We start from the raw sequence: 243,793 nt of genomic DNA, 5'->3' as shown, positions 1-243,793 counted from the left end.
CTCCTTAGGCTGTTTAATTTTACATCAAAAAGAATTTCTTTGAAATATAGTGTAAAATTCTCCTATCGTTTATATCAGGTATTAGGCCATTTTTCCTAAACTGTTTTTACTTCCTTTTCAAATATCATCAGAGAGCCACTCCTTGCCATTTGCATAACCTTTTCCAAGGAGGAGTTTATGGATTAGCAATGGTTTATGTATAAAATGGGCATTAAAAACAGCAGCTCTTCACATAGCTAAGGTTAAAAGAGTTACGTAAGGCCCTCAGTACAATGGCAGGCCCAGAGAAAATGCTATTAAGAGTTAGTGTTTTTATTTTTATTCAATATACTGTAAAAATCTACGCTAATGAAATCTCCAATAGATTCTAAGTATCTGCCCAGCTGTTGAGAATTGAATAATAAAAAAATAAAACCATTGGAGGCACAAAATAACTATTACTGACCCTTGATTTGGTATTTACTTAGGGGTTATTCTAAGCAAAGGACAATGTTAAATGAATGACTGTACTTCTAGGGCAGAAGATTTTGAGCAAAAAGAGTGTGGGGTGCAGACATTTACCCACATCACCAGAAGGCAGACCCCTTAGCTGTGGGAGGGTCTCCTGATGTCATTGTCTGTTCAAGGCCCTGGAGGAGGGGGTGTAGGAAGTGTGTGTGTGCCATAAACACTGTCAACCACTCCTCTTCTTCCTACTAATGCAGCCTGGCGAGCAGGCTGCCAGTCCTTCCGCAGGGCCAGCCCTCCATGTCCCAGGAGGTGAATCAAGGCTCCACTCCCCTTCTCAGACGGGCTTAGAAAGAGTGAGTCATCCAGTTCTTGCTGATGCCACCACAGGCCAAGGCTGCTGTGGCTTTCTGGGGAAATCTATCGGGGACTTAAAAAGTGACACAAGAAAGAGTGCTTGTCCTCAACCTTCGGACATTAATGTGTAAAGATGGCGCGATTAGAGCCACAACAACCGCGTTTGAACATGAGTGAACGAACCCTTCCCGCTGAGGATGTCTGAGCAGGAGTCTGGGGGGAAAGCCTGCCTTTCTGAGCATGTCTCTGAGCTGCTGAAATAGCCAACCCACATCACGTTGACTCTGTGACTGTGTCTTTACTGTGTGAGACCATAGATCCCTTACGCGTTCAAGCCAGTTGGAGTCGAAGCTTCTTACTTGTGGCAGAAACATCCAAAGAGCACACGGAGGTTGGCGACGTATCTCACCTGATTCGCCAAAAGTGCTAGTTTCTCATTGCTGGTGTGACAAGCTCCCACAGACCCTGGCTCGAAATAACACACATGTATCCTCTTGCAGCTCTGGAGGCCAGAAGTCTAAATCCAAGCTGTTGGCGGGGCAGGGCCCATCTGCAGGTTATGAGAGACTCCTGTCCTCGCCTTTTTCAGCTTCTACAGATGCCTGCATTCCTTGGGTTATGACCCCTCTGACCTTCGTCTGTGCGTCTCCCACCACTGACGGCAGGCCTCCTCCTGTCCTCTTAGAAGGACAGCGGCCCCCTGGAGGGCCCAGGATAATCCCCCCCCCCCCCTTCCAGGCTCCTGTCTCGGCAGCAAAGCCCCTTTTACCACCTGAGGTGACGTGGTCCCAGGGGCCAGGGCTTAGCAATGGGCATCGTTGGTGTGTGGAGGCTGCTATTCCGCCCACCGTGTCCGGTGAACTGAGCCACAGGGCTGAGAGCTGCTGTCCCAGGCAGCTCACCCACGTGCACTCGTGGAGGGAGCGAGGATGCTGAAGAACATGTTAAACTGCAGTTTCTGTCTCCTTCCTGTTAACCGTCTCATTGCCAGTGACTGTCTCTTGGTTCCTAGCTGGTAGCCCTGACTTTGCCCGGAGTGATCAATGCTTCTTGCCTCATTTCCATAATTACATTGGACACTGACATGGAGCTTTTGTGTGCTATTTTGAGCTTCGTCTGTACTAACCACTTAGTGATCACAAACCCCTGAAACTGTTACTGCTGCTCTGCCCGTTTCACAAATTCAACCTCAATCGCCTCAATGTACACAGCTTACCCTGAGGGCTGATTTTCTCTGCTTCTAGAGGCGCTAAGAGCCTGTGGCTTGTGACACCCATTCAGAAACTGAAAGTAAATTCAGGTTCTCACCACTGAGGACCCATAGGGATGCTTTTAGTTGCATTTCCACCATACCGGAGTGGGGTGTAAACAATAGGAGTGGATCCTCCCAAACAGGAAGTCCAGAAGTAGGGTTGCTGGGTGGATTCGTTCAGCTGCTCAGTCATGTCAAGGCGCCTTTAATTAGGGAGGAGAGCCGTTTCCCAAAGCCCCTGTGCAGTGTTTCTTTTTTGGGTTGATCCCTACACCAACCCCTGGCCTCGGGGATTGGCCAGCCATGACTCATCCCAGGGCCTGAGTTCACTGCTCTGTGCACATTGCTGTCCGATCCCTGAACCGGGCCAGGGGTCCATGTGCAAAAGGGAGAGAGCAGGAACCCGGGGGGCTGCCCTCCCAGGGACATGCACACCCACAGAGCGGGGAAGGGGAGCTGGGACTGGCCCCAAGGCACCTCCTGCACATGGAGCCACTCAGCCCTGGGATGTCCATTGCTGGAGCCAGACTGCACAGCTGCTCCTGCTGGGATGGGGTGGCAGCTCATAGGTGGGGAGGACTTCGCCGAGACTGAGCAGAGCATCCTGGGAAGTGGCTTGGGACTCCCTCCTTATCAGTGCCACCCAGAGGCTCCATGTGGTAAACAGTTCTAGACAACCGTGAAGGTGATATTTTTCATAAAGAAGGGAGAAGTCATCATCATGGTCCAACCAGGCCCCTTCTCAGATAGGGGCCTGTCATAGGCCCTGCAATTTGTTTTTTGGAAATTACTTTCTACATTTTCTCCAAAATAAACCACTTCACCCAAAGCACGTGGAACCCCTTATCTTTCCCGAGCAGAGCTTGGCTGAGTCACCGACACGGGGACACCAACCTTCGCCGCTGCGTGGCCTCCAGAGCCCGAGCCCGAGCCCAAGCCCGCCCTCAGATGGCTCGGTCCTCCCGCTCCTGTCCGTCAAATGCGGACACGTGACTGGCATGTCCTGATCATCACTGTTCTCATTGCCATGGGCCCATGTGCACTTCTTCAGCAAAGCAGATATTCAGCCTGGAGGCTCCATGAAGAGGTGTGCAACTTGGAGCCAGTGTCCTCCCTGAACACCCAAAGCTAAGAGCAGCGTCCTGACCTTCCATCAGGACCCGGATGGAGAGCATCTCTGAGACTCTCCTCTCCAGAGGCCGCCCACGCCGCTGGCAGGGGAACAGACAGTGGGGAGTTAGGTGCATGTTCACAGTAGTCAGGAGGCAGGTGCAGGGAACACCTCTTGTGGTTTTATTTTATTTTGTTTTTTATTGAATTTATGGGGGTGACATTTGTTCATAACATTATACAGGTTTCAGGTGCACTCAATACATCATCTGTGTATTGTATTGTGTGCTCACCACCCCGAGCCAAGTCCCCTTCCATCATCATTTATGCCCCCTTGGCCCTCATCTACCTCCCTCTACCGCCCACCCCACTTCCCTTCTGACAACCGCCATACTGTTGTCCATGCCCATGAGTCTGTCTTTGTTCTCTCTGCTCAGTCCCTTCTTGCTTTGGCTTCGGCTGGGCCTCTTCTCCACAGCCACCACGCTTTCCCGTGCGGATCAGTCAGTCCCTGGAGTCACTGCCCCTCAGCAAGGCCGAGGTGCCCTTTGCACAGGCGAGGCCTCCTTGTAGATGGAGCCAGAGGGCGTTTTACATGTAGCTACAACACCACAAAGTGTCCAGAATGTTTCTGACGCGGCCTACTGAGTGGCCTGGTGGGTCGGCAGTCAGGGTGAGGTTGGATGGGGCAGTGCTGTTTGGAGAAGTATTCAGAACTCTTCGGCCCGTTGGGTTGCATGGGTGGCCCCGCAGGTCACCGCTCTGGGCTGCGGAGCGGTGGCAGGACACGGTGCCACCCACCTCGGGGGCACCTTCACTCTCTGGCCGCTTTCCCAGGACTTGGCGGGAAGGCTCAGGTGCCAGGACCCCTGAGAAAGCCTGTGTGTGCTGGTCATCCAGGTAGACAAGATGGAAACTGTCCATTTCTCTCCCTCGCTGACATGTGCCCCCACCCTGCCCCTGAGAGCATGGCTTTGAGATTGTCCTGGCCGCCTTGTAAATCACACGGTGCCTGCTGGCAGCTCTAAGATAATTTCTCTCATTGGAAGCGAGAGCTTATCTGATTCGCGCAGTTAGCGTGAGTCACTTGTGTGCCCGGGAAGCGGAGCCCCGGCCTCTGGTGTTGACACTGGAGACTGTGCCCACGGAATGGGCCTCTGGGGTGGAGAGCACACATCATGGGGCTCACACCGGAGACGAGATGCAAGACCCCGGGGTGGAGGTGAGGGCGAAAACCCGCCTTCTGCTAGAGAGGTGTGTTGCGTGCATACACACTGAACTTTAGGATCGCGGGCTGGAAGGGAAATATTTCCTTTGTAGTAGGAAGCCTCTGCTATGCTTTGGAGAAATTTTCCCGTAAATCATTTAACAGCTGCTTTACTGTACGGCCTTGAAACTTTACCCTGTCGTTGGTGACACACGTTCTTGCTTTTGGAAGAACTTCACATGCTTCTCTTTACCAGTAATATTTTGTTCCCAAAATATCAGCTCCAGGGGAGGATTGAGTAAAGGCTGACCCAACAAGAATTGTTTTTGAGCAAACCTTCTGCCTCTTTGGCTACAATGCCTGATGTAAGGTTATTCCTAAACACCAGCTGCCTCTCATACTAAAGAGCCAGCCTACAGAGAGAATGATTTTGTGACAAAAGAAAATGTTAACCATCTCTTGGCATAAAATCATCTTGTATCTGTGACTGTGAAAAGAGGTGATGACAGTGGGTGCTAGTAGTGGTATAAAGTGTGTGAGTGTGTGTGTGTGTGTGTGTGTGTGTGTGGTTGTGTGTGCATGTGTGTGCGTGTGTTCCCTAGAGGATTGCAGGGTGGAAAAGCATGATGGGACAGAACCTTGGCAGAATTTCAGTGGACATTCTCTTCTTTAGATGGAAGATTCCCGTGACAGAGGCAGGCCACTAAAGAAACACCTGCAAAAGGGGGTAGAAAGAGAATAGCTTGCTCAGGGCCACGTTACTGACATGAGCCTGCAATTCTCAAAGTTTGTTCCACATGAGGGTCACCTGGAAGGTACACATGCCAGATCAGAGTCACGAGGTGTTGATTTTTAGAAGGAGCTCTTGGCCAAGGAGAATTTAAAAATAGAAGTAAAAGTGAGGCTGGAAATTCACCAAGCATGACTTTACTTCATGGGGCAGTTACTGAAGTCCCTTCAGAAAGGAAGATTCCCACAGATAGGGCAAGAAGGAAGCGGAAGCAGAGAGGGAAGTGCAAAAAGCTTTGCTCTAAAACAGGCCCATCTGACCCTGGTCACAGTGTCTCATTGGGCAGGAATCCAGGAAGGCGCGTGGCATGCTTAGAGTAGAGTCCATCAATGAAGGGTTTCCAAGGAGGCTCTCCGTGCCAGTTCAGAGAGAGTAAGAGCAGGAGAGGGGCCCTTTACCAAAACTTTTGCAGTAGATGCAAAGTTTGCAGGTCATTTGGGGAGCCTGTTTCAATTTTGGTTAATCTATTTATTTTGATTCAGAAGAGCTCCTCATTTTAGAAATCATATGTATTGTGTATTAAAAGGTCAATAAAAAATGGTTCTTTCCCACTTAAGTTCTGAACCACTCCGACCAATGGAGATAAAAAACATCAGCTTGAGCACTGAAAACAGTTACGTTAAGAGGGCATGAGTAAATAGGCTTGCTAATACTCTTCCTGCCATCTTCTCTTTGATTCACCCCGCCCACAGGTTCCATAATTCCATAGAATGGCACACGGAACTCAGGCAAGCTCTACAGAGCACAGTTTTACTATAAAGGGCACAACTGAGGGACAGCCGAATGGAAGAGGTGCATAAGGCCAGGTGATGGGGTGGAGGAGTGCAAGCACAGAGCTCCCGTGCACTCGCCAGGTGTGCCAGTGCCTTCCCAGCACATTGATGTGCTCACCCACTGGAAACTTCCCGAAACTCACTGCTCAAGAACGTTTTATCAAGGTTTTATTACGTGGTCATGATTGATTCATTCATTGACCATTGGTGATTGAACCATCTCCAGTCTCCTCCCTCCCCCATCCCGCCCCTGCTCAGAGGTGTGGCAGGGGGACTGAGAGTTTGAAGCACACTCCTATGTGGTCTTTCTGGTGACCAGCTCCCATCCTGAAGGTAGAGTAGGAAGGGGCTCACTGTGAATAAGAAAGACATTCCTATCCCTCAGGAAATTCCAAGGATTTTATGAGCTCTGTGCCAAGAATATGGGACAAAGACCAAATATATTGTTATTGTACCACAATGGGGTGAATTATATTAATAGATTTTTCTAATGTTAAACAATTCTTGCATTTTGTATATGGCATGCAGTTTGGCCTACTAATATTTTGTTTTGGGCTTTTTCCATAGTGAGAATGGCCTATAATTTTCTTTGTTCATATTGTCTTTTGCCTAATTCTATGAGCAAGTTTCCATTGGACTTATTCAATTAGTTGGGATATTATCCTCTTTTTCCAGTCTTAGGAAAAGTTTAAGATTAGAATATGTTCCTTGAATGTTCCATTGAATTCACATATGGAACTTTCTGAGCTGGTGTTTAGCTTTTGAGAACTCTTTTAATTACTGATTACAATAATGATTACACAATTATTCAGATTTTCTATTTCTTCTTGAGTCTGTTTTGGTAAGTTATGATTTTCTAGGAATTTGTCCCTATCATCTAAGTTTCAAACAAACTATCCATAATGCTTTCTTCTTATCCTATATAATAAAAGCCTATATGCTAAGTGTCTAGTCTTCCAGTTGGCCATTCAACCAATCAAAGTGTAATATGCTAATGATATGCTAAGGCTGCTCAACTACTCACTATGACATGCACTGACCACCAGGGGGCAGATGCTCCAACTGGTAGGTTAGCTTGCTGCTGGGGGCTGGCAGACTGGGACTGAGTGAGACAGGTGGACATGCCTGGAGCCCTCCCACGGTTCCTCCCCAGCTGGCCAACCTCCCGCATCCCTCCCTGGCCCCGCTCGTGCACTGATGGGGTCCCTCGGCCAGGCCTGTGCCCTCTCGCAATGCTGGACCCCTCAGGAGATGTCGGAGAGCCGGTTTTGGCCCGATTTCACAGGCCAGGCCGAGGGACCCCACTGGTGCACGCATCGTGCACTGGGCCTCTAGTATTTTAATATTTGCTGCAATTGTAGCGAAGTCCTTCTTTTCCAGTGTTCTAATTAATCATCACTGTGTTGATGATCTGATGTATTTAGAAATGTTACTATAAGAAAAAGGATAGATGGTTCTGTGTAAAGAGACTATTACATAAGAAATTGGAAAACATAAATAAATCACTTAAAAACATCCTGAGAAAGAAATATCAACAACTCAGATATGACTACCGAGAAGAAAACAATAATGTCGATTTAGAAAATAGTAAAGGATATGAGTTTATTGAGGCAGCGAAGTTAAAGCTGAGGAAAAACTTAGAAAACTTGCTTCACGATAAAGAGATTTATAACACATGGTTATTAAATATTTTATTGTAGGAGAATATTGAATGACAGGGAAAATGCTTATGATATATGATTAAACAGTTTTAAAAACTAGTCACTTAATACTAATGGGTAAACTATCACCCAGTGATGACAGATGTATTGATTGATCAATCAATAGATAGGTGGATATAGAACAATAGATAGCCTGAAGGGATACCAAAATATTGGCAGTGTTAAAGTAGTAGGTTTAAAGATGTTTTAAATTTTCTTCCTTGTGCTTTTTTACATGGCATTATACAATTTCTATAATAAACGTGGATCCACAGTTTTGGACAGTAAGACAATTAAAGGGAAAAATCATGTAGATAATTGGGCACAAGAGGTAGGTAGGTATTCAAGTGAGACAAAAGATAGAAAGGAACATAGACTCAGGAGCCATAAGCATCCAGGTGATTAATGAAGCTTTAAAAGTAGACAAGCCGTTGGCATGAGACCTGAGGGGAGCGGGCACCAGCAGAGCCATCTAGACACGGATAGGGAAGGAATAAGAGCCAGAAAATTGTGAGAGAACTAGAGCGATGAGGCGAGGCAGTCACGCAAGGATGTCACCCTAAGGAGGAAGTAACAACAGCGTCACATTATGGAGCGTAGAAAAAAAATGAGAAGTGGGCCAAGGTCATCGTGATACTAAGGCTCCTTCAATGGACTGGGGCAGTCGAGCCAGATAAGAGAGGATTTCCAAGGAGATCAAGTGGCAAGGAAGTGGAAAGTGGGTTAAATGGGTAAAGATCACCCACTTGAGGACTTGGGATATGAAAGGGGGGAGAAATGATATAAACCTTAGAAGAAAGTGCCAATTAAACATTTAATTTAGCAACTAAGAGATTTTTAAATGATCAGAAACAGAAGGGAAGGAGGCCTCTTCCATTTTTTTCACATCGACTTTATAAAAACGATTACTATTACTTCAATATTCATTTAAAAACACATTACCACGCAACTCCTGAAAATAACGTTGCTTCAATTAGAATGATTAGTGTTTGGCAGTGCATTCCTGTGCTGTCCTCCTGAGGAGCGGGTGGCCTTGCCTCGGTGCTCCTTGAGGGAAGCAGGGCTGCCCTACAGCTCAGTCACCTGCAGGCGAGCATCACAGAGCGCGGCTGTCCACACCTGGGACCCTGACTTTTCTGTGTGATGGGCTGACACGTGGGGAACAGGTGATCCTTTTCAAGTGTCTTTGCACTTTATGACCTTGATGAGCATTCTAGTTCCAGCTCTAGCACCCTTTTATTCTGCAGCTTCAATATAAATAATAAGACTTCGTTACCCGTTTCCGTTCCATGTAGGTAAAAGTGGGGTTACTGTCTGGCCATCTGAGAATTTTAAAGGTGTCAAATCATCATGCATGCATGTTGTGACCAATAAGAAGAGGTGACTAAGGGGTTTGAAAAAAAGCATTGGCTTGCTGGCGCTGGAAATGTTGATCATACACCCTCTCTGCTCTCGTGCCTCTGTAAGTCATTACATCCCGGTAATGACTCTGTTCCAACCGAGAGTGAATGCTCAGCGAAAATCATGGTGCAAGCACAAATGTGAGCATAATATGCACACTCTTCGCTTCTTTCTTTTTAAGACGCTACCGTTTAAATAAAGGAGATACTTCTCAGAGGCGGTCGGCAGAATTATTTAAACCTACCTGCACACTTACCCTCATGAGATCTATTGTCAAAGTGTATTCGGCAAAGGAAGTTGAAGGGAAGCTGACATGGAAACACGCCCACGCAGGCGCTGATGTCTGCTTCACATCGTGCCCGGTGATGTGTGCTAAAGCAAAGCCCTAGAGACACGGCACAGGAGCAACCATGCCTTCACCCTAAGAATCAACCTGGTTGGGGAGATGCGGATGAGGGACTTGCTTACGCAGCCATGTCAGGCATGAATCGCCAGGGCACTGACCTGGATAAGTATTAGAGGTGTTTGTTGAGATGGGTTTATTTAGGCTGGGAAGGTGTCCTGGAGAAAGGAGGATTTGAACTGGGCCTTTATTGGGGTGGGGAGGTAGAACTTACATTTGTGGAGAGAAAGGGGGGTTATTCCTTTCAGGGATAATAGTTGTCACCCTGTTCAGTGCTTCCCCCGTTTCTGCCCCTGCTCCCAAGCCCCTCTCTGGGAGCGGTTGGTCCCTGTGAGGTCCTCTGTCCCACCTGGTCGTGCAGAGCACAGGGCAATGCAGCTCTGTCCACACGCTGTACCCCAGGTCCCACATGGTCCGGGTCACCTTCTGTACATAACACCGGCACTGGACAAATACTTGAGAGCACGTAATCTATGAACATATGATTCACAGGGTCACTGTATCACGCGGAAGGAGAGAGGAAGGCCCAATGAACTTGGAATGCCTGCTTTTTCCTAGGAGCTGAGCTGGATGCTTCTTATACATTGTCTGTGCCAGTCCCCACAGCAATTTTAAAAGGTTGTGATTCTAATTTGGAGAAAAGAAAATGGTAGTTCAGAGGTGCAAAGGAACCTGTTTACCTCCCCCAACCAGTAGAGTCAGAGTCAGGATTTTATTATTATTATTATTATTATTATTATTATTTTTATTATTTTTATTATTTTGCAACATCTTTGACATATAACATTGTATTTGTTTTACTAGTACAACATAATGACTTAGTATATGTCTATATTGTGAAATGATGATCACAATACATTTAGTTAACATCCACCGAAAGCCAGGATTCCTACCAGCTCTGACTCCAGAAAATAGCCTCTCCCGTACACTATACTCGTCCCTACAGACAGAAAACACATGTTCCCCTTTTAATTACAGAAGCATCTCAGGATTGAAGTTATGGAGAAGAGGACTTACTACGTTAGCTACAAGGTCAAACAAAGTATTTAGTAGGCAAAGCCTTGCTGGAGAGAGTGCACGCTCAACCTTTGATCAGGAGAGAGGGCGGCCTTACAGCAGTTCTTTGGAAAGATTACCAAAGTAAATAAAGAGAAAGTTTTCAGCTGCTCCGGGCAATCATGAAAACACGACATATCTATGTGATTACCTAGCACAGTCGAAGAGCATTTTATGGGTCAAATAAAAAGCCCAGAGTGAAGGCAGTGCCAATGGCCTTTAAGCCACCTGAACGCGATGAAGAACATTCCCAATGTCCTTCAACATAAGGTCGAGAATGAGAGCTTTCGAGACTTTGGCTTACAATGAGTACACTCCCAGAATTCCTGGGGTCATTGGGATACCTCTTCAAATAAAAATTAATCAATTTTTATGTTATTGCTTTACCTTGTGCGAGAGAAAAATGGCGAATTACCAACTGAAAATATGGCATACAGAATAGCCTTTCAGTAAAACCGGGTTTTACAAAGAAACTGGGTTACTTTCCAAGCATGTGTAATTTATTTAAGCTTTAATACATGAATAAATTATCGTTTGTTGCAAAAATATCAAAATTTAAGATATTCTATGGTGAAAGAACAGTTCTATAGGGGGAAAAGAATGAAGTTTTCTCTCTGATTTGCAGGTGAATATATCTCCCTCTAGTGTTCAAAGTGACCAAATGCAATCATTGTGTTTTTCCAGATCTGGTTGTGATTAGTCAAAGGTCAATGTGTGGTAATAAAGCAGCGCTGTTATTTGCTTTTATGGGACTTGGTCCATATATAGCTCAGTATTTTCACAAACAAATACCACATGCATGAACTGTCAGCCGCGTTTTGTAAGGTTCTTTTGTATCTAAGGTATCTGTTGCAACTCTAACTTTGTACTTGCATAACTCCTTGTTAAAAGGTTGACAAAATACGTCTTTTTTTTAATATGTAATTTTTAACTTTTAAGTTTCCAGGAAGAGAAAGCGAGAGCCTGAGGCTTGGTCCTGAGACCACCTTTGTGTTTGTTTCTCTTTACTCTTTCTATCTCTTGAGTGTTCCATCTAATCTCATGGCTTCAATGACCGTCTGTCTACGGATAAACTTCTAAAACCACACCTTCACCAGAGCTGCCCCCAAGCTGTGGAGCTTCCTACCTCCTCAACATCCCACTTGTATGTCGAACAGGCATCTCAAACTAGGAATCTGGAAATCAATTAAAAAAACAACAACACACTTTCAGCACGTGTCCTCCTACCCTCCCTGCGTTTCCCATCCTAAAAGTTCTAGCATTTACCAAGCAGCTCAGACAAGACACCCTAACAATCGTTTCACCTTATTCTCATTCCTTCCCTCTAGTCCAGTGGTTCCCAACCTTCTGGCCCTTTAAATACAGTTCCTCATGTTGTGACCCAACCATAAAATTATTTTTGTTGCTACTTCATAACTGTAATGTTGCTACTGTGATGAATCGTCATGTAAATATCTGATATGCAGGATGGTCTTAGGCGACCCCTGTGAAAGGGTCGTTCGACCGCCAGAGGGGTTGCGACCCACAGGTCGAGACCTGCTGCTCTAGTCCATCAGCAAGTCCTATCAGGTTTTCCTCCAAAATACACCCCGATTTGTCCCCTTCTTTTCATACCCATTACTTCCCCCAAGTTCAAGCCCCACTGTTACTTCCCTGACCTACTCCTGTAGGCTCTTTTTTTTTGAAGCATGAGTAGGAAGTTTATTTTATTTTATTTTTAAATATATTTTTATTGATTTCAGGGAGAGGAAGGGAGACGGAGAGGGAGATAGAAACATCAATGATGAGATAGGATCATTGATCGGCTGCCTCCTGCACACCCCCTACTGGAGATCAAGCCCGCAACCCAGGCATGTGCGCTGCCTGGGGATAGAGCCATGACCTCTTGGTTCATAGATTGATGCTCAACCACTGAACCACACTGGCTTGGCGTATTTTACTCTTTTACCGAATTTATTGGGGTGACATTGGTTCGCAAAATCATACAGGTTTCAAGTATACAACTCAATAAAACGTCATCTACACACTGCATTGTGCACCCATCACCCCGAGCAAAGTGTCTTTCTGTCCCTGTTCTCCCCGACTTTGTGCGCCCCCTCCCCCAACTCTCCTTTCCCTCTGTTGTCTGGTTGGAGATATATATGATTTTATTTGCTTACTCCCTTCATCTTCTTTCATCCTGTTCCTCAAACCCCCATCCCTCTGACAGCTGTCTGTCTGTTCCATGTACCCATGCCTCTGTTTCTATTTTGTTCATCAGTTTATTTATTTTGTTTATTTTGTTCATTAGATTTGCCAAGATCTAGAAACAGCCTGAGTACCCATCAGTAGATGAGTGGATTAAAAAGTTGTGGTACATCTACACCATGGAATAGTACTCAACTATTAAAAAAAGGGGGGGGTGGATATTTCCTTTTGAGACTGCATAGGTGGCCCTGGAGATGGTTAAGCTAAGTGCAGTAAGCAATAGGCTCTTTGTTGGCCTTCCTGCTGCCCCTCCTACTCCTTCCAAGTCATGGTTGCTCCACCTTATTACAGTAAGATCCTTCCTCCCTGTGTTCCTGGCTTCCTTCAGGCCCTGAATGCATCAGGCTCCTGCCCATACCCAGGCTGCCCACCAGCTCCCCCACTTACGGGGAACCCCATCCTGGCATCTCTGAAGGGCCAGCTCCTTTGTTGTCATTGGAATCTCAGCTCAAATGCCTCTTCTTTGAAGAGATCTCCCCGTGTGATTCCCTTGCAATCTCTCCCAGTACCTGTTTTCTTTTCTCCTTACGTTTTTACCACCTGAAATAAATAACACATAAATAATTTAGAGTGTCCTTATTGTTTTCTGGCTAATTGTGTAGCTCTGTGCCAGACCTGGAACAGGGATCTTGGCTGCCCCTGTATCTCCCACGCTGAGCATGGCGCCTGGCCCATCGCAGGTACTCAAGAAACATTTGTCAGCTGAGCAAAATGAGGAAGATGAGGACCAGTGTTTGCCTCATCTTTGGAGTATTATTTCCCGAAGAGAGAAAGGCATGGGCAGAGGAAAACATTCCAGGTTCTGGACCCTGCTGTAGGTTGATTTTCTCAGCCTCATACCCCACAAGAATGAAAAGGAGCACCGTTAACTCACACACACTTCTTCCTTCCACACATGCTCCCGTTCCAAAAGCAGGAGGCCCTGGCCGGTTTGGCTCAGTGGATAGAGCATCGGCCTGCGGACGGAAGGGTCCTGGGTTTGATTCCGGTCAAGGGCAATATGCCCAGGTTGCAGGCTCGATCCCCAGTAAGGGACATGCAGGAGGCAGCCAATCAATAATTCTGTCTCATCATTGATATTTCTATCTCTCTCTCCCTCTCCTTCCTCTCTGAAATCCATAAAAAATATTTTTTTTAATAGCAGGAGGTAAAAATTAAGTAGTAACAAATTATGTAAGTCAGAGCTCAGCAGCTGCACAAGCTTACACGTTATAAAGGAACATAAAATATCTTCTCATAAAAGTTTCCCGAAGAATCAGCACAAATTTGGGCCTACAATCCTCAGGCAAGCATTTGGTTCATGTCTCATAAAATCATTTTAGCAAAAAACACCCAAACCACGAGAGAAAACACACGACCATAAATGCAATGGAACCTGACCCCCGGGGAACCAAAATATCAGCCCGTCAATTTCTGTTCTCCATTCGGTCTCTCGTGTTCGGTTCACTGAGGTACCCAGTTTCTGTTCCCAAACACCTTCCCCCAGATCGGACTTCCCCGTTTGTAGATTTGCAAGTCAAAAGCACACAGATGGGGTCCAGCCCAAATGAGACACAGTGCGTAAGGGAGCCTTGCAAGGAGACAAGCAGCAGCGGTGACACGGTGCCTTTCTTTAATGTGAGGGACCCAGGGGTCTAACACAGAGGACCGAAAATTCATTTCTATTGTTTAAAAAAATGTATCGATTCTTGTCGGGGTTTTGAGCTGACCTTACCCGGAGTGGCGAGGACAGGAATTCCATCTCGGCCTGGTTTGGCTGGCGACCTTGAGGCTCACTGTGAGAATCACCATGGGGGGGGGGGGGGGGCGCGTCTCTCTAGCCCACAGGGACCACAATAACCGACAAATACAAAAGAAGTGTCTTCGCCAATTTTCATGAAATTGTTTTACATTCCCAAGCTCTGGCCAGGGGCCCTGCAGCAGACGCACTTAGAGGGAGGGTTCTGGGAATGAGGACGGGGCCCAGGGGAGCTTGCCAGGGAGCGTTAGCAGAGTCTACGGAGAAAGTGGGACTACCCCACCCTTGTTTATCTCAGTCAGTGACCCCGCAGAGGATGAGGGAGGGGAGGCTGCCCGTGGGGGAAGGTGGGAGGTGCGTGCTGGCTTTTCAGGCTCCTGTCTGTGGAGCTGTTGCTGAGATCAGTCTAGCCCGGGTGGGCCTGCTCCTACGGACAGTGCCCTCGGTGAAGCGACCCACAGGGCGTTGGGTGCCTGCCAAGAACCCAGAATTCCTCCTAAATACCTGGGAACTGCTGGGACTCGCTCTGTGGCCTCACTGGCAGTCACTTAACCAGCCACACCTCCATCTCTTGGTTGCTGCCTGTGGTGTGAGCCCTGGAGGGGATTTTTCTGCCTCTCATTCTTCCTAAGGGCTGTTTGCTGCTTCTTGGCTGACTCCACCTTCCAGTCCTCTGCTGGCTCTCAGATCTTGTCAAGGTGCCCATGAGAGCACTCTGCGTCTTCCCCCCGGCTCCTGACTTGGCCCCTGCCTCCAGGTTTTTACTCAATGTTGTCTCTCCCTGAAGGCTCTGGTTCTTGGGCGGGGCCGGGGGGGGGGGGGGGGAGGGGGAAGGTTCAGTTCTTCCAGCTTCAAGAGACAGGGCCTGCAACATTTATCCTCTGTTTTCCAGTAAAAAAAAAAATTCTTACTAGTGTTAAACTTGCAGCATCTCCTCTCCTTGTCTCCTGTTGGCTCACAGTTTTCTTCACTCTCCTACTTCCACATCCATGGGGCAGCCATCGCCTTAGACCAGTGATGGTCACCTCTGACACGCGAACTCATTTTTTTGGTTGATTTTTCTTTGTTAAATGGCATTTAAATATATAAAATAAATATCAAAAATATATGTCTTTGTTTTACTATGGTTGCAAAGATCAAAAAATTTCTATATGTGACATGGCACCAGAGTTAAGTTAGGGTTTTTCAAAATGCTGGCACACTGAGCTCAAAAGGTTTGCCATCACTGCCTTAGACGTTAATTCCTTGAACTTCCAAGGCCAAAAGCCTTCCCTTGGCCGCCCTTATCAATGCCAGGAATTGCGTCCCTTCTGAAATCAGAGTCAAGACCCTCACTCCTCTCCTCTCTGTTGTGACACATGTCACTATTACTGAGATCCCCACCCACACCACTTAACAGGTCTTTCCTTCTCTATTGATGTTACGTTCTAAAATTCTTTTTCTTTTTTTAAATGTTTTTACTGATTTCAGAGGGAGAAAAGGAGAGAGACAGAAACATCAATGATGAGAGAATCATAGATCAGCTGCCTCCAGCATGCCCCCTACTGGGAACCAAGCCCACAACCCGGGCATGTGCCCTGACCGGGAATCGAACTGTGACCAGGTTCATAGGTTGATGCTCAACCATTGAGCCACACCAGCCTGGGTGAGATTCTTTATTTTAACTTCACTCTTACAAATTCTCCCTCCCCTGGCTCTATTGTTGTTGAAGGAGGTCATCGAGAGGATGTGACCACCAGTTGTCCTGTCACTTGGACCCGGACAATTGGAGGCTCCTCACCACTCACCCCCTCTGCTTAGAGTGTACAGCCTGCCCACTGTTCCCACAGCGGGAGCCACTTTCAAGGACGTGACCTTGAGAGAGCAGCGTGTTGTTGAGACCATCTGGATGGAACATGTGCCTAAAACCCATTGGAGCCTCTGTGTAAGTTTGAAGACTCTGGCGGGCAGGTGCAGAGATCTCATCTTTCTGCCACCCAAGACACGCCTCATGTGTAAGTTCCCTTGTTTATGAAAGCTGCCCCCTTTCCCAATCTGGAGCGATCTGCCTCTTTCTTCTGCTCTCCCTGTCTTCTGTGTCCAGGGACCAGTTTTCGAGCCAACAATTGGCATCAGTCAGGAGACCAAGGAAATGGGTCTTGGGAAAGAGGCATCCACAGGAGAAATCCCGAGTCGTCCGTTGGTCTTCATGTGGGGAGGGTTGTTAGATGCTTGTGGACCACCATGTGAGTACGGGGACTCCCCTAAAACACCAGCTAGTTTGATGAGCTTAGTTTGAGGAACTGTGCAGAGCACCCTGAGACAAAGAAACCCAAATTCATGGGGTCTACTGTGGGCTCTTCAGTAGTTGGCCACTGATGGCCAATTAGAGGTTGACTCTTGAGTTAGAAAGTTAGGAGAAGAGCTGAAGTTAGAGAAGAGCGGGCGGTTGTCTACGACTCTGCTAGCTTCGGGGCTGGCAGCCAAGGTGAGAGAGCAGGATAATTGAAGACGTTCATGTGCCGTCTTGCAAAGCTAGAAACAAAAATCATTCCCCCCGACTCCCCCTCCCCAAACCAACCCAATTATACTAGAAATATGGGATTGATATTACTAGACCTGGACAGACATTCTGTCACATTAAAAAAAAGCAACTGGTTTGGCACTGACGGGTTGCACTGCCCAGGTATTTATTGTTGCCCCAGACGGACCCTATGGTTGTGCGGCACAGATCTTTGGCATGGTTTCCACCTAGATGGCTGGTTTGCTGCACCTTGGGTTTTCCCTGGACAGAGGGAGGCTCCTCCCCACGGTGACAAAAATTACCAACCGTCCTCACCTCAAGGCCAGGTGGGCATGTTCTGTGTTCCACTGTAGTCATTTATCCACCTGCTTGTCCCTTCCATGGACCTGGAGGATGTTATAGCAGCACCCCCAGAAGTCCCTACTAAATGCACCCAGCAAACCTGACACGAGAGCCTGCAAAGCCCGTCTTGACTGAACACTAAATGATCACTGATGACAAAGCTGTCCTCCAAGCGAGACGGCCTCGGACATTATTACCAGCTCACCAGGGGGCCCCTGTCCACTACCCAACAGAATGTTATGTGTTCACACCTGAGAAGCCTGTTCATGTGTCATCTCTATGAAATCACACGAGGACACAAGTGAATGCCCGGGTGATCCCACCCCCAGCCCAGGGGACCGGTGACTTGGGTGTGAGTGCACCCTGCAGCGGAAGGCTGTCCGACCCGTGTCCCCCAGCGCCCCAGCTGCTCCAGCCGCCTGAGACTCGGAATTGGAACAGGTGGGTTGGAAAGTCATTGTCTTACTTGTTTGCACGAATCTTTCTCACATGTATGCACAGCTCACATTCACTTCAATGCCTAACATCAGAAGGAGTTCAGGTTGTAGTTTAGAAGAGTCTGGTGGTGGTTTTGTGACCAGAAAGATGCTGTAGGAACGTCAGTTGGCCACGGGTAGCATCGATTTCATTGTGCATCACTTTGCGTCAATCTCCAGTCTCCAAGTCCCCTACCCGCTGGGCGAAAGGACTCGCTGTGCTCAGGTCCCAGCGGCCTCTGGCCACCTCCTGTCAGCTCTCTCTGCAGGCTCCCCTCGTGTCCAGCTCTTAAATGCTGTTATTTTCAAACCAGGCTTTCCTCTGTTCTAGTTCCACACCCTCCCTGGGCTTCTCCTGGTGCTCGGGGATTTCAGTGTCATTTGTATGTTAATGAGTCTCCTAAGCGAGTCCCCAGCCAGCTTCCGGCTCTCCTGGCAGCCACAGGGGACCGGAAGTGGAACCAGCCGGCCTGTTGCTTAGCAACCAAGCTGCGGGGACGCTAGGCAGCCGGGCGCTGAGAGCCGAGACTGCAGGCCCCCTGCAGGAGGGTTTCCTTTCTTGTCTGAGGGTCCCGGGCAGCCGTCCGATCGATCGGGGAGCCCTGGTGCCCCTGGTGCCACACGCGTCCGGCAGCCATGAGCCGCGAGCAGGTGAGCAGGCCCGTCGCCGTTCAAACGTGATGAAAGCCGCGTCCTTTAGACTCCCCTGTTGTGCCCCGCCGGGTGCAGCCTCCCTCACCCCAGCCGTGTGGTACGTGCTGAGTGCCTTCCCTGAACGCTCTTATGTGTCCTTATCAACCGTTGGTCCTGGATGTTGTCTTAACAGCTGTGGGTGCAAAGGGGCCGCACGCTTCCCTGACAAGCTCAGGGAAGGCCGCCTGGCAGCCTTGCAAACGCAGAGACTTTAACCACAGTGGGTGGTCTGGTGTTAAAACGATTTTAACTGCCCCGCGGAGTGGCTCAGTGGTGGAGACTCTGTCCATGTACCAGGAGGTGATGGTTCAATTCCAGGTCAGGGCACATGCCCAGGTGCAGGCTCAATCCCCAGTGTAGGGTGTGCAGGAGGCAGCTGATCAATGATTCTCTCTCATCGTTGATGTTTTTCTCTCTCTCCCCCCCTCCCTTCCTCTCTGAAACCAATAAAAACCTAACACACACACACACACACAACTATTTTAACTAAAATGTATTTATGGTGGGTAGTCATGTCGTAGGCCGATATCTTCCCTGTCAAAGTTCACTCTTTACCATAGCTGAGCCCGTCTATTGTCTTTTTACATTATAATAACATAAGGCTGGAATGTCAAAGTAATTTTCCATTTTCCTGACCCCTGAAAGCACAGGCCCCCTCTGGGAGACCACAAATCCCCTCCTTGTCATTGAGCTAATTGTTGGCTGTAACTATCCTGCACCCGCCTAAGTTAAAGAAGTCTGTGTCTATCATTTTACTCTGTATCCAGTCCCAGAGGTTCCCCTTCCCTTTGCTTTCTCCCGCCTCCCTAATCCACCACCGGTGGACTTCATGTCACCCGCCTGCGTGTCCTCTTTGGCTGGCAGTTTGCACCTTGTTGTATACGTTACATGCTCCGGAGCACGCTCTCAATCCGCTGAGATTCTGCTTCCCGGCATTTGTCCATAGTTTGGCTCAAATAAACTCACAAAACTTCGTCACAAGTTTGAATGTGCTTGATGTTAACACAACCAAACTATGAGCAGACAGTTTAAACTATAGCCCAGAGTGTTCCCAGTGCTAATGGGGGTGTATGTTTGGTCGCGGGAAACTCAGGGGGGAGTTGGAGTGGGTTAGAATCCAAGCCCCTTCCTAGCTGTGCAACTTCGGGCAAATCCTTTCACCTTTCTAAAAGGCGCTTTCCCCGCTGCAGAGGGGAAAGTCAGAGTAACGTCTCCTCCTTTCTAAGGCTGTTGTGAAGTTCAAATAAGACGCTATACCAGTGGTCCCCCCCTTTTTTTGGCCATGCCCCACTTAAGCATCCCTAAAATCTCCCTCCCCCCGTGACATATAATTCTTATTATTCCTCCTATTCATGTGGAGGAAGCCTAAAAGGCCATTAAATTGGATAAACAAGCTTCCAAAGAGCATGGCACCATGAAAGGGAAAAATAAAAGAACGAAAGGACAGTTGAAGTACTGAGGAAGAAATCACTAAGGAATTGTTAAAAATAATAATAATATAAATTGATATGAAAGTAGCAAATAAAGTTTCAAAACATATAATAGAGAACTGAAATGCATAAATATGCCACAATATATATTTATATGCTGTATATAAGGCTCCTAAAACGGTAAGAAACGCAAAAAAATCACTGTTAATATCTCATGCTTCAATTGCCCACCTTAAAAATCAAATTGCCCCCCTGTGGGGCATGTGCCCCATGTTGGTAACCACTGTACATACCATACCACACCACATGTGCAAGGGTTTGGTAAGTGGTAAGTGGAAATTTATTTTCTTAGGAAAACATCCCCATGGCAGAGTGATAAAAGATGCATGTTGCAATGGGTACATTTCAGAACTCTATTGAATTTAAGAGTGACAGTAAACAAAAGAAATGAGCAGCAATGAGCACCTTTCTAATGCCAGAACAGAATGGGAAGGCGTTAAGCCTGGGCATTGCTCTGGCTAAAAACAACTCCAACTCTCTAAGGTGACTATGGAAAAGGCCCCTTGAGCACCTTGCATAGGAAACAGTTGCTTTAAAGCCTCCAGCTTTTGCTGAGCTTCTTGGTTTTGACACCAAACTATAATTCTTTTCAATGCCTCATCATTTTTTTATTGTCTTGGAGTTTATTGTGGAGATGGTGTTAAAAGGCGATTTACTCCCCTCTCCACTGGGTTGTAGATTACTAACCAGAAATGTCATTAATTGATCAAATGAGTAGTTAATGCCTAACTGATGAAGAAAAGTTGTTTTCATTTTATTGAAACGCGCGATACATCAAGAACTAAGAAACAGACTCACTTACCATTTGCCACGACTAGTAAAAGAATAAACGAACAAGCAAAAAGCCTGAGAAACAGGTTATTTGGAAATGAGCAATTAGAGGAACAGACTGTGCTGAGTTTTCCATGTGGTATTGCCGCTAAAGCCCCTTCGAGAATTTGTCACCACCACCACCAATACACACTCAGCAACTTATTTGCTTGGTGCCCATTTCAGTCTTGGGCCTGATCTCGAATCATATTCTACGTTGTTAAAACTCACAACACATGTTTACCACATTCACAATGGTATTTCTGAATAGCTATTATTTCACAAAGCCCGTAACTGACCCATTTACAATGAAAAAAAAATCCACTATAAGCCTGTTGGCAGCTAATTTTTAAGTTTTGCTTTATTTTAATAGAAGTAATGTTTAGAAGTGACACCCATCACCCTTTCCCCCTCCTCCCAAAGGACCTGCATTTCTCTGAGAGGCGGTGGGATCCTGAAAGAACGGGCCTGAGCCATGGGGGGTCCTCTGTCTCAGGATACTATCCTCAAACAGCAGAGGGCCCCCTCTCACTGCTTTGGTTGATCTGTAATTCTAAAACTCTGATGCTCTCATTTATGCTAATTTTGAGCGTAGTTGTCCTTTTGAAAGAATGGAAGTTTTTATATTTTAACCTAAAAACAAATGGAATGGATTAAACTTTGGAAATGCCATTTTATGTGACGGTTACTTACGTGTTCATTTAGTTTGCAGAAGTGCACAGGTGCTAATTCATATTTGCTGAGGGAGATCTGAGCATATTCATCTCACGCGTGGAAGGTGGAGAGTGATGAGGCGTTTCTCAGAAATAACAGTCTGAGTTCTTAGGAATTTAAAATAAATATGTCTTTTACAACTGCTCGTCTCATTTTTAAAATTAGTTATAAAATAAGGCATTTTTGAGTTTCAGTTGAAGAAAGATTCTGGTCATTTGATGAGAGTGGTCAAATCTGGATTATATGAGGTTTGCAATGTCCCTTCCTATAGGCAAGTAATTCAAAATAAGCAAAAAAAAAAAAAAAAAAAAATTAAATGCAAAACCAGACTACTTAAGGAACACATGAATTCCTCAGCTAGTTTGATGTTAGTAATGTCAACTCACACCAGTGAGGATCCAAGCAGGAACGATGCGTCCTCAAAAGGACTCACCTGAAGAAGACCTGCAAGGAGACCATTTGCTGAGGTGTGGGCAAGGCCAAGGAAGGAACCAGCAAGCATGAGGAGGCATTGAAGGATCCATAGCAATTGCAGCCATTGCCACGCCTAGGACTCACCAGCCAAAGAAAATGAACGCCACCGTTCTCCTGAATGCGGCCTGGGACTTGGGATGGGGGCTCCCTGGCGGGGGCTGAGCGTTGGAGGAATTCAGCCACTGTCAGGAAGATGGGGAACCGGGAGTACTAGGAAAGAAGCAGCCTAGACTCTTACTCCTCCTGCTCTCTCACTCTCGCTCTCTGGACTCCTCCTGGTGCCTCTCCTTGCTTAGTCCCTGCCAGAAGCCAGGGGGCTGGAACCCATCTGATGCCCAAACATAGCATGCGCCTTCCAGTCACAGAGCAGGAAGAAAAACGTGCAGATGTGACTGCGGCAAATAAGAAACACCATGGACGTTACTACAAGTAGATGCGGCCTTCAGAGACATTTCCCCATTGAAACATCTAAAGAACAAAACAAACGGACGAACAAAGACCCATGGGACAGATCGCTGAATCTCAGAGGGAAGGCGGGGATGGGTGGGGAGAGATTAACCAAAGAATTTATGTTCGTATATGCTTAACCCATGGACACAATAGTGTGGTGAAGGCCTGGGGGGTGGGGGGTGGGGAAGGGAAGGCGCAGGCTGGAAGGGGTCAATGGGAGAGAAGGGGACATCTGTAATACTTTCAACAGTAAAGATAAATTTACTAAATAAAGTAAATAACATACATAATGCACCCCCAAAAAATCCATTGGGATTAAAAGTTTTTAAGTCAGTTGTTTGGATTCTATAATGCATTTTCCATCCAAATTCTTTCTTAGAATAAGTGTAACCAAAGAGGTATAAGACACTCATGAAGACTATTATAAAATGTTCTTGAAGGGTATGCTTTAGGATCTGAATAAATAAAGAAATGTACTCATGAAGGATAAGAGTCAACACTATTATAATGTCAGTTTTCTCCAAGTTCTTCTAGAAAGCCAATATGTTTCTATTAAAATTCCAAAAACTCTCATGCAATAAAATTCACATGGTAGACTAAAGGTCAAGATTATGCGTATTTTTTTTTAGAATAGCAAAGAGAGTTGCCTTATAGATTTCAAGAGTTATTGTGAAATCATAGTAAGTTAGACGACATGATACAGTTTGTTTACAGATAGACAAAGATGCCAATGGAATTACATAAAAGCACAAAAACAGATAGGCACGCACGCATTTTTATTATCTGCATATACCTTCACACACTGTATGGGTGTGTGTGATCCAGTAATTATGTGTGTATGCCAAAAGACATGTATGGAACCATCTTTTGTAATGGAGAAACCTGACAAGAGAATGGAGTGGATAAATTGCATTATATTCTAAGGTAGAGCGTATTCTACAGCGATGAAAACCAGTGAGGGAAGAATTGATGTGGGGGGGCGGAGAAAACCACCTGCTTGCCTGCAGAAAAATTTAAAAGGAGGTTCCCTGCGTGATGCCAGGGAGACCTGCCGGAAAGCTGTCCTGATGGGTAACAGTGACACCTGCTGGAGCGTGCCTGCCACTGGGTCCGCCACATGCCACAGGATGGGAAGGTGCCCACGGGCAAGGCAGCCACACCCTGGGGGCCAGGAGGAAAGCACTGTGCCCAGGAAGAAAATTCCCTTCCTCCTACAGTCTCTCTTTGAACCCTCTCGAAACATTGTGCCGGCTGGAGAAATGTTTATGGAGTCCTTGTCCAGGATCACCAAGGAGGGCAAAGGCGTAGATTTGATGATGAGCTGCAAGAAACCGCCAAGTGGCCAAAGCACAATTCATATGATCTGCTTTAGAAGTCGAAACACCGTTCTCAACAGGGCTGGCTGCTTCTTACCGAGGTGGGATTCCTAGCAGAGAAGCATCATCTCTACCGCAAAGAAGGGAAAGGCACTCTTCTCTAAAACTTACTCTAAAAGTACAAACGTCACTCACAGTAATCTGAGAGTGCATTGACGTGAATGCATGGTCACCTTAGGAAGTGGAGGGCTGTGGGGGGACGTTTTACCAAGGAGAGGGGCGGTGGGGCTGAGTCCACTCTGGGTGCTAATCAGGTTCAGATAAATTCTCAGGAGATATGACCAACTCCCTACAGACTCATCTTGGCACCCTTGTCAAAAATCCATTGCCCATAAATGCCTGTGTTTCTGAACTCCCAATTCTATTCCTTTGATCTATACGTTTATTCTTATGCACTAAGAGTCGTGCATAATACGTTTATTACTACAGCTTTGTATTAAGTTGTGTAATGTAGGAGTGTGAGTCTGCCAAATTTGTTCTCCTTTTCCAAGATTGTTGGGCTGTTCTGGGTTTCTTTCATTTTCATGTGAATTTTATGATCAACCTGTTAATTTCCAAAATAATAAAAAAAAGTCGTTTGGATTTTGATAGGGAGTGTGTTGAATCTGTAGATTATGGGAGAACTATTGCATCTTAATATTAGTCTTCCAATCCATGAACAAGGGATGGCTTTTCATTTATTAAGGCCTTTTTAAGTTTCTCTCAGTAATATCTTATAGCTGTCATTGTATAAGTCTTGCACTTCTTTTGTTAAATGTATTCCTAAGTATTTTGTCCTTTCCAATGCTGTTATAAATGAATTTGTTTCCCACAAGTGTTGTATTGTTCATTGCTAGTGTATAGAACTACAAATAATTTTTGTGTCTCAATCTTACATCCTGCAACCTTGCTGAACTCATTCATTAGCGCTAATATTTTCTGTGGATTCCTTTTGCTTTTCTGTACACAATATCATACCATCTGTAAATATGGTACATTTGAGAACATTTTGGATGATATGTTTTTTACTTTATATTAGACACTGTAGAATTTCGTTGAGTTCATCAATTTTAGCATTAACAGAGTGAACAGTTTTGTTTTTTATGTTTTTCATGCAGGATAAACCACCCAGCAAAGAAAAATCCAAGACACCACTAAGATTTTTGCCACAGTCATCTACGGTAATTTACCAATTATCATCACACTTTCTTGCTTTTATAATCATGTTGTGTACCAGTTTTCAAACTTGCAAATATTTTTCTGGTAGAGAGCAACTAGGAAGTACATATCTTAGGAAAAATGATAACCTTAATAAGTGAAGTATAAGCTACAGTGTCCTAGGATGTACAGAACAGTGGAGTATCCTGAATAAGCGAATTCTGAAGAGGGAGCAATGTTGGAGTCAGGAAACAACTTGGGGTACAGTCTTGTCACGAATGGCTCTGGGACTGTTGGGGAGCCACTGGGCTCTCTGAGCCCTCGTGTCTGGTCTGAGAAGGACAGATGTGGATTTGGTGATCTCTGAGACGTCTCTCCCAGCATTGAAATGCTGGGGTGCAGCCTTTTCCATTATTTTGACTTTGAATTATTGTTGTCTCGTGGAAGCGACCGTTAAGCACTTTCAGTTGGTAAAGTGCTGGAAAAGTAAGATTTTGCTGCAATAAAAATGACTGTTTAACAATTATGTTGAGTTTAATGCCATTGAGCCACACGCTGGTGGTTCCTGGAAGTTGAGCTTAAGTGGACGTTCAGTGCAATTTGTTTTGCGACGTATTTTAAAAGCACAGAATGAGCTATAACGTGGAATCTGCCTTGCTTCCTGCAGAAACTATTTCTAATCATTTGAAACGTAGGATTCTTTCAGCTTAAAAAATCTTGGCTGAAAAATGTTCAGGCGAATGTCCCTCAACATCAAAGTACGTGTTTTAACTGTGAACCTGTTTGTATTGCTACTGCCAAGATTATTGCACCCTGTTCTATAAAATAAAGTGATATAATCCTTTTTGTTATTTCTGCAAAGATCTATTTTAAGTTTTCTAACTTAAAAGACAAAGACCTGATAGCCGATCAATGATTCTCTCTCATCATTGATGTTCTATCTTCCTCTCCCTCTTCCTTCCTCTCTGAAGTCATTAAAAAAATATATATTTTTTTAAAAAATTTTTTTAAAAGAGGCAAAGACCTGAAACGGGACAGACTTTTTCTCTTTAAGAACTTAACACATTTTAAAACTGAAAAAAAGTCACTGTTAGTTTCTTTTTTTAATGTTACTAGGATATAGGTGTAGAAATGTCATCTAAATTTAAATTTACTGAGTAAAATATTCAGTGGCTGAGATGAATACTCTTTTCTAGCCAATGAGGCATATAATTATCTAAAATGTTTTTGTCGGCTGATTTAAACCTTATGCTGTGTTCATATTTAACTGTATCTAGCAATTTTCCTTCCATATCCTTTGGGTTTTATGTCTTTTAAGATAAATCATATTTTTAAATTATTAAAAAGTAACCTAGTGAATAACAATTTTCCATTTGAATATGAAGGTTTGTACTTGAGTAAAAGTTCCCCATAGTGGTTAAGGCCTGAGTGACCTTCATCGCAGACCTCATGCTGCTGCAGGTCATCCCTGACCTTGAGACCAAGGCGGCCAGCTCACGCCTCCTGCCGCTGTGGGCCGGTGGCCCCCTCGCAGCCCCTGTGCACCCTCCTCTCGGCCCTCCCCCACCCGGACTCCTTCCTGGAGAAGGAGGGAGCGGGAAGACCATGGGCAGGCCGCCGAGTTTTAAGTTGCCTCTGCTTGTTTCCGAGTGGGAGAGGGGCCTGGACAGGGCTGTGAGCTCCCTGTCTGGGGGGTGGCCGGGAGCAGGGGCCTGGGCTGGGGGAGAGTGAACCCAGGAAGAAGGGAAGCCGGTACCGGGGTGTGGCCAGGTTGGTGGTCACCCCGGGCAGCTGGCCTGGTCCTGCCGTAGCCTCTGAGGAGCTAGAGCAGTGATGGCGAACCTCTGACACCTCTGACACGCGAACTCATTTTTTGGGTTGATTTTTCTTTGTTAAATGGCATTTAAATATATAAAATAAATATCAAAAATATACGTCTTTGTTTTACTATGGTTGCAAAGATCAAAAAGTTTCTGTATGTGACACGGCACCAGAGTTAAGTTAGGGTTTTTCAAATGCTGACCCGCCGAGCTCAGCAGGTTCGCTGTCGCTGAGCTAGAGAGCACTTTCTGGAATGTCCACGTGGCAGTGACCGGGGTAGCATCCACCCATCAGCGCTCATGCCACACGGGGGCAGGGGGTGGGGTTGCCCCAGAGATGCCCCTCCACCCCCCGCCCCCCCCCCCCCCCCCCCCGCAGCTCACCTGTGAGCGGCTGGGCCACCCTGTGCCCGGGTCCTGGAGGAGCCCCGCGGGGAGCAGAGGCCTCTCCTGGGGGAGCACCGGCCCCTCCGGGACTGAGCAGGAGAGCTGTCCACGCGGGAAGGCAGGGGGCGGGAGGGGGTGGCGGGCACAGGCGCCGAGCTCAGCTGAAATGTGCCCCAGGGGCGCTCGGGGTGGGGGCTGCCCTTTGGGGGGAGCGGGGACCAGCCGAGGCCTGAGAGTGGCGGTTACAGGCGCCGAGGGGACAGGCCCTGGGAGTCCCCCCCCCAGGACACAGGCGACTCAGGTGAGGCCTCTTGTGTGGGAGCCACAAGGGTACACGACACCTTGCTCCCCCCCAGCCCCCGGCACCCCGCACCCCTGCCTCCCCGGGTCCCCCCCAGCCCCCGGCACCCCGCACCCCTGCCTCCCCGGGTCCCCCCCAGCCCCCGGCACCCCGCACCCCTGCCTCCCTCGGTCTCCCTCAGCCCCGGGCACCCCGCACCCCTGCCTCCCCGGGTCCCCCCCAGCCCCCGGCACCCCGCACCCCTGCCTCCCTCGGTCTCCCTCAGCCCCCTGCACCCCGCACCCCTGCCTCCCCGGGTCCCCCCCAGCCCCCGGCACCCCGCACCCCTGCCTCCCTCGGTCTCCCTCAGCCCCCTGCACCCCGCACCCCTGCCTGCCTGGGTCGCCCCCAGCCCCCGGCACCCCGCACCCCTGCCTCCCTCGGTCTCCCTCAGCCCCTTGCACCCCGCACCCCTGCCTGCCTGGGTAGCCCTCAGCCCCGGGCACCCCGCACCCCTGCCTCCCTCGGTCTCCCTCAGCCCCCTGCACCCCGCACCCCTGCCTGCCCGGGTCTCCCCCAGCCCCGCAGCAGCCCCTGCACCCTCACTGCCCTCCCGAGACTGGTGCAGCATAGGCACTGGAGAACATCTTAGAAACCGTGGTTCTCTGGCTAGCCAGGCGCAGCCACACTCGGCCAGAGTGCCGTCTGGCTACAGCGCACTCCTTCTCAGTAACACCAGAGGGGCGGCTTGAAAGTCATACTACATCTTTTTTAAGGCTAACAAACAATCATATTTTCTTTTTACTAATATTTTTTTCGTATTGATTACGGTATTACATATGTCACATAAGCAATGGCAGTTTCCTCTGCACTTCCTATTCCTCATGGTGACGTAGGCCGGTGCCCCCGTGGCCCTCTCCCTGGCCGGCTTCAGCGAAGGCCACTGCCCTTTCATCGGACGATCCTGTGCCACTGGGTCAGCCACACCCAGGGGCCGGGAAGGCACCAGGCAGGGATGCTGCCTGCTCGCAGCCACCTCCCGGGAGACACGAGAGAAGGCACTGGACCCAGGAGGCCAAGGCCCCTCCTCTCGCATGTCCCCTAGCCCTGCACCCCCCGCCCCCCCAGGACAGGCCGCTGAAACGCTGCAGGAGAGAGGTTGCGGGATCCGCTCAGGAATCACAAAGGAGGGCAGGAGAGGTCGAGTCGGAGCTGAGAGGCCGGACATCACAACTGGCGAAAAGCACGACGCACGGTCCTCAGCACGCTTCCTCCCACCTGGGGGCAACCTGCGGCCCCAAGTGCAGGCGCTACTTAGGGCGACCGAGGGTGTGTTACCCTGACTGGCGGGCGGCTTAGGAAGGAGGGCATTCTGGGTGCGAACAGGACAAGAGTGGTGTCAGTGCTGGAGCAGGGAGTGGGGCCCAGGGAGCCCTGGGCACTGCCTGGGCCCAGAGAAAGTCCCAGAAGGTAAAGGGATGGACGAAGGGCTCCGCACGCGTTTTAAAGCGCTCGGGCTAGCGTTGCCGGGGACCCACTGGTTTTACTTCTTTCCTTGCTGCACAGAAAGCAGTTCCAAGGCAGAGTGTGAGAATTTAAAAAGTAAGAAAGTATGTCTTGGACTATTTTAGGTAGTATGTGCTTTACTTAATAGTAGAGGGCCGAAAAGCTGGTTGAGTGAATGCATGTTAGCATCCACGGAGTAAAGTTTCCCCACCATCTTTTTCACGCAGGAGAAATCAGCCGGCAAAGAGAAAGAGAAAGAGAAAGACAAAGGCAAGCTCCCAGGAAGGGTTCTGCCGCAGCTGGCCACGGTACGTCCCCTCCACGTTCTCCTGGGATGTGGGCCTTTAAAAACGCCTGTTGGTTTTCAAACTCGTAAGAAACGAAACGAAGCTTCTGGTTTTGAATTCTGTGCTCCACTTGATCACTTTCTGGTGGAGGGATGCTCTGAGGTCCCCGTATTAGGAAAAACGACCACCTTAGTGAAGTAACTATAAGAAAATGATTTCCTCCTTCTGCACGGCGCATTTGAATGACCTGGGTCAGTGGTCGGCAAACTGTGGCTTGCGAGCCTCATGCGGCTCTTTGGCCCCTTGAGTGTGGCTCTTCCACAAAATACCACGTGAGGGCGCGCATGTATAGTGCGATTGAAACTTCGTGGCCCATGCGCAGAAGTCGGTATTTTGTGGGAGAGCCGCACTCTAAGGGGCCAAAGAGCTGCATGTGGCTCGCGAGCCGCAGTTTGCTGACCACTGACCTGGGTGAGAGAACTTCTAAGATGGACACGCAGACAGGACATCGGCGTTGGGGTCAGGAAATGAGGCCCCCGGTGCCCCTGGGTCATCATGGCTCTGTGACCCGAGGGGGTGCGTGGCTCCCCAGCCTCAGCTGCTGAGTGTGAGTGTGAGTGTGAGTGAGTGTGAGCAGGGGCGACGTGAGGAGCCTTGAGATGTGGCTTCCGCGGGCAGTGCCAGCCAGGCGTGCTCAGGTCCCCCCTCCTTCCTTTCATTGTCACTCCCCGTTGGAAGAGGCCGCTGTAGACACGTCCAGCCGATCATGCTGAAAACAGCACCGCAAATGGCCTTGACCGTAATGAGCTTTACCATCGAGGGACCACGTTGAGTTCAATGCCATGGGGTTATGCTCTGGTGCCTCCTGGAAGCAGAACCTCAGTGGAGGCTGGATGCACACACTGTGGCTTTAGAGCTGTGATGAAACGTGCACCCCGTGAAATTTACCGTCTTTCACATTGAACTGCAGTTCACTGGCATTAAGCACGTTCACATCGCTGTGCAACCCCCACCACCATCCAGTCCTAGAACTCTCCCGTCTTCCCACACTGAAACGTCCCCCAGGAAACAACCCCTCCCCGTTCTCCGTCCCCAGCTCCTGGCAGCCACCGTCCCCTCTTGGTCTCTGTGTATGTGACTCCTTGGAGAAAGCGTCTGTGTTTACAAACACGCGTGCATTCCACGGGAGGAGTGTCTTTTCGCCTCTGGTGTCACTGCTGCTGTCTGCCTGTCGCCTCGCAGGTGAGCACGAAGCCGCAGTGGCAGGAGGCGGCCCCGTCCTTCCATCTGAACATAAAGCAGGAGGAGGAAATCCCCGAGCCGTTCAGTATGAAGAATGAGCAGTCGTACGGTAAGGGCGTCAATCGTCGAACTCAGATTGAAGGGAAATTTCTAGAGAAAAAAGGCACATGATGTTTAGCTAATAGAGTAGTGAGGTTGCAGGATTGAAATGACCTTTCAATCAAGTAGCCAAATTGATCTCAAATGTTTTCCTTCAGAGAATGATTGATCCCAGTTGTTAGCTAGTTTAGGCTGTTGTAAATGTTAGAAAAACTGATATTTTAGGAATGGAGGTGTTTATAATAAAGCTTTGACTTATTGTAGTCAGAATTTGCCTCTGCATCAAAGACTATGACCTTTTTTCTAAGAGGGTGTGTTTCAATAAGTTGTAAACATTATTTCCAAATTAGTCATTCTAGTATTCTTGTTTTGATTCTCCAGGTTACATTGAATACTAACATTTTTTCATCGTGGATCTTTAAGTTTTCTGAAATAGTTTTGTATCCTGTTTTTTTTTTTATCATCATTTTAATTTTTTTTTCCCCTTTAAGAAGGTCCAATGGACATGTAATTGAAAATTTGAGTTTATTAGCATATTATTCAAAATATAAAAGAAATTCATTGGATAATCTTGAAGTAGTCAGTGGCTTTTGTTGCGGTGACATAAAACAAGAGCAGTTAACTTCCTGGTAGCGAAAGGAAAATTCATTCTGCTCACGGTAGCGGGAGAACTTACCGCAGGTAGTTTTCTTCTCGAAAGGTGCCTCAGCGTTCTCACCCTAGCCGCTGAAATGCCGCAGCGCCCTTTTTCGATGACTGACGTGCGCCCTTTAAAACTTTAGCCGAATACATGGAACACTTGGGAAGAAAGGGCACTCTGCTCGGCCGGATTGATGACAGTCGCGCTGGCCCATCCACTTCCAAAGCCAAGAGCAAATCCCCACATAAGGAGCGAGAGAACTTCCGCAGCACGCTGGTGAACGTCATCATGTAAGGGCTGCGCGCGAACCCCTGTGTCATCCTCTGTGGAGCCCCCGGAGACGTTTGATCTAAAAATACAAGACCCGGCCGGCGTGGCTCCGTGCTTGAGCATCCACCGGTGAACCAGGAGGTCACGGTTAGACTCCCGGTCAGGGCACCTGCCTGGGTGGAGGGGCTTGATCCCCAGTGTGGGGCGTGCAGGAGGCAGCCGGTCAATGATTCTCCCTCATCTTTGGGAGGTTTTTTCCCCATCTCGTTGGCTCCGGTGGTGTGGTGACTCCTGTGCCTGGCGGGTCTCCTGGTGTGGAAAGGAAGGAGGTGGGTGGCATGAGCAGCAGCGGGAGCAGGGCTGGGGGTGGTCGCCTGGGTTCAGCTGTGCGCCTGGAGAGCAGCGCAGGTGCGCGCCAGGAGCCCCTCTTGGCTGTTTCCTCACAGCTTCCTCTAGGCTGGGGGTGGGCAACCTTTCTGTGAGTGCGTGCCAAAACCAGCAAAATCTCTGACTCAAAATTCTTCTGCGTGCCAACCCTAATTTTTTAAGAACATGTGACGCCTACTTGATATCTCTTAAGGTGTACGTATGTGAAGAACCTTGAAGAAATAATAAAATTCATTCGAGTGACAAAAACACAGTATATGATGATGAAACATACATTTATTTTTTAATGTATGCATGTACACTGATAGTCCGACAGAAAACTTCATGACTCCGTTTGATATGATCAGTGGGACTTTTGCTGCTGCACCACTGATGACAGAGATTTAACATCAGGTTTATATTTCCTGACCTTCAGAGATATGCACGAGCTACTACTTTTATCCGTCAGGCTACTCCTATTATGAGACTTAACAAAATTCATCACTGAGAACAAAGATTCACAAGCGTATGTGGATGAAAACATGGAGAGTAACGCTGTTGCAGTTTTTTAAACAGAAAAAATTTTCTGGAATGGCATTGGAAGTCCTCAATAGTTCGTTTTTGACACTTCTCTCTGGTACCCTTGCCTCTAATCGCTTTTTTTCAATATTTTCCAAGTCAACTCTAAGGTCAATAAATTTCTGCTTCCAAATTGAGCTACTCTGAAATTCAATCAACTGCATTTCAAAGTCAACTATGTTTATCCATGAAAACATTTGTAAGTTCAGTTCCTCCAGTTTTGTGCTGTCTGGAAACCTCATGAATTTTGCTGTCTCTTCCAGTTCTCTGAATTTTGAAAATCTTGAGAAGAACTGCTCAATAGTTGACTCGATGATGTTTAAAAACAGCTTCTGAAGGCTTTGACAGTCTGTTCTGTCATCTTTTGGAAGGTCTTTGATGTGCCTCTTGAGGTTTGGGAAATATCTAAATCTCTCACCATCCACATCCCTCTTAAAGACTTCCAGTTTCTTTTCAAAAGCCTTTATGTAACCAAACATAACATCAATTGTCTTGCCAGTTCCTTGTAATTTAACATTTAAGTCATTCAAATGTTCACAAAAATTGTAAATGGAAGATTATAAGAGAGGGTTTCGCGTGCCAGCAAAAGTTATTGGCGTGCCATGTTTGGCACGCATGCCAGGGTTTGCCCACCCCTGCCCTAGGCGTGCACACCCTCTTTCTTTCTTTCATCATGACTCACGGTGTGCGGTGTGCACCCTGCCATTTGTGACACCGTCGAGTGTGCGGACACGTGGCAGTAAGTGGCTTTCCTGGATCCCATGGCACTTTGGTGGCGGGATGCTCCTCCTGAAGGGAGGACAGGTGGCACCTTTTGCTGCCAGAGGGAGGGGCTCGGTGGCATCCTGTGGTGCAGGACTGTGGCATGTGCCTCTGGAGAGTGGCCTGGAATCTGCGTCTGGAGGCGCCACGCGGATACTAGCAGTTCGACTCCCTCGGGGCACTTTCCTCGATGCAGCCCCCTGGGGCCTCTCAGTCCCAAGTCAGCACTTAGAACCCGGGGAAGCCCCCTAGGGTCTCTCAGTGCTAAATCAGCACTCAGAAAACCCCGGGGGCAGCCCCCTGGGGTCTCTCAGTCCCAAGTCAGCGCTCAGAACCCAGGGCAGCCCCCTGGGGCCTCTCAGACCCAAGTCATCGCTCAGAACCCCGGGGGCAGCCTCTGGTTAGAACAGCTCAGCAGCAGCGTTTTCTTACCCAGTGTCCCGGCCAAGATGGGTGATCTCTCTCGACACCTGCCCCGTGCCGGTCCTCTCAGGTCCTACGATGACTGAGGCTGGAACCCACCGAGGTCCAGCTTCATGCAGGGGCCTCGGCTGGAATTCCCCATTCCCCACCGGCCCACACAGTTCTCTCCTGATGCACCTGGGCCTTCAAGTCCAAGGCCACCCACCCACAAGGGCAGCCCTCCCCCAGGTGTTTGCCGATTGCTTAGCTTTGCCATTCCATCCTTTCTCCTCCTGAGTACTTCCTTTCTTTCTTGTGAGCTCAGCTGCTACTCGAATGAGCCCTGTGAACATTATCCAACACTTAGAGAGTGGTACTTGGAGGTTTTTTGGATTATCTGTGCTACTGTGTTGTAAGAAACGGAAGTCTCTTAACCACTTTCTGTCATTTTTTAGTTATGCCTTTTATAAACAGGACATGGATGGACTTATTGAAATTTGATCTCAGAGTTTCTGTATCTCAATAGTACATTTATTTTATTTTTTATTAATTTTTACAGGGAGGAAGGGAGAGGGATAGAGAGTTAGAAACATCGATGAGAGAGAAACGTCAATCAGCTGCCTCCTGCACACCCCCCACTGGGGATGAGCCTACAACCCAGGCACATGCCCTTGACCGGAATCGAACCTGGGACCCTTCAGTCCGCAGGCCGACGCTCTACCCGCTGAGCCAGACCGGTCAGGGCTCCATAGTACGTTTAATGCCACTCACAGTGTATAGTTATTGGCATGTCCTATAGATGTGGGCTTAACTTCTACCGATGTATTTTGTATTTTGTATTCACTGTGTGTTACTGCTGCTGCTTTTTTCTTTCCTTTTTTTCCTGCATTCTATTGAATTGAATTTTCTCCCTTTATTCCTATTGACTTAAAAGCTATCAAATATATTTTTGTTCTTTAAGTGGTTACCCTAACATTTAAAACCACATATTGTAATTAATTGTTTTTTAAAGTTTAGAATTCATTGTATCTCCCCCCACTCCTCTGTGTAGTGCAAACAGGCCCTGTCATGCTGTAACTTACCGCTGAGCATCCTTTGCATTCTCCATGTGATCATTGCTTATTTCTGCCAATTCTCCATACTTATTTTAAGTTCACACTTTCTTAGATTTACTGACACATTTTCTGATTTCTTAGAGAATTGCCTAGGCATTGCACTCTTCTCTTCTGGGGTCATGTTCCTTTTTTTGCTGAAGCTTCTTCCTTAGTAGTTCTTCATTTTTATTGAACTTATTGGGGTGACTTTGATTAATAAAATTATATAGGTTTCAGGTGCACAATTCTATAAGACATCATCTGTAGATTGAGGAGTGTATTCACCACCCGAAGTCAAGTCCTTCCATCACCTTCTACCCCCCTTTACCCTCTTCTGCCTTGGTGGTTCTTTCCATGGAAGTCTGTGGGGAGTAAACTCAAGCCTTTCATCTCTGTAAAGATTTTTATTTTGCTCTTACTCTTGAATTAATTACTAAGCTGGCTACAGAATTAAAACAGAGTAGTAATTTCCCCCCTGAACATCTGGGAAACATTAGATTGAGAAATATTAACCATTATTTTTTGGCATGTATTATTTCCCCCAACTTTATGAAGGTACACGTGACAGTTAGTGGGAAGGGATATTTTGTTACACCGCATCACTGACCTGTAACCATCCCAGATGAAGCTGGGATCCAGAGGGTGATGCATTCAAGGATGGAGAGGCTGAAGCTGTCCCAGAGCAACGGAATTTTCCCGAAGATGTGAACTATGCCTTTCCACACAGTGGAGCCCCCGAGAAGTCACAACATGTGGCTCATGTCTGGCATAGATTTTTGGGTTGAATTATGGCTAGAACATCATTGTATTATATGGACACTTAGTAATAAATACAAAAGAGCATGTGAGCTTCTAGGTCATGCACTTTAACTTGCACGTCTCCAGAAACCAGAAATGGGCTTTTGAAGACGGTCTCTGTGTCTTCTACAAAACTGTGTTGAAAGTCTTTTCCATCCTTGTTCTTTTAAGGTCAAATGTTATAAAGAAACACACATAATTCAGGAATCATGCAAGCAGAGTCCTACAACATTTCAGAAAAGAGAGAGCTTGGCTTTTGAGTAATGATGCAGAATGAGAAAGCCCACAAAGCTGCATCTGGCCTCCGAATCGGGCCTTACGAGTCACGTCCAGGATCACTGTCTCTCTCTGGATGAGGAGACCGTGTCCTGGCAGGAATATGGCACCAAACAAACACGTACACAATTTATAAAATGTCATAAACAATTCGTTTTTTCTTATAATTTAACAGAAGACAGTCCTGATCTTTTTCTATCTATTGATATAAAAGTAACTGTTTTCGACAGACATGTAAGGAGTGTGTTTATCCTTGTTTTAGGCAACAGGACGCTCTCTCAGATGTGCCTGCTCCTGAGGAAAGTGCGTTTCCCAAAATGGCCACATCTGCCATAGAGAAAGACGTCTTGGTAATGGCTTCCTTCCATCCGTGTGACTAGAAGTAACCGAAGCACCTGCAGATGCGTTCAGATTTTTTTTTAATATTTTATTGATTTTTTACAGAGAGGGAGAGGGATAGAGAGTTAGAAACATCGATGAGAGAGAAACATTGACCAGCTGCCTCCTGCACACTCCCCACTGGGGATGTGCACGCAACCAAGGTACATGCCCTTGACCGGAATCAACCCTGGGACCTTTCAGTCCGCAGGCTGACGCTCTATCCACTGAGCCACACCTGCCAGGGCCAGATTTTTGAGGTTGATCTGTGCTCCTCCCTGGGAAGCCCGGTGGGAGGAGGAGTGAATAGGGAGCTCCATACGCTTGCTCCATTGGGTTCACGGGGGAAATTATTCTGCCCCTGGTCCCCTGAGACAGAGGTCAAAGGGTCCCAAGTTACCTGCTCCCTTTGGTGAAAGCTGGCCTCAGTCTTGTATAGCTTGACATGTCTTTATTCTTCCATGAGGAATTATCTTAACTACATAATTTATATTTTACAAAAACTATGAACTTACTTTAGAAATGGTAACTCTTCGAGTATGTCAAATACAGAATTTTAAAAGATAGAAATATCAAAGACTTTAGCATTGCAAATTTGAAAATATTTTCGTGACATACTTTAAAAGCTAATGAAAATATATTGAAGCTAAATGTCCATTATTAGAGAAATACTATCATGTCTTAAAATGAAGATTTTATGCACATATTTAATAGCAGCTGTAAAATTATAGTGTGGAATATTAATCAGTCAGCTGGAAATTTCCTAACCCCTGTCGTGTTACATTTCTGAGGTGAATGTTTAGGGATATCTATGCCATTTGCAACTTTTAAGATCTACTTCTGATCATAGGTAATAAAAGAACGAAACACACCAAATTTTCACCTATTTATACAACACAGAACTCAACTTCTGCATGGTCTCTGTTCAGTATGTCATGTATTTAGTAATATCACTTGACGGCTTATAGTAGAATTCTGAACTAAGATAAGAGCTTTAAAGTTCATGCAACATCATGTATATTTTTTTAATTTAGGTAATCTCAAATCATGCCTACATAGGTTGTGCAAAATACTTTTTTATTACTTGTAAATAGTTTGTTTTCCTCAAACTTTAATTTTACTCAGTAGTTTTATGTCGGAAAACACACTTCTTTTATTATAGCACTAAATCCATCGCCATTTCTTCTGCTCCTTTATGTAGAGATATTACTATTATATTCACCATGGGATCGATACTGACCACATAGCCCCTATGGAAGATTCTTGGCTAGAGAACGTATTGAATCTGGTCCCCCAACATCTGAAAGTCCTCACCGACAGCATACTCACGCTATCTGATGAAATGAGAGAAGATTATCTTCTTAGTGTAAAAAAGTCCATAGGTGAGCCAGTGTTCCCCTTTGCTTTCTAATTTGAATGTCTCAGTAAAGATATTTTTTTAAATTAAAAGTTAATACCTATACTTGTAACTGTTTCTTATATTTAGCATGCTGTTTCTTACATTGCTTAAGGTTATAGGTAAGTTTTATTAATAAAGTAAGGCAAACATTTTTTAAAAACATGATCTTTCTATCTGTATGAATATATCCCCTCTACAAAGAACAGAATCGAAGAAGATTATAAAATGATAATTATTTAATTAACGTGAATATTACTGATATCTTAAAGTAGAATGTGATTAATTACAAAATTGTTGCTATGGACTAAGGATTGGCAATCTGCAGCTCACAGGCTCAGTCTAGACCACTGCCTGTTTTTGTAAATAAAGTTTTATTGGAACACAGCTGCATACCATCATTTGCATATTTCCTATGACTGTTTTTGACCTATAAGAACAGAGTTGAGTTGTTGTGATAGAGAGCTTATGGCTCACAACGTTGAAAATACTTATAATCTGGCCCTTCACATAAAAAGTTTGTTGACTTGCAGTAAGAACCAATACATTCTAAGACCGACTAATCATCAGAATCATTTAAAAAGTGCTGGCTATTGAACCCATCTGAATTACAATGTCTGGAAACTAGGCCTTCCAACCTATATTTTTTGAAAAGGCTCTCAGCTGGCTGTGGTACAATTGTGTATAACTGATGCTGTGCTCAAAGTTGGAGAAAGCGTAATGCTTTGGAGTGGTCTGGGGACCCTTCAGGGAGGGCGGCATTCACTGCCTGTAAGACTTCTATTGGGTGTCCTGGTGACATAAACATAAAGAGCCAAATTCTTGCCCCCCAAATGTTCATAGTGTAATAAGGGAGATGCACAAATCTCTAAATTACAGAGCAGAGTAGTAAGTGTGATAAGGAGGGAAGCAGAGGATGCACTGGAAGGGAGAAGGGGCGGTGCCTGCCTGTTAGGAAGGACTCTGGGGGCACCTGGATTGAGCCGTGGAGAGTGAGAAGAGGCACCAGGGAGCATGCTGGGCCCAGGAAAGGCTCTCTCTGGCTGGGGAGCATTTCTGGTGGCCAACGCCAAGGGGGCATTGTGGGAAGGCGGTAGAATCTGATGGGCTCTATGTGCCTTTTTAAAGTGCTGGGAGGTACGGGCGAGTCACTGAAGGGTTTTCAGCAGAGGGGTAATGACATGCTTGCATTTTAGAAAGAGCATCCTGAAACACCGGCTGGAACATTAGAGTTAACATTAAAGACCACAGAAGACAGAAGCAGAAGTAGCTCACTTTATGGATTTATAACAAGATTGTTCTATGCTCTTAAGCAATAAAAGGGAACAACAGGCAATACGTGTATTTTTTTCTGTGAAGGGAAACTACTGCTACTATTCTGTGTTGTTGACCTTCAATTCAACAAGAACTGCCTTTTGTGGAACAGCTATAAAGGAAAATGTAATATAAAAATTATTATTTGCAAATGAAAGAAAAGGGACATTGTTAAGAACCATTCTCAAAGACAAAGACATCATAGATTTTTCTCATGATGTTTATTTTCTTGTCATTATAAATGCACAAATCACTTATTTTTAAAAACTGAATATAATTTAACAGTTTTCATTAAATTAATTTTGCAATTGCTTGTAAACATACTGTAATTATTATAAGGTTATTGATCAGAACTTTTCTATTTTCTTCCAGTTGATTTTGTTTTAAAAGATCCCAGAGAGAAAGATGATAAGAAGGCAGAAGAACTTCCACCCCATCGTGCTGAGTAAGCAATCAGGTTTACCTGCAGATATTGATTATGTGACCATTCATGTGTATGTGTAACTCTTTACACATCGGTATTATTTTCTCACAAATATGTTTATAATTGATGCATTTCATATATACAACTGGCCACTATTTTTGCTTACTTATGTATTGAAGCCCTAACATGTTACTTTACAAATTGATGGATAGGTGGTTAGACAAATAGACATGTGGTCAGGTGGACAACTAGGTGGTTAAAACATGAGTGTCTGTTGAAAGAACTTGAATCAAACCTTCATACATACACAGCTCCCAGCACAGACTGCAGATATAATCCTATCTAATAATAGACAAACATGGTAATTAACCATACCTCCGCTTCGCTTCCCATTGGCTAATCAGGGCGATATGCAAATTAACTGCCAACCAAGATGGCGGCCGGCAGCCAGGCAGCTGAAGCGAACAGGAGGCTTGCTTGCTCCAGTGATGGAGGAAGCCAATGTTCCCCGCCTGCTGCAGCTGGGCTCTGAGCTGCACTCTAAGCAACAATGTTGCAATTATAGAAGCTAAACAAACCCCAGATACCTGCTTTCAGCCAGCCGGCCTCTGAGCTGGAGCTGCAACAAAGTTTCAATTACAGAAGGTAAATAAATCCCACAAAAAAAAAAAAAAAAAAGAGAGAGACTGGGAGCTTTAGTTGCAGGCTTGGCCTGCCTGAAAACAGCCCTCAGCCCCTCATCCAGGCTGGCCAGGCACCCCAGTGGGGACCCCCACCTTGAAGAGGGTACGGGCAGCCTGAAAACAGCCATCAGCCCCTCATCCAGGCTGGCCAGGCACCCCAGTGGGGATCCCCAACCTGAAGGGGGTGCGGGCAGCCTGAAAACAGCCATCAGCCCCTCACCCAGGCTGGCCAGGCACCCAAGCGGGACCCCCACCCTGATCTGGGACACCATTCAGGGCAAACCTGACAGCCCCCACCCATGCACCAGGCCTCTATCCTATATAGTAAAAGGATAATATGCAAACTGACCCTAACAGCAGAAAGACTGGGAATGACTGGTCACTATGACACACACTGACCACCAGGAGGTAGACCAGGGGTGGGCAAACTTTTTGACTCGAGGGCCACAATGGGTTCTTAAACTGGACCGGAGGGCCGGAACAAAAGCATGGATGGAGTGTTTGTGTGAACTAATATAAATTCAAAGTAAACATCATTACATAAAAGGGTACGGTCTTTTTTTTTTTAGTTTTAGTCATTTCAAACGGGCCGAATCCGGCCCGCGGGCTGTAGTTTGCCCACGGCTGGGGTAGACGCTCAATGCAGGAGCTGCCCTCTGGTGGTCAGTGAGCTCCCACATGGAGGAGCTCTGCTCTGCCACAAGTCAGGCTGATGGCTGCCAGTACAGCGATGGTGGTGAGAGCCTCTCCTGCCTCCTCAGCAGCGCTAAGGATGTCCGACTGCAGCTTAGGTCTGCTCCCCGCTGGCAAGTGGACATCCCCTGATGGCTGCCGGGCTGCTAGAGGGATGTCTGATTGCCAGCTTAAGCCCAGTCCCCTGGGGAGCAGTTCTCAGCCAGCAGATGGTCATCCCCCGAGGGGTCCCAGACTGTGAGAGGGCACAGGCCGGGCTGAGGGACCTACCCCCCCCCCCCGAGTGAACAAATTTTTGTGCACTGGGCCTCTAGTCCTATGTAATAAAAGCCTAATATGGTAAGTGTCTGGTTGTCCGGTCATCTGTTCAACCAATCAAAGCGTAATATGCTAATGATATGCTAAGGTCGCTCAACCACTTTCTATGACATGTACTGACCACCAGGGAGCAGACGCTCTGACCAGTAGGTTAGCTTGCTTCTGGGGTATGGCTGATTGGGACTGAGTGAGATGGTCTGGACATGCCCTAGAGCCCTCCTGTGGTCCCTCCCTGGCCGGCCAACCTCCTGCATCCCTCCCCTGCCCCAATTGTGCACCGATGGGGTCCCTCAGCCTGGCTTGCACCCTCTCTCAATCCGGGACCCCCTTGGGGGATGTCGGAGAGCCGGTTTCAGCCTGATGGCGGAATGACTGGTCTCTACGATGCACACTGACCACCAGGGCAGCTCAACACAGGAGCTGCCCCCTGCCTGGTAGTCAGTGAGCTCCCATAGGGGGAGTGCCACTCAGCCAGAAGCCGGGCTCTCAGCTGGTGAGTGCAGCAGGTGGTGGCGGGAGCTTCCCAAGGGCTGCCGGACTTGGAGAGGGCACAGGCTGGGCTGAGGGACACCCCCTACCCCCGAATGCACGAATTTCATGCACTGGGCATCTAGTAGGGATATAAAAATTTTATGGCAATTTGAATGTCCCAAACCACATTGGGAAGGTGGCAGGAAATATGCACACAAAGAATATATTTTATTTTATTACATGGATTAAAATATGGAACACATAATGGGAAAATTAGCTTGTTATATATTTTCTCTAAAATAATTACCATTTAGGAATAAATTTCTTAGTTTGAAGACTAGAATTTATGCTGACATAATTAGGTAACCAATTCAGTTTTAAAGTTTCCCAAATTGTTTCCTATGATGACAAAAATAAAAAGTCTTGCAGCCATTTCCAGTGTATCTTGCATGGAGAACAGCTTTTCTCCTGGAGAGAGACAAAAATCACCCTTGTAAAGGTGGTATAGCCACAACTAAAAACCTAGATTAAATTTACTACATAACAAAACAAGACTGGGTATTTAAAATCAATGTGGGTAAAAAATTATAAGCATAAAATGTAAATGTTTAAATATGCTCTGAAAGATGCAGGTGGCACATCTTCAGTATGGAAAAGATGGTTATTCAGGTCATAGGACTCACAGAGCAAGTGGCTGTAAGTGAGAATATTAGTGTTTGATTTTGTAGATGCCCTTCACACGTTAACAGAGGTGAGTTTCAAGGGGATTCCCATAGGTAGGAAGGACTATATCCTTGCAATGTTTTAAAAATAAAGGAAAAGTTAAATGTTTTCTGTCTTGTTTAAGAAAATCTTTATATATATATATATATATATATATATATATATATATATATATATATATATATATATATATCTCGTAATATGTTTCTGTTTGATGATTCTAATTCATTTTTGGACTCAATAGGATAAACTGTTTAGAGGAAAAAATACCTTATGTGATAAAAATTCTAATCCAAGTTCATATGCATTATTGTCCTGAGGTTGTAATAAATTATAAAGAGCATGACTTGTACTGTGATTACCAGGAGGGATGCATCATATTTTTAATTAAAATTAAGCCACTATTACTCAATAGCACATGAACTATAAGAACACTGTCTCTTGATCTTTAGAGAAGGTTGCGTGGTGTTTTCTCTGTTTTCAGAATGCAGACTCTCCCCAAGCCTTGGAGGAAGTCGTTCTTGGCCGCGAGCAGCTACATGAGGGACCACCTGAACGCCATGAACCCCACGATGCTGGCGGTGCTGGACCTGTGGCACAGCACCTTCAAGTGAGTGTCTGGCCGGGCTGAGTTTTGTGTGGTTTTTGAGATGGACGTTATCACATTGCATCTTCACTGTTTCCTTTCTGCTTTAACGGCAAATACTAAAAATATCACCAATTCAATGTAAGTATCTAAGCGCGGTTTTAAATGAGCAATATAGAGATGTGTAGAATACAAAGTAAACACTGCCTCTATCTCTAAGCCAGGTCTCCCCTCCCCATCCCGTACCCTGATGCCACGCAATCTTTTTTTTAATGTATTTTTCATTGTTGATAGTATTGTAGGTATCTCCCATTTTCCCCCTTTCCCTTCTCACACAGTCTTTAAGGGGTGATTACACTGAAGGGGCTGAATTATCATGCCCTGTGTTTTCTTTTTTAATATATTTTTATTGATCTCCGAGAGGAAGGGAGAGGGAGAGAGAGATAAAAACGTCAATGATGAGAGAGAATCATCGATGAGCTGCCTCCTGCACACCCCACATTGGGGATTGAGCCCAAAAGCCGGGCATGTGCCCTGACGAAATTGAACGCTGACCTCCAGGTTCATAGGTCAATGCTCAACCACTGAGCCACCCTGGCTGGGCATATCATGCCCTGTTTTAAATCCCACAGAACACTGGCCGCTACCTAGACAATATTGCCCATGCGCGTGGCCTGAGTGACGGTCCGGTCCTGGGTGACTCGGGCCAGGCATCACCTCCCGGACCCTGTCCTGGTGGGGACGGGCCAGCGGGAGGAGCTCTGGTGGGCGCTGCGAGGCTGGAGAGCTGGGCGGTTTGCCTCGTGTTCTAGAAGCTCCAGCTTCATCATCTCCCCTTCCTCGAACCGCCACTTCCAGGGCACTGGGGATACGTCTTTGTAAATGAGCAAAAGTAATGCATATGTGTTATTTTTCTTAAAGAAGGCCTCCCAACAGCCCCCTCAAAACATGGATGGGCCCTGCTTTATGGCAGCGGAGATGGCATCCTGGCCTAGGAGGATCTGGGGGGAGATGGGGGAGGTGGGAGATGGGGGAGGCGGGGTCTACGCGCCTTTTCTCCCGCCCCCACGTGTGTCTTCCTCTCGGCCACCTGCAGGTGGAGCTGCGGGACACACCGGGCTGGGTGGGCCCCGGGGCTCAGCTTGTCCAGAAAGGGCTAGGCTTTGTCTGTTAGACGGGCCATTGGGCTGTTTTCAAAGCACCTGTTTAAGCCGTCCCTCTGCACCGCCCCGTGGTCAGCCCAGCCCGCCACCTTCCAAGGAGCTCCAGCAGCGGTCCCCACTCTGTGCCTCGCGGGTCAGCCATGCCCCTACCGGATGCTTTATGGCCTGAGAGGTGAATTTAGCTTGTGACAGGAGTAGCAATCAACCGATTTGAAATGTGTCTTGTTTACTAGCCAGGATTTTATATTGACCTTTAAGTAAAAATTAAATGTGATGTTTTTAATTGTGGTTACTATCTTTCAGATAATATAGAAATCACTTAATCACATGGAAATAGGGAAGAAATCTAGAGTTAAATTGTAGTAACACAATTATACCAATAGGTAATCAATGAGTAGACCACATATATTAAGTCCATAAGTTTACTAGCTACATTATCTTCTACATAATTTGTTGTTTCGGGTCTTATATTTAGGTCTTTGATTCATTTTGAGTTAGTTTTTGTGTATGGGGACAAATGGAACCACAAAAGACCCCGGATAGCCAAAGCAATCCTGAGAAAAAAGAACAAAGCTGGAGGTGTCACACTCCCTGACTTCAGATTATACTACAAAGGGACAGTCATTAAAACAGCATGGCACTGGTAGAAAAATAGACACACAGACCAATGAAACAGAATTGAGAGTCCAGAAATAAACCTACATGTACATGGGCAAATACGTTTTTTATAAAGGAGCCAAAAACATATGATGGATGGGGAAAAGCCTCTTCAATAAATGGTGCTGGGAAAGTTGGAAAGTCACATGCAAAAGCATATTAATTATATTTAAAATCATAATGTCTCATGTACTTGAATTTTTAATTTTATGAAACACAAATTTTAGTGATAAAACTTAGAAATATCATATTTTTTAGAAGGGATCAAATAGCAAAATACTACCTACAGAAACATCGCATACTTAAATCACTGTTCATTTGTATCTCACAGGAAATTACGTTTAATTGATGCAGAAGAATTTCACAATCGCCAGGAGGCGTTAGAGCTGTCAAATTTTCAGACCATCATCATGAGACACCTGGAAACTGCCAAAGAGGCTCTACTTAAAACGTAAAGTTTTGACAGAGGATAATGAACTTAAAGATGGGATTGGTGGGCTTCTGCATTTTTAACTGCCTTTAGAAAATTCAATTTTAACAAGTTTGTAATCATTTCTTCTTAAGAGTTAAATATGATATGGTTAACTGCTTTGGTCTGTGATGTCTACCCAAATGTTCTACACAGCACAGATTGTACAGAAACCAAAATGATTATGATTGACGGTTACTTTTTCCTTAATGTCTGGTTTCCACCTCAGCTCTGATTTATTTCGCTTAACATAATACTCTCAAGATTCATCCTTATTGTCCCATGGGGGAATGACCATCAATTAGTTACTTGCCAGATATCTATTTGACATCTACTGTTGACACATGTAAGTTGCTATGCTTTTTTCATTGTGCTTTTGGATGAGAGATGCAGAAGAGTTTAAAGAATGATGGGGAAAATATATTCTTTAAAGAAGTTTACAATCTCATTAGAGGTTCGATTTGCCAAATGATAATTGCACCAGGGCTTCATCTAAAAGGGTAAGGCTGTCCCAAGTTTGAACACTTAGCTCCCAAGTTCTGCAAAAGCCCTCACAGCATTTCCCCCACTTACTTCCTCCTTTTTTCTAGCCTCTCATCTCTACTATAGGCAGTGACACAATCAGATATATTATCTTCACCAAACCCACCTGTTCTACTTACTATTCTACTCCAGATCCTTTTCTCAGAGTCTATCTATTCTTTTTAAAATATATATATTTTTATTGATTTCAGAGAGGGAGAGAGCGGGAGAGAGGGAGAGAAACATCACTGGTGAGAGAGAATCATTGATCGGCTGCCTCCTGCCTCCCTCACACTGGGGCTCGAGCCCACAACCCGGGCATGTGCCCTGACCAGGAATCAAATCCTGACCTCCTGGTTCATAAGTCGGCTGGGCATCATTTCTGTCTATTCTTTGGTGAAACTGCCGTCTTCACTATAAAACCCTTCTTCACTAATAAATGGGAAATTCCATCTCTATCCTTTGACTTCAAAGCTGTTTTGCTGCCATGACACATGGCCTTCATTATTGTGAGAGAAGGGATGATGTCATAAAGTTTTATATCTCCCATGACATGTTCCCAGCACACAGTAGACACTAAACACATATTTGTTCACTAGAGGCCCGAAGCACAGAATTCGTGCAAGAGTAGGCCTTCCTTCCCTCGGCTGCCGACACTGGCTTCCCTCTGGCACCCGGGACCCGGGCTTCCCTCCCAGCCCCAGCTTCATCCGGAAGGTCGTCCGAAAGGACACCTGGTCTAATTAGCATATTATGCTTTTATTATTATAGATGGGATGGATGCATATATTTAAAGCTTAGCTTGCTCTTCAAGCACTCAGGCAACTCCTGAGATTATGAATTCCCTGTTTTAAAAAATTCATTATATCTTGTGAAAGAGGTACCAGCATTCCTGAATTTTGTAGTGTTGGACAGTGGTTTTGTAAACTGAAAACTTCACCTATTATCATTCTGATCTATCTATATATGAGTTTCACTGTTTTCCTTTTATCATAAGGATACATACACATTTTAATCTCAGTCACTGTTTCAGGATTTCACATTCAAGGGAATAAAAATATAATATACTTGATTTGTACCTTGTTTTCAAGTCATTGTGAAATGGATAGAACAGCATAAAATGCCACTGGGTTGAACCCAGCAAACCCTCCCTTTGCTCAATCAGTTGTTCACATGCTCGCTTTCAGCAAATCCGTTCCCCGAAGAACATTCGGGAGCCTGGACAGCAGGAGTACCTTGTAATAGTCAGTAACGTTAGGTGTCATATTTTTCTAAAGGCTATGATGAAAGTGTCCGTTCCTGGGAGACGTGAGATAGGCCAGCGCTTACATTCAGGGAGCGGGCAGTGTCACTTAGCACCGTGCCTCTCTGCGAAGGCCTTCCGCTGTCCAGAAGTTACCATTAACGCTCAGTGCGAAAGGGGTAATTCGCTAAGAGCATGAGCTTTTAAGAGTCTGTTGTTCTTTCAAGGTGGTTTCCAGAAGTGCAGAACATTTATTACCAAGGCAATAAAAAGAAGCAACTGCCCACTGGCGAGAGCAGCGCCAAGCTGGAATCCTTTTTCAACTGCGCCGCGGCGCTGATGACTCTGCAGCTGCAGGACCTCACTCTGTCCTCCATGCAAGACTTCACAGACTTAATCGCACAGCCCCCAGTACGTGTGGTTCAGTTACACCAACGTTCATTTACTAACTTATTCATTTTCAGTCTTTTCAGGGAAGAAAGGCTAAAATGCCTTTACCAGTGGGACAGCAGCCAGTACAGGGTGGGGCATAATTAGGTTTACAGCTGTTCTTTCGGAAAATAAAACAATAATTAATAAATAATAGCACAAGAATAAACTGTGTTTCGCATGCTCACAAATATAAACCTACTTTTGCCTCACCTTGTATGCCCTTTGACCTATTATGCTTATCTGTTTAAAAAAACCACACAAAGTTACCAGTCATGTGAACCTGTGTGTTTAAGATATGTGGGTATCAATCAGCACATTGGTGAGGATTAGTGGAAATAAGTGAAAATTCCCATAATTAGGAAATTTGGGTCACGATGGCTGGGGAACGTTTCCACGAGAAACTCTCTTCTTTCCGGAAGAGGTTCTATTACAGTGAGCCGGACCTGGAACTTTCCTTTTGTCTGGGAATTTGAATGTTCTGTTGGGCTCTTTTTTTTTGCAGGATTCTCCATGCACACCCTCCTTTTCCCAGAATCTGTAGGCCCCATGGCTGCTAGACACCAGCAAGTCCAGCTGGGAGTCACTTGCCCTTCTCAGTAGCTCTTCTTCTGCTTAACCGTCCAGGGCATCAGAGGAATGGTGGGTTCCCCGTATTCCAACGGGGCCAGCACACTTCTCAGTCTAGCGCAGTTCACCTGTGCAGGGTGGGGCAGAAGCAGGTTTAAAGTCATTCATCTGGAAAGTAATACACTAATTAATAAATAATAATCCAAGGATATATGCTTTTTTGCAGGATTCTGTCAGAGCTTTTGAACATCCAGGTTTCATCATGAGGCTGCTTCTTGATAATGACACCATTAAGTTTGAACCTCAGTTCGAAGACTATATAGACATCTTTTTAAATGTTTATGATGTCATGGTTAAAGCTGTCAGTTTTGTGCCGAGGGTTGAGACAAAATTGTATTCCAAGTGGGTAAGTGACAAGTATATTCTGATTGCTTGAATTGGCATGATATTCACTTCAAAAGGGGTAGACAGGGGTCCTCTGCTCTGGAGAATTTAAATAGCCTAGTAACATTGACCTATGAGGAAGTTTTGCTCCAAAAGGATACTGTTTTCCCATTAACTTCCCTAACAATACACCTAGTTTCTCAGTCCAGCCTTCCACTGGGATCGGCTGGTCAGAGAGGGACAGTCCTAGGCTAGCGCGCTTTCCGGGATGATCAGGCAGAAATGGAAAGAGAAAGCAGAAAGAGAAATGGAACGTCCCTCTGCTCCAAGTTCATGCCCAGGGAGAAACAGAGATCTTACAAGTTACTCACCTCAGAAGGAGACAGAAGGACGCGTGGAGGAGGACGGTTTACCAAAGTCTGCGTTGTTGGAGATGGCTTTACTAGAACACCACCTAAATACCAGCTTTAGCGAGGCCTTGGAGTGAGACAGTGACCATGCTCTTAATGATCTTTGGCAGCAACTGCAGAGGTGGAATTCAGATAGATACTTCTTACACAAATTTTGATAGAAATTGAAGGGGAAATTTAACAAATTTTAAGTTAAACCTTTTCCCCCATGGAAGGCAAACCTACAAGGAACTTAAAGTGTTGTGAGTCCGCGTACATCACCATCTCTTGATATGATTTGAGATGCTTTTGAACACTGAACTGTCTCATCTAATATATCTTTTCCCTTCGCACTTGATAGGAACTGATTAGAAGTCACATGAAAACAATACTTTATAATATAGTTCCCAAGTCCTGGTCTCCAGTTCTCTTTAGAAAAATAAATCTATAGCCTTTAAAAATTACACAGGCTGTTAATACATTTGAGAAACATTCCGTAATGAACATAATGAGCTTCACATTAGAGCCAATGATTTCACATGGCATACAGTACATAGTAGAGATGGCTTTAGTCTAAAGTTCTTCCTGAGAAAAGGTGACACCCTCATCCACGGAGCCAAGGGGTGAGATGGTGGTGGTGGTGGGATTCACTCAAGTTCTCATGAAGCATCTGTAGTTCTAAGCAAAATAATTTCCTGAAATGCCCACTAGGGGGCATAGTGGTCAAATGCACCCTGGATACCTGACTAAATTAGTTCTCTGAAAGAATCCTTAGATATTATCCAATAGAATACTGCAGGGCACCCACTAACTTGGTTCAAGATGATGAACCATGTGGGCACATTTACTTGTCCTCTTTTTTTAAAAAAAATATATTTTATTGATTTTTACAGAGAGGAAGGGAGAGGGATAGAGAGTTAGAAACATTGATGAGAGAGAAACATCGATCAGCTGCCTCTTGCACACCCCCTACTGGGGATGTGCCCGTAACCAGGGTACATGCCCCTGACCGGAATCGAACCTTCAGTCCGCAGGCCAACGCTCTATCCATTGAGCCGAACCAGTTAGGGCTACTTGTCCTCTTGTTTGAAAAAGAGGAGAAACGCTGTTGAGATTTGTTTGCTTATTTGAAATCATGTCTGATCCTTTCTTGCCCACCATTATGCTAATGATGATAGCAGAACGCTAATTTTGCAACGAGGGATTTTCGTCTGCCCTATTGCTGTTTGTTAATCAGAGGTCAATAATGAGTAAACAGTCTTTCCTTGCTCTAGACACATTACTCCTCAAAGGGAAAACGTACTGTGATAAAACAACAACACGATGATGATGTGACATTAAAATGCCTTATTTTTTAAAATAGTGTACAGTGCAAACACTGCCTCGTAAAACCAGCATATATAATTGGACAAGTAAAATGTGGATTTTGCTGTTTTTATATTGTCTTACTTGGTGTATATTTTTAAGTGACTGTTCTTTCATCCACAGAGAAGAGCAAAACATAAACTAGGTAGGTAGGCTTATGAAAAAATAAAAAGTTATATGAAACCTAGATATTTAAAATATACAAAAAAAACCAGAAAAAGAATAGAATAGAAAGACTGCATATCTTACTATAGAGAATAGAAAATCAAAAAGACCTTGTAAATAAAAAGTAATGTCAATGTGGTAAGATTGGCCTTTTTACAAAGCTAAATGACACAGTTACCTTTATATAAGGCATTTTAAATCACTACCATTGTCCCCCCGCTCTGTTTAGGACAGTAACTCTAAGCCAACAACCTTGGCACCAGCCATTCTGGATGAGATTATTGAAGCTCACAAAGAAAAGGTTAAGGAAGTGATCATGAGAGAGAGCGCGGCCCCCATCGAGCACCTCAAACTCTACGAAAAGTACGACTTCTTGATCGCCAGGAAAGCCGAGAGAGATGTGGACGCGTTCCTTGCAGAAAACCATCATTACGAGAAAGTAATACAAGAAATTCGCAAATACCAACAACTTATAGAGGACATACAGTACACAACGAGAAAGGTAGGCGGCCCACTTTGGACAGCTCCTCTCTGTACCTGGTGGGAGTTTCCCAGGGTTACCAGAATGTGTGTTCAGGCCATACCGTGAAAGATTAGAGCATGACTATCAAAAGGAAAAATGCCGCTGGAGCCTTTCCATGTGGCAAGCATTGTGGGGAACCCAGGACACACGGAGCTGGACAAAACAGACACGGTTCTTGTGCTATTAGAGTTGAACGTCTACTACAGCTCTAACTTTTTAAGCACTTTCATTTGACCTCTCAACAATTCCAAGAACTTACATTTTTATTTTTTTTGGTTAATCCTCACCTGAGGATATTTTTCCATTGATTTTTAGAGAGAGTGGAAGAGAGAGGGAAAGACAGAGAGAAACATCGATGTGAGGGAAACACATAGATTGTTTGCCTTCTGCACCAGCCCCAACCAGAGCCCAGGACGGGGAGGAGCCTGCAACCGAGGCATGTGCCCTTGACCGGAATCGAACCCGGGACCCTTTGGTCTGCAGGCCGATGCTCAATCCACTGAGCCAAATTGGCTAGGGCAGAACTTAATTTTTTTACTTTAGTGTTTATAACTCGTTTGGAAAATATGGTAATTTCACCAAAATATGGTTACTTCTGTTGAGTAGGAGACTGGTAAATTAAAATTTCCTCTCTTTTTTGATATTTTCTATGCAAAAACCCGCCTACATGACATGAAAAAAACCACCCTCAATGTTATTAGATTAATGTTTAACACAAAATTAATGTTTTTAGAAAGGCAAAATTGTAAGAACCTTTTATTTTTATCATGTTTACTAAACTTCTAATACTTGACATTGTAGACTGTTCGCTTAGGAATGTTTGAAATGCGCTGTGAGGACTTAATTAGAGCTTTGGTGAAGCGAGCAGAGGTTATTTGTGGAAAACTTGTAGCTAAAATGTTCAGAGATCATCAAGAAGTAAATACAAGGTATTTATGTGACATTAAATTCTTATTTGGGGGGATGATGTGAAGTAGAATCAACTGTCATTCAACTACATAAAGGGCTTAGAATAGAGTCATAAGTGACCCAAAAGGAAAGATAATGCCGAACTTATTTCTATTCGGCTTTTTGTGTTACTTGGTGATTATTAGTATTTTTTTTTCACCACAAGCACCTTTGCAATTTTTTAAATTAAAGTGGCGTGAAGAGGCTGTGCATTTCACTTGCATGAGCCAGGTGGGCGTTATCTGAGCTCATGTTTCTAACGTTGCGTAATCAATACACAAAGTGGGTTTTCAAAGTGGATTCACGCGGTCGTTGTCCTGGGTCCTTAGGGACCCTCACATCTGGAACTTGATCGCGCTGTCATTACTCTTCAAGTCCATGGTAACTTTTCGTCTTAACGAGAAACTCATTGGTTGACAAACCTAGAGATTTTTAGGAAACCTCACAGAACGCTAAAGCAGAACGCCTGCTTATTTACTAGCGATGGCAAACCTATGACCCGCGTGTCAAAGGTGACAGGCGAACTCATTTTTTTGGTTGATTTTTCTTTGTTAAATGGCATTTAAATATATAAAATAAATATCAAAAATATACATCTTTGTTTTACTCTGGTTGCAAAGATCAAAACATTTCTATATGTGACACGGCACCAGAGTTAAGTTAGGGTTTTTCAAAATGCTGACACGCCGAGCTCAAAAGGTTCGCCATCACTGATTCAGACAGAACGTATAACTAGTCTTCCAACAACTGGTGTTAGCGTTGCTCTGGCCAGCTCTTTTCTGGTATCAGTTTTAGGGGGGGAGGGGTGCACAAATAATCGGAATTGTTACAGTTATGGTATTAGGAAAATAAATCGTTAAAAGGGACATTTCTCCCAGGCTCTAAGGAAGCCTGATAGAAGCCCCATTTACCTACCGTGTGTTGGGCAAAACTCTGGGCCCTGGGACTACAGCTCTAACTGCTGAGGGAAGTCACAGTGTTGAGGGGGAAACACACAGACAGACATACAGACCCATAATTACAATTGTCCGCAGTAAGCCCTGCCCTGAGCCACAGAAGCAGAACAGAGAAGGAAACAACTTTCCCTCCGGGTAGAGGATGGGGAGAGGGGCAGGTCAGGGAAGGCTGCACAGAGGAAACAGCGTGTGGGTTCATGTTGAAGGAGTAGGAGGCTGCCAGTGAACAGTGTGGGCGAGAGAATTCTAAGCAGAGAAAGGACTCCGTGGAAGGAAGTGAGCCATGAAGATGGCATGGTGTAGCCCAGACACTGGGAGGGAGGAGGGGTGAGGGGTGGGACTGAAGAGGGAGCGCCAGGAGAGGGCTTGGCTTTGGGTAGCTTATCTAGGAACCAGAATCATGTATTCAGCAAAGCACCTTTCCTCTAAAAGTGCCGGGAGGATAGTGAAAATGCCTTTTACGGGCGGCTTTTCACGCTGAGCAAAATATTTCTTTTAACTTTACAGCTATTTTCCCTGCCTCTTGCCTGCTCTCTGAGCTCCAGCTCCTTCTACTTCCCCCCTTTCCCCTAACGATCCTCTCACCAGACTCGTCGGATGTACAGAGGACACATGGGGCTATTACGGGAACCGCTGGCTGTGACTGCCCTCCGCTTCTGTCCCTCTGTGTCTCACGCACCTCTCCATGAACCCGCTCAGACCCGTCTCCCCAGGAGCTAGAGGGCGAGTCTGTTAACCATCCAGAGGTCTCTGCCTGTGACTCCACCCATTGTTTCCACCCCCCGGGGCTGGCTCCCCAGTCCTCTCTCTCTTTCACTGTGATTCCACCCCCGAAATTTACAGACAAGTTCAAAGCCCTGTCCCAACCCTACTTCAACTCACCGTCATCCCCACGCTATTCTACCCTCCTCCACCTCACGGCCAATCTTCTTGAAGAAATTTCTATCCATTTTATCTGGACTTCCTTAGGGCCCAGCACACATTTTGTTTGTTCGTTTGCTTTTAGCCTCACAGTAACTTCATTATTTATATTGGCCACAACCCAAATCAATAGGGAATATTCGCATCTCACCAGAGGTTTCTGGGCTCGCAGGCCCAAGGTAAGCACCCCCTCCCAGTGAAGCTGCTCACGCCCTTCCTTTGTGCCACTTTATCTCATGCCATCGCAGCCAGGCCTCCGCCAGGCCCTTGAAACGCTCGATCAGAAAGGATCGATTATGGTTCTGTCTCCCAGGTGGAGTGTGAGCTTCCTGAGGGCCATTATTACCTTTTACTCACTTCTGTGCCACTTATACTGTCGTCGGGAATATAATAGATGAACAGTAAATGTGTATCGAATAAGCGAACACAAATTTGCTTTAAATTCATTAGATACCATATAGATAGGATAATCTTATTTTTCATATAATGGAGCATTTATGTAGGATATAGTAACGTATTTAGGAAGGAAGGTAATTCTGGCTTTCGTCGGCTGTCTCAGGTTATGTGATGAATTTGAGAAGATCGCGGAAAAAGCTCTCAGCACCCCTCCAAACACAGCGGAACTGATGGAAATGAAGGTACCGCCTCTAAAGTCTTTACAGTTGTATGTGTATCAAATAATGTTTTTCTCTTTTTTCTCAGCTCTTACAATTATTAACATGATAACACAATAACAGACCCCTCCAGAAGTTATAACAGAGGCTTGAACTATTCTGCAGCGTTCCTGATGAGTCTGCAGGTTGGCGATGCAGGCCAGCGCTGCTGGGCTGTTCTGGTCCCAGGTGGCCGCTCACACAGTGGAGCCAGCGGGTTCTCAGCTGGTTCCCCGGGGAACTTGCTGAGCAACGGACCCTGCTCCTCTCTCCAGCCCCCAGCAGGCTCGCCTGGGCGCTCATGACCCGGCAGAGGCACAGAGCAAGCTCAGCTTCACCAGTGCTTCTCAAGTTCCTCCTTGGGTCACATTAGCTCACCGCCCATCGACCAAAGCAAGTGCCCAGAGTCAGAGGGAGAGGATACTGCGGGCGTAGGTCCTGGGAGAGGGGGCGTGGTGAGGCTTTTAGGCATCATCTCCCAGGATGTTATTGAGAGCACCGTTCATAACTAAAGGCATCAACCAGGACCGTCTGGGCAAACGGAGATAAGTGATTACCTTTAATTTTTTATCAACGAAAGTTTAATCCTTTAAAATTTTCTGTTATACTTTGCCGAAATATATTATGTTTTGAGCATAGGATTTATGGTACTGAAAATAGTGGCTATCTCACTTTTACCTTTTTTTAAATGGTACTCCTATGCTTGAAGCGAATAAAATAATATGGAACAACTAGTTAATCATCATTTCATTTTATTCCTTTTTTCATTCTCACAACATTACGCTTTTATGGGATCTTTTTTTTTTCTTTTAAAGCAGTCCCAAGATGCAAAATAGATCCCTTTAATTTTTAGATTTAACAATATTTAAGCAAAACACATAAAAATCATTCAATTCTGTGTATAGACAAGAAATTTCGAAATGAGTTCAAATGATAATGCAAATTTTATTTTATATTTTACATATATGTATATTTATTGATTTCAGAGCGGAAGGGAGAGGGAGAGAGAGATAGAGACATCAATGATGAGAAAGAATCATTGATCAGCTGCCTCCTGCATGCCCCCTACTGGGGATCGAGCCCGCAATCCGGGCATATGCCCTTGACTGGAATTGAACCCAGGACCCTTCAGTCCATAGGCTGATACTCTATCCACTGAGCCAAACCAGCTAGGGCAATGAAGATTTTAAATTATTCATGTAAAGGTTTCTTAAAATCATTACAACCAACTCTTACATATTAGCCTCTATATTAAAAAGTTCTATTTTTTTGAAAGTATTTATATTAGACTAAAGTTCTTAGGGTGTGAATTTATGTGTGGGGGGGAGGAGTGAAATATGCACACATGCATTTTAGAATATTTGCATATTTTGTATTAGTTGTTATAAGACATCAAGTGATACTTGGGTTATGGGTGATTATAAATATAGCTGGAGAGTTTCATAACTGTAAATTCCCTTGGAAAAATAAATGCTGACTATGAAGAGCATCATTTATTTACCCTCCTAACTGTGACTGGGAATATTAAGGAATTTGGTGCTATTTCGTGTGAATGTCTATTGTTCATAGCAACCTTTTACAGAATTAGCAAATGGGATTCCTCAACTGGCATTTGAAAGATTTCTGTACCTTAAAAAAGTTTATTGCCGCAAAGGCAGAATAGTTTCTCTGTTTATTTAATATAGAAATTGGTCATTTATAATCAGAAAGGGAAATAAAAACCCTGTTTTTTGACCACAGGAAGCTGATTAAGCCAGTGACAAAAGGACTGTATCGTCAGGTAGATGTTTTGTTAGCTGTGAAGACACCATGGCTTGCATCTTATGTGTTTGGAAAACCAGAGAAGAATGCTATGGGTTTCTGGGAAATAAGAAATTTCATGTGTTTGTATTTTTACCGCCCCCCTGCTGTTTAGCAGCAGTCCTGTGCTGTGGCCCCCAGTCTTGAACCAGGTCTACAGTCCTTTTAACAAGTCTATAGTACAGTCGGGCCTTGATTCGTTCGGAGACTGAGCTCGTTAAGGAGCTCGTTAACTCAAATTACTCTGTCAACTCAATGCAAAAAATCGGCCGAGAGACAGCTGGTATCTCAAAAAACTCGTTAGTCGGGACACTCGTAAGTCAAGGCCCCACTGTATATATATTTATGCCGTGTGTCCTTCAGGCTGTTTTTGACAGGAGCTGCTCATGAAAACGCGTCTGTAATCTTTGTTTCCCGCAGGCTTATATTAAGAAAGTGGAGACAGTCGACATGATTGAGCTGGGACGCAGACTGGTGGATTCTAAGAACTGCCTCGCCTTCCTCATCGAGTGCGCCACCTTCTCCCCCGCAGACATCAGGCTCAACAACAACGTCTTCCAGTGGTACGGGCGGATGGAGGAGATCTTCGACGAGCACAGGAGGATCATCGTGGAGAAAACAGAGCAGTACCAAGACGGCCTCAAGGTTGGCACCGCGGAGAGGTTAAATGTTTTCCGTTGTCTTGACACGCTTCCGCGTTCACTTCTCCCGCCGCTTTGTACCTCCCCTGTCCCACGGGCCACCCATTTCGGCTCTCGCAGGCGACATCGTAGTAGAAGGTAGCGGACATACTGGGGCGATGGGTGTCATTTCTTGATTTTTTTCAAGGGAGAGAACATTCGAATACATTGCCCACCCGTGACCCTTCATAGAAACAGTATTTATCTCATACAGTCCACAGTGAATGCTCTTTTGAGTACTTTTATTTTTATCATTTATTGTCAAAGCTCTCTGATGAAGTGCACCTGCACGCCTGATAATTGCTCAAACTTGCCTAAGTACTGAGCTTAAAATCATCACTTTCCCCCCCAATATATATTTTTATTGCTGAGAGAGAGAGAGAGAGACATGATGAGAGAGAATCATTGATGGGCTGCCTCCTGCACTCCCCCTACCGGTGATGGAGCTCACAACCCGGGCAAATGCCCTGACGGGGAATCAAACTGTGATCTTCTGGTTCATAGGTCGATGCTCAACCACTGAGCCACACGAGCCCAGCTAGAATCCTCGCTCTTAACATTTACTTACTCTAACCGTTTTTGCCCTATATACAAGATGCTTGGAATTGTCCCCGTCTACCTGCCCAGCCTCATCTCCTACCTCTTCCCACTCCATGTTCTTGACTTTTCAGTGACCCTGAGCAATCCTAGGTCCCTGCTCTCCCACGCCTGCCATCTCCTGCACATCCCTCCCCCTCGCTCTGGAGCGCCTCCTGCCGGCACACTGCGTGTCTGTCTGTCTGTCTGTCTGTCTCGATCACTCATCTGACTTTCGGAGGCACCCTGGGAGTCAGAGCTCAGTGCTGCCTCCCTGCTCCCCTGCATGGCTAGCACCTCTGCTAGCACCTCTCCCCTGGCCTGCTCACCTGGTCGCTGTGTTGTCATGCTCAGGACTGTCTCCCCACTAGACCACGAGCTCCCGGCGGCAGGCTGCGGGGTTTGACCTTCTCTGTTGTTTCCCACTGGCCAGCGGGCCTGCCCTGAGCTCTCCAAGCTGCAGTCTGAATAATGGCTTAGTGTTTACAAATGGAAAGCGAAGGTTCCCAGAGTGACCCTAACAGGCGTCCAGGGGGGGCGTCCTCTGGCAGCAAGCCTCAGGTCTTCCCACCACACCTCCAGGACAGTTAAGTGGGGAACATGTGGTTTGGAGAATAATTCATTGAGTGAAACAAACAAACAAAAAACGCTTCATTTTGAACTGCAGTCTGTATTTCTGGTTTACATTTAGGCCATTTCAGAATTTTTAAAAACTTGTAGACGGCATCACGGATAATAAGGAGTAGATGCTTCAGTTACCATGTAATCAAATCTGAGAAAACACCAAGTGGCTCCAAATGCTCTCGACTGTATTGCAAAGGATTCCATTCTACACCGTGCGGGTGGAACTGTGCCTCTCCGCTCCTCCCTCGCGGGTCCAGAGCAATACCTTTGCCAGGAAACTAAAGGAAAGGGGACAGACATCAACCTAGAAATGTATAAAATAGAAAACCTATTTCTGCATAACCTAGATTCGACTTTTAAATATTTCATTAAGGGCTATTTTTCGGGATTTATTTAGTGCCTTACCAATGAAAATTTTATAATAAGCCTTTCTCATTGAAGAACCACACACCTGTTGTATATTGGAGAGCGATCGTGTGGGGCTTTTACTTACCTTACAGGCCAGTGGTTCTCAACCTTGGCTGCACATTAGAACCACCTGGGAATCTTTTTAAAATCCTGATTGCTAGGCCTCATCCTCCGGAAATTCTGTTTCTTTGTTACTCATGTTGTGGCCCCACCCCATAACAAAGAAACAGAATTTCCGGAGGATGAGGCCCAGAAATCAGGATTTTAAAAAGATTCCCAGGTGATTCTAATGTGCAGCCAAGGTTGAGAACCACTGCCCTCGGACAAGAAAAATAACCCCACAATCCTTTGTTTTAGCATTGCTAATTAAAAAGATATTTGAAGGTCAGAACACAATTAAATGGTTCTTCCAGTTGTTTGTAATAGGGCCTCAGGTATCTTTACAGCCTTTAAAATATTGGAGTTTTCTTTGAGTCCCATACTTGACGATTCTATGGGATTTTCAAAGGCTTATAAATCATTATCAGCATAAATTCTTTAGCATACTAAGGAATTCCATCGTCTAACACTTTCTTACTCATTTTGTTCGAACGTCTCACACGGATAGCACGAGGATAAACTTTCTCTAATTTGTGAATCACAGGAATCTTAATCGTTCCTTTTAAACCCCACTCTGAAAACGTCTGTATGTTTTAGATTCCAGGCATCTTCCAGATGGTCCTTTTCTTTATATTTTGCCAATATCACAATATATGAGTAATGATTCTGGCAGGCCTTACAAGCGTGTAAAGTCTCCCTCGAGGCCCCAGGGCCCTAACTTTCAGAAGGGTAACGCGCGATGCTGTTCTCATCCTGCCAGCTGCGGTGCCAGCGGTTTGTGGAGGAGTTGGAGAGCTACGCGAAGCAGTCGGAAGAGTTTTACTCCCTGGGCGACCTGCAGGACGTGCAGCGGTACCTGAAAAAGGCCCAGACACTGAACGGGAAGCTGGACCTCGCAGCGGACAAGGTGCCGTGGACAGTGCTTAGGAGGGTGAATTAGTTCCAGAGGAAGGGGATTGGATTTGCATTGTGTGTTCACCTTTAAGGAGTAGATTCAAATGGAACAAGTTTCACTACATTTAATCAGAGAAGAACATAAGTGGCACAAACGGGTGTCACCGACAAGCCTTCGGGGCGTGGCATTGCTGCTTTCGATGGGCCGTGATGACATTTCGATGGCCTCCGTTTTTTGTTTGAAAGAATGTGTTCTATCTCCGTCAGCTTCTCAGCTGCCATTTTGTGCCATTTAAACATGTGCGTCATGTGACGGCACCTGGTTGCTGTTGAATTCTCTCCTCTTCACTGTGTTTTTAAGTTAGTGATTTTCCCGTCCGGCTACTTGGCTCCCAATGTTGCCGTTTCAGAAAGTGGCTTTCTCATTGGGAGAAGCTGGGAGGGGAAAAGCTAGATTCTTTGCCATGCAAGGTGTTTGACATTGTTAATTGTGTTTTTTAAATATTTTATTAAATATGAAATATATGAAATAGGGAAATATGAAAACAGACCATATTATGATGCCCTACCATTTTTCTTACATTGAAAGATTTCAGTATCGTATCAGATCAAGTAATTAGTGTATAATCATCACAAATATGTAAACATGTTGAGAAAAGAGAAATAAGCTTTGTAGATTTTTTATAACTGATGCCACTGAAATTTTAAGTAACCTGCATAGTTTATATATTGAGCTCACGCTTTAATTCTATAGATTTCTCCTCCAACCACTCAAATACTCACATATTTCACAACTACACTAAGAAGAAATCAGTGTTGGGTTTTTTTTGTTTGTTTTTTTGTTTGTTTGTTTTTTTTGGTTTTTTGTGGTTTTTTTGCCTCTTCTTATCCTTCTTATTTTTAAGACCCAGTTCCAGCTGTGTCTTCTCTATGGCAGCATCATGACGGAACTATCCCAGCATGCTCTTTCGTCTCTGAGTGATAGCATTGTTCTGTACACACTGTTCCTTTTATATTAAATAGCTACAGATCTAAGACACCTCTTCTAGTGTTTACACTATTATGGAATAATTGCTATTTTTTGCGCACTGATGGCCTGTCTCCTCAGCTGGATCACTAACTCTTTGGAGTTGGAACTTTGCAAAATAATACTTAAAATTTTTCCACAATACCCAACACAATGCTGTATATGTTAAAGTACTCAGATTCTGGTTAATTAAAGAACGAAGCTATGTCCTCAGTATATCTGATGGGCAAAGGCTTCTTTATATATGAAATTTATTTTGCTGCATTAAGAACCTAACTAGTCATTGCCCTCTGGAGACGGCAATCGAACAGTTTTTCTAGATTAGACCGAATGTAAGTGTAACCTTAGGGCTCAATGAGGGGTTTTTGGATCACCTTGATATTTTTTGAAACTCAATTTTGAGTATCATCCACTTTCAGAATAATACATTTAGTGCCCATTCTTCCAGATCGAGCAGTTTAATGCCGAAGAGGAGGCCTTTGGTTGGCCACCATCGCTGTATCCTCAACGCAAAAAAATCCAAGACAGTCTGAACCCCTACCTTCGTCTCTATGAAACCGCTGTCGAATTTAGCAGTAAATATAGAGCGTGGACAGAAGGGCCGTATCACAAGGTGGACCCAGACCAAGTAGAAGTCGACGTTAGCAACTACTGGCGAGGACTCTATAAGCTGGAGAAGACCTTCAATGACTCCCCCAATGCCCTGGCAATGACGAAGAAAGTCAAAGCCAAGGTGGAAGATTTCAAGCAGCACATCCCTCTCATTCAAGTGATCTGCAACCCTGGGCTGCGCCCCAGGCACTGGGAGGCCATGTCCAACATTGTGGGTTTCCCCCTGCAGCCCGCCGACGAGTCCACCGTCTCCCCTTTCCTGGACATGAACCTGGAGCAGTATTTAGACAGATTTGAAGGCATCAGCGAAGCAGCCAGCAAGGAGTATACTCTTGAGAGGACCTTGGAGAAGATGATTAAAGAGTGGGACTCAATGGAATTTGTCCTTCTCTCTTATAGAGAATCTGGGACATCCATTTTGTCATCAGTTGACGAAATTCAGATGTTGTTGGATGACCACATCATTAAGACACAGACAATGCGAGGGTCTCCTTTCATCAAGCCCTATGAAAAGCAAATCAGGTAAGTGACCTTTATATGACAATGTTGATACTGTCACCCAAAATCCACACTTGTTTTGTTACCCAAATCATCACTCGTATGTAACATAGAGTTCTTTTTTGAAATTGATTCTGCATCTCATACTTAGTATTCTAAAGAGTTCATCGTAAGGAATGATACCGTTCATCGCTTTGGGGCAAGTACTGGTCTCTTTGCTGTCTTCTATGTTCACAACAAAGGTGGTGGGCAATCAGCCTGTACATATTCCTTTTTCTTGCCTACAATCTGATCTTACATATTTGACTCTCAAAAATAATTTTGTGTCTATAGAAATCATAGACTATAAAACTGAAAGTAATATCGTTTTCTAAATATACTAAATAGTTTAGTGTGGATAATCCCTAAAAGTCCATTGTCATTTCCACCCCTAAGCACGAAGGAATGCTAGAAAAGTGCAAAAGAATGAAAGTCTGATTTTTAGTCTGGTATTTTAGACATTTGACACAGCCCGTTAAGTTAACTCTTATCCCGTCTGTCAATCTTTATAATTTGTATTAAAAGTTTACATTTTACCTTAAAAAGAGAGTAAATCCATATCCATCTCCCTTCTTCAATATGAATTTGGTTGACAAGGAAAGCTAACTACGTTATATTACCCTAAACTTGGGCCTGCTCCCGCTCATCTCTGTCTCCTGCCCTGCGTCTTATATTTCCTGGCTTTAACAATCTAAAATGACAGACCTTCACATATAACTGATGTGTTAATGTACACATAAAGCTATCCCCTCTCTAAGTTCTGCTGCTGTGAATTAATCATTCTTCTTTCTGGTCCTGTTAGCTCTTTTAGAATAGTGGGTCTAGCTCTTATAGCATAGTGGTTATAGCAGTCCGTGTTCAAATCTGCCTCTATCACTTATTACTTGGGTGAACTTGAACATGGCACTTACCTCGATGTTACTTAGTCTCTTCATAGGCATGTATGTGAGGATGTGAGGATAGAGCAAAGACATACTGAGACCTTAGAACTGTGCTTGTAAAATTATTAGATTATGGTGTAATTATAATATTGATTCTTGAAGAAATCAAGTTATTTTTGTTCCTCATATTTAGGAATGAACTGATAACCTATGTGAGTTCTGAAGTGCATCCTTCTCATGAATGCCACACTAGTATATTTATGTAGATTTTTTAAAATGCCAATTACATCTTATGAATTGAAATATTTTATTCTGAAAATAAAGCCTTGATGGGCCCCAATTTTTTTTTAAAGAAGAATGTTAAAGGAAACGAATCTTGGCTATAGCTACCTTTCCTAAGAAGTTCACGAACACCAGTGCTATTGCCAAACCCCATTCCTCCGTGTGCACCCTCTCGCCATGGAATTGGGGTGCAGAGAGGTTCATTGTTACAACATATACGGAAACTAGCCCATTTGTAGATAGGTATATGTTCACATGCATATCTACATACAAATAGAAGTTGATGCTATGACTGTACAGCCGACTTTGTAGAACAAATCTAGTGATTTATCTTTGAGACAAACACATGGAAACTGCAGTAACAATTTTGCATAAAGATTGACAGTCTAGTCATGGTTTTGATTAGTCATCGTCAGCCTTGCTCGGTGTGCTATTGATCAGAGCCGCTGTGTTTTCTCCTCAGAGAATGGGAAGGCAAGCTGCTGCTGCTGCAGGAGATTCTGGACGAGTGGCTCAAGGTCCAAGCCACGTGGCTGTACCTGGAGCCCATCTTCAGCTCTCCTGACATTATGTCCCAGATGCCCGAGGAAGGCCGGCGGTTTACAACTGTGGATAAAACGTGGAGAGATATAATGAAAACTATCCTGCATGTGGGTAAAAATCTCTGAGAATGTGATTATTTGGTTGAAATGACATGAGTTTTGTTTTTAAAGCAATCCAAATAAGCCGCTGTCTTTTAGACTTGCAGGAGCAAGAAATATCAAAAGCAAAATGCATATTTTGTCCTGATGACTTCTTGAGCTCCATGTTGAAATTGTCATTATGTGACGACATTTGGGTCTAGTTGCGGTTCTTACCGTGTGCTCTGCTAGGAAGGCCTTGTGCTCAGCGCTTGCCGCCCCGACTAGCCTGTTGCTCTGCCGTGGGCTACCCCCACCACTGGCGAGCTGTGGTGGAGACATCTCAGCATCCAACCACTCAACCAGCAGACTCCCTGTAAGGACCTAAAATGAAAAAAGGAGAGTTGCAAATATAAACAAGTCCAAAGAGCCCAACCTATACAGACAAAATGCAGTGAATGAGTCAACGCAGATCACGTGCAGCAGAACTTTCGATGGAAGTTAAGGAGGGAATTCCATAGAAACCAGTAACACTGAAAACAGCAGAGCTAACATAAAGACTCCTGGTGCAGCGCCACACCCGAAGGGCCAGGCAGCCAGGTGGGAGGAGCCAAATGCATCAGACCCCGTCCATCCGACGTAGAGGGGGAAATGACTCTTGCTCCAGATGGATTCTTCCTGCCTGAGCCCCGGCTCCTGCCAGCGCTGTCGTTCATTGACTCACCGAGTGACTCACCGTCACAGCTTCCACACAACATCGCTTCTGCGAAGGAACCGCCATCACCAGGGAAGTGAGGCCGTGGACTGACCCCCATGAGATTTCCAGGCCCTGATGGGAGCGCTGACCTGATAAAAAGTGAATGTCACATGCTGAGGACTCCGCGCTGTCCCCCCGGGAGCCGGAGTTGGGGAGTTCAGGGTGCAGCTCTAGGGGATGCACAGCCTACGTTCCCAACCAGATCCAAGCGTTTGGCCTCCTCCATAGGCAGACTGCCTGGGGCCAGGAACTCGGGAGTGAAGAGGACAAGAAGGACGCTTCTGGATGTGGAGGAAAAGGGACCCTCCTGCACTGCGGGTGGGAATGCAGGCGGGTGCAGCCGCTGCGGAGACAGTAGAACGCTCTCTCCCTGTCCCGAATTAAAGTTCCAGGCCCGACCGCAGGCATTTGATGAGAAATGCCAACCAACCATGGGTTGCCATGGGCTCTGATAAGAGTGGGGATAACTTATGAAGGAACAGAAGACACAGCATTTATATAATTTTCCCTTTAACCCAAACAAAGACAGTTAATAGTTCCTTTCCTTCCCTCCAGGGGACAGAAAGTCATTGAAGTGTCAGGAGCTGTGGGTGGTTTCAATCTTCTGGTAGCTTCCTGCTGTGGCATCTTAGGGTTCTGTCCCGAGAGCACAGCCCTTAAACCAGCCGGTGCCACGTGGAGGGAGGGGTGTTTCTGAGGTTCCTGTGTCTCCAGGGGCTGCCTCGTCTTCCTCCACTGAGCACCCGCAGGCTCTCAGCCCGGTGTCAGGGCAATGCTCGAAGGGACTTTGAAGGCAGTTTTCTTTTACTATGACCAATATTTTACCCGGAGGACGGCAGATTATAAATGTTTATTTTAACTCTACGATAACGGGTTGAAGGATGTAGGCGCCTCATTCCCCCCCCCCACTCCCCCTCCCCCAGATGAGTATCTGTCCGTCCCCCTCTTTCCCTTTAAGACACGGTTATGGAAGGGAAGTAAGCAGAGTAGTTTCAAGTACACGTGTATTTGAGGCACCGGGTGCTTCGAACATTGTATCTGACTTGGTCCTCATGACAGCTTTTAGCGAGAGTTCTTATCCCCATTTTAAAGATGAGAAAACAGAGGCCCGGGTCAAGCAGAGGACGCCGGGCGGCTCAGGCTGTAAGGAGGAGTGTGGGTTGGGAGCCAGGTCTGTGCTTTCCTGCTCCGATGCAGTGTTTGTTGCTTACCTGCTCACGGGAAGGGAGCGAAGGTCGCTTAGTCTCCAGTCACGGGGTGCCGACTTTCATGTGTTTAGGCTCCAGATGCCCAGGTGCATAGGTGACTGCCTGTGTTCACTTAGAGCTAGCCTGTTTGGCTCAGAGTCATTGAACTAATCTGGCTCAGTAGCTTGCGCCTGAGGAATTCAATCCGCAAACCTTACCTGCAAGCTAAGTGTTCCCAGAGGTATTTCTTTTGTAAGTGTAGGAGCGAGGAGGAGGAATATGAACTGTCGTTTTAAATAACTGACTTTTAGCTTTCAAATCTCAGGTCCGAAATAGCAACATTGCAATACATTCTTTAGCCGAGAATAAGACAAATACTGTGAATTTGTGAAAGGGATTTTTTTTTCACATTTATTAGCAACCATTCAGCCTTTTTTCCCTCCAACAAAGAAAGGCGTGCTTCTCCAGAAGGTGGCGCTCTAAGAACAGCACTTTGGGGATTTACTTGTACAAGAGTCCATTCACTCCTGCATGGAGTGAACTGCACATTTAAGTGATAATTAAATCACTACCAGATGGTCGGATGGTTGCTTAGGCTTTTATATACATAGACAATAATATTAAAAATGTTAATTTTTGTGTGCTTTTAAAAATGCGTATTTGAAAGAAACTGTTAGAAAATATAAAAAATGCCTTTTAAAATTGTATCTCTTTAAAGATAAGTTAAGCCAATCATAGGTTTCATATTTCATCTGAATCTCTTTTATTGAGAAAACAGGTATTAATGATAATTCTTTCATTTTTTATTAAATTACTATATTTATAAGTTGCATTGTTATAATTCAAAAACAAAAAAATATATATCTTTCCTTTCCAGCCACATTCAAAATATATTAACAAAATCATACTGTAGGCACTCTGGGGTCCCCCAGCCTGAGCCCTCTCGCAATCTGAACCCCTGGGGGGATGTCAGAGGGGCGGATTTGGCCCAATCCCCGCAGGCCAGGCCGAGGGACCCCACTGCTGCATGAATCCATGCACCAGGCCTCTGGTATGCATAGAAGATCTTTGGTTAATCTCTTCCCACCCTCCCACCTCCCTGCTTCCCTCTGAGATTCATCAGCCTTATCCACATTTCCATACCTATGGTTTCTGCTCCTGTGTTGAGTGTCTGACCCCTGGTGGTCAGTGCGTGTCATAGCTATCAGACGGTTGGACAATCACTTAGGCATATATATATATATATATATATATATATATATATGTATATATATATAATATTCAAAATATTAATTATAATGATGATATCTTTTTAGAGTACTTTACCTCAAAGAATAAAAGACAAACATATCAAACATATCTCATACTATTTTATTTCCCCATCCTTCTTGTGAGTTCACTGTTCCCCCTTTCCCTCTCCCTCTCCTTCTCCCTCTCCCCCCCCACCCCCTCTTGCTCATTTTCTGTCTCTCACAATTTAGAATGAGAAATTGTGAGCATCACTGAGGATCAAGTCAACATGACTTTTACATAATTAAAAGAGAGAAGACTAATTTTTAAAAATAAATATTTTAAATTTTGCATAAACTTTGTTTGGTTAAAGACATATTATCTACAATATAATATGAACATAAAGTTAGTAATAGTACTGTTGAGTTGAGAGTTTTTCCCTTTCCCTTTAGGATAAACATGTTCTGTCCGTTGTGACTATTGATAAAATGTTGGAGAGGCTGAAAAAGTCTAATGAACTTTTGGAACTCATCCTCAAGGGACTCAACGAGTATCTAGAAAAGAAGCGTCTCTTCTTCCCCAGGTTCTTTTTCTTGTCTAATGATGAACTTCTTGAGATCCTCTCTGAGACTAAAGATCCTACCAGGTAAGTAACGCACCTGTGTGACATGTGGCTCAACTTATCGGCTTAAATTTAATGTTTAGAATAAGATAGAGCATAAATAAATATATAAATGTTTCTAAAGTAACTTTCTAAAAGGCTACTGTGAATATTATCAATGATCAACTGAAGATAATTATTTAAAATGTAAGTAATATCAGTGAGTGATATTTTCCCAAACGTGATGAATCTTGGAGTGGCTTTCTCATATGATCACACATTCCCTTGCAGGTACTGTCAGAACACTCACCTTCTGTATCACATTCAGAAAGAAGAGAGTATCCTCAGCGGTTCCCAGGGACCCACACAGGCGGGTCCCCGTTGTCCTTCCTATTCATCCCAGTGGTTTTCTCTTGCCCCCTCTGCTGCAGTCCTTGCAACTGCCCCAGAGACGGGGCAGCCTCTTCCCTCAGTGCCTAGGATTCCCCTACCCCAGTGGTCGGCAAACTGCAGCTCAAGAGCCACATGCGGCTCTTTGGCCCCTTGAGTGTGGCTCTTCCACAAAATACCACGTACGGGCGCGCATGTACAGTGCGATTGAAACTTCGTGGCCCATGCGCAGAAGTTGATATTTTTTGGAAGAGCCACACTCAAGGGGCCAAAGAGCCACATGTGGCTCGCGAGCTGCAGTTTGCTGACCACTGCCCTACCCCAATGTCCATCAGACTTCACTTACCTCCTCTAGGTGTTTGCGGAAACCTGCCCAACACCTGCCATGCAGGAGCCCTTTCCTCACCTTTCTTTCTTTCTCTCTTCCTTTCTCTTTCTTTCTTTCCTTCTTTCTTCTCTCTCTCTTTCTCCCTTCTTCTTCTCTCTTCCTTTCTTTCTTTCTCTCTTTCTCCCTTCTTTCTTTCTCTCTTCTTTCTTTCTTTCTTTCTTTCTCTCTTTCTCCTTTCTTTCTTCTTTCTTTCTTTCTTTCTCTCTTTCTTTCTCTCTCTCTCTCTCTCTCTCTCTCTCTCTCTCTCTCTTTCTTTCTCTCTTTCTTTCAATACATTTTTATTGATTTTAGAGAAGAAGGGAGAGAGAGAGAGAGAGAGAGAGAGAGAGGAATATCAATGATGAGAGAATCATTGACCGGCTGGCTGCGTCCTGCACACCTCCTACTGGGGATCGAGCATTGCAACCCCAGGCATGTGCCCCGACCGGGAATTGAGCCCTGACCTCCTGATTCATAGGTTGATGCTCAACCACTGAGCCACTCTATTTAAAATGGAAACCCTGCCAGCACTCCCTGTCCACCTCTCCTGGCCTGCCTTCTCGACCTTCTTTTCCTTCGGCATCCTTTGTGCTATCAGTCTTACTCTGTACTGCACTGGAGCTGTTCACTGATTTCCTCTAACTGTTACAGCGGTTCTCACCCTGTGGGTCGCGACCCCTTTGGTGGTCGAACGACCCTTTCACAGGGGTCGCCGAAGACCATCCTGCATATCAGATATTTACATTATAATTCATAACAGTAGCAACATTACAGTTATGAAGTAGCCACGAAAGTAATTTTATGGTTGGGTCACAACATGAGGAACTGTATTTAAAGGGCCAGAAGGTTGAGAACCACTGCGTCTAACAGAATACTCGCTCCATCATAGCAGAGGTTTCTGACTGCTTTTTCCCCCAGTGTGGAGTCCCGATTCCTTAAAGGAATATATAGCACATAACAAACCAGCAGTCAATAGATATTTGCTAAACAAATTAATTTGGTGCTGTATCTTCAAAGTAGGAGATGAGTATTTCAGACAAAAAGATCGATTTAGGCTCAGATTCCCATCTGAGACTTTATCGCTGCTTCTTTATTGCCCAACTGAAAGAGGTAGTCGATTGGTTACTGGTAATGTGCCAAAAGTGAGGGCTTTGGTCAGTTCCAACGATATCACAATGAGGAGACCGAAGTTGGGTAGCTTCAAAGCAGCTGGTTTATAAACTGTAAAGTACTTAACGCACTAAACCTAGTTCATGTTTTGCAGGACGTCTCGGAAGACCCCAGTTGAAATGGCAACTTTTGTGCATCTGACGATTTTTCAGATCCATGTGTTATCTGTTAGTCAAGATTCGCTTGCTCCTTACGTTGCTTTTAAATCTTTCAATTCATTGTGTTGGAAACAAAGCCCCCTGGACATCTCCGCTGCAGCGCCACTTAGAGCTGTAATTTTACAGACCCTGATTGTTGAATTAGTGCTGACCTCCCCCTGGACGCTGTCATCCACGCAGGCAGGGCCTGTGTCTCTTCTCTCTCAGCCCTTTATCTCCCTCAGCCTCTAGGAGCCTCACACACGGTGCACGTTGATGAATTTGGAATGAGGATTGGTTACACAAGGAATGGCCATCGCTCAGTTTATTGTCTTACATACGTGTGTTTCCCCTGCCAGGGTGCAGCCTCACCTGAAGAAATGTTTCGAAGGGATCGCCAGGGTGGAGTTCACGGAGACGTTAGACATCACGCACATGAAGAGCAGCGAGAACGAGGTGGTGGAGCTCATCGAGACCATTTCCACAGTGAAGGCCAGAGGCCAAGTGGAAAAGTGGCTGGTTGAGTTAGAGAGAGTGATGATCAGGTCCATCCAAAAGGTAGCTGGCCGCACTCATTGTTTCCAGTGAAGATGACAGAAGGCTAATGTGTTGCTGATAAATGCGCTGTTGGAAACTGAGTCAGGGATTACCACGTTAGCTATAATACATCGCTCAAAGACCAAGCGATGGTCTTTTTTATGGTCTGTGACATAATTTAGTAGTGACCCACTTGACAAGTGGGACCAAGTGCCATCCGTCCCAGAGAAAACGTGGGTCATAGTCACGAGCCTGTCTCACTTCGTATAGCCACATGCTGTGCTTCTGTCATGCACTAACACACGTGGGTCCACACTGTCTATCTTTAGACTTGTCTTAGAAGCCCCGCTCTCCAGCTTCCCATCCATCTCCGGGACATGTATGTTTCTGTGGTGAACCGTTTTGTTCTCTGTATACACAAACTATGTACCCAAATGGCAGAAAGCCATAGCATGTCCTGCAGTGAATGTGAACTTCATATTTTTCGCATCATCTCACAAAGCACATGGTCACCCCGCCATTTGTAATTATTTTTTTAGTGGAGAATTTCAAGTCATGGCCACAAACAGATATGGATCGAGCACTTAAACTCACTCTTTACTATCCCGTGGACTTGGCACCCAGGTTCTCTATCGAGAATAAATATGACGGGCCGAGCAGGAGAGCACGGGGGCAAGGATGCAAAGGAAATAAGGCGTTAAGTCCTAACAGCAACGTCCATTCCTTTTTCAGGTTCTCTCACACATTATTGGAAAAAGTAATTAGAATCTGCATGTTTAATGGATATCACAAGTCTTAATGCTTCTTTCTCTTCTAAAACATGGTTTTAATATCTGCCTGTATACAGTTGTCCCAATAGATGTAAAATCTTTGGGGCAGTTTCCCGTTTCTGCCTATTATAAATTAAATTCTAATGGACATGCTTACACATGGAGCTTTGATTGGATTAGTTATTTGCTCATGATAATTCTCATGTGGAGGACCAGTGGGCCCAAGAGGATGAGCTTGCATAGGTCTTGATAAGTAGTGACAAAGAACACTCCCCTTCTTGTAGCTGTTAGCGATGCAAATGAATTCCACTTGGACCACTACTGAGCAGCATTGCATCGGGGTATATGGCTGGTTAACTGATGTATGCAGTGAAGACTCATTATTTTAGACATATCTGATACTGTTTCAACTATTGTTTTCATTTTGTTTGTCAAAGTGCTTAAAGAAAATATTTCGGTTGCCATTTCAGAGCATTAAAGCTGGGGTGGCAAGGGACTGTGTAGGCAATATCTTCCCCAAATGTTCATGTGTAAGTTTGTGTTGGTGAAGTGCGCAGGCAAATGCAGTATAAATGCACATAGGAGATATGCGTGTTACTTTTGTGGTGCTATATATATTTGCATATTTGAAAGACTACTGCATGCCTAAATGAAGTTAATTTTATGTCATTTGTAAATAATTTAAAAAGTCATATTCTTAGCACCTTTGCCCCTTTATCATTCTAGATTATCATGTCTTTAATGCAGCTTGCTACCCCCAAAATATACACAATTTATATATGGTATACATATATTTACTTGTACATGTGACATACAAAGATATAGTAATATGTTTTACATTAAATACTATAGAACTTTATGTAGTCCTACTTCTCCTCATCCAATAGATATTTATTCCACTCTTGGTGTATCTCTACTCTGCCTTCTTTCCCCCACCTCTCAGTCGCTCATTTTCACCTGCTCTTTCTGTGGCTTCCTTGGCCTTTTCAACTCCATACACATACTAGGTAGACTAGAAATCTAAAACGTTTTACCCATTCTTATATATTTCTCGTAAAAATCCAATTTTGACACCCCCCCCCAAATTCAAACATTAAAGTGGGTATCACCTCACAGACGATGTTACTATTTTTGATTGATCTAACAGATGAAAATGTCACCCACTGATGGCTGGCAGAAGAAGTGGATATATCAGTCCACTGAAAACATATATAGCAAAGCACATGAGGTAGACTTCCTGATTTTACGGCTCTCAACTCTCCATGAATGAATTATGCACTAGTCCCTGTCATCACTGCTGTGGGCCTCACACTGTGGAATTGAGAGGGGGAGAAATCTGCAAACACGGGGGGAACTTGAGAGAAATTGTGTGGTTTCCCTGACGGCCTGGTGCACAGACGCACATGGCTGAGTGGGGATCTGATTGGTTCAAAGAAAATCAGTACCTATGAATTTGATGGCTCTCATTTGGGAAGTATTTGAGTTTATGTTTTACAGCAAAATTGCCTTATGCCTCTTCAATCCAAATGGATCTAGGATATTTTTGGCTACGACTGGTCAAAAAATATTTGACATCATGTGCTTCACACAAATTGATCCTGCACCAGCAAAACACAATGCTATGTAATGTAGTAGTTTTACTCACAGGTATAGGAATTAACTTGAATTTAAAGAGTCTGGTCATGTGCTTTGTGTCTTTACATAATTGGCTAAGATGTAAAACATGGGACGGTACGCGTTCATCTGTTGGCGTTTAGCTCTTCATTGGATAGCATATTCAGGTGTGAAACTGTTCACCTTAAGCATTTTTTTTTCAATTAGGTCATTAAATCTGCCATCACTGCCTATACACAATATGAGCGGATTAAGTGGGTGAGGGTCTGGCCTGGACAGACGGTGCTCTGTGTGTCCCAGACCTACTGGACAACCGAAGTCCAAGCAGCTATTTCGAAAGGGCAAGAGGTGAGCTTTTCCTACCCCTGGCTCGTCAGCATTTTTCCAACAATTACTAGAAAGAAACACAATCCACCCAAAAAGCCAATGTACTGGAGTCTCAATCTTGTTGTTATATACATTATCGTACTTTAAAAATAAAGTCATATTAGGACTGAGGAACTTCCGAAACTCAGAAAGGATAATTCTCTTTAATGTCTGGAGTAAAGCTGCCCTATGAAGACCAGGTATCAGGCTCATTTAGACTATTTTAATCTTTATTTTTCATGCACTGCTTTTGAGTAAATAATGATTAATATTTTGAATGATGCTTGATTTGAAATATTCTAATACATTGAGTCTATGAATTTAGTAACACTATTCATTACTAAACTCATATTTAATACCATTTATGACTAAATTCATATTAGTAATTACTTAGTAGCCCCCTGGACTTCCCTCCTTACTTGCTGGCCCCCAAACCATTCTCTTTATCACTCACCACCACAGGGAAATAGTGTGGGGGGGGACAGAGAAGCAAGTCAGCCAACTTTACCGGCATCTTCCAGTTACTTTTTTCATTTCAAATGTAGTGTTTATCAAACCTCCTCCCCTCTGTCCACCGTGTTTTTTCCGGGCCGACTCCAAGAAGGCTGGCACAGGTAGGAGTTGTGGTAGAGCACCGAGGTGTTCACTGTAATCCTTTTATGCTTCTACAAACGCCAAGGGCAATTGGACTCTCAAGGGACAGGTCATGTAGGTCACACCCTTCTCAGTGTGTCCTCTGCTCAAAACGGTCTGCTCTGCCGCTAGTTCTTACTTGTTGTCTAGATCATCGCTTTTTGGTTTACAACAACAATAGTACCCGCTGGTGCCGAGATGGAGTTCCTCGCACATCTGCTAGTGTATTCACCCCCCCACCCCCCAACACACACACACACACACACACACACACACACAGGTGATATGGTGCAGATAGGGAGCCGTTCACAGAGCAAGCCATTGACAGCCTGTGCCTCAGGGTCACTCGCTCCACAGACGTGAGGGCCTCTGACCTCTGACGCGGGAGCCCACAGAACGTAGCAAGTCAGCCTGTTGCCATGTCCCTGGCCCGCTCGCCCTCTCCCACTGAACGCTGTGGTGCCCTCCTGGCTGTCTGATGGCATGAAATTAACTAAGCTTTACCTGTGCCCTGAAAAGCGAACGCTTTCTTTCTCCTCTGCTTGTGCTGGCCCTGGGGGAGGCTGCTCTTCTCCCTCTGCCTGCGGGTCTACTTGGGATGCTGGCATATGTCTCAGCATTCTCTGTGCTGGAGACGTCTCCCCTCACCAACGCGGGGTTCACAGTGGGAAGGGAGGACTCTGCTTGAGCAGCTGGAGGCTCTTGGCAGCCTGTGGAGGACTGGGCACTTCTGTCCTCTGCAAACGCCCGAGCCGTCGGGCGCTTGGTGCCAGCACAGCACCAGGTTGGACCATCACACTCCCAGAGCCCGTCACACTCCCAGAGCCCGTCACACTCCCAGAGCCCGTCACACTCCCAGAGCCCATCACACTCCCAGAGCCCATCACACTCCCAGAGCCCGTCACACTCCCAGAGCCCGTCACACTCCCAGAGCCCATCACACTCCCAGAGCCCATCACACTCCCAGAGCCCATCACACTCCCAGAGCCCGTCCCACTCCCAGAGCCCGTCCCACTCCCAGAGCCCGTCCCACTCCCAGAGCCCGTCACACTCCCAGAGCCCGTCACACTCCCAGAGCCAGAGCCCGTCACACTCCCAGAGCCCATCACACTCCCAGAGCCCGTCACACTCCCAGAGCCCGTCACACTCCCAGAGCCCATCACACTCCCAGAGCCTGTCACCCCAGCACCTGCTCCCATCGGGTTACTCAGCGAGCGGTGACTGTGGACCTGGTGCCCGTGAGGCATTCCAGGGGCGAGAACATGAACGAAGGGATCACGGAGTCAGAGCCAGGGGTGTCGCAAATGTGGATGTGGTGTTGAGTCAGGGTATCTTTGTACCCGTAGAAGGACCGAGGCGTGATAAAATTATTTAATTCCAGATAGGGTTTATTTTGGCTGAATACCAGAGCAGTTAACTCCAGACTCATTAGCTCGCTGTGTAGAATGGTTTACAAGGAATACAATGTAAACAAAAATACTCTCACCTGATACCGCTGTGGTGAGAAAAATTGATTATTGGAAATCACGTCAGATGGAAAATCACGATAAAAATGTAGAAAACACTCTGTATACATGCGAATGCAAAGTGTTTTTTTTTAAATAAATTCTGATCCCATTGAGTAATCATATCTTCTTTTCTTTCAGGCTCTTGAGGAATACTTGGAAAAATGTAACAGTCAAATTGATGATATCGTCACCTTGGTCCGCGGCAAATTGTCCAAGCAGAATCGCGTGACTCTGGGGGCCCTTGTGGTGCTGGATGTTCACGCCAGAGACGTCCTCACGTCCCTGGTGAATAAGAAAGTCAGTGATGAATCTGACTTTGAATGGTTAAGTCAGCTGAGGTACTACTGGCAGGTAAGTGATAGCACTGGATGTTACTACAAAGCCATTTCAGCGCCCGGCTTTGTAATTTGTGCTGCTCGCATGGAAATAGTATCAGCGACACAGGATTTTTTGCTGACAGTTGACTCTACCCAAGCAAGCGTTCTCCAGACTGAAGATTGAGGCAGCCAAAAACTCCATCTAAAACTGTATCTATATCTAATCCAGCTCCCCACAGCCAAATGTATAGTTACATAGAGATATATAAACACATATAGACACACACAAATTATGAGTAATTATAAAAATGTACTCATTTTAAATGAGTCCTTATGCTTGCTGAATCTGCACAATGTTGAAACTCGTCAGTTGAGAGTTGCATTTATAGATGACTGGAGACATCTATGGAAAATGCAAATCAGGCTGTTTCCGTCGGATTTAGTCATGAGAACTTTCTCTTGCTCATCAGTTGAAGGAACCAGAAACATCATCTGGGAGGAAGGCTTTCGTCAGGGCACCGGGTGGCTGGTGCCGGCAGCCCCGTTGGGAGGTAGATGAGCAGGGGCGCTTAGTACCGGGGAAAAGGTTGGGCCTGTTGAGAGTGGGAAGAGAGAGCTCACGTCCAGAGATGCGGACTCTAACGTTCTCATCAGATTCTGTTCGCTTATGTGAAAGGCTTGGGTGAAATGGGTAAGAGGAGAGAAGATGCATGAACCGGAACCTGGAAACATAGGTGAGAGGCAGAGTGTATAGTGGTGAGGGGCTCGGGCGGCGGCCTCATTGGTTCAGGCCCTCCCCTGACCGGGTGTACGGCTGGGCAAGCTACCTACTCTCTTTGAGCATCAGTTTCCTTATCTGTAAAATGGTGACCATGAAAATACCTGCGCTACAGTGAAAATTAATTTAATAAATGGTCAAAACCATAGGAGAATAATGAGTGATCAGACAGAGAAATTGTGAGAACAATCCCACTTACGGTTGCATCAAAAAGAAGGAAATGCCTTGGAATAAAGTGAACTGAGGAGGGGAGGGACCTGTATACTGAAAACCAGAAGGCACTGACGAAAGGCACTGAAGAACTCGCAAACAAATGTAAAGGCCTTAATAAAAATAAAATTAAAAGTGTGGGCAACTTAAACAAAGAAAATACAGGAGAGATAAGGAGTATATTTTCCAAAGATATTCTATAGGAAAACTTGAAGCCAATGACTTCAATTACATTGACAAGGAAATCAGATAGTGAATTCTTCTACTGAATTAAATAAACTTTAAAGATGGCTACTGCTTATAAAAGAGCTGGAGATTTCACGTTATCTGAAATCCTAATATCTGAGCTAACTGTGTTTTACCTGCTCTCTCCTAGGACAATAATTTAGAAACAAAGATGATTAATGCCGGCTTGCGGTACGGGTACGAGTACCTGGGCAACTCCCCGCGGCTGGTGATCACCCCGCTCACTGATCGGTGTTACAGGCAAGCTCGCTGACTGCAGGCTCTGTCGGGGGATAACGTTCCCTCATCTCTAGACCACTCCCATCGTACAAAGTACCCGATTATTTCCCGCTCCGTAAACGTATCCTGCGTTGCCTTTTCCGAGACCCTTAATTCTACTCCCAACTTGACCTTCAATGTCTCTTTCTCTGCTGCTTGCTCCTCTCCGGCCAGGAGCTGTAAGTCTTGTCGGGTCTGGCTGTGGGTTCTTACGTTGTTCGCATCGCCTGTCGGTTCTTGAAACTTTCTGGCTCTTACTTTTGGATCATTTGAGACATCTCATTCCTTCCCCCGGAACACGGAGTTTTCCTCATGGTTTCCTGGGTGTTCTCGTCGGTCATGGCTGGCGGATGCCCAGGTCTGGACCCCCAGCCAAGGTCCCTCCTGCTGGACAACTCCGTCAGCCAGCTCACTCACATGGTTTCTGTCATCCGTCTGCACAACGAAAGGTCTCTCACTACTAACCTCAAGCTCCCATCGCCCATCTTCCAAATTATCTCAGATCCTGAACTAAAGTTTGTTCTTTTTCGTTCAAAAAGTTACCTCGTTCATTGACTAAACCAGTCCCAGGATGCGAGCAGAAAGCCATTTCATTCTTTCTTATCCCTGTTCTTTTTAAACTTTTCTCTATCAAATATTGCTCCCCATTCTCCCTAGATGATGAAAGCTGGGGGAGACGCCCCCATTTTTCTGGTTATTCAAAGATATTAATGAATAGTGGTTTTCTTTCTGTCAGATATTGAAGTCCAGTTAGGCCTCATCTCAAAGTTCTTATCTTTCATCTAATTTAAAGCCTCCCTTCTCCACCTGCTCCAGGCTTACCCAGGCTTGGGGCCTGCATTTGGGAAGGTAAATGTGGGCAAGCTTTCGTCACCTTTATCCCTGTCCTGAGCGCCGGTCTCATCATGGCTCCTCTGCTGCTGGGGGTTGATGGCGGAGGGCGAAGGCAAGGGAGGGGCGGGGGGTGGGGGGCGTCTATAGTGACATGCGTCTTGTATGACACTTGGTGTTGGCTCAAGCCCAGATGTGCTGATCTCTCAGAGGATCTTTATGTGGGTGCCTGGGAGCCCCCTCCCCAGTCCCTGGCTTCTCCTTGCCTTCTCTGCAGGCTGCTGGGACTGTCCTTCAGCCTCTACCTGCGTCCTCCCCCCAGCTATGCACACACAATTTCCGTGGGGTCTTCTCTGACCCGGGTGGGCCTCCTGCACGGGGTCCATGCCGCAGCCACGGCTCTGGATCCTTCCAGCACCAACTGGATCCGGATCGAGGACACCAGTGCCCCTGTCCTGCCAGCCCTGTGAGTGCATCTCTCACCCTATGGCCCCCTTTCCTGCTCTGCTGTACGGATGTGCTGCAGGGGCTCCCTGCTTTATTTACTTCTTATTTGTTATTGAATTTATTGGGGTGACATTGGTTAATAATAGGCTTCCAATGTGCAGTTCAATAATACATCATCTGTATATTGTATTGCATGTTCACCATTCCCTGTCAAGTCTCCTTCCGTCACCATTTACCGCCCTTTGCCCTCTCCTGTCTCCCCCACCCCCTTCCCCTCTGGCCATGTATTCTTTCAAGTCAGTGTTTTGATTTCTTCGGATGTAGTCTCAGCAGTGGAATTGCTGGGTCATAAGACAGCTTCTTTTTTAATTTTTGGAGGAAACGCCATCCTGTTGTCCACAGTGTCTGCCATTGGCTTTTCCATTTTGCCTCTTCTCCATTCTCTTTCTTCTTCTGTGTCTTGTTTTCTTATATTAGAGCTCCATATCTTTCTGTGTGATTTTCCCATTTTTACTTCCAAGTGCATAATTCTGTTTCTTTATGGTCACTCCAATATTTCACCTGTTCACTGAGTTTTTAAAAGTTCCATAATTATATTTTTACTGCAAGCATCTAAAGTCATCTCTTTTGTGAAATTGGCCTCATTTTTTCTTACAATTTCCTGATGTCTATTGCTTTTCATATAAAATCTTCCTGAACAAACCTCCGGGATGCCCAGGAGGGCAGAGTGATGAGGTAACACTCCCAGGCCTCTGTCCGTGTGCCTTCACGCTGCAGGTCTGGCTCTTCACTCTGATCTCTCTCTCTCTCTCTCTCTCTCTCTCTCTCTCTCTCTCTCTCTCTCGTTTCCACCGGGAGCTCACTGCAGCAGGGGCTGCATCCGCATTGGTTCTTGCATGTTCTCGGCTGAGGGGGTGTGCACGTGGAGCAGTCCCACATTTCTGTCTGGAAGGCTCTCGGGCTTTCTCTGGTCCAGGGAACAGCTAACGTTGCCTTTCCCACGGGTAATAGGAGCGTGGGCGCCATCGCCATGAGTGATGTGCTTTCCTCGGGCCCCGTGTGCCGGGTGAGCGCCGTCTCTTCTGCGGTGGGTCTCTCTCTGCCTCTCAGGGGGTGGCTGGGGTAGCGTTAGTCCCATTCGAGGCAGCGCAGCCCCCGGTTGACATGGGTGGGTCACTTCAGCTCCTCACCCTGCTCAGTTCTGAGGGCTTCTTTTTAAAAAATATTTTTTTATTGATTTCGGAGAGAAAGGGAGAGGGGGAGAGAGAGAGAAACATCCATGATGAGAGGGAATCATTGATCGGCTGCCTCCTGCACGCCCCCCACTGAGGACCGAGCCTGCAACCTGGGCCTGTGCCCTGACCGGGAATCGAACCATGGCCTCCTGGTTCCTGGATGGATGTTCAGCCACGGAGCCACGCCGGCCGGGCTAGGGGCTTCCTTTTCTGTTTCTGTGTGGATGTGTCTACGCTTGTGACAGGCAGATACCAGAGCAAGATGCCCCGAACTGCTTTTCCAGCTTTCCACTCCCTCTTCACTGGCCGTTTTCTCTTCATTCTCGCAAAAATGCCTGCGTGGTGTCTTCCCTTACGCGGCATCTCCCTGTGCTTGCAGCAGTGGGTGGGTGGCTCAGGGTGAGCTGAGTTCTCCCTAGAAGTCGGCATAGAATCTCAAACGTGAGTTTGTTTAGATCGTGCCATGTACACAGCTCTTCGGGAGTAAAATACAGCCACAGACAGAGCAATGCGCAAAGGGAGGGGTGGGAGGGCGGGAAGGGGTGCGGGAGGAGGAAGCGGGTTTGGCACAGGGACCTCTCACCTGGCTCCACAGATGGCTCCCTGCTTGCGTTTCAGAACCCTGTTCGGAGCCCTGCACCTGCACCTCGGGGGGGCGCCCGAGGGCCCCGCGGGCACGGGGAAGACGGAAACCACCAAGGACTTGGCCAAGGCGGTGGCCAAGCAGTGTGTCGTGTTCAACTGCTCCGACGGGCTGGACTACCTGGCTTTAGGAAAGTTCTTCAAGGTTTGCATCGACACCTCATCGTTTCCCTTTGCAGTGTGGTAGCTGCTCGGAGAGGGAGGCTGTTTATTATGGAACACTGGGCACTGGGCCAGGTGCAGGGCTCGAGACCTGCTGCGTCGGGCGAAGACTGTGGGACTCTGAAGACCTCTTTACCTGCAGACCTTGTCCTGAACAAGTTCTGGTTCAGGATTAACTCCTGTGGGCGCGTTCCGGTTCATCTGTTTTGTTGAACCTAAAAATCCATGTGGTTGTGTTTCTCCTAACTCTGATTGGGAAGCCCACCCTTCTGAGGCTGTAAGACTGCAAAAGGGGCTTAAGATGTAAAGTCTCTAAACCCGTGAGCAGCTCGTCATCCCTCAGAATGTTAGGTGGTACAATTGAACACAAAATTCTCCATTTGGGATTATGGGCTCTGTTTGTTTGTTTTATTTCTATTTTTTTTTCCTGTAATTTTCAAAGTACATTTTAAAAATTCTGTAATCCTTACTTTTCTGAATTTCTCCAGAAGATGTTAACATTTAAAAAAATAATGAAACGATCACAAAAGAATATACCAGTTCTACCCCATACAGTAAACTGCTCCTGACTGAAATATGGCCTGGTCATTTTGGCTGTTGTTAGTCCTTACACAAGGATATTTTTCCACTGAATTTTAGAGAGAGTAGAAGGGAGGGGGAAAGACAGAGAGAGAGAGAAACATTGATGTGAGAGAGACACATCAATTGGTTGCCTCCGGTAGGCATCCTGACCAGGGCACGGATGGAGCCTGCAACCCAGATACGTGCCCTTGAGCAGGAATCGAACCCGGGACCTTCAGTCCAAAGGCCAGTGCTCTATCCACTGAGCTAAACTGTCCAGGACTGTACAAACTTGGAGTATAAAAAGTCTCTACATTTGTGATGTTGAAATAATTAGAATAAGAGTTTTTTAAGTCAAAATTATAATGAATAAAATGCTAAGAAAGCATTTGAATGACCAATTACTGTTGTTATCATCCTCTGTAATGATATACAACCTTGTTGTAATGTTTATTTAAGAAAGAAATAGCAAATCTATCTGTTAGATTTGCATACCAGACGGTTGCATATTTCTAAATGTTGAAAGAAACATCTGGTATGTGTTACTCAGTTTTTCAGTCCATATAATGGTATTCTTAATTCTTTAATTTAGATTCATAGGCTGACTGGTATTAACTTTGCTCATCAGGGAGTACGTACTGATGGTATGGACACTGTGTTAGGATTAGCTTATGCTGAACACCGGCGTACAAAATAAAGAAGACGCGGGTGTTGGCATTAAGAACCTCTCAGCCCCTATAACTGAATGTGTGGCTTCGTGAGCATCCTGTTCTTTGTGATTCTAAGCCTCTTAGTCTTGCATGTACTAGAGACTGGGTCACGGATAGAATTTTCTAGATAATGAAAATGAACATTCTTTGACATGCACAGAGTTCATGTTTCCTCCAGTGTGGCTCAGTAGAGGGAGCCATGTACACATCCCAGTCCAGCTGCCGCGAGCTGTGCGGACTCATTCTAATCGCCTAACGCCTTGTGTGACACAGCCTCAGCTTCCTTACAGAAATACGGACGCAAAGTGCCATGCGTCCTCCTGGCGCACACCTGGTTCTCAGTGCAACGCGCCCACGTACATACACAGCCTATGTCGAATGTGCATTCAACAAATATATGTGAAATAAAACTTTTAAAAAATGAACCTGAATTTGGGCTGAGCTACTCTGACTTGATTTTCCAGTTTTTCCTTAGGACCGAGCGGCACACCTGAGTGAGGTGGCTGTGAGTTGGGATGGCGAATGAGGGCCGCAAACTGTGCTAGCTGGCCTTTAAGGTCCTCACACCACAGAGCCGTCTCTGGCACCCGCAGGCATCTTATTTAGAGGATTCCCACAGCCCATCCTACAGAGTCCATGTGGAAAAGACAAACAAAATCCATTAGCAAATAAAGGAAGAAAGGCTTTGAAACTAAAGGTGTACATCTAAATGCTAAAACATATACAGAAAGCAAACAAAAAATCAATTGGAAAATTTCTCCAATTGATCAAACCCTTTATTCATGCGTAATCATGAATTTGGTAATAAGAAAAGCCATCTTTAAAGATAAAGGTGAATAGCAATTTCCTTGATAGATATTAAATCCTTGAACAGATGGGGTGAAAATGCAACATTTCAACGCAACGTTTCATCAGATAAAATTGAAAAATTTCATTCCTGTTTTCTCCCAGGGGCTGCTATCTTGCGGAGCCTGGGCTTGCTTTGATGAGTTTAACAGAATCGATTTGGAAGTACTTTCTGTGGTGGCTCAACAAATTCTTACTATCCAGAGAGGTAACGGGCTAGTTTGCCATTGTGTGAGGGGGGAAAAGCAGAACTACGGGAGGTGAGGAATGGCACGAGTCACACTCACATGTGGATTCGCTCAGTCATCTCACTCTGATCACCTGCAGGCATTAACGCAGGGGCGGACACACTGGTATTTGAAGGAACGGAACTAAAACTGGACCCCACGTGCGCTGTCTTTATCACCATGAACCCTGGGTACGCCGGGCGCTCGGAGCTGCCAGATAATCTGAAGGTACACAAAGGGCGACTATGTCACCCATGTCCTTCCTATAATTTACAATCAATACATAAAAAGAAAGAACACGCCATCCTTGAATTTTATGCAAAACATTTGCTTTTAGGTGTCATATTTAACTTTTAGAAAATAATTTTTGAAGCTGTGAGGACCTTTAGAAAATGAATGTGCAAACCAGAAAGAGTTTCCAAAACTTGTATTTAAAATTTGTGGTAATTATAGGAAATACAGGAAATAATGAAAAGGTACCGATTCTACTGCTTGCTATATTGTACCCTCCGATTTTAAATGTCTTTCAAAATGTTAATTTTATTTTATTTATTTATTTTTTTTCAAAATGGTAATTTTAAATGCTGAAATCAGACACTTGTGTATACGGGGTGTTTTTTTTCCCCAAGAATCTATTATAGCACAAGCATTTTCCTTTCTTTATAACATAATTCTATAAATTTACTGAACTACATAGCTTACTGTTGGACATTTATGTTGCTTTTAGTTTTCTGGCATTGTAAATAATATTGCAGTGGGCAGTTTTTACTTAAGTCTTTGCTCTGTGTTAAAATATTTCCTTAGGGTGAGTCATAGGACAAAGAGCTATGTTGCTAAATTGCCTTCTAACACAGGTTGAAACAATTTACATCCCACGCAACTCACAATTTTCATTAATTCCCAAGCCCCATTTTTAAAAATTTTTTTAAAAAATAGCAATACACTTTCCAGTTGAATAGATGAGGATCTTCGCTTTCCCGGTGGCTGCGTGTTCATGGCAAGTGCATAGAGAGCAGTGGTGAGGAAGAAGGAGGTGGTAATTGCGGCGCCAAACCCACCTTCCGGCTCTCGAGGCCGCGTTCCTGCCACCCCGCCGCCAGCACTTCCTCTCCATCCAGATGAGTCCCAGGCCCTTCCCCATGACAGGCCGCTTCCCCAGAGGAGCAGCACGTAGCTGATACTTTGGCATTCGTGTTAATGAGCAATTCACTAAAGATTTAAGTAGGATAGAGATTTGACAACATGAATTGACCAAGAAGTAAGACCCGAAGCACGGAGGCACGGAGCAGCCTGACACACCTCCGTGTGGAGCTGGGGGGACAGGAAGAGAGAAGCCAGGGAACTTACAGACTTACATGCAGAGCCCATGGGCACGGGCAACAGGGTGGTGAAGACCTGGGGCGGGGGGATGGGAGACTGCTTTTACCTGTATAGTGGTTTTGCCTATATGATTTGGATCGTATTGCTGAAGAGCTATGAGACTGTAACAGCCTGTGAAATGGGGAGTAGGGTCCCCTTCATGATGGCCTTTTTAAAAGCACGTCGCCCTCCACTCCCGCAGGCCCTCTTCCGGACAGTAGCCATGATGGTGCCCGACTATGCCATGATCGCCGAAATAGTCCTGTACTCCTGTGGGTTCGTCACGGCGCGGCCGCTGTCGGTGAAGATCGTGGCTACTTACCGCCTGTGCTCAGAGCAGCTGTCGTCGCAGCACCACTATGACTACGGCATGAGGGCCGTGAAGTCGGTGCTCACCGCCGCGGGCAACCTGAAGGTAGGGAGCCGCCTTGACTTTCACTGTCAACTCCCTCCTTGTGAATTTCAGGGCCACGTGTCTCCCCGGAGTTCCAGTGACTAGATGTTTCATCAACTGGAAAACATTCCGTTGCTGTCCTGAAAAGTTGATCATTTGCCCACGTGAAAAGGGGGATTTTATGATTTGTAAAACTTGAGGCATGCCATTCTTAGTGATTTGAATTCTGTTCCACAATTTTAAATGTAGAAACTAGGAACCACCAAGGAGTTTAATTCTTTGTTGCTGAGAAATATTCTGAAGGCTTTCATGCTACCTAAACATGTATAGCTTTAAAGGAGGTAATATATAATTAATTCATACAAAAGTCCCTGAACATTGTCACTTAATGTAATTACACCGTTGCAACTAACTGAAGACTGACAGGAAGAGATTTGCAATATCATGTTTGCATGTTAAAATGGTATGAATCACAAGTATAGTTGGAAAACCCAAGTATTTTAGGACGTGGGTAACTTTTCGTTGGTAGCATCTTGTGGAACCATGAAATATGACTGCATTAGTTCTTTATGAAAGCAAGCAAGATAGGCTATAGTGAACAGACAAATGCAAGCTGTGACCTTGGCATTTATAACATTTCCACATTCATGATTTATAAAAGTTAAAGATTTTAAAAGATATCCTACGTGATTAAGAACAATGGTATACATTTTTATCTTCTAAAATAATGTTACCGAGAATCCTGATATATAGTGGTGCTATCCTATTTTGCATTAGCCTAATATGTCATTGTTTGTTTTTTGCGATAAACAAATGCAACTAGAAGCCACAATTTGTATTAACCTGGCATGTCATGATTGCACTGTGGTCAGATAATGGGAAAGATAATGCATGTCCTCGGGTATGTCACTGCTGTTCCTGACTATGGAACTGAGCTATCAAGGCTCCACAGCAACTGAATCCCATCCTCCCCTGTCCAAAGCTCATGTAGAATAATTGAACGTGTTGCCTTGAATATTTTGAAGTTTGTTTCTGTTACATCAGGAAACGATGTAAACATTTGCTTTAAAATAACAGTCTCTCAAATAACAAAATAAACTTCTGACAAAATAAGCTTCCTCATCTGTGTGTGGTCAGATGGCTCCAAAGACAGCGTTCCCGTGAGCGGGACTGGCTGTGGCACTGGGAGCCCTGGAGATTCAGAGGCCCTGACCTTGACTGCCAGGCATCACTGGCCTGTTTGGCTCCAGCCGTTAAGGAGGGACATGGAATTTATTAGGCAGGAAGACTCCAAAGAACAGGCAGAGGGTCCCGGGAAATTAAATGCAAGATGATAGGAAAACCTTTGGAGTGGGATGTTGAGCGAAGTATTGACGCTAGGAGAAATAATTCTGTGGTCGGATTTCTGTGAATTATTTGAACCTAATGGGCAGGAGCAGCAGGTTCCAAGTCCAACCGGTAAACTGCGGATTTACCACAGGTGTTCTGGAATTTAACGTAAGTTTTCTGAAATACCCTCTATTTAGGTGACTTGGCACATGAACCAGCCATCTCCCTTCTGTCTGGCACACACTAACACAGGCCTGTCCTCAGCTCTCAGCCAGCATGCTGCTCCCTGCCCCACCCCAAACACACGCACACACTATCTTATCAGACGAGCTGTGTTCACTTACCCAGAGAGAGTTTGCTTGTCCCCCAAACATTCTGAAGCCAGTTGGTATGTGCCTGTTATTATGTCATTGAATTAAATGTCAAGGAAATGGATGATATACCAACGTGAAGAGTTTTGTTTTTATGAAAACCAAGTTCATTGTTCAAGACAGATTCAGTAAGATGAAAGGCTAAAAAAAAAACCCCACGAATTTGAATTAGGCATAGAAAGTAAAGTATATAAGGCTGGAAAAAAACAGCCTTAAAAATGGATAAGGACGCCACACTTAGGTTGTCTCGCAAACACCCAAAGAGCTTCGCCTCCTTAAAAAAAACAAAGCCTGACGCCACAAATCTGACGGAGCAGATGAGGCATCATTGATGTATTTTTTTGGAAGAAAATTGGTGCCGAACTCTACACTCAGAGAAAAGGCTTTGGCTTCAAAATGTGGGCAAATACTAGTAACTGAATGTTTATATGTTTCAAATTTAAATGCATCTTTTAGAAATGATTGCCCACTTTTAGTGACTGTTTCCACTTAACCAACCCATCGTTGGCCTTGAATGTATAGGACAAGCAAGCTCTTAGCCAACAGGGAGTCAGTGGCTCCTCCCACACTGTATTGAACTCATGCCCATAGCTTTTAACTTAGGGCATCTGTGAAGAGGTAGTTAGTTCAACCCAGGTTTTCATGACTAGTAGAGAATTCAACAAGAATAAAGGTCAGTTTCTAAAATTAATAACTATCCAGCTAAATGCAAATGGTTCATAATTGTGCATGGGCTTAAATGGCCTCCTGGGCCCGTGTGCTTGTGTACCTGTGTGAAAATGTAGGGGCGCAAGTTAACACACTCTGGCATCATCATGAGTATATCTTTCTTTCAGCTGAAATATCCACATGAAAATGAAGAAATTTTGCTGCTTAGATCTATTATTGACGTAAATCTGCCAAAATTTTTGTCCCATGATTTACCGCTCTTTGAGGTAAGAACATTTATTATCCTAATGTAGCAACACTCTCCTAGCCATCATGTGCTTATCCAATGGCCGAGGGGGCAACTCCCTGGGAAATTCCTCTTTCGAAAGCAATGGTCTGGCCAGAGAAACACAGATCATTCCGCGTGTGTGTGAAGGGTGTTTAGCTAACTTTGTTGCTTCAGATGACTTTTAACAACTTGGGATTTTAAAAGAGTACTTTTATGAAAACCACACAGTGTAATGAGCACACACAAGCTACAAGATGTGTTTGCTTATAAACGACACTAGAATGTAGGGTCTGTGAAGGGAAGTCATCGTCCTAACACAGCTCCGACCCCCTTCACGGAACAGGGACTTGGTAATTGTTGCTAAACTAGTGATTGAGGGAATAAAAAACAAATACATAAATAAGCTTAATTTTTTTGAAAGCGTGCCGTAGCTTTTATGAAATTGTTTTTTTCAGGGTGATTTAAGATAAGAGCTAAGCTTGTTAATCCTGTTCTATTTTAAAGATTAGATTATGAATAATTGAGAAGGATTAGAACGATGGTTGCAGTTTCCAGACTATAATTCCATTTCATGCGTTTCCTTTTCCCCATCTCCGGTAGAAGAGATCAGGGAGGGGGCATGGGCTTCTGAGAGGAGCTGTTGCACGATGGTGTCGCCTGGAAGGGCAGGCAGTTAGTTCCAGGAAGTGAGGACTGAAGTCGCTCTGACTGTCACGAGTGGGGAAGGAAGGGCACTGCCCGGCAGCCAGGGCCGGTGTTGTCAGTGACCCACAGCGACCCCGTGCCTCGTTCTGAAAGGGGCTGTCCTTAGACGTGGAGCTGCGGTGCAGACATCTTATGGAACAGAGTGACGGCGAGGAGGTGCACGTTTCCTTCCTAAAGCTTTCCTCCCGTGTCTTTGGTCCTAGCACACTGACCAGACTTCCCAGGAGTAAGAGCCATACTCATTGTCATGCAGCGGAAATGTACCTCGCTAGGGTGTTCTCACACGGTTGTGTATTCATCCGGTGAGCACTGAGCACTGGCCCACAAGTAGAGCACAGTCGGCATTCCCAATCAGGACAACCCCTTGAGAGACCGCCTTCCGCTGCAGAGAATTCATCGTCTCTGCCAGCCCCAGCCCCAGTGTCCACAGGCCGCTCCCATGGTGAGAACCAGAAGGACGCGTCTACACATTTCCAGCTCTCCCTGGTGGGGGGGCTTTGCTGAGAACCACTGAACACCAAATATGTTCTGGAGAGATCTGCTCCTTTTAAGGTCAACCTTGAGCAATTTGAGTTTTTTGGGTTTTTTTGTTAGAAAACACTACGTACTTATCAGGGACCCGGTCCTATTCTAAGAGCTCTGCAGCTAGGATCTACTGAGCACTCACAGTGAGCCAGCGAGGCAGGCGCTCTCGTCACCCCTGCCTCACAGATGGTGCACGCAGCACAGAGGTGCCGAGCAACTTGAGTTGATGGCCAGCCGTGGGGGAGCGGGGTTCCAACCGCACAGTCAGGCGGTGGAGTGCTCTCACCCGCTCTGCTGTACGGCCTTCCTCTTCTCTGCCTGAAGGAAACTCAGTGCCTTGATGAACTGGGATTCGTTTCAACATAACAGCATTAACACAATTCAACTCAGGAGCAATTAAACTGGAAATTTGTAAATTCTGAAGTGCAGCTCAACTGTATGTTTGCAGATAAAGCTCTTCTGAATTTTCACCTTTACCTTCAGAGTCCAAGAAATAGTCCTGTTTCTCACACAGGATGCTATGGTACTCATAGCCTCAGCAGTTTATAAAGGAATATTTCTGAGAGCCTGCAGTTAACGCTCCATATTCGTGAACATTAACTGTGGAATTACAATTCTTTCCAATCATACATGACACGATTGTATTCGTTTCTTAAAGCCGCCGTGACCAAGTACCACAAACTTGGTGCCTAAGACAACACACATTGTCCTCGCACAGCCTGAAGCCAAGGTGTTTTCCTCCAAAGGCTCTGGGAAGGGCCGTTACCAGGAGTGAAAGCCACGCTCATGGTCACAAGGCAGCACACGCCTCGCTAGACGCATTCCCAGGCAGCTGTGTGTTCTCAGATCCTGGGCTGCTGGCAGTTGTTGACATGGCTTCACTTGGCACCACTCCAGTCTCAGCCTTCATTGGGGCAGAGCCTTCTTCCCTGGGGTCTTTGTGTCTGAATCCTTCTCTCCTTTATGTTGTGCAGACAACAGTCATTGGATTTCGGGCCCAGGATGACCTCGTCTGACTTAAGTTACATCTGCAAAGATCCTCTTCCCAAATAAGGTCACCTTCTGAGGTTCCATGTGAACATGAAGGGCCACCAGCTAGTGAGAATACTCCCCACTTCACTGAGTGAAATGCCTGTGAACTCGTTTGTGGGAATGGCATGAGATAGGGGCTGAAGTTCGCTGTTTTGGCAAATCCAAGCATTCTGGCATCACTTGTTGGAGACGAGCTGGTCTCTGATCTGTGGATTTGCCTTCGTGGCCTTGTTGAGAATGAGTTGTTCACGGCTGTAGGCTCCCTATTCTGTTCCCTTGATGTATTTGTCCGTCTTTATGCCAATATGACAGTCTTTACAATGAACCTTAAAATTTGATCGTGTTCATTGTCTAACTTTTTGACTTAAACATGCTGTAAACAGGAGAAATCCCTAGTGACACTGGGTTAGGCAAAAATGCCTTAAACACAACACCAAAAGCACAAGACATAAAATAGTACGTTGATAACATAGACTCATCAAAATTAAAAAGTTTATTCTTTGAATGATACTGGTAAAAGAATGAAAGACAAGTTACAGACTAGGAAAAATACTTGCAAATTAGGTATATGATGGAGGACTTGTATGCATACTATATATATGTGTATATATATATATAATATATAAAATATATATATATTTTAATGCTTACCTGAGGATATTTTTCCATTGACTTTTGGAGAGAGGGAAAGACAGAGAGAAATATCGATGTGAGAAAAAAATATCGATTGATTGCCTCCTGCATGAGCCCCGACCAGGGTCCAGGCCAGGGAGGAGGCTGCAACCGAGGTACGTGCCCTTGATCAGAATCAAACCTGGGACCCTTTGGTCGCAGGTTGACACTCTATCCACTGAGTCAAACCGGCTAGGGCTTGTATGCATAATATTTAAAGAATGCTTAGAAGTTACCATTGAGAAAATAAACTGATTAAAAATAGCAAAAGATTTAAACAGGCACTTTACTGAAGAAAATATACCTACAGCAAATAAGCACATGCCAGAATGTCAATCATTGGGAAATACAAATTGAAGCCAAACAAGATACCGTCACACACCTATTTCTATGTCTCAGTTTAAAAGGACTGCTCATACCATATACTGGAACTCCTATACACTCCGAGGGAATATAAAATAATATAACTACTTTGGAAAGCAGGCCATTTCTTAACATGTTAAACACACACGCTCTGTAATATCCAGGTATTCCACTTCTCAGTATTCACCCAAGAGAAATGAAAGCATTTGTTCATAAAAAGACTTCTACTCCAGTGTCCACAGCAGCTTTATTTGTAATAACTCCAAACTGGAAACAGTGAAAATGTCAATCAATAGGGGAACGGATTTAAAAACTGGGTCACTTCAATGCAGGGGACTACTTCAGTACACGGACTCTTGACACGTGCTGAGACCTGTGAACTCCCCAGCCTTCATGCCAGGTGAAGGAAGCCAGACAAGTCTAGCACCTAATATGTAATTTATCTATATTAAATCTAAACAATGCAAATACAAATAGCTCCAGAAGGCAAATCAATGGTCACCCGGGGATGGAGGTAGGAGGCAGTAAGGAGAGAAGGGAAGGGGGATTACAAAAGGTGACAGGCAACTTTGGGAGTGACAGATGTGTGGTTATCTGGATGGACTTTATTGTTCCACTTATCAAATTGTACACTTAAAATATATACAACTTATTGTATGTCAACCATATCTCTAGAAAACTGTTAAAATACTCTTGAACTATTATTTAATGACTTTATTTCCATCAATATTAAATGTGAGGATGAGAGAAGTTGTATCCTGTTTATGTGTGGATATACCTGTGTGAAAGTATGTGTGTGTATATGTGTATGCATATATATATGTATAGATAGAGAGCGGATGTATGAATATGTAATATGAATCCCCAAATCACCTATCATCAGGGCATCACTTCGGATTTGTTTCCTGGGGTGAAGTTGCCAAAGCCAGATTACAATGACTTGCTGATGGCCATCAAAGACAACTGCGAGGCCATGAACTTGCAAATGACCAGTTTCTTTTCTGAGAAGATCCTCCAGATATATGAAATGATGATTGTGCGCCACGGCTTCATGATTGTCGGAGAGCCGTTTGGAGGGAAGACCAGTGCCTATCGCGTCTTAGCTGGAGCCCTAGGTGATATATGTGAAAAGGTCAGTGTGTGATAAGTGCATTATTTTATTATAATCAAGATAGAATCTCTCAGGTCATTTTACAAGACACTCCAAGGTAGCAACTTGAAATCATGAGAAACATGAGTCAGAGAGGAAACAAGAGTGGAGAGGTTCTAGGAAGCAAACGGAAGCTCAGCTTATAAAGGCGATGCCACCTGTTTTCCTCTCAACCTTTTACTTCTGTTTTTAAAATGTTTAATTATAAAGGTAGCACGAGGCCATTGTAATAAAAAGTCTGGAAACATGAAAAATCTGATGATTTTGTTTTCATGCTTTTAGGAGAGTATTTATTTTCTGGGTGGTTATAATTGAAATGCAAACTTCTAATACTGGCTGATTGTGGTATTGAATTTGAAATGTGTATGGTTTCTTGAGTGTATTATATGATCTGTGTGCATGTATATCTATAATAATAAAAGCATAATTGCTAATTAGACCGGACAGCCGAACAACCTTTCGGACATCATTCCAGATGTCCTTCTGGATGGAGCTTAGTGGCAGGGGCCGAGGCAGAGGCAGTTAGGGGTGCTCAGGCAGGCAGGCAGAGTGGTTAGGGCAATCAGGCAGGCATGCAGAAGGGTGAGGGGTGATCAGGCAGGCAATCAGGCGAGTGGTTAAGAGCCAGCGGTCCCAGATTGTGAGAGGGATGTCCGACTGCCAGTTTAGGCCCAATCCCCGCATCAGGCCTAAACCAGCAGTTGGACATCCCCAGAGGGGTCCCAGATTGCGAGAGGGTGCAGGTCAGGCTGAGGGACACACCTCTCCCCGCCCTCCCACACACACACACATGCATGAATTTTGTACACTGGGCCTCTAATATATGATAATGAGTATATTATTCAAACTTTCTGTCCTACACCTTGCAGTTGGTTCCACTTTGATATATTAGAGGAATGAGGCTGTTTTAAACTCTCCGACTAATATTGCATTTCTGGCTACTGTGTTTTGAATAGTTTTTGCTTCAAATACTTCGGTGTTCATGGCCTGTGTGGGATTTATTATCATTATATGCTCACTCTCCCCTTCAACCAACATAAAGAGATGTCTTGTCTGTTACTTGCCTTGCATCCCCTGATCTGAGGGCGATCCCACAGCCCACATTTCCTCCTGGCATATGTGCTTGCCCATGTCTTTCACTGTCACTGGGTGTCACTGTGAGTTACTTTTTATGGAGAGTAAATAGTTTGATTTTTACTTTCCCCGGGTTGATGCTCTTTATCTTTTCACGGGGGGATTTAAGTTCATTTCTATTTATTACAGAAACTGAGATGCTAGTTATTTCTGTCATCTGTTTCCCTTGCTGTACACAGTTATGTTTTCTATAAAGACACTGCTCTGCAAAACGTAAATAAATACATTGATTGATTTCCCCCCTAAGGGCTTAATGGAAGAAAACAAGGTTCAAATCACTGTCCTGAACCCCAAGTCTGTCACCATGGGCCAGCTGTACGGGCAGTTCGACCAGGTGTCCCACGAGTGGTCCGACGGGGTCCTTGCCGTCAGTTTCAGGGCCTTCGCCTCTTCGGTGGTAAGTGCTCGCACTTTTGCACGGTCAGGAACCCGTGCTGTTTCCTTCTCACCGATTCCTGAGCCTCTCAGAGACCTCAGACACACACACTTAGAGCCCAAGACATGCGTTTAGCGCAGAGCCTGCGGCGTTTCTGTGAAGAACCTCCTCCGCACCCCGGCCGGGCCAGGGAACTTGCTGGCCAGCGCCTCTGCCCCGGTGTGCGCAGAGCGGCCAGGAGGAGAGAGGACGGGGAGGGAACCTCTGGTTTTCCTTTGTTGGGCTACCGCTAGATGGTCCAGGACAGAGCGCCCCGGATCACAGGACCCTGCTGCTCCCTCGGGATGCTCCTCCCGGGCCCGCCGCAGGGCGGCCGCACTGGCACGCCCACTGGCTGCGGGATGCACCTCAGTGCTTAGAGGAGAAAGTGCAGGCCGCTGATGTGGCAGAGTTCCAACACTGTCCCTCCAGCGTGTGACAAAGACCGTGGGAAGGCAGGAGACACCAGACATGTGCCAGCTGCGGCTGCTGTGCCTGGGGGCGGGCATACCTACCCCTGCCTCATTCTGCCCATCTGCTGAGTGGCTGGTGACCGCTGTCGCTGAGAGCTCACAGACCAGTCAATGGTTGTGTGGCTGCCATATGCCACCAAGTTTTCATAGAGTGTGATCACGTGGGAGACAGCTGGCCAAGGTTGGTCGTGAAGGAGAAGGGCCTGGGCTAGAGGCCTTTATTTCAACAATCAATCCACTGAGTGCTTCCTGTCTTCTGATGATATGCACACTAAATGGGGGCTCTTTGTCCACCGGGAGACCCGGCCGATCCTGACTCACGAGTCAGTGTTGTAACAGAGCAACATGAATCTCAGCACTGCTCTTGTTGCCTGAAGGGCCTGGGGAGATGAGTAGCATAAGGAGAGACTCTCATGGGCAGGGACCTTACCAGGGTCAGGTGCCACCAGTCACGTCAAGGGTAAATGCCAACCTGAGGCCCAGGGAGGCAGACTGAGGTCTAGGACCATGGATGTGACTTCTCGGTCCTCTCACCACAGTGGACGCCCTCAGGCCCAGGCCAATATGGGAGTGCTCTGAGTCATGTAGGCAGCTACATTATTTATACAGAAATAATCCTGAGATTGCTCCCATCTTATACTAGGCTACATAGTAGCTTATATTACATTTTCCAGGAAGCTATGTCCCATAACTGCGGAGTTGCAGGGAGGCCAAGCAGCCGACCCAAAGGCCCACGGCTGATGAGTAGTGAAGCCCAATTAAAAATGAGGTCCTTTACGCCCAGCCGGTGTGGCTCAGGGGTTGAGCTTCAGCCCAGGAACTAAGAGGTCACGGGTTCGATTCCTGGTCAGGGCACATGCCTGGGTTGCGGGCTGATCCCTAGTAGCGGGCATGCGTGCGAGAGGCAGCCGTTCAATGGTGTTTCTCTAACATCGATGTTTCTATCTCTCTATCTCTCTCCCTTCCTCTCTCTCTAAAAATCAATAAAAACATATATATATATATATATATATATATATATATATATATATATATATTAAAGTGAGGTCCTTCATACTGCAAAGCCCAACATCTCACCATTACAAGGCAGTGTTTTCCCAAGTGAGTACTGACAGGCGTGGGAAGCCAGTAGCGGGAGGGAAGGTTCATCTCCGAGGTATGGGCCCTCCTCGCTCCTGAACTCGGCCAGAGCTGGCCTCTGAGTGTGAGCGTGTGGGGGCCTGAGCCCATGGCAGGCCCCTGTCTCATAGATTCATGCGGTCGCCATGGGGACTGAGGATGCGCTGAGATGGACTCAAAGTGCTCAGCACTTCAACTCAAGTTCACGTTTGCTGACCTTGAACCACGGCTCTGCCTCTGTACATGAAGAGGCTGACCCGAACACAGAGCCTGTTTCCGCACCTGCCAGCGAATACCTGGCAGTGCTGACTGAGCATGTACTGCATTCAGACCACGTGCGGGTATTTTGGTGTTTCCTTGTGGGACCGTGCGTGTGATGTAGACATTAATGTCCTGTGCCACCACGAGGCAGCTCAGCCCGCGAGGGTGTGTGCTGTATGTGTGTGGAGGGAACACAGAATTGGACTTAGCACACAGGGGAAGTAACCCGCATGAACACAGCACTGCACAGAGTCAGACACTCCAAATGGAAATGCAGTTTGCCCCCGCAGTTATGTTGTTAGCGTATCATACTCTCTGAAACATGTTATATATGAATTCAGAAACATTGAAAAAGATGGAATCTTAAGAAAAGATGCTATATTGTGTCTTGCCCATGACATATGCAGGGTGAGGCAAGACTAGGTTTATAGTTGCAAATACGCAAAACACAGGTTTATTATTATTTATTTATTATTGTATTATTTTTCATACAAACGCCTGTAAACCTACTTTCGCCCCACTGTGTATAGGCCTCTTCAGTTTCTCTCTCTCTCTCTCTCTCTCTCTCTCTCTCTCTCTCTCTCTCTCTCTCTCTCTCTCTCCTACGTGTTCCTTATTATATATACTTTAGTCACATATGTACTTTATTCAAAAGGTGCCTTTACATTTTCATGGTGAAATTAATCTTAAGAGAGCTGCATTTTAGTTTGAAATATTATTGAACCGTCTCCTCACATCATCATCATCATCACATTTTTGCCCCGCATCCGCCATGTGCGTAACCCAGACACCAGACAGGAAGTGGCTGATCTTCGACGGCCCGGTGGATGCCGTGTGGATCGAGAACATGAACACTGTGCTGGATGACAACAAAAAGCTGTGTCTGATGAGCGGGGAGATTATTCAGATGTCACCGCAAATGAACCTTATTTTTGAGCCGATGGATTTGGAAGTTGCTTCTCCTGCCACCGTAAGTGCTCAGTCTGGACATCTGCTTGTATGTCCGGAGTGCTGTCTGTTGCTTCTATGCTCGAGTCCAGTGATGGCGAACCTATGACATGCGTGTCAGAGGTGACACGCGAACTCATTTTTGTTGGTTGATTTTTCTTTGTTAAATGGCATTTAAATATATAAAATAAATATCAAAAATATAAGTCTTTGTTTTACTATGGTTGCAAAGATCAAAAAATTTCTCTATGTGACACGGCACCAGAGTTAAGTTAGGGTTTTTCAAAACACTGGCATGCCGGGCTCAAAAGTTTTGCCATCACTGCTCTAGGTGCTTCCATTGCTGAATCACTTTGGCTTTGAATGAAAAATACTCGTCAACTTCATTTTGAAAGAATCTGTGATTCTCTGGAGCAAACAGACCTGTTGACGTACCTTGACAAATTTGAGTCTGGGTGGGTTTTTTTTTCTTCCTCTTTGTCTGTGACCATTTGGTCAAGTAGGACAAAAATTTAGATCATGAAAGTGAATAAAATTCAGCTTTTCTTCCCCCCAGAGTTTGTGAGGAGCAGAGGGACCGAGCCCCATTTCTTTTGTAGGCGTTGCCTGGATGCTAAGCGGTGGTTGCTCTTGCAGGTTTCCAGGTGTGGGATGATTTACATGGAGCCTCACATGTTAGGCTGGAGGCCCCTGATGATGTCTTGGGTAAACCTCCTGCCTGCGACGCTCAATGCCACGCAGAAGGAATTCCTAGTGACCTTGTTTGACAGAATGGTCCCTGTGTCTGTCGAGTTTATCAGGAAGCACACAAAGGTAAGAGGGGTGGGGATTTCAAGACTTAAAGAATAAGTAGAAAATCCAAATTGCCCACTTGAATGTCTGCTTCTATGATCAACTACTAGATATTAAAATAATTTATTCACGGCTTTGACTAAAGCCTTTTTGCTCATTCAAGTAAAAAAAAATTTATTCTTATACTTATTCGATCAAAAATAGTTTGAGTGAAGCATCTCAGGGTTTGAGAAAATGTATGGGTGCTAATCTTTTCTCTCTTAAAAAGAATCTCAAAGGCGTACCTAACCACATCTGGGTGAAAGTGCTCTAAAATGTTGTCTAATTTCTAAAGGACTATTATATTTTAAGTAGTCTTAAAATGTCTTTTTTTCTACTAAGCTTTTTAGCAAATTAATTAATTGCCTTCTCTGAAAGAATTTTTAATGTTTTGGGTATAAAATTGGAATCTATGTCTTTGCTTAAGTTAACTAAGCATGGGACAGTGAATTTTTAAACTTGGGATTCAGGGGTTAAAGTACAAACACTACCCCGATGTGGTACCCACAGCTGCCACTCTAGACTAGGGAATCAATGTGTGCCTCAGTTTCCCTGCCTATAAAACTAGAATTATCATGATAGGACCTTTTCGTAAGTACTATGGCTGTTAGAACTAAATGAGTCCAGTAAATATTAGCTGGGACTCTCTTAAGTATTGCCTAGTTTCAATTAATTTGCTTTATAGACTTTTTTTGCTGATTTTTTAGGAATTATCTCCTACTTCAGATACAAACTTAGTCCGATCCCTAATGAATCTAATAGACTGTTTTATGGATGAATTTGCCGATGAAGTGAAAGTGAGAGAGAGAAATGATCGCGAGGCTTACTCCTTACTCGAGGTAAGGCCCCTTGCCTGTGGCCATGTGCTGGACAGCCATCGAATGCTTTCCCCGGCGCTTCCGAACTCATGAAACTCAGCTTCCCCTGGGATCGGGGCTGGACAATGGGCGGTCGCTGAACAGTGAGAAAGAAGTCAGGCCCCAACAGCAGTTGCTGGTAGGGAAAGGCCTGGCCTGGCAGTTCTGGTGCAGCATGAGGTTTGGGTGGAGCCCAGCGATCTTCTTAGATCCGTTACTTGAAATCTAGGCCCACTTGGTCAGCCTCAGAGGTTACCATTCTCCAAAATGCCAGGCACCATTTGGCCATGAGAGCCGCCTCTCTCTCAACTGCCAGATCATAACAGTTCATTGTTTTCCTCCTCCTCAATTTTCTTCTTTTTTGTGAGCTATAAATGTTTAAAATATGTATGTGTGCATATGTGTGTATACATATATATTTGGAGTGAGAAAAACAAGACAATATATCATCTGTAAGCACATATGTAAAATAGAAATAAAGTTATCAACAGACCTTGAATATTCTCTGATAAAAATTCTATATTGCTGATAGCAATGCTTGTCGTGTAGTGATTATGTTACTCTTATTGCTTATATTTTGTGAAATAAATTGTTAATTTGGTTTCAACTAGTTTCCAGAGAGAAACAGTCGGTGAGTAATCTAGTAACAGGTGAACAGTGTCAAAAGTGGAGTCCATAGCTTTTCTAAGCAGAGGCAAGACTGTGTTCGCATTGGCAGTAAAAAGGGGATTTGATTTAGAAACAAGCAAACAGGTTTTCTTATTTCACGGTTGGCCTTGCCATCGACCGTGTTCTGTCTGCCTGAGTCCGGTGAGAAGAAAGCTTGCTGGATGGCAGTTCTAGTTAGGCAAGCAGTGCTCTGATAATAATTTCAACAGACAAGCAAAAGAACATGAATTCATTCTACTTTAAAAAATAACACTGTATCTGCCCTAACTGGTTTGGCTCAGTGGATAGAGCATCAGCCTGCGGACTCAAGGGTCCCAGGTTTGATTCTGGTCAAGGGCATGTACCTTGGTTGCAGGCACATCCCCAGTGGGGAGTGTGCAGGAGGCAGCTGATTGATGTTTCTCGCTCATCGATGTTTCTAACTCTCTATTTCTCTCCCTTCCTCTCTGTAAAAAAAAAAAAAAATCAATAAAATATATTAAAAAAAATAACACTGTATCAAAATTTAAATTTAAAAACTATGTATATTATGGGCTGATTATTCCTTATTAAAATACTCTTATATTTATAAAAGTTATCTCAATATTCTTTTTAATATCAAGGTCCTGTATATACTTAAAATATCATGTGATTTTCCAGAGTAGTCATTCTAAGTTTTCACTCTGGCTAGAAATTGCACTTTGCATTGTATTATCTCCTCTGATAGTAAGATTTTTTATAAAGCATGCAGTTTCATTAAAAAAAAAAAACTAATTGTTACAAAATCTTGAGATAACCTACTCTTGTCTATCAGTTTATTAATTTCCTTTCACAGATATTAATCAGCTAATCTGATTCAAGCTTCAAGGATAGATTGGAGCCATTCTTGAATGCACTCTGTCTTTTCATCTCTCCAACGCAGGGCATTTTTATCTTTTCGTTGATATGGTCCATCGGCGCTTCTTGTACAGATGATGATCGGTTGAAATTTAATAAGATTCTTCGAGAACTAATGGAGGGTCCAATTTCAGACGTAACTCGCAATAGGTTTAAAATACTGAGCAGCGCTGAACAAACGTCTTCAAAAGCACTCACCGTCCCATTTCCTGAAAAAAAAACCATTTATGATTACCAGTTTGTCACTGAGGTAAGAGTTCTGAAGCAGGATGTGCAAGTACCAACCTGGCAGCATCCCCTCGGAGACACACGGCACCTAATGGCTTTGTGACCACCCTGTCACCCCTGTTTACCGTAAGAGACAGCGTGGAGTGAGGAAGGTGCCCTGGCCTGTGAAGGTCAGACACTCCAGGTTTGAGTCCTAATAAAACCCTTTTCTTTCTGGATGGCCTTGGACTAGGTATCCAATCTCCTTGAACCTTGTTTTTCTCATTAATAAAATGGAATCCTATATAATAAAAGGCTAATGTGCAAATCGACCAAACGGTGGAACAACCAGTCACTATGACACACACTGACCACCAGGGGGCAGATTCTCAATGCAGGAGCTGCCCCCTGGTGGTCAGTGTGCTCCCACAGGGGGAGTGCTGCTCAGCCAGAAGCCCTGAGCTGGGCTGACGGCTGGCTAGCGCAGCAGCAGTGGTGGCGGGAGCACTAAGTCTCCGCAGCAGCACTAAGGATGTCTGACTGCCAGCAGTCGGACATCCCCCGAGGACTCCCAGACTGTGAGAGGACAGACTGGGCTGAGAGACCCGGCGAGTGCATGAATTTCATGCACCGGGCCTCTAGTAAATAATAATACCCAATGGGCAGATCGTACTCACTAGGTGAAATGACGTATTATGACATGGGCTCCAGCACCAGGGGCTTCCCGGTCAAGGACACTTCGTGGAGGTTCCTGCTGCAGTTGGCATTTCCCAGGAGCTCAGAGGTCCTGCAGGAATGAGCGCAGCTGGGTGAGGAGTGCTCACTGAGCATTTCCACACAGATTGTGCAGTCTCCCCTGGCTGGTGTTTGTGTACTTTTTTGTTTTTGTGTAACAGCTCCCATAAGTACTGTCTTGAGGACAAAGTTTAGGAATACATATTATTGAAATATATACAGATCCAAGTGGAGTTGGGCCCACACTGTATCCCCAGTGGATAATTTCATATCCTCCTTTTTCCCTCAAAAATGAGCACAGCCAGGCCGCAATAGCTCAGTGATTGAGCATCGACCTATGAACCAGGAGGTCACGGTTCTATTCCCGGTCGGGACACACGCCCAGATTGCGGGCTCGATCCCCAGTAGGGGGTGTGCATGAGGCAGCCAATCAATGATTCCCTCTCATTATTGATGTTTCTATCTCTCTCTCCCTCTCCCTTCCTCTCTGAAATCAATAACAATATATTTTTTAAAAGTATTTATAACATAAGATTCCCTGTTTGGCTGTTTATTATAAACAGGGAGTAGGAAGATGGGACCCATGGATAAAGAAATTGGCAGACGCCCCTCAAATTCCTAAAGATATGATGTTTAATGAAATCATTGTACCTACTCTGGACACGATTCGCTACTCGGCGTTAATGGAATTGTTAACCACCCATCAAAAGCCATCAATATTTGTTGGACCCACAGGAACTGGGAAGAGTTCTTACATTATTGTAAGTATTGTAGAAATTTTAATATTGAAATGTGCATGGTATTCCTAAGAATTTTTTAAAGCCACATGAAATAGTAGAGTTAATATTTTTAAATACTCAAATATTTAGATGTTGGAGCTACAAATCATTTTTGTGTAATTGCCTATTTATTTTAGAAAATTGATTTATTTTAGAAAAATATATGATGCCATTTTATATCACTATATTACTGTCCCTTTTTAGGTATTTTAATAAAAATAGCTTGGCCAGGATGAAGAATTTTATATCTCTTGAAAAGGTGTTTTAGTTAATTTTACTTGACATTTAACTTTATCAGTTAGTATCTGAATGGCTACTGTGTAGTAATAAGTAATGTAGTAATTTTACTAAAAAGTTTTAGTGATTTTTAGTAATTTAGTAATTTTTCTTAATGATTTCTGGAGTCATACCCACTGTGTGTCAGTTAAGAAATGCTAGCTGCTGTGACAGATACAGCCCCAAATCTCAGTTGCTTTATGCATCCTGTTTGGGGTGTTTCTTGAGGTTAGGAGGTCATATCGATCAAAGACCAGTTCTTGTCTCTAGTTTCAGGTTTCTGAAGATAAAAGGCTGGAATTAGTCAATAACCCCCAGCCTTTTACAAGGCAAGTCCAAGTTTCCCAGGGGCAGCTGGGCAATGTGGGAGATAAGAGGGCCTAAGTCTTCTGGACCTCCATTCTAGATGACTGCATTCTAGATGATTCCATTCCAGATGGCTCCATTCTAGATGACTGCATTCTAGATGATTCCATTCCAGATGGCTCCATTCTAGATGACTGCATTCTAGATGACTGCCTCAGCTGCAGGGGCCATCTGTCCCCTGTGTCAGAGACCTGTGCCGGGCAGGTGTCCCTTTGGAGTATCTGAAGGACCTGCCCATCTGCTCCTCTCAGAGGGAAGCTACCATGGAAGCCTGCATGGTAGCAGGCAAGAACACATCAGCTGAGAGAGCACCACCTTAGAGCCAGCGAAGTAGTACTTTGGCCCCTCTGCCTCTGTTCTGCTGCTTCCCAAAGCGCAGCTGTGGGAGAGGAAGGAAACCGGGCAGCAGGTGGAGGGGAGCAAGGAGCCATCAGCAGTCGCTCCCACTGCAGGTTCCCTGTCAATTCACACTCCCCCAAATGATGACAGTACCTGTTTTTCCTCCTTTATTTTAATTTCATCATTTAATCCTTTTGGAATACATTGGGGTATATAGTTAAGTAATTGTCCAAGTATCATCTATATTTATAAAAGCCTAATATGCAAGTTGTCCCCTCAGGAGTTCAATGGGGAGACCGGGAGTTTGCTTGCTTGTTATGATATGTGCTGACCACCAGGGGGTGGTGCAGAATGAAGGAAGCCCCAGCTGGCAGCTGGCAGCCAGGGAAGGGAGGCCCCAGCCGGCAGCCGGAAGGCCCCCATAGGCCCGGATCACCGGCCAGGCCTAGGGACCCTAACCGTGCACATATTCCAAGCACCAGGCTTCTAGTTTATTAAATAATGTCTTTCCCAACAGATTGAAATGGCACCTGTGTTACAATCTAAATGCTGCTTATACGAGGGAATATCCCAAAGCAGAGAGGGGAGAAGTTTAGGCTGAGATTTTAAATCATGGTGTTGGTTTGGCCTGCACTTAAAAGAAATGACTGCGATATCAGTTATTTACCTGAGATATCATCAAGAGTCAGGGAACGGAGACTTGACGTGGTGAATGGAAAAAAACAAAGCCCTTTGTCATTTGTACCCCCATCGAATCCAGTCCCAGCAAAAACAACATTGCTTTTCACAAAACTGAAAACATACTTTGCATTTTATTTCATCATCTGTGTTTTTCTACCTAATGTATTATAAATATTTCCCTACTTTATTCTTCTTCTACAAGATGATCTGTAGCACACAACATCTGGATGAGCCATCATGGTGATTGCACCCACTTTCCAGTGAATTCCATTTCAAAAATGCAGTTGTCTTATTTACACTTCCTCACTTACAATCGGATAACTTGGTATTTAAGTGGAAAGATAATAAGCTATGTTACAAGGAACATTGATCCAGAGAGCTACAAATGGCAGTCTAAGGTCCTGCCCCGTCCCTGAGACCTTACAAGTCTCTTAACCTCTCAGTTCCTGTGGCTCCACATTGAGATAGGATGTGTAATGTACATGGTGGCTCTGGACATCAGAGTAGCCGAATGGATGGGGCCTGGACAAAAAGAGACGCACATCGACATGGCAACTGTTCTTTCCATTGATTTCCTGTCCTTGTGCATGGCTAAGATCCTCTCTTGTTGCGTGATATATATTTTGTTTATTTTAAAATGCCAAAACGCAATTCCAACTATGGTTCATTTTATTATTTTCTATTATATAGAACTTTCTTTTAACTCAAATCAATAAAGAAGTCTACAAGCCTCTGCTAATTAACTTCTCAGCACAAACTACAGCAGCTCAAACTCAGAACATCATCATGTCAAAGTTGGACAAAAGAAGAAAGGGAGTGTTTGGTCCTCCTCTGGGCAAGAAAATGGTAATCGCTCTGTCTCTGTGCACATGACCCGACACGTGTCCTAGTCAGGCATGCTGCTCCACTCAGAACACAAAACCACGTGTGCTGGGGCATGGCACCTTTTTGTACAGTTTTTACAATATAGACATTTTTATTGATTTCAGAGAGGAAGGGAGAGGGAAGAGAGAAACATTAATGATGAGAGAGAATCATTGACTGACTGCCTCCTGCACGCCCCACATTGGGGATTGAGCCCACAACCCAGGCATATGCCCTGACCGGGAATCAAACCATGACCTCCTGGTTCATAGGTTGATGTTCAACCACTGAGCCACGCTGGCTGAGCTACAGTTTTCGTGTTCTTTTTTTCTCACAAATTTTGTTTAAGAAATTTCCTTAAAAGTGTGTTCATATTTGTATGTGCATTGTGGGTGAGACAGCATGACATTAAAAGCAAGCAGCTGCCCTTTAAATTAAAAGTAGACTATTCATCTGGGAAATTATCTACCTTCCCAATTCTCTCTTTAACATTTTTACTTCACAGAGTCTTTGCTGCTTGCTTTTCTAGACCCATAGGCATCCCAGTTATCAATCGACCTACCTGTGTTCCCTTACTAAGAACACCCATCCCAACTGCACTCTCCCCACCCCAGGTTATTCTCAGTTTACAAGCACACCTTTCTTGTTCATGTTAATTAATGCATTGAAGTTTTACCAGGGAAAAGGAGAAGGCGTATTGAGAAACAAATTGGATGAGAGGATTAGTAAGGCCTAAACTCTTAACCTACAAGGTTAGTTAGAAAACTGTCCCTCTGTTCCTTGGGAGCATGGATGCCAAGGGGTATAATATTTGATTGGAAAAGAAACCATCACTTCCATACCCGTGCTCTATAAAGTGACGATCCGATTCTTTGCCTCAACATTATTCACACAGCAGGACACTCTAATGAGATGGTACTCTTTCCTAATCCCTCTCCCCTTGTCACCCTCAGGTTGTCTTTGTAGATGACGTCAACATGCCTGCGCGGGAGGTGTACGGGGCTCAGCCGCCCATTGAGCTGCTGAGACAGTGGTTGGATCACTGGAATTGGTACGACCTAAAAGACTGCTCGATGATTAAACTAGTGGACATTCAGATCATGTGTGCGATGGGACCTCCAGGTACACGTTCTAAGTTGGTGCTTATTAAGATTGAACGTCACGCTGGCCGTATCTAAAGAGAGAGCTGGAGAAAGAGACACCCAATGGGACGATCTGAGGTGCAGTGCTCCGTGTCTATACTTCCTGTGTGTACATGCTGTGACCTGAGGGAGTGTTCCCCAATGGTCAGCGCTGCAGAGTGGGCTGCCCTGGTGGGGGCCATTCTCCCACCAACTCTTCCGAAGCCCTTTCCTCCCGTCGTATGAGACTTGGCCCCCATTTCCTGTCCTTGCCTCCGCGCAGCTTGTGTCTGTTTCGTTCACTAAAGTTTCAACTGTACAGTTTCATATGAAACATCCTTGCTTCAGAGACCACTTCCCTCTCCCCAACCTTGCCCCATGCCCGTGAGGCCTGGATTAGACAGGCAGTGGAGAGGGATTTAAGTAGGAAGTGGCCAAAGAGTTAATTCTTAGAGACCCTTGACATTTTCCGAGAGAAATGGATAGCCCCATGGGAATCTCCATGCGGAGGAATGTCATATGCTGGCATATCCGCGGTGGCTCGGCTCACCTACCCGGACAGCTTTCACTGTTCTTCTCCTGAGCTCTGGTATTGTGATTTTAAAATTCCCTTTCTCAGTGTACCGCTTCTTCTGTCCATCTCCCTGGTTTTGCCTCTGAACCCTCTGACCTGTAGTGTGGACAGTTTGCTGAGTCAGTAATTGCTCTCAGCACTCTCTTCTCCGCCCCCCGCCCCCACCTCTCTGAAATAAAACTATTGCTCCTGGGTCTCAGGCTTCATTCTGCTCTGCCTCCCCACCACCCCTGCGAGCCAGCCCCTTGTGCCACGTGCCCACTTTTCCGGCCGCTGCAGAGACTGGACAGGAAACCAGGCTGGGTCCGAGGCAGCTTTCCCTCCAGGAGCCCATGTGCTAACAATGCCCCCATTCCTGCATGTTCTCTGGGAGGAAGGGTGGGAGGCGGAGCGGGGGATGGATGTCTCGCTGTTCCTTCTGGAACCCTGTCGCCATCTTCCTAAACCTGCCAGAGAAATCCGTTCCTTAGGAGCTGCTTAATCCCTGGACATGCACAACCGCGTTGGTCTATCGACTAACACCTGACACATATTCTTGACATTTTCAGAGGCAGCGCTGTGTGTACAATTCAGTGATAACAATAAAACCTAGATTTACCATTCTAAACAAACATAGAACATGGACCGAGTTATTGTTATGCAAAATATATGTTAGAGATATTATACACTTTAAAAATCACTTTTTTTTTTAACCAAGATTTCATGACAGAATCCCTTCAAAACACAATTGCAATGTGTCATGTATTTAAAAGTGATAATATCCATTTTGTAAAATGATGTGTTACACTCTAAGTCAGTTATTGCAGCCTCATACTTGAAAATGTCATCGTTATTTCATGAAAGTGAGACAATCCCCAAATTTTTTTAAAAAATGGGAGCAGCCAGGGAAGTAGCCACATACAGGAACCGTAGGGAGATTCACTGAAGATCTGGGAAGAGAGTCAGGCTGCCTGCCGAGGCTGTGCTGAATCTCAGGCAGGCGGGAAGGACCCCCAGGCTCGGCCATTCAGGGTTTCTGTGTATTAACATCGCATAACATCGCCTCTGAATATCTTATTGTCATGAGGATGTTCACCGTTTACTGCTTGGGGCTCTAAGTCCTGGAGAAGGTGGCCGGTGGCTGTTGGTAACAGAGATCCTTCCCCAGATTTTCTGTAAGTAATTGAACTCATTCAGATAATTCAACTAGAAAACAAAATCTTGTATTTGAGGGGGATACTTTTTTGAGGTCAAAGTTATCCAAAACAACTGATTATTCTTAATTTCTCAGTGTGCCATACATTTGTCCATCTTTTGAGTTATCTGATGCTCTAAGATATTAGAGAAAAATACGCTGGTTTCTATTAGCAACATTGTTAAGCGTTACCTTTTCGATATATAGGTGGTGGTCGGAATCCGGTGACTCCTCGATTCATGCGGCATTTCAATGTTATAACGATCAATGAGTTTAGTGACAAATCCATGTATACAATCTTCTCTAGAATCTTAAACTGGCATTTAAAAACCTGGTGAGTAATTTACAGTGTGTTTGTTTTTGTTTTGTTTTTCATTAAGGCAGCATAAAACATTTTGAAAATATACCAATATAAGTGGTGCTCCTTAAACTTTTCCACAAAAGCATCCTAGAGGAGGAAAAGATAATGGGTACCATTGCTCCCATCCCCCTACTCCCCACTGTGCCCATCTCCAGGTTATGGGAACATCCCAAAAAGGAGCCAGAGTAGCTTTCTTTTTACGTGTGTGTGTGTGTGTGTGTGTGTGTGTGTGTGAAGCTTTGGATTTTAGCCTAAAAATCCATACAGCCCAGCTGGCATGGGTCAGTAATTGAGTGTCAACCTATGAACCAGAAGGTCACAGTTTGATTCCCAGTCAGGGCACATGCCCAGGTTTCTGGCTCGATCCCCAGTAGGGAGCGTGCAGGAGGTAGCCAATCCATGATTCTCTCTCATCATGCATGTTTCTCTCTCTCTCTCCCTCTCCCTTCCTCTCTGAAATCAATTAAAAAATATAAAATAATAATGAATAAATAAAAATAAAAATCCATACAAATTTTGCATTCTGAGGTTTAATATGTTTATGTGGGAATATTTTGAATTTCCACCACTAGTGCGATTATCGAGGGGAAGGCATGTCGGGTCTACCCTGTGACTGGGATGCTCTAGAACCCGTGCGCTCCCCAGGGCGTCCCTGTCCCAGTGGGCGTGCAGCATGCGGCCTGCGCCCTGGGAAGGTGCTCCTCGCAGCTGCGCAGAGCCACGCCCGCCCCCTGAGCAGCACGCGTCTGGGCTCCCTGGGGCCCAGCCTCTGGAAGTGCCATTCCCTGCCCCCGCCAGGAGGATGGAGGACGGCAGCTGGGTCCGTGTCAAGGCAGAGGTTAAATACAGACAGTTTTTCCAAATGAATATTCTCCCCCATGTTCTTTCCACCCCAATCATGCCCTTTGCCCCCCTTTTTTATCCTATTTAACTCTCCATTTAAGTTTCTTTTTAAATCTTTTCTTTTCTTTATATACTTTTCCTTCCTTTCCTCTCTTTGAAAATACTGTTTCACCTGTGTTTTTTGTGGATTCTGTCTGTAAGCAGTTGAGAATGCCAGGGAGTGAAAAGGGGCGGAACTTATCTGCTCAGTGGATCCTGGACTTGAGCTGTATCGCCTGGGCCCGGTGGTTGGCTATCACGTCCCCTTACTGAAGTGATTTAAAGTCCGTTACGTTGGTTCTGCTGCTCGTGGAGTTCCGTTGAACACACAAATACAGTAATGAATGGAAAGTAACTTTGAAAGAAGTGAAAGTTCCACCATTATTATAAGAAACTAGAGGCCCAGTGGACAAAAATTTGTGCACTCAGAGGGAAGGGGGGGTCCCTCAGCCTGGCCTGTGCCCTCTCACAGTCAGGGACCCCTCGGGAGATAACGCCCTGCTGGCTTAGGCCTGCTCCCGGGTGGCAGAGGGCAGGCCCAATCCCTAGGTGCAGCCCCTGGTCGGGCTCAGAGCAGGGCCGATTGGGGTGTTGGGGCGCCGCCCCCTGTTATGCACAGAGCAGGGCGGATCAGGAGGTTGCGATGCCACCCCCAGTCACGCTCAGGGTAGGGCCGATTGGGGGGTTAGGGCACTGCCCCCGTCAAACTTAAGGCAGGGTTGATGGGGAGGTTGCGGCACCACCCCCTGTCACGCACAGAGCAGGGCCAATCCGGGGGTTGGGGCGCTGCCTCCTGTCACACACAGAGCAGGGCCCATCAGGGGGGTTGGGGCTCCTTACCCTGTCACGCACGGAGCAGGGTCGATCAGGGGGTTGGGGAGCTCCCCCCTGTCACTCAGAGAGTAGGGCCGATAGGGGAGTTGGGGCGCTGCCCCCTGTCACACACAGAGCAGGGCGGATCAGGGGGTTGGGACGCCGCCACTCTAACACTCAGGGCAGGGCCGATGGGGAGGTTATGGCTCTACCCTGTCACACACAGAGCAGGGCCCATGGGGGGGGGGGGGGAGGCGGGTTGGGGCACCGCACCCTGTCACACACAGAGCAGGGCCGATCAGGGGGTTGGGGTGATGCACCCTGTCACACACACAGCCGCAGGGCGATCAAAGGTTGGGGAGCTCCCCTGTATCAGGCACAGAGCAGGGCTGATCAGGAGGTTGGGGCGCCTTCCCCTGTCACAGACAGAACAGGGCGGATAGGGAGGTTGTGGCCCCGCCCCCGTCACACACAGAGCCACAGGGCGATCAGGGGGTTTGGGTGCTGCCCCCTGTCATGCTGATCCCAGTGCCGGGAGGCCTCTCGGCTCCGCTGATCCCGGTGCTGGGAGGCATATTACCCTTTTACTATATAGGGTAGAGGCCTGGTGCATGGGTGGGGCTGGCTGGTTTGCCCTGAAGGGTGTCCTGGATCAGGGTGGGGGCCCCACTGGGGTGTCTGGCCAGCCTGGGTGAGGGGATGATGGCTGTTTGCAGCTGGTCACACACCCTTCAGGGTGGGGGCCCCACTGGGGTGTCTGGCCAGCCTGGGTGAGGGGATGATGGCTGTTTGCAGCTGGTCACACACCCTTCAGGGTGGGGGTCCCCACTGGGGTGCTTGGCCAGCCTGGGTGAGGGGCTGAGGGCTGTTTTCAGGCTGGCGGGTGACGGAAGCTCCCAACCGCTCCTTTTTTTCTTTTTTCTTTTTTTATTCTGGGCAAGCTTTAGCTCTGAGGCTCCAGCTCTTAGGCCTCTGCTGCTGAAAGTAGGTATCTGGTTTGTTTCGGTTCGAAACAATGTATAACTCCAGCTCTGACTCCAGCTCTGAGATCCCAGCTCGCTGAAAGCTGGCTTCTGGGGGGGGGGGGGGTGTTGTTAAAATGTTTCAAACTGCAGGCTCAGAGGCCTGCAAGGCAAGCGGGGAATGTTGGTTTCCTCCGTCACTGAAGCAAGCAAGCCTCATGTTAGTTTCAAGCTGCCTGGCTGCCAGCTGCCATCTTGGCTGACAGTTAATTTGCATATTGCCCTGATTAGCCAATGGGAAGGGTAGCGGTCGTACGCCAATTACCATGTTTCTCTTTTATTAGATTACATGGTAATTCTATAAGCTAAGCCAATTGCTTTAGTCGGAATAAAAGTTTTGTTAGGCATGCAAAATGTTTATGTGTCAGAGTTCTGTATTTGCTGACTTTTTCCCCTTTTCATTTAATCCTTTTAAAGTTACAAGTTTCCAGAGGATTTTCTAACTTTGACCGCCCAGATTGTCAACGGTACGATGATTCTGTACAAAGAGGCAATGAAGAACCTCTTGCCTACCCCGGCCAAGTCGCACTACCTGTTCAACCTGCGGGACTTCTCCCGTGTCATTCAGGGCATTTGTTTGTCCAGACCGGAAACCACGGCAACCAAAGAGGCCATTAAGCGTCTCTGGGTTCACGAGGTGAGCGTCCGTGTTACTGGAATCTGATCGTGCAGAAAACAGAGACCTTCCTCGTGCAACCTCTGCGCAAGAAGAAATGCGCAGCAGTTTATGCTGCTGAAATGCAATGTGCTGTCCGTCATGACGAAGGTCAATCAGCAAGATGATTTTTAAAATGTTTCACACGCATATATTTTATGCTGTTTAAAATGGGTTGTCTCTCCTTGCTAGGCATTCCTGTTGACCTAAGTGACTTAATCTTTGTTAGTTTGACTTCAAACAATTTTGAGGAGGAACACTTTTTGGCCTGTTTGTTGTTGTTTTTTATGAGAAGTGAATGTATTTACTTACATTATTTACTCAGAGTTTGACTGGCTGCCGAAAGAACTGGAAAGCAAACCAGTTTGAAGAGCATGGAAACCATATGCAATTATACTTACCTTCTCTTTGGGAACAGGAATGTGGGTGAACATTTTCTTGTACAAGTTTGTGCAGGGAGGGAAGGAGACACAGTGAGAGAGAGAGAGAATACAAAAAATAATGCATCAAAAACCATAGTGCGATATTTTTAAAATAGGCAAATGCTATGAGAATTTTGGGGAAAGAGTGCTTTTCCATTTTAATATGTAAATAATAGGGTTACTTTAATTTTAATGATGTAGTTAAGAAATTCGGGAAACTGGGATGCACTGCTATGTTAAAACGATGTGCTACAGAGACATAGATTTCAGAGGGTCTTTTAAAATTCTGTTTCTGTGGGCTTTCTAGTCTACAGGTTGAATTCCTAAATCCTCACACCTTCAACTTTATGCCCAAGTGAAGGTCCATTCCGCTTGGAAGTTCCGGCCACAGCAAGGTCCCTGTAGGTGACTCTTGGGGAACGTGTGACCGGCAGATTCTGCCTTCACTCCACTGCAGACCACTTAGTACCTGAGTGGGGTCCACACTCTGGGGCGGGGACACAGGCTGCAAGTCTGGGAGGTCACCTGGGTAACATAAATAATGCTGCAAGGTGGGAAGGGAGTGAGACAAGAGGCAGATGTTGTTGACCTCCCGGAAGGAGTGCGTGGCCTGTGGCAGCACTTGGCCACGGCCACATGGTACTCTGGGAAGCATCTAGCACTCTCCCCCTCAGGCACTCGGCTCTTGATAGTCCTTCTTCCTAGAACATTCTGAGCCCCATTCTCCACAAGGCTTCGCCACTGACCTCCTCAGATATCCACTGGCCGGGGAGGCTCGCCTTGGACCATCCCTCCCCTTCTCTATAACTCCTTATCATCTTGCTCTGTTCTTCATACCTGAACGTCACCTGATACCATCTCTATGTTTGCTTACTGATGGTCTCTGCTGGAATAGAAGTTTTCTGAGAGCAGCAGCTGTATTTATTCACTGCTTTCCCCAGTGCCTGCGGGTGTTTGACAATCTTTGGGAAACACTGCATTAGGTTCTTACTAAGTTCCATCCAGATAATGATATGCTTGAGTCATGCTTAGGCACTGGCGTCTGATGAGTGAGGTGGGTTTAACTCAGCTTCCTCTTCCCCTGGGGCTGTTGTACGAGGTCTTCGGTACCTCCATCCAAGGAGTGACTGTTGGCATGTGTTGGGAAACTATGTTGTTTCACAGAAAAGTAGCTGTTGAACTTGGAGTACGAGGAGGCTGCAATTATATCATTTGCACTATTATGTCATCCACTTGTCAATAGTGAAAAGGCTGAACTCATTATTCTTGAACCCATTAAGTTGACTGCAGGACAGTCTGTAGTAGTTTTAATTCTCAAGTTCATGGTTTTTACACCTGTTGTCATTTTATTTTTGCATCTGTGAGACTTACAAGGCAGGTATTACTACTTCCATTGTATAGGTGAAGAAGGTGGTGTAGACAGGCGGAAGTGATTTCCCCCAGATGTCAGGCATTTTGCTGACAAGAATTTGCATTTCTTATATCGTCTATGTATTTGTCTGCTAGTGCTGCTATAACAAAATACCACTGACTGAGTGTCTTAAACAAGTTGATTTTCTCATAGCCCTGGAGGCTAGAAGTCCAAGATCAAGGTTCTGGTGAAGGGTTTCCTTTTGACTTGCAGATAGCTGCCTTCTCACTGGGTCCTCACAGAGCCTTTCTCTGTGTGCCTTTCCCTTCTTAGAGGGACACCAGTCCTATTGGATGAGGGCCCCACCCCATGACCTCACTTAACCTTAATTACCACGGTAAAGGAATCCTCTCCAAATACAGTCACGTTGGGGTAGGGCTTCAACATATGAATTTAGGGGGGACATAGATCAGTCCAAAACAGACTGTGGCCAAAGGACACGCACACCACTTTGAAGAAAGTTATTTCACATAGCAAGTCTGGTTCACTATTTCTTACAGCCGCATAGCATGTGCCTATAGCCAGAGCTTATTTTAGTAGATTGCCTTCTGCAATGACGTACAACAAAAATAGTTTTAAAATGCCCCAAATAAGCTTGCTTTCCACAGAAGACATTTTCTCTTTTTCTAGAATATGTGCTTTTAAAAAAATAATATCTAGTGATTTTCCAATAATTTTCAAACTGCTGTCTAGCTTGGAGAATGGAAGGCCACGGTACAGAAGTTGGAAAGCTTCGATGCTAGTGTCCAGCTCTATCTCATCTTAGTGACCAGCAGAGGCAGTCGCTCCTAGTAGTTTTTCCTCTCTAGCCCTTCACAGTCTTTCCCTAGTCTTCACAGCCACTCTACCATCTGCTTCAGTCCCCCCCCATTACCTTTACTTATTGAAAACTGCATGCAACTGTGTAGTATCTCATATGTGTATGATCAAACAAATGTTTAAAATAAACATGATCATGAGTTAGTCTAATTGTTTAGATATGCTTTTAATAAATCCCATTCAAATTTCCCGAGAGTACTTTTTATATTACTTGAGATTAGCGCAGAAATAATAATAATAATAAAAAAATAGAAGAGTACGTTCCTAAAGCTGGTTTTTAATGATTTTCCAGGTCCTTAGGGTGTATTATGATCGCCTCCTGGATAATGCAGACCGACATTGGCTTATCGAGTACATTCAAGAAATTCTGACACATCATATGTATGAAAATTTTCATGAGCTTTTTCAACATCTGGATTTCAATGGTGATGGAGTCGTGGAAGAAGATGACTTACGCAGCCTAATGTTTTGTGATTTCCATGACCCCAAGAAGGAGGACACCAACTACAGAGAGGTTGAAAATGTGGACCACCTCCGGGTGATCGTGGAGACCCACCTGGAGGAATATAACAACATGAGCAAGAAGACCATGAGCCTCGTCTTGTTCCGATTTGCCATCGAGCACATCAGCCGCATCTCCAGGATCCTGAAGCAGCCTCGCAGCCATGCTCTTCTGGTCGGCGTGGGAGGCAGCGGGAGGCAGTCTGTCACCAGGTTGGCGGCCCACATGGCTGATTATTCCGTCTTCCAGGTCGAAATCACGAAGGGCTACGGTAACACCGAGTGGCACGAGGATCTAAAAGTGATCTTGAGGAAATGCGCTGAGGGCGAGATGCACGGGGTCTTCCTGTTTACAGACACTCAGATTAAAAGGGAGTCGTTTCTAGAAGACGTCAACAATCTGCTCAATGCGGGGGAAGTGCCGAATCTCTTTGCGTTAGACGAGAAGCAGGAGATATGCGAGAAGATGCGCCAGCTCGACCGCCAACGGGATAAAACCAAACAGACCGATGGAAGCCCCATCGCTCTGTTCAACATGTTCATCGATCGCTGCCGCAACCAGCTGCACGTCGTCCTGGCCATGAGCCCCATTGGGGATGCCTTTCGGATTCGTCTGAGAAAGTTCCCGGCTCTTGTTAACTGCTGTACCATTGACTGGTTTCAGGTATTGCCATGCACATTTTTGATAGATTTCTAGAAATGTTGATTCTCTGTCATGACTTTTATTGTAGACTCCCCCCCTCCGCTCCCCCCCCCCCGGAAAATGTAGTTTTAACAGAATTTTGTGATCAATAATACTATCTGATTTTATGAAATTACTAGAGGCCCAGTGCACAAAATTCCTGCAGGATTGTGCCTAAACTGGCAGTCGGACATCTCTCTCACAATCTGGGACTGCTAGCTCCTAACCGCTCCCCTGCCTGCCGGCCTGCCTGATGACTCCTAACCACTCTGCCTGCCTGCCTGATCGCCCCTATCCACTCTACTTGTCTGCCTGATTGCCCCTAACTGCATGCCTGCCTGCCTGATCACCCCTAACTGCCTCTGCCTGCCTGATCTACCTTAACCACTCTGCCTGCCTGCCTGATCACCCCTAACCACCTCTGCCTCGGCCCCCACCATGGCAGCTTCGTCTGGAAGGACGTCCAGAATGCCATCCAGAAGGTTGTTTGGCTGTCCAGTCTAATTAGCATATTATGTTTTTATTATTATAGATAACTCAAGAAATCATCATAATAGAAAATCATTTTATTGCTAGTGTATGCAGTCATTAACCTCAATATACCTTAGAAAGTCTTAGGATAAATTTGTGTATCGGTCAGCGTCCTGTCAGGGAAAGACAGGGCACATTGGAAGGCATCACTGGGGAACGTTGAATGAAAAGACTCTTCGTGGAGGTGTCGGCAGGGTGGAAGGAAATGAGAGGGAAGGTAGAGTGACCAGCAGTGGTGGGCCAGCGCAGGAAGCGGGTACTACAGCTGGATATAAAAGGGAGGGACGAGTGTGACTGGAGTTTGGAGCTGTGGAAGCAGGACTGCCTGACAGGTGCAGGAACCCAAAGCCTAGAGCTCAGCTCCCGCTGGCGAGGAATAGAGGTGGAAATACCCCTGCCTCTCTTTTTCCACCCTCAAGGAGGGTTCCTGCATTTTGGCTTGAGTCACTGGGTGGATGGGGTGATGTTCACTAAATTGGAGACGATGGCAACTGTTCTGGGGGAGACAGGAACCATGCCATGGGCTTGTTGAGTGTGAGATACCTCTAAGAGAAACGAAGGAGGTTGCTGTCCATATGATTCTGGGGTTTAGTTACCTCAGAGAGCTACTGGGAGGATTAAATGAGGCAATTCCAGCAGAATGGCACAGAAAGAGACATCCTGTGAGTTTCGCTCCTTTCCTCTTCCTCGCTCCTGTGGTGTTAGGAGCAATTCCTCTGAGCCCCGAACAAGCCATAGAGCTAGTGTTCCAGGCACTCCTGCTCGCTCCCTGCCCTGAGCATGCGAGTCCTGGGGGAGTCCTCATGAACACATCTCCCCCACGCATCCCCAGCCTCCTCCTCCCCCCTCCACCCCTAACCCCCCTGAGTTCTAAAGGATCACAGTATCACAGGCCCAGAGAGTAACTTGGATCCAGCGCTGAAGCATTTCTATTACATTTAGTCGTGGCCTGAGGATGCACTCCAGGCAGTGGCCTCACGCTTTTTGGAAGAAATTGAGATGTCAGAGGAGATACGGGACGGCTGCATCGACATGTGTAAAAGCTTCCACACGTCCACTATAGATTTATCCACATCCTTCCACGTCGAGCTTCAAAGATACAATTATGTGACTCCAACCTCTTATCTGGAATTAATCTCCACCTTCAAACTGTTGTTGGAAAATAAAAGAAGGTAAAAATGAATTTTTATATTTTTGAGTAAGCTACAGCAGTTTTAAATTGTTTGTGTGTACCAAAACGGCATTGCTGTGATGTACTAGAGATTTACTTCACATATATAGTGAGTTTTGTTAAGTCGTTAAATAACTACTCCGCAGGCTCTGTGGCGCAATGGAATAACTACTCTGCAAACACTTTTTAAGGTAAGGAGTGGGTCTTACTCTTTTGTACGGGTGCATTGCCTAACATAGCTACCTACTGCTCAGTTACACACTTTATATTACGACCGCTTTTTTATTGGAGAAATTTGACATGTAACATTGTGTAAGTTTAAACTGGTTACTCTGATGCATTTAATATTGTAGTATGACTGCCGTTGGACCACTGTTTATCACATGACATAATTATCATACCATGTCATTAGCGATATTCATTTAGCTTTGCATTCGAGCTCTAAAGATTTTGACTATTCCTTATAATTTTGTACCTTTAAACACCATCCCTCTTCTCACCCACACCCAGTCCCCTGGTAACCACCCTTAGACTCTCTGTGTTTATAGGTTTGACTTTGGTGGAAATTTTCCCGGTCACTCCTCTAGCCATGCTTTGAACAAGCCCCGAGAGCCCAGGACACTGAATCTCCTTCCTTGCAGGAGGGCCCGGAGCCTGACGCCTAAGCGTGGTGTGTGTTTGCTTTCAGTGAAGTGATGAAGATGAAGAAGAGGTATGAGGTGGGTCTGGAGAAACTGGATTCCGCGGCATCTCAAGTCGCCTCCATGCAGCTGGAGTTGGAGGCGCTCCACCCTCAGCTAAAGGTTGCCAGCAAAGCGGTGGACGAAATGATGGTGATGATCGAGAGGGAATCGTTCGAAGTGGCCAAGACGGAAAAAATAGTGAAAGCGGATGAGATCGTGGCGAACGAGCAGGCTATGGCAGCCAAAGCCATCAAAGACGAATGTGACGCCGACCTGGCGGGGGCCTTGCCCATCCTCGAGTCGGCGCTCGCGGCCCTGGACACCCTGACCGCGCAGGTAAGAGGCCGCGCGGGCGGGAGGAGTCCTCAGAGCTCAGGGAGGCCCTTCGCGTTGTGTGCCGCAACCTGTCCCCACTGTTCACGCCGTCCAAGTCCCAGGGTTCCCTAATCACTGAAGAAAAAGAAATGCACAGGCATGCCTAAGACGATCTTGAAAAAGCAGAAACCTCCCCAATGTCACACCTGCCATGGGACACCTGTCACCTTAAGAACTTTGCAAAACAGCCACAGTCATCGACAGGGGCATAAGACCAAGTGTACGTTTTGATCCGGAGAGCCTGTCTCATATGTGGGCACGTTTGTAATTGGGGTGCACCCTGCAGCAGAGGTGAGAAAGTACGGACGCGCCTCAGTGTCTGGGGGGCGGACCCCCTTCTGATACTCAAATCTGCAGGTTCAAGTTCCTGTTATAAAATAGCGCAGTATCTGCATATAACCTACGCACATCCTCCTGCACATGTTGAATCATCTCTAGATTACTTCATTACCAAAGACAAAGTAAGGTCTATGTAAGTAGTTCATACTGTATTGTTTAGGAAGCAGTAACAACAATCCTCGGTTGGTTGAGTCTGCGAATGTGGAATCCGCCAGGGGGGGCCGACTGTATTGTGTCAGTGTTTGCCAGTGGTTATTGTGTGTGTGTGATATCTGCAATAATTTGGCTTATATTTTTAGTAGGGTGTCTTAGATTTGATGAAATGTGGCATTAAATAATAAAAATTAAGATATGGAAGGGGAACATTTCAATTAAGAAAGATAAAGATGAATTTTAAAAAAATAAGTAGTGTGAGGGAATATTGGCTAAACTGTTGGGTGGGGTAAGTGGGAGAGTGTTAGAGATTTTATTTATACCTTACTCAAAAACATATCTCAGACTGATGGAAATTTAAATGTAAATAGTTATGTTACTATAAAATAGAAAATGTAAGTCATATTTATGAACTCTAAATGGACTAGGACCTAGTATTTCTTGAGTGTGAGAGAATTCAGAATAAAACTAAGCAATATTGTTTGTGATATGTAGAATCTGGAGACCTTGCATTTTTTACAATTAATACAGTTTTTATAAAAGTTATAAAAACCAACGCATCTTGTTTGATATAAACACTATGGACAGAAGTTTAGAAACACGGGGGGAAATATTTGAATTATTTGACAAACAAATGATTAATGTCTACATAAATAGCTCTCACAGATAAGTAGCTCTAAGATCACACAGTAAAATGGTATAAAGAAGTAATTCACAAAAGAGGACTACAAATAGTCACTAAACATAGGAAAATCTATCTTACCTCACATGTATTTAAAGAAACACAGATTAAAGTAAGATTTCTTTTGCCTATCAGAATGCCTACAAATGTTGCTAAGGGTGTAGGTAGTAAAACAGGCACCCTGACACTTTCTGGAGAGCAGTTTGTCAATATGTGTTAAAAGCTTCAAAGACAAAGAACATACAGTCATTTATTCAATAGGGCAGTCGTAATAGTAAAACAGCTTTGATAGGGCGTAAGGATTGTGATTCATGTCTATACATTGGAAAGTTGTGCAACCATTAGAATGATGATCAATCTTACCAGCATGAAAGATTGTTCACTGATATTGTTATTGAAATCGTTCCTAACACAGCATGCGTGTTATGTAGACCATGGTCCCATTGGTTAAAAGACACTGGTTTGTGGCATGTACACAGGCACAGAAAATGAAATGGAAGAATGTAAACACAAATGTTTGCAGTAGTTAACTGTATACGATGATTATAGATCTTCATATTCATAATTTTTGTATTTTTCTAACATTTGCATTTTTATAGTCTTTAAGAAGCTACAAAACTCTTACTTTGTGACAGCCAAATCTCTCTTTGGTGTGTTTTTGAAGTAGACTCTATGTCAAGTAATCTTACATAGGTATCTTCCCATCATTATTTGTAGTTTTTAACTTTTGGGGGAGACACAGATTTCTCCATGCTTCTTGACAATACTTCTCATCACAGTCACCTGAACAATGAGATTCTAGAGCCTACAGCTTGTCTTGAGAATAAAAACCAATGACAAATAATCCACACACAAGCTGTTTTTAAATAACTGGTGTGTTTCACTTCCAGGACATTACAGTGGTCAAGTCCATGAAGAGTCCGCCTGCTGGGGTCAAGCTCGTGATGGAGGCCATCTGCATCCTGAAAGGCATCAAATCCGACAAGATCCCCGACCCCACAGGTTCCGGGAAGAAGATAGAGGATTTCTGGGGTCCAGCTAAGAGACTCCTCGGTGACATTCGATTCCTACAGTCCCTTCATGAATATGACAAAGACAACATTCCTCCGGCCTACATGAATATCATCAGGAAAAATTACATTCCAAATCCGGATTTTGTCCCAGAAAAGATCAGAAATGCATCCACGGCGGCCGAGGGCCTGTGCAAGTGGGTCATCGCCATGGATTCGTACGACAAGTGAGTGCCGACAGCAACCTGGTACGCTCTTCTCCAATGTGGCCACTTAGACAGGATCAGACTTAGACGGTACAGAGCTGCGAGGAACCTCAGGAAACTGCGGCTAATTCCTGTCTGTGCTTGCATATTGGTGGAGGCGAGCTTCCAGCAATTAAATAGAGTGCTGCCATGCTCCTCAAACGTTCTCCACTCAGGAGCCCTCTATACTCTTAACAATTATTAGCAACCCAAAAGCTTTTGTTTATTATCTACCAGCTAGAAATTAAAACTGAGAAACTTTTAAATACATTTAAGAGTTCTTTTTTTTAAGTTCAAATATTTATTTTTTTAAATATTTTTTTTAATTGATTCCAGAGAGGAAGAAAGAGGGAGAGAGAGAAACATCAATGATGAGAGAGAATCATTGATTTGCTGCCTCCTGCACGCCCCCTACTGGGGATTAAGCCTGCAACCAGGCATGTGCCCTGACCAGGAATCAAACCTGGGACCCTTCAGTCCGTAGATCGATGCTCTATCCATTGAGCCAAACCAGCTAGGGCAAGAGCTCATTTTTTAAAAGAGCAATGAAAACATTACATGTGTATTTCCCTACAAAAAAAAAAAAGAGAACATTACATGTTAACACAAATTATTTTTTTTAAATCCACATTTTCAACAAAAAAAAATTATGAGAAGAACGCTGGTGTTTTACATTCCAGCAAATCTCTTTAATATGTGCTCTAGTAGGAGATGGCTGGACTCTCGAATCTGCTTCTTCAGTCTGCTGCGTATATTGTTTTGACTGAAGCATGTGAAGAAATTCCTTACACAGATGCTCCAGTGGACAAGGGCGGACCTCAGGGCCCCCGTGAAGGGGAGGGGCCTGGGCCACACTGGCAACCGCTGGTGTAACATATGCACGTTCTTTATGAGACAAGGAGCCTTTTTGATGATTGTGTGAGACTGTGCATAGCATGTACAGAGTAAAAGCCATTGGTTATTTCTTCAAAAAGCAACTTTTACAGGATCTTTCAAATACACACAATTAGAATCATTGTACATATATTATGTTCAATGATAAATTTTAATGTAATGTTTTATGATTTGTTTAGAAAGATAGCATGACTGACTCCATTTCCAGATAAAGAAAATAATTTAGATCCATTCTTTTTTCCTATATTGTCCCTTTTATTACCAACTTACATGTTTATAAGAAAATTGGGTTTTACCTAAGGGTATATTCTGAAATTTTAAAAAGAAGTAAAATGACACAGATAGAATACTTCACTTTCTCCTCATCAGAATTTAGCTACTTTCCCCAAACTCTGTAATATTTTACATGAATGTGCTATTCTCCTTTTGCAAAATCACCAAAAAAAAACCCACACTGGCAACAACCAAATATTATTGTTTTGGGTAAAAAACAATTACTTGTTTGAAGCGTTATGCCTATTGGGTATTAATCATCACGTCTGATGTTCTGGGATCAGGCTTGACTGATTCTTGGGTGAAACAGACAGTAAGGAGATCAGTCTAGACCAGTGATGGCAAACCTATGACACGCGTGTCAGAGGTGACACGCGAACTCATTTTTTGGGTTGATTTTTCTTTGTTAAATGGCATTTAAATATATAAAATAAATATCAAAAATATAAGTCTTTGTTTTACTGTGGTTGCAAAGATCAAAAATTTCTCTATGTGACACGGCACCAGAGTTAAGTTAGGGTTTTTCAAAACGCTGGCACGCCGAGCTCAAAAGGTTCGCCATCACTGGTCTAGGTTGTATATGAAGATGGGTTTTGAGTTAGAGGAAGGATATTAGGCAAGCAAATTCAGTGGTCGTGCCCTGGAATATTAAGTGTATATTTCATTTTCCAATTTCACTTTCTTGCAGAGTGGCAAAAATAGTCGCTCCCAAAAAGATCAAGCTGGCTGCAGCAGAAGGGGAGCTCAAAGTCGCCATGGACGGCCTCCGGAAGAAGCAGGCTGCCCTGCACGAGGTGCAGGACAAGCTGGCCAAGCTGCAGGACAAGCTGGAGCAGAACAAAGAGAAGAAGGCTGACCTGGAGAACCAGGTAAAGGATGGTGCAGGCAAATGCTGGCAAACTGTCCACTATTGAAAGTGAAGACCATGTTCATGTTAGCACATCCCACAGCGATCCTCGTTTCTTGGTCAGGAGTTGGTGACCTGTGGGCCCGGGCCAAATTCATCATCGCCCATTTTTATGGTCCATACACTAGTAATCATTGTTAAATGATTACATATTAAATGGTTATAAAGCACCTACACGATAGCCTCGATTTTACCTCTTGGGCCCCAGAGCCTAAAATGTGTACCTTCCCTTGGCCCTTTCCTTCTCCAAAAGAAAAAAAATTGCCACTATCATCTCTGCCTTGTATTATTAAAATATCGAGCTAGATTATTTAAATTAGTCTTCATTTTATATAGAGGTGAGGAAATGGAGAGCCAAAATGTTCATTGCCTTAGATTGTATAAGAGTTCGTGGCAACGCTGAGATTAGAACTCAACACTCAGTACCAAGCTGTGGCCACTGAAAATGTCTTTAAGACTAAAAGCATTGCTCTAACTCAGCAGTTGCCAACCGGTGGTCCGCGAGGTCCGAAAGGTTGGCGACTGCTGCTCTAACTCACATAGCGATACTGTTAGCAAAAACTAACTGCTAAAGTCTGAGCATGTTCCAGAAAAGAAGTCAAAATACTTTGTGCCAGTCAAACTGTGTTGGGTGCTTCTTATATGTAAGGCACTGTTGTATGTACTGGTCTCATGTATTCCCTCAATAAATGAGGGAGGTAATCTCTTTGTACCTTTTTGTAGAAACTAAAGCACAGAAAAGTTGAGCACTTTGTCCATGGTTACCCCAGATTCTAAGCATTAAGGCTAAGATTGGAACCCAGGCGATCTGACCCTAGTAGCTATGCTCGGTCCCACGGTACCAGCCTGCTCCCTCCTGTAGCATATGTGCACATATTCTATATTTGTGCACATATGTGGCTGATACTTAGAAATGCGACCTACCATTGAGCATCAGTTTTAGTTTAAACAATATAACTGACAGGATGTTGTTGCTCACTCTAAATATGTTTCAGCTCTGCTGTATGTTCGACATTTTTATTTTTCAAAGTAACATGTTAGAACTTATGGTGCTGTAAAATGAATATTTGCACATGTCTACTAAAAATCTGCTCTTGGAGGAGAAATTTTAGCTAAAATATTTTTTACTTACTTGTTTCTCTGACAACTTTATTATAGTCCAAGGCCTGATTACCACTTCAAGATCATTGAGAGAATAATGGATGAAGAAAGGCAGAAACTATTAGAAAAGGGAAAATTAAAAAAGAAAAGGTTTAAGCTGAAACCGGTTTGGCTCAGTGGATAGAGCGTCGGCCTGCAGACTGAGGGGTCCCAGGTTCGATTCCGGTCAAGGGCATGTACCTGGGTTGCGGGCACATCCCTAGTGGGAGATGTGCAGGAGGCAGCTGGTCGATGTTTCTCTCTCATCGATGTTTCTAACTCTCTATCTCTCTCCCTTCCTCTCTGTGAAAAATCAATAAAATATATTAAAAAAAAAAAAAAAGGTTTAAATTTAGCAAGTATAAAAAATATTACCAATTAGATACCTTTTGCTTTTTTAAACCTATCTTTAGATAAATTGATACAGTATTTTGTATCTTTTAATCTAAAAGCAATTATCCTATATAATTAAAAGTGAATATGCAAATCGACCAAATGGCAGAACAACTGGTCTCTATGATGCGCACTGACCACCAGGGGGCAGATGCTCAATACAGGAGCTGCCCCTTGGTGATCAGTGAGCTCCCACAGGGGGACACCCCTCAGCCAGAAGCCTTGAGCATGGCTCACGGCTGGCGAGTGCAGTGCTAAGGATGTCTGACTGACAGCTTAGGCCTGCTCCTAAGCCATCAGTTGGACATCCCCCAAGGGCTCCTGGACTGCAAGAGGGCGCAGGCTGGGCTGAGGGACCCCCTGAGTGCACGAATTTCGTGTACTTGGCCTCTAGTTGAACCATATCTTCCTGGTTATAAAACCATTGAACCACACCAGACTGGCTATTTACTTCCTCTTTTCATGTGAATTATTTCATTTTAAACCTTGAGATAAACTTTACTTAATTTTGTCTTCTCCCAAAAATAATGATGCTAAATCACTTTATTTTTTTATTTTTAAAAATGTATTTTTATTGTTTTCAGAGAGGAAGGGAGAGGGAGAGAGAGATAGAAACATCAATGATGAGAATCATTAATTGGCTGCCTCCTGCAGACCCCCCTACTGGGGATCGAGCCCTCAACCTGGGGCATGTGCCTTTGCTGGAATCAAACCCAGGACCATTCAGTCCACAGGCCAATGCTTTATCCGCTGAGCCAAACTGGCTAGGGCTAAAATAAATCAAAGTAATTCAGGTATTCTACTGGAATATTGCTATTGCCTGGTTTGAATTGGTTTCCCCCCAAGTTTGCTACCTTCATAACTGCCCTTTTTATTTGCTAATCACATGGCTTAATTATGTGTAATCAAATGTGGTTACCAGTCCTTTGACAGAGCAGGCTCTCAGCTGGTGATCGATGCCCCCAGGTAAGGTTATTTGCAGGTGTCTGAGTAGGTTGATACATTTAACAACTTGAAAATCGTGCTTTGTAAGTAAGCATAAGTTATTAAAACTTTTAAACATTTAACCCTTAAAGTTATAAAATCAACCATAAGTTAAATGAGTGGGAAATGTTCAGAGATTACTAAAATAAAATGCATTTAGATGATTGAAATGAAGGGGGAACATCTATATTTGCAAGAGTATGTTCTTCATTACTAACCTTTTAGTGTCTCATACTATAGGTCATTTCCTTAAATAAAACTATCTTTGCTTTCCATGACAAATACCATTATGAATTTCATAAATTGTATTCATAGACATACTTCTATTATGGAAAAATCATCAAAGGTTCTGAACTTCCCAGTGTTCACAATGAGATAGCTCACATGTTTCCTTTAGAGCAGCAGTTCTCAACCTGTGGGTCGCGACCCCTTTGGCCAGGGGTCCTCAAACTATGGCCCGCGAGCCACATGCAAATACAAATATTGTATTTGTTCCCATTTTGTTTTTTTACTTCAAAATAAGATATGTGCAGTGTGCATAGGAATTTGTTCATAGTTTTTTTTTAAACTATAGTCCGGCCCTCCAACGGTCTGAGGGACAGTGAACTGGCCCCCTGTTTAAAAAGTTTGAGGATCCCTGCCGTTGGCGGTCGAACGACCCTTTCACAGGGGTCACCTAAGACCATCCTGCATATCAGAAATTTACATTACAATTCATAACAGTAGCAACATTACAGTTATAAAGTAGCAACGAAAATAATTTTATGGTTGGGTCACAACATGAGGAACTGTATTTAAAGGGCCAGAAGTTTGAGAACCACTGCTTTAGAGAGTTAAAAATTCCAGTGACAAATTTGTAATGAAAAAGTAATAATTTCTCTCTGAGGGTAAAATCTTGCAGGATTTTATAACTCATTCTATTGTAGCTGCTGACACAATTCACTCTTGCCTTTGAGGTTGACTTGTGCAGCAAGAAGCTGGAACGGGCTGAGCAGCTGATTGGTGGCCTCGGGGGTGAGAAAACCCGCTGGAGCCAATCGGCCCTGGAGCTGGGGCTGCTGTACATCAACCTGACGGGCGACATCCTCATCTCCTCGGGGGTCGTGGCCTACCTGGGTGCCTTCACCTCCAACTACCGCCAGGTAAGGGGCAGGGAGACGATCAGTGACTGCCAAGGTCTTCTTGCCCCCCCCAGGACACAGAAATTAACCTGAGGGATGTTTCTTTATTTGTGTGTTTCGCTAAATGGGAGAAGAAAGTGTCCCTCCATCTTGTTTCAAAGGATAAGAGATCTTTTTTACAGCAGCATAGTATTCTGTGGTGTAGATGTATCACACCTTTTTTATCCACTCATCTGCTGATGGGCACTCGGGCTGTTTCCAGATCTTAGCTATTGTAAATTGTGCTGCTATGAACACAGGGGTGCATACATGCTTTCTGATTGGTGTTTTGGGTTTCTTAGGATGTATTCCCAGAAGTGGGATCACTGGGTCACATGGCAGTTCCATGTTTAATTCTTTTAGGAAACTCCACACTGTTTTCCGTAGTGATCTTACCATCGGCATTCCCACCAGCAGTGCACAAGGTTCTGTTTAAATCGCGAAACCATAAAAATCCTAGAAGCACAGGCAGCAAAATATCAGACATCTCCCGTAGCAGCAGAATTCTCACTGGTCCAATGCCGAGGGCAAGAGAAACAAAGGAGAAATAAGCACATGGGCTGCATCAAAATAAAAGGCTTCTGCACAGCAGAAGAAACCAGCATCAAAACGAAAAGGAGCCCACTGCAGGGGAGAACATATTTGCCAATGAAACATCTGATAAGGGCTTAATATCCCAAATATATAAAGAACTCATCCAACTCAACAAAAGAAAGACAAACAATCCAATTAAAAAAACGGGCAGAGGACCTGAAGAGACACTTCTCCAAAGGGAACATACAGAAGGCCAAGGGACATAAGAAAAGGTGCTCAGCATAGCTAATCATCGAAGAGACGCAAATTCAGACGACAATGAGGTACCACCGCACACCGGCCAGCATGGCTACCATCAGCAGATCAACAACAAGTGGTGCGAGACTGTGGAGAAAAGGGAGCCCATGTTCTAGCTAAGCCTCTTCCTCCTCGTCTGCGTCAGCTGGGAGCGATGAGAGACGTAACCCGGCCTTCATCCCTCTCTGTTGGCCCCTGGCCCGGCCCGGGCTGTGTGCCCAGGCTCCTGTGGGCGGCCCAGGGCCAGGCTGACCGTGCACCAGGCAACACCATGCCTGCCGCCAGCTCCTCCTGCAGCCTTGCTCCAGCGCTGGGTCCTGCTGACTTCCCGTCACTGCTTCTTCCTGCGGGGCTGTCCGCAGACCCTGCCAGACGCTTCCAGGGAGTGCTGGGTCCAGAGCCGAGACCTGGGAATTTACTGACAGGAGCAAAGTGACGCTCAAGATACAGGCAAAGCCACAGCTCCTCCTGTGAACACACTTCCCCGCCCACTGCTGATCACAGAGCCCTGCCATCCAGGAGCCCCATAACCAGGAGCTCCCTCATGCCGGGAGGCGGTCCATCCTTGCTGTTTCAAGGGACCTGGCATATATGGCATACTGTTTTTAATATGTTTGCTCACCTTCTTGGCACTATGTGTTTTAACCAAGGTCTCCTCTCTGAGAAAGGTTGTTTCCCCAGGTAGGGATTTTCCCCTGAAGTTAGGGAGGGAATAAAACCCCTCAACTAAGTGCCAGGCGGGTAATTAATCACTTTAACTATGAACAATCATGCTTAAGCTACATAATCTTTACTCCCTGGAATGGAGATAAGAAACGCCCTAACCTTTGTAAAAGAGATTGATAGGATTGAATCAACTGGTATAAATACAGATGTAATAAGACAGCAAGAGACAGAACTTAGAAGACAGAACTTAGAAGACAGAACCAAGAGAGACAGAACCTAGAAACAGAACCTAGACACAGAACCTACACAGAACCTAGAGACAGAAGAACTTCACTGGAGAGAACATGGCAAAAGATCCTGGACAGAAACTGGCCACAGAACCTAGAGACAGAACCTAGCGAGAGAACATGGCAAAAGATCCTGGACAGAAACTGGCAACAGAACCTAGAGACAGAATCTAGCGAGAGAACCTGGCTGAAGAACCCGGCTACCAAACCTGGCTGGAGAACCTAGTGAGGGAACATGGCTACAGAACCTGGCTGGAGAACCTAGCAAGAGAACATGGACACAGAACCTGGCTGGAGATCCTAACCAGAACTTCGCTGGAGATCCTGACCAGAACCTGGCTAGAGATCCTGGCTAGGCTGCTGATCAACTGAACGCTGCCTTCGTGTCGTTCCTTCTTCGCCGACTCCGTCCACACCTTTGGGGACCCCTGGACCTGCTGGGGTTGGACCCCGGCACCCTCATCCAGGAGCCCCATCAACCAGGAGCCCCCTCATCCAGCAGCCCCCATACACAAGCCCCCCATCCAGGAGCGCCCTCATCCAGCAGTCCCCATACACGAGACCCCCATCCAGGAGCCCCCTCATCCAGGAGCCCCCCATCCAGCAGCCCCCATACACGAGCCCCCCCATCCAGGAGCCCCCTCATCCAGGAGCCCCCCATCCAGCAGCCCCCATACACAAGCCCCCCCATCCAGGAGCCCCCCCCCACCCAGGAGCCCCCTCATCCAGGAGCCCCCTCATCCAAGGAGCCCCATTACCCAGGAGCCCCGTCATCTGTCCCATCGTCCCATGGTGCCGGCATGAAGCTCACAGGCAGTTTCAGCCCTCCCTGGCTTCACTGCAGCACCCCGGGCCTTGCCTTTTCCTAGCGCGTCTCTCAGGCTGCTGTCCCTCCTGTGAGCCCATCCGTGGAGTCCTGCTCCGGAATCTCCTCTTATTTCCCCGGGTCAAGGTGGCAGGCAATTCACACACATCAAGAGCCTCCTGTTCAGTGGGAATGTTAGTGCATGCGCTGCCGAAGGGAGCACCCGCTCAGTTCTAAACATAACGTTATAGAGGCTACTTCAGTGTCCTGCCCCAGCCCCCGGCCGCCTGTGCTTCCATGTTCAAACCCTGCCTGTGGGCCTCTGCTGGGCACCCCTCCCTGGCTTAGACCCACTGGCCCAGAGCCTGGGAGTTCACTTCCTCCAGCTCCGGCCTTAATGAATGACTGGCAGTTGGTGGGACACAACAGGGAACTCAGAGCTTTTAATCAGGATTCCAAATGAAGATCATGGAATTATGAGACAGGAGCCTGGCAGACAACACCCTAATCAAGTGAAAATTCAGCCTCAATAAGGGAACAATGTGAGCTCGTGCGCCACTGGTGGAATGCAACGGGCACACATCTCCTGTCATATTCCTGCCTAAGGGGCCCGGCACCAACCGAATCTCCAGGGAACATCGCACAGACCCAGCTAGGGGCCATTCTGCAAAACGACTGGCTGATCAGTCAGGAAAGTTCTCAGCTCCCCCCAAACCTAAGGGAATGTCGTCAGGCCTCCTCAGCAGGAACCCGCGGGAGGTGGCAGAGCCCCCATGCCCTCTCAGCCGGCATCGCTTCACACCAGCGTCTCATCCCTTCCCCCACCCTCCGGGGCTGACACCAACAGACAGGTGCACCCACCTTCTCCTCGCCTCCTCCTGCCCGTGTCTTGCACTATTTCTGAATTCTTTGATCTGTAACTTCACATGGGTCCTTGATTTCTGGCTTTTTTGCATGTGAACCTGGGTTCGAAGTCCCTGTTCGGCTCCTGAGCATCCGGGGTGGGGTACCCCAAACTCCAATCTAAGTCCTGATCCTTGTTGGTGTCTAAACGCCCCGCCATGGTTCCTGCCCAGGGCACGTGAGAGCCAGCAAGGCACATTTTCCAGGTCCCCCACCAGTTCAAGCTGGATTCACTTTTATACAATAAACTATACTAAGCTTGCTGGCCATTTGCAATTTACAGAAAATGTATAAAAAAACACATGGTGACCTCCAACTGCTTTGTCAGGTGAAGCTGTAGAAGAACGACACTTGGCAATTGTTTTTCCATATACAGAATTCTGGCCTTATGATTAAGTGATCTGTCTAAACTTTACCTTAACATTGGATGTAATTAATTTTCATTTGAATGCATAGAGTTATCATTTTGAGTTAAGTTATCATTTTGTTTGAAAAAAATCCGGTAAACACAAATCATTTTTTAGGTAGAACTTCAACAATGGTTTGCTGACTCAATGAATGAAGTGTAAGCAGGGAGCTCACAGAGCCTGCATTCAGCAACCTCTGACCTTGTATGTTTCCTCTCCTTGTGTGTGTCTTAAAGAACCAAGTGAAGGAGTGGACAGACCTGTGCAAGGGCAGGGGCATCCCCTGTTCCGAAGACTACTCCCTGATGGGCACCCTGGGAGAAGCCGTGACCATCCGGACCTGGAATATCGCTGGGCTACCTTCTGACTCGTTTTCCATTGACAACGGAATCATCACCATGTAAGAAAGACAATTTTTCTCACAGATGGCCTCCACGAACCAGGAGATTTATTTGTCTGTGTAGCTTTGTGACAAGTCATAGCTAGCGTACTTTGATAGTGTTGAAGAAAACTTTTTGCTTAATTAGCTAAATTATATATGAATAATCACTTCCTTTTCCTATTAATATTGGAATAGTTGAGTATTAGAGACCATGGTAGACAAACAACAACAAAAAAAACACCCAGATTACTTGCTTAATTTAAGTTTTTTTACTTGCTTAATTTTAAATGAATCTTCAGCAAATAGAGCAAAATCCTACCATTAAAAACAAACAGCCCTAGCTGATTTGGCTCAGGGGATAGAACAGCTGTGGGCAAACTACGGCCCGCGGGCCGGATCCGGCCCATTTGAAATGAATAAAACTAATTTAAAAAAAGACCGTACCCTTTTATGTAATGATTTTTACTTTGAATTTATATTAGTTCACACAAACACTCCATCCATGCTTTTGTTCCGGCCCTCTGGTCCAGTTTAAGAACCCATTGTGGCCCTCGAGTCAAAAAGTTTGCCCACCCCTGGGATAGAGCGTTGGCCTGCGGACTGAAGAGTCCGGGGTTCGATTCCAGTCAAGGGCACATGCCCGGGTTGCAGGCTCGATCCCCAGTAGGGGGTGTGCAGGAGGCAGCCAATGCATGATTCTCTCTCATCATTGATGTTTCTATCTCTCTATCCCTCTCCCTTCTTCTCTGAAATCAATAAAATATATATATATATATATATTAAAAAACGAACAAACAAACCCTCCCATAAGTCAATAAAGTCTAGAATTTTTACTCCCAGGGTTTTGTTATTACAGGTTAATGAAAGGTGCAGTGGGTTGTTGGTGGCAATGGTTTTGCATGTTCCAAATTCTGTAGTGGTCCCTGCTGAGTGTGGGCTATACTCAGCGATATGGATACACTTCTGGGTCATGGCTGAATGGAGCTTTTTACGACAACGGCTGCTATTCCTGGAATCTCCTGTTAGTAGATAAATCCCAGGCAGACTGGGCTGGGAGAATACTGGAGGCTCACCCAGCCTCGCTTTTACCCCAGATCCTACCTCCTGGAAATGAGGGCCTTCAGTCTGCGCCCGTGTGAGGACAATCAAAAATTGTGCTTTCCAAGTTCACATGTCCATGGGCCTTTATCGCCAGCCTTCTTGGGGGGGGGGGGGGGGGGGGGTTCCACATGTGAGGAGTAGAGCAGGTCAACCATCAGTAAAACATGCGCAGTTCTGTGTTACATGACTGTTTTGACTAGTAGTTTACTACTGAAAAAGTAATTGAGATGAAAGCACTCAAAAATGGTTGAGGCATGTGAACTTTAAAAATAGAGTTAAGCACTAACATGTGAAGACTAGTTTTTCTTAAATTCTTGGTCTGTAGCATTTATGAAAATTATCCCACAAATTAAAACTCTGGTGAACACAGTTCTCTACTGCTCAACCACTGATCTTGACTTATGGCTTTCTTAGCATTTATTTACGGAATCGGTCTGCAGGGATCTGAGCTATGTGCAATTTGAATCTATACTAATAAAAGGATAACATGCTAATTAGGGCAGACATCCTTCCAATGTCCTTCCGGACAAAGCTGCAGCAGCTGCCTGAGGCTCAGGCAAGCCGTGGATGGCAGCTATCACGGTGTGATGGGGGCATCGCCGTCCCCTGATTGGCCCGGTCACCTCCTGCAGAGGGAGGCCAGAGGCAGCAGCAGCAAGAGGATGATGGGGGCAGTGCCTTCCCCAGACTGCAGCCATCAGTAGGACATCCCCTGAGGGGTCCCAGACTGTGAGAGGGGGCAGGCCGGTCTAAGGGAACCCCTCCGTGCACGAATTTTCATGCACTGGGCCTCTAGTATAATATAAAACAAAACAAAATCTGATGAGAACACCTAAGGGAAGTTAGAGAAGCAGTTACTGCTAGGGACTTGAGACACACGAATCCTTAGAGCTGGGCCCTGGATGACGTCTGAAGTTTTCTGGGTTTCGCTACCTGGACCTGCTGCCATTTCCCTGCTGGGCTGTTCACAGGTCAAAGCCAGAAACAAGAAAACACCCAGTGAGAAACTGTCCCCTCCTATAGGCCGTTCCTCGGGGTTTAACTTCCTTCCCATTCACTTGTTATTTACTTTTTGGAATCTGCTTTTTGCATTTCCCCCCCGAGTTAACCGGTGGGAGAGGCTGGTGACAATGTGCTCGGCCCAGCGTGGTCAGCACCGGAAGTCCTTTCCTCTGCTCTAGAGCTGCTGTCCCGTGGACCAGGCGTCTCTTAGAAAATGTCAGTTTTTAGGATGAGTTAACTGGTATGGTGTTTGTCAGATGTTTTTTGCTGTTTCCATTTCACGAGATAATCATATTCAAACTTGATTCGATCTAGGGATATACGATTTAGTGGGGTGATATAGTTAGGAAATTATGGAATTACCATAATGAAATATTATCACTATATGCAAGCACTGTAAATGTAACATGGGTGAATTGCTGAAGTTTAGAGAGAAAGGCAAGCAAGACGGGCTTTGTGGACTGCATGGCATTTGAACTGACCTTGAAACATGAGTGGGAGTTAAACACAGAAGGATGGGGAGGAAGTACATTTTGGACAAAAAAAAACAAAAATCCAGCATGAACATGGGTGTTGTGGCTAGAAAATTGGAAGCAACAGAAGGAAAAGTGAGTCATTCCACTTCTTTGGGGAGCATAAATGCAGTCTAACACTCACACAAACCCTCCAAACTTAAACATGTTTCTAAAATGCGACAGAATGAAACTTTTGCATATTCATAAGTTGTGTTCCTTTCTCATTTCCCTTCTCACATCCTGTAACTTCTCTTGGATATGATTCTCTTTTATTAGTTGAATGTGTCTAAGATGCAAAGCTCCTCTTTGGGTCTCATTTCTTCTTAAATAGAACGGACTGAGTTGTTCCTCCTCCGTATTCGCCTCCCCCCCCACCCCCCCGATTCCCAACAATGCATATGTCGGAGCCCTAGCCCTCAATGTGACTGTCTTTGGAGAGATGGCCTTTAAGGACTTAATCAGGTTAAATGAGGTCAGAAGGGCAGAAGCCCTACCCCAGCAGGACTGGTGTTCTGAGAAGAGTGAGAGACAGCAGGGTGCATGCACAGAGGGCTGTGTTGTCTGCAAGCCAGAGGAGGGCTCTGCAGTAACCACACTTAAGGCACCCTGACCTTGGACTTCCAGCCTCCAGTACCGTGAGACATAATCTCACGCGATTGGAGACACACTGTGGCACTTTGCTATGGCAGCCCAAGGGGACCAGTGCGTTACATGATGCTGACACTAGAGGATGGGACCGTCTTCGTTACCATGTAAGTGACATGTTTTGTGTCAGGCTGTGACCTCCATGCTGAGAAATATGATCACGTCCATCGGGGGTGGGGGGATAAGTCATCCAATGAAATCCTAAACTCCTGGTATGAGGAAACTGAATAGGAGCTATCATCTTGTTCCCATCCCCAATGTATGTCTCTATTTGCCCCAGTTTCCTTTTATTTTCTCCCCCTGCTCTTCTGATGTTCTGTGTGAACTTTCTGTGTTCACTTTTGAAGACTTTCCTGAGGAAAGTGGCCACTGTGATGGCTGTGTTTACTGCAACTTCTAAGAGAAAGAAAAAATGCCAATCACATTTTACACAAGGCAGCAGGTGATTTGGTTGGTACTACCTGGTGATGGCAGGGACTGGTTAGCCTTGGTGACCCCACAGGATCCTGGGAAATAAACCGCGTATCTCCTGGTTCACTGTTCTTGTTCTTATCATAAAAGGGAGGATGGGAGTGAGAATAAAACGGTAAGTGTGAGCGCTCCCAGGGCGCAAGACCCCGACTTTCCGAGAATAGGTCTCTGTCCATAAGAAGCTGACGATCGCTAGGTAAATCCCTAGATATGTAAGTGACATTGACTATACACGTTTCTGAAACAAATACCGAGTTAACACTTACGGGTCCATGGCTATTATGAAGGTTAGGTGATATAAAATCACACTTTTCACCTTTCTTAGACCATTTTCTCTTCAATGATCTAGAGTTTAAAGAGAAATATGACGTCTCAAATCTTTCTCTGTTGTACAAATGACAGCTGAGAGTGGCTCAGGGGCAAAGCGATTTGCCCAAGATCACATGAGTAATTAATGGCCGGGCCTGGCCACTCCCTGACTTCCATCACTGTGAATAGTTATCATTGTGACTTGATTAGCAAAAGCAGCAAATGTTTTCAAAATGCAACGTGCATATAGAGAACTGTAATTTTCCAAAAGAAGCAAAAGCACCAGCGTTACGTTGGCCAGCTGGCGTTTAGAGTTGCTGTGCTAGGTGCCTGCTCAATGTAAATGTCTGCCTCCAGAGCATAGCTCCTCACAGGAAGGTAAAGGGGAAAGCATCCCTAGACAGCATAAGCTGTAAGCAATGCGTGTGACATTAAACAGCATGGAAACGAGTCATAGCTTGACCAGCACCGTCTTTCTTGTCTCTTTCAGGAACGCGAGAAGGTGGCCTCTGATGATAGACCCTCAAGGTCAGGCTAATAAATGGATCAAGAACATGGAAAAGACCAACAGTCTGCAGCTGATTAAATTTACTGAGCCTGACTACGTCAGGACGCTGGAGAACTGCATCCAGTTTGGTACCCCTGGTACGTAGACGGCCAACAGGCACACATTACGGAAATGCCTGGGGAGGGCTCATGAACCCCAAATGGTGTAGGTTGTTCCTTTTTAAAAAAAATAAGTGTGTTGGATTAATCTTAAATAATGACTTTATTAATGTCTTTCATTATTTATTGACAATCAAGTGAGAACTTCAGAGATTCTAGTTCCAGAACATTAGGATATTTTCTGTGTCTCAAAGTTAATTTATGATGCGTCCTCTAATTGAGCTAAAGTTTTAATTTTTGTCCATTCTTTGTTGTTCTTTAGTTCTTATTATAACTCCACATCTACAATTAAAAGGGCCACTTGATATGTCAAAAGTATGTTTTAACACAGTGTTAGTCCAATTATCTATTTATTTTTCTTTCAACTTACCCTATAAAAACGGCAGAGGAGTAAGTACACATTTTACGTGGCCGACTCTTATCTGCCATTAACAAGGGAGAGATTAGAAACATGGCCAGGATTTTTCAATAAAGCTCTATGCACATGTCACACTTGTCAAAGCAAAGAACAGAATAGATATGATTGGAGTAAATTGGGGTTATTAGTCACATTTTAAATTCATGTTACTCATCAGATGTGACTCTTTACTTGATGAAATAAATGGAAACATGATGAAACTACAACATATTTAGCCTCAGGATAAGTTTAGCAAACCCCAGGTTCTGTGAGAGCGAGTACTGTGTGGAAAAATAATCACAAATATACCAGGTGGTCTCTCGGGCATTTTATTTTTGTATATTAATAATGAGTTAGTCTTTAAAATATGAATTACAATTGTAGGTTCTGTTAGGGTAGGCATGAAATGAACTAAGTCTACTAATAAAATCTGTGTGATACACACACATACCGGCTCACACCCACACACACACTCAGAATTTCCTCCATCCAACCGGTGTTCTTAGAGCATAGTGTAACGATAGGAGTTACAAAAAAGGGGAATATGATCTCTACTATCAAATGCCTTGCTTTTTTGAACAGACAGGACCGGGAACTATATGTAGCTAGCTGTAATACAAATAGAAAGTGGAAGGACACGGCTAACCTTCACCAGAACCACTGTGCTGTGAGGGGCAGGCTCTGGAAATAGAGTAGATGCCCCATCACTCGATGCCTCATTCAGTGACTCCGTTCCCCATCTGTACTTTGGCCAGGAAGACAGAGTGACTACTTTGCGTACTTACCGCAGTGCCAGATAAGCTCAACTTACGTTGCTTCTTTGGTTGGAGACTTACTATGTGGTTTATGTGTATCATCTTTTAATTATATTAGTATAATGGTTAATTATCCTAGTATAATCAGAAAGACACAGGTGATGAACTATGAGAATTCAGAGGACTCAGATTTCTTGAAGGAATTGGCACCAAAATACTTTGTGTGATTAAAATTACCTAATTTAACTTGAGTATTCAAATAATTTCCTTGACAGAGGTAAAAAGAACAACTTAATGATAACTGAGCATCTACCACATGCTTGGCGTTCTGGAGATTTCTGTGATCTCAGCCATAAATATTGGTGCCAACACTGCCATTATTTTAGTCAGAAATATGCCGTGGAGCCCATCGGTCTGTGTTTTTGAAACTGTAGGTCACACTGTGAGAGAGAAAACCAACTTAGTGGGTCTTGACCGGCATTTTCAAGTGAAATGCATTAGAAACTAGTAGAACAGATTAGGCTGCCCGGCATGGAGTAAAGGTGAGCATTCTTTCGTGAAGTTTTAAAAGTTTTAGATGCATATGTGTAGACTCGATTAAGATGTAAAAAGGATTTCTTACTTGGAGTTGTGGCCATTTAAAAAAAAAAAATTGAAATCCAATACTGATTCCAACCACTTGGTTTTATTTACAAGGTAGGTGAGGAGCCAGAGAGTGTTAGTCACGTGGCTTAGCCAGCTTGCACCCCTCATCAAGGGCAGTGCCGAACGGGTCCCCAAGTCTTCTGCCTGCGCCCAGCGCTTCGGCGTCCTTTCCACTTGCTTTAGCCTAGTGTCTGGAGTGAAATACTTTAAAAACAGATAGCGATTATTTACAATGCCTTCTGACATTCGTCATCGGGAAGAGGTGAGAAGTTTTAAATCTATTCCAGAAAGAGAAACAGATGGCACATGTTAAACTTTTTATATTTAGCCTCCAAGCAAAAGGGCCAGTTGCTGCCACGGCTTTACAATGTCGGCGGCGAAGACTCCTGCGTTAAGGAGTTACCGTTAGACCCGGCCTATCCCCCCGACAGCGCTGCCCAGTCCAGCCAGCCGGGCGGGGCGGGGCGGGGAGCTTCTCCTCCTCCCTCACCCCCGGGCCTCCCTCTCATTGATGTTGAGTTTTAGGATAAGATCCTCTTTGATAAAATATCCCGCTGCTTAAGGGAAAAACAGTTTTAGAGCCGAAGTTCTAGAAAATAAAGGTACATTTGCCTGAGCTACGCCGGTGCATAAGGTTTGCCCGGAATAGTAATCAGACGAAGACTGCTGGTAAGTCAGTTTTCACACCTCAGTAAAGCTGGAGACACAAAATACGAAAAGATTTTAAATTTTAAAAGAGAAATCAATTGGTGTAGATCTTCCATGGCTTTCCGCGCCCTCCGTGAGATGCATCTTTTCATTAAGAGCGAACCCCCAGGTGGGAGCCAGTCCTACCAGCACCCCGTCTGCCCGCGCAGAGCATCCCCGGGGCACCGCGCTCCCTCCGGGGGTGGGAGGGTTGGGGGTGGGGGGTGGGGGTGGGGGTGGGGGAGGCCGCGGGCGCAGGGGGGCTGCCGGGTCCGCGGCCTCCCCTCCGGTAACGGACGGCTCTCTCTGCCGCCAGTGCTGCTGGAGAACGTGGGCGAGGAGCTGGACCCCATCCTGGAGCCGCTGCTGCTGAAGCAGACCTTCAAGCAGGGCGGCAGCACGTGCATCCGCCTGGGCGACGCCACCATCGAGTACGCGCCCGACTTCCGCTTCTACATCACCACGAAGCTGCGCAACCCGCACTACCTGCCCGAGACCTCGGTGAAGGCGGGTATCGGCGGCAGCCTGGGCGCCGGAGGGGGAGCGAGGCGGGGTCCGCGTCGGATGGGCCCCGTCCCGTCCCGCGGCTGGAGCTCCGACCGCACGCACCCCGTTCTCTGCAGACAGGACCCCGCGCTCCTCTGGAGCCGCATCGGGAGCGGGACATGGGCCGCTCTCCTTCCCGCCCCATTTTACGTAATTGCTTAAAAGCACTGTTTTCGTGCTAACATACTAACAGTCGCGTCCAGAGTCCAGTCGGGTGAAGGTTCCAGTCGCGTCTGCAAGGCCCGGGAGGCTGGTCCGCTGCTCATTCCCAGTCCTGCCCGGCCCCTGAGGAATGCGCCTGGGATGGGCCCGGAGGCAGGGGGAGTGGGGGTGGAGGTGGGGGAGTGGGGGTGGGGGGGAGGGGGAGAGGGGGAGCGGGGGGGGGGGGGGGGGGAGCTCTCATTCGCAGGCCTAGAGGAGAGCACGGTAAGAAATACTGATCCCGATTCTGCAAGTTACGTATAGAGACCAGACTGACCCAGGAAGCGCAGAAGCTGTCCTTCAGGGAAATGTTTACATTCCTGCGGACACGGGATAGCTCCCTCCTCCCTCCCTCCTCCCTCCCTCCTCCCTCCCTCTGAGAGGAGCACACACAGGCCTTGTGTCTCGAGGCTTCCGTGGTCAATAACGGGACCATCTTCATGACCAGAGGACATGGAGGAGCTGAAAGCTGGGCATACACGTTCCCCGGACAATCAGGGCGGGGGGGGGGGGGGGGGGGTGGCGGCTGGGGAGCAGCCCTGGAGCCTCATTTTAAAAACAACAATTAATTAATTAAAGTAAGTATGTTCTCTAAACCCCTGAGAAGTGTGTATGGTTAATGTGCCTGTTAGGAGAAGCAGTGCCCAGTAGGGTTCAGAGCATGTCTCTGGAGCTGGACAACCTTGGTTCACACCCCAGCTCCGTCACTTGGCAGTGGTGTGACTTGGCCATGTTATTAACCTCTCTCTGTGCCTCAGCTCCCTTATCTATAAAATGGGAATGATACACGTCTACCCATAGAGTGATGTGAAGGCTAAATCAGTGAATCTATGTAAAATCCTCAGAATAAGGCCCAGCACATATTATGATATGAGTACTAACTATTCGCATTATTCACTTATAAGTAAAAAAAGAATGAAACATAGAAGAAAATTACAAAATCCTAAAGCTGGGGTACAGAAAAATGTTTTTTAAATACGTGGCAAGATGTCACCCCAACAAATTTAAATAGATAAATAAATGATGTGGAAAACCTTTGTTTACTTTTCAGTAAAATCTCAGAAGATACCACAATGGGCATAAGCCATTTTTAGCTCCCTGATCGCTAGTTGTAATAGCAGTCCTACCCCCTGTGGGGAGGAAACTGATCTATGAGTCACAATTGAAATCCTCAGATCCCTGGAGGGTCTGATTGCTTCATTATTTTTAATTGCTGGGATTGATTAAACAGGGATTAGAAAACATAGTGAAGCAGTTACTTGCTTTCATTTACAAATTAAAATACTTCCCCTTGATCCTATTTTTAGGATCTTTTATGTACCTTTTGCTTTCAAAAGTACCCAGGGGATGACAGCATGCTGTATAACCCTTTTGAATCTAAATGAAAATAATATTGGAAGCCATCTTTGTATAATATTCTTCTAGTTATTTATGTGGGTTTTGGCTGTTTATTTTTTTCTTCAGCATTTATCCCCCATACCTTCTTCCACTTCCCCCTACCTCCCCCCAACACACAATCACCACACTGCTGTCTAGGTCCTTAAATGTTTATTTGTGAGCAAATGGTTGGATTTGCAAAATATTGATCTCAAAAAATCTCACATTCATGGAATATGAATGACTACCTCTTTGTGTCTGAACACAATGGGGTAAAAGTTGTAAGACATGCATTTTACTAAACACCATGGCTCTGGTTGGGGGATTAAAGCAAATGTAACCTGTATACTTGGTTCTCATGCCAACAGGGAAGATCTCTTGAAAGATTTAGTTATAATTTTTTCACGAACGAATGCCAAACAGTAGAGAATTACATAACAACATATCATGAGTTTTTTGAATTGCTCAGTTTCAGGAATGGCTTGTTATCTCATTTAAAGTTATGATTTTGCCCATGCACTCTCTATGTTTACTGGCATCCAACCCTGTCATGGGGTAAGTGAGGGGGAAAGCTGAGAGGCCCTGGGTCTGGGAGGAGGAGGGAGCCACCTCTTAGGGCATTGCATGAAGCTGTGATAAAATTCCCCATCACAGGTAGGAAATGTTCTTATAGAACATTTAGTATAGATTGTTCTAGTTAATATTTTAGCACAAAAATTACTGTCTTCCTGCAGAAGAAATTTTCTCTTACTGGGTAAAGTGGAGTGACACAGGGTCTCCCAGTCAGTGGGCAGAGCTGCAGCACATGCGACATTTCATGGTTTGTGTGCATGGGATTCCACACTCAGCCAGCATCCCTAAATTAAAGGCACACAGCAGGGAGGCGGGGGAGGGGATGCTCAAGACATAGGTGAGGACCTTAACTCAAGACGTGAGGGCAGGCAGATTGCAAGATAGATGTTGGGTGGGGAGAGTGCGTGTTCAAATTAATTAAGGTCAATATGTTCAAGGTCAATGAAGTTTTTACTGCCTTATGGGTTTGTTGGTGACTAGAGCCAGAAAGTTCCTGTAGTTTATTGCTGTGTGTGGATGAGGGTGTGGAGGCAGGGGTGAGAGCAGGTTGTAGAGGGCTGAAGGACGATCAAGGTGGAGACAGAAAGCATATATAAGTAGCATCTCCAATAATATAGTTATGAAGACACCAAGAGCAGGCGTTCCATAGCTGAAAGGGATTGTGGGGACATCAATTGTCCCCCCAAAAAAGAATGATTTATTTTCATGTTGTTTGCTTTTTAAAAAGAGAGACCTGAGCATGATTGCTTTCCCACTTAGGCAAAGAACCAGGAAAGGGGGATTTTAAGATGTAGGCAGCAGAGGGAGATGGGCCTGGAAGAGCCATTATGTACGAAGCAGGTGTCAGCTTGCTGCATCCCGCTGGGCACCACTGAGATGCACATCCCTTAGTTCCCAGTAGTGGCTGGTTGTCAGGCTGTAAGTTCCATGTTATAATACGATTATGAAATTGTAAATATGTATACTTCACTTGTGACAGTGATGACAGGGATTTTCCCCCTCTTATCTCACTGTGTAAGATTTCCTTTTTTGCATTTCTAGGATCCTTAAAATACAACCCAGCGGGTCCAGTCAATATGAGAGATGGTTTGCAACCTGATTCTAATTGATTTTGAGGTTAACAGATTATTAGAAATTGGACAAGTTTGAAATCAAAATAAGTTTTTAAATATATTTTTATTGATTTCAGAGAGGGAGAGGAGAGAGAGATAGAAGCATCAATGATGAGAAAGAATCATTGATCTGCTGCCTCCTGCATGACCCCCTCCCACACTGGAGATTGAGCCCGCAACCCAGGCATGTGCCCTGGCTGGAATCGAACCGTGACCTCCTGGTTCATAGGTTGATCCTCAATCACTGAGCCACAATCGCCGGGCTGAAATAAAAATAAATTGATCACAAGAAAACCCCTTTAAAGTATCACATTTATGACCGTAGGGAACTTTAGTGTGTTTTTAGCCCAACCTTCAAGCTTGCCTATTTCTTTAGTTATCATCTCTACAAATTCCTCCTTTCACACACTCTACCATAGTAACTAGAATCTCTTTTTAAGGTCAAACTTGAAGCACAAGAGCAGAGGCTTTCTCAATAGAAACAATGACTTGATTTGTGTGTATCCTTCCATTTGTAGGTGACATTATTAAACTTCATGATAACGTCAGAGGGAATGCAGGACCAGCTGTTGGGAATTGTGGTGGCGCGAGAAAGGCCGGACCTTGAGGAGGAAAAACAAGCCCTGATACTGCAAGGAGCCGAAAACAAAAGGTTTTAAACACTACGACATACAGAATTATCTTTCCTTGTCCCAAGATCACTTTGAATCAATTGAAGTGCATTTTAAAGATCTATCCTATATAATAAAAGGTTTATATGCAAATCAACTAAACAGCAGAACAACAGGTTGCTATGACATGGACTGACCACCTGGTGATCAGTGCGCTCCCTCAGGGGAAGCATGGCTCAGCCAGGAGCCAGGCTCACGGCTGGCAAGCTCAGCGGAGGTGGCAAGAGCCTCTCCTGCACAGCGCTAAGGATGTCCGACTGCCAGCTTAGGCCCGCTCCCCACTGGAAGCAGGCCTAAGCTGTCAGTTGGACATCCCCTGAGGGCTCCCAGATTGTGTGAAGGTGCAGGCCGGGCTGAGGGACACCCCCCCCCCCCCGCAGGGCACTAATTTCATGTACTGGGCCTCTAGTTATGTTATATTAAACAGGTGCTTTGAATAGGAAGATTTAAGAGGAAAATATAAGGTATACAGAGCTTCTATGAGAACTTGGAAAATGCATTACCGAGTATATTTTCACAGGCAAGTTCTTAGGCACCAGAAGAAGTAGGAGGCAAGGTGTTTCCCACTTGGCAATGACGCTTTAGCACAAAAGCTTTAGTATTTATTGTGTAAGGGAGCTCACCTGTGTTCACTGGCGCACAGTCTGAATGGACATGTCACATCCACTGTCTGCTTATGATATCTGTATCTGAGGTAGAACGGGTATGGCTCGGTAAGTCGTGGGAAAATGAATGGAGTGATGCTTCCTGTGCCATGGGGGCTGGGATGTGGATGGCAGAGTCGGTTGGCTTACCTACCATCTCCCCAGTTACCGCACAAATGGCCATTAGAAAGCGAAGTGGGACAGAAAAGCCTCTTTCTGACATTTGCGAGATAAGAAATCATACAGCATCACCGTTATGGTGTTTGTCCCAAATGATGCATTTCTTTAGGTTACGAGCTCTTTGTTTCTGGTAAAAGAATGTGTGTACGTGAAGCGATTTCAAATGATTTCTTTTTCTCCTGAGAAAATTGTGTTTGATTCCAGGCAGTTAAAAGAAATAGAAGACAAGATCTTGGAAGTTCTTTCGTCTTCGGAAGGCAATATCTTAGAAGACGAAACTGCGATTAAGATACTGTCTTCATCCAAGGCGTTGGCCAATGAGATCTCGCAGAAGCAGGAGGTGGCCGAGGAGACCGAGCGGCAGATTGACACCACCCGCATGGGCTACCGGCCCATCGCCATCCACTCCACCATCCTGTTCTTCTCCATTGCCGACCTCGCGAACATTGAGCCCATGTACCAGTACTCACTGACCTGGTTTATTAACCTTTTCATCCTGTCTATTGAAAACTCGGAGAATTCAGACATTTTATCAAAAAGGTAGGTGAATACTAACTAATGAATGCATGGGCATTAAATAGCAATGGGTGGCTTTCATTGTTTTTTTCCGGGATGCTTTGATCATTGCAGGCACTTCGCTAAAATGACTAATCGTCATACCAGAAATAAATGTGAGGGTTTGAAATGGAACAGATGTGACCAAATTCAGTCTGCCAGGAAATGGCTTACAGAGATATAAGGTTATAATGTAATTCTAAAAAGAGGAAACATGGAACCTCATTTTACCATTTGCAAAATGTACTTATGATTGGAGAAATGGAAAGAATAGTTCAGACCCCTAAGAAATATGACTCTTACCCTCTGTAAGCTTGTATTTCAAAAGTTACTGATTCACGTTTTTATATACACATATGTAAACTTTGTCAAGTAACAGGGTTTTAAAAAAGTCTCCCGTCGTGACCGTTTGGTATATTTACAGGAGATACCTAATTTTACTGGTGGCTCTTACACTCAGTAATGGAATTCAGGCCTGAATGGTACGTCTGTGAGAATAAAATTTCATTTTGTTGCCAGTGGGATAAATTTTAGTTTGGTGTTAAAACATGTTTTTCATAGAGTCTAACCCAAAATGACTGCTTGAATAAAGAAAATAACTCATTGCAGCCATTGCCCTTTGTAACGTTCTTGATCCATATGAAGCAGATACCTGTTCCTCGGCTGTTTGTGCCCAAAGGAAACTCAGTTTAATAATCGCCAATCTCCTGACGTCTCCATTCCCTTCCCGCATCTACGACGGTAGAATTTTGCTAAATGTGGACTGTCCCTAGGCTGAGCATTTTCTTTTGGCGTTACCGGTCATTATTTGACAAGCTGAGCATGAGACTCATAAAGGGGTAAGACTGGTGCTTAGCAAACAGTCCTTCAGATGCCTGCCCATGAGCCAGGAGACAGAGGGAGAGGGGAAAGCGGGGTCTTTAGGGAAGAAATGCATGATGGTAGAGTTTAAATTTTGTTTTTACATAAGGATACTAGAGGCCTGGTGCACGAATTCATGCACCGGTGGGGTCTCGCAGCCTGGCCTGTGGGATCGGGCCGAAACTGGCTCTCAGACATCCCCCGAGAAGATCCGGATTGTGAGAGGGCACAGGCAAGGTTGTGGGACCCCACTGGCTGCACAGTCAGGGCCAGGGAGGGATGCAGGAGGTTGGCCAGCCAGGGAGAGACTGTGGAAGGGCTCCAGGTCATGTCTGGCCAGTCTTGCTCAGTCCCGATTGGTTAGACCCCAGCAGCAAGCTAACTTACTGGTTGGAGTGTCTTCCCCCTGGTGGTCAGTGCACGTCATAGCAAGTGGTTGAGTGGCCTTCGCATATCATTAACATATTTCATTGGTTGAATGGATGACCAGACAACCAGACACTTAGCATATTAGGCTTTTATTATATAGGATTTGAAAATGCTTTAGTTTGTTTCTCTATCTCTTCCAGTATCTGAAATTTTAAGATTAGCATGGATTAGTGAAATTCAGAAAATAAAATTTTAAATGACTTTTCTTAGAGAAGCTCCCAGCCATTTGCATTATGGTAGTTCACTGAACAAGAATGTTTGCTTTTAACTCTAAAATCTGAGTTCCTTGAGGCAAGGATTTATTTTTTAATGTTCCCAAAACCTATCACATGTCAGTCACACAGAGGCACACAATGATGTCTTGCTTCTCACTGAAGTGCCTAATCTCAATCCTGGTTACAATAATAATACCAGAATGTTAGCATTTTAACTGCTTCTTCTTTAAAACATATTTTTCTTGAGTTCAGAGAGGAAGGGAGAGGGAGAGAGAGATAGAAACATCAATGCTGTGAGAACATCATTGATTGGCTGCCTCCTGCACACCCCACATTGGGGATCAAGCCCACAACCCAGGCATGTGCCCTGACCGGGAATTGCTCAACCACTGAACCACACTGGCCGGGCTCATCTTAACTACTTCTAAATCATGGTCTTTTCTGGAGTCTAGAGAAAAAAATTTCTTTGCTCTGTCACTTAAAGACACATTTTGTGCACAAGATTTAAAAATTAGAACAATTATTTTGTTTTTATAACAAATTAGAACTCATCCACCTATGTGACATCTGTTTCCTCAATAACTGTGATGTAGACCCATACAATTTATAGAAAAATTAAATCCTTTTACCCAGATGTGAGAGTTGGATGAAATATAGAAAACAAAATATACCTTTTTTTTTTTTTAGTTAAAATTATTTCATTTACAAACAACAGAAATCATATTTATGACTACAGTTATCCTACAATTATAATCTGGAACCAAAGAGTAAGTAGAAAAGAACTGCATTTGAAAACATTTGTTGAGGTTGTTAACATACCAGAGGCCCAGCGCACAAAATTCGTGTGTGGGTCCAGTCCCTAGGCCTGGCCTGCGATCAGGGCCCTCTTCCCTGGCTGCCCACAGCCAGCCCCGCCCCCTGCTGCCACCCAGCCCTGGTTTCCTGTTCGCCATCAGGCCATCGGAGCCTGCCGGCCCGGGGGGGAAGGACCAAGAGGTTGGCCATTCCTGCTTGCTCGCTGGCCCTGCCCTCACTGCGGGTCGCCCTCTGTGTGTGGGGCAACCGGCGGGGTGGGGACCTTGTCCTGGTGCTGCCTGCGTCCCCCGCCACCCATCCCTGGTTCCCCGTTCACCACCGGGCAAGGGGAGCCTGCGGCTGGGGAGAGGGACCGAGAGGTGGCTAGTGACTGGTTGAGCGGTTGTTCTGGTTGTTCCACCGTAAGGGTCAATTTGCACATTACCCTTTTATTGTATAGGAGAGACAGAAACATGCAGGAACCCTCAGTATGTGCTCCATCAGTTTTCATGAATGAGCACACCGTGTCACCAGCACCCAGACCAAGACATATTTGTTTCCCTCCTCGGCACTGCCCCTGCCCCAGCGCAATCACTGCCCTGAGTTCCGGCCCCTGGGTCGGTGTGGGCTGCTCTAGCGCAGCACAGGATGGACTGGCGCAGTGTGCGCTTCCGCCTGGCGTCTGCGCCAGCCTGTGCGTGAGGTTCCTATCGCTCCGTGCGGTGCAGGCTTACTCGCTCTGGTTGTGAAGTAGCAGGCCACGGGCGAGCCTTTTGGTGGGGAAGTGTGAAAACAAGCCCTCCCGGCCAGATCCTCTCCATCCGCGGCAAAGACAGAGGCTTATTAGGGAATACGCCTTAAACCAGAATGCGCTGTGCGTCACAGACAATCCGGAGGAGATTGCAAAGACAGAAACCTCGCCCTCCCTCCGCCAGCCCCTGGGGGAGTGACCATGGGTGTCAGCAAACTGCCTCACCCAGAGGAAAAACAGATGGCTGCTGTCTTCATGGCAGGAGGCAGCGCCGGCACTCAGCTAGGCTGCGACCCTCCCACGGCACCGGGGGGCAGGGCGCTGTGTCCTCAGTCTCCGAGAAAGGCGTTCCCGGGTCAGAAGGCTGACGCAAGGCCCACGCTTTCCAAAGCCCTTGCGTGCATTTCAGAGAGAGAAGAAAGGACTTCTGATTTTAAGTTTCCAAAAGGAAACGGGCTAAGAAAACAGAGGGGCAGGACATCTCTGTTCTTATTTTCAAAAGGGAGCCTTAAACCTCTGATGTTTACATGTGTATCTGTCCTTACACTATAACACACATTTTTATTCGTTTGTTGTCCAGGACAGCTTGGGTAGCTTCAGCTTGGAACTGTTCTAAATTGTTGCCGCCTTCGACGTTCTTGTACGTGGCTTTTCCACGTACCATGTACGGTAGGCATGGAGCTATAATGGAGTCACATGTTATAGGTGGGGTCCATGTTAGTAAACACTGCCACACGGAGCTCCAAACTTTTAGCCAGGCTTGTTTATTTTATTTTTATTATTATTATTTTTAGTAAAATAAGGGTTTTCAATTAAGGAGCTAACTCCCATTCAGAAATTAAAGTTAGAATGAGTTCTAGGAATCCTTTATCTGTCAATCATTGGTAAACACCAGATAAGCTGTGGGCTTCAGTTAGCTGCTGAGCTCCAGCTACACCAGACTAACAAGTTATTTTAGAATCTTAACATTGTCTAAACTTACCTCTCATTTCCTTTTATTCAAAGAAAAAAAAGTACTTCATTTTTGTTTGTCTTCTGGAAGTTATTATTTGTAATAATTATTACTTAACTGTGCAAGCTAACATGTTATGACTACTGTGGCGTATACTATGCAACAGCCAAAATAATTTGAATCATCTGGTTTTTATAAAAATTTTAATGTACCAAAATTCATTATGGCAAAATAAATAAATAACTATAGCAAAAAAATACGCAAGTACTGAAACAAAAATCTAACTAGGATATAACATTTTTACACGGACCAAACTGAAATCTCTCTCTCTCTCTGTCTCTCTCGGAAATACATATAAGTAAATACACACACACACACGCACACACACACGCACATACACATACACACACACGAGGTTTCTTTCTTTTTTTTCCCACTTCTACAAGATCATTTTTTCCATGTTATTAAATACTCTTCTAAAACAGAATTTTTAGTAGCTGGACAATATACCACTTTATGAATGTACCACAATTTCCTAATTGTAAGTAATCTATGTCAATCACTAGCTCTCTGGAAATGTTTTGTTCATTTCTATTATAATTTTTATAACCTATCAAATAGAAGTATTTTAAATTTTTTATTTCAATGCTAGTTTATTTCCCTTGGAAGATAATTAAGTAAAAATGCTTAAAGTGTTATTATATTCACATTAATATTTATTGTGAATACAGATTGCATGTTAGCACTTACTAGAAAGTTGTTAGTTACAAATATTGTGATCTGCATGTTCTGAATTTGTGGCAAATAAAAATGCAGTTTATCAAGTTTTGTGATTTCTCCAGCTTTTGTGAATTTATGGACAGAGTAGCACATTACTAAACTTAATAAAGGAGCTATAAATTTTGGTCTGTTCATTTAACATATAATATGGAATATTTGGAAGTATTTATAGAATAAAGAAATCAAATTTAACCCCAAGAAATGTTTTGTTAAAAATAGTTCACACACCTTTAAAAGTAATAGCATACATTAATTTCTTTTTCAAAAGGAAGATTTTTTTAAAAAAATCAGTTGAGAATAAAATATCTTCTACTGGCCCTAACCGGTTTGGCTCAGTGGATAGAGCGTCCGCCTGTGAACTCAAGTGTCCCAGGTTCGATTCCGGTCAAGGGCATGTACCTTGGTTGTGGGCACATCCCCAGTAGCGGGTGTGCAGGAGGCAGCTGATCGATGTTTCTAACTCTCTATCCCTCTCCCTTCCTCTCTGTAAAAAAAAAAAAAATCAATAAAATATATTTTAAAAAAATATCTTCTACTGGTGTTTCTACATCCCGTAGGTCTCAAATTAGTGGACTCAGCTGCTTAGGACTCTGGAGTGTTAGGGGGTGACTGACCAGAAAGCTGACTGGGTAACATACACCTAACTGGTTTATGGGCGGTTTCCTTCCAGCACCTTCTTTGAGGTGTGACAGGTTGGTACGACTCGCTTCTCTCCCTGTCGCCCCCAGGCTGCAGATTCTCAGGGACCACTTCACATACTCGCTCTACGTGAACGTGTGCCGGTCGCTCTTTGAGAAGGACAAGCTGCTCTTCTCCTTCTGCCTCACCGTGAACCTGCAGATCCACGAGCACGCGGTCAGTGCTGCTCTCTGTGCAGGGCGCGCCCATCATATAACGCTGCCTCGTTAATGTGCTGGTTTGTGTATTTGTGTGGGGACATAGGTAGAAAGAGTTGTAAATCATTACACAAGAAGAATTCCTATAATTAAGGCAAGACAACACTACTCGACTGAATTTCAGAGGTGAAAGATTAAACACGGAGTTCATTATGTAACTAATTATTATTTAAACTTGTGTATGTTTCCATTTAAAATAAATTAGTTTCTATTAGAAACTTATATAAATAAGAGAGGCCTGATGCACAAAATTCGTGAGGGGTTCGGCCCCCACCGCCACAGCAACCACCTCTGCCTTGGCCCCCGCTGCTGCGGCTTTGTCCAGAAGGTCGTCCAGAAGGACATCTGGAAGGATGTCTGGTCTAATTAGCATATTACACTTTTATTATTGTAGATGCATATAAATGTACTAAGTCTATTGATATGTTTACATCAAGTAATAGCATAAACGGTAATGTTTTTAAGAACTTGTGCAAGTTAGACAAATCTGTTTGCCTTGAACAATACCTTTCACACATTTTTACTAAGTTTGAAATCCATTCATTTAAAATAAAGGAAGCACTGTGAGAATGGAGGTGGTGTGTAAATTCAGTATTTTGTCCACTTATGTGTCTAAGACTTATTGATTTCATATGGTTATATATTGGTAGAATTCTGAAGGAGTAAAGGACTTATTTTTGCATTTCTTACAAAAATTTCATAACAGTACTTGATTATATTTTATGGAAAATAATTGAAAACACTGCAGATTGATGGCTTTCCACAATTTCTAGGGCCAGCAATACTCTAAGCAGCCATTTGGGAAAACATATATTCCAATAGGATATGTTCGGATTTTCGTGTTAAATGAGTCATTCTGGAGAAGATCTTCAAAAAGTAGTTTTTTAAGATGGGTCAATTTTTGAAAAATGATTAAGATAGATACAATGGTTTCTCATTGATAAGTACTGAACTATCTCAGTAGGATAGGCTTTCATATGAACCACACCTGAAACTTGGAAATCAACTGTCAATTTTTAAAAACAGTTGTAAATGTGCTATTTATGTGATAAACTCACTTCCGGCCCTTCATGCTGCTTTTTTTCCTTTTTCCCCAAAAGATTAATAAGGCTGAGTGGAGGTTTCTGCTCACGGGCGGCATCGGCCTGGATAACCCTTACGCCAACCCTTGTACGTGGCTCCCTCAGAAGTCCTGGGATGAGATCTGTCGCCTCGACGAGCTGCCCTCCTTTAAAGCCGTCCGGAAGGAGTTTATGCGCCTCAAGGACGGGTGGAAAAGGGTCTATGACAGCTTGGTATGTTTCCACGGCTCTCGCTTTCCAAAAGGTGTAAGTGGGGAAAATGTTCAATAACATACTCTTAGTTCTGAAAACAGACACGATTCAAGGGAGCTTTACGTAAGCTGGTCAGATGTTAAATAGCAAAGTGTAGCACCACCTTCTAAATCAGTGATTCTGTTTGAACTTCCAATTCCGTGGCCTGCAGAGATGCGTGAAAGTGGCATGGTCCGTAAAAATATTATTTCTGAATTTCCATGCCAGGTTTTTATTTAGTATCTACTTACACTTTGGCAGTCATAATAGCAGATGAGCTGACATTTTACCAAACAGCTATTGTTTAGGGTTTTTTTTGAATGCAGGATAAGAGCTAATAAAGGTTTTCATTTCATATCACATGTCATTTGAGGAGAGGGGAAAAACTAATATTTCTCAAATATTTTTATGAATCCCTGTCTTGCTACCTGGAGACTACTATAGTTAACACATCCCATCATACTCAGTCTCCCTTCTGGAATTCATAGAAATTGTTGCCTTCCCGAAGTTTTTAGGTACAAGTGCTAATATTTTGCCAGTTCCCAGTTACATTTTTTCTATTCCTTTGTTTCTACTCCTTTGACATTCTGCTTCCCTTGGACTTAATCTACAGGAGCTCTGTGTGCGGAAGCTGGGAGGAGGAGGGAAAGAGGCAGGTCTGGGGGAACATTTTGTACCTGGGCACGTACTTGTTGCATTACGCATGATGGCTAGATTGTGTCTACGCACGAATTCAAATATTTTGGACAACTCTCTTTGGCTCTCTCCTTGCTAGTAATACAAATATATTTCCGAGAGATAAATATGTTTTGTGAGTACTTCGTTCTAATTTGAAATAGAAATTTGTTCACTCTACTGAAGCGTGGAGATTTCTGATCCGAGATACTGCGGAGCCTTCCCTGACGCCTCAAAGCTACAACCGTCGCCCTCTTTTCAAGGTTCCCCTCCTGGGATCTTGATTCCTCTCTTCTCGTGCATTTGTAATTGCTCTCTTTCTTTTTTGGCTTTTTTACTATGCACATTCTCAAGTATTCTTTATTTTAAAAAAAAAAGTACCAAAAATTGTTCAAAACAAGAAATAACACAATAAATTTTAGTAAAATGCCCTTCTTTTGTAATAAATGTTTATTTTTATAAATAGATGATGAGAGAGGCTGGTGGGTACTTCTACATGCCTTTGGAGAAATAAGGGGAATAAGGCTTCATATGCACATTTATTTTTCATAATAGGGATCATCTTGTTGATTGATGACTGTTCATATTGAGATTAACTTGCTTAGCTCATGTCCTGGTTTTGATTCCTCTGTGGTGTTCTTAATTTTCTCTTCATTCCTTATTTCATAGCTTTGCCCCAACCTAATAAAACTTACATTAGCATTCCTGATTTCATTTAGACATTATGTTTTCTCTAAAAAAAAATGATTTATAAGTCAAAATGCTGTTTTTGTGTTAATTTAGAAATCACCTCCAAAATAATGCTGAATTATTTACTGTATCTCCTGTCGTTTCAGGAGCCTCATCACGAGGCGTTTCCTGAAGTGTGGGAAGACAAAATAAATGATTTCCAAAGGATGCTCATCATTCGCTGCCTGAGGCCGGACAAGGTAAACGCGAGCTGTGAAAGCAACTCAGCTCTTTGGGTTCCGCCTCGCTCCACCCTCAGCAAACCTGGGGTCCTCTGTGCCACACGGAAGGTGGGGGGGGTGGGGGGAGGGTGCGGAGCGCCAGGGGATGTCCTCACTTCCTGTTCATACAGCCATTTTCCAAAAGTTTGCATATTTACTAAAGCCACACTAAATTCAGATTACATTTCATAGCTTTATTTATTTTATGAGTCCTCCTTCTAAAGTATGCTTCCCCAGTTTCTCACAGCCGACTTATACAATTAGTCAATGATGTTAACCTCAACCTAACATACTAGAATTTATGGTTCTTCAAATGCTATCCTTGTATATAGTTCTTTGTTGGCCTTTAGAAAATTAATAGGACATTATTTTCAAGACATTTATTATTGCTGACTACAAACTAAAATTTCAACAATTTTAGTTTTATTTTCCTCAAATAATAAATCATATAACCAACTATCAGCTGACCTGTATGTCAGCAAATTTTAGTACTCATCAATATTCTGATTTGTATTATGGTATGTAATTGTACTCTATTAAAAGAAGTATTCACTTAAGTACAATAGTTCATGTCCACAGAGATACCCATATACTCTGAGAAAATAGAGACATTATTGGGGGGAAAAACTGAAAAAAGTATCCTAATTATCCTCTGTTCCTACTCAAGTAAAAGTAATACATAATTATTTCAGCACTTACCATAGGCACAATTTAAGTTGCTAAGGAATATACGACAATACTTCCATCCTAACAAAACAAAACAGCAGGACTTAGCTGGTGAAACAGTGTTTTTTAAATGTTTTCACGCACGTCAGCGCTGACGTGGGAGGGAGGCACTCCTTCCTCTGTGCGTCGTCACCTGTGCAGCGAGCACACGGAGTCCTTGCTGGACTTGGCCGGGGCCCGAGTGTCCGTCAGGCAAAGCGCCTGGGGCCCACGATACTCGAGGGGTCCGTGAAGTTGTTTTCATTTCCCTTGTGATCAGAAAGTGTCACCCAGCCTGTATTATATTTGTAATGATACCAGAACAATGGTAAAACGTAATTTTTAAGTTGTTTTAATGAAGGGAGGGGCCCAGGATGTGCCCATGGAAGTCTAGGGCGGCCCTGCCCTCCGATGCGGGGAGTGATGCCGTGGTTTGAGAGTCAGCGTTAAACCCATGACCGTGCTGAATCGTCCCCCTGAGACTTCAGGGTCCGGCCTGGGAAGTTCCGCCTCGGGCGTTAATAAGGAAGGACAGGAAGTGTTTCCGAGGCTCGCCTGGTTGTCTTCCCCATTTAGAGCCTTTTATTAGAATTTTCAAAGGTTTTCACTTTGTTTTCTCAGCTAATAAGACTTTTATACTAAAATGTCTCCACATGTACTCTTGACCTTCTTGCCTCAATATTGGAAAAACAAAGAACCTTCTGTTCCTGTTTTAATTAAATTTAATTAAAAGCGATTAATGAACCATTTCCCAATTACAGCCGTTTCCTCTGTAGATATCTTTTCCCTGGTTTTATGTTTTAAAAAAATTTGACATTTTAATCTGGAAATACATGGAGCTACCAAATAGATCAAATATTATTTTCCCCATTCCTTCTCTCTCCAGCGTGTTTTTGAGGGAGCTGGGGAGTTTTGTTGGTGTGTATGCTTTTGTTGTTAAATCAAGTGAGGTTCAGCTTGTGGTTTCATCCTTCTCTTCAGGGGTGGGGAACCTTTTTCCTGCCAAGGGCCATTTGGATATTTATAACCTCATTTGCGGGCCATACAAAATGATCCACTTAAAAACTAGCCTGCTGTATTTGGTCAAACATTTAACTAGCTCACCCCTAATGCGTTGGCAGGGCCAGACCACATGATTTCCCGGGCCTTACAGGGCCCAAGGGCCGGGTGCTCCCCACCCATTAGCTGCTCTAATACTTTAGTCCCGTCTTGTAACTCTCCCTCGGGCTCCCCTCGGGCTCCCCTGGCTAAGGGGTGAGTGCAGATATAACGCTTCTCAGCAAGACTTGCGGTTCGGCCCTCCTTCTGCACACACTCGGTGGGGGGGATTGGCCGTACACCTTGCTTTGGCCAATAACACGTGAGCATCTGACCCCGTTGTGAGACGTTCCTGGCCCCCTCCTGCCATCGGAGAGGTGGAGTCACGTGTAGAGCTGAAGGGCCATGAGCCGGCTGGTAGCTGAGCCCGCGCAGGGAGCGTTAGTTGCCCACACGCCCCGGTGACTTTGCAGCGGCAAAAATGAGCTTTCGTTGGGTTAAGCCACTAAGACCCGGAAATTGTTTGCCACTTGGCACAACTTAGTTTATCCCAAGTGATACGTTGTCCGCATGTGCTGTCACCTCTGTCACCCTTAATCTATGATAATAAAAGCATGATATGCTAACTAGACTAGACGACCTTCCGGATGAAGCCGGGGCTGTGAGGAAAGCCCTGGTCCCGGTGTCAGAGGGAAGCCAGTGCCAGCAGCCGGGGAAAGGAAGGCCTACTCTTGCACAAATTTCGTGCATCGGGCCTCTAGTATAAAATAACTATTAGTGTGCTCTGACATTAGCAAACCCTCCAATCTTACTGTTTCCAGGTCCTCCAATTTCTGGTGGTCGGTTGTTGATTTCGGAATCTCCATATTCTAAAATACACGTGGAGGTTATGCTTTTAAAAGAGCAGTTTCCAAAGTAAAATGGCGGCAGCGTGCCACAGAAAGGGGCCGTGCTGCGTGGAGCTAACATTTGGGCTAGTGCCACATACATTTTATTTCTTTGCAATATCTGAGTCAGCGGATTCTAAAATGGCCACCAGGAAAATTAGCAATTGCTTCTGGTTTATGAAATACTTTATTTGTCAACGCAATTGTTGGGGTCTCCTTTCCGCTGCTCTCCCCTCAAAACCAGCTCCACCCAGGCAAGAGTCCACAGATGCCAGGTTCCCGGCTGCTGGTGTTTGGAAGGATGTGGAAGATGCTCACTGGGTCGCCGTGGGGGAGTCAGATGGGCTGGCACTGTCCTTTCAGCTTGTTAGTCTATGAAGTCCAGCCTACCGTGTTTCCTTTAGCGAAGCAGCAGAGCAAAGGGGTAAAGGCTGAGGTGAGGAAGGCTTGGGCCTGTTTGCGAAATGCAGAGCTCCTGGCCCTGCTCTCTCCTGAACTGTGAACAAAAAGTCAATCAATCCGCTTTCACCAAGAAACGTGTCAAATATAAGTCAGTAAGTTTCTCTGGCCTCCGATACCTCGTCCTTGCAATATGTGGGAAAACCTGAGTGGGAGACCACAGGCTTCTGTCCTGCCTTTGGAAGGCGGATGCCTGGATTAGCCTGTCGTTCTGTTGCTGACAGATTTCACGTCACAAGCCTATTGCCGGCAAGAAGGGATTGCAGAGGCCAACCCCAGCTATTGCCTTGCAAACTGAGCTGCCAACAGAGTCCTTTATCTCGGGAGCGAGGTTCAGTTTTAACGCTAAAAAGGAAACACGGCCCAGGCTGGTTTGGCCCAGTGGCTAGCGCATCAGGCCGTGGACTGCAGGGTCCCCGGCTCCATCCTGGCCCGGGTCAGGGCGCTTGCGGGAGGCAATCAATCGAGGTGTCTCTCTCACATGGATGTTTCTCTCTCTCTCTGTCTCTCCTCCTCCCTTCCACTCCCCCTAAAATTAATAATAATGATAATAAGAAAAGAAAAATATCCCCAGGTGAGGATTAACAACCAAAAACCCCCGAAGCACCGACGTCTGTCTCTGCTCGCCCTCCAGCGCCCACAGGAGACCCACAGGGGCGCCCCTTCCACCTCACACTCACCCACAGTGAGGCCAGGCACGGAAAGGCCAGGGCTTTTGTTTTGCTTGTAAAACTATATTATATTAGGAAAGAAGTCCGCCTGGGGAGGGAGGAGGCCATGAAGCAGCGTCTTCCTGTTGATAGTTGTTTTTTATCTCCTGAGGAAAGACCAGCTGCGGGAAAGGAATCCTAAGGGGAAGGGCGAGGACTGGGCCGGGGCCCGGGGTATATTCTGGTTCCTGCAATGAGACATCTGTGCCCGTTCACAGTATCTAACCCAGGACATGGCTCATCCGGAAACAACCTTCCTGGCGAGTTTATTCGTCTGTGATTCGAGTTTAGGATTTCTGTCGTTAGAATTCCACCCCCACAACGGGAGGACCTGGAATTGGGCATCCCCTCATCCCTTCTATGAACACTTCCTGTGCACCAGCAATGTAGGCGTTACCTTGTTTGTTAGGGTCTAGGTATCCCGGCACTTACAAATGTCCTGTTTCTCTTCCATACCCTTCCCATATCCGAGTGCATCTACAGAAATATTGGGCGAGGATTAAAACTCTGATTTAAGCCCAGCGATTCCTCCACTGTCAGCTCCTCACCCTCACGCACACCCGCAGCCACACACACGCCCACCAGGACCAGGCGAACGGCGCTCCTATAAGCGGTGGCTTTGACTCTCCACCGGCCTAATGGCCACCTAAGTAAATAAAACACTCTCCAACCGGAGCCTTTTAAGGTTCAGGCAGATGCGCAGTATTCCTTCTAATATGTCCTTGTTCCTTTCCAGGTGATTCCAATGCTGCAAGAATTTATAAGCAGCAAGTTGGGGCGCATGTTCATTGAGCCACCCCCCTTTAACCTGTCCAAGGCGTTCGCAGACAGCAACTGCTGCGCGCCCCTGATCTTCGTGCTCTCCCCGGGGGCCGACCCCATGGCCGCCCTGCTCAAGTTCGCTGATGACCAGGTGCCTTCAGATAGATGGAGCTGTGTGTGTGTGTGTGTGTGTGTGTGTGTGTGTGTGCATGCACGCGTGCACACGTGTGTACGTGTGTGTTGTGTGTGTACATTGCTATATATACATACGTACTTGCTTATACTTGAAATGCTAAGGGGTGAGGAAAAGGTAAAAGAGTGTCACTCACTCAGCCCTTGAGAGACTTGGGAGGCTGACCGAGTCCCAGGACATTGATATCTAAACGGCCGCACTGACGGGAGAAGTAGCTCCTTATCTAAAACCTAAAACCGGAACGTGGGCTGGGGGGGCCTTGGCTTTGCTTTCCCTGTGGGGGGAGGGGCATCTCTGCGACACAAAGTGCCCCTGTGTGAGCTGGGTTGATGTAACAGATTCGAGCCTCACCTTGACCCTGGGGGCCCCTCTCGGCCCCGCTTCTCTCCCAGCCTCTGAAGGGCCCCCCCCCCCCCCTACTCTCCGGAACAGTCCTGCCTTCCGTCACTTCGCCAGGTTCTGGTCTGAGAGGCCTAGTTCCAGGATTTTCATGGTGAAATGGATTTGCTGTCAGTGCTCTTACCCCACACATCCTAGAACAAGAAAATGATAACCAAGCAATGTGCGTTTTTGAGTTGACATTTTTCCCTTTTGGTCTCATCAACATACCGGTTTAGGTCACTGTTCCGATGTTTATAAAACCCCCACGACCACTTTCACCGAGTACTTTTGCTGTAGCTGTTTCTGCACACTGTCTATTTTATTTTCCCAGCAGTCCCGCGGGGTGCATGCCGGCACCCTTCCTTTACAGACAGGGGTGCTGAGCAGGGAGGGAGGGAGCAGCTTCGCACAGCTCACGTAGCTGACTGGCCGACATCCTCTCTGCTTGGCCAGTTGGGACTTCAGTGCTTTTGCGTTGGCTACACGCTTAGAGACAAGAGGCCCAAGGGTGGGACCGGGCACTCCCTGATGGTTAAGGACGTGCTGGGTGGCTGTGTGCGCAGGAGATGAGGTGCGCGGTGTACAGAGGGCCCAGGCCGCCTCCTGCAGGGCCTTTTCATGAAGGCCTCCAGCGGGCTCGGCCGACGTGGCAGGGTTTTTAGCACTAACGTGACCTGGCCTGACCTATACTTTATAAAGGCCGTTCTAGCTGCAGGAGCGTGGGCTTGAGTGGGAAATGGAAGGCGGACGCTAGCGAAGGGCTATGGGAAGGCCAGGAGCACCCCTGGTGGGCAGGCCCAGTGTGGAAGGGAGGGCGGAGGCTAGATGCACCATTTCAATGGGACTCACCCTCTCAGCAGCACGACCTTCTGACTATCCGAGGCCTTCTGGTTCCTCTCCAGGTCTCCTCCCGCCTTACACATTGTGAATATCCTCCTGCCCCTGCCACAGCTCGATGCATTGTTTGTCCTACTGTCTCCGCTTTTTCCAGAAATAGTAGTGTCTGCCTCTGCTCTGTGTTCTGCTGCTCCTACCTGCTTGTGTGGATGAGCCGTGGACATCACACGGAGCTCACGACCCCACTCCCCCGCGTCTGCCACATCCCAAGGCCTCTGCAGAGAGTGTGCAGGTGGCTGCTGCCCTAGAGGGAGCTCAGGGAGACGCAGACCCCGTGACCAGAGGCAGGAGGGACGGAGCAGGATGCAGTGGGAGTGAATTCCAGGCAAACATCCCCACAGAATTCTTTACAGAAGAGTTAAGCCCGGCCCGGCGTGGCTCAGTGGTTGAGCATCAACCTATGAACCAGGAAGTCACAGTTCAATTCCTGGTCGGAGCACATGCCCGGGTTGCAGACTCGATTTTCAGTGGATGTGCAGGAGGCAGCCAATCGATGATTCTCTTTCATCATTGATGTTTCTATCTCTCTCTCCTTCTCCCTTCCTCTCTCTGAAATGAATAAAATTATATTTAGGGGGAAAAAATGAACTTTAAAGTGTGTATCAAGGATTAATTTTTTTCCCTCTGAATTTTATGCAGTAGCTAAATTAGTGAAAATATAACTATTCAAAGATTTGGACAAGTTCATCTGTCTATTCATCGTCGTTGTTTTTGGCTTTGGATTTTAGGAGTTGCTGCCTGACAACCAAGCCTTTCCATCTCCTCCTCATGTTAAAAGCCTTCTTAATTTCCTTTCCATCCCGTAGCTCAGCAATCAAGAACCTACAGAATTTTTCATTTATCACCATGACCGTTTCCTACATGAGTTGACTTGCTCTTTACCTAAGCGGTTGTAGGATTCGTATTCAGTAAGCATGTTTTAGGGCCGCGTATGTTCAGACCTTGGAAGGATGCTACATAATTAAATAGCAATATGGCTCACGGTAACGTTTCCTGTCCTAATGCTATTTCTCCTCCTTCCCCACCTTGCTTATTCTCGTACACAGGGGTACGGGGGAGCAAGACTTAGCTCTTTGTCTCTTGGTCAAGGCCAAGGGCCCATCGCTATGAAGATGTTAGAAAAAGCTGTCAAGGAAGGAACGTGGGTGGTTCTTCAGAATTGCCACCTGGCCACCTCTTGGATGCCGACCCTTGAGAAAGTGTGCGAGGTAAAAAACGCAAGTTTGTTTTCCTAGATTGCATTCCCTCAATATGATTAGTGCTAAACTAGGACGTACCATGGAAGCCACTCCCTTCCTTGTGTATCATTTGGAGGGTGGCGGGTGAGTGAATGCTGGACCACAGGAGGGGTGGGCTGGCCTTGGGAGCTGCAGGACCAAGAAGAGCGCACAGTCAGGCCTTGCTGGGTCCCTCATCATGGGAGCCAGGCTCACGCAGAGGCGTGCGAAGCACGGGGCAGACAGAACACCACCCGCTTTATACAGCCTGGGCTGAACCAACAAAGGAAGCTCTTCAGGTGACATTCACGTGGCCCCTCGAAACTAAAGCACGCCAAGATATAACCTTTCCTTTAATTCACTCCTCATGCACGCAGCTAGTGATCCTGCCGCCGAGGGTCGGGTCGGTCTAAAACCAAGGGGCACTCCTCCCACCCCCTTCGCACTGGGTCACGGCACTTCCCTCGTTTTCAGAAAGTAAGCCCATTGGTTCAGTGAGTAAACAGAGAATGTGGTACCTGATTTCAATAAACAGAAAGGAAATGTGTCCTCTCATTACCCAGCCCCTCCGAACTCAGAGAGCCTCACGCTCCTCAACAACCAAGATGATGCTATACCCGGCACTATCCAGGCCCTCATTAACCCCCAGGTGCCAGGCGCCCTTCCTAACTCACCTACCCCTTCCCCAGGCGCCATGCATCCTTCCTAACTCACCTACCCCTTCCCCAGGCGCCATGCGTCCTTCCTACCTCACCTACCCCTTCCCCAGGCGCCATGCGTCCTTCTACCTCACCTACCCCTTCCCCAGGCGCCATGCGTCCTTCCTACCTCACCTACTCCTTCCCCAGGCGCCATGCGTCCTTCCTACCTCACCTACCCCTTCCCCAGGCGCCATGCGCCCTTCCTACCTCACCTACCCTTCCCAGGCGCCATGCGCCCTCCTACCTCACCTACCTCCCAGGCGCCATGCGTCCTTCCTACCTCACCTACCCCTTCCCCAGGCGCCATGCGTCCTTCCTACCTCACCTACCCCTTCCCCAGGCGCCATGTGTCCTTCCTAACTCACCTACCCCTTCCCACTGGGGTGCTCACCATTGCTTTACTGATAAAGATTTGCAAGTTTAAAACCAGACGCCACCAAAAGGACACGGCAGCAGGGAGTGGGGCTGGGTGGGGGAGGGAAGGGCCCTGGCCATCGTTCCCAGTTCACTCCGTGTCATGACAGGGCTGGGTGTCCCGCTGGCCTGCAGGCCTGACTGGACCCCTTAAACAAGTAGCTACTAGTGATACGTTTCCTGCTTCAAGATACACCAGTTCTTCTCGCCTTTCAGAATGCTCTTTTTCTTCTTCCCTTCTTGGTATAATGCTGACATATCTGCAGTGTGCTGCTTATTCTCACAGCATGGCTACAGCCAAAAATAAAAAGTAAAAAAGGATTATTCTCCATCCAGCTCCGAGGCAGAGAATTCTTTCTGTAAATAGTTCATCAACACCAATAAAGACACACGTTTTGGGGGGACGTCCTGGTCTTTACTGTGACCAATTCTGAATTATGTAGCCCCTCTGTATACTTTATAGTTATACTAGAGGCCTGGTGCACCAAATTTGTGCACGGGGGGGGGGGGGGTCCCTCAGCCTGGCCTGCACCCTCTCCAATCCCCCTCAGGGATGTCTGACTGCTGGTTTAGGCCTAATCCCAAACAGGCAGTCGGACATCCCTTTTGCAATCTGGGAACCCTGGCTCCTAACCGCTCACCTGCCTGCCTGTCTGATCTCACCTAACTGCTCTCCCCTGCCGGCCTGACCACCCCGAACTGCTCCCCTGCCGGCCTGATTGCCCCTAACCACCTCTGCCTTGGCCCCCGCCACCATGGCTTTGTCCGGAAGGACAACCAGAAGATGTCCATTCGACCCAGTCTAATTAACATATTACCCTTTTATTAGTATAGATGATTTAACTGTATCAAGTCTATTGTTCCTGGGGCGGAATCAGATGTTCAGGCTTTTGCCTCCAGCCCCTCCCAGCCACGTGATCTGGAGAGTTCTCGTTAATTTAATTGGTGCTTTGGTATCTGATTCCTTTTTCTGCAGGAGTTAAGCCCAGAGTCCACACACCCAGACTTCCGAATGTGGCTGACCAGTTACCCGTCTCCCAACTTCCCCGTGGCCGTCCTGCAGAACGGAGTGAAAATGACCAACGAGGCCCCGAAAGGGCTCCGGGCGAACATCATCCGCTCCTACCTCATGGACCCCATCTCGGACCCCGAGTTCTTTGACAGCTGCAAGAAGCCCGTTAGTGCCGGCTAAGTCTTGTTGCCCAGCCCCCCGGGGTGGCGGCTGCATGCACCCAGGAAAACTCCCCCTTAAATAGGCCTCCCTCCCGCACTGCAGCGCCCTTGGCTTTGATTACTGATTATTGACTATGCGGAAGTCAATTTTATTAATATTTTATTTTAATTTTACTACCGGCCCCATCCCTGCTCAGCTGGGATCTTGGGGGGTGTCGTTAATAATGCAGCCTTCTATTTAGAGTTGCTGCCAGCCATCCCCAGCGCGAATCTGCAAGGTTGGAGAATCTTGTTTCAGGATATTAACTGAGCCATTTGCTACTCAGAGCCCTATCTTTAAATTAAAATATAAAAACGTCTCCTCCGTGTAACTATAATGAGAGGCGAATGGCTCTGCTCCTGGATGGATGGGCTCACAGGGTCTTTTGTAGCAGCGCCGGGCAGACAGGGAAGCCACCCGCTGCTTTCGTGATTAGGATTCCGCATGTGAATGTCTGTGACCCAGAATTGTTTCACAGCGTTTTACCGTAATTAAAAATGGAAGAGTTTCGTGTTAAGAGAGGTTATGAACCTTGGTGAGTTTCTGCCATTACAAAGCTCACAGTCTTGATGTCGGAATGTGTTTTAAGTATACATCAAAAGGAAACATTAAAAAATAAAGAAGTACTTTCATTAAACAAAAGTCCTGGCACTGAAAATAAAGCACACATATTTAAAACCGAGTCAGGCCTTCCCACGAGCTCCTGAGACCTAATGTTCGCGTGGACTGGGCCGTGCAGCGCAGGCCACCCCAGGCGAGGGCACTGCTGCACACCAGCTGGACAGAGGCTTTTGGAAAACCTGTCCTCCCTTCAGTCTCGATCCAAAACAAAACCCAAGTCTCCTCAAGTTCCAAAGCAGCACATCGTAATCTTTCGGTTTTAATTTTTTTTTATTTGGAAATATTTTTAAACTCACAGAAAAGTGATGAGTAGGAAAGTCGCGCAGGGCATAGCCCGGCGCCCAGCGCCCACAGTCACCTCCTGTTGCCGTGTCCCACGCGCAGGTGAGCCGGGTATGTCGCGGCCCTTCTCCCAAGCAGATGCTGCCATGTCCGCCTGTGGAGGCCAGTGTGCTCTCGCTCCGGTGCAGCTGTCAGTTCAGTAAATGCCACGAGGACACACTGTTGGGTCTAATCTACCACTTGTTTTCCAAACTGGTCAGTGCTGCCCCTACAGCCCTGGCCTGTCCACTACAGGACTGGTCTGGGCTCGTGTATGTTTGGTTCCCAGTCTCTCTGCCTTCTTCAGTCTGAAACATGTCCTCAGCCTTTCTTTGGCTTTGATGACACATTTCTTCCTTTTTTAAAATATATTTTTATTGGTTTCAGAGAGGAAGGGAGAGGGAGAGAGAGACAGGAACATCAGTGATGAGAGAGAATCATGGATCGGCTGCCTCCTGCACGCCCCACACTGGGGACCAAGCCCGCAGCCTGGGCCTGTGCCCTGACGGGGAATCAAACCCCGACCGCCTGGTTCCTAGATGGACACTCAACCACTGAGCCACGCCAGCCGCACGATGACATTGACGTTCCTGAAGCATCTGTCTTAACTGTGGTCAGTACAATGCAAAGGGAGGGGCGAGGAATGAGGTGGCGCCATGTCTTCCCATTCCAGGCAGAATTCAAGAAGCTGCTGTACGGCCTCTGCTTCTTCCATGCTTTGGTACAAGAGCGACGGAAATTCGGGCCCCTGGGCTGGAACATTCCTTACGAGTTCAACGAGACTGACCTGCGGATCAGCGTCCAGCAGCTGCACATGTTCCTGAACCAGTACGAGGTACCGCAGAGATGACAGCGGGCGGGCCTGCTCTGCTCTCCATCCCCTTGTGAGTGTGTGTGCAGGGAGCGGGGACCGCTGGCTCATCCCTGCTCCGAGGCCATGAACAGCAGGACCGCGCCCAGCAGCTCAGGACGCAGTGCTGTCTTACAGCCGGGTCTCCTAACTGCTGCAGGAGGCAGCTAGCATGTCCGTTTGTCTATTGGGGACTATATTTTATCATTGATTTTGACGCATACACACCTACGGGCATCTGAAAAGTGATTGTAGTTGTTTTGGAAAAGATTTGAGAATATCATCAATTAGCCAGGCTCCAAAATGGGGGGGGGGGGGGGGGGAGAGGGCGGGGAGGGGCGGGGAATGCCGACGGGTTCCCTTCTGTTCCGGCGCCTGACCTCATGTGTAGAGAAATGTCACTGTGCGCAGGGGCGGGGGTGGGATCTCGAGAATAAGTGGGAGGTTTTCAGGCACCTCCTATGAAGAAGCAACGATGAAATGGCTTTTAAAAGGGGCCAATAATGGGTGCCGACAGCCAATGGTCATATTGTCCTAGTACATCTGAAAATAATATAATGTAATATCAACTATACCTCATTTTTTTTTCTCTTTTTTAAAAAAATATATTTTATTGATTTTTTACAGAGAGGAAGGGAGAGGGATAGAGAGTTAGAAACATCCATGAGAGAGAAACATTGATCAGCTGCCTCCTGCACACCCTCTATTGAAAATGTGCCCACAACCAAGGAACATGCCATTGACCAGAATCGAACCTGGGACCCTTGAGTCCACAGGCTGAGGTTCTATCCACTGAGCCAAACAGGCTAGGGCTATAAAGAGCTTTTAAAAATGGGAGAAAAAAGGATAATCATTCAGATTAGAAAAACACCTAAAAGGACAAAGTAGACGATTTAACAAAATAAGAAATGCAAATGGTAAACCCTTTTTACATGTTAATATAAAAAAAAAAACTTAAAAACTGCAAACAATGTCATCGTTTGTCAGTATGTGTTCCTAAATGACAGCACTCAGTTTTGTTGAGAGCACTAAGAAACAGAATTCCCTGTCCTGCTGGGTGTGTAGGTTGGGTGTTTGTGCTGAAGTTAAAAGAAATTGCAGTATGAAAAGCTGTTCCTGTTGCATGCATGAACATTTAAACATTCTGTATACAAGAGGCTATAATAAAAAAGCAAACTAGCAGGAGAGTATTTGCATAAATTTGATAAATAGAGGTCAATTTATAAAGCAGCTTATGCAAATCAAGTAAAACTGTTAAAGCTTCATTGAAAAATGAGTTGGAGGCTCATTCACAGCAGCACAGATGTTATAAACATATGAAAACATATCAGACGGAGTTTTACAATTGCTGTGACCCATCAGGAAAGCAATTTCATGACACTAACCGCCTGCTTTTTATAAGCTCCTTCCCTTCGACGTAGCGATTTCCTTTTCGGAAATCTAGACGATCAAATCCTTAGAAACGTGTATTTACTGAAAAATGATTTGAAACAGTAGAAAATTAAGAGCAACTGAAGTGTCCCATATTAGAAGACAGTTATTAAAATATTATTCTCAGAGAGTATTTCGTAAAATGGTACAAGATTCTCACGAGTTCATACCATAACAAGGTATATTGTATATAGAGTATGATTCAAATTGTCAAAATATATCTATAATAATAAAAGCATAATGTGCAAATTGCCCGAACGACCGAACAGCAAAATGACCGTCCAGAAGACCATGCTATGACACCCAGTGACCCAGTGACGTGGGTGGCAATGCGATTGGTCAGAGGGCCCTGCCATCGCCCCACGATCGCCCCCACAGAGGGAGGTCCAGGCTACCCAGCCAGTCGCGCTGCGGCAGGTGGGCGGGGCCTCCTTCTGTGTGTCAATCAATCGCGGAGCCCTGGCCGGGTGGCCTGGTCCTCCCTCTCTGAGGCGATCGATATTTTCATGTACATTTTACTAATTTCCTTTCATCTCTGACACTTCTATTATAGAGAAAGGGCAAATAGCAATATTAAAATATTTCCTCTAATTAATTCCCTTTCAATGTGCACCGGGCCACTAGTATGGATATAAGAAGGAAATCAACACTGGTTGTCTCTGAATTATACTGGATTTGTTCCGAATGTCACTCAGCTGTGAGAGGTTTCCGAGGACGGGCTTCTGGTCATTTCACGGTGTGCCTGGTTCTTTAATGCTGGGTGAGCGGCGAGTTCCCGGGCTGCTAGAGGAGTTCCGTTCTCTGCACTGACTGAGTGGGGACAAACCCCAGAAGGAGAGAGGACGAAATGGGGTGGGGGGGAGGGAAGGCCGCAGTCAGCAGGGGAGTGCATAAAGGGACCGTGTTCACGCCAGCCTTCAGGAAGGTGTTTTAATCTGGTGAACCAACTAGAGTCCCGGTGTTGCGGACGGTGTGACTGGGAGCTGGCTGAGACCCTGAGCTCTTGATTCCAGGAGCTGCCCTACGACGCCCTGCGGTACATGACGGGCGAGTGCAACTACGGCGGCAGGGTGACGGACGACTGGGACCGCCGCACGCTGCGCAGCATCCTCAACAAGTTCTTCTGCACCCAGCTGGTGGAGGACCCGGGCTACACGTTCGACTCGAGCGGCATCTACTTTGCCCCCCCGCCTGGTGAGGTACGTGTGACCCTCTGGGGACTCCGAGCGGTAGACGGGGAGGTGCTCCGCTGGGGGAAAGGATGGTCCCAGAAGTCTTGTTTCCTGTTAAACCTTGTGTGAGCTCCCTTCGGTGTCATCAGGACAAAGCACACCCTGGCACAGACCCCGTGGTCTCCTGGGGCTGTGGTGGGAGGGAGCAGAAATGTCCCAAAGCCAAGAACGGCTTCCTCGGTGACCTGAGGCTCTGTCAGCGTGAGGTCAGTCCTTTGGGTAAAAAGCCATTGTCCCCAGTTGAAAAGGGAACACACACACGAGGGGGTGAAAGTAATATGAGCCATAAGAGTGAACACTCATGTCATGCTTAATTATGTACAAAGCGGTTGCAGGTCATGACTGACACTGGGAGTACTAGTCTATTCCTTTTCCAAGTGAAAAAGCAAGTTCGCTCAACTCGAATGACTCGCCCAGCGCCGCCCAAGGAGAGAGCGGCCGGCACAGAACCACCTGCCGCACCAGGCCAAGGCCCTCTTTGGCTGTTTTGTCCCAGTCCTGTCTGGTGGGAGACCTGGCATCTGCCTTCAGATCACCACACAGTGCATTTCCAGGGCAGTCAGATTGGTTCTCATTTCATTCCCGGGAGTCAGAAGGGCACCTATTGAAAGGTAAACGCATGGCCACGCCCCACACAGACCTGTCCCATAGCCCCCCAACCCTGGCCTGTCGTCCACCGGGATTAATGCCAGCTGAGCTCAAGTATCCATGGGATGAGGAGAAAACTCCATCCCAGAGCCTCTGTCATTGATTGGGTGGAGCAAGGCACCTGGGGAATCATGGGTAATAAGCTCTCTAGCAGTGGGTGGCAAAGGACCCAAAGCATAGGGCCTTCCCACCCATATTGAAAACCATCAATGAACAACCCCCCCAATCAACATGTATGCGTTTGTATATGATTAGATGAGCATCCGGAAATAGATGGGATGTTGGTAGAAGGCCAAGTAAATAAATATAAAATGAGAGCGCACCTGCATAAAAAGATGTACAACGTTAATGATGGCCGTTATCTCAGCACAATATATTTTCAGATTATTCTTACTTTTCTTAATTATGTGGATTTATCACAATAAGAGTCCAGAGAAAAAGTCAGAGTAGAGCCTAAATAAATTTATTGTGATCACAATAAATTAAGAACAGTCATCAGCAAAATGCGACACAGAAAGGTTTCTCTGGGAGAAATTTCTAAATGAAGCGGCCAGGACATTCCTCTCCCTGTTTTAAAATTCATTCCAATTGAGTGATACCGTTTCTTTTTTCTCTCTAAATGTGTTCATATCTTCTTTAAAAAAAAAAAAAAAAAACCTTGGCTGAGGTGGCAAGAAAAGGAAGGCATTCCGTGTCTGGTGTCGCAGGCTCATCCACTCAATAGTCGGGGCGTTGAAAAGCATCTCTTTTCCGTGGGAAAGTTCTACAGGAAATTGATTGCTAACCTCCCAACTCCCTGTTACTCATCTCTGCAGCACAAGAGCTACATCGAATACACGCAGACCCTGCCGCTGACCCCAGCCCCGGAAATCTTCGGGATGAATGCCAACGCAGATATCACCAAAGACCAGTCTGAGACTCAGCTGCTCTTCGATAACATTCTTCTCACACAGGTGTGCGACCTCACAGCGCTGGGTCCTGGGGCTGGAACGTGTGAGCACAGTACGGGCCCGCACACACACTTCTGTCTGTGACGGGTGTGCGACCTCACAGCGCTGGGTCCTGGGGCTGGAGTGTGTGAGCACAGTACGGGCCCGCACACACACTTCTGTCTGTGACGGGTGTGCGACCTCACAGCGCTGGGTCCTGGGGCTGGAACGTGTGAGCACAGTACGGGCCGCACACACACTTCTGTCTGTGACGGGTGTGCGACCTCACAGCGCTGGGTCCTGGGGCTGGAGTGTGTGAGCTCAGTACGGGCCCGCACACACACTTCTGTCTGTGACGGGTGTGCGACCTCACAGCGCTGGGTCCTGGGGCTGGAACGTGTGAGCTCAGTACAGGCCCGCACACACACTTCTGTCTGTGACGGGTGTGCGACCTCACAGCGCTGGGTCCTGGGGCTGGAGTGTGTGAGCTCAGTGCTGGCCGCACACACACTTCTGTCTGTGACAGGTGTGCGACCTCACAGCGCTGGGTCCTGGGGCTGGAGTGTGTGAGCACAGTGCTGGCCGCACACACACTTCTGTCTGTGACGGGTGTGCGACCTCACAGCGCTGGGTCCTGGGGCTGGAACGTGTGAGCACAGTGCTGGCCGCAGACACACTTCTGTCTGTGACGGGTGTGCGACCTCACAGCGCTGGGTCCTGGGGCTGGAGTGTGTGAGCTCAGTACAGGCCCGCACACACACTTCTGTCTGTGACAGGTGTGCGACCTCACAGCGCTGGGTCCTGGGGCTGGAGTGTGTGAGCACAGTGCTGGCCGCACACACACTTCTGTCTGTGACAGGTGTGCGACCTCACAGCGCTGGGTCCTGGGGCTGGAGTGTGTGAGCACAGTACTGGCCCGTACACACACTTCTGTCTGTGACGGGTGTGCGACCTCACAGCGCTGGGTCCCGGGGCTGGAGTGTGTGAGCTCAGTACGGGCCCGCACACACACTTCTGTTTGTGACAGGTGTGCGACCTCACAGCGCTGGGTCCTGAGGCTGGAATGTGTGAGCACAGTACGGCCCGCACACACACTTCTGTCTGTGACGGATGTGCAACCTCACAGCGCTGGGTCCTGGGGCTGGAGTGTGTGAGCACAGTACTGGCCCGTACACACACTTCTGTCGTGAAGGTGGATAACCACGTTAAGGAAAAGAAAAATATGTATTCGTAGCTTTAGTATGGATTTAAGCAAAGTACACGGATGTATGGGGTGTTTTTCATCCATCTGTTGACCTGGAGAGAATCTTTGAGTACATTCTGCTGCTAGTAGGTCTTGGAGTGACATTCTTTGAGTCCCTCTGAGCATTCTTTGATAGCATTCTGCTGCTAGAATTCCATTTCCCCTTTCGTGCATAAACCATGCCTAAATGTATGACATAGATGGCCCTTTAAATTCCTCTTAAGCGGAAGAAGAATCTCAAAGCTACTTGGGAAGCAGTTGATACCAGAATCCATCTAGAATTTTGCCTATTTTATTTTCTAGTCTCTTACTAATTCACTACCAACTTTTAAAATGACTTATTTTTAATCAAATATTCCATGATGTTTAATCTAGTTTACATAGAAACAGTATCTTTCACATCAGTATTTTATCAGATTATATAATATTTAAAGAATACAATGGTACCTGCCCAGCATGGCTCAGTTGTGTGTCAACCTAAGAACTAGGAGGTCACGGTTTGATTCCTGGGCTGTGGGCTTGATCCCCAGTGTGGGGCGCGCAGGAGGCAGCCAACCAATGACTCTCTCTCATCATTGATGTTTCTATTTCTCCCTCCTTCTTACCTTCCTCTCTGACATCAATAAAAATATAGATTTTTTTAAAAAATGATACAATTGCAATAGTAAGTACAAGGCGGGAAAAAAAGTTTAGGAGAAAAATACAGTAACTCTTGGTAACTAAGCAGCTCCCCTGGTGAGAACATGAAGGGGAGGGCGGGTCAGAGTTCACTGCCGAGGCACCGAATTCAGCAGGCCCCGGGCATGCGTCCACACACTCGAAGGATAAATATTTAATCTTGCTTGTCTGTTAAGATCTTCTCTTGTATTGTTCGCCCTTTAGATGTGCCCAATTGTTGTTGGTTGTTGTTTTTCACTTTTGAAAGCAAGTTAGTCCAAACGGCAAGAGTTCCCTTAGAGAATGAATGAAATTTTAATAAGTTAAGGATGACCGTTCGCTGGTGTCGCATAGAACCGAGCACCAAGATTCCTAGTCGGGACACGTGCCCAGGTTTCGGGCTAGATCGCCAGTAGGGGATGTGCAGGAGGCTCTCTCCCTCATCGATGTTTCTCTCTCTCTTTCTCTCCCTTCCTCCCCCTTCCTCTCTCTTTAAAAAGCAATAAATATATAAAAATAAGTTAAGGATGATTATTCAGTCCAGCAAATTATTTCTCAAAATGAAGCCTATCTGACCTTTTTATTTTTGCGGAATCTCGGAGTAATAAGGGTGGTTGGTATTACAGAGCGCTTACTGCGTGCCAGCACTGTTCACGGTGCTTGCAAAATCCTATGAAGTGGAGGCCGACTACTCTCCTTTTACAGGAATAAAACAGACACAGCAAGATTCAGGAGTTTACCCAAGGTCAGCAGGACAATTTCAAGCCAGGACTCAAAGCCACGCAGGCTGACTCCCACTAGGTTGGCTCTAGAATCCGTGTTCTGATCCTCTACGCTATCCTGTCTTTCTGGGTTCTAAAATGGGATAAGACTTAGATGACATAACCAGAAATGTTGGGTTAGAGGGGGCGGGGCGGGGAGAAAGAAAGGAAAAGAAAGGAAAAAAGAAAGAAAGAAAGTCAGTTGAGTGTTACTTTCCAAACATAGCACCCCAATTATGTAATAATTATGTAATTTTGGATTGTGAGAAATAGGTAGACAGAAATGTGTGTGTTACTGAAATATTTTTCTTACATTTTGAAGGGCTATTGGCCAGGGGTTTGTTTTCTTAGTTTTTTGTGTGTTTGGTTGCTTGTTTTTTGGTGGAAGCACAGCTCTTGTTAGAAAATAGGAATGTTTTCACTCTAGCTGGTTCGGCTCAGTGGATAGTGTCAGCCTACAGACAGAAGGGCCCTGAGTTTGATTCCAGTCAAGGGCACATGCCCGGGTTGCAACCTCGAACCCCAGTGGGGGGCGTGCAGGAAGCAGCCAATCCATGATTCTCTCTCATCATTGATGTCTCTATCTCTCTCTCCCTGTCCCTTCCTCTCTGAAATCAATAAAAATATACTTAAAAAAAGAAAATAGGAATGTTTTGGATGAGTTTAAAGCATCTTTTATGCGCAGCGAAATACAAATAGAAATCAGATATGATTCTTTAAATTCAATGGAAATAGATAATTTTTCACTAGTTTTGGCCAAATATTCATTACCTCCTTTTTTCTCTAATTTGTCATATATTTAGTTGTAAACCTGGCACTCAGGATCATAATAAAGGATTAGCACATTCTAATATTGGCATAGCCCTTTGGTACTAACATGTAACTAACACTTATCAACATTAATTTTTATTATTGTGCAACTTCATAGGGTTTTATGGTGGTATGTGCTAGGTAGCTGTGAAGATGTCACTAGAAACGTAAGTAAAGTCAACGTTTATAGAATAGACCTGATGTAAAAACCAGGAAATATAAAGTCTGAAATAAGACCAAACACCATTTCTTAGGACTGGAAAAATATGAGATATTCATTTATATTCTAACAGTGCCTGCTCTCTTTCAACACACACACACACACACACACACACGCACTCATTTATTCTGAGGACCTACGGGTTTTTCCAGAAAATGCAGGCTCATTTACACGGCGCCACTGCAGACATGAACATGAACATGAACATGGAGCTGCAGCGCCCCTGCCTGGCCTCCAGTGTTCGTCACTGAGGCCCGCCTCCCGCCATCACTCTTCCCGCTGAGGGGGGCCGTGCTGCTCTCGGTGCCTCCTGCTTCCAGGGGAGAACCGTCGCCCTGTGTTTGGCGACCAGTAGGCGCAGAGTTATTAGCAAACACATCGCGCCTCGGGCTTTCTCAGCCCATCTCCTCTCGCTGGGCTTTAACCCCCGCCACCGACGTAAATGCTTTCCTCCCTCCCCACAGCACCTGCTCCACCCACCAGGTGGCCCGGGGGTAGCTGAGTCCCCTCCCCCAGGCCCTCTGGGCCTCTGCACACTGTGGTGCCCTCCTTCCTCCTCGCTATCTACTGTCATCTCCCGACACGCCACGCCATGCCTGTGACCATCACTCAGTCCACCTTGTGTGGAGGAGGATCGGAGGTGATGCATCGGCCGGGCAGCACCCCTGACAGCCCCCCAAGTTCCCCACCCGGCATTCTCTCTCCCTCAATGAGGACCTCTGAGTCACAGCGTGGGTTCTCTCTCCCTCGATGAGGACCTCTGACTCACAGCGTGGGTTCTCTCAGTCTCGTTCGGCAGAAGCTGGCGCCAAATCCTCTGAGGAAGTGCTGAATGAGGTCGCGGGCGACATTTTGGGGAAACTGCCCAACAACTTTGACCTTGAGGCTGCGATGAGGAGGTACCCAACCACCTACACTCAGAGCATGAACACTGTGCTCGTCCAGGAGATGGGCCGCTTCAACAAGCTGCTGCAGACCATCCGGGAGTCGTGCATTAACATTCAGAAGGCCATCAAGGTGAGGGGAGGGCCCAAAGGAAAGGCAAGCCCCAAATCAAATTTCTGGACTTCCTCCCTAAACTTTTCCTCTAACGGTTGTCTTCATATCAAACATGCCAGGCTCGCCCTGGCTGGTTCGGCTCAGTGGAAAGAGTGCTGGCCTGTGGACTGAAGGGTCCCGGGTTCAATTCCGGTCACTGGGCGGGCTTGATCCCCAGTGTGGGGTGTATAGGAGGCAGCCCATCAATAATTCTCTCTCATTATTGATGTTTCTCTCTCTCTCTCCCTCTCCTTTCCTCTCTGAAATCAATGCAAATATACACATATAATAAAAGCATAATATGCTAATTAGTCTGGAAGTCCTTCCAGACGATCTTGTGGTCGAAGCTGTGGCTGCGAGGGAAGCCCGGGTCCTGGGTGCCAGAGGGAAGCCGGTGCCAGCAGCCAGGGGGAAGGAAGGCCGACTCTTGCACGAATTTTGTGCATCGGGCCTCTAGTACACATATAAAAAAGAAGAAGAAAGAAAAGAGACGTGCAGCCGGCTGGCTGTAGCGTGATCTCCCGGCTGCCTGCAGGGTATCGGGCTGGGCTGCTTGGCTAAGCTGCACTCAGTGTCATGCGCTTCTCCTTGACCTGGTCCTTCCCGTTTTCTTCCGCCTCTAGCATCTGGGAGCCCACAGGGAAAAGAGGCCCCCGGGATCTCAGCACCCAGCAAACACGCATCCCCTGCTTTCCGATCTCAGTGGGGCCCCCATGACTCGCTGAGCCGCGACCCCACTCCAGGGACCTCTTCACCTCCTTCCCAGGTCTCACTTGAGCGAGGTGATGCGCAGGTTTGTGGGAGGAGCCCTAGGAGTCTGTATTTTAAATCAGGTTTCAACCATCTCTCTCCTCTGGCCCCCCTCCTCTCCTTGCGGCGCCCAGGGCCAGCGCTCTGAGTGTTTGGGGCGTTCCGCCATGGGTACCTCGCTGACCCATAGCTTTGCCCTCTGCCAGCTGAGGCCGGGTTTCTCCTGACCACGACGCCGATTGCCAAGGGCTCCCATGCGTGTCAGCATCATGGTGGTGGACACCTGAAGCAAATGCCGCATGTCCACTGCACCTCAATTAAAGTGTTTCCATTAGAATCTGACTAGGTGAACATTTCTCATATTTTTCTGAGGAATAGTTCAAAGACTCCAGGACTTACTTGTGAGCAAAGGAAAATATCTTTCCTCTCTTTGTTTGCTGTGTGACTCGACCTTAACTCATCACAGTTGTACACAGAGGGTAATTGTGAAGAAGGGCCATGATCAGGCTAACCAGGGCTTAACTGTGCTCCAGGGGCTGCTGGTGATGTCCACAGACCTCGAAGAGGTGGTCAGCAGCATCCTGAACGTCAAGATCCCAGGGATGTGGATGGCCAAGTCCTACCCGAGCCTCAAGCCCCTCGGCAGCTACGTGAACGACTTCCTGACCAGGCTGAAGTTCCTGCAGGTGAGGCCACGGAGACGCACACATGTTCCGCTCCCTCCCGTTTCCCTTCTTCCTCTGCGATGCGGCTCGCGCTCTCGTTTTCCTGGGCGTTGCAAGCACAGCTGCCCAGGGCTCGCTCTTGCATGTGGCCGGCTGCTCCCGGAGCGGCCTCGCTCCTCGCCGTGGCAGGAGACTGTCTGAGAGCTGCTTTAGGAGCAGGTGTGCATGTTCAGTGAGGCGGATGTCCAAGTCAAAGACAAGTGAAGAGAGAAAGCAACCAGTTATGTTGATTTTTCCTTCCATATTTAGCGCCAAATTAGGTCCCTAGGGCAGAGCATCTGAGACAGCCGGCCAGGCAGAGCGAGCCGCGCGGCCTCCCCGCCCAGCACCCGCCGGGCCCCCTGTCCCTGGATGGCGGGCCCCCCGCACAGTGACGGCCCCAGCGGCTCGCTGTCCGCCACGAGTCGGGCGGGCTGTCCTCCTAACCACCTGGCAATCGGGGTGCTTCCCCCTGTTCGTATTTACAGTGACCCTCACGCGCAGCATTAGTGAGCGTCCTAGATCCTGTCTGACAGTGCTCCTGCCGGCTGGATTTCCTTGTGTTTTGGTAAAGGAGGTGGGAAAACTCCCAAAGGAATAGTGTGCTGGCTCCCATGACCAGACAGAGAAGAGGTGGATAGACATGACCGCAGGCCCAGCTGGGTAGGCATGACCTCTGCTGCTCCACTAGGTGGCGCGATGCCCGTGCAGCGCGCGTGGTGTTCACTGCTGCGCGGAGCGCCTCGGAAGGAGCCACCAGGCCAGCGACGGCGAACCTTCTGAGCTCGGCGGGTCAGCATTTTGAAAAACCCTAACTTCACTCTGGTGCCGTGTCACATATAGAAATTTTTTGATCTTTGCAACCAGAGTAAAACAAAGACTTCTATTTTTGATATTTATTCTATATATTTAAATGCCATTTAACAAAGAAAAATCAACCAAAAAAAAAATGAGTTCGCATGTCAGAGGTCTCATAGGTTCGCCATCACTGCACTAGGTAGTGATACAACGGACATTGGCATCTGCATCCCGCACGTGGTGGTGCCCGAGCTGGTCCGGTGGGTGTAAAACTGAAGCCAGCACAAAACACAGAGGCTGCTACTTACTTTAAAAACCTTCAGAGAACGGCTTTATATCCCTCAGGTATTAGTTTACCTAAAAGATAACGGAGGGGGTGCCGGGGGGCAGTTTGAACGTGGCCGGGCCCTGTGCTTTGACCCCTAGCAATGGTACGAGGTGGGCCCGCCTCCGTCCTTCTGGCTCTCCGGCTTCTTCTTCACACAAGCCTTCCTGACGGGCGCCCAGCAGAACTTCGCCCGGAAGTACACCATCCCCATCGACCTCCTCGGGTTTGACTACGAAGTGCTGGAGGACAAAGACTACAAGGTCCCCCCGGAAGACGGTAAGTGCGGTGGCGGCGCGAGCTGGCTTCTCTCCAGGCTCCGCAGTTGAACCTTTTAATCATCATGCATGTAACGAAGTGACTGAGAAAAACCATTATGGGGGGAGAGAGGCTGCGATAAAGCAAATGGAGATACAAGGAACCCGAATAGAGTGTACGTCCTGTGTGCTGTTTTATCCTTGCAAAATGTCGTGAGTTTGAGATTATTTCCTAGAAAACGTAGGGAGAAAGTAATCAGCAAATCCGTCATCCACGCGTCCGAGGCAGCTCCACCTCCTTCCTCACTGGCTCACTCCGTTAGACACGGGCAGGTCAACAGTGGACGCTGTAGACAGGATCTTGACCCGCAACCAAGCTATGCCCCATGGGAGCCGCTAGCAAACGGGTATGTGATCACACAGCGTGGGACAGTCACGTCGCTGTGCCGAGTGATTTTACTGGACATCGACTGTCACGAATCGCAAGGGAGTTTGTAACCCTGTGACGCAATCCTACTAGCACTTCCTGGGAAGTTGCTTTCCCCCTCGAAAAACAAACGCCGTGCCTTGCTCGTCCTTCCCTCTGCTCCCACTTCGCACCTCATCCCTCACTGAAAGAATAAGAGGCCGAGAGAAGAGAGCTTTTGGCAGCACCACCTCTATTACTCTGTCCACATCTGCACCCTCTGATAGTCCAAATCCTATGGGTGGTCCGGGGTCTATTTTTCCCTCCTTCCAAGGGTTTTTGCTTCTCCAGTTGGGCCCTCTTTTTCTAAAATCAACAGCATCCTTCTCACTACTGGATAATTCCTATCAGCAAGCAGCGTGCTCTAGAATCTCTCTTCTTAAAAGACAGAAAGCCCAGCCAGTGTGGCGTCACCCTATGCACCAGGAAGTCACGGTTGATTCCCCATCAGGGCACATGCCCAGGTTGCAGCCTCGATCCCCAGTGTGAGGCATGCAGGAGGCAGCTGATCAATGATTCTCTCTCATCATTGATGTTTCTATCTCTCTCTCCCTCTCCCTTCCACACTGAGATCAATAAAAATATTTTTTTAAATCAACAAAGAATTACAGTTATTTTAACACTCACATGCCCTTCGCTATGGTCCCATGTCTCTGCTCCCCTTTATAGCAAATTTGTCAAAAGAACTATCTTTTCATGCCATCTCCAGGTTCTCACTTCTTATTTCCTGTTTACCTTTCAGCCTCTCCAATCATCTGATGCTATTCTTTTCAGAGTTACTGATGACTTCCATGTTGACAAATCCATGAATGCTCTTCTGTTTTCATCTAAACTTCTTAGCAATTTTTACTAATTGACAACTTCCTCTTTCTGGAGGCATCCATCTCCCTTTGCCTCCAAGACATCACCTGTCCTGATTTTCCTTTTCTCTCTGGACACGTTCATGCTCTTGGCTAGCTTATCCTTCTCTCAATGATGAGAGGGAATCATTGATCGGCTGCCTCCTGCAGGCCCCACACTGGGGATGCAGCCCACAACCCCGGCCTGGGACCTGATGGGGAATCGAACCGCGACCTCCTGGTTCACACTCAACCCCTGAGACCCTGGCTGGCCGGAGTGGGTTTTATATGCTACTTCACACAGCCTGGCACCCAGTTGGCTGATTTGACTCTAAGGACTCCAGGAGGCAGACAAAGCAGGCCTCATCGTCTTACAAATGCCCCTAGCTCTTTTCCAGATGACAAAACTGGTCTACGTTGAAGGAATTGCCCCAGGTCACCAGTACCTCAGGAACAAAAGCCCAGGCGTGAGCTCCGCACCGCTTGGCTGTGGTCCTGTTGGTGTTGCCGCCCACGTCTGCAGTGCAGCCCCTACCTGCAGGGCAGGAGGCTCCACACTAATGGGAAGAGAGAGAGAGAGAGAGAGAGAGAGAGAGAGGGAGAGAGACGGCCACGGGGTTCCCCCGAGTCCGGAACGTGCACTCGTCAGCTGCGAGTGGGCCGCGTTCTGTTCTGGGGAGCTCATCCTCTGTCCTTGGCGTGAGATCGGCTCTAAAAGGGACGAGAAAGTGAACTCTCTGGATGCAAGGGCTCTGCGGAGGGCATGCGTGTGCATGCCCTGAAGCCACTGGGTCCCGACGACAGCACTGAGTAACCTGCAGATTTTCTGGCCGCTGACACGGGTCCATTCAATATACAAATCTGATTGTGTTCACACAGATAAATTTAAATTGCTTTGCTCTGTTGTCTCCCACGTTTAATTATACCACGGAATTAACTGCCTAGGCAAATTGTAGATATTCTCGAAATACAGACGTGAAAGCCAAGCACTGAGAATGTTGCGTTTTGTGTTAGCACGAGCTTTGGCTGCTGACCTGGGACAACCTGCATAGTCTTCATGGTAGGAATTTCAGATTCAGAACTCTGTTTGCATATTTAAAGTGTTGTATTAACACCTGCTTCTTTTATATTTAGGTGTCTTAATTTATGGATTATTTTTGGATGGAGCTTCCTGGAATAGAAAGATAAAGAAACTTGCAGAATCACATCCCAAAATTCTTTATGATATAGTGCCTGTGGTTAGTATTTTCCAAGGGTATATACGTGGGGGGGGGGGGGGGTATTTTATACACACGTGCACGCACACACACAGTCAACTCATTATTCAGGATAATCATGTTTCATAAAGTTTTTTTAAATTGAATTTTAGAGAGGAAGGGAGGGAGAGAAACATTGATTGGCTACCTCCCACATGCGCCACAACTGGGGATCAAACCTGAAACCCGGGCATGTGGTCTGACCAGGAATCAAACTAGTGACCCTTTGGTGTTGCTGCCAACATTGAATTAGTGGACACTGAACCACTGCTCCCAGGAGAAATGCTAACTGATCAATACATAACCTCGTTTTATTTGTGTTTCTGTCTAAAGGCACTTTCTAGCCTATATAATAAAGAGGTAATATGCAAATTGACCATCACTCCAACACACAAGATGGCCACCCCCATGTGGTCAAAGATGGCCATCACAAGATGGCCAGCAGGGGAGGGCTGTTGGGAGGGACAAAGCCTTCAGGGGAGGGCAGTTGGGGGCAACCAGGCCTGCAGGGTAGAGCAGTTAGGGGTGACCAGGCTGGCAGGGGAGAGCAGTTGGGAAGGACAAGGCCTGCAGGGGAGGACAGTTGGAGGGGACCAGGCTGGCAGGGGAGAGCAGTTGGGAAGGACAAGGCCTGCAGGGGAGGGCAGTTGGGGGGGACAAGGCATTCTGGGGAGGGCAGTTGGGGGTAATCGGGCCGGCAGGGGAGCAGTTAGGCATCAATCAGGCTGGCAGGGGAGTGGTTAGGGGGTGATCAGACTGGCAAGCAGAAGCAGTTAGGGGCAATCAGGCAGGCAGGCAGGCAGGTGAGCGGTTGGGAGCCAGCAGTCCTGGATTGCGAGAGGGATGTCCAACCGCAATCGGGGATCGGGCCTAAATGGGCAGTCGGACATTCCTTGAGGGGTCCCAGATTGGAGAGGTTGCAGGCTGGGCTGAGAGATCCCCCCCCCCCCCCCCCCCGCACGAATTTCGTGCACCGGGCCTCTAGTCCTACCTAATAATAGACAAACATGGTAATTAACCATACCTCTGCTACGCTTCCCATTGGCTAATCAGGGCAATATGCAAATTAACTGCCAACAAAGATGGCGGCCGGCAGCCAGGCAGCTGAAGCAAATAGGAGGCTTGCTTGCTCCAGTGATGGAGGAAGCCAAGGTTCCCCTCCTGCCACGGCCTGGCTCTGAGCTTCACTCTAAGCAACAATGTTGCAATTATAGAAGCTAAACAAACCCCAGATACCTGCTTTCAGCCACCTGCCTCGGAGCTGGAGCCGCAACAAAGTTTCAATTACAGAAGGTAAATAAATCCCAGAATAAAAAAGAAAAAAGAAAAAAAGGACAGACTGGGAGCTTCAGTTGCAGGCTTGGCCTGCCTGAAAACAGCCCTCAGCCTCTCATCAGGCTGGCCAGGCACCCCAGTGGGGACCCCCACCCTGAAGGGAGAATGGGCAGCCTGAAAACAGCCATCAGCCCCTCATCCAGGCTGGCCAGGCACCCCAGTGGGGACCCCCACCCTAAAGGGGGTGTGGGCAGCCTGAAAACAGCCATCAGCCCCTCACCCAGGCTGGCCAGGCACCCCAGCGGGACCCCCACCCTGATCTGGGACACCATTCAGGGCAAACCAGCTGGCCCCCACCCATGCACCAGGCCTCTATCCTATATAGTAAAAGGGTAATATGTAAACTGACCCTAACAGCAGAAAGACTGGGAATGACTGGTCACTATGACACACACTGACTACAAGAGGGTAGATGCTCAATGCAGGAGCTTCCCCCTGGTGGTTAGTGCACTCTCACAGGGGGGATCTCTGCTCAGCCACAAGCCAGGCTGATGGCTGCCAGTACAGCGGTGGTGGTGGGAGCCTCCCCTGCCTCCTCAGCAGCACGAAGGATGTCCGACTACAGCTTAGGTCTGCTCCCCGCTGGCAAGTGGACATCCCCTGATGGCTGCCGGGCTGCCAGAGGGATGTCTGATTGCCAGCTTAGGCCCAATCCCCTGGGGAGCAGGCCTCAGCCAGCAGATGGTCATCCCCCAAGGGGTCCCAGACTGTGAGAGGGCACAGACCGGGCTGAGGGACCTTCTCTCCTCCCCCCGCCCCCTGAGGGCACAAATTTTTGTGCACCGGACCTCTAGTATATATATAAAAGCCTAATATGCAAATTGTACCCTCAGGAGACCAGGAGTTCGATCACTCGCTATGACATGTGCCCACCACCAGGGGGCGGTGCTGAATGAAGGGAGGCCCCAGCCTGCAGCTGGCAGCCAGCAGCCAGCAGCCAGCAGCCAGGGAAGGACAGCCCCGGCCAGCAGCAGGAAGGTCCTGATCAGCCCTGGTCACCAGCCAGGCTTAGGGATCCTACCTGTGTAGGAATTACATGCACCGTGCCTCTAGTATTTGATAATATTGTAGACCCATGACCATTGAACTCACAAACATGAGTGCTGTAGCTTGTGCCTGAACGGAGCTGACAGGACTTTTCCCATAAGGCACACCACAGCCACAGCCTGTGTGCACATAGGAACACCAGACAGCCCTGCAGAGTGACACTTGGGGGTCCTTTTAAACAGAAAAATCGCCACTAACAACTACAAAGATCCACAAAAATGTTTAAAGCTGGTCATTAAGTAAACCATCGAAAGGATATGTGGTTATGAGAGATGAAACAAAAGTCAGACAGAGACACCGTGGGCAAAGCCAGTTCCAGAATGAGACCCGAACTGGCAGTCACAAGGGCAGGTGTGCAGTGTCAGGAGTTGATTGGTATCGGATTTTTCCTTCTTTCACGTGGAAACGCTTAAGTCAGTGGTTCTCAACCTGTGGGTCGCGACCCCTTTGGGGGTCGAACGACCCTTTCACAGGGGTCGCCTAAGACCATCGGAAAACACATATATAATTTCATATTGTTTTTGTGGTTAATCACTATGCTTTCATTATGTTCAAATTGTAACAATGAAAATACATCCTGCAGATCAGATATTTACACGACGATTCATAACAGTAACAAAATTACAGTTATGAAGTAGCAATGGAAATAATTTTATGGTTGGGGGTCAGCACAACATGAGGAACTGTATTAAAGGGTCGCGGCATGAGGAAGGTTGAGAACCACTGGCTTAAGTAGTTGCAGTTGGCTGGAGGGTGCTCGCCTGGGGCCCCGCATTACTGGCTGCTCTGCGCGTGTGTGCACAGGGCCAGGAAGAGGCAGGTGCTGATGTCAGGATGACGAACACACGTTCGTGCTCGGCGAGCGTGCAAGGACAGAACCCAGGAGTGGTGAGGCTCAACTGCATGTATGGATCCACATACGCACGCACATGTTTTATTAAGTGTAATTTTTTTCTTATATAACCTTGACCTAGAAATGTGAAATTTACAGATTAAAAGATTACTATCTGAAACGCACCCACGTAAAGTATGTTTTCTAGGCACCCATTCAACACGGACAGACTAAACCATGTAAATACTGAGTTACCATCCGTCACTGCGTCAGGGAAAATGGCTAGACTTTCAAGCAACTGGAGGGCCTGAGATGGCGCTAAAACAGAGGCTGTGGATTCCCAGGAATTGCTCGAGGGAAACTGGGACCAGCCCAGACAGGCAGCAACCCTTCCTGCAGCTGACAGGCGGAGAGGGACCAGCTGGCAGCCAGCGGCAGGAGACCTGCCACACACACGAGGGCACTGTGGGCAGAGCCAATTCCAGAGGGAGACCGAGCTGAACATCGCAGGGCAGGTGTGCAATGTCAGCAGCTGATTTGGTGTCGGATTTTTTCCCCTTTCGCACGGAAACGCTGAAGTACAGTGGGGCTTTGACTTACGAGTGTCCCGACTAACGAGTTTTTTGAGATACCAGCTGTCTCTCTGCCGATTTTTTGCATTGAGTTGACAGAGTAATTTGAGTTAACGAGCTCCTTAACGAGCTCGGTCTCGGAACAAATTAAACTAGTAAGTCAAGGCCCCGCTGTAGTTGCAGTGACTAGGTCACAGCAATGGCGAACCTTTTGAGCTCGGCGTGTCAGCATTTTGAAAAACCCTAACTTAACTCTGGTGCCGTGTCACATATAGACATTTTTTGATCTTTGCAACCATAATAAAACAAAGACTTCTATTTTTGATATTTATTCTATATATTTAAATGCCATTTAACAAAGAAAAATCAACCAAAAAAATGAGTTCGCATGTCACCTCTGACACATGTGTCATAGGTTCGCCATCACTGGACTAGGAAAAGGAATTTCTAAGTGGGTGATTCTCCCAAATAGGAAGTTTCTGAGTGAGACAAATTCTCATTAAGAAAATCCACTCTTGCCCTGGCTGGTTTGGCTGAGTGGATAGAGCGTCGGCCCGTGGACCGAAGAGTCCCGGGTTCGATTCTGGTCAAGGGCACGTACCTTGGTTGCAGGCTCCTCCCCGGCCCGGGCCCTGGTCTGGGTGCATGCAGAAGGCAACCAATTGATTTGTTTCTCTCACATTGATGTTTCTCTCTGTCTTTCCCACTCTCCTTAAAAGATCAATGGGAAAACATCCTCAGGGGAGGATTAACAACAACAACAAAAAACACAAAAAAAGAAAATCCACTCTTGGTTGAAATGAAACACATCCAACTGGAGTGCCGTAAGTCCTTATACTTAACGGGGTCTGAAACACTGTTCTGTGAGTCCCCCTCGTAAGAATCTGGGTTCCAGTTACGTGGGGGAAAGACTAGCGTCCTGATTAGCTCCTTCCTACAGCTTATATTTTGACCCCAGAAACCTGAGAACTCAGGATAACGGGGTCACGCCTTATCCCCTCAGAGGATGGCTGCTATTAATCCCACAGAGAAATGAATTCAAATAAATTCTAAAACCTTCAACTTTATGATCAGTTGGTTCTGTATCCACATTCAGGGGTCAGCTTGCCCCCGGTCCTGCTTTTGAGGTTGGTGAGGTTCAACAACGCTCACATTCTAGGAACTTGGCTGGTTCTCAGGGTAACGTGGGTGTATTGCATCTGCATGATATACACGCTAGTGACTTTAAAACACCCACCTGCGCCCTGCGGTTCAGTGGGTGGGAGCGCCGTCCTGGGCACCACAGGGTTCTAGGTTCAATTCCCCGCCAGGCCACAAGCCCAGGTTGGGAGGTTGATCCCTGGTCAGGGTGCATGAGGGAGGCAACCGATTGGTGTTTCTCTCTCTAAAACCAATTTAAAAAACAACACACCAAAAAACATGTCCTCATGTGAGGATTAAAAATAATAAATTACCTAAAATGGGGAAGTGACCTGGTTCCACCATCGCTGATAAGAAACCCCCCCGAATATCTTGGGATTGGCCTTCACTGATAAGGCAGCAGGACTCTGAGTCCGGACTTGTGTGGAAGCACCAAGTCCTCCCCAGGTAAGTACGGTGGAGAGGTGAGGCATAGTTAGCGTGCTTTTCGACAGACAGCGGAGGTGAAAATGACTACGGATTTTTTCTCACGTAGTTTCTGAACTGGTTCTGAATAGTTCTGGGGGCTCTAAGGCAATGCTGGACCCTGGCAGCGCTGCCAGCAAAACTATTTGGGCCACGGAAGTTTGCAGACATAGCTAACTCCTCTCTGACACTACTGTGCTTCTGTTCAAATCAGACAGCCGTGACTCAGGTTTCCGCCCTTCCTTCCAGATGTGGCTGAAGCCCTGTCGGAGGACAGACATCCCCGAACGGCCGAGCTACGTGGCGCCGCTGTACAAGACCAGCGAGCGGAGGGGGACGCTGTCCACCACGGGCCACTCCACCAACTTCGTCATCGCCATGACGCTGCCCTCCGACCACCCGAAGGAGCACTGGATCGGGCGGGGCGTGGCCCTGCTGTGCCAGCTCAACGCCTAGCTGGAGACGCCCGGCCCTGCCCCTCTCCTTACATGATCGAGTAGAAGTATATTTTCCTTTTAAACAATCTAGTTAGTGTCAGTCTGTCTAAAGTTACCCTTAATTATAAGCTTGTTAATGTGCAAATGCAGACTTTGTTTACGATGATTCATCTTGGGCGTAAGGAAATGTCCTCGAATAAAGATTAGACTAAAGACAGCATGCTGGCATTTTGCTCTTTTTTAATGTCTTTATTTTGGGAGTTCCACAGGCATTAGGAACGTACATAAAATGACACACTACTGTTGACCATGAAAAAAAACAGCATTGGATCATTTCAGCTTTATAAATTTAAAAAAAAATGATTCAGTTATAACAACAACAACAACAAAAAGTTTAGATATTTTAGCAAGTATCACCTTGCAGGACCATCATCACATTTAAGCCACTGACTCATTGTTAACGGGAAACTTCACACTGCACTAGTTACTAGAGTTCTTCTAAGCATCATCACAGCTGATGGGATGCAATGCGAGACACACCGGATTTCATACGGATGTCACACGGTGACAGCATCGTACGGGCAACAGCAGTGACCTCCAACAAACGCCTGAAAGCAGACTGGCCACGCTCAATGGAATGTTGGAGCCAAACAGAAATGTAGTGGAATTCAGATTGTCTGTAAGACTTGAAATTGTGCATCAGAATGAAAACTAAACACTGGTGGAACCCTAACAAAATACTAGCAGCCACGGTTCCAGCTCTCCTCAAAGGTTAAAAAGATCTAGCAAATAAAGATAACACCGTGTTTGAGAGAATATAAAACTTCATCTATTTCAGCACAACCTATTTGCTTTACGTCGGGCGTTTCAGTCGGGAGCATATGGCAGCTGCTGCTCTCCGTGAACGTTTCTGAGATAAGCAGACCTAACAGTGCTGGAGTGCAGAAGCTGCTGGGTCCAGAAACCCAGCAATGAACTATAAACCTGGCGTGGTTCAGAAAGCAAGGTACTTGAATCACTGGAACTTGGCAGTACTAAGTAAAACATCAGCACCTTTTAGCTCAGTTGCTTGAAGGGCCAAGCAATGAGATGAGGACTGCCCTAATTCAGTGCCCACTGCTGAAAATAACCCATGTAGAAAACTCCTACTCGGTACCAGAGCCCGGGGAGGCGGCCAGAAGTCACTGCACACTCAGGCATCCAGGAGGAAACCACCCGCTCCCTCGCTGGCAGCAGAAAGGAGCCCCGGCAGCTCCGCTGACACCGGGCGCCTGCGCTGCTCTCAGTTCTGGTGTCTGTTGTAACAACAGTTCAGGAGGAAAGAAACGGGGGGGAGGAGGAGGACCGAGTGACAGTGTTCTATGGAACGGAAAGAGTTTGGCTCTTCAGTATTTGAACAGTAAGAGTTTTAGAGCCGCTACATGCGGAGCCAAGCAGAGGAAAAGAAAGCTGCCTGCCCAGAGTTAAGCTCAGCTGAGCTGGAATACATGAAGACCAGGTGGCACAGGGTGGAACCATGCATCTGGCTGTGCTACAAACTATTAGGTCAGAGTTCCGAAGACACAGCTGGCACTCTCACAGGTCGGTCACACTGCACGGCAGGAGAACAGGCGCCTACAGAAGAGACTGATCCCTACCAGGCACCAACAGCACAGCACGTCTTGGCACAAAACGATCAAGTGACTTTAGCTGAGTTACTTAAATATATCTTCTAAGTCACGTGGCACTATGATAGCCATAGTATCCCTGGGGATTACCCTCATAACCGATTTTTGTTTTGTTCCTTTAACACTCCATGTACGGAATATGGACATGGTACATTTGGATTTACTGTCGGCGACAGCATGGTCCCAATGCCATCTGGTAAAGCGATATGTACATTTAGAACTTAAACTTCCCAAATAACTAGTTAGTACTGTTAAAGTAGGAAAACTGAATATTTAGACCATGTTTGGATTCTTCACTTCTCTGAAATTTTCTAGAGGATTACAATTTTAATAATAAAAAACATTTTACCACATGCTCCGACCTCCTAACCCACCCCTCTTTCCCCCCCAAAAAACCCCCAAAAATTAAAAAACAAAACAAAAACACCCAAATACCAAGTATAATAATTAATAATACAGAGAACCATTATGAATCTTCCATTAAACTGAAGCTCACACAAACATACAATCACACATTTCAGTAGTTTAGGCTGGGAGTTTAAACACTATGTAAATATATACAAAAATAGTAACTCTAGATTCAAGAATAAGGACTTTTCCCAATGCTAAATCCACACCCTACTGTGGCCTGAGCTCTCCTCTGGGCCCTAGAATCTACCTATGCAATCTCAGAGTCAGTTGATCCCTGTTACCACATGTATGTATGTAGCTGAATTAAAGGACACTACAAGTCATTTTTAGCACAAAGAAAAGTCTGTTCAAAGTCCATTTAAAATATTTTAAAGTTTAAGTGATTTTTTTTTTGGTTCAATTTCTATTTCTGCATAGCCACAGAAGTTTCTACTAATAAAGAGACTACTTTAGTGTTTTATATGATTATTTTGTGGAAGTCTTAATCCTATACCAACGTTGTTTCATGGAGTCCCATTTTCTCCTTTCTCTATCACAAGCTTTACATACTTTAAAAAGACCCCTCTGCGCAGGGAGAACAGTACAGAGCACCATCTCGAGTCAGCTCAAATCTCGGAACGTGTAAGCGGTGCAAGCCAGTGACCTCTCCTGGAGCAACGCACACACAGTACGAGGACAGGTGCCAAGCTGCACGGGAGCCTTCCTGTAATCAACAGTGGTCGCGGAATGGTCAGAACTGGAAGTCAAACACAATTTTGTCTTCATAGAGGGCGATCACCAGCATGATGGCAAATCCGAACAGCAGTCCCAAGTTCTGCAGCACGAACTGCCCCACGGGGCAAAAGCCATGTTCTTCGTTGTCACCGTCACCATGCAACATTTCCGGCAGCTGAGACAAAACAGATATTTACCAGAAATTCTGTAAATAATCTGCTCAAATATTTTTTTTTTACATTTTCCTACCTAAGAACACTAATGACTAAAGCATAGCTACAGATAAAACAGTGATTTTATTGAACACGATGCTAATAACTAACGCATTTTCATCAGACTCTGAGTGACCGGCAAGAGGCAGCATGTGCTTCCTGGGGGTGGGGGAGGTGGGGTGGAGGCGGGAGGGAACGGAAATGCGCAGGAGGACGGAGCGCCTTGAAGGGCCAAGCAAGAACTTCCGCGCTCTTACACAGAATCAGACGGAAAACCGCGTAAGGATGGACGCACACCAGCGGCATGGTCTAACCCAGGGGTCCTCACACTACGGCCCGCGGGCCACATGCAAATACACATATTGCATTTGTTCCCGTTTTGTTTTTTTACTTCAAAATAAGGTATGTGCAGTGTGCACAGGAATTTGTTCATAGTTTTTTTTTAAACTATAGTCTGGCCCTCCAACGGTCTGAGGGACAGTGAACTGGCCCCCCGTTTAAAAAGTTTGAGGACCCCTGGTCTAACCGTTGAAGGGTCCCTGATAAAGATCACGTAGCTGGTGTGCTGGTAGAGAGTGTTGCGGACGAGGCAGGGGCAAGAGCAGGGAGAACAGCTAAAAGGAGGAGGTGATGGTGGCCCGAATGAGAGAGCAGTAGAGCAGAGGTGGCAGGTGGCGCCCTCAGGGCTGAAGCTCACACAAACGTAAATTCCCTGGAATATAATTTTCTGCAGAGGACTGGCTTAGCTCAGAGGTACAGTCTTTCTTTCTTGTTTGCCATTTTCTTAACCATAAAACACCTCCATCCCCATATTACCCAGCCTTCAAAGTAGGATGATAATCCTGTAATTATATCTCTAGATACTACTGATTACTTTGGTCAAAAACCTTCCGCATCTCAACTGGTTTGCAAAGAAGGAACGTTCCTACTTAAACATCTTTCCCTCACAGATTATTGAGGCTATCACATGTCTTTAAAATGGGTTGTATGTCTTGAAGAATTAGTCTTTCAAACCATATCCAAAGATTTCTCTCACTTTTCGAAGTCGTGTTCTATTTACAGGTTGAGTGGAACAACAGAAACGGAAAACCCCTCACCATGTCCACCAAGGCCACATAGAGGAACATGCCGGCAGTGACGGCGAAGATCCAGAGGGTGATGTTGTTGGCGTACTGCCCCACGGCGGTGCCGATGAACATGCCGATGTAAGCCATCATGGCCGAGAGGAGGTTGTACACAATCGCCTGCTTCACAGTCATGCCTGCTTTCAGGAGGACTGCAAAGTCACCTGCAGGGAAGACAGAATGGGGGAGTTCTAAAACCGCAAGAAATTACACACATATTTAGGAAAACATCCATAAAAGACAAATGAAGAATGACCTAAAAAGAGTACCTTTAGTAATGGGAATCTTAATATGAGAATTTATTTTTTACTCATGAAATTAAACCTTTATAACACGCAGAAACTTGAGTGAATCTCAAAGGCATGATGCTGAAAGACAGTATGACAGATTATATATGAATCCATTTATATGACAGTCTGAAAAAGATAAAAGTACAGTGATGGAGAACATTCCATGGCCACCAGGGAGCAGGGTGAGAAGGGGTATGACTATACAGGGAGAGCATGAGGGGGTTTGTGTGAATGAATCAAAATTGCAACTATGTTTTTGGTCACATCAACCAGAACAAAATGTTTTTTCTGGTGTGCCACAGTATTTTAGTAGTTAGCTTATGTGTGCCATGAGATGAAAAAGGTTGAAAATCACTGGCTTAGAGAGAAGAGCAAAATTCTGTAAGAAATGTCTTAGAGCTAAAAAGTCAAAATTAATAATTTTACTAACTATAATCAAGGTTTTTTAGTTACTAAATATACAAACATTCATGTAATTGTTGGACACTTAATATATGCCAAGTAACATGTAGAATTCTGGGGCCTATTTGTTTTTCTTAAGAAGGGATCGTACATGACTGAAAGTGCATGATCTGTTAATGAAGTTCACAAAGAAATTAGTGCAAGCCATTGTTTTCCCATGTTCCAAGGAACTGCTGCAAACCACATACCTGCAACATCACCGGGGGAAATTAAGATAATACACCTAAGAAGATTAGTATCTACCAATGGCTTCAAAATTGCGATTCTCCGGTTTTCCATCTAATGTTATCTCCCCCATCTCTTCACTGATCCTGAACACGCCATGCTCCCGGTGAGACCTGGAGGCACCTCAGCTTTGCCCTCCTCCTCTCCCCAGTGTGTCATGTCCTCTGGCCTCCCTTTCTCAGCTTCCTGTACAGAAAGAGCTCCTGAACCCTTTGAGTGCCGGGGAGCACGGCTGCGCTACTCCTGCAGTTTTTTCCTACTAGTATTTTATAACACAATCAGCAAACAATGTATGTCAACGCTGAAAACAAATGTCGTAAAGGTTTCCTTAAGTTTTTGAATATGTAACTTCATTTACTTGCGATTTATAATTTTTTTCCTAAACTGCTATAAAACCAGCAAAAATGCCTTGGCAATTTTAGCATTGTTCCTAGGATATTGGTTGGCACTCAAAGGGTTAACTTCTTCCTCTACGAATTTCCTGGCCACATTTTCAATAATTCACCCACCAACTCTGCTCACAGGATGATTTCACTCAGCAGGGGGTGAGATAACACAAAATGAAACGATAGCTGTGTATAATTTTAAGCAAAAGTTATACAATAAGAAAATGATGACACTCTACTTTGCCATCAGCCACTCTTTATGCTTTGACACTTATGACATTTGGATGCATTAAACACTGAAGCAGCCTGAGACCGATGAAGCGAGGTAAAAGTTTAAAGGTCCTATTACCTAACTCATGTGGCAGCTCGTGACAGAAGACAGCGATGGACGTGCTGATTCCTCCCGTCAGCCCAGCGCTGAAAGCCGCTCCTGCGGGGGGGAGGGAAGCAGTAAGTGACGCTGATGGACCTTCGGCTTTGCCTTTTTCATTAATGACAGGTGCAGTCTCTCTTGCCTTTCTAAACTAATGTCATAATATATGAGTGACTCATTTATCTTACAAACTCTAGTTTTTGAACAGATAGTGAGGTTCAATAGGTGTTAACCAGAAAAAGAGCTACTTGGTGAAAGAAATATTCCCTATTGAATTAAAGTTTGTAGTTTGTGTGGCCTTTTAACTCCCTAACAGCTTGGAAGTAGTAATGTTGTCAGTATTTCCATCTCTGAGCGGTAGTTGGAAGGTCAATTTTAACTCATATAAGTTCATTTATAGATAAATGGCTAGTATTCTATCCAAAGTTTTCTGGTCTAGAGCACAAATGGGACAAAGAATGATTTGTCTGACGCTCCTGAAGACGGAGACCAGAGGTACAAATGCATCTAATTCTACTCGTAAAATCCAATTCTAGTGAAAGATGTGTTTAATTCTACTAGTAAACACTGGCAGCCATTGTGGACTCAAAAATATAGTCTCTCCTTTCTGAAAGATACCAAAGTATATTCCTGAATAATTATTTAAGAGTCTGGACCTCAAAGGTCATGTATTAATCCCATTTACTGTCCTCCCAAACTGGCAGCATCAGTTTACATTAGCAAAATTCTAATATAATATATTTGAATCTGGTACAATGGATTTTTTAACATTATAAAATTTTTCTTCACCTTTTTAGATGTAAAAAAATGAAATCCAAAATTTCAATTAATTTTTTCTCATTCGAGCATGTGTGAATGTAAATGTATTTGAAAATACAATGTTAAGGTAGCTTTTTCAATATGGTAACAATGCCTTAGAAGTATATGATAATCTCAATAAATTCAATAAAAAATAAATTTAAAAAGTGTGTCCACACATTTAAAATAAAGATGCTGGTATCAATCACACACACACACAAAGAAGCATATTACGGACATTTGTTTACATATTCAAAGAAAATACTACTGAAATTATACCTTTATGTCCCCAACTAAACTCAGCAAAAATATTAACATAGCCTTTAGAAAAATTAAGTGACCGAAGTAATGTATAATAGACTCTACATTTTAACTTTTATAATTTATAGTTCATAAGATGAATAACGACATAGCGGAGGACGGTCTTCGAGAACGACCCCCTGGAACCCGGGCTCCCTGGAACTCACCAATGGCTAAGCCGTCGCTGAAGTTGTGGATGCCGTCCCCCATGATCACCATCCAGGCTATGTTAGCTATTCCCGTGTCCTTCAGGTCCGACCCAGAGTGGCAGGGGCCGTGTGAATGATGAGAATGCTTGTGGTGCCACTGATGACTGTGTTTCCTCAGCACAGTCTTACTCTCGTCGTGGTGGTTGGGTGTAGCAGCATGGAGAGCATGCTCATCAATGGTATGGAACCCATCACTGTGAGAGTGGTCCATGATTTTCTCCTCTTCTACACAAAGGTAATTTTTGGGAGGGGATTCTTGTTGGCCTTCTAAATCTGTCAGTTCCGTTTCATTAAGGCGATCTTCAGAAACAACCGAGTCATCCGTTCCTGCATTTATAATAGCAAAGGATATGCTTTATCAACGGTAAATGAATTCATATTTGCTCATTTAAACCCAGACAGAACAGCAGGTAATGAACATTTCTTAAGTGACTGTCCTTTAAAATTCACTAAATAAATAAATATATAAAAACAAGTAAAACAAATTAAAACATGTGAACACACACAAGACCAAAAGGTGCACCAGGTGATGGAGGAACTGAAAGCAATGGCTGGCACAGTGAGGAGGAGCTGGCAAGGTTGGAGATGCTGGGGACTTAAGGAGTGCATCGTGAACAGCTGATGAAAACCAAAAGGTGCAAGTTACTGTAGCGTTTACAGGTAATAAAATAAACTCCTAAGTTTTCAGAGAAAGAACAAACCTTCAAGTTTGTCCACTGTAACCTCTTGCCATGCAAGAAGACAAAGACAGAGTGTAAATCATTTGCATCTCTCAATGCTCCACCTAACTGACAATACTACTCAAATCATCACTAGACTGAAGTTCAGAAATTCATATAAATGACAACATCTGTTAAGTTTTGTTTTTTATTTTTTTTCACTTGTAACTTTTTAAATTTTTTTTTATTTTATTTTTTTTTATTGCTTAAAGTATCACAAAGGGTACTACATATGTGTCCTTTTTTTTCCCCCCACCCTTGACAATCCCCCGGCCTCCCCCACCCTCCAGCGTCCCATGTCCACTGGCTATGCTTATATGCATGCACACAAGTCCCTCAGTTGATCTCCTACCCCCCTCCCTCCTACCCCCCAACCCTCCCCGGCCTTCCCGCTGCAGATTGACAATCTGCTCGAGGCAGCCCCGCCTCTGTATCCATCATTGTTCGTAAGTCTACAACGGTCCCCATTATCCATGAAGGTTTTGTTTTTTAAATTGAGGTTGACCTCTGACCTAGTTTTCAAGTTACTTATGTGACAAATATCCTCATACCTCCCAAATTCTATTTTGGGGCAGAGTCTACAGTGGGGTCTAGGCTGCTTCTTTTCTGCAGAAAGTCACTGGTATACTCAGGGGAAACAGGAAGGGGGATTACAAAGTTTTGGTTTCGCCCTGCTTGATTTGGCTCAGTGGATAGAGCATCAGCTTGTGGACTGAAGGATCCCGGGTTCGGTTCCGGTCAAGGGCACATGCCAGGGTTGTGGTCTCGGTCCCCAGTAGTGGGTGTGCAGGAGGCAGCTAATAAATGGTTCTCTCTCTCATCATTGATGTTTCTGACTCTCTCTCCCTCTTCTTTCCTCTCTGAAATCAATAAAAATATTTTTTTAAAAAAGTTTTGGTTTCCCTAAAAATCGTAAGCTACCTATTACATCTACCAGGCAACAGAACAGAAGGATGGGTGCACAGAGATCTCAAGCACAGAGATCCCTCCGCTTTAAGCACAAAAGCTGATCCTCTTTCCACATGCCGAGGGCACACAGATCTTGCCTTGCCAAGAAGTAACATGATGCTAATCTACCACTCACAAAGCCTTTTTGTCTGTCCATTTCATTGTTTTCCTGTAAAGTACAGTAGGGTTTTTGCCTTGTAATATAATTAATTTTTCCCTCTTCTGGTATAGTGTCTCACCTTAGATTAGGCGTTGTCCTGTTTAAGTTCAAACTGAGATCAAATAAGGCTGAAACAAACCAAAAAACTAAACAAAAGCACAATGAAGACAAACTCACAATTAAGAAAATTTAAATTAGAAACTAAAATTAGGGAAGCCATAAAGACACAAAATATCAAGCAACAAACACACAGTTTAGAAGCGGTATTTCAATTGTGACGTTTTAAAAGGTTCTAGTTAGTCAGAACTATTGCCTACCTGCAAGAGGCTTGAGCTGCAGCCAGTCGGCGTCTGGTGTGTTATTTATCTTGTGGTCTGAAAGCTTTCTTCCGATACTCGATTCTTCTGTGTTCTGCTTCATAAACCACTTCTGTTTCCCCTGGGAAAAAATCTGGTATTATCATCAAATCTGCAGCCACAAATAGCAACAATATTCACTTATTAACATCTATAGGGATAACTGGTGTTAACTTTAGGCATAAATTATATGATAAAGAAGTGAGAAAAAACTTTAGAAGTTAATCAAGGGGTCTAACCAGATGAAAAATCTAGCTGTATTTGTATGCTGGTGTGCTTTTTTTTTTGAATACTCAAATAAAAGGTTCAAGTTCATCTAATTCAAAGTTAAAAGGATACGCACTACTATATTATTATATGCAACCCAAATGAAATATGTGAAATATATGTAATCTCTCTTGTCTAATAATGTGTGGGAATAGTAAATTCCAAAAACTAATGCTTATTCCTTTGAATTTTATTGTGATTAACGCAATCTCATATTTCCCTATTTGTGACATAATGAAAAGTCAAGCCTGAGTTAAAATACCAAATTTGCAATTAACTTCTGAGACTATTAAATTTGTTAAATATAATATTCATCTGTAAAATGAAAATTATAGATTATGAGGATTAAATGAGGTGATGTATTAAAATGACCTATAAGTAACTGACCCTAAGCTTTGCGATAAAGACAAGTTTCGTTTCTCATCTAATCTGTTCTCAATTACTAATAAATTCTAATTATTGTATTTTATTGTTTAGGTGTGAATTGTCCTAACTTATCTCTAAACTAGAGGCCCAGTGCACAAAATTTGTGCACGGGTAGGGTCCCTAGGCTTGGCCGGCGATCAGGGCCGATGGGGGCCTTCTGGCTGCCAGCCAGGGCCTTCCTTAACCAGCTGCTGGTGGGGCCTTCCTTCGTTCCACACCACCCCGTGGTGGTCAGCGCATGTCATAGCGAGCAAACTCCTGAGTGGACACTTTGCATATTAGCCTTTTATATAGAGAGATAGCCTCCTTTTCAACACAGCTACCACAAACAACACTTCCAACCTGAAGTTGTACTTCTAGTCCATGTGAACGTAAGAGAAATAACAAATCTGTCAGACAGTTTACAGCTGTAAACGGTCAGTCTTCTAACGCTGCAAGGTAAGCCCGTCCGGGCTGGCAGAGTCTTCAGCGATGGCCCCATCAGTGTCTTCCCTCCTGGCCTCAGCCTTCTTCTCCACCCCGCAGAACGTACAGCACATCCCCTGCCTGAATTCGGGCCGGCCTTTACCATGTCTTCACCAGACAGCAGAGGTGAGGCTGGGCGGGGGAGGGGGCTGGTCTGAAAGAGCCTGGCTGGCACTCGGTTTGGTGGGGAAGCGGCCACGTGCTCTGGAAAAGCTCGGTCTGGACTCGGCGGGAGGTGGGAGAGGAGACCGAGATGCAGGCACACAGACGAGGAGGGAGGCACTCCTGACCTCACCTGCCCCAGCAGGCAGTGGAGTGTGAATGTAGCAGCAAGTGGCTCTAGCTAACACCAAGTAAAGCAAAAACACTGCTCAGCTGGGCCCTGCCCAAATCCCTGTTGCTATAAGCCATTAAGTTTGGGTTGTTCTGCTTCATAGCAAAGGTAACAGAAACAGGAGAAACAGACAATGTTCAAACAATAATAGTATCGAGACATCCTAGAGGAGAGAACAGCAGCCATGAGTCATAAAGAAGAGCAAGGAGGAGCCAGCAGCAGTAAAAGCCCAGGAGAGGGAGGGAGGGGGTGAAGGAGAAAAAGCCAACGGCAGCTGGGACCTTGTAACTGCTGTGGCTCTGACTGTCCACTTTCCGAAAAACGTGCCAAATCACCCCTCAAGCTCAGCCGGCCTGAGCCAGTCATCACCGGGTGTTGCTGAACTGATGCTCTGAACGCTCCCTTCCCAAAGCTGACTTTTCTATCAGACGATCAAGTATCTGTTCTACTCGAGCATCACTCATCTCCTTTCTTCCAAAGGCCTGCAGAGCAGTGTCTCACCTTAGATTAGGCGTTGTCCTGTTTATCACAAAGGACGTGTACGGACTTACTGCCTAGCTTCCTTTCCTGGATATACTTGAAAACCTCCTTATTATAGACACAATACTCCTCTGCCAAGAGCACCTTCCGTTTTTTACCTCCCACAATTTTTTTAATATATTTTTATTGATTTCAGAGAGGAAGAGGGAGAGAGAGATGAGAGGGAATCATTGATTGGCTGCCTCCTGCATGCCCCACACTGGGGATGCAGCCCACAATCTGGGCATGTGCCCTTGGCCAGAATCAAATCTGGGACCCTTCAGTCCGCAGGCCAACGCTCTATCCACTGAGCCAAACCAGCTAGGGCTCCCACAATTTCAAATTTACAAATAGGCTGCCATATTTTGGGGACTCTGTTCTCCTACATTAGTTTACTTTACAAAAATAAATGTGTTTCAGTTTGCCGGTAAATTTAAGTTCAAACTGAGATCAAGATTAAATTATAAAAAAGGAAAACTTGTGTATTTTGTACTTCTCTGTAAATTATACAGTCCCTAATAATTTAGACAGATTAAATCCAACTGCTGCTTCGATGTTAATAGGTATACACAACTGAAGAAAATTCAGGCTTCCTAGTAATTCCAAAACTCCTTTATATAGTTTGCAATATGTAACTGTGAGCGAAATTAGGTAGTTACAGAGATGGACTCTAAATTCTCGTGTTTCTTACATCTAATCAAATATCAAGTCTTCTTATTGATTCTTTCATTTTAACAATTCTCTTAACCACCTCCTCTCCCCCAATCCTTATGCCATAACTGCAGTTCAAGCCCACCTCACCTCTCCTCTGAATGGTCGGCAGTGATTGCCTTCGCCGACTCACTCCCGCCAGCCACTCTTACTTGGCACCCTTCTACCACATTCCAGTCTTCCATCCACGACCTTCCACAACCCGCAAACACCACGTGCTGTGCACTCTCTCTCCCTTTGCTCTAAGTTGATCCTTCCCAGTTCCTTTACCATCCTCAGGTAATTCTTCCCTGGCCCACCATCTTGACCACCCCTCCTTTGGAGGCAAATAAATAAGATGGTGTCCTACTGAAATATAGCAATTAAAACTAAATATATTCTACTTGGAACAGGTTATAAAAATGAGAAGTAGGATTTACTTCCCATAGATAGCAACTGAAAATCATGAATGAATCATAGTTTCATAGCTAGCTTGTGGCTGAGCAAGAACTAGAATCACTCCCCCTGCCTCCCAGTGCAGAGTTCTATTATAAACTATTTATTTTGTCTCAAGAAGATGTATAAACAACACATACATATACCAAAAATATATGCATAAAAACAGCATAAAACTTGTATCCTAAGTGTGGACTGTATCCTAGTTGTATCCTAGATGGTGATCACGACTATCCAATCTTCTTGAGGAAGAAGAAAGTATTTTTCCTTTTTTGAATATTTTCAGGTAACTAACAAAATGTAAGAATTTTCTAATCCTTTTTTGTGGAAAGCTTCCTAAAAATGTCCTCTAGATTTACAGAGCATACACTGAAGATAATCAGCACTGGTATCACAAACATGTTAGTGAGATAGATTCAAGATAGAACTTTAGATACACACATGAATCAACTTGAACAGGGAGAGGTATAATCATGGTGAATGGTTAACCCCAAACTTACCTTCTTGGGAGAAAATTCTTTGGATATTTGTGTTATTCTCATAAATGTGACAGGAAACACAGACAGTTCATGACAAGCAGGGCACGTGACCACAACCCTCGCACCATCTCCCAAGTGGCTTGCTGCTCTTGAGCGGAATCACCATTGCCTTCATTTACCTCATTCCCTCCTACAAAGCTTCCTGAGTATAAAGTCTTACACTTCTGGGCTCTGTCACTGGCAAGACTTTTCTGATAAAGAGGTATGCTGTCTGAAAACATTTTCATTCAAGTGTATGACAATAAAAGCCACTTAGACTTGAAATTACCTAAGAAGACTGATGAAACTTGCTTGTATTTATATATTTTTGCAAGCATAAACTAACCAATAGCTTTCGCATCCTGTTTAAACTCAGTTAAATAAGATGTGACGCAGATGAGCTAAGATTACCATATCTTGATTATAAATGCCAAAATAAATGTAATGACCAAAAATGGCCAGGATCAAAGCCATTTATTACTATGAAGATAACCTATTAAAAAACAGAGACTTAAATCACACCAACACCATAATTAAACACATGGCCAGAAAATGATGGTCTTTGAGTTTTATATCCCAGAAAGTGAAGCAAACAACTAAAAAGTACTTACTCTTTGCTGTTTGTAGTGCTTAAACATTCTAAGGCAGTGTTCAATGATAAATAACAAGTAAATGCCTCCTAGAGCAACAAGTCCTTTCAGTACAGCATCATATTCTTCCAGAAACTTCTTGGGCTCGTGTCCATGCGAATGGCCATGGCCGTGCCCATGCGTGTGTGCATGTTGGTGACTGTGATCATGTCCACCCTGAGACTGGTATTAAGAATAAGGAAAAATTTGAAACAAATAATTAAAATGCTATTGAAATGCTATGGAAGTACATTTCCTGGTAACTCTAAAACAAAGACCACCAACTCAAATGCTGAGAGGAGTTAAGATACCTGCTACAGTAAGAGAGCCATGTCAGCAGTAAGAAAACGGAGCGATGGGTCCTCTGTCTATGACCCAGACAAATGCCTAGTATTCAGTAAAAATAAACCAAAGGAATTCACCAATAGGGGATCACTGTGACTCCCTGTAATCTAACTTTTTCTTAAACTGATTATGCAGAAGTATATACTGAAATATATGCTTAATGTTCTATTTTTAATACTTTAGCAAAAACAAATATATGTGTGCTAATAAAGTTATGTTTAATTGTGAAATGTACACGTTTTACAATATTAATCTTAGAGAACTTTAAACATTAGAGAACGACTGTTAAGTATTTCCCTTGATTAATACATTTGTATTCTTCCCCCATATGGTAGTGGTCAACAGAAGTTTCTATACCTCTCAAAAGAGGTAAGATCATTCAAAAAGGTATTAACTTTATCTAAATAACACTTCTTAAGAAAAAAATAAACAGCAGTTAAACTTAGCTCACACTTCAACTGTTCTTATAGGCCCAGTTCTGAAACAGACTGTTGCTTTTCCTGACGGCTGTCAGAAAGGGCAAGCAAGGGTGGAAATGAAGGGGAAAGTAAGCAAATAACGTGTAATAAATAAACTTTAAAAAATTTATATTAAATTTTAAGATTAATTAATTTCTTAAAAAGACAATGTCATGCATTGTTCTAGATACTAGATCTGGAATTCTCAACCACAGTACAGAAGAGAGAAGAGGTATTCATAACATACACATGCAATTCTGTCTCCCCACACTCCAGAAGGCAGATGGTGAGGATATATAAGACAATACTCAAACCTGTCATTTACATTTGGAATGAAAGAGCCCACTATTTTCATAATGTGACACAAAATAATAATACTGGATCAACTACTCTGAAGTGACAACAGATCTTGAAAGGTACAATCAAGGCATGTGGGCTCATGGTCCTATCATTAGAGTGTACCCAAATGTTAGAAACCAAGAGGAGGCCGGGCGAAAGGCGAAGTGGGCTGGATGTGAAGAGCACATGCCTGTAGTAGCTAACTGACTGAGCAGGGCTGCCTACTCCTGCCCAATAAAGGTGCCGGAGCACACTGCCATACGCATACACATACAGAGGTCTATCACTCTTTGATTTTAAGTATTTACTTTCAAAACTGCCAGTAGAGCAGTGTGGGGTTTTTAAAGTTACCTTTACTGAGGTATAACTGGCCTATAAAATAGTAAGATATTTAAAGTATACGTCGTAGTGACTTGACATGTATACATTCTGACAGGTGAACATAAAACTGACATTAGCAGTCTTTTTACTATTTTAAAACCTAATGATTCAATTTATTTTAAAAAATATTGCTATTAAAACTGCTCAAATGGAAAAAATATTTATCCTGTATTAAGCAAATAAAATAGCACAAATACTAAATTTTTGTGTTAGAGCTTGCTAATGAAAGAACCTTTTAGCTTAAATTACTTTCATTTTTATTTTATTTTTTAAGTTTAAAAGGATTTCTTACATGGGGCAGTAGATGAAGAAGGGCATCTCCACTCATTGTTCCGACAGCCAGAGCAACAAGGAATGTGAGAAGGAATTTGAAGCATCCTTGGTTAATGATGGGAACCAAGATCACACCCAGCAAGGAAAGCAGGCTAATGACAGTGACAGAGATGATACCACAAATCCATGCTGCGGGAAGAAATCGACAGTCAACGTTAGTATAAAAACATCCATCAAAAAAGCTCCCAAGGAGAATAAACATAAGATAAATGAGTCATACCCAGACTATGCTTTTTAAGAAGCTTTATATTTTGGCACTGTTATGCTTAAAAACAGAACAAAATAAATAACCGTATAACTAACTTAAATACCTAAAAAAGGAATTAAGAAACTCAGAGCAAATTATAAATAGTATCTTCTGTGGCCCACCTTATCAGAAAAAGGGACTTAAAATGGCTTAAGGCTGTGAGTCACTCTTAACATCTAGACTGAATTCTAAAGGCAGAGCGACAGCAATAAAACTGTTTCTTTAAAGAATATGATTATAAACCTCTCCTGGGAGCATTAAAGAAAATCAAGTACCTAATACACTGTAACCTTTGTAAATCTTTCTTAAAAAAAGTTTAAGAAACTACATATTAGCCCCAAATGGAAATCTATTCACATAATATACAGAAGAGTCTTATTACTGTATCTCATTTCTTATTTGTACAAGGATAATTCAGTTCTACTTTCCTCGATATCATCTCTCCTCCACACCCCGTTCCAAATTCTCTTTCCTCCAATTTGGCTTTCTGTACAATTTACTTAAAAAACTAAAAAACAACCAAAAAAACCCACACAAAAAAACCTTACTTTTTAGAAATAATAATATTTGCATTTAAGCTTAAGTAAACTCTATCATAATTTCCTAGGTGTTGAAAAAAGCAATTTGGGTAATAAAATTCTTCCGATTTCTAACCAAATTACTGTGCTTTTTAAATCACAATTTATTTGGTATAAAATAAAGACAAATAAAAACTGGCCGGTATGGCTCAGTTGGTTGAGTGTCATCCCATGCACCAAAGAGTCACCAGTTTAATTCCCAGTTAAGGCACATGCCCAGGCTGTGGGCCTGATCCGCTGTAGAGGGCTGTAGGAGGCAGCCAATCGATGTTTCGCTCTCAACATTGATGTCTCTCTCTCTCTCAAATCAATTTTTAAAAAACACATTAAAGAAGCATCTTTTATAAAATGTATACCAAACTAAGAATATATAAACTATTAAATACAACTGCCAAATGTTTCCTTTATTTGCACCCAAGATACCAACTGCAATAAAAAAAAATGCTAAATGTCTGAAACAAGCTTCACTTATTCTGCAAATTAGGTCACTTAAAACGTTAAAGGTCTTCAAGCTTAGTTATTCACCAATTCCCTTTCTCATTATCTAGAGAGAAAATGCATTCTTTTAAAAAGAAGCGCTCATCTGTGGAAACTTTCTAATTAACTTGGTTCAAAGCATGCGCAAGATGGCAGTTTTCTACACTGTTTCAGCATTTTAATTGGCAGAAAATGCTTATCAACCTATTCACAACCCCCTTGGCAATTAAGCTAGGGTCAACTCTATGACTAAATGGGCCAATCTTGAGAAACAAACGATTTCTAGAGTACACACTATATAGCATATTGGGTTTACAGCCTTCTTTGAACAGTTAATGAGGTAGTAGCTGTGCCTCTGTGGGAGACTTATATAGAACCAGTTAACCTTTCTTAATGGTACAGCAGTCAATAAAAATAATTTCTAGCAGGGCCTTCTCTCTACAATTATCAACATCTATTAGGACATAATTCATTCAATCTTCATTTCTGACAATGCTAATAACCACCTGCAAACAACTGATCAAAATTCACTATTAGTAATGTATTTGTCTCCAAAGCAAGTACAATTTCCTCTAAGACTTTTCAGATTGAATAAGCTGTAATTTTCAATATTACTAGTAAAGCATCTGTCAGCAGCTTATTATAATATATAGATTACTCCAATATTACAGTATGGAAAACTCTAAGTCATAATCTACAATGGATGTGGAAGCCAAAATTAGAATTTTTTGAAGCCTTAAAAATAAAAAAGGCTATTAATTTTAAGTCTAGATGTGACAATCTCGTCAGTCTCTGTTGTCCCTGTAAAGAACAAATGACTTTTGTTTTAAGTTCAATTATCTCAGGCCTCGCTTCCCCTTCTCTCCTGTTACAGTGAAAATGGAGAAGCACGTGAAAGTCGGTGCCTCTCAAGGTACTTACTCCCCCACCACGATAAGGGAACAGGAAGCCAGAGAGGGGCCTATTTTATCCACCCAAACATCAGCACTCCAATCCGAGCATGGACTCACTTTGTCTCCCTTTACTGACACACCACTCTGGACCCAGCCGGTCTACCTAGAAGACCATTCTTGCATTTTTCTTACTAATCTATATTACAGCAATACAAATGTACACCAATATTTACCTCTATACCACTGTCCTGTCTGACTGCATCACCTGTTAAAACACTACGAAGTATAACTAAATAGAACTCTCTATCTCCCGGTCATATTCTAGCAAAGCATACTGAAGGACCCTTTTAGCAGGAAGCAGTCGAGCACAGCACAGGTTAAGAACATAATGGTTACAACTACAGGCTTCTGTTTATCTTTTAAAATATAGTTTATTGAATTTATTGGGGTGACACTGGTTAACAAAATTATAGAGGTTTCAAGCATATAATTCTATAATACATCATCTGCATATTGTATTGTGTGTTCACTGCCAAAAGTCTAGTCACCTTCTATTACCAAATGTTATCCCTGCCCCTTACCCTCTTCTGTCCCCCCTCATCCTCCTTTCCTTCTGGTAATCACAATACCTGAGACCATATGGTACTTGTCTTCCCCTGACTGGCTTTTTTCACTTAGTATAATACCCTCTAGGTCCCACTGGCTTTCCTCTGTACTTCCTTAAAAACAATCCTCAAACCCTGCTCAATGTTAAGCAATTAGAACACAAATAGTTTTAACTAGGGGCCCGTTACTTACATTTGCCCATCAGGAAAGACCCACGTATCACAAGCCTGTGTATCCTTTTTAATCTAGTTCCCTAGCAAAATCCTTCCCCTGCAATGCCACACTATACTACCATGCTTCCTGTCTTACCCAAGTCTTTTAAACATACATGTTAAAACATATTGAAAGACATCAAAAGTAGGGCAGTAATTTGGAAATACTTTCTAATTCAACTACATAAAAAAATTAGAATAGAAATTGTGTTGAGGAGAAAAAGAAATCTTTCTTACCTGATGCCCCTACATTTGCCTTATCTTCAGGAACTGTGTTTTTATCCTTACTTAAATCTTCAACTAAAAGTTTGTCAAAATGTTCAATACAAAGTCTGCTGTCAATCTGATATAACAATGCAGGGCAAAGGTATGTGAATAGATCAGCGGAGATTGGAGAGTTGGCACCATGACCATAGTATTTTAACAACTGAGTGACGTTCAAACACTGTAAGGAAATTGTTAAAACAAATTAAAGAGTATTTTAGAAAGGTTATTCAGAAACAATTTACTGTATAAAGAAAATATTCTAATTATTATTTGAAAATAATTTGTAATACAATATATATATTAGAAATAAAGCTTTTGGATAGGAATTTATGATAGGGATACATTCAACTTATTACCCAAGACTTTTTATGGGTTTTAAACATTCTTCCATTCTAACACATGAAAGATAATGAACTATTGCCACTGATAAGAGAGGTTCACAACTATAATCTCAAGATTCTTAAGGGGGTGGGGGCAATCACTTCTCTAGTCAAAGTGTATTTATTACTCAAGATTCTTACTTGTAAAACAGTGTTAAATAAACTTAAATTACTTTAATAACTTTGTATTTTAGTATAAGACAGACTTTTTCCCTGCCGAAGGGGATTCTAGCCCAATGCTAAAGCTGGAAGATGAGAACAAGGCAGCTTCATCCACTAGAACTTTAAGTGCAAAACAAAACAAAGCAGGAAAGAAACAAGGCAAACAAGTTTGAACCCATCATACAGAAAACAAGTATCTAAAATTAAGGCAAAAAGATGGTACTGCCTCTTTTTCATACAGACCCACTTAGGCAGCACACTTGTTTATTAGCTTGCTAGCTCATTCTATGATTTTACCTAGGTACGAAAACCAAGCCCAGAACACACATACAAACAAAAACATGATTCTTCCCAGGTTTTAACATAAGGTACTATACTATTCAATGCATATAATATTTCCATAAACCCTGAGAAAATTCAAAATACGCATCAGGTTTGATGATGCAGACCCTACAAGTTTGACACAAAAAGTAAATATTAATAATAACGTCCAGTTATTAACAACAAAATATTCTAGGATATCACCCATAATAATAGATGAATATAGTTCTTTAAAAGTAAACTAAGATTATCAGTGTTTATAACTGCTAAAAACAAATTATCTGGTGACTTCTCCAGGGAAGAAACACAAAGATTTTTACTTAGATGCAAAACATATTTGAATTGTAAAGACATAAACAACAAAGGATGAAGTCTTATTCCATCATATTCTATATTAGATGGTGCGGCTTTTTGTGCATATGAACAATAAATTCAATTTTTTCTAAACTTAAGAGTGATAAAAATTAGAAAAACAAAGGTGTTAATATACCTTTCATAAAACAAAAAATAAATGTGTTTAAGATTAATATAGCTTTAAAAAACTAAGAAGGAATCAATTGATGTGAAATTACTCCAAAAAATCATGAAAATTTGGAGTTTCCTATTATTGTATCTTTTTGCATTCACCCTAAATTTGTCAAAGGCATGAGAAAAGACTGAATCATGAGCAAGTAGGCCCTATCATAAAGTGACATTGAGAAAAGAAACCTACGACATGCACAAAATACCTGATTTGGAGCTCTATCAATGACTAGGACCCATTCCATAATTAATTCAGTAAGTTAATAGTCATAAAAAAGAAACTGTCTAGTCACTTCCCAAGAGGAAAGACTGAACAAAAAAGGCTTCAATTTTCAAATATCTGGAAACCAACTAATAACAACATGAAAATTAACTTGCGGAGTTAAGAAAGTCATAAGCAAGACAGTAAAATAATGAATATAAGGGTATGTTTTTTAACAACCTTCAAACATTTAGAATTTGAGAACAAACAATGCAAGTGAAAATCCGGATAAAAAATTTAATCCAATTTAACTCCCTTAACGTGCTTCTTTTACATTACCTAGAAATGTTTTAATATGATTAACTACTCCACTGTTACTTCTCTTTTCACCTGAAGATGCTCCACAATTACCTAGGAATTATGGAGCAACCATCTTTTTCTGCTCACCTCATGTTGACGGTCATCTTCACTATGATCTTTGTGACTAGCAGCTGAATAAATTGCACTTTTTTTAACATGTGGTGCTTCTCGCTTTCTAGTGTGTCGAAGTTCACCTTCATTATCAGGATCAGGATCTTGGTGTCCATGACCAGGATCATGACCATTATGTTCTGGAAGATGTCCATGAGAATGACCTGGGTTATGTACACGATCAGGTTTATGGACCCGATTATGCTCGTATTGTTCACCCTGATCATGGTTAGGGGGAAAACCTGGTGTAATGACCTCTGAATTTTCGTCATTCTTCCCTTTTCTCTTCCTCTTTCCTTTTGGCGGCTTACTTTCAGAATGTTCCTGTGTTTTATTGGTCTCTGTTGAAGGCTCATGGCTAGTCTCCCCACGCTCACTGTGAGTAATGGAATCATTAGAAAAATGGTGGGTAGTGTTATGATCGAGGTGATGACGCAAACAATGGTGATGACATAACCGATGATTACGGTCGCGCGTATGTTTATCATCAGATTTGACAGACACTTCAACTGTCTCTTTCTCTGGGTCACACTTATGGTATCTTTTTGTTGATACACTGGTCACAGTTTGGTTTTCTGAATTTAAATGCTTATGGGAATGCTGGTGGTTATGTGAGTGAAAATGCTTTCCCTCCTGAACTGCCAAAATATCTAAGTGAGAAACATGATCGTGGCCAAGATCCTCATGATTAATCTCAACTACTTTTATTTCTCCGAGGCCCAAGTTTGTTAAAAGTTTCTCCAGACCAAAAAAGGATAATCTTCCATTTTCACCGTAACGGTCAAAAAGTTTTTCAATGTAATAATTTTTCTCATTTTTGGCAGCATCCAGCTCTGAGAATTTGCTCGACTCCGATTCGGTCAGTCCATGATGGTGTCTGTGGTGCTCCTCAGGACCGTGGTCATGTGGCTCATGGCAGTGGTTGCAATGGTGAAAAATAAATGTCAGCAAACAGATGAGGCAAAATTTTGTGTGCATATGTACCTTCATTTCTATTTTTCCTAAAGGGATTTAAAAAGAGAGGCAAGCATTAGTTTGTACTTACTCACATTCCAAATAACCACACACTTTCCAGCAGTGCCAATCTACTAGGCCAGTGGGCGGCAAACTCATTAGTCAACAGAGCCAAATATCAACAGTACAACGATTGAAATTTCTTTTGAGAGCCAAATATTTTTAACTGAAACTATATAGGTAGGTACATTGTTATTAACTTAATTAGGGTCCTCCTAAGGCTTAGGAAGAGCCACACTCAAGGGGCCAAAGAGCCGCATGTGGCTTGCGAGCCGCAGTTTGCCGACCACTGTACTAGGCAAATGTTTTACCCGTTCCTCCATGGCTCTGGATCATTTTTTCCTCTTCCTGTAAAAATGGCGCCTTTTATCAAAATAGCGTACCGCCCTTTGAATTAATACAAACTGATAAGGGCTCATCTACCAGACTTCTACCAGTCATCTACTCTGACTTCCTTTTAGCACAACACTTACGAGTCTATACATTTATACCGGAATTGGATTCCTCCTCATCTGGTCCTTTTCAAAATAGTGTGCTGATTCTGCTCTTGAGTCCCTCTGGTAATTGCAATAAGGCAAGATGAAATAAAATGATAAAATGTGTGAGTTATAAAGAAATGCAACTGCCATTATTTATGAATGACAGGATTGGGTATGTAGAGAATCCTAAACAATCTCTAAGAATTAATAAGTTAATTCAGTTAAGTTGCTTGATATAATAACATAAAATCAACTGTATTTCAATATACCAGCAATAATTAGAAAATTAGAAAACGGTATTATTTACAATAGCAAATAGCTAGAAATAAAAAACAAAAGATGTGTAAGACCTTTACATAAAATATGACCACATATTATTGAGAGAAATGCAAGCCATAAATAAAATGGATGACTATATCATGTTTATGACTGGATAGGATACAGACCCAATGTAACCCCAATCAAAATCTCGGAAGTAATTCTGCGAGAATTTGAGATACTTTTAATACTTAGCTGGAAAGGGAAGGGCCAAGAATGGCCACGATACTGCTGAAGAACTAGAAATAAGTATGTCCTCAACCAGTTACTAGAAGCAGTGTGGTGTCTGGTGTGGGAATAAACATACTGGAGATACAAAACTGGGAGTGCCAACCTAGGAAAGATTCTCTTTTCCTTGGTGAGTGGCCAACTAGATTTCCATATACAAGAAGAAAATAAAATGATTCCTCTCCACCTACCAAAAAGTCAATTACAGATGGATTTTAAATCTAAATCTAAAACAGTAAATGCGAAAGCAGTAAAATGTCCAGAACTGTGCTGTCCAATACGGCAACCACTAGCCACATGTAGCTACTTAAATTTAAACTAACTACAATTATATTAAAAATTCAGGTTTGGCCCGGCTGGTGTTGCTCAGTGGTTGAGCACCAACCCATGTAACTAGAGGTTCAATTCTCGGTCAGGGCACATGCCCGGGCTGTGGGCTCAATCCTCAACAGGGAGTGTGCAGGAGGCAGATGATGATGGATGTTTCTCTCTCATCAATTATTCTCCCCCCCCCCCTTTCTCTCTCTTAAAAAGAAATCAATAAAAGACATATTTTAAAAATAAATCTTTTTAAAAAGAAGCTAGCTGTTGCTTCAGTTATTCCATCCTCCATCACAGCCATATCCAAAGCTGAAGCATTTACCTTTGACCTGCAGAGCAGAGCAGTGCTCCCTGCTAACTCACCACCGCTGTCATTCTAACCGCTACTGCCACCCCTCAAAGCCTCCACCTTCACACTCTTGTTTTCCTTCCTCAGCAGCTTGTCACTGTTACATGTCTGACTTTACACCAGCCTGCCTTTCTTAAGTAGCCAGGTAAAATTACCTTTCCTTTCCATTAGGTTAAATAGAAAAAAAATCTGTGTTCTGGGCAATCTCTTTGTAACATGAATGTCCTTTGATGACTGACAGCAGACTACTTCCTCCCCATCAGGGAAGCTTTCTGTCTGATTAACTTTAGCTATCCTTATAATTAATAATTAAAACCATCAAGATCCTTTTTAAAAAAAAATTATCTTTACTGTTGAAAGTCTTACAGATGTCCCTTATTTCCCCCAGTGGCCACTTCCCTCCCCCTACCCAGCCTTCACAGCACTATTGTCTGCGTCCATGGGTCATGCATATAAGTTCTTTGGTTAATCTCCCCGCCCCTTCCCTCTGAGATTTGTCAAGTCTGTTCCATGCTTCTATGTCTCTGGATCAATATATTTTGTTCATCAGTTTATTTTGTTCATTAGATTCTACATGAGTGAAATCAGTGATACTTGTCTTTCTCTTGTTGTTCACAAGGAAAATAATACAACAGTTAATAAATAGTACAATGAACTCTGTGCTTTGTGTACTCACAACTGTAAACCTACTTTTGCCCCACCCTGTATATGAAAACTACATAAATTCTTCTACAAATTTAGAGGGTTCAATGGCACAGTCCCTTTTCTTATAAAGCTATATTCTGATACTCGGACCTGGGGTAGATTTTGTGATACACAGGCACAACCTATCTAATAATAGACAAACATGGTAATTAACTGTACCTCCAACACGCTTCCCATTGGCTAATCAGGGCGATATGCAAATTAACTGCCAACCAAGATGGCGGCCAGCAGCCAGGCAGCTGAAGCGAACAGGAGGCTTGCTTGCTCCAGTGAAGGAGGAAGCCAACGTTCCCCGCCTGCCGCTGCCCAGCTCTGAGCTGCACTCTGAGCAACTATGTTGCAATTATAGAAGCTAAATAAACCCCATGCTTTCAGCCAGCCGGCTGAGCTGGAGTTGCAACAGTGTTTCAATTATAGAACCCAAACAAACCCAGATACCTGCTTTCAGCAGCCGAGGTCTCAGAGCTGGAGCTGAGCCTCAGAGCTAAAGCCGGCTCTCAGTTCCCGTGACAGCCATAGACGGTAAATAAATCCCAGAATAAAAAAGAAAAAAAGAAAAAAAGGAGAGGTTGGGAGCTTCAGTCACCCGCCAGCCTGAAAACGGCCCTCAGCCCCTCACCTAGACTGGCCAGGCACCCCAGTAGGGACCCCCACCCTGAAGGGGGTGTGACCAGCTGCAAACAGCCATCATCCCCTCATTCAGGCTGGCCAGGCACCCAAGCGGGACCCCCACCCTGATCCAGGACACCCTTCAGGGCAAACCAGCTGGCCCCCACCCGTGCACCAGGCCTCTATCCTATATAGGTAAAGGGTAATATGCCTCCCAGCAGCAGGATCAGCGGAGCCGCGAGGCCTCCCAAACCCAGGATCAGTGGAGCCGCGAGGCCTCCCAGCACTGGGATCAGCGGAGCCACAAGGCCTCCTGGCACCGGGATCAGCGGAGTAGTGAGGCCTCCCAGCACTGGCATCAGCAGAGCCGCAAGGCCTCCTGGCCCCTGGAGCAGTGTGACGGGGCAGCGCCCAAACCCCCTGATCGCCCTGCAGCTCTGTGTGTGACAGGGGGCGGGGCCACAACCTCCCTATCCGCCCTGCTCTGTTCGTGACAGGGGAAGGCGCTCCAACCCCTTGATTGGCCCTGCTCTGTGCCTGATAGGGGGGAGCTCCCCAACCCCCTGATCGGCCCTGCTGTGTGTGACAGGGTGCGGCGCCCCAACCCCCCCATGGGCCCTGCTCTGTGTGTGAAGGGGTGGAGCCGCAACCTCCCCATCAGCCCTGCCCTGAGTGTGACAGGGGGGAGTGCCCCAACCCCCTGATCGGCCCTGCTCTGTGGGTGACAGGGGGCAGTGCCCCAACTCCCCTATCGGCCCTACTCTGTGCGTGATGGGGGGAGCTCCCCAACCACCTGATCGGCCCTGCTCTGTGCGTGATATGGTATGGAGCCCCAACCCCCCTGATAGGCCCTGCTCTGTGCATGACAGGGGGCAGCGCCCCAACCCCCTGATCAGTCCTGCTCTGTGTGTGACATGGTACGGAGCCCCAACCCCCCTGATAGGCCCTGCTCTGTGCGTGACAGGGGGCAGCGCCCCAACCCCGATTGGCCCTGCTCTGTGCATGACGGGGTGGCGCCGCAACCTCCCCATCGACCCTGCCTTGAGTGTGACAGGGGTCGGCGCCCCTACCTCCCAATTGGCCCTACCCTGAGCGTGACTGGGGGTGGCATCACAACCTCCCGATCCACCCTGCTCTGTGCATGACAGGGGGTGGCACCCCAACTCCCCAATCGGCCCTGCTCTGAGCCCGACCAGGGGCTGCACCTAGGGGTTGGGCCTGCCCTCTGCCACCCGGGAGCAGGCCTAAGCCAGCAGGTTGTTATCTCCTGAGGGGTCCCAGACTGTGAGAGGACACAAGTGGGGCTGAGGGACACTCCCCCTACCAGTGCACAAATTTTTGTGCACCAGGCCTTTAGTAGAAAAATAAAAAGGAAAACGTAAGAATATTATTAATGCCAGAAAAAGAGTTATATACTGCTACCAGCAGTATGATCATAGCATTCTCATTAATAGTTGGTATTAATTTTGGAGTAATATCTTGCCTTATTTTCATTTATACTTTTTAAATTATTTCTGTTGTCTCATTTTTATCAACATCTATGTGATACTACATAATATGAATTGGTCATATTTTCTGCAAAAAACACACTTGGTTCTGCCCAGTGCCTTTTAATTTTGATTACAATGGTTTACCCTTTCATGAATGTTCTCCTGTATATGCATTATTGAACTGTTTTTGTAATTACTTCTGATTTCTAAATTTAAGAAGTTTCTTCTCTCCATATCTAATACATATTTTCTTCTTTTAAAAAACTATAAAGTGAACATGACCCCCAAAGATCTAGGACCCCTAACATCCATTTCTCTTTTAGGGAAAATAAAAACATCATTGAACTAACCATACTCTTACATATTTATGTTAAGAAAGTTTATGTTAGCCTCAATAAAACTTTCAAGTTCTTGTGTTTACGCAAAAGTCTTCCTAGTAAAAGCTCTAATATTTGTCTTATAAAGCATAAATCGTATTATGTACTATATATTTACAGTGAATTTAAAGAACATTTTTCTTAAAATCTCTTTCAGTGATTTGATTTTAGCATACCTTTCTGGTTTCCTTGTCAGCTTTTTAAAAAATTGGTATGATTGTTTTCTTGAAAACAATTTTTTATTTATACTGGTTACATACATAAAATTACTCACTTTATTTGAAAAAAAACTGTAATATCCTAATTAAAATGAAAATCTTAAAAAGTATGTTCTACTTCACTTACTGCACCTGGGATGTTAATTGGCACAGTCACTATGGAAAACAGTATGGAGGTTCCTTAAAAGTTTAATAGAATGACCATATGATCCAGCATTCCTCTTCTGGGTACCTAATCAAAAAATTTGAAAGCACTCACATGTAGAGATATATGCTCCCTTAAGTTCATTGCAGCATTATTCACAGTGGCCAAGACCTGGAAACAACTGAGGTGTCCTTTGCTAGAGGACTGGATAAATGGGTAAAGATGTGACACATACACATGGAATACTGCTCAGCCATAAGAAAGATGAAGTACTGCCACTGCAACAACATGGGTGGATCTTGAGAATATCGTGCTAAGTGAAATATGTCAGAAAAAGTCAAGAACCATGTGATTTCACTTAGTGAGATATAAAACTAAAAGTAACAAATGAATAAACATCAAAACAAACAAAAACTCATAGACACAGACAACAATATGGTGGTTACCAGAGGGAAGGGGGATGGAAGGTTAACAAAGGATAAGAGGGTCAAATATATGGTTTCAGAAGATTTAACTTTGGGTGGTGGGCATGCAATGCTACCTATAGTTGATGTATCAGAGAATTCTGTACCTGAAACATATATAATTTTATTAACCAATGCCACCCCAGTAAGTTTAATTTTTTTAAAAGTATGTTCTGAACATTAAAAAGTTATGCAGTTAAATTTCTATACTAAAAAAGATCTATGGGGACAGATAACATGACCTTGTTGCTTTATAATATATATATTACACATAATATATAGTATCTATTCTCTATTGGTGCATATGTAATTTTATGTATAATCTACACTAATAAGAGAGAAAGATGCAAACTGACCATACCTTTGTGACACCCATCAGCCAATCAGGTGTGAATATGCAAATTAACCCAACAAAGATGGCGGGTTAATTTGCATATGCAGGCACCGAGAGGCCGGGGTGGGGCAGGACACAGGCGTTCACACCACCCCAGCCGCTCCGGGCCTCTGGGCAGCGTGGGAAGGCGGAAAGGGGCCTCCGGATCAGAACAAAGGTAGAAAGGCAGCTCTGGGCTGGAGCAAAGGCAGTGCCAGCAGCCATGGGAAGGAAGGCCCATTCTTGCACAAATCTTCGTGCATCAGGCCTCTAGTTATATAATAATACTTATTACAATCTAAAGTTTTTCTAATATTACATTGTTTTACTTATTTCATTGGTTTATAATAACAAATCATATATTATTCTCTTTATCTTCATAAGGTATGTAAATCAATCTTTCCATAGCCCCTTTCATCAAGCAGGTATTAATAGTGTGAAATATATTTCACATAAACAGAATGATTCATCTTCAGAAGAAGTGCATTAAGAATTATTATTCCAAAACCTTTGTTCACAGACCTATAAACATGTGATCATGAATGTTTTGTTTTTATATTTTTATTGATTTCAGAGAGAGGAAGGGAAAGGGAGAGATAGAAACATCAACAATGACAGAGAATCACTGATCAGCTGTCTCCTACACACCTTCTACTGGGGATCTAACCTGCAATCAGGGCAAGTGCCCTGACAGGGAATCGAAAACTGACCACCTGGTTCATAGGTTGATGCTCAACCACTAAGCCACACCAGCCATTGATCTATAATGGGTGAAGAGACCAGGAGGAACGGGAAAGGGAAAGGAAAAGGGGACAGGCAAGGAGAAGACATAAAAACATGAAATATATTCTGCTCTGAAGGAGGTACCAGGAAGATAAAACTATTTTTTTTAAATTAGTAAACTGTGAGAGATGCTACAAAAGTAGTAGAAACAGTATGATAGTGTTAGGTGGTAGCTCAGAGTTGAAGGCCAAGGGCATCACATTGCAACTCCAAACACTGATAAAGGTGCTATACTTCCTATTAAGGGAGAATGTACCTGGGAGAGATGAAAGGCTTCTGTGTTACTTAGGTAAGGACATGAAAACGTACATTCATACTATGCATTTATATTTGACTGGTTGGGGGTCAGCTTTAGCTCAAGCGGTTACTTCGGCATCTGCTTCTTGCGGACACATATATTTGACTGGTTGTACTTCTACTAAAGTATTTTATAGGTTCTAGAAAGATATAATTATTGTAATAGCAATATGTCAAATAATGATAGAGCATTAAGAACTGGATCCAAGGGTTGGCAGGCTTAAAAGGACCAGATAATTAACATTTTAGGTTTTGCAGGCAGCACAGTGTTTAAGGCAAATACTCAATTCTGCCATTTGGGCACAAAAGTAGCCATACACAACACATAGACCAAGGAGAGGGCTGTGTGCCAATATTTAACTCAGAAAAGCAGGCTGATTTGGCCTATGGGAGACGACAGCTTGCTGACCCGTGGCTTATCCTACACTTTTTTTTAAATTACCAATTCAGTGGACAACTGTAGGGAAAACCGCTATCTTAAAACTCCCAAATCCACAGAATATATAAAGTGAATTCAGAAGAAAGTTTACAAGTGTGAGGGCACATCTGAAATGGTTTCCTTTTATTTAGATACTAGAGGCCCGGTGCACAAATTTGTGCACCAATGGGGTCCCTTGGCCTGGCCTGCACTATCAGGCTGAAACTGGCTCTCCAACATCCCCTGAGGGGTCCTGGACTGTGAGAGGGCACAGGCCAGGCTGAGGGACCACTGGTGCATGATTGGGGCCAGGGAGGGATGCGGGAGGTTGGCCAGCCAGGGGGGCGTGAGGAGGAGAATGGACCACAGGAGGACTCCAGGGTGTGTCCGGGCGGTCTCGCTCAGTCCTGATCGGCCAGATTCCAGCAGCAAGCTAATCTATCGGTAGAAGCATCTGCCCCCTGGTGGTCAGTGCCCATCATAGCAAGCGGTTAAGCAGCCTTAGCATATCATTAGCATATTACACTTTGATTGGTTGACTGGACAACCAGACACTTAGCATATTAGGCTTTTATTATATAGGATTAATAGGACAGTGGGATGTAAATCTTTGTCGTCTTGTTACTACAGCTGAAGGCTACCTAGATTTCCTACTTCCTCTATAATAAAAGAGGTGTGAGAACTAAAGTGATCACTGACTGACAAGTCTTAATTACCAGATGAAAAATAACCAAACATGACTCAGTAATTCTAACAATACTCCCGGTCCTGTAAAAGTACACAATCCTAATAGGTTAAAGATTCTGTCCTACAACGTTCTGATTTACTTTTCTAATCTCTAAAAACCTCTTTTCTGAATGCAATGGGTGGTTCCCAAAAGTAGAGCACATAATAAGGGTAAGCATGGCTATTAGAAATGTTAACGGAAGGATAAGTACTATCTGATACCTCCCTCTCTTTTCAGCAGTAAAATATCTAAACTATAAGGAGTAATTATAAAATTAGGTAATTACAAAATCACCTACCACTGTTAGTGAATACAAGTTAAACAAGATTTAAAATTTTATCCTTATACTTACATCTATAAATACCACCACCACTATGTAACAATAAATTGTGCTTTGGTACTATATAATAATAAATTGTGTTGTTTTAATGTCAGAACATTAACTGTGGTCTCTTACGCAGCTGGAAATAATTTGAGTGCTATTGTTCTGTAAATCTTTATACAGTAATTTCAGTTATAAATTGCCTTTATACCCACTGAACACACTTTTGAATAGTCTGTGATCAATTTTTGAGATTATATTTGCTCAATTTGGAAAAATCTAAGTCATTGTGTGGCCCACTCACAGAACTTAATGGAAAACAATGAAAAAAATAATAGTTTGGAATATTGATAACTAGCATAATTTGAAACTTTAGTTTACATAAATGATTACAGGAAATATTGTGCTTATTAAAGGTCCAAGAGAATATTTTTCAGAGATCATTCTGTAAGTCACAGCTCAAAATAAAATAGAACTTAGAAAACAAAAGCTCACCACCCATGCAATTTTAGCATTTTCAATTTTATTTTCAGTACAGTTGAAGCAACACAATGTTATATGGGACTACACTGATCCCAGAAAGCAATTCTTTTATCCTCACCGAGGACAGTTTTCCACTGAGAGAAACATCAATGTGAAAGGAAAGTATTGACTGGTTGTCTCCCATCTGGGGATTGAACCCAGAACCTAGGTAAGTGCTCTGACCAGGAATTGAACCCTCCATCCTTTGCTGCACAGGACGATGCTGCAACCAACTGAGCCACCTGGTCAGGGCCGGAAAGCAAATTTTTATATCACACTTTTCAAGGCAAAGCCCAGAATAAATCAAATTTATGTTATTCATATACAAAGCTAATTTAATAGATTAACATATACCCCTGCTTTGAAAAATCCCCTATATAATCTTGCAAGGAAATCTGTATTATACTGTTTTCTCTCCACACAAAACTCACCCCTATTTGGAAAATTGGGGGCTAAAAGCGGTAAAAATTAACTAATTCAAAATGACTGCATCTATCTTATCAGAAACCCTACCAGCAGCTGGAGGAAATGCCGAGGAGACTAGGACTTAGTATAACACTAAGGAATCTAATTGTAATTTAAACAGATCTTGTTTTAGGAAAAGGTGAAGAAAGGGAAGTTAAATCAAGAAAACTTCAAGGGGCACAAAACACTAGGGGGCAGCATCAAGCTGCTGGGTCAGACTGGGCACTTTTAAACTTTAAGCTGAAGTTTTTAATGAGAATTTTATATTTAATGAAAGATGACTTTAAAGGTTTGTGAAATTTGTTATAAAGGAAAAAACTAGTTTCCTGTTTGATTGCCTATACTGCTTTTCCTTTTTCTACTGCGTCCTGTTTTTCCTCTTGTGATGATCAAAATGCACTAGTGACAATGTCCTTTTGATATAAAACAACACGAACCCATGGTATTTTTTCCATTCTTAAGGGAGGCACTACATAGACAAGGGCTGACATTTTTATCCAAAGTACTTCTCTGGGCTAATGCTAAATTTGTGGTGTACCCAACATTTTTTAAAACTTGATTAAAAAGCTTGACAACCAAGCTTTGATTTCACAGAGTCACGTGTTGTGAACATGTGGCAGGAGGCTGTGGAGAAAGTGCCCCTCAAGGATTTTAGTCTGGCAGGGTAAAGAGGATGTGTTTATGTAATTTTAAGTTAGAAAATGCAAGAAAGGCAGAAAAAAATTCTATGGGTTATTGCAAGAGTAAGAGAATGGCAACAGACAACTACCTTCGCGGAGGCCCAGTACAGACCATTAAGCCTCACTCTGGGGGTAACCAAGTACCGGGGGGAAAACAAAGGAGTCCCTCAGCCATGAAAGAACTGAGATGAATTAAGTAGCCCTTTGGTTCCTTATGTCATTTAATGGTTACAGTAAACCCATGAGGGTAGGATTTTTTTAGTACTTCCAAGTTCACATACAGAAAGATTGAGATAACCAAACTAGGTCATGATGGGCCAGGGTGTGAAACCTTAAGTCTTACTCCAAAGCTGAGGGAAGGAGGGAATAGAGTAATAGGATAACTTCTCTTTAAAAGCAAATTATTCCCATTGAGTAATTTCCCTTGGATATACCACCTATGGCCTATATTCTCCATAAGTCAGCTACCCCCACAGTAGTACCAGAGTAGTAGTACTTGCATACTAAACTTGAAGCCTCTTAAAATACTTCAAATTAGGATCAGCGGTTCTCAACCTGTGGGTTGCGACCCCTTTGGCGGTGGAACGACCCTTTCACAGGGGTGGCCTAAGACCATTCTGCACATCAGATATTTACATGACGGTTCATCACAGTAGCAACATGACAGTTATGAAGTAGCAACGAAAGTAATTTTATGGTTGGGTCACAACATGAGGAACTGTAAAGGGCCAGAAGGTTGAGAACCACTGAATTAGGTGCTCAAAAAAGGTGAAGACCTGCATTTGGTCTTTAAGCTGTTGGGAGAGTGACTATGACTTGTTAACAGGAAGTACCGGCTGACACGTTGTACACTGTCGCTTCCACCTCATAAGCAAGCCCCTCTTGCACGGGGCTTCTCGCTGGACCAGGGGCCCGGGCATTGAATGCTGGTTTGTCAACGTTGACAGGGAAGAAAACCACTTTTCTTTTAATGAACCTTTGAAACTTAGTTCTTCATTTATGACTATAAGCAAAAAAATCACAGGACCGGACAGTGATCACTAGAAATCAAATTAACTCCTCGAAGATCACTGACAGCCCTTGATGTACGTGTGCAATTGGCCATTAGACCTGCCGCTTCTGTTCATGCTTCCCGGGCACATGCATCACTTCCGCAAATGTAACAGCCATGATTCTATTTCAGCACCACAGGTCTGCTGTAGCCCTAGGCGTTTTGAACATTTAAAAACATCGCTCATGGTTCATCCCTCAAAAAAAAAAAAAAAAAAAAAAAGAGTTTGAGAAGCCCCTGCAGGCGGCCAGTTTGTCTACGGTCCGAGGACCCAGGACCCAGTTACCGACACAATGTACTCCTCTCCCCCCCAGCGCAGGCCGCGCGGGCAGGGCCGGGCCTGGACCGTCTGGTCGGGGCCCCCACGGTCTTGAACGAGGGACAGAGAACACTCAAGATTTCTGCAAAAATAATCATGTTTGAGCAAAAATAGTCAGATGTGTGCGACAGGAAGTCCTCCTACTATAAAGCAGCCCCAACCTGAGGCCTTGGGTGGTCCCCACTAACCACGTGCCACCGGCCACCCGGCAGCACCGGAACCCAGTCTCCAGGCCGGGTCCCCGCGAAGGGCCGGTGCCGGGCGGAACCAGCGGGCCGGGCCGGGCCGGGCGGCGGGAGGCGTTGCGTGAGCTCAGAAAGGCTGCAGAGCCGCTCGACCTGCCCCTTTTCTACAAGACGCCGTGCTCCGCAGTCACTCCACGCGCTCCCAGGCCCTGGGGCGCGGGGGGCAGCCTCCTCCCCTCCTCGCCGGGCGCGGGGCGGCCATGCGGGCGGCGCCCACGTGAACCCGCAGGAGCCGGCGGGAGGCCGTCCACGTCACGGCCCTGCGCCCCGCGGGCCGCCGGCTCAGCCGGGGAACCCGGGGTTGAGGGGCCCGGAGAGCGACCTAAGGCGGGCAGGTCCCCAGATCCGGGGAGGGGTCCCCCGGGGCCCCCACCCCCTGCCCCGCCGGGCCTAGGGCGCTCGGGCCGAGGCGCTCGGAGGAACAAAGCCGGGCTGCGGCCCCCCGCCCCGAGCCCCAGGGACTCCGAGTTCCCGGCCCCAGGGACCCCGCAGGCCTCGGGGTGACGCCCCGGCGGCCCAGCGGCGGCTCCGGGGGAGAACAAGTCCCCGCGAGGCCTCCCGCGGTCCCGGCGCCGAGGCCGCGTCCGTTAGCCTCCCGGGGCCGGAACTGCGGGGCCCCGGCTGCACCCCGGCCCCCCCCCCCCGGGCCCCACAGACACGGGGGGACGGGAGGGAGGTCGGGGGACGGGGGGAGCACGGGGCGCCGGATGCCATCTGCCTTCACCCCGCCGAGACCCGCCCGCCCGCGCCCCCCGCGCGCAGCCCCCCAACCGCCGCCCGCCCAGCGGCCCCTCCCGGCGCCGAGGAGGCTCCGTGGGGCGCGGGTCCCTCCCGCCCGCGAGGCCCAGGCCGCCGCCCGCCCCGCGCGCACACGAGGGCCGCGGCGCCCCACGCGCTGCCCCACGCGCCCCGCCAGCTCGCCGCCGCCGCGGAGACCCCGCGCCCGGCCCCCGAGGTCCGGCCGCCGCGATGCCCCGGGCCCGGGCTCCCGGGCCGCCCGGCCGCGGCGGGCTCGCCGGCTCCGCCGCGCTCGGGGCCGGTTCTGGGGGAGGGAATGTAAACAAATCGGGGTTTTATAGTTACCTCACCCTCGAGTGCCGTGTGCATCTCCTCTCCGCTCGGTACCAAAAGCCCGGCGGCGCCCCGGCGCGTATTCACAGCGCCCGCTGCGCCAGCGGCGCACGGAGCCCAGCCGGCCCCTGCGCAGCCGCGCCCCGCCCGCCCCTGCGCGCTGCGCTCCCGGCGTAACGCGCCCCGGCCGCTCAGGGCGCTGCGCTCCCGGCGTAACGCGCCCCGGCCGCTCAGGGCGCTGCGCTCCCGGCGTAACGCGCCCCGGCCGCTCAGGGCGCTGCGCTCCCGGCGTAACGCGCCCCGGCCGCTCAGGGCGCTGCGCTCCCGGCGTAACGCGCCCCGGCCGCTCAGGGCGCTGCGCTCCCGGCGTAACGCGCCCCGGCCGCTCAGGGCGCTGCGCTCCCGGCGTAACGCGCCCCGGCCGCTCAGGGCGCTGCGCTCCTGGCGTAACGCGCCCCGGCCGCTCAGGCGCAGCGCGGCTGGCAGAGGGCCCGGCGGGACGGAGTCTACGCCAACTGCGCAGCGGGGCTCGGCGCTCGTTTTGTTCCGAGAAAGGAGGACGCGGAGGAGTTGGGCGGCCAACGGCGCATGCGTGGGGCCCCCTCCGCCGCCCGCCAGCCTTTCCCCAGGGTTTGCACGTCGGTTGCAGTGGCCTTGGGGGCGGGGGCGGGGGCAGGGGGGGGGGAGCGGATGAGTCATGAACCCCCCCGAGCGCAGATGCTTTACGCAAAAGGGTTCAGCTTGACAAATGAGGGTGTTTATCTACGGGAATTAAAATGATCTTTGCGTCTCAGGGCAAAAAGCGAATATTCATTTGGTCCTAGGTGCGAGGTCTGTTGCATAGTCCCGTCCCCCTCCCCCACCCTCCGCGCCCACATCCCATCATTTCTCCTAAATCGGCCTTCGGAGCCTAAAAGACAAGGTTGGGTGCAGAGAGCATGTGACGCACTTGGAAAATCCTTGAGGCCTTTGACAACCTTCCAAGTTGTTTGTTCACACCCCACCAATGGCAGCAGCTCCCGACCCAGCGAGCAACGCCAGGGACCCAGCTACCCAGCTGCATCGTGTTCATTCTTGCTCCCATTCCTTCCCGCACCCCGGACTGCCGCCTGGCAGGCCTCCTCCCTGCCCTCCCCTTGAGCAAGTCAAGGCCCATCTGTCCCTCCAAGGTGGCTCCCGGCACCTTGCCTTAGTGCAGCGGTTCTCAACCTGTGGGTCGCGACCCTTTTGGGGGTCGAATGACCCTTTCACAGGGGTCGCCTAAGACCACCGGAAAACACATATATAATTACATATTGTTTTTGTGGCTCATCACTATGCTTCAATTATGTTCAATTTGTAACAATGAAAATACATCCTGCATATCAGATATTTGCATGACGATTAATAACTAGCAAAATTACAGTTATGAAGTCGCAACGAAAATAATGTTATGGTTGGGGGTCACCACAACATGAGGAACTGTATTAAAGGGTCGCGGCATTAGGAAGGTTGAGAACCACTGCCTTAGCGCCTCTGCTCTGCCCCCTGGCACCTCCTGCACCTCCATGGCGAGGCCTGTCTGCGTTCTGCCTGGTGCCAGGTTCTGTATGCAGCCAGTACTGACTTCACAGCATCCTGGGAGTGCCTTGTTCGTGTCCAGTAGAGTGGGTAACCCGTCATCCATAGTCACAGCAAGCTTTGCTGTGTGCCGGGCACTTCCCAAGCACGTTACATGCCCATTCATGTTGTCCTCCACAGCGAGGTGGGTATTATTGTCCTGCCCCACAAGGAAACCAAGGCTCAGGAAGCAGGGGAACTGCCCGAGATCACAGAACAGGGAGGGAGGGAACTGGGATCCAGCACCCTTAGCATGGCTCCCGGTTCTTGCTGCGCTGGAAGTCTGCCTCCGTGAAGGAAGGGTGTTGGACCTGGTTTTGTTTCTCTACAAGGACCATCGTCCAGGTGCTTAGTCAACACCTCCTGACAGCCAGGACGCCAAGCTGCTCGGGCCCTTTTCTGCTGGTTCGGAAAAGCTTCCTTCCCATCAGTTCCCATGGCTGCTCCTAGCAAGGGGAGAAGACCTGAGGTGCGGGGGGAGAGCGCGAGGCCTCCTTTCAAGTCTCACCACTATCACTCCCCGGGGAACAGTGACCATGATCCTCAAACTCATGGGCAAAGTAAGGGAATCAGTCTAAATTTATGCTAAATCTAAGGCTTAGATTTAATAACATAAAAACTAAAAGTCTGTAGATTGCATAAAATCAATACAGTACACATACTATATTTCTATCAATACCGTACATCTTTTGGGCCCAAAGCATCAAATGCTCCCAAATGACCGTGATATTTTAAGGCGCATAATTATTCTATTGAAGGCATTAGTATCACCTTCAAGACACTGTATATGCAGTATCTGTCTTCTGAAGGCCAGTGAGACAAAGCACTTACATCCCTCACATTCGAGGGCATCCACCTTGATGTTTAGCGCTGTATTTACAAGGCTACTGTTCAGCTGGCTCAGGTGCAGATGAACTGATGGGTCAAATATTGAAGTGCTCCATACATGTTAGTCAGCGGCTGCAGCTCCCACTGGAATTGCCCCAGGATTCCCGCCCCGGTACCCCCCTTTCTCTGGGGTTCCCCAGACCTCCCACACTGCAGGAACCAAAGGCTCAGGTGGAAACCCGGAGGGCCCCACTCTTATAAAGACCCCCCATTCTAATTGGCTGTCACCTATGCTTTCCTGGTTGTTATCTATTTTTAGTCTTATCCCTGCATAAAATGAGGGTAAGCTATTTGAAAACAGATCACGTCTCTTTATCACTTTATACATGCCGGTTAGGGGAGGGCTCAGAACAGAACGGCCGGGCAGGGTAAGTGATCGAGCTGCAAACTAGTACAGTTACATTTCCTAGTGGGAATAAGTTTCAGGCAACGACCTGAAGGCTTACTCAGCAGTCGCTGCTGAGCTAAACCATGCGGAGTGCAGCAGAAATATCACTGCAGTGTATACTTTATCTTTATCCTACATATAAGACGTGTCAGGGAACGGAATTTTTAATATGTCAGAATCGTAGGACTTCTAAAGGGGTCGGACAGGAAGCTCATCTGAACGGATGCCCTGCGACTGCAGAGAGCATTGGATGACATGTGAACGGGTTGCCTTTCCTTCGTGCTGCTTATTCACCAGCTTCCGTCACAGCTTCACTTGGAATACCTAAAACTCCCGGAGGCAGGGCAGAATACGTCCCCTGGCTGTTTTCATCTCTCGGGATTAGAAAAGAGCCTGCTACAATAAGTAAAGCAAATAAGAATCTCATGCCTCAATCTTTGGATGAAACTAAAGGAAGTCCATGTCATAACTTGTTTTTTTCCCTCTATTAGAGGAGAAGATTGTCATCATTCACAGCAAAGTTAAGAGCCTTTAATTAAATGTATAAAGAACATGACTGATTCTAAGAAATCAGATCTTTCTAAGTCAATTATTCTTTCCATAAATCAAGCTTAGTAATAACCAAAGATTAAAAAAAATAAATAAAACCTCCTTAACTTCATGTTCGATTTAAACTGATTTTCACATGGCCAAAAAAGTTCAGTTCAGACGAGGTTATGATTAGAGGCAAGCGTAACAAGAAAGACTAAATTATATTAATATACAGCCCTGAGGTGATGGGTAGTAATTACCAGAAATAGGTGTTAAAAGATTGGGAAAAGAAGACCTGGGGAATATGTTCTAAACATAGGCTTCGCCCAGCTGGTGTTGCTCAGTGGTCGAGCATCCATCCATGAACCAAGAGGTCATGGTTTGATTCCCGGGTTGTGGGCTCATGCAGGAGGCAGCGGATGGGTGTTGTTTCTCTCTCATCTATGTTTCTATCTTTCTATCCCTCTCCCTTCCTCTCTCTCTAGAAGAATCAATTAAAAATAACACACACACCGAACATTTAAACATAGGCCTCAGAATTAACTACCTGATCACTTTTAGAGACCGTATTTTCAGCCTGGAAATTGAAGGCGCCAGCTCTAGGTCTGAAGCCAGAGAAATGTGCAAGATACATCCCAGGCCTGTGTTTTGAGGCCTGTGGTACTGTGAGACAGGTAACATGTCACACCCACGGTCAGGAGGGGAATGGGGCCCGTTGGGCAGTTCTTTTCTGACCCCTTGAGAAGTTATGGCCCCACCGTCTCATCTAAAGACTTGCCATTCCTGGCCCCGGCCAGGTTGCTCAGTTGGTTAGAGCATCATCCCCATAGGCTATGGTTGCTGGTTGCTGGTTCGATCCCCAGTCAGGGCACATACCCTGACCAACCAATGAATGTATAGATAAGTGGAACAACAAATCAGTGTCTCTCTCTCTGTCGAATCAATAAGTAAAAATAAAAATAAGAAGACTTGCCCTTCCTAAAATGAAGATACCTAGGCCTCGAGAGCTTGAGCTTGTGTATGGAAGTTCAGATCACAGGAACTGACAAGGCCACTGTCTTCCACGGGGCCCTCGGCTTTGCGGAGGCTACACGAGGGCGGGGAGAGAGGCACTGCCCCCACCCTGTGAGAGAGAGACCAGTGTGACTGATCTGCCTGTCAAGTGAGACCACACTGAGTTTAAGCAACAAAATGAGTTTCAGGCTATCTGAGTTTCAGGCTGTCTGCAGAAACAAAAATAGATTGGAGAAATGAAACAATTAAAACAACCCTTCAAGCGGCTCCCCAGCCCTGGGAGAAAAGTTAACTTCTATGTGACTTGCTTCGATGATGCTAGCATTAGTCGAGCCAAGCCCATCCTAATACAATCCAAAGGCCTTGACCGCCAGACATCCCTGCTGGGAGAAAGACGACAGGGAGAGGCTTGCGGCCTCCGATTCACCAGGGCAAATCCTTTCAAAACCAGACGTGAGGCCCAGTGCAGGAGAAAGGGGAGACCCGCTCAGGAGAAGGAAAAGAGGCAGGAAGCTCCGAGCTGGAGCCAGGGAAACAGGCCACACATTAGCCTGTGTGTTGGTGCCCGGAACCCCAACCCTGCACTGTGCTCACCAATCCCTGGGAATCCCCACATTTAGAACTTTATTCCCGGGCCTCGAAAACCCAAGGCTGTTGGACCCTGAGGGGAGTTACCACCGTTTTATTATTTGTTTAAACTGCGGTGAGAGCATTGCTTTCAGGTCTTTTCTGAAGAGGAGGCTTTAAGAAGGGAGATCACCTGGATTTCTCACAGCCGTGCAAAGGGACAGAGGGGAGACCAGGCACATAGGGGACTGCTCCGTGGGCGCCTAGCCCACCGTGGCCGCCGTGGCTGCCGTGGCCGCTGTGGCCGCTCACAGGGACTAAATGAGGAGCAGGAGGCTTGGTACGCAGCCCTCGGCACCAATCCTGGGGCCTCGAGGCCAACCGGTGGGGATGCAGCAGAAACCAACTTTCCGAACCTTAACTTCCAGTCCAAAGGAACAGAAACAAAGGGACATCGATATCCACATGAATAATGCAAATTTGTGGGTGGTTACACTTTAAAGCAGCGGTTCTCAACCTGTGGGTCGCGACCCCTTTGGCGGTCGAACGACCCTTTCACAGGGGTCGCAGAAGACCATCCTGCATATCAGATATTTACATGATGATTCATAATAGTAGCAACACTACAGTTATGAAGTAGCAACGAAAATAATTTTATGGTTGGGTCACAGCATGAGGAACTGTATTTAAAGGGCCAGAAGGTTGAGAACCACTGCTTTAAAGAATAGTACCAACATGGAAGTGAATTAGCAATAAGTCACCATGTAACCATTTCTAAAAACAGGTTCATGGCTGGGGGAAGGTCAATTGGGGAAAAAAAGGAGACATATGTACTACTACTTGTAATACTTTAAACAATAAAAAAAAAACAAACAATAAAACAAAAAAACACCCCAGGTTCACTTCCTTAATTGGTTAAAATTAACTCATTTTTAAAAAATTCATCTTAAAATGTCATCACATGAGAGCAAATTTCAAAGCTTGCCTAGGACTGCCAAGATAATTAATAACGAGACCCATCCCACAACTGACACTTATTTGAAAACAAATGCATCTTTTGAAATCAAGACACGCTTGGTTTATTTTAACAAGTATTGCTTAACTTTTAATTTTTAAAAATCTGATAGCAGTGATACGGCAAAATTCCAAATATTAAGAAAGGCAATAAAGTAATTGTAAAAAGAAGAGTCGCTTGTAAGGATTTCTGAATTTTTCTTGCACTGTTTCTAAGTAAAAGTTCAAGGACTATCTCATTTTTACTAAGATCCTAACATTGCTTTACAGAATCCCATGCACCACCACTCCTCACCAGCACACAGCTTTACAGAAGTTTTAGAAACTTCATGTTTTTTTGAGGAACGATTCTGGCAATGCCCAGCAGTTAGCAGCCTACTGTGCTTGGCTCCGTTTCTCCCAGGTGACCTCACCTACAGCCTCCAGTGACTTCATTACCCTCAAGTTTCATTCCAATTACAATGACAGTTGCTTTCTCCAAGCAGTTGTTTCGGTCTTTTTTTCCCCCCACCGGAAACACAGGAAGGTGTGTGGTTTAAAATATGCCAAGCACCATTTAACATGCTTTAAACACTGTAACCCATTTTGTTCCTATGACAGCCCTGCAAGGTGGGTATTCCTATGCCCATTTCATAGATGGAAACACTGAGGTGGTGACAGCCAGCACACCAGTCCAGGCAGTCTGGCTCTAGAGGGGATGGATGCTCTTAACCCTTGCCTTACTTTACCTCTTATTATCAAGACTCGGTGCAGGTTCCAGTTTTTGTGAGGATATCTACATTACTTTCTCTGCAAATGTCAATTAAAACACACACACACACAACAGTAGAACCATAAACTGGTGGCTTCCCTGTCCACAAATGTCGCAGTTCAGTGGACATTTTAAATGGAACAAAGAATGTAATAGAAACATTTCAAGTTACTTCTAAGGTGAGCCTTTGTTCTCTCTTGCTTTGTCTTTCAGCTCCACTAGGTTGAATCAATTCCAAGAGAGATGTGTACTCCAGCCTCTCAAATTAGAATGATAATGAGTCAGTCTGGTTACACATTTAGTTGAAAGTTTTTTCCTCCTGACGGTGATTTGATGTAGTTGATGAAGTATTTGTTTTTACCCGGAAGGTTGCATTAAAAGTTAGAATCGGGTGTATGTCAACGACTTTGATCCCAGTCATGTAAATACGAGTGACAAAGGTGCTAATCAATGAAGAATGGGCCAGGTGCAGGCAAAGCGATTCCAGCTGATTTAAAGTGCAAGTCATTTAGGGATTAAAGGTTCATTTCGGTCCTTAGATTTATATGAATCTATTTCCTCCGCAAGTCCAACATTAAGGAATGGAAACGTCTTCAAGCAAAAAGTTTGTGTTGCTTTTATGTGCAAGGAAAAGAAACTACAATTCTTGCGCTTATGTGGCTCACAGTCCAGTCGGGGAAGTAATTAAAGAGGCAATTGCAGTGCAGAGTGGCAGGGGCTATGGCAGGGGCAGGTGTGGTTGCTATGGCAGCAAAGGAAGTGACGTCCAAGGTCTGACATGCAGGGTGAGTGGGAGAGCCCGGGAAAGAGCAGGGGGCAGAGCAACCCAAGCAGAGGCATGAAGTGGGTGGAAATGTGGTTCTCATTTGGGGAAACGGAACCACACCGGGTGGGCGCGTGTTAGAGAGGAGGCGCTTGCAGAAAGCCGGCCCTGGTGTGCCATGTATGAGTCTACAGTCTACACCTACCCTGCCAGCAGGAAGGGGCAGAGGGGGGTTAAGCAGGCAAGTGGCATGACCACGAGCAGGAAGGGAAGCGGGTACTATGGCAAGTGTGGTAGGCAGCGTAGTGCTCCTCCGCCCCTCACCCCAAAGAGGCCGCCTTCTAATCCCTGGGAGAGTGGGTGAGACCTCTGAAGGACAGCCCTGTAAGAAAACACATTTGCATTGTTTGGAGCTGCCAAGTGTGAGGTCCTGTGTGACTGCAGCCATAGAAAACTAACGCAAGTGAGAAGCTGTTACAGCAATAATCCATGTGTGAAGTGACCAGGGATGAAGCAGGAGTGGGTGGACGTGAGAAGTGTCAAGGAGACCGAATCAAACTGAAACCCCAACTGTATTAATGTACTAGCTGTAGACTTCAGCGACCCTTCTTCGTCATTCAGCTCTGTTTGAAATTCCCACAGAATGAGGTATTGGCAGGGTGTTTGTTCGTTTTAATTTGTTTTTCTCAAGGTAATACATTAACACGAGCTTAAACATTCAAACGGAGCCTGGCTGGTGTGGCTCAGTAGTTGAATGTCATCCCCTGCACCAAGAGGTCACCTGTTCAATCCCCGGTCAGGGCACACGCACAGGCTGCGGGCTCTGTCAGCAGTAGGGGGTGTGCAGGAGGCAGCTGGTCAAGGATTCTCTCTCGTCATTGATGTTTCTCTCTCTCTCTCCCTCTCCCTTCCTCTCTGAAATCAATAAAAATATCTTTTTTAAAAACAAGATTAAAATAAAGAATTATTGATATAAGGTATATGAAAAAGTAATCAGGAATATGTAATAGAATAAAATGCAAAAGAAGACTTCATCCAACCCCAACCTACCATAGGGTGGTACTTTTTTTTTTTCAAACCATCAGTAATCTGCTACAGTTTTTCTGTGTAATGGTTTATCCATTACCATAACTAGTTGAAAAGGTAATAGTATAACTAAACATAATTTGACTGATTTGAGTGTACAGGAGCAACCACAACAACATTCCAGGTAAGCAATGAAAAGGCTATCCATTCCCTTTGCTTTAGGGCTGCAGGCTGACCTTCTGCTATCTTAAGATATGTAAATAAAACCCTGTGTTATTCTTTCTTATCTAGCCCTTTTTTTTTTTTTAAACAGCTTAAAAGGAGGCTGCTTGGAGGGAGAAGGAAATGCCTGCCTGGCACCAGTCACAAAAGTCTAGGTATCCACAATAAAACAACAAATTCCTGTTTGGTTTGGAGGGAGGGAGGGAGGGAGGGAGGGAGGGAGGGAGGGAGGGGGAGAGGGGGAGAGAGAGAGAGAGAGAGAGAGAGAGAGAGAGAGAGAATGAATATGCCTAAACTAGGAAAGAAAATCTTGGGAAGTAACACTCCCTCAGCCACTCATCCTCCTGGGAAAGATGCCCACAGGCTTTTCCCTGGCTCTTTGTTCTGCTTCCTCTCTCCCTCCTTATAAAGACCTCTGCCTACACTGAGATGTTGGGATGGGTTTTTGAGGAATGGTAAAAGTCCCCCATCTTCTCCAGACACGGGCACTCGAATAAACCTCTTTCCTTTTACCAGCCCCTGTCACATGCACATCTCAGAATTTCCCAAGGGAACATTCCCGCACTCCACTTTCTGCTTCCTTCTCCTTATAGTCAAAATTGCTAAAAAGACTTTTTTTTTTTTACTCACACACACATTCACTCAACCCACTTTCTCAACTCACTTTGAAACTTGGCTTCCATCCTGACAGGGTCATCCAAATGTCCCCAACGGCATGAGTGACGAAATCCAGGGGCCCCTTTCAACTGGCATTCTATCTGTTTCTCTGCTCCTTTTCTGGTAAGCAGTTTGGCAGACAGGAGCAGAGCAAGGACTAGGCAATAGGCCAGGTCCAGAAGGTCACCAGGGCAGAAAGCCCCAGGTGCCTGGCGAAGGACAATGGTAAGTTGGAACTTCCCTCCAGGGTGACCTTTCCTTCCCTAGCGTATCACTCACTAGTCATGCGATTTGGACCCCCTGACCTTTCCTCCCTGGAGATAACATCTAGGCCTCGGTTGTATGTCAGCTCCAGGCCCAGAGAAGCAGCAAAACCAGCCAAGGATGCTGACCTCAGGACCAGCTGCATTGGCTAATGACCCCGTGCCCTGGTTCCAACCGTCCATCAGTGGAGACCTAGACCCTGAAAAGACACACCTGGAAAGCTGCTGCGTATTCCACTGGGATCTTCCCCCGGTACCTCCCTAGGAGGCCCCAGTGCGCTCTTCCTCCGAGGAGGACAATTGTGCCCTTCCCCTTCCCTGGCCCATCCCCATCCCCCCAGGTGGGGGTATTGGGATTACCTTCCTTACTCCCAAGCTTCTAGGGCCCTTCCTCTGCCTCTATAAAACTTGTTTCCTAAGCCCATTTCCTCGACAGCTTCTACCTCTGTGATTTTCCAAATCAATGCTCTCTGGCAGTTGGAGTCTTGGCTCTGAATTCATTCCTAGCTGGAACTCAAGGACGGAGGTTGCTTCCGGTCCAACCCCCACCAGTCTAGCACCTGGTGCCTTTCTAGCCCCTACAACACCTTTGAGGCAGCTAACCACTTCCTGCTTCAAATACGCAGGAAATCTGATGGGTTTATTGGCACCTTTAAGAAGACACGCAGCTTGAGAAGTAGCCGAAGAATGCTGCCTTCCTCCCACGCGGACTGCCCCATCCAGTAAGACACCTGCGTAGCTGTCCCACCTCCAGCCCAGCTCCCCCTCCACTCTCAGAGCAGATAGCACTCTTCCGATTTTTATTTTTCCATTCGTCTCTCTAGTCCAGTGATGGCGAACCTACGACACGCATGTCAGAGGTGACACGTGAACTCATTTTTTGGGTTGATTCTTCTTTGTTAAATGGCATTTAAATATATAAAATAAATATCAAAAATAGAAGTCTTTGTTTTACTATGGTTGCAAATATCAAAAAATGTCTAGATGTGACACGGCACCAGAGTTAAGTTAGGGTTTTTCAAAATGCTGACACGCCGAGCTCAAAAGGTTCACCATCACTGCAGTCTAGTGGCTCTTTTCCTAGCCTTTTCAAAGGATCTTGTCTTCTAAACGTCCCTGTGTGCAGGCCATTTCTTGAGTCATCTTATTGATCATTCCACACCAGGGCTTGTGAAGGAGTGTCTTTAAGAATCCCTTGCATCAGAGCCTCTGGGGTGCAGTTTTCAGCCCTCACCCTATCGAACCAGCATCTTGGGCAGAAAGACCGAAATTTTGCCTTTTAGATCACCTCCCAGGCAATTCCATTTAAAAGCTCAGGACTGAGAACTACCATCCTACCCACTCACCCTAAGTCATATTAGCCAACCCCGTGGCCTCAGTTACTATTTTTATGTGGGTGACGTCTACCTCTCTGTTTTCAAACAGGAACATCGCACTTGATGCCTCACGGCCAATTCTTATCACGTAAGAGTCCCCAACTGACCGCATCTCCCAATCCTGCCATTCTTTCTCTTGTTCCTCCCAGCTTTGAAAACGGTTCTACTGTCCTCCCCGGAGCGGGGGAAGGGCAGAAGCGAGGTAGTCATTCTTGTCTCCTGCGTAAATTCATTCTCTCCTTAAACGACTCTGGGCTCCTGCTTCTCACCACCCCCGCGTCACCCCCCTAGTGAACCATATTATAACATGCTGCTTGGAACGTAATTGGCCTCTGGTCCATCTATTCTCCACAATGAAAGTTGAAGTTACCGATTATTCCTGCGCATAAACTTTTCCAAGTCTCCCACTGCCCTTTGGTGAAATAACTTGGTCAACAAACAATGTCCTGCCCTATCTGTTCTCCTGTTGTCTCGGTAGATTTACCTCATGACTTTACTTGGCAACGATGCTGTCCAGTGTCGTGGGCACGACTCTCTCGCGGCTACTGAGCACTTAAAATCTGGCTAGACTAGACCAACCTGCGACATGCTATGTGTGTAACTCACACGTTGGATTTCTCAAACGTGGTGCAAAAAATGTAAAAATTATAACCCTTCGTATTGATTACGTGCTATGATCTTAAATATATTGGATTAAATAAAAATAATATTAAAATTAATTTTACCTGCTTGTTTTTACATTTTTTAAAATGTATTTTATTGGTTTTTTACAGAGAGGAAGGAAGAGGGATAGAGAGTTAGAAACATCCATGAGAGAAAAACATCAATCAGCTGCCTCCTGCACACCCCCTTACTAGGGATGTGCTCACTAGCAAGGTACATGCCCTTGACCAGAATCGAACCTGGGACCCCTCAGTCCACAGGCCGACGCTCTATCCACTGAGCCAAACCAGTTAGGGCTGTTTTTACATTCTTAATGTGGCCACTAAAACTGTTGAAATGACGTAGGCGGGTCTGCATTATACTTCTGCAGGTCGAAAACTCTATGGTCCAGCTCCATAAAGGACCTGTTACTCCTTCAGACGGTTTTTCCTGGCTCCAAGTGCCGCCTCTCCTCTGCACCCTCCCCCTTCCTTCTTCGGGGTGTCTCCCGCTTGTTCTTGAGGACGGAGTGTAGTTACCAGCTCCGAGGAGCTCCCCTTCCCCTTTCTCTTCCCACACCAGTTCGGAGTTAGCTTGCACACACAGCACCCAGCTTGCAGCCCACCAACTGGCAGCCTACTTGTCTACCCGCAACCTATGCCTTTATACTCACCAACTGCTCCTTAGCGCGCCTCTGACTTGTTCCCTGTAGTATCCTCAGCACCTGGCCTGTCATTCTTTCTCTCGTTGGTACAAAGCACATTGGCACAAAGTAGATATGGAGCCAATACTAGTAGAAAGGCTGCTGGAAATGACTTCCCGGGACCGAAACCATGAAACATGGCTGTGGGAGGAGTTATGAACTAATATTGCCTCTTCATCTCTCACCTGTCCATACCTATCAAACAACACCGACAACCCTCTCTTGCACCCTTTGCCCCCTATAAGGTTGTAAAACATCATCAGTTAATTTGAACGAGGAAAGGATCAGAGAACACAATGAACACAATTTGTGTCTTCTGAATATTTTTAAGTCCTGCTAGAAGATGTTCACAGTGAGAAAAATTACCTGTTCATTGGAAAACATCTTTACAGCATTTCTGAAGATCAAGTCTTTCTTTGTGGGAATTTAAGTGAGACCTAAAATCAAGTCCTTTTTCTCGATGACCCTACACTGCTGGCATTCTCAGAGAAGTTCCGAGAACATCAAAAATCCTGGCATGCTCACATTATAATTAACATTTTACCACATTCCTGTTACAAGAAAAAAAAAAAAGTGTATGGGAAATATAAAAGCAATAAGAACAGACAGCAACTATGTTCTCAGTCTCATCAGATATAAATTGTAAGTGGCGTCCTCCGTGTTCATCCAGAGATCACTCCCGGTTTTATGGGTTTATTTTTTCATGCTTTAAGCGTTTTCATGACTTGGCCAGGCCTTTTATCTATTTGTATGTTTATGAGATTAAAGTGTCTAGAGGACTTATAAAGGCAAATGCTAAGTAAGCCCCACCCCGGCTCCAGGCTCTACTTCACTGTTTTTTCTGCCTTCGCCGTCTCACCGCCTATCAGCACAGCAGTGCCCGGGTCCCCCACTCCGGCCCCCATCTCAGGGGCAATGGTTCAGCAACAGTCATCACTGAACGGGCCTCCGTCACAGAGACACAGAAGCCACCGAAAGAGCTCCCAGAGGCGGGACCAATTTGAGCCACAAAATAAATACACTTTCGGATGACAACCCAAAGCATAAAATAAATATCCAGTTTTACTGATCTAAATAAATAAATGGTTACATGTATTTAAAAATTGGGAGAACAGACAAATATCCCATGCAGAAGAATTTAAGTAATTCTGGTAGATACTCGGTTCCTACAAAGGAGGAAGGCCCTAACTCCCCATATTAAGTGTGTGTGTGTGTGTGGGGGGGGGGGGGGTGGTGGTGAAGGGGAGAGTAACAGCAGGAAACTTGACAAACATGATGCCAGACGATCAATGTCAACATCAAAGGTGATAAACCATGTTGATGGTATGTGCCTTTGAGATAATGTGATTAAAATGGCACTTTTCCTCTATGGTCTTCCTTTCTAGCATCCAGACCCCCAGTCTAATCATGAGAAAAACTTGAGGATCATTCTACAAAATACATGCTGTGAATCCAAGTAATTCACACATTGGATTTTTCAAATGTGGTGCAAAAAAATGTAATAATTATAGCCCTTCATAGTTATTACATGCTATGATCTTATATTGGGTTAAATAAAAATAATATTAAAATTAATTTAATAACTGTTAAGACAAAGGAAACTTGAGAAACTGTGCAGCCAGGAGGAACCTATGAAGATATGACAATGTAAGGTGATCATCTGGATAAGATTTGGGAACAGAAAAAGGACATAGGTAAAAACTAAGGAAATCTGAAAAAACTATGGACTTTAGTTAATAATAGTGTATCAGCCAGGCTGGCATGGCTCAGTGGTTGAGCATCAACCTATGAACCAGCCCTCCAAAACCCCAACACACTGAATTTGGGAAAGTGGAAACACAGAAAACATCTGGGCAAATGATGTCATTGTCGAATCACTGAATTATTCTTCAAAACCGCCCTATCTCCAGAATTCTAGTTATGTGAGATAATAATTTTACTTATTGTTTAAGTGACTTTTTTTGTCTTTTAACACTGGCAAGCGTTTAAGAGATGTTTAGACAGGGTTTTTGTCCCTTAATGCTGAAACATCTTTCCTCATAATCTTGGCCTTCCTGTCAGCTAGTCACTATTCAAAAGACCCCCAGGGCCTGCTCACCATTCCAAACTCTCTGAAATGAGCAAGCAAAACAGAATGATTACAAACCATTTAACAGTAGCTGGAAGGAGGTATACCAAATTGAACAATAGAATGGGTGGCTTATTGGGAAACAAATCAAATAAAAGACAATATTAAATTTAAAAAAAACCCATGAGAACCCTTAAGGAGTTTAGAATACAACGCCAAAGTTATAGGAATTTGGGGCTAAAAAACGTTATTCCTGAATTATAGAGTAATCAGGATCAGATCCAAAAGCAACTAGGTGTGTGGACGCAAAACCCTTGGAATATATCCAAGTGTCAAGAAATCAGATCACAGGTTATGTAATAGACCAATAGGAAACTATTCATTATTCTGTTTAAGACAGCCACTATTCTACCATCACAGTTGGAGATGTGGTCACCAATAAGAGAAGTAACAAAATATGTTTATGTTTGAATTGTCAGGTTACTACAGTGAAGGGTTCTTTTCAAAATAAAATACGGCAGGTCATTGAATAACGTCGTTTCATGCAATGTCCTTTCATGATAATGTATATGAGATGCCTTAGTGGTTCTCAGCCTTCTGGCCCTTTAAATACAGTTCCTCATGCTGTGACCCAACCATAACATGATTTTCGTTGCTACTTCATAACTGTCATGTTGCTACTGTGATGAATCGTCATGTAAATATCTGATATGCAGGATGGTCTTAGGCAACCCCTGTGAAAGGGTCGTTCGACCGCCAAAGGGGTCTCGACCCACAGGTTGAGAACCGCTGCCTTAGAAACTTAACTCTTGTTTATGTCAATTAGCTTTTGGTAGAATTGGTTTCGTTATACTCATGTTGCTTAAAGTCACAGAACGTATCAAAGTGAAGACTTCCTGTAGGTCTGTCTTTTGATACATGCACATATGGGTTTGAGGGTTTCTAATTCAATTTTTTTTTTTAACTCTCATACTGTGAGGTTCAGATGGGAAACTACTTAAAGAAATAAAAGAGAGCCATAACCGGTTTGGCTCAGTGGATAGAGCGTCAGCCTGTGGACTGAAGGGTCCCAGGTTCGATTCCGGTTAAGGGCATGTACCTTGGTTGCGGGCACATCCCCAGTGGGGAGTGTGCAGGAGGCAGCTGATCGATGTTTCTCTCTTATCGATGTTTCTAACTCTCTATCCCTCTCCCTTCCTCTCTGTAAATATTTTTTTTTTTTAAAAAAAGAGAAACAAACTGATCTTGTAGATAGAAATTATTAACTTTGCTTATCCACTTCCTCTTTATGTAGAAAAGCAGAAATGATTCATAGCTATTTGTGCCTTACAAGATCAGAGTTCTTGACTCTTCAAGGAGAATCTAGTCCACTGTATAGAGAATGGCTTTAGGCCTGGCTGATATGATGCAGTGGTTGAACCTATGAACCAGGAGGTCATGGTTCGATTCCCAGTCAGAGCACATGCCTGGGTTTGGCTTGGTCCCCAGTGGGGGGCATACAAGAGACAGCCGATCAATGATTCTCTCTCACCATTGATGTTTCTCTGTCCCCCTCTTCCTTTCTCTCTCTGAAGTCAATAAAAATATATTTTTTTAAAAAGGATGGTTTCAGGAAAATAACAATTTCACTCTATAAAAATCAACATTCAACTCCTCTAATGACAATAATTCTATAACTAAATGACATAAAGATAGGTTTTAAGATCAAACATTAAAACATTAACTACCACTGAATCACTTACTTTAGACTAGCTCTGGAATGAGTAGACATTATTGCATCAAGATCTATTATTTCAGCGGTTTCAAAATAGAGAAGTGCTATCTGTTTGTCACCAGATGAAGGGTAGACAAGGGTCTAGATTCCTGAAAGGACTGGATGAAACCATGAATCTTAATTCAGATTAGCAGATCAATTACTGTAATTAAAAAGAAGTAAAATGAAAGCTGGGGACCTTTCTTTGAACTGGACATTACTACTCAAATTCGACTTCACTGAAAATGCTTGGATAAAAATAACAACCCATTTAACTGCTTTGGGTTTAGCTTATCTCAGATCAAAAGCATGACAGAATTCCTCTTGTCTAGTGCTATAACGAATACAGGGGGTGCAGATCTCTACAATCCTTGCGCAGAGAGCCTGAGCTATTAAGGTTATGGTAACCGAATTAAGAGTCACAGCCATTGTATAATGGCCGCAGCATCAGTAATTGTGCTTTACAACGATAATTACTGGTTTCTTACACAGGAGTAATTGTGCATTCACTGAAGTTTTCCATCCTATGTCATAAATATAATCTAGTTGCTTTATAGTTTATGAACGTTAATCAGCATACCCATAAAGTTTTACATTGCTTTCTATTTGGAATGTAGTAAAATTTATCTTGTGATGATAGCAATAGCTGCTGCAAACGGACATAGATGTTATATATACTGGTAAGTAATCACAAATTGAGCTTGCTTTCAGAGGCGATTTTTCAGAAGCCCCAGCAAGGATTAATCTATTGCCATTCAAGAACATGTTTTTGGGGAGTTTTGGTTATTTTTTTTAAATTATCCTGAAGCACTAACAGAAAACAAGGTATCAGAAACTTTAAGTAAATTATTACTTAAATAAATTAAATTACAATTTTATCTAGCAAGTTGGTCTCATTTTTTAAACATTTCTTTAAACTTTGAAGTAATATTGTGCTTTGAAGGTATTCTTAAAATGTCTAATTTTTTTTTTTAAGCAGCTGTATACCACATGGAGCTAAGATATGTTTGGTGTTTTAATTAGAGATTGAATTTTTTTTAATATATATTTTTATTGATTTCAGAAAGGAAGGGAGAGATAAAAATATCAATGATGAGAAAAACCATTGATTGGCTGCCTCCTGCACATCCCCTCCTGGGGATCAAGCCGGCAACCTGGACATGTGCCCTGACCGGGAATCGAACTGTGACCTCCTGGTTCATAGGTCGACACTCAACCAGTGAGCCACCCTGGCCAGACAGAGATTTGAATTTTTAACAGGAGATTCAATTTGACACTTTAAAAATAGATAACAAGTGGAATGCCTAGTTCCATTGTTCCGGCAACAGTGCAGAAGTACGTCTTCTCCACACTGTCCCTTTCTGCCGGGTCCCATGGGGGGGGGGGGGGGTATTAATTTCAAGCTATTGCTGGCCTTGTGAGCCACCAGGAAAGGAATTGCCAAGTCATTTGGGTAACGTCGTGGAAAGCCCTAGCCATGACATCCTCTGGAAAACATTAGGTGGAAGAAGTCGCCTGCACAGGCTGAGGCTCCCATGCTCCGTCTGTGGCCCCACACCTCTGGTTGTCTTCAGGCATCGATGTTGAGATTAAACTCTTTGGTGCTATTCCAGGAATCCAAGCCCATAATGCTGATGTAGAAGCAATGGCAAGAGTAATAACAGATTTGCCCCTGGCCAAGTAGCTCAGTCGGTTAGATCATTGTCCTGCAAGGTTTCAGGTTCAATACCTGGTCAGAAAATTTCCCAGCCGGTGTGGCTCAGTGATTGAGCATTGACCCATGAACCAAGAGATCACCAGTCAAGGCACATGCCTTAATATTTATATTAATCCTCACCTGAGAATATTTTTCCATTGATTTTTAGAGAGAGTGGAAGGGAAGGGGAGAAACATCAATGTGAGAGTGACACATCTATTGGTTGCCTCCTGCACAGGCCTGGACCAGGGCTGGGAATTGAACCTGGGTGTTGCTTGAGGTACATGCCCTTGACCAGAATCGAACCTGGGACCCTTCAGTCCATGGCCTGGCACTCTATCCACTGAGCTAAACTAGCTAGGGCTAAATATATATATATATATATTTTATTTATTTTATATATATTAAAATATATATATATTTTTTAAAGAAATTCTTTTTTTTTAAATATATTTTATTGATTTCTTACAGAGAAAGGGAGAGAGAGAGAGAAAGAGTTAGAAACATCAGTGAGAGAGAAACATCGATCAGCTGCCTCCTGCACACCCCCCACTGGGGATGTGCGCAACCCAGGTACATGCCCTTGACCGGAATCGAACCTGGGACCTTTCAGTCCGCAGGCCGACGCTCTATCCACTGAGCCAAACCGGTTTCGGCTAAAAATATATTTTTAAGAAAATAAATTAAAAAGAAAAAAAGAGCCCTAACCAGTTTGGCTCAGTGGATAGAGCGCCGGCCTGCGGACTGAAGGGTCCCAGGTTCGACTCCGGTCAAGGGCATGTAGCTTGGTTTCAGACACATCCCCAGTAGGAGATGTGCAGGAGGCGGCTGATCAATGTTTCTCTCTTATCGATGTTTCCAACTCTCTATCCCTCTTCCTTCCTCTCTGTAAAAAATCAATGAAATCTATAAAAAATAAAAGAAAAGAAAAGAAAAAGAAAAAAAGAGTCATGACAGATTTGAGATAGAATTATCCTTGACCCCCCCTGCCCCATATGGCCATATAGCCAGGACAACAGTGTGTGGGGTGGGTGGGGAGTCAAGGAGAGCTCTTGGGTTTCTGGTAAGAATAACTATATGGAAGGAGCTGTCTTTCACTGAGAGAGAGAAGACAGGAGGAGGGCAGATTTCTGAGGTGGGAGTGGGGGGATGAAGACTTAGTAGTTAGAGCTGTTTTACATTTGAGATGCCCAAGGCACATCTCCGTGGAGATGCCAAGTAGGTGATGGAATATCCAGGTCAAGCTCTAATAATAAATTTTAGAGCTGTCCCTGTGGGGTGATATTTGAAACCACAGGGCTGGGTCAGATTGCTCAGGATAACTGGGTGGAATGTACAGAAGGCCCGGGGCCTTGCCTGGAAAACTTGAGGAACTGTCCTGCCCTCCGTCTGCTAGACTGACTTCCCACAGACGGAGATCTCTGCCTAATTTACACTTTTTTTTCAAACTACTCCAGCCTCAGTCTCTGTGAGGCAACCCTTGCTCCACGGCGTCCTCATCCTTTGTCTGCACAGTGCTGATCACAATTCGCAGGGAGTGGTTCGTGCTCACTTACTCTGTAGGTGGCTCTCCACTGGAACGTAGGGTTCATGAGGGCAGAGGCCACTGGCTTCCACTGGTTCCCGGGCACCTAGCACAGTGCCTGGCACATCCTTCTAAGTACCGAGGAACGAGCCGGAGGGGACATGGAGTGGACATTGATTGAACTTATGAGGAGCTTGTTAAGGTGATAATTCAGCAATGGTTAAAAAATGTAACAATTTAAGACATTTGTCAGTTATTGTCATCTTGAATTTTCTAAGGGAAGAATAAATGAAATAGCAAAGGACTCGAGCATTGTAGTTTCCCACTCTCCGGGAAGGGGGTGAGATATACACAGATGGATGTTGAGGGGGAACTTCATATGGCCAAGTGCAAACAATTCATCAACCGTCCAAGTTCTATCCCAAACTCCCGGGGTTTAGAGCCTGTCTCTTCGCCAAGGTTCTCTTACGTATGACGAATATAGTCCATAAGGACGCATTGTTTAAACGTATGCTCTCACTGTTGCATTGAAACATCTGCTGGTATGTTTCCGTTGTAACTTCAGAAAACAAGGTGGACGGGACGTTCATGTCACTGACATGCTGCTGATCTCACTCAAAGTGCCGTGTTTGTGCGCGTTCCTGGTCCCAGAAGCTTCTTTCTGAAGTTGGACAGAGGTTTCTCCCTCCAGGGACTTAGTAAATCGCACACAGAGCAGGCCCGCAGCCCCCGGGAAGGGTGAGGGCTGCACAATGTGACCTGCGAGCACGCCCCCAGCCTCTGGCACTCAGAACGACATACTCGGGGCACTTGTTGAGATGAGCATCTTCCTAGTAACGGACGAAGGGACAATTATTGAAGCCGTAGCTATTTTGTTCAAATAAAACACTGACGCAGGTGTGAGTCTTCAGGGAGGTTTTTGTTGTTTTCCTTTAATGCAGATTTTGAGACCTGCTGTCTCAACACGTTTTCCGAGATGCATCAGAAGTAAGTGATCCAGAGTCATTACAGCCGATGGAATTTACACGCACCCCTGACTCCAGACCCCAAATCCAGATCACTTCTCAGGTAACGGTGAGCCCTTAATTTAATACGGAAAAGTCGTATTTTAAAATGCAATTTAAGGCCATCTTTGAGCCATTGAGAATTTCCGAATGCAGCATCCTGACCGTATTTTCCCCAAGAAACATAGGTTAATGCTTTGAGATAAAAACAGCCCCGGGGCATCGCAAGGCATTTATGTGCGAGCAGAGTAATGGCCCCTCCAGGCTAGAACTATTTATCAATTCTTCTGCCAGAACACTTGCCGGCAGGCGTGCGAGTCTGAGCTGCAGATGAGGAACTCTGCACGGGAAACCGTTCTCTCTGGGGGAAATTTACTCAGTGAAATCGCTCCCGTGATGATAATTTTCCTGACACCTGCTCCATCCTTATCGGCACCGCACAGTCTCTCTCCAACTGACCCTTCCTAGTTACGGTCGCTGGTCTTCCCCGGGAGTCCCTGACATCGCCACGTGGTCTGGTGTCTAAAAGCAAGCTCTTCTGCTTCCATTTCCACCGAATTCCAGGAGCCCAGTTTGAGCTGTTACTTTTTAAGAAATGTGTGGAGATGAGGAACCCTATTTTGTGGCCAGGAAAAGAAGGGCGTGTGGTACATTCTCCTTGACACGTCCAAGTAGAATTTCGCTCATCACCCTCTCGCTTCAGACTCCGGGAGGAAAGCCATCCAGTAAACAGGGAAGCCGCCCATGACAGGCAGGCAGGCCCTGCAGAGAGAATTCGGTTCATGGCCGCCAGGCCTGCCTCTCTGCATCTGAACGAGGCCTTCTTATCCCAAGGAGATTCTGACAGATTTTAGGGTTTCTGGTCGCACAGCTGCTCTCTCCAGGGGGAAGTAAAGAGTGCAGAACAGAAGGAAACAGCAGAGGCTTTTCATCTGTTCCAGGCCAGGAAGGTGAGGGCAGGGCCTCACTCAGGACTTGAGAGGCCTGGAGCTCTGGGAAGATTAGATTCCTTACAAATTCCTCGTGAGTCAAGTCAGTAGCAAGTGAGACATTTCAAAATGCAAAGCTTCCGCGTACACCTAAGAGCTTCTCCTCGGCGTTCCTGGCTTGTAAGACTTTGGGTAAGTGTGTCCTTGCTGAGCTTTCTTCGGTTTTGGGTGTCCCTGCCTTTGCCGGTGCCCGCCGAGCAATGCAGGGTGGGCAGGGGCCTCAGTGAGACCTGCATTTCCTTGCTTATCGCTCAGCCCACAGTAGGTCCTTGCTTCATCAATGGATCAGGGTGGGGCTGGGTAGTGGGGAAGAAGCCCTCCCTCCGTCACGGGCTGATGGGGAGCCGCCAGCGTTTCATCTCCAGTGCCTCATTAGACCGAGATTGTGGCTGTTCTCCAGGAGTGTCATCAGCACCTGGTGGAAGTGCCTTTTGAGGTTTGCTAGCTGAGCAGGAGGGTGCTCATCTTCCCTGCTCCCGAGTCGGCAATCCCCCAGGGTGTGGCTTTGGCACGTGGCATTCCCAGGTCTGCTTTCCTGCTGCATGCACCTGAGGGGTCACCAAACTCTGACAGGTGCATGGCCTCCCGCCTTTACTTCTTCCCGACTATGCATTTTCAGGAAATGACAAAGGCGTTATTGTAAATTATGAGTCCTTGGTCTAGTTTTTCCCAGTCGGTACACCCGAGAGGGTGTGTGTGTGTGTGTGTGTGTGTGAGAGAGAGAGTTTTGCTTTTTTAATTTTGTAAGTATATTTTTATTGATTTCGAGAGGAAGGGAGAGGGAGAGAGTGATAGAAACATCAATGAAGAGAGAGAATCATTGACCGGCTGGCTGCCTCCTACACCCCCCCCCACTGGGGATCAAGCCTGCAACCCAGGCATGTGCTGTGACCAGGAATCGAACTATGACCTCCTGGTTCATGGGTTGACGCCCAACCACGGAGCCACACCAGCGGGCAGTTTTGCTTTTCTAAAAGAATGACTGAAACACCGTTACTTTGGTGGAATGCTTTTGCCGTAGTCCAAGTATAGCCACAATGTTTACAGGCTCATTTTCACAGAGTAAAAAAGCAAGTTGTTGAGAAAAAAGACAATATAAATAAAAGTTTATAACACAGTGTATCCATCTTTCCCCCACTTAAAATTTGAAAATAAGCCAAAAATGCTGGGGGTGTTTTTGTGTTGTTTTTTTTTTTCTGTTTGAGAGCTAAAGAATGCCATTGCGGGGCCTTAAACTGTAGTTATATGGGGCCAAAATAAAAACTCAGCGAGAGTCAAGTACTAATGTTTGCTTCACAGTAAACATTAGGTTTAATATGACCTCCCTTGTTTAAAGACGTGTATCCTGAGCCCAAAAGAACGCTTTTACTGCTCGTAACGTGAGCAGTCTAGGCGAGTGATGGCGAACCTTTTGAGCTCGGCGTGTCAGCATTTTGAAAAACCCTAACTTAACCCTGGTGCCGTGTCACACATAGAAATTTTTTGATCTTTGCAACCACAGTAAAACAAAGATTTCTATTTTTTATATTTATTTTATATATTTAAATGCCATTTAACAAAGAAAAATCAACCAAAAAAATGAGTTCGTGTGTCACCTCTGACATGCGTGTCATAGGTTCGCCATCACTGGTCTAGTTACAGTAATTCCATTAGGCTGGCGGAGGCGGAGGGTGGGGAAGCGAAGACTCTTCATCCCATGCATCTTGCATTACAAAGTATCTAAAAATAATGGCACAGCGGCATGCGTTACAGACACAGACTACCGACGTGACGTGACGTGTGTTCTAATTCTGCCTCTCTGAGCCACTAGACTAAGTCACCCCCACGGAGCACCGCGCTGTCACATACACTGGTGGCTGTCAGCGGAGAGTCGAAAGGAAGTGGGTTAAGCCCCATGAATACAGGACATCACGAATGACTTTGATACAAATTAAAACTACAGACAACCCGTGTTCGTTCGATTTGAGAAAAAAAATTAAATCCAGACTCTTGGACGCTCTGCTTCTTCCTGGAGCAGGGACCCTCCCGGGCCCGTGCTGATCTCTGAGACACAGGCTCAGGCAGGCGCCTGGGAGGAAATCAACGATGGACCCAGGAAGCAGGAGAGGGGCAAGAGACAGGCTTTCAAGAGGGTGGGTTTTATTTAGAATTTTTTTCTTAATATATTTTTATTGATTTCAGAGAGGGAGGGAGAGGGGGAGAGAGATAGAAACATCAATGATGAGAGAGAATCATTGATCGGCTGCCTTCTGCACATGCCCTACTGGGGATCAAGCCCACAACTGGGCATGTGCCCTTGACTGGAATCGAACCTGGCACCCTGGAGTCCGCAGGCCAACACTCTATCAGTGAGCCAAACCGGTTAGGGCAGGGGTGGGCAAACTTTTTGACTCGAGGGCCACAATGGGCTCTTAAACTGGACCAGATCCGGAACAAAAGCATGGATGGAGTATTTGTGTGAACTAATATAAATTCAAAGTAAACATCATTACATAAAAGGGTACGGTCTTTTTTTTTAGTTTTATTCATTTTTCAAACGGGCCAGATATGGCCCGCGGGCTGTAGTTTGCCCACGGCTGGGTTAGGGCATTCCTTTCCCTATTTTGAATGGAGTCACCATTTGCCCTTCTTTGCTGCAGGTTAACTCAAATATACTTCCATGCTCTTACCAGCTATTGTCTCTCGCTCTTTAATTATCCTTCTGGCTCTTTGAACGTTCCCCCGGATCTCACTGTCTGATGTCCCAGAGCCCAAGCATGGACGTGATACGTTTGGAATGGCTGGCGGAGCTGACGCCGAATTATTATTGTTATGTTTCCTACTCCAAGTTATGCAGACTCGTATCAGCTTTTGCTGTTGTTTTTGAGAATCAGCCTAGACTTCTTGTGACAGTGTTTAAATAGTCGAATGAACTTTTCCAGCTGTAGACTATTCCATGGAAGGCAGCTAGCTTATTTTAGAACTTGGTGTCTTCAGTTTCGTTTCCAAGGTGTGTGTGTGTGTGTGTGTTACTTAAAAACTGCTTTTCACCAAATTTTCCCTCTCCATCCACATACACAGCATAATGTCGAATGGCGTTGCGTCCTCCCAGTGGGTGAGAAAGCACTGGCTGACCTTGAATCATGTTTATTTTATCCCCGAAACGACCTCATGGCGTGCTGCTGACGACCCCAGGCTTCACCTGCGAGCTCCCTTTCCCCACATTTCGGAGGCCGTCGCCTTTTACACGGAGAGCTCGCAGGCCTAACTACATCCTCCAGCCTCCGGACAGGCGGTTTCTTTCCCCCAGTAATCCTTTGTGTGACTCTAAACCAGTGATGGCGAACCTTTTGAGCTCGGCGTGTCAGCGTTTTGAAAAACCCTAACTTAACTCTGGTGCCGTGTCACATAGAGAAATTTTTTGATATTTGCAACCAGAGTAAAACAAAGACTTATGTTTTTGATATTTATTTTATATATTTAAATGCCATTTAACAAAGAAAAATCAACCAAAAAAATGAGTTCATGTGTCATCTCTGATTCGCCATCACTGCTCTAAACCAAAGCTTTACTCTGACACACATGGTCTGCTTAACCCCGTGGTAAGCAAATGCAAGTAGTCCAAATACAGCAGCGGTTCTCAACCTGTGGGTCGCGACCCCTTTGGGGGTCGAACGACCCTTCCACAGGGGTCGCCTAAGACCATCGGAAAACACATATATAATTACATATTGTTTTTGTGATTAATCACTATGCTTTCATTATGTTCAATTTGTAACAATGAAAATACACCTTGCAGATCAGATATTTACATGACGATTCATAACAGTAGCAAAATTACAGTTATGAAGTAGCAACGAAAATAATTTTATGGTTGGGGGTCACCACAACATGAGGAACTGTATTAAAGGGTCGCGGCATGAGGAAGGTTGAGAACCACTGAAATACAGTATTGGTATCTGAAATCCAAAACCAAACTCATTCTCGTTATTATAACCTCTCCGTTCCCAAATGTTTCTCCCCTAAGTACGTCCTCTCTGGGCCTCCACACCACTCCGTGCCCAAGTCTGAGGGATCAATAATTCATTTCTCTGTCTTTCCTCTCACTATCCACTTCTCATTGGCTTCCCAGTCCTGATGAGTTTGACTCTCCGTGTCCTGCTGAGTTTCCCTCTTAAATAGGACCCTTCCTCTCTATTTCTCGCTACCACTTGAGTTCAGGCGTACTCAGCGTCTCTTGATTTGACTGCAATTGTTTTGGGGTTTTCCCTGCAACCCATGATTCTCTCATTTCTTGAAACACATATCATGTCATATTTTGCCTTAAAAAAGTTACATTATTTCCATGGCTTAATGTGCATTCAAAACCCTGACATCACCTGCCTCTTCACCCACCTCTCCTGCCCCTTCTCCTCCTCCCTCGTTCCTCCCAAATCAAATCCTACACCAGGGATGGGAGAGGTGTCCATTGGAATTCGCTGGAAGTGGCTGCTGACACATATGTTTTAAATAGGAGCATGACAGGTTGGCCACTTCTGCCAAGAAGGGGTGGTGGTAACGGCAGCATCTACATCAGCTCCTCACTCTTCATCTTACCAGACGAAGTGAATATTTAAATTTTCCTAACTCTTCCTTTGCTTTGGTACCCGTGACGTTTTATATCCCTAGACTGGCCACCTGCACGCGAGTCTTCCTCAATACTGTCACAGGTATGTTTTTTATGTTACTTTATTTTAATATATTTTTATTGATTTCAGAGAGGAAGGGGGAAAGAAAGAGAAACATCGATGATGAGAGAGAATCATGGATCGGCTGCCTCCTGCACGCCCCCCACTGGGGATCGAGCCCACAACCCAGGCATGTGCCCCAACTGGGAATTGAACCATGACCTCCTGGTTCGTAGGTCAATGGTCAACCACTGAGTCACACAGGTATCCCTTTAAAAACTACTTAATAAATGGTATTTTGACAGAAGATGAGCATATGAAAACAGGTCCACATCTCACATCCTACACCAAATGCAGATGAAAGATCCAAGACATTTATAGCTGTGAGAAGACAGAGCTGTAAATGTTCCAGAATGCATCACGAGAAGAATTCGTTTCCAGCCGTGGAGTGGTGAAGGGCATTCTAACTACTATTTAAATTCCCGAAATCATGGTAGAAAGATTGGTAAGTTTAACTCTCTAACCAAAATCAACTATAAGGCAAAAACAAGAGAGCAAACAACTAACAAAAAAACTCCACAACACTATAAGCAAATGCATAGACTGGGAGAATTATCAGCAACTCATTTCAAAAAAAGTAATTTTAGGCACTTTCCCTCCCCTCAGCACACCCCTGCCTTTCCTGTCCCCATCCCTCCCTAAAAAAAAAAAAAAAAAAAAAAAAAAGTAATTTTAGTCCTAGCCAGTTTGGCTCAGTGGATAGAGCCTCGGCCTGCCCATCAATGATTCTCATCACTGATGTTTCTCTCTCTCTCCCTCCCTCTCCCTTCCTCTCCGAAATCAAAATAAAAATATTTTTTTTAAGTTGTTTCAACACATAAAGAGCTTTCAGAAATCAACAAGGAAATTACTAACAACATAAAAATGGACAAAAGAACACTCGGGGCGCTCCAGGGCACTGGCTTGGAAACGGCCGGAAAAGGTAAAGGCGGTGAGGCAATGTCTGCCCTTAGGTGGTGTGTCAGCGGAGGGGTTAGGGTCAATACATACGTAATTCCGATCAATACCTATGTCATTAGAAGGCGGAATGTGGCCGCTGCCTTAGGAGTTACGAATCAGGTCGTATGGGACTTGGAGCAAAGGAGAAATCTCCAAGACTATTGCGTATCTGAAAAGCTCAGTAGAATCTGCAAAGGGGTTTTGAGAGACGATGTGCTTTTCCCAAGAAAGGACGGGGTATTTCGTCCAGAAAATAAACTGCCTACAGGGCAGAGGCCAGTGACGCCTACCGCAGCCTCTCTTATCCGAAGGGGATTCCTCCCAAGATCCCCGGGGGACGTTTGAAACCGTGGCTAGTGCTGAGCCTTGTCTCTACTGCCTTTTCCTGTGCGTCAGGGGAGGGGCTGTCCGGCCGAGGCCCGATAAGGCCCGAGAAGT

The 243,793-nt window shown here is 45.4% G+C and overlaps 2 protein-coding genes across 5 annotated transcripts; one reads left to right on the top strand and one right to left on the bottom strand.

Moving 5' to 3' along the window:
- The first annotated feature begins 24,891 nt into the window (after window positions 1-24,891).
- On the top strand, window positions 24,892-181,639 carry DNAH7 (dynein axonemal heavy chain 7). Its single transcript, XM_036319035.1, has 64 exons — window positions 24,892-24,969; window positions 29,167-29,247; window positions 30,469-30,577; window positions 31,350-31,497; window positions 36,017-36,104; window positions 37,334-37,514; window positions 39,215-39,287; window positions 42,639-42,764; window positions 44,892-45,011; window positions 47,022-47,205; window positions 48,020-48,199; window positions 50,326-50,598; window positions 51,421-51,548; window positions 54,004-54,082; window positions 56,318-56,542; window positions 59,045-59,191; window positions 60,654-61,339; window positions 62,981-63,167; window positions 66,764-66,957; window positions 69,336-69,534; window positions 72,105-72,245; window positions 74,543-74,755; window positions 76,086-76,195; window positions 79,345-79,513; window positions 81,753-81,855; window positions 81,975-82,102; window positions 83,436-83,648; window positions 86,164-86,262; window positions 90,445-90,693; window positions 92,093-92,242; window positions 94,901-95,083; window positions 95,698-95,874; window positions 96,600-96,731; window positions 98,320-98,544; window positions 99,800-99,997; window positions 102,368-102,523; window positions 103,495-103,663; window positions 105,618-105,744; window positions 108,906-109,125; window positions 112,088-112,960; window positions 114,452-114,681; window positions 115,369-115,699; window positions 117,803-118,149; window positions 120,023-120,203; window positions 123,715-123,900; window positions 128,054-128,217; window positions 132,733-132,887; window positions 135,709-135,899; window positions 139,720-139,853; window positions 140,901-141,236; window positions 146,763-146,889; window positions 148,031-148,225; window positions 149,755-149,847; window positions 154,404-154,580; window positions 156,947-157,108; window positions 159,209-159,409; window positions 161,061-161,222; window positions 163,682-163,867; window positions 165,364-165,501; window positions 169,955-170,185; window positions 171,490-171,642; window positions 172,885-173,062; window positions 175,480-175,583; window positions 181,242-181,639. Exons 1-64 carry the CDS (start codon window positions 24,892-24,894, stop codon window positions 181,446-181,448), a joined length of 12,090 nt encoding a protein of 4,029 aa, XP_036174928.1. The 3' UTR covers window positions 181,449-181,639.
- Window positions 181,640-181,652: 13 nt separating this feature from the next.
- On the bottom strand, window positions 181,653-216,436 carry SLC39A10 (solute carrier family 39 member 10). 4 transcript variants are annotated; one of them, XM_036319032.1, is made up of 10 exons: window positions 216,284-216,436; window positions 202,258-203,282; window positions 200,194-200,401; window positions 196,903-197,072; window positions 195,070-195,270; window positions 190,745-190,865; window positions 188,559-188,927; window positions 187,270-187,350; window positions 185,531-185,721; window positions 181,653-184,396 (listed from the first exon to the last, which is right to left on the bottom strand). In XM_036319032.1, exons 2-10 carry the CDS (start codon window positions 203,269-203,271, stop codon window positions 184,238-184,240), a joined length of 2,514 nt encoding a protein of 837 aa, XP_036174925.1. In that variant the 5' UTR covers window positions 203,272-203,282; window positions 216,284-216,436; the 3' UTR covers window positions 181,653-184,237. The 4 variants fall into 4 exon arrangements, with proteins under 4 accessions (XP_036174925.1, XP_036174924.1, XP_036174926.1 ...); XM_036319031.1 differs by having other exon boundaries at window positions 216,289-216,431; XM_036319033.1 differs by lacking the exon at window positions 216,284-216,436 and adding an exon at window positions 203,787-204,728.
- Window positions 216,437-243,793: the final 27,357 nt, after the last annotated feature.

Source organism: Myotis myotis, unplaced genomic scaffold (genome assembly GCF_014108235.1).
Source record: "Myotis myotis isolate mMyoMyo1 unplaced genomic scaffold, mMyoMyo1.p scaffold_m19_p_8, whole genome shotgun sequence".
Lineage (NCBI taxonomy): Eukaryota > Metazoa > Chordata > Mammalia > Chiroptera > Vespertilionidae > Myotis > Myotis myotis.
This window is presented reverse-complemented; position numbering and strand designations above follow the sequence as displayed.

Coding starts and splice junctions, on each gene's coding strand:
- DNAH7 (XM_036319035.1), top strand. CDS start 24,892: ATGTTTTTCATGCAGGATAAACCACCCAGCAAAGAAAAATCCAAGACA. Junction 42,765..44,891: donor CTGTGGCACAGCACCTTCAA/GTGAGTGTCTGG, acceptor TGTATCTCACAG/GAAATTACGTTTAATTGATG. Junction 45,012..47,021: donor AAAGAGGCTCTACTTAAAAC/GTAAAGTTTTGA, acceptor TGTTCTTTCAAG/GTGGTTTCCAGAAGTGCAGA.
- SLC39A10 (XM_036319031.1), bottom strand. Junction 197,073..200,193: donor GGCAAATGTAGGGGCATCAG/GTAAGAAAGATT, acceptor TTCTTCCCGCAG/CATGGATTTGTGGTATCATC. Junction 188,928..190,744: donor GCAGCTCAAGCCTCTTGCAG/GTAGGCAATAGT, acceptor TTATAAATGCAG/GAACGGATGACTCGGTTGTT.